Here is a 288,358-nt window from a genome sequence, read left to right on the forward strand (position 1 = left end):
CTGTCCCCCCTGTGTTTCCCCTGTGCCTTCTCAGTTCTCGTTGTTTAGTTACTTTTCCTCCTGTGCCTTCTCAGTTCCCATTGTTTAGTTCTGTGTTACATAACACCAGGTTATGACAAATCCATATTGAAAATTATTATGATGTTCAGTGACAATATCGTTCCTATACGGAAATAAACAGTGCCGTTTTTGTTAATCTTTAAAGTCATAGTTATTTTAATACCCTTCCTTTTTCAGTTTCTAATTAGGCCTAGTGTAGCGAAAAATAATCCATCCGGAACTTTCACCGTCAAGTTTAACATTTAGTTTTACCCAAGATGGCGGCGCCCTGTAGAGTTATAGAAACGTGGAAAGAGCATGTTCAGTGTTATTACTGGTAAGACCAACGACCCGTGGTTAAGTCTTGAGTTTTGTTGATTTCCGATAGCCACCTTTCAATTTTAGGTTTATTTTCTTCTTAGTTTCTTACTTTGATTATGTTTTAACCCGACATATATCATGCCATGTGCATCGCAGTGGTTTCTTATGACGTTATGTTATAGGAATACCAACCTCCCATCTTAAACAGCTCTAAAATCAGATATGCTATGATCAGGTTATTATAAATATAGTCTACTGAAAATAACATATATAAATGATTTAAGTCACTAAAATCGGCGAGAATTGGGACTGCATGATTATCTTTTAATCTTTCAGATTTTTTTTTCAATTCATAGCACATTCACGGACCCACATTCACATTGTTATCATGTTGTAATAACCTTAGTTTTGTTTCATTACAGATTGAATTGAATAGCATGTATATATAGTGGAAGTCAGTACAAAAAAAAACAAAAAATGGAGGATCAGGCTCATTCTGTGAAAAAGCATCGCCAGCCAAAATCGGGGCCAAGTGCTGACAAAAAGAAAGCAAAAAACAAACATGTTCAAGAACTTACAGCGCAACAGAGAAACCCCAAAGCTTTCTCTATCCAGCATGCTGTTAAAACAAGCAGACTAGTTCAGAGGTAGGTCGCATGGTCACAGGTCAATAAAAAATACATAAGATGTAATACATGAATATATATATGTTCTCATTGTCCATGGTCAAAATAAAAATAATTTGTTCCAAATACATATTATTTTTGCTTCATTTTCCTTGAAATATTAATCAAGTGGAAAATGACAGGTCCAATGTTTATGCCAACAGCTGCTTTAAGGAGATGATAAGTGTTGTATATTACCGTCAGTGTGAATACCTAGTGATATATACTGGGAAATGCACCAAACGGGATGAGAATCAAAGTTAAGGAAACATCTTAACACAATGATATGACTATAAATAGAGACTACAAAGTTTCTACAAGTGATTTAATAACTGAAACAGTAATAGTTAGAGCCTAGAGGTTGATGATACTCTTTGAAACATGACCATAACAGCAATTATGACATCTAGTTGTGTCTTTCTTTTAGTGGACTAATCTGATTTGACAATTTTCAAAAGAGTAATAGAAGATAATGAAGTTTTTCGTAATGTCTGTAGAACTGCTTACTCATTAATTTCATTGAAACTTTTCATAGTTTTGCTTTCTTACAGGCATGCCATTATTTAACAGATTCTCATATTTCATATTTTTTTTATTATTAAGTTTCATGTGAAAAAATATTTTAGTTTAAGCCAAATCAATAAATCCAAATGTGTTGACAGATCACAGGACATCAAAACCAAGAAAACACACATCCCATTGGTGGATAGGACACCGATAGAACCTCCGCCTATCGTTGTGGGGATTGTGGGCCCCCCTAAAGTGGGAAAGACAACTTTGCTGCAATGTCTAGTTAAAAACTATGCCAAACAGCGACTTAGCAATGTTGAAGGACCTGTCACTGTTGTTGCTGGTGAGTTGATAGGGGCTTTCTCTGATTATTGAATACATATTCTGTGTTTAACCTTCTAAACTCTATTATTTGATTTGCTTATGATTTAATTTTTCGCATGTTTATTTTTTGCGGAAAAAACTTGTGCAAATTATCAAAATTTAATGTTTGGATCTGTAGGATTACATGGTTAATTAAGATGTCTATTATTTGGGTTCACCATATAACATGGAAATACAATGTATCTGTATTGTTCAAAATACAATGTATCAATATTTTTCAAAATACAATGTATGATCAATATTCTTCAAAATACAATGTATCAATAATGTTCACTAACTGATGTCAGAAAGTTGTGCTACTGTGTCAATAGTATATAAACAGCATTATTGTGTCAAGCTTGACATTTCTGACAGTACATTTAGACAAATTAAATAATTTATTTTGAACATGTTTTTTTTTCTTCTTTTTTTTTTCAGGCAAAAACAGAAGACTGACACTCTTAGAGTGTAAGAATGATATCAACACTATGATAGATATAGCCAAGGTGGCTGATCTGGTGAGTGATAAAAGTAAAACTAAATACAGAGCCAAACCTATATATAGCTAGCTATAATAGACAGGGTATCTACTGTATGTCAAAGTGTGAGACTTAACAGAGCCAAACCTAGCTATCATAGACAGGGTATCTATACTGTATGTCAAAGTGTGAGACTTAACAGAGCCAAACCTATCTACCATAGACAGGGTATCTGTACTCTATGTCAAAGTGTGAGACTTAACAGAGCCAAACCTAGCTACCATAGACAGGGTATCTGTACTGTATGTCAAAGTGTGAGACTTAACAGAGCCAAACCTAGCTATCATAGACAGGGTATCTGTACTGTATGTCAAAGTGTGAGACTTAACAGAGTCAAACCTAGCTATCATAGACAGGGTATCTATACTGTATGTCAAAGTGTGAAACTTAACAGCCAAACCTAGCTATCATAGACAGGGTATCTGTACTGTATGTCAAAGTGTGAGACTTAACAGAGCCAAACCTAGCTATCATAGGGTATCGGTACTGTATGTCAAAGTGTGATACTTAACAGAGCCAAATCTATCTATCATAGACAGGGTATCTATACTTACTGTATGTCAAAGTGTGATATTTAACAGAGCCAAACCTATCTATCATAGACAGGGTATCTATACTGTATGTCAAAGTGTGAGACTTAACAGAGCCAAACCTAGCTATCATAGACAGGGTATCTATACAGTATGTCAAAGTGTGAGACTTAACAGAGCCAAACCTAGCTATCATAGACAGGGTATCTATACTGTATGTCAAAGTGTGAGACTTAACAGAGCCAAACCTAGCTATCACAGACAGGGTATCTGTGCTGTACTTTATCAAAGTGTGATACCTAATACCCATGCTAGTAGCTAACATGACATGGTTTGGGATTTACCTCTTTGGTAAATTTGGGACAATAACTTGAAAATGATGAATATTAAATCATTGAAATCATTATCCATTATACATTGATTATTATAAATAAGAGCATATTTGATGATTTATTGATGTAAACTGGTAATAACTGTATAGATATCAGAAACTTTGAGAGTCTGAAATTGTCTGGATTTCAAAATAAACTGAGGTTTATTTGATCACAAAGTGCCAGTTGCAGGATTTACTGAATATCTGCTGGTTCATTCCTGAAAGACTCCCCTGCTGTTTTTTGGCCAATATATCTAACCAGAGTCTAGACTAATTATACACTACAGAGTAACAGGTAGTCATACTAGAATGATATATCTAATCAGACTAATTATACACTACAGAGTAACAGGTAGTCATACTAGAATGATATATCTAATCAGACTAATTATACACTACAGAGTAACAGGTAGTCATACTAGAATGATATATCTAATCAGACTAATTATACACTACAGAGTAACAGGTAGTCTGAAGTCATACTAGAATGATATATATAATCAGACTAATTATACACTACAGGGTTAATTTTACAATTTTTAATCTTAAATTTAGGTTTTGTTGCTGGTTGATGCAAGTTTTGGGTTTGAAATGGAGACGTTTGAATTCCTCAACATCTGCCAAGTCCATGGATTCCCACGCATCATGGGCGTGCTCACTCACCTTGATGCTTTCAAAGACAATAAACGCATGAGGAAGACGAAAAAACGCCTCAAACACAGGTTTTGGACAGAAGTATATCAGGTAAGATCTTCAGTTTGGGAAAGATTTTTTTAAGACACAACTTTTGTTGAACAGAAAAACAGTTTACAATTGTGTACATGCAGAATGTTCCAATTCTATCTAAACTGAGACTTGTAAAGTATTATTCTGAATTTTTTTCATAGCTGTTGTTGAAGCAGTCAGGAACACTGAAAGTGATTCAAAGTCAATAAATGAAAAGTGTTTATAGGTATGATGACTTAACAATGCAAAGAGGCAAATATTTATAAATGTGTAGCTGAACTGGACTGGGATGAACTCCGACGACAAGTTAGCTCAATTGGTTGTGCATCTGTCTAGTGTTCGGAGGTCCCAGGTTTGAACCCCGGTCTGGAAGTGGATTTGTCCTCTCCTATTATATATGGTGCCCAACTAAATACCCACAGAGGTGATATAGGGCCTCTTGTCTGTCTTCAGGGGTCAAAGACTTTGTTGAAGGAGGGAGGAATGTAGCAGAACTGGACTTGGATGTAGCTCAATTGGTAGAGCATTCAGCTAGTGTTTGGATCCCAGTCTGGCTGTGGATCTTTCCTTTCCTATTACAAATGTTTTAAAATGTTGTCATGAAATACGACAACCATGCAAATAAATTGAGGATATTTACACTTTTCTTTTATTGTGCTACAAGAACTTTTACCGTTAGATTGTTTTATAAGTCAATATATGATGTTGAATGACAGGGAGCCAAGCTGTTCTATCTATCAGGAATGGTTAATGAAGAGTACCAGAAGACTGAAGTACACAATCTGTGTCGTTTTATATCTGTGATGAAGTTCCGGCCTCTCCAGTGGAGAATCACTCATCCATACATCCTCGTTGACAGGTACTAATTTACATATCTGCCATATCTGTCATTTTACCTGTATCTCTGTTTCACTGTGGTACAATTTTATTTATGTACATTTCTTATCTAATAATGATTAAGCTTGATGTGTCCATTTCTTATATTTCAACCGTATTCATACATGCCATACCTCCCGGCGTGAGACAAAATCTCCCTTATTTTGAAGTCATTTATTTCCTCCCGGGAGGAGAGCCCAGATTCCCGTATTTTGTAATTCCCTCCGGTATTTTGGCAGACGCCATTTTTTGTTTACAATTCAGTAGTGTTCCCACGAGATTTAATGAGATTTGGCTAAATTTAGCGATCACGTGATTCATCTGTTCACGTAATCACTTAATCAAAATGGCGCCTGTTGGACACGGCTTTCACACGAAGCTCTGGCTAGTGTAATGTATATGATATTCTCACAGATAATTACTGGATGTTTCATGATATTTTTTATGGAAAATAACTGATTGATTTGATTACAGAACGGAGGATATTACCGATCCAGAAACTGTTAGAAGGAATGGAAAATGTGACAGGAGCATATCTCTGTATGGTTATGTGAGGGGGACACACATGAAGAATCGTAGTAACGTCCACATTCCTGGTAAGTCTGGGTGACTGGGACATAATCTATGTCAACAGTTCACACACATGAAGAATCGTAGTAACGTTCACATTCCTGGTAAGTCTGGGTGACTGGGACATAATCTATGTCAACAGTTCACACACATGAAGAACCGTAGTAACGTCCACATTCCCGGTAAGTCTGGGTGACTGGGACATAATCTATGTCAACAGTTCACACACACGAAGGATCGTGGGTGACTGGGACCTAGTCTGTGTCAACAGTTAACACACGTGAAGAATCGTAGTATCGCCCACATTCCCGGTAAGTCTGGGTGACTGGGACATAATCTATGTCAACAGTTCACACACACTTTAAGGATCGTGGGTGACTGGGACATAATCTATGTCAACAGTTCACACACACTTTAAGGATCGTGGGTGACTGGGACATAATCTATGTCAACAGTTCACTCACACTTTAAGGATCGTGGGTGACTGGGACATAATCTATGTCAACAGTTCACACACACTTTAAGGATCGTGGGTGACTGGGACATAATCTATGTCAACAGTCCACACACATGAAGAACCGTAGTATCGTCCACATTCCTGGTAAGTCTGGGTGACTGGGACATAATCTATGTCAACAGTTCACACACAAGGAAGTATTGTACAAACCTATTCCAGGAGAGTATCAGAGATAGGGATACATAGGATGTTTTTTGTGTTTTTGGAATTAGTGGTGAAAGTCACGGCTGGTATTTTCAATGAAGGACAAATAATTTTACAGAATTCTTCTTATTTAACGGGGCTCAGATTTGATATTGAACTGATGTCAAATAGGACGGGACCATTTCATAAAATACAATAAACCACCGTTGTTTTGTATACATACTGTATTCTAACATTTTCCATACCAGGCTGTGGAGATTTCGCCATACATGACATGCAGACTTTATCAGATCCGTGTCCTACTCCAGACCAGGAAAAGAGGCGCTCCTTGAACCAGCGTGAGCGGATCATCTATGCCCCAATGTCTGGAGTAGGTGGAATTGTGTATGACAAGGATGCTGTCTATATAGACCTGGGAGGAAGTCATTCCCACAACAAACAGGACGAGGTGAGACATATATAAGGTCAAAGACTGAGTGGTCATTATGTTAGAAGGTATATAAAGTAGAAAGGTACAACAGATCATCTGTGGGACTATGTGGGTTTTCTCCAATTATTTCAGTTTCCTTCCCACAATCAAATCCTCAGCATACTTCAATCTGGTCCTACAACACTGATTAATACAATGTAATATACTTTATATACTGCATGATTGTCAAACAGCTAAGTTTATATTTAATCTTTTCATTCCACTTGACATCTGAATGGCCGGGATGACCTTATATGCCACATACTTCTGTTGTCTGTAAACTTTTGTTAATGCTTACTCCTCCTAAACCGCTGAATGAAATTCATGAGTAGGTAAAAGTAGATCTTAATGTACCATGGAAGCTTGTCACCAGTGACCACTGGTCAAATTGTAAATTTGCAGACATTAGTTGGTGAATTTCAAGTTTTCACCACTTCAAAGCATTTAAAAAGCAAAAAAAAAAAAAAACCTGGCATTTCAAAATTTATTAAATGCCATTTTCATTCTCATAGAATGAATGAAAATGGCATAATTCTGAATTCCAAACAATATGGGAAAGTACTGGATAAAATGAAATAATTTAAAACATTTTGTTGTACTACAGACTGAATCCCAGCCAGCTAATGACCTTGTCTCAACATTGATGTCAACTTTCAACCCTTTGGACGAGAAGATCAACACCAGTCAAATGACAGTCTTTTCCAACACAGCACCAATCTCAGAAGCTGACATGCATGAGTAAGTAGTCTCCCTTTACTATTGCAGTTATGTACCTATGTCATACCTGACTTTTACTGAATATTATTATCAAACCTTGTTAATCTGAGAGAAACTACCATTGTACCTGAGTACATTACTGCTTGGTAATAAGTTCACCATGTCCATTGCAATCAAGTAGAGATGTTAATAAAATACTATTTCATTGTTCTGCAAAAATCCCTCCCCCCACATTAGTCCAAGTTTGTTTTGGACTTGAACTTATTGCATATAGGTCCGATATAAAAAACAACTCTTTGTAAGTAAACATGCCATGATTTTGTTTACAAATATATGAAAAGAAATATTATATTTTCTTTGATACATTTTCCCTCCTTTTCCTGAACATTATTTTAAAATGATATTGAGAACAATTTTACAAGAAAAAAAATACCTTTATGTATAATATATGTGTCATTGTGATGGAGATGTTTTAATCACAGTGACGAGTTGTCTGCGGAGCAGGCTATACAGGAGGGAGAACGGGTGAGGAGGAAAGGCCATATTTACAGACAGACCAGATGTAAGTTACTCTTTGTAATGTTAAAGTGTGATATTCAAGGACTTGCTCCCATTGTCACGATTTCTGTGAGGGGTGTTGACTAATGATGGTAAAATTAACACCACAAGCTTTCTAGAGATGCAGGTTGGTGAAGACCGTGAGGAAGTTTATGGTCGACAGTATGATTTAATTTGTAACTATTTTATTTCCTTGTGCGATATGAAGTCTTGACATGTTCAATGCTAGTTGATATGGTTAGTGGTTCTGTTGTCACCACCCCTAGTTCTCATTTGATAATGTGACTTAACCTGGATTTGACCTAGATCTGTATTGCAGGAGACACTTACCCTTCCAGAACATTCAAGGGTCTACATTCAAATCTATATTTTTGTTTTATTGATTTGGAGTAAGAATGCTTTTCCTTCTATAAATCACTAAACTCTTACCTTTGTGTTGTGTTTGAGATATTGAACTATTAATCTAAGGCTGATATTCGACAAGAAAATCTTTCAGTTTCCCAAATTTGTAAAATAATTTCATTTCTTTCAGCAAGAAATATGTATTAAAGATTGAAGGATTTTTTTTTTCAACAGGATGAAGAATCTTCTGAAGGACCCAAGAAAAAACGAGCAAAGGTAACTTCCACTAATCTTTATGTCTGGGTCTTGTTGTCATTAAAACTGTCACTGTAATTAAATATCAGTGCAAATCGGTATATTTCAGTCTTCATATACTTCATTGGTCCAATTTATATATACTACTTGGAAATTCATTCAGTCCCCCACATTTTGACATAAAAAACATCAAAACGTAGGTTCCTCAGTTATGTGATAAAAAGTTTCATTATATTTTCATAAGACTTGTCGCAAAAAAAAAAAAAAAAAAAAAAGACTTGTTTTACAAAATCCCATATAAAATGAAAACTCATTTAAGATCCTATATATAACAATATAAAGAGAATAAGAATATCAGTTTCTCAGTTAATGTATTGTCTTATCACCTGTCACCTGAAACTAATTACAGGTAACATATTTATCCACAAATTAGCCCCTGCCACAGACAAGCCTCCATCTTCATTTTTATGCAATCCTCAGTTTTAAAATATTAAAATAAAAGGGGTTCAGATAATGCTTAACTTTTATACTAATGAATGGGGTGTATTTGAGGATAAATATAGTATTTTTATTCCCTTCTTAGAAATTCTAATGAAAATATTGTCTTTGCATCAATTTCAGATGGATCCAACAGAAAAACTTGTGTTTGATGACAGTGATGATGATGAGGAGGATGAATTTGATGATAGAAATGTACTGTTGAAATCAGGTTTTTCATTATCTGTGGAGAAAATTGGTCATACAGAAACAAGAAATTCTGATGAGGAGGGTGATGAAGATAGCGAGGAAAGTAGTGAAGATGACTCAGAGGCAGATGAAATTGATTTTTCATCTAAAACTGAAGTCAGTCAAAGTATGATAGATGATAAAAAAAAGTTAATGAATGATGATGATGATGATGATAATTCTGAAGATGAAATTGTTTTATTTGCCAACAAAAAGACATCATCAAATTCATTCAGTCAAGATGAAACTTTAGAGGAAGATGCTAATGATGACGATAGTTCCGATGATGATGAGAGTGACAATGACAGTGATGCTGACTCTGAGGAGAAAATGGACATCAGTACAATAGATTCTGTGGAATCAAAAAAGAAGAAAATTGTGAAAAGCAATTATAGAGATGTTGTCTCAAAAATTAAGAGCAAATCACATGAACCTGAAAATGTGTTAGAATCATCTGAAAGTAATGACGATGAAAGTGAAATTGAAAGTGATGAGGGTTTAGGTGATGAAGCAGAGGATAGAGAAAGTGAGGATGAGGATGGAAGTGATGAAGATTTGAAGGAAACAGAGGAGGGTGAAGAAGAAGAAGAGGAAAGAGACTCTGAAGAAGAAGGTAATTTGCATTGGTGATGCACATATCAAGTCTTGGTACATACTTAGGTATTTAAAGGTCATGGCAAAAAACTCACAAAAATAGGAAGGGTTGGTATGTACATGTATGACATGTTTGAAAATGTTATCATCATGTAAAAATAATGTTGATAAAAGAAAATCAGAAGTGTCACCAAATAAAAACAAGCTTACGTTTTAAATAGTCCTTCAATGAATTGCCAGAGTTCTTGAATGGAATTTGAAATACATGGAATACAAAATCAGCCTAAGATCCCATGTCCACAGGGACCAGGGATTTGTTTCCTGTTTATACATTGGTATATTTCCAATGTCTTCACGTGTAGATATGTGTGTATTTGTTCTGTTATTGAAGTGGTCCAATTTGTGACTTTACTAAATAAAACTATTACCATTTATTCTACCATGTTTGCTATGCAACGCCAGTTTTGATTGGTTTAAAACCATGTATTATTTTCCAATAACCCACGCTCGTGCCAATAATACACGCTTGTGAGTCACAGCTGTTACAATTTTATATACCTAATATTCACCCGTTTTAGAAAAGGTTACTATAGCCGAGTGGGCTAATGGCTTAGTCTCTCAATAAATTTTTATCACGACGCGAGTTCGAATCCTACGGACTCCCCCCCCCCCCCCCCCCCCCTTTTTCTTTTTTTTATCCTTTTTTTTTTAATTTTCAAAATCAATGCCATATGATAGATGCTCTTGATCGTAGTACTGTATTGCCTTTATATTTCATCAACAAATAATGCAATACTCAAGAAGAAAAGAAGAAATAAATTACAAGGTTTTCTCGGGGTTTCCTTGCTGTTTTTCTATTAGAAAGAGGTCGATCTCAGAACTAAACAGTACATGGTAGAATAGAAATAATCAACTTTGACTCGTGTATTGTTGCAGGATATACAACTCGGACTCGGATATTTTGCAATTTTAATTAATAACGAAGGCCGAAGTTATTAATTAATTGCAAAATATCCTCGTCCTCGTTGTATATCCTGCTACAATACACGAATCATCGTTAATTATTTCTTAAATAATGCTGTATAAGGTAATATGTTTATGTTAAAATTGTTTACAAAATGACATCATAATGTATTTAATACATGTATATATTTATGTTTTAGAAGGACACTTAAAATGGAAAAGTAACTTGGCAGAGTTAGCAGCCGAATCTTTTAGAAAGAGACAGAGTGAGAGGATCAATTACAGGAAACTAATATATGGACAAGGTATGCATACTAATCATTACAGGTGTATATATATTGAATTAATTCTCCCAGGAACCAACATCACTTTGTCATACATTAAATTTGTAAGGCCGCATGTACCTTTGCAATTTGCCTCTAATTGATATAACCTATATATATGGAAAAACACACTTGTAGGCTAAGTAAATGGGTTATATCTAATTCACTGTATCAGTGCATCAGTTCATATAACATCATAGTATGATGATATCTAGATCTACACCTACTTGGTTATAGTGGTAATTGATATGAAAAGTATGGGATCACCTACCTGTCCACTAGGGTTTTCCCTGTGTACTCCAGTTTCCTCCCACAGTATTCTTCCATCCGGATCATCAAGCATGATTATTATATGTTGTTATAAACTGTTTTGCAATTGTAAAATAAATAAAGTTAACATTTTACCTATACATGAATGATTTCGAAGAGTTGAATATTGTAGATGCAGGGAAAGAAGTAGATGAAGATGAGAACAATGGTGATGAAGATGATGAACTAGGAGGGCTGTTCAAGGTGCTAAAGAAAAAGCAGGAGAAGAAGACAGATGAACGATTGTCCATCAATAAAACAGACTGTTCACGTTTCTTTGTACAGAATGTACAGGACTGGGACCTGGAGGAGGTCAGTGTTTCTACATCTACTCACAAATACTGTAAAGGCTGTATATTCCAATGGTTCACATATCTGTGGGTTTTACCTAAAACTGGAAACAAAAAGGATGTATTTTTCATGGAAATCATGAAACAGATTATAGATGTCTATATTATAATATAAATTCTGTAATTTTGTTTGATCATTGAAAATAGCAAATAATGGAACCCTGTGAAAATAGCGACCTGTGCATAATGCACAATTGTCGTTAGATGACCTGTTACAGTAGACAAAATGATGTACAGTGTAGACTTGTTGTGACAAGAGAGCCAGGCTAAGATGTGATATTGCTGTGATAAGATAGATGTGGTAATAATCCATGCAGTGTATATCTGTAACCAGAGGAAGGTGTGGTAATAATCCACGCAGTGTATATCTGTAACCGGGGGAAGGTGTGGTAATAATCCACGCAGTGTATATCTGTAACTGGGGGAAGGTGTGGTAATAATCCACACAGTGTATATCTGTAACCGGGGGAAGGTGTGGTAATAATCCACGCAGTGTATATCTGTAACCGGGGGAAGATGTGGTAATAATCCACGCAGTGTATATCTGTAACCGGGGGAAGGTGAAGATAGATGTGGTAATAATCCACGCAGTGTATATCTGTAACCGGGGAAGGTGTGGTAATAATCCACGCAGTGTATATCTGTAACTGGGGGAAGGTGAAGATAGATGTGGTAATAATCCACGCAGTGTATATCTGTAACCGGGGGAAGGTGTGGTAATAATCCACGCAGTGTATATCTGTAACCGGGGGAAGGTGTGGTAATAATCCACGCAGTGTATATCTGTAACCGGGGGAAGGTGTGGTAATAATCCACGCAGTGTATATCTGTAACCGGGGGAAGGTGTGGTAATAATCCACACAGTGTATATCTGTAACCGGGGGAAGGTGTGGTAATAAGCCACGCAGTGTATATCTGTAACCGGGGGAAGGTGTGGTAATAATCCACGCAGTGTATATCTGTAACCGGGGGAAGGTGTGGTAATAATCCACGCAGTGTATATCTGTAACCGGGGGAAGGTGTGGTAATAATCCACACAGTGTATATCTGTAACCGGGGGAAGGTGTGGTAATAAGCCACGCAGTGTATATCTGTAACCGGGGGAAGGTGTGGTAATAATCCACGCAGTGTATATCTGTAACCGGGGGAAGGTGTGGTAATAATCCATGCAGTGTATATCTGTAACCGGGGGAAGGTGTGGTAATAATCCACGCAGTGTATATCTGTAACCGGGGGAAGGTGTGGTAATAATCCACACAGTGTATATCTGTAACCGGGGGAAGGTGTGGTAATAATCCACGCAGTGTATATCTGTAACCGGGGGAAGGTGTGGTAATAATCCACGCAGTGTATATCTGTAACCGGGGGAAGGTGAAGATAGATGTGGTAATAATCCACACAGTGTATATCTGTAACCGGGGGAAGGTGAAGATAGATGTGGTAATAATCCATGCAGTGTATATCTGTAACCGGGGAAAGGTGAAGGTTGATGTTGGCTCTGTTTTGTAGGTAAGGGAGCTTATCAAGGACTGCTTTGTGACAGGGAAGTGGGACAAGAGTGAGGATGCTGCAGCTAGACTGGAACAGGATGGTAAGTTGTTCTGTACCTATTATGTGGAAATGATTCTGTGATTTTGTGATTGTGTCATTTCTTATACAATGTATGTGTACAAGTAGTTTGACCTTGACATTTCTTATATGCGTACAAGTAGTTTGACCTTGACATTTCTTATATGTGTGCAAGTAGCTTGACCTTGACATTTCATATATGTATACAAGTAGCAGGACCTTGAAATTTCTTTTATGGTACAAGAAGTAGGACCTTGACATTTCTTGTATGTGTACAATTAGCTTGACCTTGACATTTCTTATATGTGTACAAGTAGTAATACCTTAGTACACACTCCATGGGTTTGCTGGATTTTAAGAAAAATGTGATTCTGAATGTTTGTCAGACCATGGGCGAAAAATCAAGTACAATGTATACCAAATGACTTTTCATCTGTGCTGTAAGAATGTACCAGTATCATTGTAACCCTCATACTCGGTGTTGTAGATGAGTTATATGGAGACTTTGAAGATCTGGAGACTGGAGAGGTACACAAAGAAGATGACATAGAGGCGAAAGATGACCAGGAAGATTCAGATGCTGAAGGTGAATTATTTTTGTATATAAACTATTTCTATCCTGCAATAAGTACAGGGGGACAATGTAAAATCTCTAGACTCAAAGTAGGGGAAGGCCAATTACAGGACAATGTTAGCATGTACTGGTATTATCTGTAAACTATGAAATTTGAGATTGACAAAAATGTTTACCATTATTTGCTATTTCTACAGAAAATGAAGGTGATGAAGAGAGGAAAAAGACAAAAGCAGAGATGTCAGCACATGAGAAACGGACAGCTAAGAAAAAAAAACTGAAGGAGGTGTTTGACAAGCAGTATGACATGAAAGACGACTCTGAGTTCTACGACTCTTGGAAACAAGAGAATGAGCTGCAGGCTGAGGTAAACAGGGGCAGGATTTGGATAAAACTAAATTATCATTATTTTTCAGCTCATGTATTAACATTCCAGATAATACAATTTGTAACCACTTACAAAACTTTCTCAAGATCATCTGCTGAAAATCATATATTAAATGAGACTCCTTTCAGATTTGATATAGATCTATTTCTCAAGTAAAAAAAATACAGAAAAAAATTTCCTTGTCTTTGTAGCTTAATCGTGCCGAGTTTGAAAACATGGATGACGATGTTCGTGTGGGTTACGAAGGATTCCGACCAGGGATGTATGTCCGTGTTGAAGTGAATGACATACCTTGTGAGTTTGTCACAAACTTTGATGCGAGTTATCCTGTAATCCTCGGTGGTCTGCTCAACGTGGAAAGTAATGTTGGCTATCTCCAGGTATAGATTTTTTTTCCCGATGTCGGTAGATTTAATGTGTATTATGTTTGAAAATATGTCATTGTTCTGACAAGACAATCATTACCAGCCAAGTAAATCTGGTAATTAGTTTTCTGACACCTGAGTAGTCTGAAATCCTAGAAGTAATACATGTATAGTATTATTTAGAAGTACATCATGCTCAACCATGAACAATTGCCTTCCTATTTACTGCATACTGTATTGATCTATTTATTCTCTCATACTTAGGGGTGATCTAATTATCTGTGTTTAAAAATGAAATTAGTTGTTTATGAAAACAAAATACCAGAATCAATCTTCTTTTCATCCTGTTATCATTTGAAAATGCATCTTTTTTCCCATTGGCATAGACACGTGTGAAGAAACACAGGTGGCATAAAAAGATTCTGAAGACAAAGAACCCGTTGATTGTTTCTCTCGGTTGGCGTAGATTCCAGACATTGCCTCTTTACGCAATACAAGACCACAATTACAGGAATCGACTGCTGAAATACACACCAGAACATCTTCACTGTCACTCAGTTTTCTGGGGTTGGTATATGTACTTGAGAGCATGATCATAGTCATCTGGTTATCAAAATATTGAAAAAATATTAAAAAGTATTAATCAGTAGAAAAAATTCTCAGTTTTCCAACTTAAAAATTATTTATCGAAACTGTCAACTTTAGTGCAGGCATTATGAAAGAACATGAGACGACATTACTCTGACTATTGAATATATTTCATTGCATTCTTTTAGTTATTTTATCCTATCCTTGGATAAAGCAGGCGATTCAACTGTTGTTTTATTCTAACAAAACCAATATGACATTTGACCTCTGTGACTTGGCCTTATTTCTCTGATACAACCATTTCACATCAGATAATTTGAAATTATTTTGAAAAAAAATATAAAATTCTTCACTTGTGATATGATTTGCTTCTTCGTTTTTCACAGGTCCCTTGACACCACAAGGTACAGGTTTCCTGGCTGTGGAAAGTGTGTCTGGTGTAAAGGTTGGTAAATTTGATTAGTTAATTCCGTCTTCATTTCATCAGATTTGATTGAAGAATCAGTTCAAAATAATGTTTTAAAGATACCAATCTATGTTAAACTCTCTCTGTACCTATTGTTGTTCTTATTGTTAAATCTTTAGCCATTAAACCAAACTCTTTTAATCAATAACTTTTAGTGCTCTAGGGACCAGAATGCTTGGTTTGATGTACTCCTATAACATAAGAGGCCGCTGGTCGGCTCTTTTTCTATCGGATATTATTTTGCCGACTTACATGGAGCCTGTCAAAAGTATCTCGCCGTGTAAAACCTCTAACATTGTTGGAGTTTGTTTGATGGTGAGATAAAAGTGTAGTTAAACATGTTGAAGTTTTTTTGGGTTTATGTAGCTATTTGTTTCCATTTGGGAGTACGTCAGTATATTCAACAGTTTTCGGTATCACTTAACATTCCATCATGAAACCATTTACATGTAATATATCAAGTGTGTTATATGTGCTTTCTGTTCAGCCTGGGTTTCGAATAGCTGCTACCGGAGTAGTCTTGGAGATGGACAAAAAACTAGACATTGTGAAGAAACTGAAGCTTACAGGCACACCACAGAAAATTTTCAAGAAAACTGCATTCATACAGGTATGTTCTTGGAAAGGCTTCAATCTGGACCTGTGCTTGGTTGTTGAGAGAAGGCTTTAAATTTAGAACGGTACTTGGATTTTGAGGGAAGGCTTTGATCTTTTTTATTTGCATCTGTTAACAACTTGTCAGTAAAACAGGAATTGTTAGAGAAAATAAATGCTATGCGCATTCATTCGGTTTGCAATGAAGTTTTTAGGTCATCTGACCCGAAGGGTCAGGATGACCTATAGCCATCATGTTTCGTCCGTCGTCGTGCGCCGTCCGCCGTGCGCCGTGCGCCATCCGCCGTTCGCCGTCCGCCGTGCGTAAACTTTTCACATTTCAATCTTCTTCTCAAGTTCCACCTGTGCTATTGAGCTGAAACTTGCCAGAAATGATCCTGAGATGGTCCTGACCAAGTGTTGTTATTTTTCGGGTCGGTCCGAAATCCAAGATGGCCGCCATAGCCGCCATTTTGAAAACACATTTTAAACTTCTTCTCACGTTCCACCAGTGCTATTGAGCTGAAACTTGCCTGAAATGATCCTGATATGATCCCAACCAAGTGTTGTTATTTTTCGGGTCGGTCCGAAATCCAAGATGGCCGCCGTGGCCGCCATCTTGAAAAAAACATTTTAAACTTCTTCTCAAGTTCCACCAGTGCTATTGAGCTGAAACTTGCCTGAAATGATCCTGATATGATCCTGACCAAGTGTTGTTATTTTTTAGGTCGGTCCGAAATCCAAGATGGCCGCCGTGGCCGCCATCTTGAAAAACACATTTTAAACTTCTTCTCAAGTTCCACCAGTGCTATTGAGCTGAAACTTGCCTGAAATGATCCTGAGATGATCCCCACCAAGTGTTGTTATTTTTCGGGCCGATTCGAAATCCAAGATGGCCGCCATAGCCGCCATCTTGAAAAACACATTTTAAACTTCTTCTCAAGTTCCACCAGTGCTGTTGGGCTGAAACTTGCCAGAAATGATCCTGAGATGATCCCAACCAAGTGTTGTTATTTTTCGGGTCGGTCCGAAATCCAAGATGGCCGCCATAGCCGCCATCTTGAAAAAACACATTTTAAACTTCTTCTCAAGTTCCACCAGTGCTGTTGGGCTGAAACTTGCCAGAAATTAGCCTGAGATGATCCCCACCAAGTGTTGTTATTTTTCGGGCCGATTCGAAATCCAACATGGCCGCCATCTTGAAAAACACATTTTAAACTTCTTCTCAAGTTCCACCTGTGCTGTTGGGCTGAAACTTGCCTGAAATGATCCTGATATTATCCCGACCAAGTGTTGTTATTTTTCGGGCCGATCCGAAATCCAAGATGGCCGCCATAGCCACCATCTTGAAAAACACATTTTAAACTTCTTCTCAAGTTCCACCAGTGCTGTTGAGCTGAAACTTGCCTGAAATGTTCCTGAGAGGATCCCGACGAAGTGTTGTTATTTTTCGGGCCGATCCGAAATCCAAGATGGCCGCAATAACCACCATCTTGAAAAACACATTTTAAACTTCTTCTCAAGTTCCACCAGTGCTGTTGGGCTGTAACTTGCCTGAAATGATCCTGATATGATCCCGACAAAGTGTTGTTATTTTTCGGGTCGGTCCGAAATCCAAGATGGCCGCTATGACCGCCATCTTGAAAAAAACATTTTAAACTTCTTCTCAAGTTCCACCAGTGCTATTGAGCTGAAACTTGCCTGAAATGATCCTGATATGATCCCCACCAAGTGTTGTTATTTTTCGGGCCCATCTGAAATCCAAGATGGCCGCCATAACCACCATCTTGAAAAACACATTTTAAACTTCTTCTCCAGTTCCATTGGTGCCATTGAGCTGGAAATGGTTGCTGATGTCAAGGAAGGCAAGCCAACATAGTGTTGCTATTTTTTCGACCTCGTAAAAACTTGACATGGCAGCAATGGCGGCCATTTTGTAACATGATTGTGCAATCATGGTTTTCCTGAACAACACCTATTTCAAACTTCTTCTAAAATTCCACCGGTGGGATTCAGCTCTAACTTACCAGAAATGATCCTGAGATGGTCCTTGCCAAGTGTTGTTATTTATTGGGTCTGTCAGAAATCCAAGATGGCCACCATGGCCAACAGTGCCACTATATACTTGCTACAGAGAATACATACTACAATAATATAAGAGTTTTAATTTAGAATCAGATGACCATTAAGGCCCCTGGGCCTCTTGTTTGTTCATACCAGCATGAAGGTAAAAAATATTCTTATCAAAGTTTAAATATCTATAGATCCAAATATTGTCTTGTTTACAGGGAATGTTTAAATACCTATAGATCCAAATATTGTCTTCATTACAGGGAATGTTTAACAGTGCTCTGGAAGTTACCAAATTTGAGGGTGCCAAAATAAGGACTGTCAGTGGTATAAGAGGCCAGGTGAAGAAAGCTGTCCGAACACCAGAGGGCGCCTTCAGAGCTACGTTTGAAGACAAGATACTGCTTAGTGGTATGTTTCTTATTAAAAAGGTTGATGTAAGGATAGTGTATAACAATTATAGTGTTTTGTGGCTGGTTATTTAGGTCTTGTTCTTACAAATATTTTTCAAATCTTTTACATTTTTCCTCTATGCAGACATTGTGTTCATGAGGACGTGGTACCCGGTGGATGTGCCACAGTTCTACAACCCCGTCACGTCACTGCTGCTTCCTCACGAACAGAAGGCAGCTTGGATTGGCATGAAAACTGTTGGCCAGCTACGATGGGAAAGGGGGATAAATCTTACGCAAAATAAGGACTCGTTGTACAAGGTACACCAGGTTTTTAGGTCATCTGACCCGAAGGGTCAGGATGACCTATAGTCATCATGCTTCGTCCGTCGTCGTGCGCCGTCCGCCGTCCGCCGTGCGCCGTCCGCCGTCCGCCGTGCGTAAACTTTTCACATTTCAAACTTCTTCTCAAGTTCCACCAGTGGGATTGAGCTGAAACTTACCTGAAATGATGCTGGGATGGTCCTGACCAAGTGTTGTTATTTTTCGGGTCAGTCTGAAATCCAAGATGGGCGCCACAGCCGCCATTTTGAAAACACATTTTAAACTTCTTCTCAAGTTCCACCAGTGCTGTTGGGCTGAAACTTGCCAGAAATGATCCTGAGATGATCCCGACTAAGTGTTGTTATTTTTCGGGTTGGTCCGAAATCCAAGATGGCCGCCATAGCCACCATCTTGAAAAACACATTTTAAACTTTTTCAAGTTCCACCAGTGCCGTTGAGCTGAAACTTGCCTGAAATGATCCTGAGATGATCCCGACCAAGTGTTGTTATTTTTCGGGTCGGTCCGAAATCCAAGATGGCCGCCATTGCCGCCATCTTGAAAAACACATTTTAAACTTCTTCTCAAGGTCCACCAGTGCTATTGAGCTGAGACTTTCCTGAAATGATCCTAATATGATCCCGACCAAGTGTTGTTACTTTTCGGGTCGGTCCGAAATCCAAGATGGCCGCCATAGCCGCCATCTTGAAAAACACATTTTAAACTTCTTCTCAAGTTCCACCAGTGCTATTGAGCTGAAACTTGCCTAAAATGATCCTGATATGATCCCTACCAAGTGTTGTTATTTTTCGGGTCGGTCCGAAATCCAAGATGGCTGCCATAGCCGCCATCTTGAAAAACACATTTTAAACTTCTTCTCAAGTTCCACCAGTGCTATTGAGCTGAAACTTGCCTGAAATGATCCTGATATGATCCCGACCAAGTGTTGTTACTTTTCGGGTCGGTCCGAAATCCAAGATGGCCGCCATAGCCGCCATCTTGAAAAACACATTTTAAACTTCTTCTCAAGTTCCACCAGTGCTGTTGAGCTGAAACTTGCCTGAAATGATCCTGAGATGATCCCGACCAAGTGTTGTTATTTTTCGGGTCGGTCCGAAATCCAAGATGGCCGCCATTGCCGCCATCTTGAAAAACACATTTTAAACTTCTTCTCAAGTTCCACCACTGCTATTGAGTTGAAACTTGCCTGAAATGATCCTGATATGATCCCGACCAAGTGTTGTTACTTGTCGGGTCGGTCCGAAATCCAAGATGGCCGCCATAGCCGCCATCTTGAAAAACACATTTTAAACTTCTTCTCAAGTTCCACCAGTGCTGTTGGGCTGAAACTTGCCAGAAATGATCCTGAGATGATCCCCACCAAGTGTTGTTATTTTTTTGGCTGATCCGAAATCCAAGATGGCCGCCATAGCGGCCATTTTGAAAACACATTTTAAACTTCTTCTCAAGTTTAACCAGTGCTATTGAGCTGAAACTTGCCTGAAATGTTCCTGAGATGATCCCTACCAAGTGTTGTTATTTTTCGGGTCGGTCCGAAATCCAAGATGGCTGCCATAGCCGCCATCTTGAAAAACACATTTTAAACTTCTTCTCAAGGTCCACCAGTGCTATTGAGCTGAGACTTTCCTGAAATGATCCTAATATGATCCCGACCAAGTGTTGTTACTTTTCGGGTCGGTCCGAAATCCAAGATGGCCGCCATAGCCGCCATCTTGAAAAACACATTTTAAACTTCTTCTCAAGTTCCACCAGTGCTATTGAGCTGAAACTTGCCTGAAATGATCCAGATATGATCCCTACCAAGTGTTGTTATTTTTCGGGTCGGTCCGAAATCCAAGATGGCTGCCATAGCCGCCATCTTGAAAAACACATTTTAAACTTCTTCTCAAGTTCCACCAGTGCTATTGAGCTGAAACTTGCCTGAAATGATCCTGATATGATCCCGACCAAGTGTTGTTACTTTTCGGGTCGGTCCGAAATCCAAGATGGCCGCCATAGCCGCCATCTTGAAAAACACATTTTAAACTTCTTCTCAAGTTCCACCAGTGCTGTTGAGCTGAAACTTGCCTGAAATGATCCTGAGATGATCCCGACCAAGTGTTGTTATTTTTCGGGTCGGTCCGAAATCCAAGATGGCCGCCATTGCCGCCATCTTGAAAAATACATTTTAAACTTCTTCTCAAGTTCCACCACTGCTATTGAGTTGAAACTTGCCTGAAATGATCCTGATATGATCCCGACCAAGTGTTGTTACTTGTCGGGTCGGTCCGAAATCCAAGATGGCCGCCATAGCCGCCATCTTGAAAAACACATTTTAAACTTCTTCTCAAGTTCCACCAGTGCTGTTGGGCTGAAACTTGCCAGAAATGATCCTGAGATGATCCCCACCAAGTGTTGTTATTTTTTGGGCTGATCCGAAATCCAAGATGGCCGCCATAGCGGCCATTTTGAAAACACATTTTAAACTTCTTCTCAAGTTTAACCAGTGCTATTGAGCTGAAACTTGCCTGAAATGTTCCCGAGATGAGTCCGACCAAGTGTTGTTATTTTTTAGATTGGTCTGACATCCGAGATGGCCGCCATGTCCGCCATCTTGAAAAACACATTTTAAACTTCTTCTCCAGTTCCATTGGTGCCATTGAGCTGGAAATGGGTGAGGATCTCAAGGACGGCGAGCCGACAAAGTGTTGTTATTTTTTTGGCCTCGTAAAAACTTTGACATGGCAGCAATGGCGGCCATTTTGTAACATGATTGCGCAATCATGGTTTTCCTAAACAACATCTATTTCTAACTTCTTCTCAAATTCCACTGGCGGGATTCAGCTCTTACTTACCAGAAATGATCCTGAGATGGTCCTTACCAAGTGTTGTTATTTATTGGGTCGGTCAGAAATCCAAGATGGCCACCATGGCCAACAGTGTCACTATATTCTTGCTACAGAGAATGCATACTACTATAATATAAGGGTTTTAATTTAGAGTCAGATGACCGTAAAGGCCCCTGGGCCTCTTGTTTATAGATACCAATACTTGTCATCTGATCCATCCCGTAGTGCAGTTGTACAAATCATACACCATATCTATCCGCAAATAAGCCTCTGCCAACAAGTTCTTAGTTTTTGCAGATCATCAATTTTAGAATAGTAACTAATTGAAAAATTATTAACAAATTCTAAACCTTGACAGGAGGGGCTTCTGTTGGGATAAAGACTGTATCAATACTTTATTAAACTTTGTTCAAGAACTGTTAGGACCACCTTTGTTCAAGAACATCTCTGTTAATTAAGGAGCCATCTCTATTAAGAGATCACATGTATACAGATTTAACTGTACAATAAATGTACTTTACACTCTTTATTACTTTGTTGTTTCAGCCTGTGGAGAGAAAGACATACCATCGGAAATCTCTCACAATTCCTCGGGACCTTCAAAAGAATCTACCTTTCAAGGACATACCAAAATTACTGAAGGCCAAAAAAGACCCTATCAAACGTGTTGTCGTTATCAGGGAGCCAAAAGAGGCCAAGGTCAATATTGTAGACATTACCATTAGTTTAAAATTGTATCAAATCTTATTTCAGTTTCTTCTCGGTATAAGTTGAGGCTATTCTTGATATAAGTATATGGGGAGGGTGGGATTAATTGCCGAGAGGAACTTTCTGTCAATATCATTATTCTGAAGTATTTTGTCCTTAGCACCATATGCAAATATTATTAATTTTGTCATTTGGTCCTTTATTCAAATATTTTTCGCTTTTATTTTTTGGTCCGAGGGTTTGCATTAAGTATTTTGCAATTTTATCCAATATTTAACCATATTTCTATCTATTTTAATGTGTCAGTGTGATTTCTCTGAGCTTGTATTGCTAGGTTACTGTTTAAATACTGAAGAGGTTTTGTACAACAACACTGTGATGTGTTGGTGTTATATCCGATTTTGTTTGTTCTATAGGTGGCTAAATTGATGAACATGATGAAAACCTTGCACGACCACAAAAAGAAGATGGAGCGGGCATCGATGCGAGAGCGAGTAACAAATCACAAGAAAAAGCAAGGAATGATAGACATGAAGAAACAGCAGAAACAGAAAGAAACTAAAAGAGAAATCTACAAAGCGCTCGGACAGATAGAAAAAAAGAAAAATAAATTCAAAGAATAATTTACAGTTTCCATGTTTGGACCAGACATGATCAACACATCCTTACCGATTGTACCTGGATCCCCAGTACGGTTTAGTAAGACATTAACGTACACTGATGTACAACATTACAGCATGATCAGCACATCCTTACTGATTGTACCAGGATCCTCAGTACGGTTTAGTAAGACATTAATTTACACTGATGTACAACATTACAGCATGATGAATTTCTTGTGGTAGCTCATTAAAATTGTAATTAAATGTATATATGTATTTGTAGCAGTTTTGTATTGCATTTTAATAGAGATAGGCAAATGGAATATTTGTGCATTTGAAAGCGATTTCTAATATGATCATGGCTTAGCAGCTATACAAATAATACGCTAAAATACATTGTACATTGAAATATCAGTAAATTATGGTAAAATAAGTCATGCGTAAAACTTCCATTATAATGTTCAGGTGCTTTACATTACATGCCCGCATAGATACATTTTATGACATCACTGATAATGACCTTAAGTCATGAAAAAAGGGAGACAATAATGTTTAATGTTTAATAAGGGAGATAATTATATTGAGTCAAATTAGAAAAAGAGTTGTTTTTTTATCCCTGGCAAAATGAGTTTGCGTGGGGATATTAAGTCAAAATTAACTCCACAAAACTATTTGTATATATTAAGTTAGTGCTCTAGTTGTGCATTTTCAAGTGAAACACAAATAGGATCTACATCAAGATGTGCATTTTCAAGTGAAACACACATAGGATCTACATCAGGATATAAACTCTTTCTGTAACATTGATATATACACTGTATATGGGTCATATTTGGGTTTTTATACCAACAGCTGGGTGCAGGGGATAATGCCACACTTTACAGCTCCTTGTATTCTTTGTTATGTATAAATGAGATCCCAGAGGGATCTTGGCATGCACCATTGAATGGTCCATATCGGTCAAATGAAAGATTGATCTTTTCTCTTCTTTTCCCTTCTTTCACCACAGCATTTGATAATTTTATATCTCACTATATATCAGGAGCAACCTGCAATTGTCAAAATCCAAATTCTACATTCAAATTTGAGAAAGACCCATAATGGCCATTTAGAGAAATTAAGAAATTGTTAAATGAAGTTTCAATTGTCAAAATTCAAGATGGCTGCCTGTTGACCATGTTGTTTTCCGATCGGTCCCAAAATGCAATATGGACAACTACGGACCAATGGGAACATACATATAAATCTGAGAAAGATCCCTTTAGTACTTTCTTAGAAATAGTGATGAGAATTGTTTACGGAGGGAGGGATGGACAGACGGACAATGGACCACAGACGCAGGGCGATTTGAATCAAAATAATACAACCGCCAACATATCTCAGAAATTAACAACTTCAAAGAAAAAGGTAGTTTAACTCAAAAAACTGTTTAGATTATTTATTAACATTGCAAAATCAAATTCAACCATCATGAAAAATTACATATAACTCTTTACAAATCGATAAAAAAGTATGATGGAAAACATTAATTAATGTGTTATTTTGTCCAATAAAGTACATTCTGTATGTACCAGTAGGACTATGGCTTCATTGAAAGTTCTCTGAGGTGTAAAAGACATTAACAATAGAAAGCTGTCTTCATTGTAGAAAATCTTCCATACAAAAATTATAATACATTGCTTGTAATTTCACTAAAAGTGATTTCTGCTTTGTTATTTTGTTTATAAAAAGTTATCTCTATTCAAAAGAAAACGCTTGTTACAGTTCCAATATACCTGGTATATATATTTTCTGTCACTGCATATCCGTCTTTCACAATGCAATATACAAGTTTGGTCACACAAAGACTGTTGAAAACTGCAAATTAAAGCACTGAATATGGTGATGATCACTTCTTGTAGGAATAGAAACCCTCTCCTGCTTTTACTCCAACTTTTCCTTCATCGACCAGCTTGTTCAGCATATCACTTGGTTGAAAAAGAGGATTTTCAGGGTATTTCTCACACCAACCTGTTAATTTGATACAATAAAAAATTATATTGCATTTTATGAGATATGTGAATCTGCATAATTCACTTTAAATCTCATATCTTAAACAAATGATAATTGATTGCATTTAAACGATGGAAAAGAACTGTTATTCTTTTTACTTCAGAAATTCAAACATAATTGCAAAAAAAAAAAAAAAAAAATCTACCATGTACCAGGTAAGTTCACGTAAATACAGTACAGAGATATCAAGTTTATATATTATGACTAAATCAAGTTTATATAGTACAGATATAAAAAGTTTATAAAGTAAAGAGAGATAAGTTTATATATTATGGCTAAATCAAGTTAATATAGTACAGATATATAAAGTACAGAGAGATGAGTTTATATATTACGACTAAATCAAGTTTATATAGACTAGTACAGAATATAGTACAGATATGAAAAGTTTATAGAGTAAAGAGAGATAAGTTTATATATTATGGCTAAATCAAGTTTATATAGTACAAAGATATAAAGTTATTTTCTATAGTTCAGAGAAATCAAGTTTACCGGTATATAGTACAGAGAAATCAAGTTTACCGGTATATAGTACAGAGAAATCAAGTTTACCGGTATATAGTACAGAGAAATCAAGTTTACCGGTATATAGTTCAGAGAAATCAAGTTTACTGGTATATAGTACAGAGAAATCAAGTTTGATGAAAAATTTGTGATTGTTAAGAATGTTTAGAATATGGACAGCTGTGTGGCTCCTGGGCCAGAGTGCAGATGAGTAAAGATTTTATCAAACTACTTACCATCCATAATAAACTTCATGGTATCCAACCCTACATAGTCACACAACTCAAATGGTCCCATGGGATATCCTGCACCCAATTTCATAGCAGTGTCTACATCTTTTGTGGTAGCATCGCCTAATGGTAGAGAAAGGATGACCAGTAGTTGCAGCAATTAGGTTTAAGGAATAGAGATAAAAATAACTTATGGAAGTAAATAAACTACACCAATTAACAGCTGGGCAGGGTGGAGTGAATTCTTTAAAAGCTTTACCACAAAATTGTTATCGTTCAAATTAAAAGGATTAGAATTTCAAACTGGATTTTGGACTATTTTGATTTCCCTAAAGTTTTCCCTTACGTTCATGAGTTTTTCACACAGTATACTGATGTATGTATGGTAGATGCAGTAATATTCATTATTTAATAGACATCCTTTTACTAAATTATTAAATGTTGTTATTACGTTGTATAGGTAATTCCTACTATCCTTCTTATAGGTATTTTTAATACTCATCCAGACACAATTAGAAATTTTCATATACATCTGTATTGATTGAAAACTTGTATTAGCACCTAATTAGTCATTGTGCTTTGAAGTCAATATTCTAAAGTTTGTCTTTGATGAAATGTTGTGTTCAGTATCAGGTCTTCCGTTAACACTTGGAAATAGACTCTTCATCTTAAGAGGAGAATTTTATTTGACTGGTAAAATTGTAAATAATCAACACCAATTTAAAGCCCTCATGAGTACACTGCTGAAGAACACATCTCACCTCTCTCTACGAGTCGAACTGCTTCCACCATATATGGTACCAGCAGTCTATTCACAATGAATCCTGGGGTGTCCTAGTTAAACAATTTAATATGTAAAAAAAAATCATAAAAGAGTGTTAAATGGCAAAATAAAAACACAGTGCCGTGACACATGAAACATACTCAAACATTCATGTTTATTAAGTTCTAAACATTCCATTTATCATAAAACCACCATATAAAGATTATACCTTGCAATTTACAGTTGCTTTCTGCATAGATTTTCCAAAGGCCAGTAGTTTATCAAATGTTTCATCACTGGTTTGGGGAATTCTGATAACCTGGAAAAGAAAATAATATTTAAGCTTACCCACTTATCTGAAGGAGGCTCCCAAGCAGAACTAACTTAATTATTGTCTAAAAGGTAAATGGGTCATCAATCTTTCTTTGATTTTGAAGACTCCCACTCCCTATATACATGTACATATAGCCTGGAATGAGTGGAAGCAAATGGGTTTAAACTCTCATTAATTTATGTTACTCTTTTATTTCAAATGTAAAATAAAGACAAACAACAGTAGATGCAAGTTGTTATAAATTAGATTATTTTATAGCCAAATACCTCAAGTAACTTCATTACAGGGACGGGATTGAAGAAATGGAGACCACCAAATCTGTCCATTCTCTGTGTGGACTCTGCTATATCCTTGATGGGCAAGGAGGATGTATTGCTGGTAAATATGGTGTGTCTGTATGTAACACAAAATCAGACAGCTGAAACACTATATCAGGAATGTTTTAAATGGTATAACAGTACAGAAACATTAAAACAAAAAAAACATTTTTTTTTGAGAAACCAAACAAGTTATATTTTCATTTAACCTGTTGTGTTCAGTTTTGCTTTCATTTTTTTCCATGTCCAGGTCAACTGAGAGTAATTGTGGGTATATCAGTAATGTATAGGTAGGTGCCTACAGGCGCAAAGATTTTTTGTAATAGGCAAAATATATTAAAAACTTGACTCAAATTAGGAGCATTTGTTGGCAATTTTATTGAGCTGCAATAGATATTAGTCATGGGCTTACAAGTAATACAATGTAGCAGGTAATTGTGGTGAAACTTGGAATAACCAGTACTGATTGAATTCTGTAACAATTATTTGTAATATAATGATATATTGTAGGTAACATTGAGTACTTACTGAGGGGCTGCCTTATCCAGAATTGTAAACAGTTGCTTCTTCACATCTAGATTTTCCACAATGGCCTCTATAACGAGATCTGCATTGCCCACAGCATTCGAGGCATCTGTCTGGATACTGACTCTGTCAATGGCTTCGGATATAAATGCTTCTCCACCCTTAACAAAAGGGAAATTAGAAAATTTCTCTATTTAATAAAATACCTTTATTAGATTTTCAAGATGCTTTTACAGAATAGAAAAATTTACATCATTCAGAAGCTTATTTTTTTTCTGTAGTATTTTTAATAAGATAACATTAGCGCTTAAATTCTTTAACTTAAATACACTATATATGGGCATGACCATGCATGTTTATCTTGAATTTTGCATCATTTGAAAACCTATTTCATTAAACAGTACAAATGAACTTAAAAATCTAAGTCAAAAACAATACAAAATAATTTGAATGAAAAACATGTAGCACAAACTTTGGCATCTTCAGCAAACTTTTTCTTGGCTACCCTCTGCAGGCTTTTGTGAATTGAAGCCTTAGACTTATTGAGAATATCCTCTGATTGGTCCACAATTACTACTTGATGCCCTGTAGTTGCTGCAACCTGTAAATCAAAATAAGATTTGTTTTTTTTATTTGCTTATTTGAAGTGCTCTTCAACAATAGACATCTATCCATCAAAATGTTGAATATCTGTGTGTTTTAAGGTCTAGTAACTCAGAATTTGTCACTAACAAGCAAATTCATGGAATTTATATCCCCACAGTCAGTTTGAGGCACTTTACACTAAAATACGCCATACATGTTTATGCACGTCATAGCAAAATTCAAGAGTTATTTCTGCAAAATCAAAGAATTTTTCAAATTGTATGTGTATTATACATGATATAGTAAAGTTTCATTAAATAAAAATGTGTATTTTGTAAGAAAATCGATAATTTTTGTCTATCGCGATTTCAGGTAGTTTAAAGTGCTTCAAACTGGCTACGCAAATAAGACCGATTTTCTTACAAAGTACACATTTTTTTTAAATGAAACTATCAGAACCTGTAAAAGAGGTATATCAACGAAAAAAAACATGTTATTTTGTGTATATATCGGTTACATTTTGCTATGGCGTGCGCAAACCCCTATGGCGTAACGTTATATTTCCCTATGGCGTATTTTAGGGTCACCCGGTCAGCGGCCTCTTATGTTATAGGAGTAGTAAAAAACATGTTGCGACACTGGTCAGGTGAGGAGCAATTCCAATTAAATTACGAAATATGTTTCACTTTCAGATAATTAATATGCTGAGATTCATGTTCAAGTTGCTCAATGTCTTTTATGAAGAAATAAATACATGAGATGATAGGTTGTCAAAACTTGTAGATTAACTAGACTGCTGATATCGGTTGTCCTGGTCAAAGGTCACTCTCAGGTTGGCTAATATTGTCGGCCAACCTTCCGCTTGCTCGAAAGAAAACATCAACTTTCCAGTTACCTGTGCAATACCAGCTCCCATCTGTCCACCTCCTATCACTGTCACACATTTTATAGCTTGCTCACGCACTACAGACGTGGAAAAATTACGAATACATGTCTTCACGAAGTGAGCCATTATTACGCCGGCCGGTCTGTGAACTACAACTCAGCAAGTGTCTACCGACTTGAAACTTAGACACATACTTCCGGATCCTGTCAAATCGAAAGTAGCTTTATCGTGGGTAGTAGGGGTCCGGATTCTGAATAAAATTTAAAATATTGATATACAGTAATGCACATGTTTATATCACACGCCCCTATTGCAATATGCAACAAAACATTTTAATATCTATTTACATGTCCCATTGAGGGCATTTTATCAGCTGTCTGATGCCGATCGATTGTCAAGTATTCACCTCACTTGAAACAAGGTTTGGTCACAGGCACCAAATGTAGTAGGAGTGGAAAAATGCACGGCCAGACCGGGGTTTGAACCCGGGACCTCCGAACACTAGCCGGATGCTCTACCGATTGAGCTACCTGGTCCGCCGATGATCGACCCGGTCCAGTTCCGCTACACATATATGAAAAGAGAACTATAATATATACTAGGGCCTACATCTTCATACAAATGTATCTCCAAAATGTCTTCGATGAACAGATATATACCAAAAAAAATGATTATTTATTGATAAATAACTCTATTTTCATTTCTTTCCTAAATTAGATCAATAATCTAAAGTTTACGCGTAAACAGTAGACCTAGCTAGATCTGCATGTACTTCGCAAAACGCTTTCGACTTTGTTTAGATTAAAAACATAATTCGGACGTCACATCACGTCAACGAAAGATGATATTGTACATGCATAGTGGAATCTGTCAGGGACAAATGTTTACCAATCAAATGTTGTAAAAATCAACCAATGCACCAAAACAGCCCTAGCTGTTCATGAAACTTTCTATACTGTTACAACGCTAATCTAAATGCCAAACTTCTCTACTGATATATAACGCTTATCTTAACGCGGATCTTCACCCTTCTCTACTGATATAACACTTATCTAAACGCTGGACTTCTCTACTGATATAACGCTTATTTAAACGCTGGACTTCTCTACTGATATAACGCTTATTTAAACGCTGGACTTCTCTACTGTTACAACGCGCTGATCTAAACGCTGGACTTCTCTACTGATATATAACGCAAATCTAAACGCTGAACTTTCTCTACTGATATAACGCTGATCTAAACGCTGAACTTCTCTACTGATATATAACGCTAATCTAAGTGCTGAACTTCTCTACTGATATAACGCTGATCTAAGTGCTGAATTTCTCTACTGATATAACGCTAATCTAAACGCTGAACTTCTCTACTGTTACAACGCTGATCTAAGTGCTGAACTTCTCTACTGATATAACGCTTTTTTAAACGCTGAACTTCTCTTCTGATATAACGCTAATCTAAACGCTGAACTTCTCTACTGATATAACGCTGATCTTAACGCTGAACTTCTCTACTGATAAATAACGCTGATCTAAACGCTGAACTTCTCTACTGATAAATATCGCTAATCTTAACGCTGAACTTCTCTACTGATAAATAACGCTAATCTAAACGCTGAACTTCTCTACTGATATAACGCTAATCTTTGACATGACCTTTCATGTTGCCTTGACAAAGCATTGGCAGTAATCAACGCCCTGTATGGCTACTAATTTATCCAATAATTCTTGAGGAAACGCGAGCAAATTGCAAATAAAGCTGCATTATTTTTCTTGGTTCAGTAGAATTGAACCTGTTGAGTGTTATCTCCATTTATTCCACGGTAATCTGATATTGAAGAGCTCAATGCCTCCATTGCAACTGCCTAACGAATCATGAGAATGATTGAATATCTGATCTTCACTTTGGTGACAATATCTTCCAAAAGACAATCGGCATACCCAATATGCAGACGAGCAAATTGTTTCCCTCTCAAGACCGACTTGTTTTTGTGTCCACGCAAGGCTGATTTCATTGGAGAGCTTATCACAGCAGTTAAAAGAGCCCTTGCAAAGTCTTTAAATTTCACCTGTAGACATATTGACTATATGTGTTGTTTTTAACTACCAAAATCTTTATTGATTATGTGGATCGGATACATACCATGCAGAGTTTGAAATAAATTCACTACATATTCTTCAATATCAACCCTTATCTTGATCTTTATTTACAACATAACCAGCAGGGACAGCTCACCTCCAAGCTGTATGATTAGCAAGACGATTTCAATTTCTTAAATGATAACGTTCCATTTCTAGATACATGTAGTAACATTCCTGTCTTCCCTGCATACAGTGTTTACATCTCCCAATTGATTAAATATTCAAGGACTTGTTTCCTCCATGACAGATGTCGACCGCTGATGGAATAAATTATCAACATTTGGCTTGACATCTTGATTTTATTGGTAAGTAATCTATTTCCTTGTGGATACGAAGTCAGGCGTGTTTGACACTCATTGATATAATTATGTGGTGGGTCTGTTATCACCACCCTTGTTCTCATTTTGAGGACGTGAATTAACTTAGAAGTAGAAGTCGCTAAACCTCCCGGAAAACTTCAATCTGATTAAAATCTAGATGGTCATTATCACTACGTTACATGGACATCTAACGACATCGCATAAGGAGTCACGTTCTGGTGACCTTTGTTATCTCAATATTTCACTTTCAGGTCAATTTTTCTATGTCATTGATCTCACCAATTTGTCACATCATGCATCTAAAGCTAACCATTTCGGTACAGCATGTATATATATTTATATGCTTCGTTGGACGAAATGACTTGAAACAGATTGACAGATTATGCAAGCCATGCACTCTTGCTATGCTATATCGCACATGCGAAATCCACTTCCAAGTTTATGTAACAAAGGGAGAATGGCCATATATATTTTAATTAGATTGTGAAAACCTGATCTTATTCTCTATGTACCATTTGTTCGTATTTTGCCGTCGTTTTGTCCATTTTGAGTTAGAACTAAGGATTCGTTTTGATTTCGGTATTATCTATTTTTGGCATTTGGTTGAGCGTTCGCCCGTATGGGGATGGTCATATAGTTCTTCCCCAAAACCGCCAGTGACATCAAAGTATTTAAACTGGTAGTTGATGCCCCTTGTTTGACACTCAGCACTGAAACGAGTACAAGGGAAATATTACTGGCCCATCTCGGTGTCCATATAATGGACAGAAAGAGATGGGCATATATCTTAGACATGACATTCCTGCTTTTCTCCAATAATTATAGTCCATTCCTGGCTTTGGCTTAGGCAACCAAGACTATACCACTGGGTGTGCTGGAGATTTCTCTGTCACACCCTCAAGGTAGGGGGAGATTGTTTTTCTCCAATCATTAGAGTCAGTTGTTCAAATATGGTTAGCTTAATGAAATCACCATAATAGTATCTAATGATGTTTTAAAATATAATTGGATGTTAAACATGATATGAGGTTATTACTGTATATGTGACAACTCTTAATGATCTTACCGCGACGGTCTTACTCCCAAGAGGGTGAATGTGAGAACTCTTAATGATCTTACCTCGATGGTCTTACTCCCAAGAGGGTGAATGTGACAACTCTTTATGATATTACCTCGATGGTCTTACTCCCAAGAGGGTGAATGTAACAACTCTTAATGATCTTACCCCGATGGTCTTACACCCAAGAGGGTGAATGTGACGTCTCTTAATGATCTTACCCCGATGGTCTTACTCCCAAGAGGGTGAATGTGACGTCTCTTAATGATCTTACCCCGATGGTCTTACTCCCAAGAGGGTGAATGTGACAACTCTTAATGATATTACCTCGATGGTCTTTCTCCCAAGAGAGTGAATATGACAACTCTTAATGATCTTACCTCGATGGTCTTACTCCCAAGAGGGTGAATGTAACAACTCTTAATGATCTTACCCCGATGGTCTTACACCCAAGAGGGTGAATGTGACAACTCTTAATGATATTACCTCGATGGTCTTACTCCCAAGAGGGTGAATGTGTTTTGTCTCTTATCCCGTTCCTCCTGTACTATTATATAAAACGTGTCCCTTATCACGGTGATTGAATTGCCGACGTCACACCATTGTGTTATTGCAAACACGTGCATTATCTATGGGGTGGCGGAGAATCTCCGTTCTAGAATATGGAGCTTTACCCGATACACATGCAAGAGAACATTGGTTGTACGACAAGCCAAGTTGTCATTTATTCACGGAGCAATGCTGATCCAGTATTTAACCAATTATATAAGATGCCTTGTTGCTAAAAGATATCTCCTTTATCAATTATCTATTATTGTAAAGAATATTAGATATATGTCTTATATAATTCGTTTATAAGTTATCTTATTGAAAGTTTATGAGATATCTTATATAATGAATAAGATATTTAATAAAAGATATACTGTAGGATATTTATATAATTATATAAGATATCTGATATAATTTTGGAAAATTCCTGGATCAATCTTGCTCCGTGAATAATACACAACTTGGCTTGCAATATATATCTTTACATGTTCCTATAACCAGGGTCCGATTCCTTGAACACTTATTATTTGGCGTTTAACAATGGCTTAAGGAACAAATTGTATTGAAGTGTAGATGCTGCGAAATTACCTGTTGTCTGTTGGACTGTAACCCTAGGTCTACCCTAAACTTGTATCCCACACCAGTCAGCTGTCTGCACGTTATGCAACACATGTTTATTTTATTTTTGTCGTTTAGCGGAGCGAAGCGATTTCATTATCTAACACAGCCGAGCGTGCCTAGTCTATAGGATGGTGACGACAATGTAGAATTGTGTCTCTAATCGATCATGGCGAAACCGTGCGGAACGAGACATTGAATTATCGATGATATGACTTACTTCATTCTATTTTTATCCTGTTGACCAGTAACATGTCTGGCATAAACATGTATATTGTTGGTGATTGTTGTTTCCCAACACTTGATAACATTTTGTATATCATACATATTGTAACTCTTGACTAGTACAGAAATACGGGTTATCAGATTACTATCATACCACCGTAAGCGTATTTTAATTAACATATTAATATGTAATAAATTATTTTCACTGCTATGATAATTTTTAAAGATTCGCCAGCTACTAAATGGAACTACGGTGCGCCGTATAGCCACGGTAACAAATATAGTACCAACAGCTTGTCTTTTTATTACGGTAGTCCTTCTGATAAGAAATAGTTACAATACTATTTGTTCAAATATACGTATTTGACATATTTATCAATTAAAGATAAATGCTTCTAACAGTAATGCAAACAATGACTGTACCAATGTAGCTAAGGTTATTTAAGGAAGGTCTCCCGTGCGTGCAACATGCATGCGTGTGGCGAGTGCGTAGGTGTGTTCTGGGAGACTGCGGTATGTTCGTGTTAAGTCTCCTTGTGGTAGTCCGGATTGTTTGCTGATTTATAGTGCTACCTCACTGAAGCATACTGCCGAAGACACCCATCAGGGCACCTAAACCGGTCACATTATACTGACAACGGTCAAACCAATCGTCCAACTACCAAAATGCTGAGCGCTAAGCAGAAGTAGCAACTATCATTTATACAGACTCTGGTATGTCCTAGCCAGAGGACAGAGCCCACAGCCTTACTCACAGGGGCGAACGCTCAACTAAAGGCCTACGGAGATACATTGTCAAGGGACACATAAGGAAGAAGGAAGTTGTTAAGAAAGAAAAGATAAGATAAGATCCCACAATTTACAAACATACAAAATGTCACTTGATAACTCCAATACTCTCGTTTAGTCATCAGCACCATTAGTATTTTTTTCTTTTCTAAACTAAATTACATTACGTCATGGCGAATTATGTATTACCCCAAAGTTTAACCCATTACACAGTGGCAGATCATTGTGTAGTGGCCACAGGAAGTTGGCCGTATTGTCCAGTGTACCATTATTAGGGGAAGGCGGTATGGCGAGTAGTTCACATATCATAGGGTAGATGTCGATTAATTTGAAGGGTGGCGCTGAAAATCCTTTCCGAAAATTTGGACCCATGGCGTAAAATATTGGCTGCATTGTCATGAGGCTATTGTCATATCCATGTTCTCCCGTCCTTGGTGTTTGTCTGGTCAACTGTGTGTCCTGTTGAATAAATCAATATGCAATCACGTCTTAAAACTAATATAGAAATTGGTGAATATTTAGATTTTCAAGAAAATGGGATATATCGTAAAAAATAATAGTAATAATATACAACATTTGTACAGCGCACTGTCTAATTGCAAAATTACTTTAATGCGCTTAACAATATATGATACGATAATATTTTAGGGTTACAAAATATATATATATATCATATCTATGCGAGAAACTAGTTACTTCGTACAGGGTGTATGTGTGGGAGTCTAACAGACATAAACAGGATAGTCCGTCTTTCTGTTACATGTAGCAGATGGTAAGTTGTAAGGACCTGCTACCGTAAGTCCTAGTATAACAGTTTGGAAAGCTTAACAAGGTTTCTGTCTCCGATCGCATTGACCGTGACAACTAGTATAGGATGGCAAGTTCCTATAAATACACAGGAACTGTCCCATTTATTGCCTTATGTGTGAACATCAAAATCTTGAAAAAATAATCTCAAAAACCGATATCTGAATAAAACACTGGTGTGCTGTGCTCCCTGGTGGCAAATTATTGCATCAGACACACCAAAGAGCAAAGCATTACCATAGCCTTACTGAGAAGTGAATGCACCAATGTCATACTTGTATATGTGGCGATGAACCGCCGGATACACCTAATGTAACAATAGTGATTACATGTTCCTCCATATTCAAAATGTTGTCAAAGTGTATATTAAGGCTTGGATTGTCTCAATAATTCAGTCATCAACCTTTAAAAAGTAAACGTCTTCTGTTTCTGCTTTTGCTTCAGATGATGATGATGATGATGATGATGATGATGAAACATTAATAATTAATCTTACGTGTGTGATCGTCCATCCTTCGTTGGCTACCACCAACACTGGCGTGACCCTTCGGTTGTTTTTATAATGCCACACTTCCGGTATGTCGTCCTTCCTGTAGGCTTTCAAGTTTGGATTTCTATTGATGGCGCTGACGACAGAATTCTCTTGCCCTTCTACAGTTACCACTTGCATAATGGCACCAATTTCTAATGTAGTTTTAATCAGGTTTCGATCCACTACATCATAAATATTAATAAGTTTGTTATCATAATCTGTTGCTGTCATCCCATGGTCACTGGCTACAATTAGATTTACAGAATTTGTAAGTCCATACTCGTCTAATTTAACGAGTAATTTACCGAGAAGCGAGTCCATTTCCTCCACCATTTTGGATAGCTCAGCTGATTCCGGACCAAAATCATGTCCTGTATTGTCCGGTTCGTGAAAATAAACACAGACGAAGTTGAATTTGTCTTTTGCAAGCATCTCTATTGCCATATCTACACGATGCTCGAATGGAACAGATTTGTTATATTTGTGAATTTTGTTTGCGCTCATTCCTTCCATTTCTATGTATCCCCCTGGCCAGTGTATTGTCCCAGACGTCAGGCCATATCTTCGGGCCGTTATCCAGATCGGTTCCCCTTGAGCCCACCATTTTGAGTCTGGAAACGACTGTATACAAAAGTCTTCATTGAATTCTGGGTCATGCATTTCGTTTGCTATTATGCCGTGGCTTTCTTCATATAAACCTATAAATAATAAGACATCATAAAACAAGTTGCTAAAGGAGGGACCATTAAATAGATACGCATCCATACGCTTTAAAGTGAATGAAAAGAGCAATGCATGCATCCATAATATATGTAAGAACATAAAAAGCCTGAACGTTCGTTACTTATGAAGAAAAGTAGCTAAGTTATCATACTCTATGATCTACTAATAAATTCATGTTGCATTAAGGTTTTATCAAGGTGTACATTAGACCTTTCTAGCCAAATATAAACATATGGACTGTTTTGTAAAGGTATGTGGAAGCCAAATATAAACATATAGACTGTTTTGTAAAGGTGGGTGAGAGTCATAGATAAACATATTGTGACTTGAATACACGTAACAGGACAGTTTTAGATAAACTTTCTGTGAGAGTCATGGATACATGTTCAATTATAGATGAATGCAATTCGATAAAATGTAATATAAATGTAATGTCAAAGCCCGACACCACAAACGCTGTCAGCGAAGGTGATGTGTCTGTATACACATATTTGTGTAGTGCACTGTTCTGGTGAAAACTAATAAAAACCGAAATGAATTTAACGATCTGAATACGATCGTAGCTATGAATAGTACTTTAAGTAAGCAGTACTCGACCATATCGTCGACAGCACACACACACACCAGTGAACCCATTCTACCCTATGCAATATATAATGTTTGAGCGTTCATGCCTGTATGAACTCTCTAATGTCTGCATTTCCGTCTCCGCGCAAGACTCCCAATATACCTGAAGTAACGTTTATTGTCTTTAAAATGCTGTAATGTATTCCACGACATACCAGATTAAGAGGACATTTGGTAGACATTTTCCCTACTTATTGTAATTACCTGTCGCCATGCTGTAGTGTGAAGGGAGAGTCTTTGTGGTAAACGTACTGTTGATGTATTCCGCCCTCACGCCATTCCGTTCCATTTTGTCAAAATTAGGTGTCTTCGCTTTATCTGGGTAGTCGTATCTGAATCCATCCATTGATACCAAAAGTACTTGCTCGGCGTATTTTCGGCAAAATCTGGGTATCACTTCATTGATAAAGACAACTATTAACATAAGTGTAATGACACATCGCCGTCGTGTCATGACAGTGTCTGCAAAAGCGATGTTGCGTGTGACAAAATCCGAGATCAAATGAAAACGTAGCGTCGGGTATGTGTATATATATCTTACCAAATATCACCCATGCCCGGAAGTATCCGAGTGCCTCGTTCTGAAACCCAGGTGACACCGAATTCGCCGCCATATTGGCTGCATCGCCTCGTAGCGTTTCGAAACACACTGGGATTTAAAGCCTATATTATGGCGAAATAGACCGACATTAAACGCAAGCCACACGTTTGATATCTGGTTTGGTATCATTTAACAAATCGGTGTAAAGTTTGAGTTATTTCATTGATGTTATGAGAGGTAAATTTGTCTTCAAATTAAGGTCGATATACAAAGATACAAAAACTCGTATCGTGCAGTGGGTCAAAATTACCAAAACGGTCCAGGATACTCCTTTTTTCTGGTGAAGTCAAATATAATCTGTTGAATGCTTTATTTTATGTGACATTTCATACATTGTTGTTCTTAATTTTAAATCGGTCAGACGTTTAGAAAATACTTTATTTTATATCAGAAATCAGGCACTTTCACGTGACGAGGAAGACGCAAATTAGCATGTTATTCAAGCTATGGGTCAAAATTTCCCAAACGGTCCAGGATATTCCTTTTTTCTAGTGAAGTGAAATTTAATCTGTTGAATGCTTTATTTTATTTGACATTTCATTCATTGTTGTTCTTAATTTCAAATTGGTCAGACGTTTAGAAAATATTTTATTTTATATCAGAAATCGCGCACTTTCACGGGATGAGGAAGACACAAATTAACACGCTACTAAGTGATGGGTCAAAATTACCAAAACGGTCCAGGATACTTCTTTTTGTTCTAGTGAAGTGAAATTTAATCTGTTGAATACTTTATTTTATTTGACATTTCATTCATTGTTGTTCTTAATTTCAAATTGGTCAGACGTTTACAAAATACTTTATTTTATATCAGAAAACGAGCACTTTCACGTGATGAGGAAGACACACATTAGCATGTTATTCAAGCTGTGGGTCAAAATTACCAAAACGGTCCAGGATACTTCTTTTTTTCTAGTGAAGTGAAATTTAATTTGGTGAATGCTGTATTTTATTTGACATTTAATACATTGTTGTTCTTAATTTCAAATCGGTCAGACGTTTACAAAATACTTTATTTTTTAACAGAAATCGGGCACTTTCACGTGATGAGGAAGACACAAATTAACATGCTACTAAGTGATGGACATTCTCTTAATTCTCAAAATGACCAAAACGGTCCTAAATAATGTTTTTTCTAGGGAATGAATTCGAAGTTGTATCTGTTAAATGATATATTTTCCTTGAGATTTCATACAAGGATGCTCTTAATTTCAAACTGATTATTACAAATACACCATTTTATATATTAAGAAATGGACACTTTTAACACAATACTTAGCACCCACAATACCACCCAGCCGTCGTCATCAACATCAATCGTGACAATGCAAACGATATTCACTAATATTAACTTGACGAACGATAGACTAGACAAATTTGAAAAAGTTATTAATGAAAAGCTTACTAAGCTTGATATCCTTGAGGATATAAACACCAAGTTCGAAACCCTTGACACCAGTATGTGTTTATTGAAGGATGAACTCGCAAATATTGTCTCTAAAGTAAAGCGACATAACGACATGAAATAGATGAAGATGATCGTGTTTCATACATTGAAACGTTAAATAGTGATCTCGAACGGGAGAACTACGAGCTCAGAGAGCAATTCCTGCAACTCCAAACCCATTCCATGAAATATAATTTGATATTTTCGGGAATCGCAGGTGAAGGCAATAGGAGAACACAGAGGAGGTTCTTAAAACCTTCATCGCTCAGCAGCTGGAGGTAGCAGACGCCAGAAACATAGCGTTCCAAAATGTACACCGTCTCCGTCCGCGTCGTGATGGAAAACCGCGCAGCATTATTGCCAAATTCGTAAACCACCACGACCTTGACCGTGTGTTAAAGGCTGCTCCCGAAAAACTCCGTAACAAACCGGAATATTCCATACAGATGCAGTATCCGACGGAAATTAGTGACCGTCGGTCAGCCCTTTATCCGGTTATGAAGGAGTTTAGGCGAAAAGGGGACAGGGCCAAAATAGTGTACGATACACTATATGTGAACGATAGACCATACCACCCACCAGAACTCCCTCGAAACCAGCGAGATTTCCGTCAACCTTCTGATAGTCGCCACCCCAATCAGCGTGCACCCAGAGGCAACCATTACGATCCCCCTGGATCTCACCGCGCACCCCTGGGTAACAACCGCGCATCCAGTGGACAGCCTCACGAGAATCGACGTACACACGGAATCACCGACGATCGCGCTACTCGTGCCTCCGCGCCCCAGTTTGAAAAAGACTTTCCATCTTATTAATTTATCATAAAATTGATTCATTGTGAATGGGAAAAATGCGTGTGCTTGTTGCGTCTTGTGCCACCCGGTATGTAACTGACCACCTCCAGCTAGATGTCACCATATTAACACCCCAAACCCCAACCCCCTCCGGGCATGGACGGTTTTACCTACAGCTTATACATGTTTAGTTTAGTTTATTTCCGAATGTAGCACAACATATAGGAATTACATAATACATAAACGTACATTACAATTCATTTGAACAAGATGGCGGAGAACACAACCGATATAATTATAATTCATACCATTACACACATGTATATAACACACTCTCTAAAGCAAGCAAAATAACGAAACTTGACAAATACTATCTAACGCAAAATTCAGTTATTGAGTAGAGATATTCTTTTGGACGAAGCATGCATTAGATATTTACTGAAATTTCTTAAAGTTTTAACATTTTTACTTGCATATAATTCAGTTAACTTGAATACAGAAGGGCGGCGATAAAAATACGGCTTGATGTACAAACTTCTCAACTCTGAATAAACTGGACATAATAATATAAAATGAGTTTCATCTTCAACTTCCCTTCTATTACATAATACACACAGTCTTTGGGCTCTGGGAATACCTTGGTATCTACCAGTTTCAACACTTAAATCGTGTGCTTGTATCCTATACTTAGTAAGTACATTTCTAAATTTCAAAGACTTCGTGAGATACAACTGCAATTCAAATCGATCTACAATATGCCGATACAAAATACATTTAGAAGAATTTTCGAAATTGTTTCTGAACTCTTGGATAAAAATATCATGCACCCGTTGTGTGTATAACAGCAAAAAATGTTTTTCATTAGGAACACACTTGGACAACCAGACGTCATAGAATCCGAAACTACTAAGCTCATGCTTTACATGATACATGAGATTCATTTTACATCTTGGCTTTGTTACGTTAAGCTCTACAAGTTCATTATAACATGATTTTAAAACACAATTATCCGTATTCAGAAGTTTAATCCAATATTTTAGAACAGAAATCTTGCGACTAATTTGTAAAGGGAAACGCCCAAGCTCAGAGTAGACCATGGAAGAATTGGCGGTCTTTTTTTTATACCAAGTACATTTTTTAAGAACAGTAAGTGTACTTTCTCTAACTGTGGTGCCGGACAAAATCCCCAAACTTCACATCCATAGTTCAGTAAACATGAGATATATGTATCAAATAATGACAATTTGGTTTCACAATTTAACATGAATCTTTTCATTTTCCTGTTTAACAAGAAGTAAGCTTTTCTGCCTTGCATAGCAAAGTTATTCAAAGCAACAGTAAATTTACCATTATAATTAAAAATCAGACCAAGGTAACAAAATTGATCTACCAACTCAATTGGCATACCATTGTATGTCCAACGTTCAATAGGATACATTATTTTACTTTTCCTGAACACAACAATTTTAGTTTTATCCAGGTTTACCTCTAAATCCCATCGTGAAGAATACGAATGCAAAAAGTCTAGCACGTTTTGAAGGTCTTGTATGTTTTCTGAAAACAGGACAGTATCGTCAGCGTACATTAAAATGAACAGGTTAATCAACTGCAACTGATAACTTTGACAATTAGAATTAATTAATTCAGATTCCATATCATTAATGAATAAAGAAAACAAAATCGGGGACAACGATTCCCCTTGTAATAATCCGACATGAAAGTCAAAAAATGCCGATAACTTACCATTTAGCTTAACACAAGATTTAACGTTATCGTATATCGATCTAAAAAAAACTAACAAACGACCTCTGACCCCTGCTTTCCATAATTTGAGCCACAACATTTTATGAGATATACTATCAAATGCCTTCCTGTAATCAACAAACACGCAATACAGTCTTTTATTATTTTGTAAAGTCTTGGTAATTAAGGTATTCAAAACAAAAATTGCGTCTCTGGTCCCACATTTAGGCCGAAACCCAAACTGTGCGTCAGAAATGACATTTTCACTTTCACTCCACACCAATAAACGTATCTGTATCTTCAATGCCGGTACAGGTAGGACTGTGATCTAAAGTTCTCTGGCTGCAGTTCAAAGGAACCTTGCAATTTACCTGTGATAAAATTCACAACTAATTACCTGGCTGTGATCGGGTGACATGTTGACAAACGGTGATGAGTACACAAGTAAATTCACACATGTTCCTAATAATTTGATAGTTGTATAATTGTCTATAGCCAATTTCAGGAGGTATCAAACGCTATTTTTATCAGCGGTATTATCAAGCAGGGACATACATATCTTATATGTCCCCTTTTCAAGTAATCATTAACCTTTAGACTGCCGAAAACTCTGATCCGCCGATTTGAAATACAGTTTCAATGCGTGACGTCTTTAGTATTGTGACGTCATAATGCGCTGTGTATATCCCGACACCTGCTCCACTCGTTATCGTCAGCCGTCGTAGGTGGTACACTTAAAACGTGTCAATGGAATCAAGTACGTACCGAATCGTGAGTTTAGCTGAAACCAACTATCCAAGAAATACTTTTAGGATTTGAATTAAGAATTAAGAAAGTAACGTCTGTTATTTTACATTTTAATTACTTTTTAAATCCGTATAACTTTCGATGTAGTTTATACGCGAGCTACATAATGGATGTAATTTCCATCGGTAATGCTACAAAGTTTTAATTTTAGTTCAACAACCATATGCGGATGAAAAATTGTATTGTTAATAAATACAGTGTATTAAATATTCTGAATACGTGCATAATTAGCGAGTTATATCAATTAAACGTCTGCAGTATACGTTCCCATTATAAATACTTGTATGTACATAATCTCCAAAAGTCAGAGGATGATTATATGGAAAGATAAAAGATTGGTCGATTCTTTCGTAAAGTTCCTGTAAAAGACGTTTTTATTTGAAAACAAAAACAAAAAAAACACAACGAATATATTCATATTGAATGCAAATCCAACTTTAGAAACATATTACACCACATTCACACTATTCCACTTTAATTTGAAATATACATATACTCCCAAAATTTGTTCCTCCCGGCATCCCTTAGAAATGTTTTGGCTTTATAAGGATCATCCATACCTTGAAACGTTTGACAATTTACGTACTCGATTGTGTAGTTCCAGAGAATGGGTGCATGCACAAGAAAAAAATACCAAAATAAGGCTTTATAGTGTATACGTACCGGTCAAGTATGTGTTAAGTTGGAGAAGTCTGTGTCCAAGATTCAAGGACGTGAAGAAACTATCACAAAATACGTGATAGCCTTTATGAAGAAGTGACGATCCTTGTAGGAGCTCTACAACTACGTTTGTTCCTTGGAGTTGTCCTGGTGGAACTGGGTCGAATTCACGTCCCCTGTAAACTTGCATCTGAAGCACGTAACCTGTAGAGGACTCACACAGTACCCAAAACTTGACCCCATACCTCGCGACCTTTGATGGGATGTACTGTCGAAGAACGCTGTGTCCCTTTGTTGGTACAAGAGACTCGTCCACGCATAACTCCCTGTTTGGAACCTTGAAGCGCATGAATTGTCGATTGACGAAGTGCAATAAAGGTCGAAATCTGACAGATGGATCATACCCAGGATGCTACAAGCAACACTTCATGATTAGTATTTATGTAAAATCATCGATCAAAGATAACGATATATCATACACGTGCTTCATACACGTATACAACACATATATCAGTTTTAACATACATGTATACCAGAAAATTGTAATTTACCATCCCGGATTTGGAAAGTGTGTGTTTATTTGGGATATGGTTTAGTATTTGCCGAACTCCGTTTATAATTTGATTAGATTATTCATGATATATAAGTATCATACATGTACATGTAGGACGGTGTTTCCCGGTACGTCTGCTGTGTTGAACAAACATGTAAGACGCCATATATCAAAATAAACGATGTATCACATTATATTATATTAACATTTGCTCCGCATTTCCCCATTGACAGAATGCTGAGAGGCAGTTGTCACCTTACACCTATAACACCCAGTGGGTCATGTGGCATTAAAAAGGGTGGGAAATTATTTGTTGGTTCAGTTTTTTTTCAAAGTTGACAAAAATGGTAAGACAATTTAAACATAAGTATTGAACAACGGTTTTAATGTTGTTATAGTCGATATGACAGCAATATGTATGGTGGGGCAAATGCAGCACGGGAACCCTAAGGGATGGGTGTCCATGGCATTTGTCCACCATACATCTTGCTATCATATCGACAATAACAACATTAAAACCGCTGTTCATTGCTTAAATAGAAACGAAGATATGGCGAGCTTCTATGTTGTCTTTGTGCACATTTACGTTTATTATTTGCAATATTTTCAGAATTTAATGTACAAAATATGACTAATTACATGTATAATGAACTCACATTTCTCTCGGCAACATGTCTGCAATCGTTGATGTGGAGAAACTTCAGAATATTCTGAAATCGGTTTCTACCCATTGTGTGTTTGAACCAGTTTGATCGTTGGCTGATCATTGTAGTATTCCAGTATTCCTCCATGGAAGGTTTCTTTATTATGCTCATGTTGAACATAATTGCTAGAAAGCTGTGGAAATCTGTCATTCCTATCCTTTTCCATTCCCTGGTTCTCGATCTTGGTCGAAGATTTTCATCATATAATTGACCCGCTCGCATATTATGAACCAATATTCCCAATTAAGTACAGAGAAGTTCCCGGTATGTATAAATTAATAAAACCCAAATCATACACTATTTATTTTTATTAAAAATAAAAATTTTTTTGTTAAAACCCTTAGGTTTTTAAAAATTTTTGATTTTTTGGTTCATTTTAAAAAAATTAAAACCAGGTTGGCCCGGGAATTCCGAAAAAACTCCCAAAAAAAAAAAATTTTTCCCGGAAAAAAAAAAAAACCCCGGAAAAAACCCGGGGGTCCAAAAAGGGAATTTAAAACAGGGTCCCTTCCCCCTTTTCCAAAATTAAAAATTCCACCCCCTCATTCCATTCCCCCCAAAACCCCCAATAATTACTTTCCCCAACCCTTTCCCAAATTTCCCTTTTTTCCTCCCCCCAAAAATTTCATCTTTTTTGGCCCCTTTTCAACAAACCCCCCTTTAAATAATAATTTAAGTTTGGGTTCATGTGTGTGTGTGTGTGTGTGTATGTGTGGCTGGTGTTATTATATACACACATGTACATGTAACTGTTATTACCAAATTTAACTGTCCATTCTGTCAAATGTATTTGTATGCCTCCTCATGTTACACATAATTTATGTGTCTGAGTGTTGAATAAAATCTTGAAAATCTTGAAATCTTGTTGCGTCCTGTGCCACCCGGTATGAACGTTAACTGACCACCTCCAGCTAGATGTCACCATATTACCCCCCCCCCCCCCTACATAGAAAAAAATATTACGAGAAAGATATTACGGTCGGTTAATTTATGTACATGTCTGTGATAAGACACACCAGAGACTTGTATATCACAGTGCAAGTCTCTGGACACACTAAAAAAATCCTCTAAACTTTGTCATAGTAAAAATATTATTTGTCCGGAAACTGTTTTAACGTCTCAAACTATGACAGTCAAAACTTTGATTTTTTGTTTTGTTACACCCGGCGATTTGAGGTAAAATTTATCTGAACAAAACAGTAGTAATTGATATTATTTACGGTCCGTCACTGTGTCACTGGACGATCTGAGCCTTGATTTAACACTAGGTTCAGTGTTAGGCGCAGGCGCACAGCCAAATCTCGCGACATAAATTTAAAGCTTCGGCTCCAGATAACAAAAGGGACATGCGTGATTATACGTCTCTGGTTAAATGGATAGCATGTGACCCCTGTCCAGTGTAAGAGAAAACTCTTTAGTCTACCCTGGATAGGGATATCAACAATTTTAACGGTGTGATAGTTACTTTTATCCCATAACCACGCTTGTTTCACAACTGATATGGCACGTGATAAAATTCGTAGCAGTGTGTTATTGTTTTTTGTTTACACACCGCAGTGTGAACCCGCAGTGTGTAACCACTTTCTAAGCCTCCGATTGGTCATTTGTGACCTCCAACGAATCTGATTGTCTAACCTCTGGCCTTTGACCACGGACTATTTTTACTACTCTCACTTATCTTCTCTTTTTTTTTTTGCCGTCTGTCTTCAAAGGATCAGCATGGACACGTTTTGTGGATTTTTTGGTGCTCAACATTAGCATATTAAACTGGATGAGAGGGGTCCCCGGGTGTCCTCATGGAAATATCGATTAATCTGGGGTTTGAGTCGTACGAAATATAATTTGATGATGGTAAAATAGACGACGGAGGCGAGATATTGCATCGGTTATAGTACAAGTAGCGAATTAAAACTGACCCCCCCCCCCCCCCCCCCCCCCCCCCCCCCCCTTGATTCTAGATATGCAGCGGTGAATGCAATTATCAAAACAATGAACAAATGTAATACAAAATGGTTATATCGCCGACTCTAAATCGTTCATTTGAATGAAACGGTCGCACCATCTAACGTAACTGTTTGGCAGCTTCCCTTTTAGTTGGGTGTCATTCGGTACGGAACAGAAAAAAATCAACGAAAAAACACAAGTTTTCTTATCATTCCACTTACATTTATTACGAATATATTTATCCCAAACACAAAAATTTAAAAATCATCTTCAAACATTTGTCTCATGTCAGTAAACTGACGAGATTTCGTGTAAACACACTGACAAACGTAAACTACATAGTCTAAGGCTTAACTGTTAGGCTTGCTCAACACTCAAGCTCGGTTTCCGAAATATTTGTTGAAATGCACGATGTCTTGAATGAATAAATCTCAGAATGAACATTTAACATCACAATAACCAGTAATAACATACCTACGAAATCCAGGAAAGGACCGATAATTGAATCTTACATGATTAGTCTAATATTCAGCGGTGACGTTCGACTTCGCGATATCGATGACGGTGTCGTCTTCGAATATTTCGAGCGGAGTTATTTAAACAAGTTACCTATTAATAAATTACACAGATACAAGGACTTTCAAACTTATATTTCGTTTTATAAAATAATATCATTTACAAATATAGTACAGAAGATATGAGTCGTGCATCTCGAGTTGGATAAAAATGATAAACAATCTCCACTCGTTGGGGAACCTCTATATCTCATCCTAGGGTTGAGACGTTTTCTTTGCACCTTCTCAACAATTGTATGACGTCACGGCAACAATACATTGACGTCATATCTAAAATCCAATAAAGTCACGTCAACATTGTTTTGCATTCAGGATTTGGCACAATTACATTATAATGTAATTAATTAAATTACGTTAAAGTTTTGCTCAATTAAATTACAATTACAGGGTTTTATAGTGTAATTAATAAAATTGCAAATTACTTTTGGCATTTCATCATTATATGTCACAAATCGTACATTTTGTACCGATTAAAATATTATCCAGATACCATTTTCTAATATTTTCATTTCGTTTAATCTTAAATACTTTTGTAGCTATAGGCCCCGAAATAGCACTGGTTTCATTTGTTACCCAAAAGATCAACTTACTTGTAATAGAAACGTAAAGTCATTGCACGGTAATATGTTTTATTTGAATCGGAAACTTCGATACATTATTGCAATGAATGACCCGTTTAATATAACATAGTTTACATACATGTACGCTGTTGCGTTTAGGAAAGGGCATCTGTAGAAACAGGTATATATGTTGGAGAATTAGACATCAATATGTCTGCTTTTAAATTACTCAGTCATATTTAAATATCTACCAAACATATATGATACCTGCAAAATTAACCACTTGATATTAATGTTAAAGTCAGAATGATTGGATTATGGGCTATGGATTATGGGCTAAATTGACAAAAAATAATCAGAATAAGTTGAGCAACAAACTCTTAACGATTATGTCATATTATAACTCGTCTTGGTTGAGACATGTGAAAAATATATTTGTAGAATGTAGATTATTAGATATATTTAACAGCCAAGAGTTTTCAAGTATAAATTGGCTGAAGAGTACAATATTTTATAAACTTAAAGCAATTTTTTTAGCAAACTGGAGAAATGAAATTTTTACTTCCACGAAAGGTATCAATTATAGAATTTACAAGACCGAACTTTGTTTAGAGAATTATTTATTAGAACTCCCTCCCAAATTAGCCAAAGCGTACTGTAAATTTAGAGTAGGTAATACAAAAATTCCAATTGAAAGTGGTATATGGACTAATATACCACGGGAACATAGAATATGTACTTTATGTAATTTAAGAGAAATAGGCGACCAATTCCATTATTTATTTAACTGTGATCAGCAATTTATAATCAATAGCAGACGGAAATATATGTCTAGATATTATTACGAAAGACCAAATACATTTAAATTTCATACATTATTCAATTACGTAACTAAAAATGAACTTATTTCATTGGCTAAATTTATTATTGATATAATTATAATTAATTCACAATCCTGATGTCCATCCTGTTTTACCATGTTTTATTATTATCCATTTGTCTGTATTATTATTCTCTACACTGTACTGTTTACGAGAATAAACAAATTGTCAAATTGATCGATAATTGAGACATCTGTGTTTGTTTTGACTGGACATGAATGCTCATCACAGCATGACCGGACCGCCGATCCTTTCAACTTTACCGCGGGCGACAACTCGCGTGGCCTGTCTACTTAGCGTGAGGGAGGAGGTTTACAGGTAATACCATATTTGGCAATAATTAAGAAATGTCCAGTCGCAATTAAATGATAAAGCTACTATGTTAACACTGTACTTGACAATACACGCATGATTTCTAAATTAGTTTGCCATACAGCACGAGTTCTGATATCGTACATCGCGATGTACATTGTCGGGGCCTAAAGTTGCAATCAGCTGTCTCGTGCGTCGTGTACTTTTCAAAGCAAAAAAACTGAATCAACGCTAAAATATGTGACATATATATATATTTTCTGTCATAAACATACTGCAAAGATCACACATACAACCCAGAGGACGCCTATCAGAACCCTATGGCGTCTTGCAAGGTGTCGGTCAAGGCCGAGTGATATCTGCGTGGCTATTTTTAGTAATGATTAACGACCTTGCCATATAACTTGACCTTGGTATGAACGGTTTACGTGTAGGTGATATTCATGTACCGGGACTCTTTTAGCTGATGATACTCTTGTTGCTGCTGCCTCTGCAAGTCACTTGCAGCGCGAACTAGACCTTGTTTATGAATATTCATTGAAATGGCGATTGACCTATAACAGCGACAAAAGTGGAGTTGATATTTTTGAAAAATCGAAGAAAAGGCATAAATTTGTACCTAAAACCCCCTTCTACCTAGGGCACAATCAGCTCCAATATAAAAATGGCGTTACCTATGCTGGACTTCTTCTGACTACAATGCTAACTAGTGACGAATGTGTGTGCAAACAGATGGGAAAGGTTAAAAAACTTTTTAACCTCGATGATCGGTTTAGGCATACACAATTACGGAATGTCCCCAGCTCTCAGTGTAATTATCTGGAAGAATATCCTACTATCGTTTCTGACATACGGGTGCGAACTGTGGAACAATATTTGTCGGTCAACAACATGGACAGATGTTGAAATACTACAACGGAAAGTGGTAAGGCGATGTCAAGGCTTCGAGTTCGACTCTCCCACATGTGTGACAATCAACTGCTTAGGAATATGGGAAATACAATCACATGTTGACAAATGTAAATTGCTGTTCTGGAATCGCTTAAGTAGGGGGAATCCCAATTTTATCTGGAAGAGGATCTTTAATCTTAAATTTATTGTTTTCCTGTTAACATGTTCTGTAATCTTCATGCACTTGGAGGAAATAAAGATATCTATCTATCCACACCGCGAAATACTGACAAAATGAGAGGTATGTTTACAGTATGTAACATTAGACTAATGAAAAATATAAGCTGATTTCTTGTGAAATTACAGAAATGTATTAAAAACAGTTAAGATGAATACAACAAACATTATTGGTATACCTTATAGGAGCTTAATACTTTTTACACACACATTGTATTTACAAATCATATTATATGTATTAAGCTGTGGAACTTTCCAGACTTATCTATGTTGCGTATTGCCAATTATTAAAGGATATTGGGTTTTTATGACAATTACACTATATATATGTCAGTGTAAAAATAGTTAGCCCTATTATATATTCTACCATGTTTGCTATGCAACGCCAGTTTTGATTGGTTTAAAACCATGTACTATTTTCCAATAATACATGCTCGTGTCAATAATACACGCTCGCGAGTCGTGGCTGTTACAATGTTATGTATCTAATAGTCAGCTATTTATAATACGGTTATTGCAGCCGAGTGGGCTAATCGAATCCTACGAAGGCCGCTTTTTTTTCATCCTTTTTTTTTTTAATTTTCAAAATCAATGCCATATGATAGATGTTCTTGATTGTAGTACTGTAGTGCCGGTAAAGAAATGTATGTTTTATCAACAAAATAATGTAATATAAATTAAATTACAATGTTTTCCCGGGGTTTCTTTGCCGTTTTTCTATTAGAAAGAGGTAGATCTCAGAACTAAACAGTACATGGTAGAATAGAAATAATCAACTTTGACTCGTGTATTGTTGCAGGATATACAACTCGGACTCGGATATTTTGCAATTTTAATTAATAACTCAGGCCTGCGGCCTTCGTATTTAATTTAATTGCAAAATATCCTCGACCTCGTTGTATATCCTGCAACAATACACGAATCATCGTTAATTATTTCTTAAATCTCTACAGTATAAAGGGAGATAACTACTCCAAATTTATAAAAGTCCCGAGGTACTTACACTAGTTATTTTCCACAACAATGAATTTTTAAGTATGTTTCATGTAGCTTCGATATAGACTTAAGCCTAATGTACACTTAATTTTTAGTAGTGGCATTAGTATATTGTATTGTAAAGAAGATGAGTACATTGTGTATTATTATAGTACACATAAGGGGCGATAACTTTTCCCAGATTTCCACCAGTCTATAGGACAAATAAACTATTCCTAGTGAGATAAAGAATTATAATCAATCTCTGTATAATTTATGAAGCTTGGTGTTATTTACCTGTGCATTTTATAAGTATGAATTTATATGCTATAGTGTAGAAGTTGCCAGTTATTATCAATTAATATTCTACTACATTCATATTTCCCAGATTTTCACAATTCATTATAAGGAAAAGTAAGAAACAAACAATTATGTCCATACATATGATCTGCTTACATTGTCATGTTATAATTGTAACATTGCTGTACACTTGTTTGAACTCTTGTTACACACTCTCAAGTGTGTCAGAGAGTAATAACAATCTTGAATCTTGACCAGTTTGGAAGCTGACTATGCGAAAATTTCAATGCGCGAAAATATCCACTTTTACATTTTAATGCTCTAATAAATTTTCAAATAAAAAAAATGTACAAAATAAGATTTGATGAAGCTTTATGAATATTTATATTCTTACTACATTATGTTGTACACTGAGTCATGTACAATACATGCAAAGTTTCATTCACTACTCAAATTATGCGTGAAGATAATATAATAACATGTGATTATGGATTGCACCATATATACAGATAGTCGAGCAATCTTTGTTTTTAATTCTGTGGTTACATTTTATGAACATAAGTATTTCAAATAGACCATAACGTATTGAGATATACTTGACAGCCTACCAGAAACCATGTCTACTTACTCTACCTATAGACATTCACTTGACATGAAGACAAGTTTGTTATTTTATGTCCGGGTTTGTGACCCTGTGTATGAGCTCAGCCAAGTGATCATTTTTTCAATTCGATTCAATTCAGACACAGCGTTATACTAGGGGTATGAATGCATGGTGAGTGATTAGTATAACTCTGACCTGTATGTACCCACAATATCATAGTGTCGTCATTTTATTCAGCGTAATCATGTCGCAAATTGATGACGTCATCAATTTCGGCTGTTGCTTGTCACGTTTTAATTAATCCAAATAATGACATATCTCAGAATATACACATGTACGCAATTCTTTTTTGAAATACAATATTGAAAATGATGAAAATAGAATCATGGGTCTTTTGTACCTCCCAATTCAGATTTTGGCATTTCTTTTGATAACTTCACAACAGTATGGCGCATTACAATTCATTTTTGCTCTGCTATATCTAGCTCGGTTTGTTTTGAAGGGTACATACAAGTCCATATATAGCGACGAGAAATTACCTAGAATGAAAAACAGTTTTAACACCTGAAAATTATTTTGACATAGAAGTCTTCTATTCCTACTATGACCATCTCGCACGAGAGCCAAACTGTTTGACAGATATCCAGAAACAGTCTTATTATGGCATTTGAAAAAAATATCTGGATTTTTGCAAATAAATAAATGTATAGAAATAATTTGAAATTAAAAAAAACAACATCTACCTAGAAACATGACACACATAGATTGTACATTCATAAACACACAGGATAATTAAAAGCACTCCATACTAGATATATAGTTTTAAAAAACTAATATGCAAGTTCTCTGTCATATGTTCTAAACGCGTGAAGCTCTTTTTACCGCATTCAGTGCCAATGGTTCAGATTCCGGTCTTGAACAGTCGTTTTCTCTTTCGTTTGTTTTACCGTACACCATGACAACCTTCTTGGTAAGAATGACACCAAGAATGTAAAGTAGTAACACCAATGTTCCAAGGATGAGAAACATATAACAAAACCACTGATTAGTGTAAGTCTCCATCAACTTTCCTAGGAGGATCGGGACTAAGGCACAGCCAGCACTCGTGCTCACCATATATATAGAGACAATTGTACTCGTCGCTTGAGTTATATACTCGTTAGTCCATGACAGCGTCAGTGAAAATATCATGGTTCTAAAATACCCAATAACTCCCGCCAACAACCATACTCCACTAGTAAATCTTACCAGGGAGCAGACCAGAAAAAATCCAACACCAGACAACGTGCCTACAACATGGATACCCAGATACACCAGCGTGTTCAAACTGGTGACGAAAAGTGACACCACAACAGCTGCTATGCTACATCCTCCAGAAATAGAACTGATCACGGCGCCTTCAGATGTAGTAAAACTTAACTGCTCTACACAATACACAGCTAAGTACGATATAAACCCCTCCCCTAACGCCATACCCAGAAACAGCAGGCTGCTGCAGATAACAACAAAACAAGAAATATATTTCGAGGGTAACGATTTCTTGGTATCTGTAGCTTCTACTTCATGGGATGTCTTTATGTTTCTTAAGTAATGCTTTAGAGAAAAAACAAAGAATGGCAAACAGATACAAATGTTCAGACATGCTGTCAAGGTGTAAGGTATATACAGATGTGAGCTCTGTGTTGATAAAGTGTCTGTAGTATTCCATTGTTGTGTTTCACTTTGTTCGTTCAAACTGTCGTTGAAAACGTGTACGGATGCGTCTGTATCCAATAGGAAAGGTGCAGCCACGAACGGTGACACAAAGGTCCCAGTTACAAACATCAGTTCCAGAAAGAAAAACATCTTCCTATCATTGGACCATAGAGACAGGATTTCGATGTTACCAACTGAAACATACAAAAATATCATAGATAGATGAGAAGATGAACAAATCATTTCTAATATCAGTTAAAGAATTTCCAATAACTTTTTATATGTACCATTCTATGATTCTGACGAGTCTAGTTTTGCATTGATATCCGAAGGCCTTTTCTAGCTATCAGGAATTTCAGTGGGTCTGACAATTCCATGATTTAAAACTCCTTGTGTTAAACCATTACAGAACTTAATGTAGGCTTCTTCAATAAGATATTTTTAATTCAGTAATGTTTAACTTTGAAAAGTTGAGGGGCGTTACTGGGGTCAGATGAGTTGCGTATGAGATCATTTACGATACTAAACCACTGCTGTGGGGAATTGGGTTATGGTTAGGGTAAGGGTTAAAGATGATAAATGTACGCTAAAAAGGAAACCAATAAGCATGAAATTTATTTCATAAAAAGTATTACCAGTGTCTATTATACCAGTAACGGTACCCTGTCCAAAATGAACGGCAACCATCAGCACAAACAGGTAACACCATGGGGTGACGCCGATCAGTATTCCAAGTGCAAGTGTATTTAATCCGTACAACATGTTCCGGTTCCATCTACCTGCGAGGTATTTTCCACCAAGGCATCCAAAGATATAACCTATGGAGTTAAAGGTAAACACAAGCGATCCCAGGTCCAACGACACATCACTGATAAACAGTATGTCGACCAAGGCAGGTCCGTATAGTCCCCTCATCCAGCCCTATAATGATATACGGTAATACGGTCAGAAGTAAGACTATTCCAAGAGCTTCCGCGTTGACTTATTATCCGTTTGGCAATAACGAAATTTACTTATGTTGATGAATGTTTTGCGACAATTTTTTTATCATTTTTTTTAAGGATACTAATATTTTATCCCCCAAGCATTATTAATATATATATATATATACTTATAGCTATGCGAATATATATAAGCATATCATTATATAGGGATTGCCAGGGTTGGGGAGTCCTGGGTTCAATCCCCTGAACAATGTTGTGTCCTCACGCATGGGGCGTAACTTTTGACAAAATATTCCTTTCACAAAAGTTCATTAAGTTTCAAAAAGATAAGTTCAGCAGGTACAGTCCAAAATGTTTAGGTGCAGAAAAAGAAGAAAATTTAAAGTATCAAATAGTATAATGTATACCGTAAATATATTTATTTATCCACGTCTCTACTTGTTCGGTACAGATCATGGGGAGAATAAAATATTTTAATACAGAAACAGAACGGAAACAGCAAAGGAACACCACATTATGCACATTATACATTCACACCAAGGACTCAAACTTAATAAACATAGTACACCAAATCACATCCATACCCACACAGACATGTATACATCATATCCATACCCACACAGACAGGTATACATCACATCCATACCCACACAGACAGGTATATATCACATCCATACCCACACACACAGGTATACATCATATCCATACCCACACAGACAGGTAAACATCACATCCATACCCACACAGACAGGTATACATCACATCCATACCCACACAGACAGGTATACATCATATCCATACCCACACAGACATGTATACATCATATCCATACCCACACAGACAGGTATACATCATATCCATACCCACACAGACAGGTATACATCATATCCATACCCACACAGACAGGTATACATCATATCCATACCCACACAGACAGGTAAACATCATATCCATACCCACACAGACATGTATACATCATATCCATACCAACACAGACAGGTATACATCATATCCATACCCACACAGACAGGTATACATCACATCAATACCCACACAGACAGGTAAACATCATATCCATACCCACACAGACAGGTATATATCACATCCATACCCACACAGACAGGTAAACATCATATCCATACCCACACAGACAGGTATATATCACATCCATACCCACACAGACAGGTATACATCACATCCATACCCACACAGACAGGTATACATCATATCCATACCCACACAGACAGGTATACATCATATCCATACCCACACAGACAGGTATATATCACATCCATACCCACACAGACAGGTATATATCACATCCATACCCACACAGACAGGTATACATCATATCCATACCCACACAGACAGGTATATATCACATCCATACCCACACACACAGGTATATATCACATCCATACCCACACAGACAGGTATACATCACATCCATACCCACACAGACAGGTATATATCACATCCATACCCACACACACAGGTATATATCACATCCATACCCACACAGACAGGTATACATCACATCCATACCCACACAGACAGGTATATATCACATCCATACCCACACAGACAGGTATATATCACATCCATACCCACACAGACAGGTATACATCACATCCATACCCACACAGACAGGTATACATCACATCCATACCCACACAGACAGGTATATATCACATCCATACCCACACAGACAGGTATACTATCACATCCATACCCACACAGACAGGTATATATCACATCCATACCCACACAGACAGGTATATATCACATCCATACCCACACAGACAGGTATATATCACATCCATACCCACACAGACAGGTATATATCACATCCATACCCACACACACAGGTATATATCACATCCATACCCACACAGACAGGTATACATCACATCCATACCCACACAGACAGGTATATATCACATCCATACCCACACAGACAGGTATACATCACATCCATACCCACACAGACAGGTATACATCACATCCATACCCACACAGACAGGTATATATCACATCCATACCCACACACACAGGTATATATCACATCCATACCCACACACACAGGTATACATCACATCCATACCCACACAGACAGGTATACATCATATCCATACCCACACAGACATGTATATATCACATCCATACCCACACAGACATGTATATATCACATCCATACCCACACAGACAGGTAAACATCACATCCATACCCACACACACAGGTATATATCACATCCATACCCACACAGACAGGTAAACATCATATCCATACCCACACAGACAGGTATACATCACATCCATACCCACACAGACAGGTATATATCACATCCATACCCACACAGACAGGTATATATCACATCCATACCCACACAGACAGGTATACATCATATCCATACCCACACAGACAGGTATACATCACATCCATACCCACACAGACATGTATATATCATATCCATACCCACACAGACAGGTATATATCACATCCATACCCACACAGACAGGTATACATCACATCCATACCCACACACACAGGTATATATCACATCCATACCCACACAGACAGGTATATATCACATCCATACCCACACAGACAGGTATACATCACATCCATACCCACACAGAAAGGTATATATCACATCCATACCCACACAGACAGGTAAACATCATATCCATACCCACACAGACAGGTAAACATCACATCCATACCCACACAGACAGGTATATATCACATCCATACCCACACAGACAGGTATACATCACATCCATACCCACACACACAGGTATATATCACATCTATACCCACACAGACAGGTATACATCACATCCATACCCACACAGACAGGTATACATCACATCCATACCCACACACACAGGTATATATCACATCCATACCCACACACACAGGTATATATCACATCCATACCCACACACACAGGTAAACATCTCATCCATACCCACACAGACAGGTATACATCACATCCATACCCACACAGACAGGTATATATCACATCCATACCCACACAGACAGGTATACATCACATCCATACCCACACAGACAGGTATATATCACATCCATACCCACACACACAGGTATATATCACATCCATACCCACACACACAGGTATATATCACATCCATACCCACACAGACAGGTATACATCACATCCATACCCACACAGACAGGTATATATCACATCCATACCCACACAGACAGGTATACATCACATCCATACCCACACAGACATGTATAAATCACATCCATACCCACACAGACATGTATACATCACATCCATACCCACACAGACAGGTATATATCACATCCATACCCACACACACAGGTATATATCACATCCATACCCACACAGACAAGTATACATCACATCCATACCCACACAGACAGGTATATATCACATCCATACCCACACACACAGGTATATATCACATCCATACCCACACAGACAGGTATACATCACATCCATACCCACACAGACAGGTATATATCACATCCATACCCACACAGACAGGTATACATCACATCCATACCCACACAGACATGTATAAATCACATCCATACCCACACAGACATGTATACATCACATCCATACCCACACAGACAGGTATATATCACATCCATACCCACACACACAGGTATATATCACATCCATACCCACACAGACAGGTATACATCACATCCATACCCACACAGACAGGTATATATCACATCCATACCCACACACACAGGTATATATCACATCCATACCCACACAGACAGGTATACATCACATCCATACCCACACAGACAGGTATATATCACATCCATACCCACACAGACAGGTATACATCACATCCATACCCACACAGACATGTATAAATCACATCCATACCCACACAGACATGTATACATCACATCCATACCCACACAGACAGGTATATATCACATCCATACCCACACACACAGGTATATATCACATCCATACCCACACAGACAGGTATACATCACATCCATACCCACACAGACAGGTATATATCACATCCATACCCACACACACAGGTATATATCACATCCATACCGACACACACAGGTATATATCACATCCATACCCACACAGACAGGTACATTTTTGTATACATCACATCCATACCACACAGACAGGTACATTTTTGTTTACATCACATCCATACCCACACAGACAGGTATACATCACATCCATACCCACACAGACAGGTATATATCACATCCATACCCACACAGACAGGTATACATCACATCCATACCCACACAGACAGGTATATATCACATCCATACCCACACACACAGGTATATATCACATCCATACCCACACACACAGGTATATATCACATCCATACCCACACAGACAGGTACATTTTTGTATACATCACATCCATACCACACAGACAGGTACATTTTTGTTTACATCACATCCATACCCACACAGACAGGTATACATCACATCCATACCCACACAGACAGGTATATATCACATGAAGTTTGACATACTAGCTTTACAACTCCAGAATCATGTATATGAGAACTTACGAAAGCCGGTTGGGACCATTTTCGTAGAAGAAAATATATTTTTTTCGCGTTATATCGCGAAACTTTCGCGTTATTCCGCGAAACTAACGCGTTATATCGCGAAACGTTCTAAGATCTCTGATGTATACGATGTTGCATTATTCATTCTCAATGAATTACAAAATTCTGGACAGAAACAAAACTTCGTTCTCTCCCACCATCTTTACAGTCAGTATCTGATACTCTGTAACCATTTCATCGTCTTATATAACCTGCTTCGCATAATAACGCAAAAAATTCGTGATATTATACAATTATCGACCTGTTTTCAGGTGAATATGAAGATTTATAAACTCGAGAAAATGATATTTCCCGAGGACGAAGGTCATCGTATTCACCTGAAAACAGGTCGATAACTGCTTTATTTTATGACAAAACTGCAACATTTTCATATTACAGTATGATTATCATTACCTGTCATAGGATTGAATAAATAATAGTGATCGACTGGAGAAAAGTTCAAAATGACAATTAATAAGTCAAAGTCAGCAATGAATTTAGACTTCATTATTTAGTATTGCTTAAAATTCAACAAAATGTAAATGTTAAAACATTTAAGAATTCAGTCTTTTAAACTCTGTCCGGGAGCACATACATACATGTACATGTAAGCATACGTTTTTTGACGACACGGATAGTTGGAAATTCCCTTGTTACTATATTTGGGTGCGTAATCGAGTTGTTGGATTGTTATGTCACCTTGGATTTGACGTCCCGGATTACAGGAAAGTCCCTTGTTACTATATTTGTATACATGTACGAACTCGAGTTATTGGGTGGTTATATCACTCTGTAGCGCGGATTCGGGGTTGGTAATAATATTTGAGCAAAGTGAGAATGTTTAGAATTGGCTAATCAGGAAAGGGGAAAAATCACAGTATATTGTTCAATAGACAGTATCTAAAAATATTTCAACAATAAACGCGATATTTCTAATTTGTGAACCTCTTTGAGGCGGCTATAGATTGCTGTGATATAGATCTTCAAATTATTAGTATAATTAGTACTATGATATAGAATAATCATAGAAAACAATATTTCAAGTTAAACCTTTATTACTCACACTTACCAGAAATAGTTTTACTTACGATAGAAAAGAATGCGGCGTATATGCAGATTGAATAGTAAACTTTCTTTCTGTGCGTTTTGTCCATGATTTGACAAGGATATCCATGACCATTGACTCCTGCCTCATTTTCACTCCTTTCCATTACTGTTCAATTTCTTGCGCTAGGAAGGTAGAATACATTTATTGTTTCTAAGTGTAATATACTTATATTATTGTATTACGAATTACGAACGTCGTTGATATTTAAATGTGTAATTTGATATTTTATTGTCAATTTGATTAATTCGTATCATTTATAGTTAAAAGTACATTATATAAATTGTCTGCTGCAGGGAACCAACACGTCGGTCCTTGACCCGAAATTAAGATGTTCACCTAGTTATCAATAATACCTTATCTTTGATCAGGGTCAGATCCTCTCATGACGCGTATTCGTATGGGTGTTCCTCCTTCGGGAAGTGCTTTGAATGAAAAAAAAATTGATGTGAAGATATATATATACATGTATATCTCACAAAATTCCTTTACTAGTAAAAGATTTTGCTACATGCTGACAAACTTATTTGTATAGCTATCAGACAAATATACCCATGCACACATAGATTCGTTATATATTTGGTTATCGTACACATGATATGAGTTATCAGATAATTCCAGGAAATGTTTACTGGTATTTTGCTATGCCCATGTCATGAATACATGCGTTAAAGATCAACTTATGCAGTTAATTAATTCATTTTTTCATTAGAAAACATTATTATGCATTGCTTATAAAAGCGTCTATCCTAAGATGCAACATAAGTCATGAATGTATGCATTCTCTTTGATTATATTCATGTCATTGTGTCGCTAAATATATAAACTTTTTCATTTTATATTTATAGAACGATCGGTACAGAAGTGTATTGCTGGTATGTATTCACCTGTTGATTAAACTTCCTGAATATTAAGTAAGTGTTGTCATACTTTTAAATGTAACAACCAGTTAAATGTAACAACCAGTTATAGTTCTGTCCTTTGTCATATTCAGAAGCTTTATTTGAATATTGGATCAGAGTTCTGAATAGATATTCTTTTTTTTACAGTGATAACGTCTGCAGTGTTATAATATATAAAAGGTATAACACTAGTTATATATAACACTGGTTTTTGACATATATATATATACATGTATGTTCTCGGAAAACGATTACATGTACAGTGTATATAGATAAATATGTATATATATATCTTCTCGGAAAATAATTATACATAACAAACTACTTAGTAACTAACTGTTGTCCATGTTTTCATTGTGTCAATTGATTTAACACGACAGAAAATATTAATAAGATACATTATACAATAATATTTAAAAAATAAAGTTACCAGTAAGCAAACAAACCTAATTACACGAACCTCCAAGAGTTATTAAAAGCACACTATGCCGAAAAAAAAAAATGCATTCCATTTCATTTTCCGGGATTGCGATTATAATTGATTATCTGTAATCATCTCCTTAGTGTTGATGAATTTTTAATAGTAGACTTACACACCTGGCAATTAACAATAGAGTGAGCGCTAGTCGGAAAACAGGTTATAATCTGTATATGTCGTCATCATAATCAAGTTGATAAATTCGGTGTTTCATACATTAATTTTATAATACATTGTATATTATCATCAAACTTTTGATATATTGACGTAATTCAACAGGTTCGAAAAATCCATTCTGAATCCCTTTATATAGTACATCAAATCATTGTCTAAACATGTGTATAATGTTCCCGATAACCTTAAACATTTTACAATATAAGTATTATGTTATTGTAGACGTGAAACATAAGATGAGTAATCAGGGTAAATACTTACAAGGTAGTGGATTTGTGTCCCGGACAAACCAAGTTCTGGAGTAGCTAACGTAGGCGAATACACACTCCTCAGAATATATTTATCATCGCGTCATCGTTTTACAGAACATATATATATTTATACCAGGAATAATCTCAAGATTATAAGTCATTCGGACTTTGCACAATACGGTGATATAACTGCCATATCGTCTATAGCGTCTATCCTAAGATGCAACATAAGTCATGAATGTGTGCATTCTCTTTGATTATATTCATGTCATTGTGTCGCTAAATATATAAACTTTTTCATTTTATATTTATAGAACGATCGGTACAGAAGTGTATTGCTGGTATGTATTCACCTGTTGATTAAACTTCCTGAATATTAAGTAAGTGTTGTCATACTTTTAAATGTAACAACCAGTTACAGTTCTCTCCTTTGTCATATTCAGAAGCTTTATTTGAATATTGGATCAGAGTTCTGAATAGATATTCTTTTTTTACAGTGATAACGTCTGCAGTGTTATAATATATAAAAGGTATAACATTGAAAACACTAGTTATATATAACACTGGTTTTTGACATATATATATATACATGTATGTTCTCGGAAAACGATTACATGTACAGTGTACAAATGTATTTAGATAAATATGTATATATATATATCTTCTCGGAAAATAATTATACATAACAAACTACTTAGTAACTAACTGTTGTCCATGTTTTCATTGTGTCAATTGATTTAAAACGACAGAAAATATTAATAAGATACGATATACAATAATATTTAAAAAATAAAGTTACCAGTAAGCAAACAAACCTAATTACACGAACCTCCAAGAGTTAATAAAAGCACACTATGCCGAAAAAAATAATGCATTCCATTTCATCTTCCGGGATTGCGATTATATTTGTTTATTTATAATCATCTCCTTAGTGTTGATGAATTTTTAATAGTAGACTAACACACCTAACAATGAACCCGTTATAATCTGTATATGTCGTCATCATAATCAAGTTGATAAATTCGGTTTTTCATACATTAATTTTATAATACATTGTATATTATCATCAAACTTTTGATATATTTACGTAATTCAACAGGTTCGAAAGATCCATTCTGAATCCCTTTATATAGTACATCAAATCATTGTCTAAACATGTGTATAATGTTCCCGATAACCTTAAACATTTTACAATATAAAAGTATTATGTTATTGTAGACGTGAAACATAAGATGAGTAATCATGGTAAATACTTACAAGGTAGTGGATTAGTGTCCCGGACAAGTTCTGGAGTAGATAACGTAGGCGTATACACACTCCTCAGGGTATATTTATCATCGCGTCATCGTTTTACAGAACATATATATATTTATACCAGGAATAATCTCAAGATTATAAGTGATATAACTGCCATATCGTCTATAGCGTCTATCTTAAGATGCAACATAAGTCATGAATGTGTGCATTCTCTTTGATTATATTCATGTCATTGTGTCGCTAAATATATAAACTTTTTCATTTTATATTTATAGAACGATCGGTACAGAAGTGTATTGCTGGTATGTATTCACCTGTTGATTAAACTTACTGAATATTAAGTAAGTGTTGTCATACTTTTAAATGTAACAACCAGAAACTTTAAGTTTGCAATTCCCTGAAGATTATTCATTTGTCAGTGACAATGTAAAATCTTCAAGAAAATACCCGGGCTGATTGATACGTTGTGAGCCTCATATTGAAGGATTTTAATTTTGCCGGGCATATTGTATTATTTTTCAACATAATCCCCTTCAGCATATATACACTTTTGCCTGCGGTGTTTAAAAAACTCAATGCCACTTCTATGGAACTCCTTTTCTTAGCTGTTCAGAAAGTCATCCACTGCATGTTAGGGTTAGGGTTAAGGTTAGGGTTAGGGTAAGGGTGCCTGAAATAGCTGTTCTCAGTTTTGGAAACAGATAAAAGTCAGATGGAGCAAGATCAGGTGAATGAGGCGGATGTTCAATAAATTTAAAGCCACAATCGTGAATGGCAGGCATGGCAATGACAGACTCTATCACCCTAACCCTAACCGATTTCGTCCATTTTGCTAAAGCCGCTTGTCTTGTTTACTTGCTACCTCTTCAATATAACCTTACTAAATGAGACCAGTCCTTGGATACACGGCCCTATATAGTCAGATAATAGTAGGACTTTAAAAGAACACCCTTGAGTACCTCCTTCAATAATGGGCTCACAACATATCACGCAACCCCCGTAACATATCTCGACGGAGTTTTCAGTGGATCAAGGGAGGAACCTATTTTCCAAAATATTTCAAAAATGCATGAAATATTTTTTCCTTGAAAGATGTACCATAACATTACATTCTATGAATTGTCCATTCAAAAATTACGTTATTCTGTGAACGTATTTCTCAATGTAACCACGCTTCTAATACGCATGATGTTGCAAAAATGTTGCCTTTTTTGGAATTTATACCATCAAAAACCGAATCGATAGTGTTAAAGCATTGCCATAAGAAGTTAACAGAAAAAACAATAAACAAGAGTTTAATGATATTTACTGAATTTTAAGACATTTAATGCAAAGTGTAAAGGAACATATACATTATATATGTATATGGAAGTATTTATATTACAAGCCACATTATGCACTTCATTTTGCGACAAGTAGATTAAGAATCTATCAACGAGTACAAAAATATGGTGTTCCGTTAGGGCCAAATTTCCAATATCCCTCCTTCGCTCCTTCGACCTAAACGCGAAAGAGCGAAGGAGCGAAAACACGATGGCGAAGGAGCGTATTTCGTGTTTTCGCTCCTTCGCGTTTTGGTCGAAGGAGCGAAGAAGCGATATTGGAAATTTGGCCCTAGCGGAACACCATACAAAAAGGATAGGACCATGTCATTTATTTTTTTATATCAGTACACGTACACATGATAAATGAAGTAATGATTTAAATTCAAGCATTACAAGCAGAGAATGTTTCATATGTTTTCCGCAATGTGCATCATCGATACTCCAGGGGTATTCAGGGGGAGAAGAGACCGTGATTATAGCGACTAGAGTACCGAGGACGCGCAATGTGATGCCATTCCTTAGCTTAAAACGCATCCTTTTACCCTTATAATATCAAAAGTACCATGTTGATATCGTTTTCGGACAAACCGTGCCTGCTAAATATACATTACTAAAGGACTATTCTGTAATTTAAATACGACGATCTCGCCATGATACACTAGACATGTATTGATAATATACAAAACAGTACATAGCATTATGGCATTGGAATCCTAAATATTCAATGTCTTTCTGATAGGTAGAAACATACCTGTCTACTTGATTCTGATTGGTCCTCATCTTATGTATACAAACAAATACAGCGCGTTATTGTCTTTGTCACATTGAGCTCTAGGTTTTCCATGCTACCATTTTATAGATATTTACATAATATGACATATTAAACATGTTTAAATTCGATGCAGAGCGGAAAACATTGATATTGACTGCATGAGCTACAGTAATATAAAGGACATAATAATTTTTTTATGTGAACGGCTGGTCTGACGACTTATTCATTTATTCAGCGTCCATTTAAATATGGCAACAGTAAATAGTTCTCTGCGGAAAATGTTTGACACTACACGTTTTGAAGGAAACGTCTGGTTTCACATCCAGTTTTAAAGTTCAAGTCGGTTTTTTTTTTATATCTCTTCAATGATTTTTGTTTTTCAAAGTATAGTAACTAAATACTTAAAAGTATTATACTAGATAATAGTCTAGTAGAATAATAGTAGAATAATAGATGTATTTATTTAAAAAAAATGAAAAACTGTTGACTGGGTATTTCCAAACAGATTACAGGTTATGAATTTCTTCCCCTTGGTATTGTCGCACAATGTCTGCAATTTTTGAAACGATTACATTTTACATTTTACCTTATGAATTAATACATTGCAAATACTTTTGGTGAAAAGTTAAACTGTTTGGAGTGTGTAGTGTTTAAAAGGTATGTTTTTCATTTGTAGTCTCTCTTATTGAATATTTTGTCACGTTGTAGACTATTTCAGGAACATTTGCTTGCATTCACTAATATTTTAATTTCCATTTCATATTGAAACTATAAAAGACTTTTGATTTCGGTGGAATCATGGCTTTATTTACCTGAGAAAATATCCAACCTGGGACCTCGTCCTCGGGCGATGTTTTTTCTCGAGTTAATAAAGCCATTTATTGACCGAAATCGAACAGCTATAATTGTATAAAATCAACTTTATTTGTGGACACTAAATCAATTGGTATATGAGTACGTTATACGGTATTCACATTGCAGCTGAACATAGTGGTAATTTGATGCATTGTTCTGTTTACCAAGATATAAAAAAACAACCTAAGTAATCATAACATTGAGCAGCAGTAGCAGACACACAAGTATTGCTTCATATCTAATGATCCTGCTGCTGCCGGTTCCATCACATATCTGTTCATCTTCTGGGAATGACCTGATGAAACTGGCAGTATTGTCCAGTGAACCGTTGTTAGGCGATGGCGGTATACCAAGAAGTTCACATATCATAGGGTAGATGTCGATTGATTTTAGTGGCGGGGCTGACATTCCTGACCGGATGTTGGGTCCAATGGCGTAGAATATTGGCTTCATTACCATCAGGCTATTATCGTATCCATGATTTCCTTTGTTGGGCTCCATTCTGCTCTCTGTCTTGTTCTAGGTTTAGAAGGAAGCAAAGTTTTAGTAACACTGAGATGTAATGTATTAACAGCTCGTGTATTTAGCTGTGTTATCAATAGGGAGCGATGTTTCGATTCTTTCTCAATAGATTCTTAAAGATAAATACTTGTTACTCCTGATTGTTCTATATATACATCTACAGATTATGCGTTAGAGAACCAATCATATTAAAGGGAATGTTATTTTGATGGAGAATAAAACACTGAAATTCTTATCATTCTAAATCCAATATAACATTAGAATTTTCTTTTTTGCTGGGTTTATCGCCCCGTGAGTCATTTCAATGTGGGACTTGGTTATCATGGCTCAGCACGCTATTACTATAATCTTACCGGACTGATTGTCCAGCCTTCATCAGCCAATACGAATACTGGCATAATCCTTCTGTTGTTCTTGTAGTGCCATTCTTCTGGTATGTCTTCCTTTCTATAGGCTGTAAAGTTGGGGTTCCTGTTAATACCCCTGACAACTGCGGCCACCTCCCCTGCCACTGGAACTACCTGCATGATCGGTCCTGAGTCCACTGTGAAGTTAATCTTGGCTCGATCTACTAAATCGTATATGTCTACAAGTTTGTTGTTGTAATCTGTAGTTGCCATGCCATGGTCGCTGGTTAGAATCAGATTAACTGAATCCAAAAGGCCACTGGCGTTTAATTTATCTAACAGTGTGCCAAGAAGTGAATCCATTTCCGCTATTTTATCACGGACCTCAACCGATTCTGGACCAAACAAGTGACCAGTTCGGTCCGGTTCGTGGAAGTAGGTTGTGACTAAGTTGTATTTGTCTTTCTTCAGCATGTCGATTACCATATCCACCCTTTTATCAAACGATATACTTTCATTGTAGGCGTACCACGTGTTCGGGCGGAGACCTTGGATTTCGGCTTCACTTCCGGGCCAGAACAGCGTCCCTGATTTGAGCCCGTGTTTCCGGGTCGTTATCCATAACGGTTCTCCTTGATCCCACCATTTTGTCTCGTGCGACCGCATACTAAATATTTCGTTGAATTTTGGGTCGTACATATGATTACCAACAATCCCGTGGCTTTCATCGTACAAACCTGTAGGAATATAAAAATGTACATGTCTTCAGAATGTCTGCCATTCGGGGGGAATTGCGTGTTTCCAGGTCGGAAGTTGAACAATAGGTTATGAGCAAGGAAGCAAGGAATTAGACATGTGGTACACTTGGTATTCCTTATTTTAGATTACGTTAGGGCTTGACTTACTTTGACTTGTTAAAATAAGATCAAATTGCGAAACAACAATAAACGTGGTTCATGTTAACATGCAGTTATAAGTTATAACTTATTCAGATTGACTTCCAAGATAGAGTACAGAATTTCGTTTGTTCGATGACCTCAGTTCATTGAGCAATTTATCATTTGTATGTTTGTGACATCAAATGATTTCAAGTCTCCGCTGTCACACTTAACCTGATGCTGGCGAAATTAACAATCGCTGATTATTTATCGCCACGAACATCGTTGTGTATGATTATGTATTCAAGTGTCGAAGTGCTTTATCTAACTCGGCAACTTGACAGCTAGTCATTTAGTGGTGGGCGATGCCTTTGTTTTTGCCTTTTTAGTTTTGTTTTCGTTTGGTTTATTTGTTTGTTTGTTTATTTATTTATTTCATTTAGGCATTACACCACTTAATCACTAATCTAGGTATCATTGTTTACCTGTAGCAATACTGTAATGTGACGGGAATGTCTTGGTAGTGAAAGTGTTGTTTACATAAGCCGCCCGCACACCTTTCCTCGCCATTCTATCAAAGTTGGGCGTTGACACTTTCTCCGGGTAGTCGTATCTGAAGCCGTCCATGGATACCAGAAGTACTTGGTTGGCATACTTTCTACAAGACCTCGGTACCACCTCCGTTACATATGATAACAACAGCAGTATAACTGCTATACGGCCCTTCATCATGTATAGCCTGTAACATCAATATAACACTATCAGGTGGTAGCTTGTAACATCAATATAACACTATCAGGTGATCAATATAACACTATCATGTATAGCCTGTAACATCAATATCACACTATCGTGTATAGCCTGTAACATCAATATAACACTATCATGTACAGCATATAACATCAATATAACACTATCATGTATAGCCTGTAACACCAATATAACACTACCATGTGATAGCCTGTAACATCAATATAACACTATCATGTGATAGCCTGTAACATCAATATAAAACTATCATGTGATAGCCTGTAACATCAATATAAAACTATCATGTATAGCCTGTAACATCAATATAAAACTATCATGTATAGCCTGTAACATCAATATAAAACTATCATGTATAGCCTGTAACATCAATATAACACTATCATGTATAGCCTGTAACATCAATATAACACTATCGTGTATTGCCTGTAACATCAATATAACACTATCATGTGATAGCCTGTAACATCAATATAACAATTTTCATGTGATAGCCTGTAACATCAATATAACACTATCATGTATAGCCTGTAACATCAATATAACACTATCGTGTATAGCCTGTAACATCAATATAACGCTATCATGTACAGCATATAACATCAATATAACACTATCATGTATAGCCTGTAACATCAATATAAAACTATCATGTATAGCCTGTAACACCAATATAACACTATAATGTATAGCCTGTAACATCAATATCACACTATCGTGTATAGCCTGTAACATCAATATAACACTATCATGTACAGCATATAACATCAATATAACACTATCATGTATAGCCTGCAACACCAATATAACACTACCATGTGATAGCCTGTAACATCAATATAACACTATCATGTGATAGCCTGTAACATCAATATAAAACTATCATGTGATAGCCTGTAACATAAATATAAAACTATCATGTATAGCCTGTAACATCAATATAAAACTATCATGTATAGCCTGTAACATCAATATAAAACTATCATGTATAGCCTGTAACATCAATATAACACTATCATGTATAGCCTGTAACATCAATATAACACTATCGTGTATAGCCTGTAACATCAATATAACACTATCATGTGATAGCCTGTAACATCAATATAACATTATCATGTGATAGCCTGTAACATCAATATAACACTATCATGTATAGCCTGTAACATCAATATAACTCTATCGTGTATAGCCTGTAACATCAATATAACGCTAACATGTATAACATCAATATAACACTATCATGTATAGCCTGTAATATCAATATAACACTATCATGTATAGCCTGTAACATCAATATAACACTATCATGTGATAGCCTGTAACATCAATATAACACTATCATGTGATAGCCTGTAACATCAATATAACACTAGCATGTGATAGCCTGTAACATCAATATAACACTATTCTGTATAGCCTGTAACATCAATATAACACTAGCAAGTGATAGCCTGTAACATCAATATAACACTATCATGTGATAGCCTTTAACATCAATATAACACTATCGTGTATAGCATGTAACATCAATATAACACTATCATGTATAGCCTGTAACATCAATATAACACTATCATGTATATCATGTAACATCAATATAACACTATCATGTGATAGCCTTTAACATCAATATAACACTATCATGTGATAGCCTTTAACCTCAATATAACACTATCATGTATAGCCTGTAACATCAATATAACACTATCATGTATAGCATGTAACATCAATATAACACTATCATGTGATAGCCTGTAACATCAATATAACACTATCATGTGATAGCCTGTAACATCAATATAACACTATCCTGTATAGCCTGTAATTTCAATATAACACTATCGTGTATAGCCTGTAACATCAATATAACACTATCATGTGATAGCCTTTAACACCAATATAACACTATCATGTATAGCCTGTAACATCAATATAACACTATCATGTATAGCCTTTAACATCAATATAACACTATCATGTATAGCCTGTAACATCAATATAACACTATCATGTATAGCCTGTAACATCAATATAACACTATCATGTATAGCATGTAACATCAATATAACACTATCATGTATAACATCAATATAACACTATCATGTATAGCCTGTAACATCAATATAACACTATCATGTATAGCCTGTAACATCAATATAACACTATCATGTGATAGCCTTTAACATCAATATAACACTATCATGTGATAGCCTGTAACATCAATATAACACTATCATGTGATAGCCTTTAACATCAATATAACACTATCATGTATAACATCAATATAACACTATCATGTATAGCCTGTAATATCAATATAACACTATCATGTATAGCCTGTAACATCAATATAACACTATCATGTGATAGCCTGTAACATCAATATAACACTATCATATATAGCCTTTAACATCAATATAACACTATCGTGTATAGCCTGTAACATCAATATAACACTATCGTGTATAGCCTGTAACATCAATATAACACTATCGTGTATAGCCTGTAACATCAATATAACACTATCATGTATAACATCAATATAACACTATCGTGTATAGCCTGTAACATCAATATAACACTATCATATATAACCTGTAACATCAATATAACACTATCATGTGATAGCCTGTAACATCAATATAACACTATCATGTGTTAGCCTGTAACATCAATATAACACTATCGTGTATAGCCTGTAACATCATTATAACACTATCATGTGATAGCCTGTAACATCAATATAACACTATCATATAAAGCCTGTAACATCAATATAACACTATCATGTGATAGCCTGTAACATCAATATAACACTATCATGTGATAGCCTGTAACATCAATATAACACTATCATGTGATAGCCTGTAACATCAATATAACACTATCATGTATAGCCTGTAACATCAATATAACACTATCATGTATAGCATGTAACATCAATATAACACTATCATGTGTTAGCCTGTAACATCAATATAACACTATCGTGTGATAGCCTTTAACCTCAATATAACACTATCATGTATAGCCTGTAACATCAATATAACACTATCATGTATAGCATGTAACATCAATATAACACTATCATGTGATAGCCTGTAACATCAATATAACACTATCATGTATAGCCTGTAACATCAATATACCACTATCATGTGATAGCCTTTAACATCAATATAACACTATCATGTATAGCATGTAACATCAATATAACACTATCATGTGATAGCCTTTAACATCAATATAACACTCATGTATAGCCTGTAACATCAATATAACACTATCATGTATAGCCTGTAACATCAATATAACACTATCATGTGATAGCCTTTAACATCAATATAACACTATCATGTGATAGCCTGTAACATCAATATAACACTATCATGTGATAGCCTTTAACATCAATATAACACTATCATGTATAGCCTGTAACATCAATATAACACTATCAGGTGATAGCCTGTAACATCAATATAACACTATCATGTGATAGCCTTTAACATCAATATAACACTCATGTATAGCCTGTAACATCAATATAACACTATCATGTATAGCCTTTAACATCAATATAACACTATCATGTATAGCCTGTAACATCAATATAACACTATCAGGTGATAGCCTGTAACATCAATATAACACTATCAGGTGATAGCCTGTAACATCAATATAACACTATCATGTGAAAGCCTGTAACATCAATATAACACTATAATGTATAGCCTGTAACATCAATAAAACACTATCATGTGATAGCCTTTAACATCAATATAACACTATCATGTATAGCATGTAACATCAATATAACACTATCAGGTGATAGCCTTTAACATCAATATAACACTATCGTGTATAGCATGTAACATCAATATAACACTATCATGTATAGCATGCAACATCAATATAACACTATCATGTGATAGCCTGTTACATCAATATAACACTATCATGTGATAGCCTTTAACATCAATATAACACTCATGTATAGCCTGTAACATCAATATAACACTATCATGTATAGCCTGTAACATCAATATAACACTATCCTGTATAGCCTGTAACACCAATATAACACTATCATGTATAGCCTGTAACATCAATATAACACTATCAGGTGATGTAGTTCTACCCAAATACTAACATGGGGAATATTTGTCATTTTAGTGTAAGTTTACGAAAGTACCGTCAATAACTTGCGACCTGCCACAAACGAAAAACCACATACAAATTCAGGCTTAAGGTCTACTAGAGAATGAGTTTATATAAGTTAACGCAATCCTGATTTTGTGATGAATAGTATTTTACATTCATTTCCAGTTCGTCTCTGATTTTATCGAACATTGTCGTGAAATTCTAAGACTGGTTTATTATTATTGTATGAAATTAAAAGAAGAGGGGATAAGGTTTATAAATCTATACCCATGTCTCATCCCTTTTCCACTAAAATAATATTTAAATCAAATCCAAATCAAATGAAATTCAAGCAAGGTCTAATTCTTGCGAACTATTTTATGTCAGCCTATTTAAATAGTCCCTTTGTTTTCATTTGATATGTTCTATCACTCTGCATCGAAACACAGAAATACATTCTGAAATGAAATATGTATACATGTAAAGTAAAGATTGCGTTGTCCGTAACATTAGTGAGACATGTGATGCCAGCACTATAAGGACTAACATTGTTGTAACAAGGGAAGGTAATACAACGACCAGACCGAGACTCGAACCTGGGACCTCCGATGCATTTAACCTCTCCTGTTAACACTTTTTCGTTATGTCGCCAATATCGAAGTTTAATGTTTGCAAAAAAAAAAAAAATGAGGGATTCAAAATATCTCATCCAAAATTAGACGTTTAACAGAACTCGGTAAAAAAATGTTAATTTACCCATACCAGTAGATTGATTTAGAGAAGCTTATATAGAACAGTAAACGTGAACGTTATAGTACTTCTCCTGTTATGTAGGTTGTCTACATAATACCTCTGATAGGAAAGCCATAAACATTAATGACATGTAATTTACGTAAAATGATGAAATATTTTCTAAAATATTCAATGAAATAGAAGAGATATAACGTTAGGATATTTGAATCATCAAAATAGATTTCCAAGAAAGTATGTCAATACATGTAGGTACATGTCGTAACTAATTTGGTTAACCGAAGCATTTAAAATGTTTGTATTGAACGTAAAAAATATATGTTGACGGTGCCCTCTGATTTTATAACGCAGAGTAAAAATAAATTGATCGTAACCTTACCTTATCGCTGGTGTCTGTGTACGAGTGACCCCGAATTACTCTGACTATCTGTTGTCTGTTGTGTTCAAAATGTAATCCTTGCTTTGAGATAAACTCGGCGAGATTCCACAAATGTTGAGTAGTCCTGTCGTTCTGGTCTCTTAACGCTGGGATTCTGTCAAATTACCCTAGTTTCTGACAAGCTACTATACAAATATGTAAACATATGAATTCAGTAGATATCAGCCACGCACAATGTTTGTTTTGCAATCATGCAGTTTTATACCTTCATAAAAATTGATTTTCGAGATTATTTTTTCAAATGGAAAATCCCATTATTCATATGGAAAACCCTATCCTGGACCTAACTGGCTCAGGGTATCTCCAATGACTATATAACATGGTAGAGTCTTGTTATTTCATAAACATTGAATAGCTTAGACATAAAAGAAAAGGATAAGACATCTAAACTGAAAATTTGCTAAAAATAGGAATTTTTTGTCACAATCTGAATTTATAACATCCTGGAGACCATTTACACATTCACATCAGAAATAACATTGTTATACATAACACGTTTTGCCTCTTGCCGTTGTTGTCAGAAGACAGGTATTTTGCATCATAGTACATATGTATTGGTAAAACCGGGGACATTAAACACGGAAACATATTTTTCTTGTATATTTACCTGTATTTATCATCTGACAGTGATAAGCAGAGCATTCTGATTTGAGATGTATACTACACCCTGTTATCATCAAGTGAGGACATAATTAGGAGACTTAGTAATTTTTGTTCTAAAGGGGTCTACACAACCTATTTTAATAAGATTGATGAAAGATTGGCGTAAAATACCGATTATATAATTGATTTCGTGAATCAACGTTATATTTCCAGAGAATATATACTTATTAGAATACTTAGAATGAATAAATTCTTAAAGAATTGTCAATTTTAAATAATATCCTTACCCAACAGGTGTGGCTATATCTACAAGCGGCTTCCCTTCTAACAACATCGCCTCTAAAGGAAGTTGGGTGTCAAGGTCAAATTTATAATCAAATATAAATACCAACGTTTTTGATAAAGTCATGCTTGCAAATGCAACATTTAAATATCCCGAACTCAGTTCTTCGCGTTCAACTGTGAAAACACAATGCTACGGTATTTCAGACGCATTGGTATTAGATAATAGATAGTGCACGTGTCGAATAATGATTATATACAATGTACTACATATGATAACATGCGACGGATTAGTGAATTATTTCATGTACACGCTTTAAATTTCGTTTCGTTTTAAACATCAGATTAAAATCCAGAATATATTTGATTATGGAGTCGTGTGTATTCATACATTATATGATTTCAAAATAGGATCGTTGTCAAAAGGCAATAAATCGCTTTAACAACTGTCGTTTTAAACGTATATGTTACCACAAGTGTTTGGGGTAAGCAATTATATATCGTAAATATGTGTTATATGAGCCTCGTATTATTATATAAGATAGCAATACGAGGCTCAATTGGTACACATATCCAATATTTAATATCTTACCCCAAGCACCTGTGATGTTACCAGTAAAATAAACTATATTTATCACATGATTGGTATGTAACACTATCACTCATCGGTCTTCATGAGATCACATGACATCAATTATTTCCTTGGAAACGCCTCATGACATCACCGAGGAGTCAATATAATGTTTCGTCAGGTTCGTGGAATCCTAAATTGACTCATTTGACTTATTTTTAGCAGAGGTTTTAAAATATAACATTCCAAAACATGGCAAAACATTATTTTGACCTCCCGGTGATGTGATGAGGTATTTAAGGGGCATATAAACAGCAGATCCAGCCAAAACAGTTGATATTTTCTATAAATCCTTACTAGGGTGCAATTTAATAGAAGTAACTTGATCAAATTTTGATATGTATCATGTCAAAATGTGGGCCTTGCTGTTGGCATTTAATTTGTTCAGTTATTTGTAAATTTCAACAAAACATGAGAAAAATGCATGTTTCAGGGGGACATAATTAACTCATTTGTATCGCATTTATTGCGCAAAACAGTCATGTCGTTTGGCTCACAAGAGTCTAAAGCACAAAATAGGAGTATTGGTTTGACTAGATTTGGCTTTATGATATGTATTAACACAGATTTTATTTTGACCTTGAAATGCAGATGGCAGTTGTGAATAATATCGCACAATTATGGCATATAAGAAGGTATTTCAAACGTGAAAAATGCTCTTATTAGATACTATAAAGAACTCTAGACATGGCAGGAAGACTGTTTTTAGGAAAAAGTGTTCATCCGTTCAGTTTGAGGTAAAAGATATATATTTTCGAAAAAGGTCCAAAACTCACCAGTTATTTTGTCTTAAAAAGGTCATTCTTACTATAATAAGATTTCTTAAAAGTATGATATAGGAGCATTTGTAATGTCTGAAATGCCCATATAAGATATTTATTCGTGTTTGAAATTCAACATTATTCTGCTATATAGATGACCCTTAAAAGGAACTTTCTTATTTTTTTTGTTTTTGTTTTTAGATTAACATAAATCATATAATAAAGTAAATGCAGACTTTAGTTTCGGGCAATCCATAGTTTTACGGACCTGCCCTGAACTATATCCCCCTCGGCGAATATTGTCCTGGGCAGGTGCCTAAAACCATGGATTGCCCTCAACCAAAGTCTGTATTTGGACAATAATTCAAAATTTAAACAAGATAACCGGGAAGGTTGACTTTATCGTACATTTTGAAATAGTGTTTACATTTTCAACATAATTTAACAAGAGCAGGCTCGGAGATAATAAATCATAAGCCACATCGTTTCGTTAAGTCTAAAGTAAACTTTCTAACATTACCGCGTATTGTCTGCTAATATAAATAAATATAAATCATATTGTAAATCTACAACAATTTGTCAGTCTGGTTTTTTTTAAGAGAGGCGTAAATGTTACCGTCTGATTGAACCTCACGATATAATTGGAAATACTGCATTTACTAGATTTTGCAAACCGATCTTGTACGTCTTTGCCAAAAACAAATCTAAGTCATCAACATATCGATATCCAAGATTATGAAAAGGTATTCACATAAAAGTCGCATTTTAATGTATCAATGCATATCTTACCACTAAAATCAATGTAAGTTATGTATAAGATACTTCATTGATGACAGAGCGACCGTTCATTGTCATTATTGGCAAAAGAAATGTATTCAAACGCTCTCTTTCAATATACACGTACATATACTAATTAACATTATCAGTGAAATCAATTACTATAAGCCAATATTCATTTTTGGGGGTTTCCTCATATTTTAGATTTGATGATATAGGCTATATGAAAGAGAAATGTGTTAATTTCACAATATGCTGAATTGTTTTGTCAGCATTTAGTTCTCTGTGTGCTAACTGATCGGGATACTCTGGCATTTACAGCATTGCATCGAAGTTGTTGGCAAAGTGATCGTGCCGAACTGTCTACACTCTCAAACTCAACAATGAACGCCATGACACGGCCATGAAAGTTCAGGGAACATGTGTATAATGCTGTGTAATGACGAAAACGGAACCGCCAGGATATGACACCAGAATTGTTTATATCAAAGTCCTTGGGCACAAATGGATTCACATATAAATAGCAAAATTACAGTGTGTAGTTCATATTACGGAAATGGCATTATTTTAGGTCGTAGACCTACATTACTTAAGTGTATGAACTTATACTAATACATGTGGCATCTGGCCTATAGGGAACCAAGTGGGAAGGGCCAAACTTACGGACAGTGACCCCAAGGTGGTACGTGGAGTAGATTATATGGTGCCTACAAAAACTACGTATTTGATCAATGTATTGATGTAAGGAAAATGCAGAAGTACGAGGGCTTATTGATATGTTGTGAGCCTCATATTGAAGGATTTGAATTTTGCCCAACATATTGTATTATTTTTCAACATAATTCCCTTCAGTATCTATATACTTTTGCGAGAGGTGTTTAAGGGTCTCAATGCCACTTTTATAGAACCATAGAACCCCTTTTCTTGGCTGTTCAGAAAGTTATCCACTGCATGTATGACGTCATCGGACTGAAAGTGGGTGCCCGAAATAGCTGTTTCCAGATATTTTTGAAGATAGATGAAAGTCTGATGGAGCGAGATCAGGTGAATAAGGCGGATGATCCATCAATTTTAAAGCCACAATCGTGAATGGCAGCCATGGCAATGGCAAACTAATAACACACCTTTAGTGAGTTTTTCGCGGCACTTATGTTTAATATTTTCCCGTAACTGCCTCAGAAGTGAAGCGTAGTATTTGTCGTTGTTTGTCCCTTTTGGAGATAATCTATCAGCCGAATACCATCTGCATCCCAGAAAACCGAGGTCATAACCTTCTCAGCTGATGAAACAGTCTTTGCCTTCTTTGGCGGGGAAGAGCCATTGTACTTCCATTGTTTCGATTGTTGTTTGGCCTCTGGGGTAAAATGATGGACCCATGTTTCATCCATAGTGACAAATCTCTTTGTTGGCAGGATCTTCCTCAAAAAGGTTAGATTAGCACGTGACTATGTGCGCCTGGTGTGTTTCTGATCAACTGTCAGAAGTCTTGGTATCCATCGGGCCGAAAGCTTTCTCATCGTACTCTTTCCTGTGAAATGCCAACTCTACTGACTATATCTTTCTGTGACTCGTCTGTCAGTCGTAACAATATCATCAACTTTATTGACCATTTCTGGGGTTGCAACATTGACAGGCCTTCCAGGACGCGTACGGGGGTCATTCTCAAGGCTCTGTCGGCCGCGCTTAAATTCTGCCACCCACCTTTTCACTGTAGCAAATGAAGGGGCATCTTTCCCTAGTGTTGCAAGCATAACATTATGGATATCCTCAGGTGTTTTTATCCAAATATTGGATCACTGCTCTTTCATTGATTTGTCCATTTTGCAAAAGCCGCTTGCCTTGTTTACACTAACCAAACGAGACCAGTCTTTAGGTACACGGCCCTATATAGTCGGAGAATAGTAGGATTTAAAATTTGGTTTGGTTTAGTTTATTTTGTTTAACGTCCTATTAACATCCTTGAGCATCTCCTTCAATACGAGGCTCACAACATATCAATCATCCCTCGTATGTAGTCAAAAGCATACGCTACCTTTAAATATTACATGTTTTACAAGAACGTTATCTCCTTTTGAATTAGCGTTCGTATCAGATGATTCCAAATTAATATACTGTTTTCAATTCATGTAGTGTACTTTCTGGGGTTGGAATGTACGTCATCAGGTAATTCACACACACTTTAGACGGAGAAAATATCGTCGGTTCGGAGGAAAGTCAGACGTAATTTATATTAACACTATCATGATTTAAACCGCTATAGGCCCAAAGTATCCATTGTTTCTGAAATGTTTTTTGACCAGACAGTCCAGTTTTCTCCTGCTTTGGTTTTTTTTTCCAACACTTTGGACAAGTCCGATTTACACGGTAGTTCACACGCATACTTGTGTCCCGTGAGTCGTTCCTATTTTCAGTCTGTTTCGAACACATTTGTTTACCCTGATTAGAATGCAGATGAAGTATCCATTCATGTTATATGAAATGCCTGTCAGGAAATACAAAACAATGTACATAAAACATAAAAACATAGTGTTTATATGCATATACATTGTACTTATTTAAATGCATACATACATTATATCAGAATGCAACATCAATCATTCAATAAAAAGCTTGCATGTAGATTCATCTTTTATTCAGTCTTTCCTCTCATAAAGAAACAATATAACAGAAGAATAAAGTATTAATGCATGAAACAAATGAAACAAAGCAGAGTGTTGTAAGCAATTACTAGTAAACAAAGAGCCATAACTCTTATCATGACTCAATTTCAGAATACAGCAACACATTATCCCAGGAAGTACTCCCATATGAAATAGGCAAATGAAGATGTCATAGTTTGAAGTACAGGGACTTAGAACAAGCTCCCAACCCACAGTCCATATACATATAACGGATGTATATATGGACCATGGATGAGAATTTGTGCCAAGTACCTATGCTTAAAGAGATAAGCTACAGTAACACAGTGGCATACATTAATCTAAGGGAAATAACTCAATTCAGTACTGATGTGATTATATACAACACTCTGCCAAATTGAACTCTCGTGTTACTCGCATGTGAAATGGTAGTTTTAAGCGAAGGATTACGTGTATTATGTAAATGAGATATACCCTGGACAATGTTACGCAACGACAGCACATGGAATGAGGGGGTGAGTACCTCCTCCAATAGTACCAGAGGGGGACCAACAATCAAATCATCTCCACACATACTGTGAGTCTACACAAGCAAATGTTACATAAACATTTTTTATTATTAATCACTTGTTGGCTTGATCAGTTCTATAAATACATATTAAGCATATTTTATGGCATGAAATTTCTGAAGCAGATTGTCAACTTTCATTCTTTTCAACTATTTATCCCACATTAGAATACACATACAGTGTATTAAAAAGATTGAAAGCCATACTTCTTATTCCTTAAAGTTCATAAGCTAACAAACATACAAATTGAGCGACATTATAAGTGGAAACTGAGATCAGAGGTCCTGTAAATGTACACGTCAGTTCAACTATATCTTTAGTTCCCAAAGTAATTTTTATAAATCAAATTAGCATAATTTATGATATGTGTATTTACAAATTTTCAATAGGTTTGAAATATTCACTACTGCAAGAAGCACTTTAATATTATTGTCCATAAAATGACTATATTTACAGCAATATATCAACAAACCAGGCAAAACAAATCCTCCAGGACAATTAACATATCTATAATGTTTTGCTAACTTAAAACCTGTGAATGAAGAGTTATCTCCCTTAAAATTTGGTTCAACATATTGTTGCATAACTTTCAAGTATGATATTAACAAATAAAGACTAGATCACCATTTATAAAGATATGTGTTAAATTCCGTGAAGGAAATACCTGTATGGTAGCTTGCATACAACAAACCTCATGTTACCTAATAATCTATGTTTACCTTAAAACTCAGGATTTCTAAGAGCCTCCAAGTCGAAAGCAATTTCCTTCCTTATGCTATATGACAAGACCAAAGCTTTCCGAGCAGAGGATATTAATGGATTTAATGTATGTATATGTATCACAATTGATTACAAATGTTCCAATAGGAGGTGGACAGAAGTAACCCAGTTATTCAGCAATCTACGATAATGAGCAAGTCCCATCGCTTGTTTATAATAACTGTATCCACCATGAAACTATTGTTTAATGTTCCTGGTGTCATTCACAAATCAACATTAAAGATGTTATCATGTATGCACTGATAGAACTGATCATGACCAGGTAAATCCTTCATACACTTGTACATGTACCATCATTTAAATGCTAGCTGTTAGAAATTAAAATAATTTAATAAAAGTTTCATACAGATAGTTTAATTTAATACCTGTCATGTGATCCTAAGAAAAGAGAGAGTCCCTGATAACAAGTAATTAGATATAAAACATCAATAAGTTATCCCTTAAATGGTATTAAATATAGGTTGTTTAAAGCCTTAGACAGGTATTCTGGCTTATAGGCAGTTCAGGTTTCACTTTACGAAATACTTTAACAAAAAAAAACATTGACTTATAATAAAATTTTCAAATATATATGTATTATAGAAAAACACCCAAAATTGACAGAATCTGGAACTACATAACAGACATGCAAATGTTTCAAAACTGATTTTAGTAAAAACATGTATTCACGTTTCATTTCATTAACATTTTGATATGTAAAAATATATCATCCATTGTATATCAGCATGAAAAAAACCACTTAATTTATCACTGAGGTCAACTACTTTTCAGACTTGGGAAACCGAAAACATTAGCTCTTTCTAATACATATATGCAGTATTGACCACAAGAGGTCCAGTTATGTTTGATATCACACACTGAAGCGAGTTTGATCATCAACTATTATAAACTACACTCAGGCTGTTCCATCTAATGACATTCCAGACTTGGATAAACAAACACCAATCAATGTTGTGCTTCCAAGTTACGACCAATGTGCATATGATGTCTAGTTGCTGTGGTCGGACCAAATCAAATCAGTGCTTGAACCATAGTCAACAAGACGTACATTGTAAAACTTCTTGTTTCTCTACACATGCTCATTAATTATGTATTACCAGAGTGATTTTGCTCCTATTATAGTCACAACAGTTTCTGATCAAGCTTACTCTGAAAGTAGTAATGTAAGCTTGCACATAACAAACATATTGACCTTATCACCAACTGTTCAATGAGGTGTCCAGCTGTCATCAGAGTCATGATCCTCAGAGGCATATTTATCTAATAGCTGGGCAACAGACATAGGAATTCTCACCTCGTAGCTACTGTCCGTGTCAATGTCGAGCTCTGACAGGTAAGAATCATCATCATCTGAAACACCGTTGTCATCTCTGCTAATTCTTGGCTCCCAAGTGTCATCACTTTCTGACCGTGAGCCACCAGTATTTCTGGTCACTGGCTGGTTTGTATGGTTGGTGTTACCATTTGTATCTGTGTCAGAACCTGGGGTCATCTCAACGTAATCTAAATCGCTGGCACTGTCTGCAACACTGTCCTGTGGTTCCCACGTGTCATCAGTGTCTGAATTATATCCACGTAGATCAAAAGTTGTATTCAGGCTAGGATCCATACCTTGGGTTTCCATTGCTGTCTTTTCTGATACTGGAGCTTCATTGTTTGCATGTCCTGGAGAAAACCCAGTTACTACACACATTGCTTGGCTTGATATGTTGTTGAGAACTGACAGCTGTGTGACTGGATTATTCTCAGTAATGTGTGAGGAAGAATTACACATTTCTAGACTAGAAACAGATATGGTGGTAGTATTTGTGGTCATGCAAGTTGTCTCTCCTCCAGTATGAGAGGAAGTGATGACAGAAGCCCTCATGTTCTCTAAAGATAGTCCAGAAACTTGCTCCTGATCCTGACAAGTAACAGGAACAATCTCAGCAGAAGAGTTTTGTGTTGATACCGTCTCTGGCACATCAGAAATACTTGATGAAACACTGGATTTATTACCGTAAAAAGCCTTGTCTGAGTTTATAAATCGTTTTCTTGGTGATCGTTCTTGACTAGATATGCTTGAACTACTGCTGTCATGTTTACGCTTCCTCGACCAAATGGCTGAAAATGAACTAGGCGACATTTCAGCAGTTCTGTTTTCCATGTCTCTTTCAACTTTAACATACCTCTTTTCCTTAGCATTGTTTACTGTGTTTTCCATGTGTGGTGATGTAGTGTCTGTGTTATTGACACTAGGTGACATCCCACCACGGGCAGAGGAAGCATTCTCATTACATTTGACTGGTTCTGAATTGTAGTAAATGTTATTTCCTTGGACGGGACGAGAGCCCTTTTCCACGCTGACCAAAATTACATCATTCTGGTCACTGGGTATCTCATTCCTAGTTTGGTCCGAGCCACAGTTAGACAGATCCATTAGAGTGGCTACATGACTACTGACCGAAGTCGTCTGGTCAGTTTTGATGTTTGGATCACTGCCAGCTGACCTAGTTCTGGTAGTGTGTCTGTCCCATTTAGAATTTTCTACATGAGACGAATGGTCAATGCTAGAATTGGGCTCTTGTTCAGATTCTACAATACAAGTTGATTGGTCCATGTTAACTGTAGTATTATGATCTGTTTGGCATAATGAAGGATAAGACTGATTTAGGCTAGAATTGTGAGAACTTCTAGTTCTATCTGCACAGGAACTATATGTGTTCCTCCAAGAATCTACAGTATTTCTGGTCAGGTTCACTGATGTGTGCTGGTCACTGGAGTAATCAGACTGATGACGGGTGTCAGGCACTCTTGCTGGACTTTCATATTCTGAGCTACTTGTTGAACTGTAAGAAATGTCGCTCTCATCTTCAGAATAAATTTCGGACACACTTTGATTAGTATCTCGTGAAGAACTGATGCCCCTATGCATTTGACTTCCATGGTCATCGTGAATGGTTGACCGACTGCTGGACCGACTTCTGACAGATCTGTTTGGGGAATTAATTGGTGTAGATGAAAAAGAATATGTATATAGATCACTGTTTCTGTCCCTCTCTTCATATCCACCATTCTCACCGTGTTCTATACCAAAGTCTCTATCTACATCATCATCAGATGAAGATGAGGATGAAGAAGACGATGATGACAAAACACTGATATCAGAGTCCCATATGTGACTACGAGACCGTGTGCTACTGACACGTGTTGTTAAGGCAGCCTCATTACTATGACTGTCTTGTCTGGATTCTGGTGTAGCTTGTCTCCCTGCAGCTGTGTTATTTCCCAAAACTTGGTTTCCATTCACATCATTGGTATTAGGTCTGCTTGGCAATTGACTTGTTGAAGTGCCTTGAGTAGAAACATTTTCATTTGTAGTATTATTGTTGTCTGTTCTGTTACTATTTACAGGCTGGACCAAGTCAATCACCTCTACATTTCTATTAGGGTTTCCTGAGCGCCATCTTACATTACGCTGGTCTCGTGTTCGGTCCATGTACATCTGGAGGGCACTGGTGGCAGGTGGAATATTGCGCTCAGTGTTGTGATTGTCATCGAACCTATCATTGCTATAATCATCCAGTATGAAATTGGACAAATCTGATTCATCACCACTACTGGTGAACGAGTAAGGAGAGTAGGTTGGTGATGAAAAAGGAGAACGATGTCTTCGTCCCTGTAGTTCTCTTGACAGATCTTCCAAGTTTTTTTTCATTGTCTTTGTCAATTCTGTCAATTCTTTGACGCTCTTTTTCAAAGTTTCCACAAGTGCTGTACTTTCTGAAATTATGAAGAAAGGAGAACAAATTATTACAAATTGGATGTTTAAACTTTATAAACAGTGTGATGGATAGTATGATTAATCACTATGTGAACAGCTCGGCTTCCTGAGAAACAAAAATCTGTGACCTGGGGTAGCGATTGAACTCCACAGCCCTGACCTTCACCTGTCATTGTCCAATGCTCAACCAATTGAACTATTATTGTAACAACTGATAAATATGGTTTTTTTCAAAGATGAAAATGTAAATAATGGTAGTTTGTAATTAATTACTTAACTTACAGAGAAAATTAAATATAACATATAATACAGCTTTAAGAAAATAATACATGTGTCTTGTACCTGATAACACAATCAACTTTACGAAAGAAAATGCTTTTCTTGTTACCATAATTTAAAATGAACTAAAAGTACTTGCCAGTTGCAAATTTCTGGAGTTCTGCAAAGCAGTCATGAGTGTCAAAGACAGAAATTGGTATCATGAGACCACATTGTTTGTTACATTTCTTTTCTCGAAATTTACACAACTCTTCTTCATGTTCACTCAAATCTTTCCGAAGGAGTTCAATGCCACACTTACTGAACCGGCATTTTAATTTCTCATAGTCACATACTTTCAAATGGCTATCATATTGTTCAAGAATGAGAATTTCCTTGCAACCATTTATGCTGAAATCACAGGACATCTGAAGACGATTGATCATGTTTTGTACCAGAGGAAGGACTGGCTTGAGTCGTCGAGTTCTCAGGCTGCGACGACAGGTGGGACAGTTGTGATGGTTTGCAAGCCATGTTTCGATACAGATCTTGCAGAAGACATGTCTGCATGGACTCTCCATAGGAGAATCCAATACACACTGGCAGATACAACAGATCAGATCAGGATCCGGAGCCGGATTAAACTTCTCCACATCAAATCGAGACATCCTACTTTCAGTTTTTCCTGGAAAGAAAAGAATGTTTTGTTAAATATTTATTGTTCCTGAAACAAATTTGCAGGTTCCTGAATTAACACACTCAACAGTCAAGTCTCCCTATCACCAAAACAAAGGACAAGACAAACGGTTTTGTTTGATCATACAATTTTCAAAACTTCTTATAAATATGTGCATACTGTTTCAGCAAACAATACTGCATTGGGTAGGAAAGGGTGTAATAAAACTATCAAACTGCCGTCCCATGGATATACTTCAGTCTTTCGGGGTGGGTGTGAGACAAGATTAAGGAATGGTTAAATTTTATCTTTTGATAAAGCACTAGATGTTTAGACTTTCCATCCTATTGAGATCTGTTATATCTTTCTCTGAAGTAAAAGACTTCAAAGGTTTCAGCCAATTTGACCCTGTAGGGCATACCCCTTAAGGTCAAAGGGGTCAGGGAACCAACTATATTTTTTTTTATCAAAATAGGTTCTAAGGATACTAAGAAGAAGTAATACAATACAACAATTGTTTTAAAATACCATTTTAAATAAAAAAATAAGCACAGTGACAGACATAGGCAGGCATATTACTAAATAACATGATCTGGAGGTGACCTAAAATTATCTCATTTGGTTCAGCCAGTACCCATATATATATAATATCTATAAGATAATACACCCCAGGTAAAAATCTGGAGGTGACCTAAAAATATCTCATTGGATCAGCCTGTACCCATATACCTATAAGATAATACACCCCAGGTAAAAATCTGGAGGTGACCTAAAAATATCTCATTGAATCAGCCTGTACCAATATACCTATAAGATAATACACCCCAGGTAAACTGTAGGTACAACTGTATATCTTAACACCTTGGTTTGTAAACAAGACCCACACTGACATACTATATACACAACCTATATCTCTTCAATACAATTATTAGATTGTCAATAACATTACACAACCAGCATGTAATATCAAATAAGGTCTAAACAGGTCAACAATCTATTGTACATTATACCTGTACATATAGTTACTGGTCACAACGACTGTCCAGCTCTGTTTGCACTCTATAATGACAATATTCAGATCTTAGTTTTAATTCTGAACAAAAACTGGAACTTTTCAGCTAGAACAAAAACTAAACAAAAACTGGAACTTTTCTGCTTGAAAGTAACAGATTTATCATCATGACAAGAGGGAAGTAAGTGTACATGACGTGAATGAATTCAAAGGCTGGAAAATTTAAAGATATGGTGATGTTAACATTCTGATACGGGGAATGGAAAACTTGAATTCATTGATTATAGTAACATAATTATGGTCATTACATTTACAATTGTATTTTATTTAATATTTGTTTATGACCATATAAAACTGAATAAGAAAGAGCAATAAATAACTAAATGTATAGCAATATTATAAAAACAAATATCTTCAGGACTATAACAAATTTAACTTTTCATCAAAAATGGCAACATCCAAAAGTGACCAGGATTGGTCAGTCTCAAAATCAGACTATCAGGAACAATCCTCATCACAACAACAATTGTCAGAAGCTAAAGAGGAGAAAGTAGAGAAAAGGAACAATATACTCTCTGAAACCAAGGTGTTAGGGGAGTGGGAGTCTCCCTGTATCATTAGGCATGATATAGTAAGTAATTCTGTTGTTAATTTGGATAGACTTTTCCCTTTGTAGGAATTATATAGTCAGGGTATTTTACTATTTTTGTGTATATTTATCCCCCTCTGAGGGGCAGGGGTGGATACAAGATACAGACATCTACAAAATACATTAATGGGCAATACTACAAACATGTCGCCTACACACACCTTTTTAAGTCTTTCACCCCGAAAACCTAATAACTCACAACCCAGGTTCTGGTGTCCCCTTGTGAAGTATTCACCTCACTTGAAACAAGGTTTGGTCACAGCACCAAATGTAAGAGTAGACAAGAGGCCCAGAGGGTCTGTATCGCTCAGCTGGTTTATTTGATCAAACATCAAAATAATGTTTAGGGTATGTTCCATTTGCTAATAGCTTTATTTGTTGATGTATGATTATGTTGTCAGCCCCATTATTTGTATAAATTTGAATCCCAGCCTCCTTGATATATTACCACAGAAAAATCAATGTCATACTTTGCTTAGTTCCAGAGAAGAAGTCGTTTATATCAATTTAGTCAAATTGACCCCTTCTGGGCCCGCCCCTCAGACCCCCAGGGGGTCAGCCCCACCTTTTGTACAATTTTGAATCCCTACCCCATAAGGATGCTACCAGTCAAATATGAGCGATATCCATTGCTATGTTTCAGAAAAGAAGTTGTTTATATCAATTTAGCCAAATTGACACCTTTTGGGCCCACCCCTCAGGCCCAAGGGGGCAGGGCTTTTTTCACTACTTTGGGAATGGCACCTATGGCTTCGGGATTGGGAAAAAATGCCTGGCAACAGGTAAATTGGGAAAAATGTATATAATTGTAAAAATAACAAGTAGACACAAATATGGATCTATGCTATATTTATTTAGACTCTAGAGCATTATCTCCCTTTATCAGGCCAGAATAACCAATAAAACATAGACGGGACGGCACCATCCAGATTTTTAAAGACATTATTTTTTTAAAGATCATTCAATTGGGAATTTTAACTGGTCGGATTGGGAAAAATATCCAGATTTGCTGTGGGGAATGGGGCCGAAATTCGGCCCCAAATCGGCCCCCAAAAAAGAACTGGAGGGTCAGCCCCACCATTTGTACAATTTTGAATCCCTACCCCATAGGGATGCTACCAGTCAAATATGAGCGATATCCATTGCTTTTTTTTTCAAAGAAGAAGTCGTTTATATCAATTTAGCCAAATTGACCCCTTTTGGCCCGCCCCTCATGCCCCCATGGTGTCAGCCCCACCATTTGTACAATTTTGAATACCTACTCTTTAAGGATGGTACCAGTCAAATATGAGCGATATCCATTGCTTAGTTTCAGAGAAGAAGTTGTTTATATCAATTTTGCCAAATTGACCCCTTCTGGCCCCACCCCTCATGCCCCCATGGGGTCAGCCCCACCATTTGTACAATTTTGAATCCCTACCCTTTAAGGATGCAACCAGTCAAATATGAGCAATATTCATTGTTAAGTTTCAGAGAAGAAGTCGTTTACATCAATTTAGCCAAATTGAACCCTTTTGGTCCCGCCCCTCACCCCCACAGGGGTCAGCCCCACCATTTGTACAATTTCTAATCCCCACCTCATAAGGATGCTTCTGACCAAATTTGGACAAATTCTGTTGAGCGGTTATGAAGAAGAAGTTGATTGTTGACGGACGGATGACAGATGGACACCACAGTATGGCATAAGCTCACCTTGGTCCTTTGGACCATGTGAGCTAAAAATTCACAGCCAGACCAGGGTTCGAACCCAGGACCTCAGAACAATAGCTGGATACTCTATAATTGAGCTACCAGCTGGTCGCCACTGATCGACCCGGTCCATTTCTGCTACACAAATTAAAGGAAACTTCTAAAAATATTCATTCTTTCCACACACAGTAACACAATGGAATCTCCTTCCAACATCAACATCAGCGCAATTTACAACCCTAGAGGACTTCAAGGCACACATACCATACATTGAACCACCTTTACCTTCCTTGAAGTCTTCGTCACACACTAAAATACACTACAGTTTTTAACCTTTTGGTTGAATTACATCAGCATTGTGTGTTTATTTTGATATCATATTTCATCTGCTCATCACTATTACATTTTAAAAGCAATAAAATGCTGAACCTCATCAACTGTGTCGCCATTCATTGATCTGTAACCAGATATAAAAGCCGAGACAGAACCACTGAGTTGACTAACTAAAATCACTATACGAGGACATATAGCTCGGGTTTCCTCTGGTCCTGACACCATGTCTGGTGTAGGGTCAGAAGAAACTCGGGCTGAGGATGGTGCCGTCTGTGACGGCAGAACTTTTACATCTGTACATTGGTCTATCAATACTGTCATGGTGGGTTTTTTTTAGTTAATAAAACACATAGGCTAGATAATGTTTACGACATTAAACAAAATATTGTCATGAAGAATTACCTCATCTGGGTATTTCACATTTCGTTACAAGAAACCTGTTCCTTCTCCGTTCTTCACACTCCACAAAATCAGACTATGGCGCTGTACGTTAGGACAGTCAACATGTCCGATTGAAGAGTTCTATTTGTATTTCGAAGTTATCTCCCTTTTAAAACATTTATTTCCGGCACGTGTTAAGAGAAGAAAACAGTGGAGAAAATATGAGCACATCCTAAAGTTTATCGCTGCGATGGCAAATCTAAAATCAAAGTAAGCTGCGTCGAAAACAAACATTCTTATTATCTAGAACATCTTGTCTTTTAAAATGCACATCAAATATGTACATCGTTAGTTCTAGTTGTTATGTACCAGTAATCCATAGGCATATATAGCTAGCAGGAGATCTAGAGCAGGATATCGATGTCCACAACCTGCTGGCCGTGAACGCATTACGCTGTTAAGTCCAATAAAAAAATTTGTTTTCTAGCCGTTGCATGTAAGGCTAGAACTTTACGATTGTTCAACCGTTAAAAAAAACCTTAGAATAATTGTCTTACAACTGTTTAATAGGATATATATCAGCTGGTCATGACCAGTACCTATGATAATAAAATTAATATATTTTTGATTTCAAAATATTTTACTCAATCAAACATTTGAATTAATTTACATACAATAATTCATAATAGAGATAAAATCTAGATATAAAAAATGGATTGGACAACAGGCTAAGCCTATATTATAAATATAATATATTGGATTATAAAATTAATTGTCGTATTTGATGTTGTGTTTGAAAGATAAACGTATCTTTAAATGAAAATGTTTGTATTTGACAAATTATGAATGTATATATTTATGTTTTAGCTTTGATGTACTTCGCAAATATGAAGCATTTTACACCGGAGGGAAAATACAGGTACAGTAACTATATGTATGAATGAGAGAACAAATACATGTATAATTAACTGGAAGTTATTGCATTGTGTGTTTTAAAAGTTGTAGAATTTAAAAAAAACCCAGCATTAATGCTGAAAGAATCATGAATTATGCTTATTTTCTAGTGTCAACACCAATTGGTGTTGGTATTAGAAAACAGGCATATATACATTTTCTAAATTGTATTGATTGGTTAATGCTAACATCCATTTCTCTAGTACCTGTTTACTATGTAATCTTTACTTCATGTAATTGATTACCTATATAATTATCAAACATGATATACATGTAACCTGTCAGCCTGTGCAGGAGTAGGGAAAGAATATGCCTGCTGTAACTCACTTCATGTCATAAGACTAAAAGTTGAGGGGCATTATAGAGTCCCAAATAAATCTTCTGCCCCCTTTGCAACACTTGGGATCTTAAATATTTTATTTCTTTCCTCACTGCTCTGTATTTTGTGCTTTGTTTTCCACCCATCTTCATATGACCCTGGCTCTTTGGAGGATGTTAAACCCTTAAAGACAAACAAACATATATTGTGTATGTCCCTCTTTCACAGCAACCAGTACAAATTAAACAATACAATAAAATGTAAATCACATTTCATTTCAATGCAGTAATCTATCAGCAATGACATATGATACATACATACATGCATGTGTATTTCCCATAGCAACCATCACAAACAACACATTAAGATATATTTTCATTCCAATGCAGTAATATTTCTAACAAAACATGTATCAGTTTTGTCAATGAACTCTTGTGTATGTGTTCATATCCGTATTGATTTATGAAAACTTTTTAAACTAGGAGAAGGTCATTAACTTAAGATCAAGTAGAGTTTCAGTTAGATCGTTTCCTTTCCTTTGCAGATATCCAGTGACGGAGAGTTTATGTTCTGCGGGTGTGGAAATAAAGTACAAGTGATAGAAATTTCTTCAGGACAGACAAAATTTTCAATTGGAGAGGTGAGATCTATTTCGGCAATATATATATAAACCCATGTCTGGAAATAAGTGTTACCCCTATATTGCAGTGCATTGAAAATACTATCAAATGTTATTGTTATTTCTCTGTTCTGCAGTATAGATATAAAGTTGATGTGTTGGCTCCATGAACTTGATTCAGGATAAATACACATAATATTTACCCAGCACTAAGACCCATTCTTAATAATAAGCCTGTCCATCTATTGCTGTTCAGTACATTATCAACAGATGTGATTTCATAATACTGTACACTAAGCCAACACCCTGTGTTTAATTCAGAGGCTACATGTTGGCTCTCTGGGATTATATTGCACTATCATAAAACAATTTGAACAGGATTCCAAATGAGGTTATTTTGTAAAAAAAAAAGAAGATCTAAATAGAATCACTAAAAAGTGAGTACGACGTACTTAAAATAACCTTCTAACCACCAACTAACAAATATCAGGATTTTTATAAATGATCATACTGGTATTGCTAAAAATCATTTCAGAAAGAGGAGGAAGATATTGTTGGATTCTGTGTGACACCAGATGACAAGGTATGTGCTGAAGTTCTATAGCTTCCTAATATTATAACAAAAGCCATTTATGATACACACCAAAGCTTAAGTCTATGAAATATGTTAACAGAGATTCTGCCTTTACAAATTAAGGGTATTTATTACATTGTTTATCTAAACTTCTATAATTATGCTGTACAACACAAAGTTAGAAGAATCAGTGTATATGTATGTCAGATTCTGATGTGTGAAACAATTGTCAAAGTAGATTTTAAATACTAAAATAAAGTAGCTGTATATATAGTGTGTTCTGGAAAATATTTTGCATAGATGAACTACAATCAGTATACTATAGTCATGTCATTGTAAATAAAGACAATTTAAATAAGGTGTACTGTAGTACTCATTTACAATGGTAAATATCTTGCAGAATTTGGTGCTTGCTACCCAGAATCTTCTATTTAGACAATGGAATTGGAAGGAAGGCATTCTTGTGAGGACATGGAAGGTATGTAGAATTTATATAATTTCAGTTAGTTCCTTTACTGGTGAAACTGGGGAAACTAAATTTCCTCTCTGTCTGTCTTGTATGTATATATACAAATGTTGTAACACAAAGTTTGTCAGTGCTCTGGCAGCTTCATTCTTTGAGGGATTTTGATGATACTTCACAAAATGATAAAATATCTTGGACAAGTTTGAGATTCTGGGTTTTTAGGTCAAGGTCACTGCTATTATTTTTAGCAGGGACCTGTAGAGGACATGTATAACTAGTAACACTCAGTATGCTTGTTTTGGTAAAATTCCCTTTTCAGAAGAAATACATCTGACATTGTTTTCAACCAATTACACATCAATATGAAAAATAATGTTCTAACTTCTATTATCAAAGAAAGGAAGAAGAATAAAAATGATAAAATAGATAAAAGAATATCTGAAACTTTGGAACAAGCTTATTTTATAGGTTATTTTGTTTGCAGGCTATCCACACATCTCCTGTGTCAGTAATGGCATTTGACAAATCCTCCACTTTGCTGGCATCAGGAAGTGCTGATTCTACTATCAAAATGTGGGATATAGAAAAACAGTACTGTACACACAACCTCAAGGGTCATCATGGGGTTGTCAGGTATGTTGCATGATTCCATCAGCCACCAAGGGGTAATCAGTTCTGTTGTGTAAACCCAGGGTAATAAATGTTTTTTACATGGTCTCTGGCCACCAAAAGGATATAATGTGGTTAGGTATCTTATGTAGTAAAAGGAACACCAAGGGATATTAAAGTAATATTGAATAAAGCTATGTATATGTGTAATCTTAGGAGCTACCAAAGAATAGTATACAATGTCAGGCAATTTATGATATTTAGAAATACCAAGAATCCACATTACCATCTTCTAGTATTGTGAGGAAAATTCAGATTGATCTCATCAGATATGGACAAATTATTGGTTATTTTTTAAGCACTCATTAAGTATCTTGAAATATTAAAGTAAGATATAAAACTGTACATGCTGATTGGTTTGATGTTGGGAATGTTATCTATATCAGATAATTAATGAATGATAGAACTTGATGAGGACCAACCCATAACCTCCTATTCAGGACTATGAAATTACTTTTGTTCATAATTTTACTTATATAGGTTTAATACCAGACAAATACAATACAATACTAGATATGCTATAAATTTGACTTTCAGTGTTGTGGAGTTTCATCCTGATGCTGACAAACTGCAGCTTTTCTCGGCAGCAGATGACTACACTGTGCGGGTTTGGGACCTGAGGAGCAGTCAGTGTATTGCTGCTGTGGAAGCCCATGTCAGTGTAGTTACATGTCTGTGTTTTTCTCAGGATGGATCGACCTTGTACAGGTAAGTAATGTTACCTGTCTGTATATCAGGATAGTCTATCTTGTACAGGTAAGTAATGTTACCTGTCTCAGACTGTCTGTATATGTATATCTCAGGATAGTCTACCTTGTACAGGTAAGTTATGTTACCTGTTTGTATATCTCAGGGTGGATCTACCTTGTAAAGGTAAGTAATGCTACCTGTCTCAGACTGTCTGTATATCTCAGGATAGTCTACCTTGTACAGTCAGCTGTTTGTGCATCTCTTATTTTATAGGAGTTTAATTTTGAAAATGTAATGACAAAAAAATAAAAAGTGTATGTTATCAGTTATATCTGATAAAGTTATTGGAATATTCGGAGATAAATTGTACAACAAAGGATCACAAGTTAATAGCACATCTAAATGTTAACTTTATTTATTTTACCTCAATACTGAAAAAGTTATAATAACTTGTGTTAATTAAGATAAAAAGCATATTTAAATGTGAATTTAGTGATAGAGTAAATGAGTATTGAGTATCTTCATTGATATTATACAGCTGATTCATCCTTCTAGGACTTGTCAGTGATGCTTGGGATAAAAAGTATGGAATTCTAGAAGGGCAGTCAGGAAATCTTGGCCTAAAATTGTCAAATATAGAATAATAGGGGTTATTATTTGATAACTTTTTAAGAAATGCATACAGTGTTACAGTGTAGTGTTACTTATGTATTCATATTTAAAGATAGCAATATGTTATATACTTTCTTGGGGGCTCTCATTCGGTTACTTTATTGTAACCTCTTCGATTTGGCTTTTAAATTCGGGGAATTTCTTGCCCCCAATTCATTATATCATATTTTGTGTATTTATTTCTTATGTAGATGATATGCTTGGGATCGCCCAAGCTCGGGGGTCGCCCCATCTGAAACAGTCTTAGCAGAACTGCCTGCTTTTTAGCTACCAACTGCTTACTCTGTGGCTTGAGGTCGCTCAAGCTAGGTTTCTCTCCTCTCTATTAGTCATAGCTAGCTAAGCTATGATCGCTCTAGCTTGGGGGTTGCATGCCCCTATAGTATAATTAGTATCTTAATTGTTTAGGTGTATCTTTTGAGTAGCGAGTAAAAATTTATTATGTAATATTGTTAGTTGATGTTATTTAGTTGTAAGAATGAGCAGCCCCTAAGAATGCCAAAACCTTTAGATAATATTTAATATGAGCCTGAACAAGTTTTTGGTTCCATTCAATAAATTTTTGACTTTCATACTGTTTTGGTGTGTTGTGTATAAAATGATATTTTGTTTACTAAATAGTTGTTTGTACACAACATTTAAAAACCCCGTCACAGTCTTCATGTTAGTAAATATCTATTTCTAACCTCGCGCCTTTGATCACGTGATGTTCTTGACCAATGGAAATACGTCAGGGGATAGCGCCACCTGCATTCATTTTCAAGCAGCGTGATTATTTGTAGCAGCAGTGTTCTATTCATCATCCACCATCCGCCCCACCTCCACCTTTGATAATTTGCAGTTTTCTTTACTGTGGTTTGTGTATAATTGTTTATATTATATTATAATTACCTTTTAATATTTATATACTGTTGTTTTGTTTTGATTGCCTGTACTTTTCATGTGTATATGTTGTTTTTATTATATGTGTTTACTTATAATATTTATATTTATTACATGTCTTTTTTACTTGTTTCGGGCTCATTTGTTTAGGGGTAAGTAAGGCCTCATGGTGAGACAACACCTGGCAAGCTGGTCTGAGCATTGGATAAACCTACCTCCCTGATTCAGGTTGGGGCAGCCGGCTCGCAGCACCTTTTTGTACATCTGTGTTGGTTAATTATAAGCTTTATTTTGTTACAATGCAAGCTGTCACATTTTTATTTTTATTTTGGGCTGCTCTTCTTAGTAAGGAATAGTTAGAGGATATCACTCACAGTAATGAATTTATCACGCCGTGATATTAGCGCTTTTAAATTCGGGGAATTTCTTGCCCCCAATTCATTATATCATATTTTGTGTATTTATTTCTTATCTTATGTAGATGATATGCTTGGGATCGCCCAAGCTCGGGGGTCGCCCCATCTGAAACAGTCTTATGTGGAGTTTCATCCTGATGCTGACAAACTGCAGCTTTTCTCGGCAGCAGATGACTACACTGTGCGGGTTTGGGACCTGAGGAGCAGTCAATGTATTGCTGCTGTGGAAGCCCATGTCAGTGTAGTTACATGTCTGTGTTTTTCTCAGGATGGATCGACCTTGTACAGGTAAGTAATGTTACCTGTCTGTATATCAGGATAGTCTATCTTGTACAGGTAAGTAATGTTACCTGTCTCGGACTGTCTGTATATATATATCTCAGGATAGTCTACCTTGTACAGGTAAGTTATGTTACCTGTTTGTATATCTCAGGATGGATCGACCTTGTACAGATAAGTAATGTTACCTGTCTGTATATCAGGATAGTCTATCTTGTACAGGTAAGTAATGTTACCTGTCTCGGACTGTCTGTATATATATATCTCAGGATAGTCTACCTTGTACAGGTAAGTTATGTTACCTGTTTGTATATCTCAGGGTGGATCTACCTTGTACAGGTAAGTAATGTTACCTGTCTCAGACTGTCTGTATATCTCAGGATAGTCTACCTTGTACAGTCAGCTGTTTGTGCATCTCTTATTTTATAGGAGTTTAATTTTGAAAATGTAATGACAAAAAAATAAAAAGTGACTGTTATCAGTTATATCTGATAAAGTTATTGGAATAATCAGAGATAAATTGTACAACAAAGGATCACAAGTTAATAGCACATCTAAATGTTAACTTTATTTATTTTACCTCAATACTGAAAAAGTTATAATAACTTGTGTTAATTAAGATCAAAAGCATATTTAAATGTGAATTTAGTGATAGAGTAAATGAGTATTGAGTATCTTCATTGATATCATACAGCTGATTCATCCTTCTAGGACTTGTCAGTGATGCTTGGGATAAAAAGTATGGAATTCTAGAAGGGCAGTCAGGAAATCTTGGCCTAAAATTGTCAAATATAGAATAATAGGGGATATTATTTGATAACTTTTTAAGAAATGCATACAATGTTACAGTGTAGTGTTACTTGTGTATTCATATTTAAAGATAGCAATATGTTATATATAGAGGATTGCCTTTTCAGTGCTGGAAGAGACAGTACTGTGGCAGTATGGGATGTTGATAAGTTGAAGGTTATCAAGACATTCCCTGTATTAGAGGTAAGCTTCATATTGCTTCTGACTTATTGATTTTGCAGATGGAAGGTAATTAACTATCTGACAGGAAAACATTTGTTTTTCTTTACATTTCAAATAACAAGGATTCACTTACTGATGAAGTTTATGTATTTTTTACCATCTACAATATTCAATTAGGAAATTTATCAGTAAAAATGATTTTAGAAACATGATGGATTTGTTCCATTCTTGTTATATTTAAAAGATAATTCTATATTTCTTAGATTTTGTCGTTTATTTCATATTGTTCTGCACATTTTTTGTGTTGCTTTCAGAGTCTGGAGTCAATTGTACTACTGCCTGCTGGCAAGAGTTACCCAGAACTTAACATTGAGGATGATACCCCTCACATCATCACTGCTGGCAGTAAAGGTACAAGTTGTGTAGGCCGGGATCATCTCAAAATTATCATCACCATTTCTCAAACAATCCATTAAATATCATTGATAGATCATAAATTGATAGAACATATCTGCAAAATCATCCAATAAAAGTGGGAAGTATGTGCTCTGTTCAAAAAACGTAATCTATAACTTCCAGTTGTGCTGTGCCCAAACATCTGTATCTCGTTTCATCTGTATTTCATTTATAAGTCCAAAAACTTTTCATGAGATTTGATGAGATTTGGAAAGAGATCATGTGATTGGTCGTCTAAATGACGGTTATGAATACTTATGTAACGGTATACAGAATATAACACTTGCTGCTAGAACATCAACCCGAAATATAGACATCAATTGATGTTAAGTCGTTTGTGAACTCTGGTATATTTTTGGTATGTAACAAAACAAATGCAGGATATATTATATATTTTTTGGAAAGGATCAGAAGACTGTCAGATTGAGCCAGTTGGTCAAATAGCAAAATCAATTTCACAGAAATGTACCTCCAAACTCACAAAATCACAATGGGCAGTAGGAGTTGGTATATCAAGATTATACTGTATTTTATATGTAACAATTCATAGGTTCTATTTCAGACATACAAGTCAGATGCTGATTGGCTTAGTGTTGTTCCAGGAAAACATTAAATGGGAGGGGGGAAAGCACTTTGAAATTAGGGGACCCACCCACATAATTTTTGTGAATGGTACCCTGGTATAAAAGCAATTTTTTTATATAAAAAGGGTACAAACACAAATACACCCAACAATAGAATCAATTTATTTCAAACTCCACCAACCCATAGATGTGATTTTAATTTGAACCCTTCCCACCACATGTAATCTATGCCTCCCTCGTCCCATATATGTTTTCCCGGAACAGCCCTTAGAAAGTTTGTGTTCACAAAATGATAAAACTTAAGTCTGAAGTATTTGTTCTCGCTTCAAATTTTAACCATTGATCTTTATATTTGACATTTGATAAACATATAATGTGAAAATAATGCAAAGTAGAACACTATAATTGATATTTTACCAATTTGTCTGCAGGTGTTCTCAAGGTATGGAGTGTGGAGAAGACCAAGTTGAAGATTATAAAGAACTTAAACACATCACAGGAACAGACAATTATTCAGGCATCATACTGCCAGGCGAGGAAGCAGGTGGCTGTAGTGACCTTTGACCACAATATCTCTCTACTGGAAATTGACACACTACAGCTGCACAAACAGGTATGTTGTAGTCAGGAGGTCATAATGATATGTAAATACAATTTCAGTATTTACCCGGTATACAGGTATATGTCAAGAAAATTTATGTTGACCTTGATACATGAATGTTTGGTTAAAAATAATATTAAATTTAATTGATTGTAAATTATAAAACTATTTTGAATTGAAAACCTTTAATATTGATTTCATTTCCTAATCCATCATCTGCATTTAATTGTCGGGAGATTTGCTTAATGAGGCCTCAATAATTGTAGTTAATTATATCTTTTCTCTTTCCAGTTCTGTGGCTACACAGATGAAGTACTAGACCTGCAGTTGATGGGGGAGGGTGACAGCCACCTAGTGATGGCCACAAACAGCCAGCACCTCAAGGTGTTTGAATTGGAGTCCTGGAACTGTCAGATCCTCCAAGGTCACTCAGATATTGTACTCAGTGTGTGCGTCCACCACAAAGACCACCTCATTGCTTCATCTTCAAAGGTCAGCTCTCCAAACGAGTATAAATCTTATTTTGATACTTTTCTTTCATATCCTGTCATGTCCTTGCATCTGTATAGTGTTAAAGTTTTATTTTAATGTGAATTACAAGGGCCATTTCATGAAATATATGGGGAAGAGAGGCATGTGACCTCCTTTACACAATAGAAAACCATGCACACATGTATACTGTTGATAGGGAACATGTACATGTATTTAAACACAGTGGTAGTACCTAATAATACTACCTATGCTAAGCATTTCAAAGAAGGATATAAGGTAAATCATAGTCATTATATGCTATAAGATGTTGCAAAACATCACGTAAAGTAAATTTTAGACAATCTGTTTTTAGTTTGTCATATTAACTTCCACACCTTCAAGTAATTGATGCAAAGTTTTCAAGTAGGTCCATGTAATACTTCAATCAAATTCTGTAATGGAGATTTCGAATAACACATCATCTGTCTACATCGTCTTTCTATAAACCTTAGCTGGTGATGTATTAGTCAAATGTACGGATTCTATCGTAATCTTTCTGTTACAGGACAACAGCATACGACTGTGGAAGATGGATGCCGACACAGGGAGGGTGAAGTGTGTGGCTGTAGGTCAAGGTCACACACATGCTGTCAACACAATGGCATTCTCATGGTAAACTATTGCATTACATGGCAGTTTTCTCATGGTAAAATAATTACAATACCCGACAGTTTTTTTTGTGATAAGCAATTATATTAGTAGAAAAGATAGTAAAAAACTTACTGAGTTTGTTCAAGGATTAGGGACTGTTTAACATTAGGATATTTGATTTCAAGCCTAAGTCTTAATGACTTGTCTAAAGGGTGGACCAAACTGAATCAGCCTCACAGGCCAACTTTAAGGATCAAACATGAAGACTACCGGTACATATCTTATTTGCTGTTTTAGGTTAAATGCTAGAACGATTGTGAGTGGTGGACAGGACAGTACATTGAAAGTGTGGGACATTCCGGACAAACTGGACATTCAAACTGTTGTCAGTCTGCATTCCAAGATCACAGAGAAAGCTCACGACAAGGATATCAATTCTATTGCCATGGCGCCCAATGACAAATTCATAGCATCTGGTTCTCAGGACAAAACTGTCAAGGTACAGCAGATGGTGTTATGATCTGTTTTTTCAATAAACTTGTTGATAATATTCATACCTGAGAAAAACAACAGAAAAGTAAGGTGTGTAGAATTCTTACTTGAGAAAGAAAGTGTTCGTGAAGTAGCATGATTCAAACCATTTAGGTGACACTGAACTATTCCATCAGAATGAAAGTAGAGCTCAAATGCATAGTATCAAGAGTTTTAAGTTATATATTAAACAATTAACAAAAAAAGAAATCTGTTCCTTTTTCATGCAGACTGATCATTATAACAATTCCTGAATAATTATATGTGCCCCGACCTTTTTTTGTAGAAACTAAAACAAATAGCGATAGTCAGCCATTTTGTTTCAGTGATAGGAATTTTTGCACCCATAAATATGCTTATCCTGAAAATTTCTAGTGTTAGTCTCGATCCTGACCTGTGCCTGCCAGTCATCATCTTTCAGTTTCAAACCTTTTTAAAGGCTATATGAAAGGACTCTAAATCAATATCATTTAATTCCAGATTTGGAACACAAGTGATCTGTCTCTGCTTGGTGTGATGAGGGGACACAAACGAGGGATTTGGTGTCTACAGTTTTCACCTGTTGATCAGGTAAGGAAACATTCATGTGTTTCTAATCAAAGGGAATAGCAATGTATAGATCAGGTATTAAGGGACATTGTACTGTGTATAGAATAAAATTGATTTTACACATAATTTTGTAATCAGAGTCAAAGATTACAACTCTTTCTTGATTTTTTTTTATTTTAGAGATGTAATAAAAACGTAAAATTTTGTTATTTTTTTACAGTGTTTAGCAACATCATCAGCTGATGGTACTATCAAGATTTGGTCGTTGTCTGACTTCTTGTGTGTGAAGGTAAGCATGTCTAAATGTTTTATAAAACACATTCATACAGGGATAGGTCATTAGATATTTTCTAAGTGATAGTAAATATTCAATGGAAGGCATATGAAAAAGTTGTGTGAAAGACAGAGGCAGTTGAACACCACATTAAACAGTAGAACACCACATTTAACAGTAGAACACCAAATTTAACAGTAGAACACCACATTTAACAGTAGAACACCACATTTAACAGTAGAACACCACATATAACAGTAGAACACCACATTTAACAGTAGAACACCACATATAACAGTAGAACACCACATATAACAGTAGAACACCACATTTAACAGTAGAACACCACATTTAACAGTAGAACACCACATATAACAGTAGAACACCACATATAACAGTAGAACACCACATTTAACAGTAGAACACCACATTTAACAGTAGAACACCACATTTAACAGTAGAACACCACATTTAACAGTAGAACACCACATATAACAGTAGAACACCACATTTAACAGTAGAACACCACATTTAACAGTAGAACACCACATTTAACAGTAGAAAATCACATTTAATTTTCTGAACTCCTGCTGTATTCCCACACAAGCCTGTTGTAATGAAATTCTGACAACATCCTGAATAACAGAGCTGTTTGCTGTTTCTAATACATATATCATTAAAACTACAGAAATCACTCAGAGGTGTAGTATGTAAAGCTGACACCTATCATTAAAACTACAGAAATTACTCACAAGTGAAGTATGTGAAGCTGAGGATATATACATAATCTTATGGTAACAAAGCAAATTGAAAAGTCTTTATAATTCACATTAAATTCAAATTTCACAATAGTCAAATTTTAATTGAATATGTATACATGTATATACATTTTATATATGTTGTTAATGAAATGTTTTGTGGCTTTGCAGACATTTGAAGGACATGACAGCTCGGTTTTGAGAGTGATATTTCTGAATAGAGGGATGCAACTGATGTCTTGGTAAGAGTTGAACCAATTGAATTTAATAATTGATCAGATGTCATGTTGCCTTTGATAGAAAAGAAGTCAAAATGTATAACCAATTAATCAAAAATATTTCACTGAAAATTTTTTTTTCTAGGGTAATCACTATATGATATGGAAGTTAATAAAACTGATCTTTGATATCTTTAAGGTAATTTTCAATCACAGCAACCAGTGATTAGGTTCTTGGTTTACTTGCGTACTTTGGTGTTTTGCTTCTCTTTGTGAGGCTTCATCAGGACCTATTATTGTTGAAATCCTGAAATTTAATGTACAAAAACTTGTGATTTATTAATCCTAAATGACAATATTCTTGGAAAGATAGATTTTCTTTTCAAACAGATATAAAGTTTTGCTGTACTTATCTGTTAACAGTGGGTCAGATGGCCTCCTGAAACTCTGGACAATAAAAAACAATGAGTGTGTGAAGACCTTTGATGAACATGATAATAAGATTTGGGCACTATGTAGTAACAAACAGGAAAACCAAATTATCACCGGAGGAGCAGATTCTACTGTCATCGTTTGGAAGGTAGGTTAGGAGGGGCAGATTCTACTGTCATCCTTTGGAAGGTAGGTCAGGAGGGGTAGACTCTACTGTCATTGTATGGAAGGTAGGTCAGGAGGGGTAGACTCTACTGTCATTGTATGGAAGGTAGGTTAAGAGGGGCAGATTCTACTGTCATCGTATGGAAGGTAGGTCAGGAGGGGCAGACTCTACTGTCATTGTATGGAAGGTAGATCAGGAGGGGTAGACTCTACTGTCATTGTATGGAAGGTAGGTCAAGAGGGGCAGACTCTACTGTCATTGTATGGAAGGTAGGTCAGGAGGGGCAGACTCTACTGTCATTGTATGGAAGGTAGGTTAGGAGGGGCAGATTCTACTGTCATTGTATGGAACGTAGATCAGGAGGGGTAGACTCTACTGTCATTGTATGGAAGGTAGGTTAGGAGGGGCAGATTCTACTGTCATCGTATGGAAGGTAGGTCAGGAGGGGCAGACTCTACTGTCATTGTATGGAAGGTAGGTCAGGAGGGGCAGACTCTACTGTCATTGTATGGAACGTAGATCAGGAGGGGTAGACTCTACTGTCATTGTATGGAAGGTAGGTCAGGAGGGGCAGACTCTACTGTCATTGTATGGAAGGTAGATCAGGAGGGGGTCAGACTCTACTGTCATTGTATGGAAGGTAGGTCAGGAGGGGCAGACTCTACTGTCATTGTATGGAAGGTAGATCAGGAGGGGTAGACTCTACTGTCATTGTATGGAAGGTAGGTCAAGAGGGGCAGACTCTACTGTCATTGTATGGAAGGTAGGTCAGGAGGGGCAGACTCTACTGTCATTGTATGGAAGGTAGGTTAGGAGGGGCAGATTCTACTGTCATTGTATGGAACGTAGATCAGGAGGGGTAGACTCTACTGTCATTGTATGGAAGGTAGGTTAGGAGGGGCAGATTCTACTGTCATCGTATGGAAGGTAGGTCAGGAGGGGCAGACTCTACTGTCATTGTATGGAAGGTAGGTCAGGAGGGGCAGACTCTACTGTCATTGTATGGAACGTAGATCAGGAGGGGTAGACTCTACTGTCATTGTATGGAAGGTAGGTCAGGAGGGGCAGACTCTACTGTCATTGTATGGAAGGTAGATCAGGAGGGGGTCAGACTCTACTGTCATTGTATGGAAGGTAGGTCAGGAGGGGCAGACTCTACTGTCATTGTATGGAAGGTAGATCAGGAGGGGTAGACTCTACTGTCATCGTATAGAAGGTAGGTCAGGAGGGGCAGACTCTACTGTCATTGTATGGAAGGTAGATCAGGAGGGGGTCAGACTCTACTGTCATTGTATGGAAGGTAGGTCAGGAGGGGTAGACTCTACTGTCATTGTATGGAAGGTAGGTCAGGAGGGGTAGACTCTACTGTCATTGTATGGAAGGTAGGTCAGGAGGGGTAGACTCTACTGTCATTGTATGGAAGGTAGGTTAGGAGGGGCAGATTCTACTGTCATCGTATGGAAGGTAGGTCAGGAGGGGCAGACTCTACTGTCATTGTATGGAAGGTAGGTCAGGAGGGGCAGACTCTACTGTCATTGTATGGAAGGTTGATCAGGAGGGGTAGACTCTACTGTCATCGTATAGAAGGTAGGTCAGGAGGGGTAGACTCTACTGTCATTGTATGGAAGGTAGGTCAGGAGGGGCAGACTCTACTGTCATTGTATGGAAGGTAGGTCAGGAGGGGCAGACTCTACTGTCATTGTATGGAACGTAGGTCAGGAGGGGCAGACTCTACTGTCATTGTATGGAAGGTAGATCAGGAGGGGTAGACTCTACTGTCATTGTATGGAAGGTAGGTCAAGAGGGGCAGACTCTACTGTCATTGTATGGAAGGTAGATCAGGAGGGGTAGACTCTACTGTCATTGTATGGAAGGTAGATCAGGAGGGGTAGACTCTACTGTCATCGTATAGAAGGTAGGTCAGGAGGGGTAGACTCTACTGTCATTGTATGGAAGGTAGGTCAGGAGGGGCAGACTCTACTGTCATTGTATGGAAGGTAGGTCAGGAGGGGCAGACTCTACTGTCATTGTATGGAACGTAGGTCAGGAGGGGCAGACTCTACTGTCATTGTATGGAAGGTAGATCAGGAGGGGTAGACTCCACTGTCATTGTATGGAAGGTAGGTCAGGAGGGACAGAGTACTGTCATTGTATGGAAGGTAGGTCAGGAAGGGCAGACTACTGTCATTGTATGGAAGGTAGATCAGGAGGGGTAGACTCCACTGTCATTGTATGGAAGGTAGGTCAGGAGGGACAGAGTACTGTCATTGTATGGAAGGTAGGTCAGGAAGGGCAGACTACTGTCATTGTATGGAAGGTAGGTCAGGAAGGGCAGACTCTACTGTCATTGTATGGAAGGTAGGTCAGGAGGGGCAGACTCTACTGTCATTGTATGGAAGGTAGGTCAGGAGGGGTAGACTCTACTGTCATTGTATGGAACGTAGGTCAGGAAGGGCAGACTACTGTCATTGTATGGAACGTAGGTCAGGAAGGGCACACTCTACTGTCATTGTATGGAAGGTAGGTCAGGAAGGGCAGACTCTACTGTCATTGTATGGAAGGTAGGTCAGGAAGGGCAGACTACTGTCATTGTATGGAACGTAGGTCAGGAAGGGCAGACTACTGTCATTGTATGGAAGGTAGGTCAGGAAGGGCAGACTCTACTGTCATTGTATGGAAGGTAGGTCAGGAGGGGTAGACTCTACTGTCATTGTATGGAAGGTAGGTCAGGAGGGGCAGACTCTACTGTCATTGTATGGAAGGTAGGTCAGGAGGGGCAGACTCTACTGTCATTGTATGGAAGGTAGGTCAGGAGGGGTAGACTCTACTGTCATGGTATGGAAGGTAGGTCAGGAGGGGCAGACTACTGTCATTGTATGGAAGGTAGGTCAGGAAGGGCAGACTCTACTGTCATCGTATGGAAGGTAGGTCAGGAAGGGCAGACTCTACTGTCATTGTATGGAAGGTAGATCAGGAGGGGGTCAGACTCTACTGTCATTGTATAGAAGGTAGGTCAGGAGGGGCTGACTCTACTGTCATTGTATGGAAGGTAGGTCAGGAGGGGCAGACTCTACTGTCATTGTATGGAAGGTAGGTCAGGAGGGGCAGACTCTACTGTCATTGTATGGAAGGTACGTCAGGAGGGGCAGACTCCACTGTCATTGTATGGAAGGTAGGTCAGGAGGGGCAGACTCTACTGTCATTGTATGGAAGGTAGGTCAGGAGGGGCAGACTCTACTGTCATTGTTGGGAAATGAAGATCAACAGATTTCAACACAAGATGTTATTGTATTGTGAGGACTTAGATAGGCTATGCCCAATGTGCAATCCTATTATTAAATTAAATAAATCTTTGAATAAAATGTTGAAGTTAAACAAATTTTTAAATAATGGCAGTAGAGGGCAATCTATCAGCAGAATGTATACATAATGTTAATTAAAAATCACAAGGAATATATTATCAAAACTGAGTTCTACAAGTAAAGAATTATGTCAGAAAATTGTATGTAGCGGTAAGCAAACAAAAGGCAGAGTTAATCAGTAGGAAAATTGTAGATAATAAGATATAAGCAGATTGATAAATGTGTAAATCTGATATGCATGTGTACAGACGATATAAGTGGTAAACCTGTATAAATAACTGGTTGTTTCTGTAAAATCTAAAACAATATGTGATTCTGTGTATAAAGATGACCTCAAGTAATTTTGCTGGTTTATAGTTGATTGGTGGTATGCATTTCTTCGCAGGATGTCACACAGGAGGAGAAAGATGGAGAGCGTGAAAAGCAGGAAGAGTTCATATTACAGTAGGTATCGCTGTACAGATATGGTATAGCTGTACAGAAGGTTTTCAGAGAGTTTGATGGTATCACTATACAGAAGGTTTTCAGAGAGTTTATTAGGAACATGTTACAGTAGGTATCACTGTACAGAAGGTTTTGAGAGAGTTTAATGAGAACATGTCACCGACCTGATCAAGTGACCACTCATTGTCTAGGTAACACCTACCACTAGGCTAAAGGGAAATTCCCACCATCCTGATACAGTGACCTCTCATTGTCTAGGTAACACCTACCACTAGGCTAAAGGGAAATTCCCACCATCCTGATACAGTGACCTCTCATTGTCTAGGTAACACCTACCACTAGGCTAAAGGGAAATTCCCACCATCCTGGTATAGTGACCTCTCATTGTCTAGGTAACACTTACCACTAGACTAAAGGGAAATTCCCACCATCCTGATACAGTGACCTCTCATTGTCTAGGTAACACCTACCACTAGGCTAAAGAGAAATTCCCACCATACTGGTATAGTGACCTCTCATTGTCTAGGTAACACCTACCACTAGGCTAAAGGGAAATTCCCACCATCCTGATACAATTACCTCTCATTGTCTAGGTAACACCTACCACTAGGCTAAAGGGATGTTCCCACCATCCTGGTATAGTGACCTCATTGTCTAGGTAACACCTACCACTAGGCTAAAGGGAAACTCCCACCATCCTGGTATAGTGACCTCTCATTGTCTAGGTAACACCTACCACTGCTAAAGGGAAAATCCCACCAGCCAGAGATGGTAAGGTGACGTCTACGTTTTAACCTACGTACAAAAGAAAAAATCTATGAAAAGAATGCGATGAATGATGTACAGTTGAAATTTTGTGAAATTAAATTATTTCTGGAGCTCTATTTATATCTATAGATAAAGTACTTTTAAGTCTATGGCAGTTGTATTTCTGATTATTTTAGCTTAATGTATTGAATACCATGTTTATATACAATGTATATGGTTTTTGTCAGTCCCAAAAACTGCAGCATATCATATGAAGACTGAATGAATATTAAAATGAAAATGTTTGGGCAACGAAAATGTTGACAAAATAAACACAAAAAGGGTGTATCCATGAGACATTTATTGATAGATTACTGTTAATTCAAGAATCAAGCCTTAAGTCAGTCTTATGAAATGTTTGAGCTGTTGTAACAGCTCCATAAATACTGTTATCTTTATTTTGTTGTAAATAATATTCTAATGTTCAATGTAATTAATATCTTTCCAGAGAACAAACTCTATCAAACCTGATCCAACAGAAAAAGTTCCTTAAAGCCATTATGCTTGCCATCAAACTGGAGCAGCCATTCCGAGTCCTCAAAATAATGAAAGGTGTGTACAACGAGAATCTTTAGCATTATAATTTTCTCATTTCTGTACTGTCTATCAAGAGGAAGATCCTAATATGTACATACCATGCTACATCTTGTTGTCATTGTGTTGTAGAAATTCTGATGGAAAACAAGGGAGAAGAAGATCTAAAGATAACTCTGGAAAAACTGCGAATGGATCAGATTGGTACAGTGTCCCTACTTATACTGTTTTAATCATGTCTATTTTGACCCGTTTAATTTTTCTGTACATAACTGAAACTAAACCGATTAGCATGGAAATGCATTGATTCTCCCTTAGTACTTGTAGAAAACATTTTACAGAATTCCATATAGTGTTACCCATGTCCGTCCCTTACTCTGAGAAAGACGATTCACACATGACCCTTTTCAAAATTATCTCCATAGATAGAAAGCTAAAGCTCCTTATCACAGAGGTTTAATATGACTACCTTGTTTTATGTATAGATACAGTTCTGAGGTTTGCTGCCCAGTGGAACACCAACAGTCGGCACTGCCATGAGGCCCAGCTGGTCGTGTCCTCTGTGCTTGAGATCTACCCACAGGAGGAGCTGGCTGAGTTCCCTAACATCAGATCAACACTGGAGGGCCTTCTTCCATACACAGGTAATTAGTCCTCCACCAGAAACTGCAGGGTCGGGGGACTGTAATTAGCGTTTCGTCGGTCTGTCCTTCCAAACCTTATCATATCTTATCCTACACTTAAGTGCTTCATACTTGGGGCACCTAAATGAGGTGGTGTGTTGCATACCAAATGTAGGTCACTCTGACCTTAATTGCGACCTTTGACCTACATAAAAAGAAAAATGTTTCTGGGCTCTATTTGCTTCACTTCTTAACACTGGCGCTTCATTCACCTAAATGAGGTGATGTGTTGAGTATCAAAAGTAGGTCACTCTGACCTACATTGTGACCTTTGAGTTACATCAAAGACTTCAGATCTACTGTGACGGAGCCAATGCACATATCGAAAACAACTGCCGAGGGTAGATTCTTTCTTCTACGTATGTTTGTAATACTTAAGATAATCATTTTCCATACAGTATGATCCTGATTCATCTGTATGCACAGGTGTAGTATTTTCTTTTAAATACAGTTAACCAGATTCAGGTATAAAATATTTCTAATTCAGGAAGCAGTATCAATATTTGTTTGAATTGGTAAAATACCAAATTTAAATGAACTATATTATCAGTTCATATAAACATGATTGATTTGATGCCCTAGAATGGGCGATATCATTGATCAAATTAGTTCATTGCCTCTTTGAATTTTTTGTTTTCACATCTGAATTCTGATATAGAATTAGTGATACTAAAATTCATACCACCAAGTGCAATCAAATAATCAATAGGTGTCATCAGATCCAATTCCCTGGTAAAAATACACCACTTATCAGTAAATATCTGTAATTTTTCTGTGCATTCTTGAGATTTAACTTTCACATTCAGAGGGGGATTGCAATTGGCTGAATTGTCTTGTTCTAAAATCTGTTGGTATTTGATATCATGTTTATAATTTATCCATCAAATCTCACCCACTCAACAACAATACACATACCCATGACAGAAATATGATTCTGGAGTATTTTTATATTTTCAGAGCGTCACTTCCAGAGGATGAATCGTCTGTTGCAGCAGTCCCGGTTTGTGGAGTATACTTGGCAGTGTATGAGGACTGTTTCTGATGATGCACAACCAAGGTCAGTGGTCCTGTAACTAGATCATATCAATCAGAACTCCTCCTTGCTTCACATATAGTCTCAGATGTGATAGGTGTAGGAATATGTCAGGAAATTTTGCATTTGTTCGCCAGAAAGTCATTTACTCCTGAATGGCACAGAGTCAAACCACTGTTGGTGTAGTTCATGAATTGTAAGAATGAATTTAAAAAACATTTCAAACATCACGATATATGTATAAGAGAAATTATTCCCTGTCAGTATTACCACTGACTGCAGAAAACGTAGTGTGGTTTTGAAAAGAATTCCCTAGTTACAAAATGGAAGCTTCCTCGTCACGTCTGAGGTGAGATTACATAGAGAGTGTAATATACAAGAGCAGATTCTTAAAGACAGGATATCTTTACTTTCCTACTACTAAAAGGTCATGTAGATATGGTATATTTACTGTCTTACAACTAGAGGTCATGTAGACATGGTATCTTTACTGTCTTACAACTAGAGGTCATGTAGACATAGTATATTTACTATCTTACAACTAGAGGTCATGTAGACATAGTATATTTACTATCTTACAGCTAGAGGTCATGTAGACATAGTATCTTTACTATCCTACAACTAGAGGTCATGTAGACATAGTATATTTACTATCTTACAACTAGAGGTCATGTAGACATAGTATATTTACTATCTTACAACTACAGGTCATGTAGACATAGTATCTTTACTATCCTACAACTAGAGGTCATATAGACATGGTATATTTACTATCTTACAACTAGAGGTCATGTAGACATTGTATATTTACTATCTTACAACTAGAGGTCATGTAGACATGGCATATTTACTATCTTACAACTAGAGGTCATGAAGACATGGTATATTTACTATCTTACAACTAGAGGTCATGTAGACATGGTATCTTTACTATCCTACAACTAGAGGTCATGTAGACATTGTATATTTACTATCTTACAACTAGAGGTCATGTAGACATTGTATATTTACTATCTTACAACTAAAGGTCATGTAGACATTGTATATTTACTATCCTACAACAAGAGGTCATGTAGACATGGTATATTTACTATCCTACAACTAGAGGTCATGTAGACATAGTATATTTACTATCTTACAACTAGAGGTCATGTAGACATGGTATCTTTACTATCTTACAACTAAAGGTCATGTAGACATAGTATATTTACTGTCTTACAACTAGAGGTCATGTAGACATGGTATCTTTACTGTCTTACAACTAGAGGTCATGTAGACATGGTATATTTACTATCTTACAACTAAAGGTCATGTAGACATAGTATCTTTACTATCTTACAACTAAAGGTCATGTAGACATATAATATTTACTGTCTTACAACTAGAGGTCGTGTAGACATGGTATCTTTACTATCTTACAGCTAGAGGTCATGTAGACATTGTATCTTTACTATCTTACATCTAGAGGTCATGTAGACATTGTATATTTACTATCTTACATCTAGAGGTCATGTAGACATTGTATATTTACTGTCTTACAACTAGAGGTCATTTAGACATGGTATATTTACTATCTTACAACTAGAGGTCATGTAGACATTGTATATTTACTATCTTACAACTAAAGGTCATGTAGACATTGTATATTTACTGTCTTATAACTAGAGGTCATGTAGACTTGTATCTTTACTGTCTTACAACTAGAGGTCATGTAGATATGGTATCTTTACTATCTTACAACTAGAGGTCATGTAGACATAGTATATTTACTATCTTACAACTAGAGGTCATGTAGACATTGTATCTTTACTATCTTACAACTAGAGGTCATGTAGACATAGTATCTTTACTATCTTACAACTAAAGGTCATGTAGACATATAATATTTACTGTCTTACAACTAGAGGTCATGTAGACAAGGTATCTTTACTATCTTACAGCTAGAGGTCATGTAGACATTGAATATTTACTATCTTACAACTAAAGGTCATGTAGACATTGTATATTTACTGTCTTATAACTAGAGGTCATGTAGACTTGTATCTTTACTGTCTTACAACTAGAGGTCATTTAGACATGGTATATTTACTATCTTACAACTAGAGGTCATGTAGACATTGTATATTTACTATCTTACAACTAAAGGTCATGTAGACATTGTATATTTACTGTCTTATAACTAGAGGTCATGTAGACTTGTATCTTTACTGTCTTACAACTAGAGGTCATGTAGATATGGTATCTTTACTATCTTACAACTAGAGGTCATGTAGACATAGTATATTTACTATCTTACAACTAGAGGTCATGTAGACATTGTATCTTTACTATCTTACAACTAGAGGTCATGTAGACATTGTATATTTACTATCTTACAACTAAAGGTCATGTAGACATTGTATATTTACTGTCTTACAGCTAGAGGTCATGTAGACATTGTATCTTTACTATCCTACAACTAGAGGTCATGTAGACATGGTATATTTACTGTCTTACAACTAGAGGTCATGTAGACAAGATATCCGAGATACATCTGTATATTGAAAGCCGAAGTTTGTTGACATGTGTCTTTGAACTTGTGATTCAGTTAGACAGGATATCTACATGTTCAGGTAGACAGGTATCTTATCACTATTCTTTCAGGTAAACAGGTGAAGTTTAATTGACAGGATAATCTCATACCATAATAAGGCATTGCTAAATGATGCTTATCCCTCCAGTCAGCTGCGACATCTTTCCAACTCGAAAAGAAATCCAAAACAAGCAATACTTATAGATGAGTTTGAGATTGATTTGTCCTCTTGAACTGAATTATTGTTTGGAAACTTTTCTATTGATAGTAACATTGACATTGACCTTATAAAGGCTTTGATCTTTTGACCTGAAAAGACAACCCAAGCATGCACTTTAGATGAGGAAGCAGTGTGTGAAGTTTGATAGGTCTTATTTCTGTCCAGAAATTGAGATGCAGACAGACAGCTGCATTACAATATCCCCTTACTAATTTCTGATTTGGTGGGAATTATTTTAGGCAGGGTAGCTCATAAAATCAGGTTCAAAATAATTATATAGTAAGTCAAGATTAGAATAGGCATCTCATAATATATAACAATAGTACCTTAGAAAGTGCTTTGTGTATACTTCTGCTGTCGGCATCGGTGAAGAGTAGCTCTTATCTAAATACTTGGGTGTTTATCTAGATATGTAACTCTCCTCCCTCCCCCTCTCTCTCAAATTAAATATGTAAATATGCCATCTTGTTGTAATGATTATGTATGCATGTAGTTATATCGGGAAAGGGCTTTATATAAGTTGTATAACTTGTGCCAAATCCCTTCGTAAAGTTTAGTTACAAATAAAAATATGTTTAAATCAAAAAAATAATATATGTTCATGAAAGCAGGTTGTTATGTAACTATATTTTCACTTTCAGCCAATCAAAAACCATGGAATTTGAAAAGTATGGAGCATTTAAAGAGTGTGGAGTCATTGAAGTAGAACCAAAGAATGAATCCATTATGGACAACAGTGATTCTGGTGTGGACAATGATGATAGTTTTGAAAATGATATTTCATTAGATAGTGATGAGGAGGAGGAGGAGGAAAGAGAGGATAATTCTAATGATGATGAAAATGACAATGACAGTTCTGACAGTAGTGGTGAGAACAATGAGAATGTAAAACTTGTGAAACAAAAACCTAAAACTACAAAGGAACCTGTGAAAAGTGGCAAGGTAGGTTTGATATCCTAATCAGTGTTAAGTATTGGTACAAAGTGTATCGAGTTTATGGTACTATAACGTCAACACACCGTCACTAAACTCTCATTGTGTGATATAAATTATTATCATGTTCATGTTCAATCCAAACTGAGTTTTCCGAGATCTTGTTTAGACAAATATTCAATCCAACAGGATTAACAGGAGTTTATATAATAAATGAATTGACTACGTAGCTGTATAAATAGTGAAACTGCAAAATATCAGTTCATAATTCTTTATATTTCAATTTATTTTCAGAAGAAAATGAAACATCCAGCGGAAGTAGGTGTAAAAATTGAACACCAACTGAAGAGAAAGACAGCAAAAGTGACAGACAAATTTGAAATGACTCATAATGAAAAGAAAAGCAACCAGAAGGGAAAAAGAAAAATATCAGGTGCTTTTAAAAAAGTAAAAAGTAAAAAACAGAGGTAACAAACCAACATAAATAATTACAATGTGTTTAATTAATTTCAATACTGTTATTGTTGATATGCAGCAAAATGTATTATTAAAATTTACAGAAGAATATATCTATTGTTGTCATGATTTTTATTAGCTCACCTGGTCCGAAGGACCAAGGTGAGCTTATGCCATACCGTTGCGTCCGTCGCTGTCGTCCGTCCGTCCGTCCATCCGTCCATCCGTCTGTCGTCCGTCCGTCCGTCAACAATTGCCTTCTTCTTCATAACCACACATCAGAATTTGACCAAATTTGGTCAGAAGCATCCCTATGGGTAGGGGACTCAGAATTGTTCAAATGATGGGGCTGACCCCCTGGGGGCCTCTGGGGCGGGGCCAAAAGGGGTCATTTTTGCTCTATTGATATAAACGACTTCTTCTCTGAAACCAAGTAATGGCTATCACTCATATTTGCCTGGTAGCATCACTATGGGGTGGGGATTCAAAATTGTACAAATGATGGGGCTGACCCCCCAGGGGCCTGAGGCGGGGCCAAATGTGGTCAATCTGGCTAAATTTTTTTGAAATTTTTTCTCTGAATATTTGCCTGGTAGCATCACTATGGGGTGGGGATTCAAAATTGTACAAATGATGGGGTTGACCCCCCAGGAGCCTGAGGGGCGGGGCCAAATGTGGTCAATTGGGCTATATTGATATTAGCGATTTCTTCTCTGAAACCAAGCAATGGATATTGCTCATATTTGCCTGGTAGCATCACTATTGAGTGGGCATTCAAAATTGTACAAATGGTGAGGCTGACCCCCCGGGGGCCTGAGGGGCGGGGCCAAGGTAGCACACCACAGTAAGTCAGCCTGGCCATGGGCAATTTTTTTGTTAAGCAAATAACTCCTGTATTATGATATGCATAAAAAATGAAAAAATAAATGTACACTATAATTGGTATATTCAGTATGAAGTAGTACATACAGGCTTCACATTTATTAAAACAAAAATCAATAAATTGGTTCCGGATTTTAAATATCCGGATTTTCCGAACGTGTGTTTACACAGGAAATTTAGTTTTGCCTACAGCGCAAAATGGAAGCCCACAGAAAAGGTAAGATAGCGGAAAAACTTAATTTACAACATATGTCCAAACAAGATTAATTCTGTCTTTGGGATAGAGATATCTAATTTTAAATAGGTTTCAGAAAAAAAATTGTGTAGAGAATTGTGCCATTTTGGGTCAAATATCATAATATTTAGCAATTTTTGAGAATTTGTTAAGCTGTTACCATGGTATTCACAGCTCTAAAAATCACAGAAAATATCAGTTTACTTATCCTTCAGAGCTCTATTAAAATTGCAAATGTTGTACAGATTTCAAATATATATACTTTATTAGAGGTTATATGTAAGGTTAACTGGCAATGTTTACATATCTAAAACATGTGCCATATTTTTCAGAATTTGGCATTTTTACTGTACACTGCTACCTTATAAGGGCTGAAAAATGTTATTTTTTGGAAATTGTGCTTAATTATACTTGATTAAGCTTCATTTTAATTCATTATTGCTCACAAATGCATAAAAACAATCTAAAACTTGTTTATTATCTGGCTTGTCATATTAGAGGAATCAAGGGAGGTAACTCGCATATCTACCCATTTTAAGGGTGGGTTAATTAAGCATAATGTTAATGAGTCAGTGTAAATTGAAAAGATATTCTATGTTTTATAACAAACCCAATATAACTTATTGGGTATCTAACAAACCATATAGACTGAATTCTGGTTTGTTTTACCTGATTTATTACCCCGTATCCATGGAAACTGTTACAGTAAGTGTTATTTTTTGAAATATTTGGTGAAACCATTATTTTCAGTTTATTTATACAATGGTAAGCATGTAATTTCAATTGATTGAGTGTACGGTTGACACAATATTGTCAATTATTGTCATTTCCTTCGGTAAAGCAGAAAAAATAGCATTTTCCGCATAAAATGGGATCAGCGGACACTTTCATATGATCATTGGTACATATCTGAATAACCGGGGTGGAAACAGATGATTGTGATGTCATAGGCATGACATTTTGAAATCTTGGATGTCATGTCATGATTTATCAGTTAGAATATTGCATGCGTTGCTAAGCTGAGGTTTGGAAAGGAATTTGGTTATTTATTATGACACCATTGAGTATTTATGACGTCATAGATACCATCCGATGACGTCATAGTTACTGATGACGTCATGACAACTATGACGTCATATTACAAGGCTAAATTTGATAGTTGTATAGTACTTTTTGCTTGATTACATGCACAGAGACTCAAAGTACCACATTCAACTCAAAACACAACTTTATTCAAGAGATATACAGAATTATGGGAGTTTTCATCTTTAAAATTACCTCCCCTTATTACTGGATTGGGAGAAAAAGTTGTCAAAATACACCTCTCAGGGAAATCAGCAATACTCGGTGACTATTAAAGATACACAGTAACCGGATATGTCATTTTGTTCGTCGGAACATGCTGTAGACATTCATAGGGTTTTTAGTAAAATTAGAATTTGAAAAAGTGATGTATAAGGTAGCACACCACAGTAAGTCAGCCTGGCCATGGGCAATTTTTTTGTTAAGCAAATAACTCCTGTATTATGATATGCATAAAAAATGAAAAAATAAATGTACACTATAATTGGTATATTCAGTATGAAGTAGTACATACAGGCTTCACATTTATTAAAACAAAAATCAATAAATTGGTTCCGGATTTTAAATATCCGGATTTTCCGAACGTGTGTTTACACAGGAAATTTAGTTTTGCCTACAGCGCAAAATGGAAGCCCACAGAAAAGGTAAGATAGCGGAAAAACTTAATTTACAACATATGTCCAAACAAGATTAATTCTGTCTTTGGGATAGAGATATCTAATTTTAAATAGGTTTCAGAAAAAAAATTGTGTAGAGAATTGTGCCATTTTGGGTCAAATATCATAATATTTAGCAATTTTTGAGAATTTGTTAAGCTGTTACCATGGTATTCACAGCTCTAAAAATCACAGAAAATATCAGTTTACTTATCCTTCAGAGCTCTATTAAAATTGCAAATGTTGTACAGATTTCAAATATATATACTTTATTAGAGGTTATATGTAAGGTTAACTGGCAATGTTTACATATCTAAAACATGTGCCATATTTTTCAGAATTTGGCATTTTTACTGTACACTGCTACCCAAGAGGGGTTAATTTGGCTGAATTGATATGAACAACTTATTCTTTGAAACTAAGCAAGAGATATCGCTCATATTTGCCTGGTAGCATCCTTTTGGGTAGGGATTCAAAATTTTATAAAGGAAGGAACTGAACCTCACTCCCCCCGGGGTGCAGAAGGCGGGGTCAAAAGGGGTCAATTGGTTTAAACAACTTCTTTTCTGAAACTAAGCAATGGATATCACTCACATTTGTGTGGTAGCATCCCAATGGGGTTGTGCCAAAAGTTAATTTTATTTCATGGATTAATGCATTTTTTGACATCAAATCCTTACGTACCCATATAAAATGCCTATGATATATTGACATAGCAATACCAGTGACAAATATACTTAATCATCATTCTTGTTTCATATCTCATGAAATCCAGGTGAGTCTCTTGTTTCATTCCTTTTGATAGTTAAGTTATTTTCCTGTCAAATGAAGATAAATTTATTGTATTTATTAAGTATTTGTTTTTCTTGTTAGCTCACCTGGTCCGAAGGACCAAGGTGAGCTTATGCCATACCGTGGTGTCCGTCGTCCGTCCGTCCGTCAACAATTGACTTATTTGACTTCTTCTTCATAACCGCTGATCGGAATTTCACCAAATTTGGTCAGAAGCATCCTTATGGGTAGGGGACTCAAAATTGTACAAATGATGGGGCTGACCCCATGGGGGCCTCTGGGGCGGGGCCAAAAGGGGTCTATTTAGCTATTTTGATATAAACGACTTCTTCTCTGAAACCGAGCAATGGATATCGCTCATATTTGCTTGGTAGCATCACTATGGGGTGGGGATTCAAAATTGTACAAATGATGGGGCTGACCCCCTTGGGGGCCTCTGGGGCGGGGCCAAATGAGGTCAATCGGGCTATATTGATATAAATGACTTCTTCTCTGAAACCAAGCATTGCATATCGCTGATATTTGCCTGGTAGCATCACTATGTGGTTGGAATTCAAAATTGTACAAATGATGGGGCTGACCCCCCAGGGGCCTGAGGGGCGGGGCCAAATGTGGTCAATTGGGCTCTATTGATATAAACGACTTCTTCTCTGAAACCGAGCAAGGGATATCGCTAATATTTGCCTGGTAGCATCACTATTGAGTGGGGACTCAAAATTGTACAAATGGTGGGGCTGACCCCCCGGGGCGCTGAGGGGCGGGGCCAAACAGGGTCAATTTGGCTAAATTGATATAAACAACTTCTCCTCTGAAACTAAGCAATGGATATCTCACGTATTTGCCTTGTAGCACCTACTTGGGGTAGGAATTCAAAATTGTACAAATGGTGGGGCTTACCCCCTGGGTGTCTTAGGGGCGGGGCCAAAAAGGGCCAGTTTGTCTAGATTGATATAAACGACTTCTCCTCTGAAACTAAGCAATGGATATCTCACATATTTGACTGGTAATATCCCCTTGGTGTAGGGATTCAAATTTGTACAAATGATAGGGCTGACCCCCCTGAGGGCTGAGGGGCGGGCCAGAAGGGGTTAATTTGCCTAAATTGATATAAACAACTTCTTCTCTAAGCAATGGATATATATATATCGCTCATATTCGCCTGGTAGCATCCCCTTGGGGTAGAGATTCAAAATTGTACAATTGGTGGGGCTGACCCCCGGGGAGCTGAGGGGCGGGGCCAAAAGGGATCAATTTGGCTAAATTGATATTTTTAGAATTACAATAAAAACAATGTTCATGTAACCATATAAAATGCCTATGATATATTGACATAGCAATACCAGTGGCAAATATCTCATGAAACCAGGTGAGCGATACAGGCCCTCTGGGCCTCTTGTTCTTTTTATTTTATCTAGGCAATAAGCAAAATATAAGCATTCTGTCAATATAAATAAATACATGACAAAATCTTTTCATGGTTCCAACTCCTTAGCGATGAGGGCATAACAAATAAAAGTACAAAAGTGCAATGTTTGAATAATAATTTATTGAGAGATGCAGATAAAATTCCCTACAAAAAGGGTGCAATCACTCTGGGTACAATATAAGCCTCAATATGTGGATGTGAAATGATTTAATTAATTAAATCACGAAAAGTGAGAATGACTATCACAGCTAGGTCTGACGTACGTCATTGGGTTTTACAGCTTTTTATCAGACAAAATTTAGACATTATAAAACAGATTATAGCAACAATAACATCTGATTAAATACCAAGTTCATTGTCCTTTGAATAAGAAATTATGCTTCAAGCTATTCCAGTAAAATACATATTCCAACGGAGGACTCCAAATTTTTAGAAATTCTATACATGGTAGGTGCTGGAAATGCTTAAATTAAATCAATTATTCCAGTGGGTCCCATTTCATAAACCAGACGTCAACCTGTTTGGTAGATAACCAAGACGAAAAAAAAGTTACTGTTTTTGTATTAGTTTTGAGGTAACTACACAGGTCCTAATAATATAGCTTATAGAATGTATTACTTAAGCTCTCAAGCATAAAACATTAAATACATAAAAGTATTGATAATTTTGATAGAATATTTGTTGCAGAGACTTTAAATTTAAAAATAAACAGAAAAATATACTATTTATCGTGCTTATACAGTGTAAAAGACTTTTAAAATTAAAAAAATGTTCTTCCATACATATTTGACATACTTGTATTGTTCATAAATACAATCAACATCATCAAGAAAGCTATTCTTTGGAAACAATTCACGTTAATGTACAAAACATCTCGTAGTACACGGTACTACCAAAACAAACAAGTGCAAACCTTGGAATAAATATACTCACATATATAACATCATTGGATAACTTAAATTTCAACATATCTGAACAAAAACTCATTAGTAAAATCAGTTTAATATTAAACATAGGGAGCATCCTGTACAAATGGCTGAAGAGCGACAATCAAATAGCATTACATTTATGCATACAGACAATTGTGATTTCATCAATGACTGGCAGAATCTTGGAAACTGGAATATTTGCATATTGATTTAATTACTGTACATGTATTAATTTATGCACCTTCAAATGTTAGTGCGCAATTGAATTTAGACTAATAAGCACAAGGATGAATCGGTGCATCCACAGGGCTTGCCTTAGAACAACTCGGTACGAGATTCCAATCATAATTTAGCAAAATGTTCTTAAGTGCAAAAAGTGCCTTTATATACCAAAAGGTAAGATAATCACTAAACTTTGTACATTTAGAGTAACTGTAGACCATGTAATCAGGAAATAATCAAGCAATCTATCTGTTTGTTGCACTAAGAGGAAGATTACCAGCATGTCATTAGTTGTAATACCAATACATACAGTTTTACTGTCTAACCATCTCTTCAAAAATCAACATAAACATATCTTATATGTTTTTTCTTCTGATAATGAAGTGACTACCAAAACACCTTTACGCTGGTACCAAAACAACAAGCCATTGAAGTAATGCTATGTTCAATTGTCACTCCATTCAGTTTTTGAGGGTCAAATTCCACTGGTCAGAGAGTTGTATTGGTCATCTTTTGATCACTGTTTGGTGGTACGTCAATTTTGATCATAAAGCACTGAGTTCCTGAGCTTTCTCACAAAGTCTCCTCACTCGAGCTGACAGTTTCTGGTGCTGTGAGCAATTCAGACCAACTACGCTTGCTAAGTCACACAACTGTAACGGAAAAAAAACCATAAGTCAACTGTTCATGTTTGCTCAGAAATTCTTACTTCCTTTACAGTTAATTAACAATTACTAGTAATGGTTAATGTGAAATAATGCAAAAATAAATACCACACAATATTAAATTATACCTGCTAAGTGAATCAAATGTATACATGTAATAGAAGTTTAGGTATACAAGGTCGTATAACTTGTAATAAAATGAATGAACATTGAAAATGTTTATGCTTGTCCTTAAATCTAACATAAAATGGAAACTGGATATAATATACAAGTTGATACATCTTTGGACAATCTTGCATGTTTACATACAGAATTTGAATACTCACCTCTGTGTTTTTGTTCATCATTTGCAGCAAACATTGCATTAAATTATAAACTGAAAAAATAATTGGACAGCATTAAAATGAAGAGAAACCATTAACATCAATTTGTCATTGATCATTATACATTATAAATTAGAGAAATTACGTCGCATCCTTGAAAATCCTTAACAGTCGACATGAAATCATGTTAAAATTAAATCTAAACAAATACATTTCTAAAATTTAAATAAAGTTTGTCTTTTTCAAAATTTCAAAACATTACATTTTATCGTTATGTAAAACCAAAATAGCTTGTTAATTTCATTCTGTACTTTTTACTGAGTATAGACATTTTGTCAGTTCTAATGTGGCATGATTAAATTGTATATCTTTACCTGTACTTTATTTCAATGGCTAGATTCTATATTTACCTGTTTCCTCACTTAATTCCTTTTGTAAACATTCCAAAACTGCACTGCCAATTTCCACCTGAGTATCTTCCACCAGCTAGAATGATTGAAATGGTTCGCAATTTTCATGTACAGTTTATTTTGATTGAGAAATGTGCTAGGTTTTTATGTATGCAATATCGCTAACATGTACAGTGCAACTTCCGATAACCGAACCTTCTAAAAACCGAATGACTCTGAATACCGAACGAATTGTCATTGTACGGAATTGGTCCTTCTTTATTATAGTATTAAAAAACTTCCAAATATCGATCCCTCTGAATTCAGAACACCGACCGATTTTGTGTCCAGTTCCTGTTAAAATATACCAAAAATTACTTCTGAAAACCGGCTTTACCTGAGCGATTATTACACGAGGTCAGGCCAGTCAACCGTGAAACAATACCTGTGACGGGTATTGTGTGAAGCCTAATTGTCTCGGGACCTACGTATACATGTAGGTGATTTGTACAGGTATCAAATATATACACGAAGGGGGCATTATGATGGTATTATATAATCAACACGACAATTATGAAACAATGCCGCAACTTCATTGAAGCGCGTCGGTTTGTTTATCTTCTCAATGCAAGTAGAGCTAGAAGCCAGATCGCGAGTTTCGCATCTAATTTAAATGAGGCCCAAAAGGGGGGTGTTTTTGCATGGTTGTAAATGAAGCCCGTGATGTTTTTTTGGACAATACTGATGTTGGAAATACGACCAATATCAACTGATCAATTGTAATTAATATTGAAACAAAAGCTCTTCACACTCTTTCATATCATTCGATGTGTAAAATATTTCGTATTGGCCACATCCACATGACGAAGCTTCACCGGGTGTAACAAAATGTCGGTCGATCGTAAAGTGCAGTTGTACATGTAAAAATACTGTTTAAAACTAGAGTTAAAGTTATTTGTCTTTCTTATATAATCTGCAATATATGCATTGATTAACGTTCATAATATTCATATTATTCAGACAAACCAAATTGTCTACGTACGTACGTGCCAGTTTGTAATCGGGTACTTTCTAACAACGTCCCAACCAATTATATCCGGAATTGGACCGGTCATTTTTCGATAAAACTTCTCCAAACCGAACAAATATTCATGCCCCATGCATGTTCGGTTTATAGAGGTTCCACTGTATTGTCTTATTTTCAACAATACTAAATGCAGGTGTAGTGCAGTAAGACATCTCACAGCAAATAAATATTGGTATTTACCTTACATGGTGTCAGCAACATTTGCTTTCACTTCAGGTTACCAAAGTGCTACAGTGCTACAGTGATGACCGAGGTTCATTTTAGATAAACAACAGGTTAAGAAAAGCTAAGTACTGACCTGAAATCTACTGAGATTAAGTGCTAGGGCTGAGGCAGTTGTATGCATTGCTGTTTTGTCTTTGAGTAAACATGTAACACAGATATGAGTGGTCCATTTTAACATGTTACGTTCCGCATCAGGGTTAGAGACTAGGAATGTATGGCCTTTTCTTGTGCTGCTACAATTGGTAAGCTGGAACAAAATAATAGAAAAGTAAAGATTATTCTATCTACAATGGATGGATTTTCTCCTTTCTCAAAACATAATTATAACACCATATATGCCCATCACAAAATTGGTAAGAATTTCTTCAAAGTTTGTAATTCATTAATAAACAGAAAGCATGCAGGTTCCACAAAAGCCTCTGATAAGTAAGGTACATTGTAACAAATATGTAATACATTTTGTATGTAACATTTTCAGGTAAAAGTGAAACACAAATAAATGTTGTTTTTTTTAGTGTAATACAACATCTTTTTTGGGGGAAAAAATCAGCATATTTTATTTTGACACTTTACAAAATTTGTCTTGGACAATACAATGGATGTGAAATATTGCCTAAAATATTCATGGATAAAAGAATACTTCGGGAAGATACCACAATGTCTCAGCTTGAGCAGGTCTAGTATTTAGTATATCTCACCAATTTGACAAAGGCTTCTTGTACAGGCTCTGAGAGTTGTTCGAAATGTTGCATTATTTTCAATATGAGTTGTGTAGGTTCACGCTCGAGGAGGCTGATGAAATCATCCCGAAGCACTAGAGCCTGCAGAAGGGTACAAACACCTGCCCGTGACACTTCAGGGATTTTGCCATTTCCTATAATGGTATGTAATGTCTGAACATGTTCCTTGCCCAAAGACCAAGAGGGATTTTGACCCTCAGCAAGATAGTCATAAATATCACTTAGAAGTCCAAGATCATTCATCTGCAATTCCTCATAGGTATGCTCCTTTAAATCTTTTCGGTCTGGTGGTGACTGAAACAGTTTTTTGTTATAATGAGAACTATTTACGGGAGAAATTTCCAGCAAGTTTATGGCTAGTTCTTGATATATGTAAGATTTATGGATTTGCATTAAGGTCAGGACCTTGATGGCTATACAAAAAGCAACATTTTCAAAAAAAAATACAAAACTTAAAAAGGAAAGCATCAACCCATAAATACAAAAGAATCTTGTTTATCAATTAATTCAACTATGTTGGTTTTTTAAAGACTGAACTGAGTCGGCATGTTGATCTTTCTTTACTGTGTGTAAGCACAAGGTAGGAAAATAACACAAAACTTGTAACATGTAACTTTTGTTAGTACCTCTGTGAAAATTACTGCATCTTCCACTGCATCCTCTTCATCATCGGGTTCCTTCCAGTCGGCAGCCATCACATTTTCCCAGGCAGCTGGGCCTTTTTTACTGCCAGCAGGTTCTGAAGAGTCCTCACTAGCACTTTCTGCCCCTCCCGCACTCGCCCCAGAGCTGGAGGACTCAACTTCCTGTGACGGAAATATGGAATGACCACCGCTTGGTTGGACAGACATCGCATCAACCCAGGGCTTTATCATCTGTCCAAATGGCCTGTAAAATATCCAACATGGTTACAAAGTGGTTTTTTAAAAGAATATATTAATAAATTTACATTAAAATTGTTCTTGTTTTTATGAAGCAACTTATTAAATGTTCATTATCAGAATGTAAATGAAGACAACAAACTAAATTAGAGCCTCTATTTATTTATTAAATGTTCATTATCAGTATGTAAATGAAGACAACCAACTAAATTAGAGCCTCTATTATATGTTATCACAAATCTCAATAAAAGTACAAAAATGTTGAAGTCCTGTTATTCTAATAATCAAAGACTTTTTTTTCCATATAAGTAATTCTGAATAAATGAAAAGCTATTATGCATACTGGGACAATTCAACAGTTGACACGACACATGGTGTCTCCTGATTCCAGGAGTCGGAACCACAACTACATTTACCTCCACACGTGACACCCCAGTTCAAATACAATCAAAAACAAAACTTCACAACCATTGGTCAAAAATGAAATCTTAGTTTGTACGTGAAATAATACTGGTTACATTAAGTCTGTGAGAATAGCATTCATATAATAATCAGAACATGACTATGGACAACTTGTATTTTAAAATTGTCAAAATCAAAATGATTGTTTAATCTCAAATTAATTTAAATCACATACGTGCTGAGAACCTCTGCAGGAAGCCCTATGATATGTGAGGGTATGTCCTTTCCTGTCAGAAACTGAGCCACCTCTGAGCTGAATGTGTTACAGTTGTGTTCAAGGAGATGGTAGCAAGATGGTCTGTCAAAGAATTTCTTGTAGTTAAAAGGATTTCTTATACATAATTTCTTCAGGAGATGCACAAGCTAATTAAATTTTTCATTAAGTGAATTCCATGAATGGGGCTTAAATGATACAATAAAGATGTGTAACAAAGTATCACTAGACAAAATTATTTTTTGAGATAAGCAGATACACGAATAATTTCAGCCAAGGATTGGACAAAAAATAATTATACAATATATATATATATATTCATGCATGATATAAAAGAGCATCTCAATGAATCATTTCTAATGCATAGATAGGTTGTCTGTTTACCTAAAGGAGGACTGGGCCTGCTCTGTGAGGTAGCCAAGGAACATATCATATGGAATCTGTGTCATTCCCAGCTCCTCTACCGTGTCTGGTTGTCCAAGTATTGTCCCACACTGGCAAAAAAAAGAAAAACGTGTATGAAATCAACAAATTATCAACATTTTAGATTTCATAACAGTCTGATGAAATGCTGTTTCAACAAATGTTTGAAAAATATCCTTGTGATGTGTTAAACAAAATCATCTATTTGTTTACAGTATGTTCAAAAAATTCTAAGGGGCAATTTGTATCAGAATTATTGTGTTACTTGTATCATGATGGAAACCATAGTCACTAGCTTTTGTGATATACTTCTATGTAAAACAGAATGGAAACTTCAAATGGATCATACCACATTCTTTTAACCAAAGACTTTCTAATTCTAGACAGACAATCTTAGCAAATGAGCTATTTAGCCACTTGTAGTTCCCCAGCCAAGTCCGGGAGTCCTAGGGGCCGCGGTGGCCGAGTGGTTAAGGTGTCCCGACACTTTATCACTAGCCCTCCACCTCTGGGTTGCGAGTTCGAAACCTACGTGGGGCAGTTGCCAGGTACTGACCGTAGGCCGGTGGTTTTTCTCCAGGTACTCTGGCTTTCCTCCACCTCCAAACCTGGCACATCCTTAAATGACCCTGGCTGTTAATAGGACGTTAAACAAAAACAAACAAACAAACCGGGAGTCCTATTACACACCTTCCTCTGGCAATGTTACTGTAGCAGGCCGGGTTTTAATTGTAAATACTGTACATAGTTGTATGGTCGCCTTCTAGCTTCTGGCTAGGGGGAATTTCCCTTTAGCTCAGTCGGTAGAGCGACGGACCAGTAAGCCGAGGGTCGCGGGTTCAATCCCGGCTGGCTGCACACTACGACTCCTTGAACTTTTACATTACTAATACCGCTCTATTTATTTACAGCTTAGACTCTAATTTCTCTTTGCTAATGACAGATATAGGCATATACTTACTGGTGGACATGCTTCTATCCCTCCTGTTCCTCCATAGTAAAACTCCTGGCCATATACAACTATTCCTGTGTGCCATATTCCATCAATTTGTTTGCCTGTTGAAATATGTATACAAAAACAAAATCTTAATTATGACTGAGTAAATGATAATATATATAATACAAGTCAAAATGAGCAGTCACCATAGGAATCACATAATACATCCAGATTCAAGCCTCAAATTAAAGCAATCTATACACATTACAACATTAGAGTGTACTCCAACAATGTTAAAGGTTTTACACGGCCAGATACTTTTGATGCTTTTGATTACCCTATTGTATTTTTTTTTTCATTTTTGATACAAACATTACTGTCTTCCCATTTTTATTTACAAGTACGTATGCATGTTGTTATTGATTTTCAACTAAAAGGTTCTGTTCCCAATATCGTAAGTTTATTAAAATAAGGATTGCAGTTGCAGTGATTTTGAGAGATGCTGGAACAAAATGATTCATATTTTGAGTATCACCTAGGTATAGATTTAGATGAATTAGTACTCCTGAACATCTGACCATGGACTTATTAATAAATATACATATACGTAACCTTATCTTGAAAAGTTATTGACGAGGAACTTCAACAATAACAAAGTCTCAAACATTTAATTAACATCCGAATCACATTTGGTCAACACGATTCTGATATTAAGGAAACCCATATAATTCTGCGACAAATACATAACAATGCTAAGAAAACTTAAACCAATAAGTATCAACCATAGATTCAAACCACTGTAGAATATCTTTACCGAGGAATGCCGCTGAGAGACCCCTCGCCATTCCCTTGCTGAGGTCGTAAACATGAAGCTTGACGGGCCATTCTCCTTCTTCTGTCATCCTGTCTGATGCAAAGTCATAAACCCTTCGTTATCTTTTGCGTGGGGCTATAAAAATGATGGACGAATTTTCTAGATGAAGCTTGAAATGATTATGATGCCATAATGATAATGCTCTGTCAAAGTGAATCAACAAAACTTCAAGTTTGATCGGGTTTCCTCTCGTCGTACTATCTTTGTCACGGTAAATCCAGGAAAGTTCCGAAAACAATTACCGTAAATTGGCCCAATGTCGTATATGCATGGGAGCGGTAAACAAGAGGCCCAATGGGCCCATATCGGTCGAACAATTTCAGTACATGCACATTCGCAATAAGTTTCATTTATGGTACGGGTTGTTCTTAGTGTACATTGTATCTTTACATATCAATATTTATATGTAAAAGCAGAGACATATATCTGTCTGTGGTAAAAGTTTGTCTAAATAGGCAATACTTAATTTGAAATTTAAAAACCTCAATGCATGCACCCCTCCAGATATGGTACCATACACTGTTCAAATATTTTTCTCATACATGTGTAGTATTTGATGGGTCGTTGTCAGTTTCCACTAGGGACTCATTTGGGAGGTATAATAGTCGGATGTCCGTCGGCCATCTTGGATTTTTAAAATAATATTTCTTTTAATCGCTATATATGTAACAGGAGAGGAGAAAATGTAGCGGCCTGACCGGGGTTCGAACCCGGGACCTCCGAACACTAGCCGGATGCTCTACCATTTGAGCTACCTGGTCACCGATGATCGACCCAGTCCAGTCCCGCTACACACCTCCCTCCTTTTTTCCAAGTCTTCGCCCTCGAAGACACACGAGACCCTAATACCACCACCGTGGGTATTTTAGTTGGGCGCCAATTTTGTAACAGGAGAGGAGAAAATGTAGCGGCCAGACCGGGGTTCGAACCCGGGACCTCCGAACACTAGCCGGATGCTCTACCATTTGAGCTACCTGGTCACCGATGATCGACCCAGTCCAGTCCCGCTACACACCTCCCTCCTTTTTTCCAAGTCTTCGCCCTCGAAGACACACGAGACCCTAATACCACCACCGTGGGTATTTTAGTTGGGCGCCAATTTTGTAACAGGAGAGGAGAAAATGTAGCGGCCAGACCGGGGTTCGAACCCGGGACCTCCGAACACTAGCCGGATGCTCTACCATTTGAGCTACCTGGTCACCGATGATCGACCCAGTCCAGTCCCGCTACAAATATATATTTCTCAAAAACACCCACTTCATGTATCTATGCAAAATCACGTCCCTCAGTACCTGAATTATTTTGCACGTTTAACTATGAGAATAGCAATTACATTGTATGCTGAATAGCTGGAATGACGTCGTCAAAGTGAAGAGGAATGCCCAAAAATGAGTTCGCTGGATGGGCGGGTGTGGTTGCAACCCTATGCCCTACAGAAAGTTAAAAGGAATACGTCAAGTGAGTCAAATTCTTACAGAACAAGAGTCAAGAAGTCCACCTGACCAGGAAAGAAAATCAGACATGGGGTATATCCAAGATTCTCTTTTCCGACCAGGTACATGTATATGGTTTATGTTAACTATATGGTTAAACAGGTATCTATATACACAATGTTAACAGAAAACACCCAAATCATTTCGGGGCACAGACTATAAAGAAAGGACCAGAATCTTTAACAGCAAAACAATTAATTCATCTGGCATGGCCAAATTATAATCTTGCTCCCGTTTTACTTCTCGACCGAATGGTCCGTCAGTCTGTCCAGAATTCTCTGTGGTGGATTTCTCTGAATGTTAAGAAGACCGTTGGAGGTAGACATGCAGTGAAGAAAGAAATTTTGGGTTTGAAACCATTTCTGTGCGACAGTGATATTTTTACACATCATTATGATTGAATTCTTACTTGAACTTCATATTTGCCGAGTTTCTGGTTCACGATCTATATTTTGTAAACTACACCGCTAAACCTGTGGATCTAGATACGTCTTAATTATACCCCCGCAACGAAGTTAGGGGGGTATACTGGAATCAGGTTGTCCGTCCGTCCGTCCGTCCGTCTGTCTGTAGACATATTTTGTCCGGACAACTCCTCCTAAAAGGATGGGCCGATTCCAATGAAACTTCACAAAAATATTAATGATCATGTGTAGATGTGCATGCCACTTTCTTTTTCTCAAAATTATGGTTGCTATGGCAACTGGTCACTATAAACAGGTTTTCTGATAAGAACCATAACTAAGTTTGTCCGGAAAACTCCTCCTAAACCGAAGGGCCGATTTCAATGAAACTTCACACAAATATAGAGGACCATGTGTAGATGTGCATGCCACTTTCTTTTTCTCAAAATTATGGTTGCTATGGCAACTAGTCACTATATTACTGGGTTATCTTAGTTAGCCTTTATTTTTCAGTTCCAACCGTTCCAATTCACCATTGACTCGTGCAGATTGCGAGGGTATTAGTCAGCCATCCTGGCGACAGTTCTAGTTTTGATTAGATTGAGAGACATATGGAATAGTCGCATCAATCACAAAGGATCAGGAATATCTTAACTAATCCTTATTATAACCAGTGGCTCTAATTCCAGACAACTGCAGATTCGGATCTGGTCATTAAGATGGATACAGCTCGTCAATTTGTTGTGAATTCTGTATTATAATCTTCTGAATCTGTTTTAGGATTATTGCTTTTCAACTACCTGTTTAATATGCATGTAATTTATATTATTGTATTTGTTGTGCATGCATTGTTTAATATATGTCAAAAAGATATTTCCTTAGTTCTGAATGATCCTTAATCATATGATACATGCATTATATCCAAGGTACTAATCACTTATAAACTAAACATCAAACAGAGAATGACAAAAACTTCTTGCTTAGGTGTCTCTAGACCAAAACGTGAGGAAATATTTAAGAAAGTATAAGGAAACGAAGCAGTTATTACAAAATGAATAAATTGATAAATAATTAAAAAAATAAATAGAAAATGATCCTTTTTTATAACGGATACGGACGCGTTGTATAATGTAATGTCTCTTCTTATATGTTGATGGTATTTTTATTAAGTTATACGTGTGCATCTTACATACATATAGCATATATATATGTAGGTATACATCTGTACATGTATCGGTACATGCCTGTCCGGGCAAGAGCCCAGCCCAGGACTTAGTGTCCAGTAATGGCTCCCTGGAAACCGATTCTATAATATAGTAACATCTAATCTTTTATAGTCCTAAGTCCTAGGTATGAGTATATATGATTGATTGATACATGATAATACGGAAGACGGCTGTCATATAGCCTGAGACAATACTAGATAACCATGTACAACATGTACCATTAACATCAGATCAACTAATAAAATCTGATATATATTTTCAACTAAATTTTAAAATAATTCATTATATTTCAGTTGTTACAAGTCAGTTTCATTAGGTTTCTATATCTCTCCAATATCTGTACTCTATGCAACTTAAAAAGTATAGCAATATTTGCAATGCTGCATTATGTACATGTACATGTGTTATGAGAGAAAATGCTGTTTTAAGATCCTGAAAGAACTCTCCTGTGTCATCTGGTGCACAAGCTAATATATACGAGGCCTCATTTAATGTGGAAATAGTTCAACTGGTTAGTGTTCGTTCATGTGCTCTTGGTTGGAATCTCAGTCTGGTTGTTGCATTTTCCATTTCCTGTTACAATATGTTTATGGGACATAATCAGTCAAGATCGCGATGAGGGCTGAGATAACTCTGGTGCAGCGCAGGCATCAACTATTGAGACATAGGAGGAATCAGGAGACAAACCACAACGCTAGGAGCCTCTCTGTGTCCGAGTCATCCTTGGACATTGTTGCTGAATTGGCCGAGGTATCTGGTCTCTGGGAAAATTAACCCAGCAAACCTAGAGAGAATTTCATGACCAAAGGATGGAACAATATTGAACAATTTGATGATGCGAATACCATTCAAACGATGATTTTAGAGTCAATGTCATACATTTTCTACAACATGGGAAAAGGACAATTTGGAGTTCTGGACAAGACCGGATGAGGAGCATACAAGAAAACATATTTCGGCAATGTCGTGAAGAGTTGAAACAATTGAATAGACAATTTAGAAGAACGAGAAGTTAGGACTATCGGTGCTGACAGATGATATAAGATCAGAGCTATCAAAGCCACGGAGGGTTGAGAGACTTAGGAAGACAAAGGCAAGGTGGGAAAAGAACACGAGAAAGGTTGTTAAAGACACTTTCAAATCCACAAAGAAGCTACGAAAGTTCAAAGAGGAAGTGGAGAGGAATCTGTGGAAAAGAAAACACATTCTGATCTACGTCATGAAGAACCGCTGAAGTGGATAGAACCAACTAACATCGAGGAGTTCAAGAAAGCAAGATCAGAGTCGAATGGTATTCTTTATAAAGTGTCTGAGGTTTATGCGAAACCTGCGTCAGCTATTAAAAGTGATTTGGAAGAAAGAGGCTATGCCCGATAGTAGGAGACAGGTCGGAGGCCGTTTCCTACTGAAGGAAAAGGATGCAAATGCCATCAATTAGTTGAAGACAATATCACAGGTGAAGCGTCTGTCAACGTAAATGGTAGAAAACAACTACATAAGTACTTCAGAAAACAGAAATTCCAAGATTCTCACATTTCGATGTCCTCAATCTGATAAGAGAAACGAAAATAGGCCAAATAACTATCAGTGGCGTGGTTAAACCTTGCCAATGCAAATGTAGCAGTCAGACAGACTTAAAAGAGGCAGATATGCAGCTGTACCACATCCATGAGAAGATTAAGCAAATCGTCAATGGTTACTTCTGAGACATACACTTTCGGAACTGTGGATGATGTGACGAGAGAATTATGATAAGTGCGACCCTAGGCAGCAGAAAGGGAAACAAGAGAAACATGAATGCACTCCGGCATTTACCAACCACCGCTGAGAGGGTTCATGGATGATTTCAACAATAACACCCTATATACAATCAAGATCGGTGTTTAAAGCAGTGGAAGAGGGTGCGTCATCGGCTAGCATAAAGTTCCAACAACAGGAGTAGAGAAGCCTGTAGAAATGTCGTATAGGTCAAGCAAAGTTTAGGGTGCAGGATTAGGAGACAACATCGGTTAAACATAATAAAGTGGTTCGACGAATACCTCTTCGACATCTTGATAAAAAATACTCGTCCTAAGCCAAATCATGGATGAAACAAATGAATGAAAGCAGTCCACCAGGGACGTACAAGGCCTGGATTTACAACATGGGATCCTGCCGATACTGATGTGGCCGTTGCTGATGTACGAGGTTCCTCCGACAAGTGTCAAAGATTAGAGATCAGTGAGCAGTTAATTAAGATGACTCGATATCCCACCAGGTTTTAATACAATTTAACTTTACGGTAAAATCATCCCAACTCCAACTACAAATTAGAATTTGAGGAGTTCATGGTAGCGATGCTGGCTTACCATGCATTTAGAGGGATTCAACAGCCACTAAAGTCAGTGAGGCAGGCATTCACACAAGAACAGGACGGACTTATTCGGCAACAACATGAATGGAGTAAGCTGAAAGCATGAAGCAACTACGGGATGTAGTTTAATCATCTGTTCTAGAAGGCAAGGGTTAGGCACGGCACGCTTTCAGCAGTGGAAGAAAGCAACCACAACAAGGATACAAGTGATGTTCGAGAGTGAAATATGGCAGGTAGAAGACTATCTGAGAGTAAAGACTGTGGAACTGGGCAGAAGGGAATATAGTTTAAGTAGGAACTACCGGAATAGAAGATGTCTTGGTCAAAATTATGGAGAAAGGACCAATACTGAATTGTATTTCTGCTGAGAGCAGTTAACGACACACTGCTGTCTCCTTCGAACCTTCACAAATGGAGACTAACAGAGGCCCCAGTTGCCAGCTGTGTAGAAAACGAGGGGAAATATCTGGCATACTGCCAGGATGTCAGGTAGCATTATACAGTGTAAATGCATCACGAGAAAGTCCTGTCTGAATTGGCAGAAGTGGTAGAGAAGAAAGAAGGAAGAAAAGTCCAAAGGAAAAAGCAGGAAAGGAGAAGCAGTTTGTGAAACAAGGCTAGACAGCAGAGGGAAGCAGATCAACCAGATCATTGTTGATGGTAAGAAACGGGGAATGGGAGCTGCAAGTTGACTTTTATGGGAGGCTTGCATTCACATGCATTGTGGGCACATCGCTTCGTCGAGACATGACCCTTATTAAACCAACACTGTCCAAAACTCTCATTGTGCACCTTATGACTGATGGCAGGGACAAAAGATAGAGATGGAGTGGATGGTTTTCTTCCAATCTCAATCAACTGCAGAGTTTCCCCAGCTCATTCAGTGAGCAAGCTTTTGCAACATCTAGGAATGTTGGGGAGGGCTAAATCAAAGGCATTACATAAACTGCTGGATATGGCCTTGTACAAGGACAAATGCTTGAAGCCACAAACCATCATTAGTGGTTTGACCACCACTACTGATCCACCAACTGGAGGATGTTATGGTTCAGGGTTGAAACCTCTTAAGGTAGTTGGTAACCACCTGATGTCGAAGGTGCAAATGAGTATAGAAGGGCAGAAGTAACCAGGCATGTTCAGAGGATGCCAGGAGACCAAGCAGTTAATAATAAGTATTCGTACAGCCAACACAAACTTTAGAAATATAAGACAAACAACAGAAAAACTAATATAGAATTTATTTAAAAGAACTCATCACAGTAACCTAAGCTTTGAGATTAGATAAAACAAGAGGCCCAGAGGGCCTGTATCGCTCACCTGGATATTTCACCAAATATGACAAAAAGTTCTATTTGAATGATATAATAACCACTTTCCCAGTTAAGGATCTAAAATTGATTTAATCGGTATATAAACAAGAGGCCCATGGGCCTTAACGGTCACCTGATTTTTGAAATATTTCAGTAAATTTGAATGAAAGAATGAATTTCAAAACAAATAAAACAAATGATAGTCAAAAATGTGATTTCCCTATAACTATAGTAAAGTTTATCCCCTCCCATGGGGCAAACGCAAGACCCCAGGGCTAGGAAATTCACAATTATGGTAAAGCACCTTAAGACCCTTCGATCTGTGAAGAGTATTTAATTCTACCTTATTTGGGCTATAAGAAGATTTTTAAAATTTCTGTTAATTTGACCCTTTTTGGCCCCGCCCATCAGCCCCTGGGGGTCAGTCAGGGCCAACATGTACATACCATCAAACTGTCATCCCAAGCTGATAATGTTAACGAAGTTAGAATGAATTCCAATAAAAATTCAACAAATAAAAGTCAAAAATGTGATTTCCCTATATAAACTATAGTAAAGTTTACCCCCTCCCCAGGGGCAAACGTGAGGCCCCAGGGTCATGAAATTCACAATTTTGGTAAAGCACCTTAAGATCCTGATCTTCCATTTATGAAGAGTATTTGATTCTACCATATCTAAGAGTAGAGAAGAAGATTTTTGAAATTTTTGTAAATTTTACCCTTTTTGGCCCCGCCCACCAGCCCCTGGGGGTCAACTAGGGCCAACATGTACATACCATCAAAGTGTCATCCCATGCTGATAATTTGATACAAGCTAGAATGAATTCCAATACAAATCCAACAAATAATAGTCAACAAGAGGCCCAAAGGGCCTTAACGATCACCTGAGATTTGAAATATTTCAGTTTATTTAATTGACCCTTTTTGGCCCCACCCATCAGTCCTAATGGTGTCAGTCGTGGCCAACATGTGCATACTAAGCTGTCATCCTTTGCTGATAATTTTAAGAAAGTTAAAATGAATTCCAATAGAAATAAAACAAATGATTATCAAAAATATGAATTCCCTATATAAACTATTGCAAAGTTTACCCTCTTCCAAGGGGCAAATGTGAAACCCCAGTGTAATGAAATTCACAATTTATGTAAAACACCATAAAACCATTCCTTCTAATACAAATCCAATAAATAATAGCCAAAAATGTGATTTCCCTATATAAACTAGTAAAGTTTACCCCCTCCCCAGGGGCAAAACGCGAGACCCCAGTGTCATTAAATTCACAATTTTGGTAAACCACCATAAGAACCTTCCATCTATGGAGAGTTTTGGTTCTACCAAACATGAGAGTAGAGAAGAAGATTTTTGAAGGTTCAGTCAATTTGACCCTTTTTAGCCCCGGCCATCAGCCCCTGGGGGTCAGTCAGGGCCAACATATGTGAACTATCAAACTGTTATCCAACGCTTATAATGTCAACCAGGTTTGAATAAATTCCAATACAAATCCAATAAATAATAGCCAAAAAAGTGATTTCCCTATATAAACTATAGTAATGTTTACCCCCTCCCCATGGGCAAAACGCGAAATCCCAGTGTCACTAAATTCACAATTTTGGTAAAGCACCATAAGACCCTTCCACCTATGGAGAGTTTTTGATTCTACCAAATATGGGAGTAGAGAAGAAGATTTTTTTTCAGTCAATTTGACCCTTTTTGGCCCCGCCCACCAGCCCCTGGGGTTCAACCAGGGACAAAATGTACATAACATCAAACTGTAATCCCATGCTGATAATTTGAACCAAGTTAGAATGAATTCCAATACAAATCCAACAAATACAAGAGGCCCAAAGGGCCTTAACGGACACCTGAGATTTGAAATATTTCGGCCAACTAAATTGACCCTTTTTGGCCCCACCCATCAGTCCTAATGGGGTCAGTCTATGAAGAGTATTTGATTCTAACATATAGTAGATAAGAAGATTTTTGAAATTTCAGTCAATTTGACCCTTTTTGGCCCCGCCCACCAGCCCCTGGGGGTCAACTAGGGCCAACATGTACATAACATCAAACTGTAATCCAATGATGATAATTTGAACCAAGTTAGAATGAATTCCAATACAAATCCAACAAATAATAGTCAAAAATGTGATTTCCCTATATAAACTATAGTAAAGTTTACCCCCTCCCCAGGGGCAAACGCGAGACCCCAGGGTCATGAAATTCACAATTTTGGTAAAGCACCATAAGACCCCTTCATCTATGCAGAGTATTTGATTCTAACATATCTGAGAGTATAGAGAAAGATTTTTGAAATTTCAGTCAATTTGACCCTTTTTGGCCCCGCCCACCAGCCCCTGGGGGTCAACCAGGGCCAACATGTACATAACATCAAACTGTAATCCCATGCTGATAATTTGATACAAGTTAGAATGAATTCCAATAGAAATCCAACAAATAATAGTCAAAATTGTGATTTCCCTATATAAACTATAGTAAAGTTTACCCCCTCCCCAGGGGCAAACGCGAGACCCCAGGGTCATGAAATTCACAATTTTGATAAAGCACCTTAAGACCCTTCCATCTATGAAGAGTATTTGATTCTACCATATCTGAGAGTAGAGAAGAAGATTTTTGAAGTTTTAGTCAATTTGACCCTTTTTGGCCCCACCCCTCAGGCCCCTGGGGGCTGGGGACCATATAATTCACAATTTTGGTTGACCTTCAGCCATAGAAACTTTCTGCCAAATTTCATTGAATTTTGTTAAGTGGTTTTGGAGAAGAAGTCGAAAATGTAAAAAGTTTACGGACGCACGACGGACGACGCACGACGGACGCCGACGGACAAAAGGCGATTAGAATAGGTCACTTGAGACTTCGTCTCAGGTGACCTAAAAATGTGATTTCCCTATATAAACTATAGTAAAGTTTACTCCCTCCCCAGGGGCAAACATGAGACTCCAGGGTCATGAAATTCACAATTTTGGTAAAGCACCTTAAGACCCTTCCATCTATGAAGAGTATTTGATTCTACCATATCTGAGAGTAGAGAAGAAGATTTTTGAAATTTTTGTCAATTTGACCCTTTTTGGCCCCGCCCACCAGCCCCTGGGGGTCAACTAGGGCCAACATGTACATACCATCAAACTGTCATCCCATGCTGATAATTTGATACAAGTTAGAATGAATTCCAATACAAATCCAACAAATAATAGTCAAAAATGTGATTTCCCTATATAAACTATAGTAAAGTTTACCCCCTCCCCAGGGGCAAACATGAGACCCCAGGGTCATGAAATTCACAATTTTGTTAAAGCACCTTAAGACCCTTTCATCTATGAAGAGTGTTTGATTCCACCTTATCTGAGAGTAGAGAAGAAGATTTTTGAAGTTTTAGTCAATTTGACCCTTTTTGGCCCCGCCCCTCAGGCCCCTGGGGGGTGGGGACCATATAATTCACAATTTTGGTTCACCCTCAGCCATGGAAGCTTCCTGTAAAATTTCATTGAATTTAGTTCAGCAGTTTTTAAGAAGAAGTTGAAAATGTAAATTGTTTACGACGCACGACGCACGACGCCGGACAAAAGGCGATTGCAATAGGTCAACTGAGACTTCGTCTCAGGTGACCTAAAAAGCATTACATTGGTTTTAAAGCTTTAAATCCCAAACCCCATAGTGATGCTACCAGGCAAATATGAGCGATATCCACAGCTCTGTTTCAGAGAAGTCGTTTATATATCAATTTTGCCAAATTGACCTCTTTTTGCCCTACCCCTCAGGCCCCCGGAAGGTCAGCCCCATCATTTGTGTATTTTTTAGTCCACACCCCATAAGAATGCTTCTGATCAAATTTGGTCAAATTCTGATCAGTGATTATGAGGAGAAGTAAATTATTGACGGATGGACGACAGACGAGGGATGCCACAGTATGGCATAAGCTCACCTTGGTCCGACAAATGTGAGCAAAAAAATACTAAAATGTACATATCTTCACCAGCAAAAGGTCACAATAAATGATCATTTACATCAAATGCATGAAACTGTCCAAGGATACAAATCTGAATTTTTGTAAACCACTTGTGTAACTGAAATCATTTTTATAGATGCAGTAATTAGCACATTAACAGGAATCTAAAATTTAGTGTCATTGCTGCCATTCATAATGACAATAGTGCTAAGGTATGAATAGATCATGTCCCATGGTATTGTTAAACCTATTACATCACCTAATTTGAATACAAAAGTGGCATTATATCGAGGAACTGTATAGTAAGCAGTGTGTTGATATTTGTCCTTAGGAGCACAAGCTCAATTGCAAGCTGCAGAAAGCATAATGTCAACAGTACTGTTATTTTCACAGCAAATTGTCCATGTATATGAAGTAGTCTCCTAAATGGTACACTAGTTTATGTGTTGATTAATGAGGTGGAGGAGATTTTAACTTTAGATCTACTGAAGAATCTTTGGTGTGCTTAACAAACATATCAACTTTCAACCTTCCTGTTTATCATTTTGTGCCTGATGTGTAAAACATTTGATGTTTTGACAAAACTTTGACCTAATATATTTGTTACTCAAACAGGAAAACTGGTTCCTTGCTGGTCCAAATAACAGCCATGAGTATAACACAAGATACTGAACACACAGACCACAGTTTACAACTCCTCACAATTCTAAGTAATGGCAGTAGAACACTCTGCTGTTTCCTTGCTACTACATGCACTGGCTGTTTCCTTTTCTGTATCCTCTGAGGCAAAATTGTCACTATCACCAGTCTTGTTCTCATGACCTTCAAAATGACTTTGAGCATTCTGATGACCTTCATTAGAAGTTGACCCAGCCGTCAGCCTGTGTTCCAGGAGATCCAGCTCCTTTCTCTTGGTATCACACTGCTCCTTTATCTCAATTTTACTTTTCAGGAAAATACCATGTCCTGTAACAAAATAGATATAGATATAGGTAAATACTATGATCTGTGCTATATAAGGTAAATACAGGTAGTAACAACTTCCTGTAGAATAAGTTGCATAAGAAATCATATTTATATCATATTTTTGGGGACAGTTTATTTGGTTTCATTGCCCTGTCAACAGGCCAACAGACTAGGTCATATCAAGGCAGGATCTCCTGGTAGTTACTGGTGGCTACCTCATTAAATAACAAACGGGAGACCTCTCACATATTCAGAGCATTTGGTGTAAAGAGTCTTGTCCAAGGACACATCTAAAGCTCGACAGGAGAACTCTGCTTCCTGAGAATGAAAACTGACCCAGGTTTGGATCACAAAGGTTCATTGTTGGGTTTTTTTAACAGAATGAGCTACTTTCAGGTACTTGGTCCCTTCAGGTGCAAGAAATTTGATAATGCTAAATCTGCTCCTTCCATATACAGCAATAGATTCATTACCTACCTGAACTTTTATACAGATTCCAGTTTACTTACCAACACAGTCCAATGTCTCCACCTTAGTCTTATTTTTGCAACATTTCTTACAAAGTCCAAATGCACATTTCTTACCCTGAAGAAAACAAATTGTTACAAAAATAAAGAATTGAACATTATAAGTTAAATTATATATTAATTTATAGTATATTACATTCAATCCTATCCAATTGTGTATGTGAAATAGGAAATTAACTCTATCCCATATTAGTCGGATCCGCTCACATTGTCACTGATAAGCTGCACACCGATTTAGAGTCAACACTGCACATTACGGCACAAAGATGATACTCATTTTTGATACATTTGTGTATTGTTTTATATAAAGTGTGATTAACCTTGAACTAATATTTTGTGACTGTACAGAAATCTTACCCTGGGATTTAGACAGCTGTCACATTTTTCATAGTGTGATTTCTTTGATCCATCAAAACATTTGTGTGGATTCTTTATTCTTTTCTTGATTTTGTTTTTTGACATCCCAACCATGTCTGAGGGAATATTCTGAAGGTCCAGAGGACGCTTTGTGGCCTCTCTCTTCTTCTGATTCTCCTCTGCCTCCTCTGGACTTAATGTAGAAACAAAACAAGTCAAGTTCAGTAAGTCTACACAGTTTTATAGTACTGACACTGTATTTAAAAAAAAATATTTTTTTTTACAAAGACAGAATTAATTTTGCATGCATATGCATAGTAAATTCAACTTGTTAAACTTTTGTGCACAAGGTGTTCTGGCAACAAAACCTATACAGTAATGTCTGTCATACCTTATAACTATAGCAGGATAAAATTTTGAAAAATACTAAACATAGTAAAAAAAGGTAAAGATAATTCTTATTAAAATGTTCAATATGTACCAAGAGAACACACCAATATTTAAAAATAAATAAGTGCATTTTTCTCTAATAGTAATAATTCCTAAGAGTTTGAAATTTTAAGATATATTTTCTGAAATCTATGTACTGGTTTTATTTTCATATAATGTTTCAATGAAAAAAGCCATGTGCTTGCCAGTTCAGTTGCATCCTGTCAGATTTGCATACTGTTGTTTATGTAAATAAAACAATTATAACAGACATAACTATTGCTTTGATCTTAATGATGATTTAATTACCACCTGACCCTGCCCATTGTTACAGATAACAGGACATTTAGTTACTGGTGTAGTGGCTTCCCAAGTTAGCATTTCTGCCATGGGAATTGAGTAATTTAAGCTCTGTTTTTTTAAACACAAATAATAATGCATGATATTTGTTTTATGAGTCTGTTACAGGGAATTTTCAACGACTTATGGACAAAAATAAATATTTGCTGTCTGCTATATATACATGATATTCATTTAGTGATTCCTGGCACTGTCCGTTCTGGACAGGTGTCTGTTATATAAGGGTGTCCACTATCACAGATTTGACTGTAGTCACCACTTTAAGGTTCTGTTTAACACATAACTCATACCTTTAAGAAAGAAAGTAAAAACTATCAAATAGATTTCAGTATCAGACTGGAAAATGTCCTACTCAGCGTGTATTTCTCTACTGAGATACTCCTGTGACCTCATATTATATTATCAAATGTAACGTCACCAATAAATTATGACATCTAAATATTGTTATTACACACTTGTTTCACAATATTTATGACATCGTGGTATGAATTGGTAGAACAGGCTAGTTAAGTGACAATAATATTTCAGCTGATATTAACTGAAGCTTCTATGGACATCATTCTTCATTTTAAGTCAAGACAGATTTACTTCCCCTTGCAACAGAGCCCTATGGGCCTCTATCACTCACCTGGTCTTCACTTCTATGCCGACCCCTCTTCTGTTAATCAAAGGAGCTTGTTTCTGTGCTCGAAAGTCTTTAGCCCATGACCTTGAATATGGGTCAACCATGGCAAATTTCTTTAATTTATGCATTTTAATTAATCAGAAGAATTGGTTTGAACATATAAAATAAACTGACTCCTGTGACCTTGAACAGGAGTTGAGGTCATTTTCGTTTTGCAAACTTTGTTTGGCTCCATCCCCAGAACCTACCAGCCAAATATCATGACTGTTAAACCTGTTGGTTTTTGAGAAGAAATTGTTTAAAGTAAAAAGTTGATGCAAGACAAAGGAGAGCAGACAACAGACACTGCACCACAGTAAAAGCATTTTGGGCTAGGTGAGCCAAGTATAACAAAATACTTAGGGCATGTTACCTTGGTCTTACATATGGCTGGCATATCCAGTAAGGGTGAGGAAGTTTGGACTCAAACATTTCTGGACAAGTCTGGAACTTCTCCATGTCCTTCTGAAAATCAAATCAAAGGTCAATGAAAAGTTAAGGACATAACTTGACCTCTATGCACAGTATTTTGTTTTTGTCACTTTTTTCTGCCATAAAAGTTACTCTAGTTTTTACAGTAGGATGAGTAAAAATTTTATTTATATAATAAGTAAAAGTTGGTAGAAACAATGTCAATTTAATGGTGAAAGGTTTAAAATGCACTGTCTGCATTTAGTTACAAACAAGATATTAGCACTTTCAGTCTTCTAACCTTGATAGTGCCAACACATCAATACTAAGATAAACTGATTTCTTTCCACGAAAGAATTCCTGAACACTTGGGAATCTGGTGAACCTCCAACAGTGAAAGCCAATGACTTCAAATATCTATCTGTATATACTTCACTGACATGTTCTAATGAATTATTCTTTTAAAGTCTCCCTTGACTGACATCAAACCCGTTTAAAATGGAAATTTTTTGCTGGACAAATTGTGGCAGTATACCAAAGTTTTGTAGAAGGTGCTTGATATTCCACTCAATCAATTATCATTTTACAAACTGCTAATATATCTTCCTTTCTGTTTACAATTCCTTTACTTAATATCTCCTTCAACATATAATCTGCCACACCTCTTTATAATGCCAAAATTTTGCTTTACAAATGGGGGCATAATAATGAGGTTTTACTTTGTATGAAGCATCAAACAAAGAAACTATTTTGGTGTGTCAGCTGGAAGTCTATATATTACATAGTATGAGGAGATTTACTTCTCACTTCTATTATAATGTTATATCAATGTGACCAGGACAATCCAGTAAAATATCTTAATAATGGGAGGACTCATGGAAGTGATTTAATTCAAGTAGTACTACTGTATACCTGGTAATTTTCGCCCCCGTTTAATTTTCGCCATTTTCGCCCTTTGATGATAGGGCGAATTTAAGATGATGGCGAAAATTTCAAGCTCAATTGCAGGATTTACAAGTTATCGTACATAGGCTACTTGTAGTCGGATCCAAAACATACCCTCGTACTTTCCAAGTGTGTTATATCCTATACAGTTACAGGCAACACGTGTTATATATTTACACTAAGTTTATAAAATAGGTATTTGTTTTATTCCAATCTGTGCATGTGAAATAAAATCTAGATCTAAATATTGGCCTTGTAAATTTACGATATCACGTGGAGTTAAATCGAAAATATCGGCGAAGACAGCGTACTAGGTTTAGTATATTCGATTTTAAACAAAAGCTTTAAATACTAAGTAACTTTTAAAATCCAAACATGTTTTAAAATCATACACACAAATAGGTCTCTGCCATTGTGAAGGCTGATTTTATGACTTCACCGTCGCTTGTGGCTTCAATCGATGACAAATGAACAAAAGAAAACACTGGTCAGTAGACTTCTAATTAGTCACGGCATGGTGAACTTACCACTCATCGCGTTTGCTTAAAATCGACCATGCATACCTAATACTATTTGAATCAATATAGGCTAAAGTAAATCTGAACACAGGTAAGCGTTGTATATTTCACACCTGATTACATTTCACACCTCAGCGGGATATGCTAAGAAAAGATAATGGTTGAATTCGATAAATCCCGAGTGTTCCGAGTGCAATTGTATTGAGAATTCCGAACGGAATTTTCCGATTGTGAACGAGGAAAATACATTTCTTAAAAGTAGTTTAGGGCGAAATTAAAACGGGGCGAATATCTTTTGTGCTGCTCAAGGGCGAAAATAACCCCGGGCGAAAAATACCAGGTATACAGTATATAATATGCTGCATTTTCTCATCACCCACCATACATAGAATTATAGATACATCTCTTACTGGAATAGGCCCCAGTGAAATATTGTCAATCTTACCAAGCATCTCTCTTTCATCCCGAGGACGGCGAGTTTGAGGCTATCCAGTGACTTCCCGGTACCTACCATCATTCTGATGTCGGAGTGTATGACCAGACTGAAATATAATCATACAATCATACAGTAAGTTCTATTCATTAGGTTCAATGTCTCTCTACTTGTACATATGAATGTTTCCATCTATATATATTTGAAATCCACCACAGTTGCAGAAGAGAAGGCACTCTAAAAGCATCACCACTTCGCCACAGGAGGGTCAACAAATTATACTAACAATTCAGAAACTCTACCCAAAAAGATGTTTCATTCAAACCAAGTTTGGTCAAAATCTCTTAATTAGGAATTTGGAAAAGATGCAGTGCAGGTCAGATGACTTAGTGCTTCTATAGTAGAAAAATGATTGGGAATTACCCATGATGGAAGAGCTTGAACAAGTGTCCTCTAACATAGGACAAGGGACAGGGATACTTGTCAACCAATTCTAGGTACTCCTCTGCCATCTTCCAGATTGGAGGGTCTATACCATGGAACAGGGCTGGGTTGTGTAGGTTACCCTCTGAAACAAGACAAACGGTATTTACTGTTTACCAGGGCTGGTCTTATAACATAAACTTCTTATTTTTTCATGTAACTTAAATCAAAACAGCATAAAGCTCTACATCTAGTTAGAATGAGTACATACAAACCTGCTGTCATAACCCCATCCACTCCTGTCTCCTCCAGGCATCTTGTTACATCTGACAGGTACTGGATGTTACCGTTACTAATCACAGGAACCTTCACATTATCCCTGGAAATGTACAAATCTCCATTTTATACTGGTAGTGTTAACAACCTTTATGAAACATACCCTGTAATTATGATAAATCATTAATTTTAAACCATTTATTTTCTTTATACATAATGTATTGCATTTAGTATTTCAGATTTTATATTACATTGTCAATGTATGTGATGGTTCATGTAAAAAGCAGTGATAAAATTGTGACTCTACCTATTGATGGAGTATTCATTCAGTGTTCATTTTTGTTTTTAAAAACAAGTTTATTTAACTTTTTGATTTTCATGTTTGAAGTGTGGAATTTAAAATACACAAGTCCTTGTATAAGATAATATACAACAAATCTGATTGTAAAAACCAGTATCTGTGTCTTTCTAACAATTGTCACATGGTGTGAAATTATCATGTTAATTCCAATAAACCCCATTCCCTTTTTTGCCTCTTATTCAAGTGATTAAAGGACTTAAAGAGCATGATCTGAAGCAGTGTTGTACCTGATAGCTTTGATGTATTTCCAGTTAGCCAGTCCTGTCTTTGCACCTTTCTGTTCCTTTGTTCTACCATGGACGGTTAGTATCTAGGAAACATACATACATTTATATATTGAGTAACTGAGTGATATGATGACACTTTTTGTGATTAATGGATACCAGGTAACTATATGAAACTTGAAAACTATTTGCATATGTTAATTCTAAACATTTTCTACCTGGCATCCAGCCTTTTCCAACATCTGAGCATATTTCACAGTCTTATCTATGCTCTCAAAGACTCTCACTTTACAGGTGATGGGCACTTTTAGTCTCTCATGACACAGCTTAACTGAAATGATAGAAGAGAAAAATTACATCAGAAATTTGAGAAAAAAAAAATTTAAAGAATGTTTGATTTCATTTAATTACTGAGTAGAAAGTAATCATTTCACAATTTCAAATTACATAACACTTGTTAATTCCACATCAGATAATTTTCATGATTGTGTGAATCACAATCAGGCTGACATTATAAGCATACTTGAACTTGGTTCACTTTGGTTTATTATGAGGTGTACTGAAAGCTAATGAAAAAAAAGAAATACAACATAAAATTCTCAAACAAACCCATTTTCTCCAGGAGTTCCCATTCATCCTGCAGAAATGCACCATAGTGTCCACGTTTAGCAATGACTTGTGGACATCCTAGGTTAAGATCAATGGCATCACAGTGATTCTCTGCCAACAGGGCAGCCTTCAGGAAGGTCTCTGGGTCATTTGCACAAAACTAGTGAAGAGACATTTTGGTAAATTAAAGATTATATGGGTCCATATGCTTTCAATAATATTTACAGTGGCACAACTCTTTTAATGTTACATGATAGTTATTGTATAGTAGCTTCAAACCTAGATCAGTTTATACTACTGGTTAATCTATGTTAATGGAGTTATTTGGGCAGAAGAAATTTTGATGACAATGTCATGCTGCAACTTTTGGGACTGGTATCAACTTGTTTGTTTGGTAGGCATGAGAGTTAATCACTCTGTCAGTCTTTTACAAGCTATTACACTTGAAAGCAACAATTAATAATCAATATCCTACCTTAAACCTGTCTGTCTATCTACATGGATTCAGTTTTTTCAGTTGTAACTGAATCAACTCAACTGACATAAGTCCTGACTACTGTACCTGAACAATGAGTGGTCTGTCCTCTGGACATGATTGCAAGGCCTCAGTCCTGTAGTGCTGGTCTCTATTAAACACGGAGGCATGCAGCATTGGTGTGTAGCAGAGTTGCGCACCATAGCGACGACTCAGCATCCTCCAGGCCAACTCACTCTGGTCAACCATTGGGGCCACAACATACTTTGCCGAATTCAATGTTGTTCTCCAAAACTCATAACCTGCAATTTTGTCTCCCATCATCTGAAAATGAAATTGATGCATGGATAGGGTACTTCAAAACAAACAAATTTAAATAGAAAAAGCATGTACCTCGGTACTATGCATCAAAGTGGTTGTTCCTACCAGTCTTTCTCCAGCCCCGATAGTTTAGTTACCTACGGAACCCTGGAGTGGTTAACGGAGGTAAACAATTTGCCACTAATACCAAAAATTGTACAGAGGAGCCCACTTATTTGCATATCGGTTATTTGAATATCCCGCTTATTTGCATAAAATTCTCAGGTCCCGATTTTTTTCTTCTTTATCTTTGTATTTAAATCCCGTGTATTTGCATCAACTAAAATACCGACTCCCGCTTATATGCATATAATATGCATATAAAAATTCCAAAAAATCGAAAAATTTTAATTGATTTTAGGGTATTTTTGTGATTTTCCCGTAATAAAAGTTTTATGAAAAGTGTTTTTAACTTGCATATTGATTCGACATGATGTACAACGTTATCTAATCATTGGTTCCCACTTCGTCAAAACAGGTTATGTTCGATGCATCGATATCGACATTTAGTTATTATCCAGACCATATCAGTAGCATTGTGAAGAAGAATTACTGAATAAAATATTGATATGTCTGATCTTTTGATGAGATTTGTTTATTTATTATAGCATCGATCCAAACCTGTGTTCTGTGCACTTGAACACTCGCTGAGGCAGGTTACGATCGCCATGATTGTTTACTAGGCGCGTTGCATTGTGGGGGCATATGTGTAAGGAACGACAACTCTTTGTGTGTGTGCGCCATTTTCCAAAACAAACCCAAACGACAATGCACATCTCACGGTCATTTACGACATTCTATTGCTTAAGCAGTTCATCATCTATGATCAAACAACTAATATACTCATAGCAGGAACAAAACACATCTCAAGACGATAATGAATGATTATTGAAACAATCACATTGTACATCGTAGTGCCAACCCACGCGTGTATGACCGATTTCGGACCCACAGACTCGGAGTGACAAGTAGTAAACGATGAAGTACAAATGTATATGCAAATATTTGTACATTTACAAAGAATAACAACCCATTTATTTCGTATTTACTCTTATATTTTAAATAATGTTTTTTTAAAGATGTTTTTAATGCAAATAACGTAAACAATCATATAGCGCCCGTTTTGAGTACCTACCGGACGATCTACATAGTGTATAAGAGGGGCCAAAACCCAACTCCGCCTATACGAATACTCCGGTTATTTGCATATTTTGTTATGGAAAAAGGGCTATGCAAATAAGCGGGTTGCTCTGTACATATTAATGTCTAGAATTCCACGTTTTCACATAGTAGTGCGCTCTATCCCAACACCAGACATATGGTGTCAGGGTCAGAGGAAACTTGGGCTAATTAATTAATGTCCAGTTTAAGTAAATTTTATTTCAAAGTTGGCACATGTTTTTAAAAGGCAGTTAAAGTCGTGTGAGATTTTTAACTATACAATAACATAATATAATGTGACATACTTCACTTCTAAACATTTGATACTTTCACTATTTGTTGTTTTGAAATTTGACAACTAAGAAAGAAAAATGTAGTTTTAAAACTGGTGTAAGATGGACTTATACTACAGTTACATTGTCTCAAGACAAGACCTAACACGAGGCAAACAGTTTTGGAAAACCATATCACTTGATAATTGATTTGAGAAGATGATGGCAGGCTGTCGGTGTTCAGTTGCATCCTCTCAGTTTTCCAAACTTGAACTCAATTCACCTAAACAGCGAAGTTAATATATTTTTCATGTAAACAATACCTCTCTAAGTCCGTTTCTAAATCGAAGCAGTCGTTATATGACATCCAAATATACGTATATTCACCATAAAGCCTTTGATTTCTTATATATATAGTCTATTGGTGCAGAGACTCAACATGATTAAAAAGTTCAACACATGGCGAAACGTAAACAGGAAAGGGTGGTCTAAGGGCAGATCACTCTAATTTCCACTTAAAAATGGACTAATCTATTTCAAGAAACGGGGGGTTTATGGTTAATAATATTTCAATATATTTCTGATGGTTAACATTAATTACTTACAAAATCAAAGTGCAAAAAAAAATGTTGTTTTAAATGAAATCTCCCTTACATGTTCTGAATTAATTACTGCCAAAGTAATTCAAAATAGTCTTTCCTCCATTCTCCCCCACAAAATAATGTGGAATCATGTGATCGATAGGCGGAAGTCAGCTGATTATACTTCAGTGAAAAGTTAAGTTGGAGAAGTTGAGGAAACATCACGACTTATTGGTGAGTGTTGTCATCACTAGCTATCATGTTGACATCATTAGATTGTAACCGACATGTATTGTGAATGTTAGACAATGTTGTGTAATAGGGCATTTAGTATGTCCTGGGAGGGATACTTTTTGATCGGTGATTAATTATTAATGATCATCATGAACTTCGATCGGTTTTCGGACTGTCGGAAGTTCAACTAACCGGCAAAAGTTGTTCGACATGATCAGACCATACTTATTTGTCTGACTGTTTTTACTGCTAACTCTTTTATCTTTAATCTGACTACCGTCTTGTGTTATGCTAAATTTCAATTCCATGGCATCAAAATGAAACTGATTTTCAGTTTGTTTACGTAAATCAGACTAAAGATGTGGCAAGCCATTAGGGGTTTTACCTAACCTGTTATTTGATTCAGAAAAGAAGAAAGAAGGGAAAAGTAGAGATAACCCTACATAGAGAACCAATAAGGATGGTGGGCGCAAAGATCCCCAGGAATAAATTTCTTGTTAATTCAGATATCTAAATTTATTTAAGAATTGGATAGGCCTATATATATTCATGTATTTAGAAACACACCTCTTATTTAAAGGTATCTTTAATTTATTAAATACAGATATGTGTATTTAAAAGAGATATATCTTTATCTATATATATATACTAATATATCTCTTTATATAAAAGAGATATCTCTATTTATGATAGAGATATCTTTATTTAATATATCAATGCATATTATGTCTTCATTTAAGATACTGTATTTGACCTAATAGGGGCGCCTGCCGTAATAAGGGCGCCCCTACCTTTTTTCAAGGAAATAAATCTTTGACTGAGTGTCAAAATGGTGTTCAAAAGTAATAATTCTTGTGAATTGTTTTGCTACTTTATGTTTTCTTCAGCAAATTAAGTAACTGGAACACAAGTTTTAACCACATTTTGTCTATTCCTACAGATGACATGTCAGTGCAAAGAGCACCCGAAACTAATCACGCATACAAATAATAACTTACCATCTTTATTTGAAGACAAAGTAAAAGACTTCATTCTTGTTGATAAATAACTTTTGTTCAGAACAGAAAGCGAGTAAAATACATTGTAAATCAATTATTAGGTCAAAAAAACGATGTCTGGGATGATCTGGGAAATCACCTGTGTCTATAAATAGAACACAAAAGAGTTCCATTTGAACATACGTAAATGGTGAAACACACGTTCTCTGGTCTTAAGATCAGCTGGCATGGTTTACAACTTTACAGGTATATTCAAGTGATATTTAAGCTTAATATACGATAATGAATAGATATCTTCATCTGGAATATATTTATGACGGAGTATTTTACCGTTTCCACAGCCTTGGGTATTCTAGCTGTTATAAGGTATAGTCTGTTTCATAAAACTTCAGAATAACTAATCTTAATAAGGGTGCCCCCACTGTCAATTACCCACACCCTGCGCCCTTATTAGGTCAAATACGGTACAAATATTGAAATAAAATGCAGATAACTATAAGTTAGAGATATCTCACTAATTAAAATTGAGATATTTCTAATTTAACACTGATATCTGTATTTTGTCAATAAAAAGAGATGCATACATCAATTCAAATATAGAATTCTGAATATAATGGGTAAAAACCTTAACATGGCAAACCAATTTGGATTTTTACCAACAACTTAGTTCAGATATCTGTATGTTGATAGAATTATATCTATATAAACAAATTTCAATAAAGACATCTTTGATTTTTTTTTTTTTTTCCAGATATCTGCATTGAATAGAATTTAAATATAGATATCTGAATTAAATGGGTAAAAACCCAAATGGCTTGCTATAGTAAGAGGCACACTTTATGAAATAAATAATTAGCAGTTATTAGAGTTTTGTATATCACAAAGTGTATTGGGTTGATATGGGATGCTTCTGTGACTACACTGTCAACTTCATCAGACAAAGTGTATTGGGTTTATATGGGATATGCTTCTGTGACTACACTGTCAACTTCATCAGACAAAGTGTATTGGGTTGATATGGGATGCTTCTGTGACTACACTGTCAACTTCATCAGACAAAGTGTATTGGGTTTATATGGGATATGTTTCGGTGACTACACTGTCAACTTCATCAGACGAAGGACCAGTGAAGCATATTTACACTAATTGTGAAATATGAAGTGTATTCAATAACATCTTCAACTACCAGGTATGCTATAGAGTTGATTCGGCTACACTTTAGTTAAAAGCTGATCATACAAAAGGAAAAGAGTCTATTGATGTGTCTTGTCTCACTAACTACATATAAGTTGCAGGTTTTGAAATCTGTTATTATATATGTAAAATAAATGTATTCAGCATTAAAATGTTGCACATTGAAAATCATATACCGGGGCATATAATAAAAACACAGCAAATGGCCTTCTACCTGAGCAAGTGCAACATGTTATCTGTAAATAAAAGTAAAACTCCCCATTGTCCAGAACTACTTTCTACACAGACACATGTTCGAGAATGTGGACCAGACTGGTTTGGGTGTAATGATTCAATTTCTTCATGGGACTCCCATGTTTATAACATAACATGTTTCAAAGCCAATTCTACTCAAATTTTTCGGGCGGAACGTTAAAATTTGCTCAAACATCAGCCAAATTGCAGGCATGCTGTTTATGTATTGCAAATCACGTAATCACATCCACACCAATATTGACATTGTACTGCCCAGGGCTGCTTGGTATGTTTTTAATAAGTACAGAATACAACCAATAGTGTGTTGGAAAATTGCTGTACCATTTGAAATGATGCCCCATTGTGGAAAGACATGGAATTACCCGCTTGACTGTGCATGCCTCATGACATTGCCTGGATGCCAACAAAAAAGTACAAGTATCAAATACAGATGGACTGATACCACCAATTAGACACTCCAGGCATAGTCATGAACTTCCAAGTTTCACATGTTAAAAGCCAGACCAGGAAAGCTTTATTCTTCACTCGAACCATATCTGAGAGTAACTAGCTTCCTACAAATATTGTCATAAGCCCCACAACTGATCTTAAAATAAGCTCTTTACCTTCACGTTACCAGCTCTGTCTTCTCAGTCCTTAATACCTTGCTTTATAAGATTTCAAAGATGCAAAAGTAAATAGTCTATTTAACTAGAATCCTTGAATAAACCTACTTTTTTTTCTTATCTTCAGGAGTTCCATATTGATTATCAAATTATTAAAACTTTCTTTGAATGCAATCTCTGAAATGCTAAAAGGCACACTTTTAAAGGTGAATCATTCTTTATTTGATATAACTGATTTCCATATTCTGTTTTTTTTTTTGTTTTTTTTTTATATACATTTGAAGGTATGATAATCTATAGTTAGGTCACTAACTGTAACTGATTAAAGTATTTTCTGCATTACATAACCATATTCAAGTTTATATCAAAAGAATTAATCCTTTGTGTCTTTCTCCGATAAAGTTATACTGTTAATCATTTTGTAGAAAGATTGAGATATACTTTTTGACAAAATTGTATGTGGTTTGGTCATATATAGTGTCATAAGTTTTTGACAAATTTTGTTAAAAAATATGTATCTATCTTTTATATGATTAGGGCCTAGATAAAAAACTACTGTTATTGAAGTCCATTGATAAAACAATTTCAACTTGTCCAAAAAATAATGTAATGGACTTTTGGTAACATGCAATACTTCAGGCAGACTAAAGATCATTGATGTATACATACATGGCTCTGTGTATACCCGGTAGTGAAGATGAATGACACATCTTGCCTGTGGCTATACTGATATAATACCTTGATAATTGTTGATATGTTTACTTTCTTGGCTTTCATAGCAATTCTACTTCTTCCTGATCATGGTAATTATATAAGGACATTATAGTTAGACTAGGATCTGTCAAAAGAACCGATTCAACATTGATCAAATCTCATACAAAGGTAATTCTTTCCTTTATTCATATCAAATAGACAGATGAATGTATTTTGTTCCCCAAGCTGTATAAAGATCCGTTGCTGTGACTTTAGTACATATTTATAAGCTAACATTGTAATTTTTATGTTGCACATTTTATGATATATTCCAGATTGTATATGTTTATGTGATTTATATATGAATTATAATTATGTGACTTGCACACATACATGTATATATAATTATACAGGATGTACATTTATGTGACTGTACCAGATATTCATATGACCAAAAGAGGTACGAAAATCAAAATAAATTTTTTTGATGTTTTACATACTAGGGCTCTGTCTTGGCTTTCCATTGGAGTTCCAGATCCCTGGTAATAAATTAAGCAACCCATATAAATTGTACACAGTTCTGTGAAAAGTGCAGACAAATGTTATTTTATTATATCCTTCAATAACTCATTCCCCTTTTTGAGTCAAAATGTGTGTTGGCCTTATGATTACTACAGGATAAATACATTGTAGAGTTGTATCGCTGAATCCTGTACAATTATCAATTACTGTAAAATACACTAAATCTATATTCATTTTAAAAATAGGATATACAAGTGTATATGTAACTGGTAATATGTAAATTTGTGATCAGTTGATAATAATTTACATAAGATATCTTGCCAGCATGTAATATATATCTGTACACCATTATACAGGTGAGTGTTATCAGTTGTTTACCTGTAGATTTCTAGTCCCCACAGGTATTGCGATACCAGGTACATGTGTTCACTAACCTACGTAGGTATGGTGACATCAGTTGTACTAAATACCAGTGTTGTTTAGCACTAGTAGCGGATCTAGTTGAGGAAAAGGTGGGGTTTGTGGCTACAGGTGGGGTACAGGTACAGACCAGGATACAGGTATAGAAAATATTCATTCCATTTATAATTACAACCTGAAGCATTTTATTTGGATAAAAGATCAAACAAAAACATTCAATAATATGAAATGATATTTTAATTACTTTGTATAAATTGTACATGGTTAAATTTGTTTGATGTAATTTAATTCTACTTTAAATTTTCTTCAACAAACTTTAAGTTGAGATATGAGTATTTTTACCTCTGTAAATATTACAGCTACAGCTGTAGTACACATAAAGACCAGGACAACGGTATACAAAATATTAATTTCTAACTCAATACAGTAAAAAAAACCTTATTTATTTCATGATTTGAATAATAAGTGCAAGCTTTCAAAATTTTCAATACATTATGTACATCCATTTGCATATACATGTATAATGAAAATTTAATGTTTGCACATGGATGATGTACATGTGTAACCAACTAACCATGTGATTTATGTCCAAATTAAGTGTCTGAATACCAGGGTACATATTTTTCTTTCAGTTGTGTACATTTGATGAAGTTATCATTATGTTTCTTATGAAAAAAAATGTGATTTTGTTTTGCTAGTAGCAAATAAAAAAAGAAAATAATAGAATTAAGTTCAATGTGTATACATACAAAATATATTATGGAATTGTTACTATACTTTAATGGATTCCTGGTAATTAAGTTTCAGGCTCGAAACTTAATTGTAACACATTTTTTGTTAAATTGATTCTTTTGTCAATATGGATCAGTGTGTTTGTTTTGTCAAAATATGCTGAAAATTGAGACAATCCTTCCCTTCTCCCCATTCCCAGATTTAAAAAAACGAAACTTAACTAGAAATTGTTATAGACAATTTGACAGGCTTTTCACCTACCTAGCACAAAAGACCTAAAGGTGTAATATTTCCAAACATTAAACTTTTTTTTCATTTTTTTATAGGCATTCTTCCAAATTCTAGTTTTCTTTTAAGCATGCATTACTTGTCAACAAAGGAGTTGGACGAGGTGAGATAACTCGTATATGTCGTATGTTGATGTGTAACCATCATTGTGATATCATATTATGAAATAGCTGTTGTGGCTTACATGTTACGAGTCCAATAAATAAGAATATTTTGTCGGCTCTCCTTTCTTAATATTTCTACCAATTTTAAGCCCAGTTGCACCAGTGGAACTGGAGAAGAAGTTTAAAATGGGTCATCTTAGATTTTGAACCAACCAAAATAATAACACTTGGTCAGGACCATTAGGATCATTTCAAGCGGCAAGTCTGGGCTGAATCTCACCTGCGGAACTTGTGAAAAAGTTTGAAATGTGAATTGTCGGCATTTCCTAAAGATCAAAGGAATGATTCAAAATGGTGTACTAAGTTAACTGCAATCACTACCAAAAAACTGAAGACATCAAAATCATTGGAATGACATACTGCATCATTCTATAAAAGAATTTAAAAAAAAAATGAAAATAAAAAAAATTCTATTTATAGATCTAGATGAATTTTGACTCAGAAGAAATATTTCGTAGTAACATATACAATGTAGTTAGAAAAAGTAAGCCCCAAATATGTTCTATAATATATATGGCATGAAAGCTATTAAATCATGTTATATATACCTGTTCTTATGTTTTAAGCTATGAAGTCAAGGTCTAGGTGGCCATTTTGGATATTGTATCTTCCTCAAAAGTCAAAATAGCAAAACTTAGTCAGGACCATCTCGGGGTCATTTAAAAAAAAATTGTGCTGAATCCCACTGGTGGAACTTAGGAGAAAATGAAAATGTGAATGGTCGGCATACTCAAAATATCAAAGGAAATATTCAAATTGGCATACTACGTTATCACTTGAGGAAGGTTTAACATTTTTATCATGCCATACGCATCACTTAGCACTTACACCATCACTGTGATCATTCTGTGCCATCTCCAAAGTATATAATCTACTGTGTATAGTAATATATGGCACCAGATGGCTGTTTCCCTTTGAAAACCTTATACTGTAAAATCAATAGATTGTCTGTTTATACAACATCATCACAACATTTTCTGGACAATTATCAGTGTATTTTACAACACATTCATGTACAGCGATATGATCACTGCATGTATATGTATAAGTTTGTCATATATTTCCCTGACTTGTACTGATATAAGTTGGATTAAAATCTGAGATGTGAGCTGGTCCCCATCCTGGGTAGTTTGTATTTCACAGGAAAAATGCCTCTGGTATGTTGTTAGTGAGGATGTAGGCACCAATTTACTACATGTGTGAGTGTGAGGAGTATGTTGTATATATATTATAATGTATGTACCCTTATAAATGATAAGTTATAAATGGGGAATATGGACATGGTCATATATATAGGGGCTGTAGATCCAAACACTCATTGTATAGGTTGTACTGTGTTACCTAACAGTAGCAGCTGAGTCTATATCAATATTTTCTCAGATTGGGCTGATCAAATAAAATGTCTATTTTCTCCTTTAACCACTTGCAAATGTACCTGAATTATGAGAATTTGATTTTGTTTACATTAGAATGTCTGGGTTTGCATAAGCAATCAGGTGCAACTACTTGCAAATGTACCTGAATAATGAGGATTTGATTATGTTTACATTAGCTTACTGACAGCATTAATGAAAGTCTAGGATTGCATAAGCCATCAGGTTTTTCCCTATATCCATTTGAAGCATAGAATTTGAAAACTGCTTAATACCATATAATATTTTCAAGAATGATATTTAAAGTATTTAATGTACTAAAGGATCCCATTTTATGTGGAAAAAGTCATTTTAATACGCTGTATGCATGCATGGAGGATTCCACATTGCCATGGATGTGTGCCTTAGTGGGACTATAACTCTGCAATTATGTGGAAGGCACAGTGAAATGGTGAATTCTAATACAGAATATGTTTTGTATAATTACAGACCAGACAGTGATACAGGAAACATTTAGGAGTGTGTTAACACTAACCGTCCAAGATGGGGGCACTTTTCCGCAGTGAAGAGATGAACCTCTGCCAGATCTTTCTACAGTCGGAGGCATCGTACGCTTGTGTGTCAGAACTTGGAGAGTTGGGCCTTGTTCAGTTCAAGGATGTAAGTCCATACAAAACACACACTTCTTAAATCAAACATGTAGGAATAGTTTGTAAAGGGCTCAAATCACACCAAATAGACTTCAGTTTATACTTGTGCTTTATCATAAGATGTTTTTAAGTGAGTTATTAATGTATTCTTATAGTTTGCAAAAATGAATAATATTTCAGTCATGTTGTGGTATATCAAAGTTTTACATTTATAATTGTTCTTGTTGTTTTATAGCTTAATCCTGATGTGAATGCTTTCCAAAGGAAATTTGTCAATGAAATTATGCGATGTGACGAAATGGAAAGAAAGTTGCGTAAGTATCAAAAATGCTTGAAAGATGTGCAATTCTTAGCAAAATACATGCATGATATTCAAAAGTGGTGGAATTTTCAACCAGTATTAAAGAAAGGATGAACAATTCTTTGCAATATATCCCCCAACTTATAAAAATCCAAGACCATTGATTGAAGCTGTCTAACATTGTCCTCTTCTATGGAGAAAGACAGCTAGACTCTTTCTTAAAAATGGATAGTTGAAAAGAAGTATACAAAATGAAGAAAAAGTGGATATTCAAACAATCAAAAATATTTTTCACCCCAGTATCAGCAACAACTGTCCTGTCAAAACGTGCCTTAGATTATAAACTGTATATGTCTGTCATTTAAATTTAGTATTTTTTACACAAAACATTGTTTATAAATGAAATTTTATCATGGTTAGGATACATTGAGAAGGAACTGAAGAAAGATGAAATGAAAATTCCGGACACGAATGAAAACCCAAAGGCTCCTGCACCAAAAGAAATGATAGACCTAGAGGCAACATTTGAGAAAATTGAGTCGGAGCTTCGGGAGGTCAACACTAATGCTGAAGCTCTGAGGAGAAACTTCCTGGAGTTATCAGAGCTGAGGGAGGTCCTGAAGAAGACACAAGTCTTTTTTGAAGAAGTATAATGTTTATTTTACACATTTGACCCCTATGTCCTTGAAAATGAGTCAGGTCATTCTAATAAACAAATTCTATAACCCTTTGTTCCAGCAGACTATTGGCCTATTATCATCACCTTGTTTTCAGCTACAAATGATCCATGTGGAAATTTTTGAAGAATTGAGTTTTGATTCTGGTTGAAACATGAAAGGCTACCTCAAACATTAACCTAATTAATGTGATATTTCTTAGCCGATTTTTTTAGTAATGAGGAATGAAGAATTAAATCAAAAGCATGTCAATTAATTTCACAAAACCCATCATTATTTTCCCCAGCATGGTGGACACCACAGTATGATTGACGATGCCCAGATGGCCCTGGTCCATGATGAATCTGGGGTGCCCTCCACCACTGTCCAACTTGGGTATGGTTTAAAATCAGTCCATTTCACTTAGTGATCTGTTATTAAACTTTTTCAAGACAACTTGAACAAATCCTATTTAGCTATCAACAGATTTCATTTGAAATACACAGGAATGTTACAGACTCATAATGTGTACATATGCATGCAGGTTTTTCCCCCACAAATTTAGGTTGCTTTGGTAACGCGTTCACTAAAACAGGTTTTTGTTGGGAAATATTCACTAGAGGGGCGGGGGGTATGAGTTGGCCCTCTTGACGAGAGTTCTAGTTTCATCTGTGACCTGGCTACATAGTAAATAGAAAATAATAAAGTAGACTTACTTGGAACTATTTTCAGTATATTGAAGATTTTTTTAATGTAGAAAAGGATCTAATAAGTCATGAAAGATTCGTTATGTTCAGTTTAATTTTTAGCATATTTAAACGAGTATTGAAAGAAAAAAAATCCAGACAAACAGAATGAGACATAGACATTACCTGTTAATTAATACAAAAAGGTTCATTGGTAATGTTTAAAAACATTTCAGACCTTTCTTCATTTTCTAACACTGTCTTGCATTATTTCTGAAACTTCCTACCATTTCTTTACTAGCCCTCCAATTCTGTCAACATTTGCTAACCTATTCTGGTAGCTTTACACTGACACCATTATTCTTACCCCTCTTGCCATTTCTGGCCAAGTTTCCTCCTCACTTTCTCCCGAGATATTATCACAGTTGTATATAAATCTTCTATCCAGATTTGTAGCGGGCGTGGTTCCCAGGGAGAAAATCCCCGTGTTTGAGAGGATGATGTGGTTTGCCTGTCGTGGTAACGTGTTCTTGCGTTACGAAGACATTAACCAGGTTATGAAGGATCCAGTGACTGTAAGTTGTAATAAAAACCTCCAAACAGTTGTTTAGACATAGTAAACATCCGACCAGTTGTATAGACATAGTAAACGTCCAAACAGTTGTATAGACATAGAAAAACCAATAAATAGTTGTATAGACACAGTAAACCTCCGACCAGTTGTATAGACATAGTAAACCTCCAAACAGTTGTATAGACATAGTAAACCTTCAAACAGTTGTATAGACATAGTAAACCTCCAAACAGTTGTATAGACATAGTAAACCTCCAAACAGTTGTATAGACACAGTAAACCTCCAAACAGTTGTATAGACATAGTAAACCTCCAAACAGTTGTATAGACATAGTAAACCTCCAAACAGTTGTATAGACACAGTAAACCTCCAAACAGTTGTATAGACACAGTAAACCTCCGACCAGTTGTATAGACATAGTAAACCTCCGACCAGTTGTATAGACACAGTAAACCTCCAAACAGTTGTATAGACATAGTAAACCTCCAAACAGTTGTATAGACATGTAAAGACACAGTAAACTTCCAAACAGTTGTATAGACACAGTAAACGTCCAAACAGTTGTATAGACATAGTAAACGTCCAAACAGTTGTATAGACACAGTAAACGTCCAAACAGTTGTATAGACATAGTAAACCTCCAAACAGTTGTATAGACACAGTAAACGTCCAAACAGTTGTATAGACATAGTAAACCTCCAAACAGTTGTATAGACATAGTAAACCTCCAAACAGTTGTATAGACACAGTAAACCTCCAAACAGTTGTATAGACACAGTAAACCTCCAAACAGTTGTATAGACATGTATAGACATAGTAAACCTCCAAACAGTTGTATAGACACAGTAAACCTCCAAACAGTTGTTTAGACACAGTAAACCTCCGACCAGTTGTATAGACAAAGTAAACCTCCAAACAGTTGTATAGACACAGTAAACCTCCAAACTGTTGTATAGACATAGTAAACCTCCAAACAGTTGTATAGACATAGTAAACCTCCAAACAGTTGTATAGACACAGTAAACCTCCAAACAGTTGTATAGACATAGTAAACCTCCAAACAGTTGTATAGACATAGTAAACGTCCAAACAGTTGTATAGACATAGTAAACCTCCGACCAGTTGTATAGACATAGTAAACCTCCAAACAGTTGTATAGACATAGTAAACCTCCAAACAGTTGTATAGACATAGTAAACCTCCAAACAGTTGTATAGACATGTATAGACATAGTAAACCTCCAAACAGTTGTATAGACACAGTAAACATCCAAACAGTTGTATAGACACAGTACAGTAATTTTCTGTCCTATGTGTTTGTCTAGGGAGATGAAATCCACAAATCTGTCTTCATAGTGTTCTATCAAGGTGAACAGCTCAAGGCCAGAGTAAGGAAAATCTGTGAGGGGTAAGTGGAATATCACAACTACTGACCATGTGCTTTTTCGAGAGGAAAATGTTTTCATAATTAATTGTATAAGTATCAGTAAGGGCTTTAAATTACCATATGAGTAGACAACGTTGGAATTTTGATGATATGGTTGAATTTCTAACAATGTATAATATGCTGATTGCAGGTTTAAAGCAGTTTTATACCCATGTCCAGAAAATGCACAGGAGAGATTTGAGATGTCTAATGGTGTGGCTACTAGACTGGAGGACCTGAAAACTGTATGACTCACTCAGATAAATCATTTTATTTTCACATTTAATACTGATAACTCTGTCTTTAGTATCTGACAGATGTTTTTGATTAATTAATTAAAGTTATCTATTTGTATGTTTATTTCATAGCAAGAGAGAGAAGTCAGGCTTTAAAATTAAAATAAAAGTAATAATTTTTTTTTATCATGATATTAAGTGTAACTATAGTAATGGAGTGGAATTACCAGGAATTATTGTAAACCCTATTTGGATGGAAAAAGCCATGTCATGAATTTTATACCATGATGATGATCAGAGGTGCTCATCTTATTGACCTTGACCCTTGAACAGGTGTTATACCAGACAGAGGAACACAGGAGACGTGTGCTTGCAAGTGCACAGAAGGAAATTCGACTGTGGGTGATTAAGGTCAAGAAAATCAAGGCCATCTATCATACATTGAACCTGTGCAACTTTGATTTGTCTCACAACAGTCTTATTGCCGAGTGTTGGTGTCCAGTTGTAGCACTAGAGGATGTACAGAGGGCACTTAGACATGGAACGGTCAGTAAATGTATTTAATTTACCACAGTCAAATTTTTAGTGCAAACACAGAAAATAAGTACGTTAACAGTAATTCAAACTTGTTTTGTAGAAATACTGTTAATTTCGAATACAGTTGGTAGATTTCAAGACTGTACACTGTATTTGTGTTTACAGGATGTCTTCATTAAAATATTTACAGTATTTGTGTTGATGGATGTCGTCATTATAATCTTGACGGTTTTTGTGCTGACAGGATGTCTTCATTAAGATATTTACAGTATTTGTGTTGACAGTGTGTCGTTATTACAGTATTTGTGTTGACAGGATGTCCTCATTAAGATATTTACAGTATTTGTGTTGACAGGGTGTCTCCATTAAGATATTTACAGTACAGTGGAACTTCGTTAACTCGAAGTCGACGGGACCACGAAAAAACTTCGAGTTATCCGAGTGTTCGAATTAAGCGAGTTATCGTTTTTGGTGAAAAGTTTGGTCAATATTTGTCAACATTATATAATCATTATAACTTCGCTCTGTCGCTCATCAGTTTAGTGTGAAGACTGGTCAATACATGTAAATATATATGTAATGTTTCGCTATGTCACTTGTAATTTGGTGTAGTTTTGCCGATATACAGTCACGATAAAGTTTCTTTCACTTAGTCACTTCAATAACGATCTGATGTGCAAGTCATGTTTGCAAAAGGTAAACGATAAAACGGAATTCGACAAAATAACAAGTTATTAATGTCAAAACAAATAACCATTTAAGTTTAACACAGATTGCATACAAAACGTAACAGAACCATTACCTTTTATTGGACATATATAAAATACTGTTTGATCGGCCTACTTACTTTTTATTGATAACCACGCCATTTCCATGTGTATTAGCACCAGAAGTTGGGCTGCGCGTGTGCGTATAAAATGTTACTGTAACTGAGTTGGCGTTTTATCCGATTTAATAGACAGCACTGACCGTTACAGTTGTACTCTGAACACCTCGGCAGTAATTACGCTATTGTTTCAGCAGTTTAAAGATTTAATAGGCGCCGGTGACTGTGTCATTTCTACACCTGTAAAAACATCAGCCGGGTAGATCTACCGGTGTGTCAGAGATTAGTTCCGCTTGAGCGAACGGGTAGATGAGTTGTTGACTATCGTGTGTACTGATATCGGCGACTGCCTTGGGAAATTACCTGATGTAAGTAAAGAAGTACTTTTTATCACCAAGACTTGTTGTTATAAGATTCAACCGACAATTTCTTTTATGAATTTATGAAACACTTATAATAGCATGTAGGTTAGTAGTGCCGATATGTTCAGTATTACAAACGGAATTTAGCTCTTAAAAAATGTCGGCGTTTGCCACCGATCGACGAAAATTATACTTCGAGTTATTCGAACATTTCAAGTAGGATTTTTAGGTCATCTGACCCGAAGGGTCAGGATGACCTATAGTCATCATGCTTCGTCCGTCGTCGTGCGCCGTGCGCCGTGCGTCGTGCGCCGTGCGCCGTGCGTAAACTTTTCACATTTCAATCTTCTTCTCAAGTTCCACCAGTGGGATTAAGCTGAAACTTGCCTGAAATGATCCTGAGATGGTCCTGACCAAGTGTTGTTATTTTTCGGGTCAGTCCGAAATCCAAGATGGCCGCCATAACCGCCATTTTGAAAACACATTTTAAACTTCTTCTCAAGTTCCACCAGTGCTGTTGAGCTGAAACTTGCCAGAAATGATCCTGAGATGATCCCGACCAAGTGTTGTTATTTTTCGGGTCGGTCCGAAATCCAAGATGGCCGCCATAGCCGCCATCTTGAAAAACACATTTTAAACTTCTTCTCAAGTTCAACCAGTGCTATTGAGATGAAACTTGCCTGAAATGATCCTGATATGATCCCGACCAAGTGTTGTTATTTTTCGGGTCGGTCCGAAATCCAAGATGGCCGCCATAGCCGCCATCTTGAAAAACACATTTTAAACTTCTTGTCAAGTTTCCACCAGTGCTTTTGAGCTGAAACTTGCCTGAAATGATCCTGAGATGATCCCGACCAAGTGTTGTTATTTTTCGGGTCGGTCCGAAATCCAAGATGGCCGCCATAGCCGCCATCTTGAAAAACACATTTTAAACTTCTTCTCAAGTTCCACAAGTGCTATTGAGCTGAAACTTGCCTGAAATGATCCTGATATGATCCCGACCAAGTGTTGTTATTTTTCGGGTCGGTCCGAAATCCAAGATGGCCGCCATAGCTGCCATTTTGAAAACACATTTTATACTTCTTCTCAGGTTCCACCTGTGATATTGAGCTGAAACTTGCCTGAAATGATCCTGATATGATCGTGACCGAGTGTTAATATTTTTCGGGTCGGTCCGAAATCCAAGATGGCCGCCATAGGCGCCATCTTGAAAAACACATTTTAAACTTCTTCTCAAGTTCCAGCAGTGCTATTGAGCTGAAACTTGCCCGGAAATGATCCTGATATGATCCCGACCAAGTGTTGTTATTTTTCGGGTCGGTCCGAAATCCAAGATGGCCCCCATAGCCGCCATTTTGAAAACACATTTTAAACTTCTTCTCCGGTTCCACCAGTGCTATTGAGCTGAAAATTGCCTGAAATGATCCTGATATGATCCCGACCAAGTGATGTTATTTTTCGGGTCGGTCCGAAATCCAAGATGGCCACCATAACCACCATCTTCAAAAACACATTTTAAACTTCTTCTCAAGTTCTACCAGTGCTGTTGGGCTGAAACTTGCCTGAAATGTTCCTGAGATGATCCCGACCAAGTGTTGTTATTTTTTAGATTGGTCTGAAATGCAAGATGGCCGCCATATCCGCCATCTTAAAAAACACATTTTAAACTTCTTCTCCAGTTCCACTGGTGCCATTGAGCTCGAAATTGGTGAGGATGTTAAGGAAGGAGTGCCAACAAAGTTTTGTTATTTTTTCGGCCTTGTAAAAACTTTGGCTTGGCAGCAATGGCGGCCATTTTGTAACATGATTGCGCAATCATGGTTTTCCTGAACAACACCTATTTCAAACTTCTTCTCAAATTCCACCGGTGGGATTCAGCTCTAACTTACCAGAAATGATCCTTAGATGGTCCAGACCAAGTGTTATTATTTATTGGGTCGGTCAGATATCCAAGATGGCCACCATGGCCAACAGTGCCACTATATACTTGCTACAGAGAATGCATACTACAATAATATAAGGGTTTTAATTTAGAGTCAGATGACCGTTAAGGCCCCTGGGCCTCTTGTTATTGTTGGGACCAAATTTTTACTTCGTATTATCCGAGTTTTTCGAGTTATCCGAATTCGAATTTTCCGAGTTTTTTTTACTAAGATAAAGAGAGAATTTGGCCGGGACCGGCGAGGTACTTCGAGTTAAGCGGGGTATTCGAGTTATCCGAGTTCGAGTTAACGAAGTTCCACTGTATTTGTATTGACAGTGTGTCGTCATTAAAATATTTACAGTATTTGTGTTGACAGTGTGTCGTCATTAAAATATTTACAGTATTTGTGTTGACAGTGTGTCGTCATTAAAAATATTTACAGTATTTGTGTAAACAGTATGTCTTCATTAAAATATTTACATTATTTGTGTTGACAAGATGTTGTCATTATGAAAATATTTACATTATTTGTATTGACAGTGTGTCGTCATTAAAATATTTACATTATTTGTATTGACAGTGTGTCATCATTAAAATATTTACAGTATTTGTGTTGATAAGATGTTGTCGTTAAAATTTTAACTGTATTTGTGTTGCTGGGTGTCGTAATTTAAATCTTAACTGTTTTTGTGTCAACGGGTGTCATCATTAAAATCTTAACTGTATTTGTGTCGACGGGTGTCATCATTAAAATCTTAACTGTATTTGTGTTTCCAGGAACTCAGCGGAAGCACAGTACCAAGTATTCTACATAGGATGAATACAAAAGAAACCCCACCCACTTTCTTCCGCAATAACAAGTTCACTGCTGTGTTTCAAAGTATCATACATGCATATGGTGTAGCCGACTATCAGGAGGTCAACCCTGGTAAGATGACTTGCAGACTCTCTTAAGAATAAGATGTAGAAAATTCTCTTGTAGAAAAATCTTGTGAACTTCAGTCAGAAATGTAATACAGTGATCCATATTTATCAGATAAAGAGTTCATGCTTGGAAATAAGTACACCCATATCTATTACAGTTTAGTAAAAATGCTTATCAATGCCGTTTTATCGTAAGAAACAAACTCCTACTTGAGTGAAAAACGTTTGCAGGATAAATGTGTTACAATTAAATTAAAAAAAAGTGAATTAATGTTAAAAACTTTGTCTAAATAGTGTTTACTGAAATATGTCCCTGTATGATGCCTGTCGTAATAACAAAAATACAAGGTGATAAGACATAACTATATGTTTGTTCCAGCACCGTACACCATCATATCTTTCCCCTTCCTGTTTGCTGTGATGTTTGGAGATGTTGGTCACGGATTCATTATGTTTTTGTTTGGACTGTGGATGGTTGCATACGAAAAAAAGTTACTCGCCCAAAAATCTGACAATGAGGTAAACATTTAGATTCACTGGATGTTCTTTTTATGATTTAAAATAAGAAAAAATAGAAAATACAGTGGAAAATCTTCAAACTTGGATTCCAGCCATGCATGGTAACGTACATGATGTATTATGAACAATATACAGAGGTAACAAATTTAATGTGTTTCATGATAGAGGTCATGCTTGGTTATGCTGATGTAGGAAATTATTCACTTAAATATAAGAAGTGAGAAATCTGTGTGAATTCATTAGAACTATGCTACCCAGTTAATACCATGTTACCTTCCTGTTTCAGGTGTGGAATATTTTCTTTGGTGGTCGATACATCATCCTGATGATGGGACTGTTCTCAGTGTACACTGGACTCATCTACAACGAAGTGTTTGCCAAGTCAATCAATATATTTGGATCATCATGGAAGCCAAATTATGAGTGAGAAACAGCATTTCTGAACTATTTCAAGGGAGACATAATAATTATAAGTGATTAGAATGTTGAGCCGCTGTGACCTTCATTTCAAGGTGTAACGTCAATTGAGTACAAAATTTTCAAGACAATTTTGTCCAAGGCATGAATTTACAACATCTAATTCAAAAGATGTCTTGATTAACTTGAAATACACAAGTTCTGAACAGTCTATAATAAGTCAACTGTGACCTTCATTTTGATACATAATTGTTCCATTTCAGTGATTCAGCCCTAGAAGCCAATACTGACCTGACACTAAACCCTGCAACGATGTTTGATAATGTCACGGGACCGTATCCCCTAGGTTTAGACCCTGTAAGTACTTGTTTGATAACGTCACGGGACCGTACCCCCTAGGTTTAGACCCTGTAAGTACTTGTTTGATAACGTCACGGGACCGTACCCCCTAGGTTTAGACCCTGTAAGTACTTGTTTGATAACATAACCAGACCGTACCCCCTAGGTTTAGACCCTGTAAGTACTTGTTTGATAACATAACCAAACCGTACCCCCTAGGTTTAGACCCTGTAAGTACTTGTTTGATAACATAACCAGACCGTACCCCCTAGGTTTAGACCCTGTAAGTACTTGTTTGATAACGTCACGAGACCGTACCCCCTAGGTTTAGACCCTGTAAGTACTTGTTTGATAACGTCACGGGACCGTACCCCCTAGGTTTAGACCCTGTAAGTACTTGTTTGATAACATAACCAGACCGTACCCCCTAGGTTTAGACCCTGTAAGTACTTGTTTGATAACGTCACGAGACCGTACCCACTAGGTTTAGACCCTGTAAGTACTTGTTTGATAATTTCAAGGGACCGTACCCCCTAGGTTTAGACCCTGTAAGTACTTGTTTGATAACGTCACGAGACCGTACCCCCTAGGTTTAGACCCTGTAAGTACTTGTTTGATAACGTCACGGGACTGTACCCCCTAGGTTTAGACCCTGTAAGTACTTGTTTGATAACGTCACGGGACTGTACCCCCTAGGTTTAGACCTTGTAAGTACTTGTTTGATAATGTCACGGGACCGTACCCCCTAGGTTTAGACCTTGTAAGTACTTGTTTGATAACGTCACAAGACCGTACCCCCTAGGTTTAGACCCTGTAAGTACTTGTTTGATAACATAACCAAACCGTATCCCCTAGGTTTAGACCCTGTAAGTACTTGTTTGATAACGTCACCAGACCGTACCCCCTAGGTTTAGACCCCGTAAGTACTTGTTTGATAACGTCACAGGACCGTATCCCCTAGGTTAAGACCCTGTAAGTACTTGTTTGATGTCAGCAGACCGTATCCTCTAGGTTTAGACCTTGTAAGTACTTGTTTGATAAAGTCACGGGACCGTACCCCCTAGGTTTAGACCCCATAAGTACTTGTTTGATAACATCACCAAACCGTATCCCCTAAGTTTAGACCCTGTAAGTACTTGTTTGATAATGTCACGGGACCGTATCCCCTAGGTTTAGACCCTGAAAGTACTTGTTTGATAACGTCACGAGACCGTACCCCCTAGGTTTAGACCCCATAAGTACTTGTTTGATAACATAACCAGACCGTACCCCGTAGGTTTAGACCCTGTAAGTACTTGTTTGATAACATAACCAGACCGTACCCCCTAGGTTTAGACCCTGAAAGTACTTGTTTGATAACATCCCCAGACCGTACCCCCTAGGTTAGCAATAACTTAAAGCCGCTATACATTGTATATAAATTATAATTTGCTCTTTTTATTGGGTCAACTGGATTTTAAATTTTTTTTAAAAAGTTTTAACTGATAATACATGTCCAGATTAAAGTTAAAGATTGGAAGTCTTCCTCCTAAATAGAGAGGACTGGCAAGAACAATCAAGTCTTATCCACAGGGGCTTGACACATTCCTGTGTCCCAGAATGAAAATAGTAACCCTAAGTCCAACTCTTAGATCACTTGAATCAGATTTCATTGATGGTCAGAATAGAAATTAAAAACCCCAACATATCTTGATTTTTGAACGACAATGTTCCAGCCCTTGTCAATAAGAAGTGATAAAGGGGTTGGACCCTAGGATTAATGTTTCATTCTTGGTCCTAGGAATGTGTTAAGGCCCAATGGGCCTGTCTATTGTTATAATGTAATACTCAGTTCTTAAAGTTGTTTAGCTGTGTAAACTGGTTATAGTGATAATGTCATTTACCCATATAGGAAAATTATTTATTGTTCTTTATGAACCCTGACAGCTTTGCTTCATATCAGGCAGATGTTTTCTGATGATTACCACTTCTGATCGTTTCAGATATGGTTGTCCAGTCTTAACAAGATCACATTCACCAACTCATTCAAGATGAAGATGTCGATTACCATTGGTATCAGCCAGATGTTGTTGGGTGTCATGCTAAGTGTCATCAACCATATGTAAGTAAAAGTTCAAAGGTCAAATATCACATAAGTAGGACAGCACCAAGGTGAGAAGTCAGAATATAAGATTAAGGGTCACATTTGTTACATTGTTTGTATCGAAGATCAGGTGACAATGGATTGTTAGTATCAAAAATGAGATGACAATGTAAGGTCAAAGGTCACATTGTAAGTCATATTCCATCAAAGGTCAGGGGTGAAAATTTAATTCTAGTGATTTCAAATCTGAGATCAAACAAACTAATGCTCACATCTGAAGATGTAATGTGTCAAAAACGAAGTCTTACTCGATCACCAAGAAGAGTTCTAGGCACTGACAGAGCACCATAAAATCAGAAAGAGCACCATAAAATCAGAAGAGCACCATAAAATCAGAAAAATTACCTTTTGGATGTTCGGTTGAATTTTTTTGTACTTTCATTTCAGTTACTACCGTAACTGGCTCAACATCTTCTGCCAGTTTCTCCCAGAGTTACTTTTCCTTTTGTGTCTGTTTGGTTATCTGGTTGGTCTCATCTTCTACAAATGGGTTGCCTACAATGACCGCTGTACACAGTGTGCTCCATCACTTCTCATACGTAAGTCAACAGGATTTATAAACAAATTTTGTTTTCATATTAGCTGTTTGTTTCATTTAATTCATGTAGGGGACGGACATTAGGCAATTAAATGCCGTCATCAGCCATAATATAAAATGTAATTCTGAGGGAGAAAGGAGATATTGGTAAATATCAAAGGAGACTTATATCATGGATTGAATCAAAATTAGAAATGAGGACTTTATATACAATGTATGTTGATTGTCAAAATAGATGGCAATTAAAACAAGGAGCATTCTATTAAAGTCTCACTGTTTGAAATTTATGAAGTTACTACGGTAGTTTGGTAAATGATGTAACATTTTGTAGACATTTTCAATGCCTACACATATATATTGGTATATACTGCTATTGTATCAAAAATCTAATTAGAATTTTTTCATACTAGACTTCATCAACATGTTCCTGGTTAAATACCAGCACGCAAATGATGGTTTTGAGACACAATCTTATCAGTGTGAAACAGCTGATCCAGACGTGACAGGATGTACCTCCCAGACAGTATTCTACCCAAACCAGGTAAGTCGGATCAGGACAGATCAGGAATGGACATTAAGATGTGGTTCTGGTCAAGGATTCTGGTGTGTTTGGGATGAGGTTATTGTCACAATTTATTGCACAATATCTCTTTGTAATATACATATATGTACTTGGTTAATTTATGTGGCTACAATACTTCAGTCAGTAGAGCAAGCTTAGGTGAATTTCTAAAGTGTGTTTCTCAGACAGGTTGGGGTTAAGACTCCTGTTCTGTTGTGGGTGTGTCATGGGCAAAACACTTTGCCCCAATTGCTCCACAGGAGATCAGGGAGGGGCAGATAAACCTGTAAAACAGCATTGTTCATATACCACAGAGATCAAGGGGAGATAAACCTGTAAAACAGCATTGTTCATATACCACAGAGATCAAGGGCAGATAAACCTGTAAAACAGCATTGTTCATATACCACAGAGATCAAGGGCAGATAAACCTGTAAAACAGCATTGTTCATATACCACAGAGATCAAGGGGAGATAAACCTGCTAAACAACATTGTTCATATACCACAGAGATCAAGGGGAGATAAACCTGCTAAACAACATTGTTCATATACCACAGAGATCAAGGGGAGATAAACCTGTAAAACAGCATTGTTCATATACCACAGAGATCAAGGGGAGATAAACCTGCTAAACAACATTGTTCATATACCACAGAGATCAAGGGCAGATAAACCTGTAAAACAGCATTGTTCATATGCCACAGAGATCAAGGGGAGATAAACCTGTAAATCAACATTTTTCATATACCACAGAGATCAAGGGGAGATAAACCTGCTAAGCAACATTGTTCATATACCACAGAGATCAAGAAAATGTCCGCTAAAATAATTTATGAAATACTTCTATGTCATGGATTGATTATTTTTCGCTTTATCTACAAGAAAAAGTTGTTTCACTATTCATGTGAGATATCAAACAATGGCAGTCTGTTAAGAAAACAATACTCCAGAGGGATGTCAGGAATCTCGACAGCTTACTTTGAAATGTATCACTAAAAGTTAACCAAATTGTAATATAATATTTTTAATATTACTTTGTGACTATGATATTAGTTGGGTTTCATTTTATTGATTTATCCGATATTTGTTTCCAGATGATCGCTCAGCTTGCCTTGGTAGTTGTGGCCCTTTTGTGTGTACCTACCATGCTGTTCATCAAACCGTTTGTTCTCCGATCCAGACACAACAAAATGTTGAAGGTATTGAATTTAACATTTTATCAACAATAGCAGATCTTAAATCCCACCCCACTATCACATAAAAAAATAAAATAAAAACTTAACTCTCCCTACTCAACATCATGGTGGAGGTAATTTTGTAATTTTTGGTGGTTCAAAGTTTTGTTTCAGCCTTGAATATTCAAAGTTTCAAAGATGATGCCAAATTGATTGAGAAATTTAGGGGATTAGTTATGTATGTTATATATAAGAACATCATGTTTCTTATCAAAATATCTGTAACATCCAGTGCTTTTGTAAATGGTATTGATATTTGTATTCTTTACCTATTGTTTAGAACATGGAAGGCGTAAGTATATATGACGTGTAACCATGGAAACCAAAGTCAGACCCAGCACTTGTACAATCACAGACACTGCTAGTAATGCCAGGAAGCTATTTGTACAAATGGCATTAGGGTTAAAAAAAATCCCAAATATGGGATACAGAATCCATGTTTACTTACTGGAGTGGAATACCCAGTATCTTATGTTGTTTATATTTTAAAGTGTTATTGTTATATATTTTATTGAATTAAACAAGTGTTTATTTGTTTTTGTTAATGCTACTAACAGAAATTAACTATAGTAATCAACTATAAGATCCCCTTATTGTTTTCAGAATTAATAAAGAACATGAAGTAATTTTTGATTAAGTAAGATGTTTAAACTTGAAGGGACATTCACTTTTGTTTGTGATGCTTCATACATATACATAGATAGAAAAAGCTATTGTTATTACTATATACAAGTATGATGGTGGTGGTTTTATATGAAAAAGTAGTTGATCTTCTTATATTTATTATATATAGTAATTATTTTTAGTATTTGAAATGTTGCAGTATATCTTGTTTTTGACTGTGTGTTTTATCTATATATTTCATCCCCTTCAAAACACTAATGTGAATAGAATACAGCATTGTTGATTTATTTATTGCCAGAGCATTTAGAAACTTGGGGACCTCAATAACCTAGTTGGTAGAGCCTCCGGCTATCTCAACCTGAGACGAAGGTCTAAGGTGTGTGGTTTGATTCCTACCTCAGATTAAGGTCTGGGGCGTGTGTTCTATACCAACCTCAGGTGAAGGTCTGAGGTGTGTGGTTCCATCCCTACCTCAGGTGAAGGTCTGAGGTGTGTGGTTCGATCCCAACCTCAGTCAAAGGTATGGGGCGTGTGTTGGATCCCTACCTCAGGTGAAGGTCTGAGATGTGTGGTTCCATCCCTACCTCAGGTGAAGGTCTGAGATGTGTGGTTCCATCCCTACCTCAGATGAAGGTCTGAGATGTGTGGTTCCATCCCTACCTCAGATGAAGGTCTGAGATGTGTGGTTCATTCCCTACCTGGGTGGTCCGCATTTCTAAGAAGCTGAGATCACAGATGGTTTGTGTCCTTACTCCTTTAATAGAACACTTTACCCAAAGTGCTTTGTATAACATTCACTTGGTCTAGTACATATGTTGTGCTGTGAGGTACCCACCAGCTACTACAATAACTGTAGGAGACTCAGCAACAAAATGACTCAGCTGGCTGAGACAAAAAATCAGCAAGCAATGCTCTCCTACAGTCTATTGTGTATACCAAATTTTCTAGTGTAGGATTACACAAAAGAATGTCAATTTAAAAAAAAAATCAAAATTTGAAATGGCATTCTCTTTTTGTATACATTGTATTGCTTAAAGGTTAAGCTAAGCCGTAAAGAAACCTACCTTTTTCCAACAGCCTTTTACTGGTGGTGGTGTATTAGACAAAAAGCTAGTCCATGACTGCACTGGTAGAATTTAGTTTTTTGAAATACATAATTTGTTTCATACACGATGGACCATTTCTTTTAGCCCTATAGCCAGTTTGTAGGACATGCATTGCCATACAAGGTTCTGTGTTTGTTTCTGACAAGACCCTACAGGTATCAAGTGGAAAACCATGGTTTATCTATTGCGTTATAACATTGTGGTAAATAAATGTTAACAATTGTCACAGTTGACATCATACCAGTACTATCCCAGTCCAATGTCTTATAGGGAAATCAGTTAGAGAGGTTTTGCTTACTTTCTGATGAAGGCTAAATGCTTATGAAATACTTTTTGATTAATGCCATATTACATTGATATATGTGTAATATCGGGAGTTGATAAATATCATATTACATGACGTGTGTAAGAACCCAAATGCCATATTACATTGATATATGTGTAATATTGGGAGTTGATAAATATCATATTACATGACGTGTGTAAGAACCCAAATGCCATATTACATTGACGTGTGTAAGAGAAAGATCACTGTGTTGTCGTGACATAATTAAGCCTTTGACAGTGTTATGTCTTGTTTGGTTCAGTCTGATGAAAATTATGTTATAGACTTTTGTACAGAAATGTCTCTTGGTGGCTAAATTAGTTACGGAAGTTATAGTACCATCAGTGCATTTAAGTTCATATGTAACAAGTGACTGAAGAAATCTGTGTTGGTTAAAAATGAAACAGATAGGGTAGGAATTGTTTTATAAGTGAATTCAATATGTCATTCTGGCTTCCTCACACACAGTGTATATATAGTTGGAACTCGGATACTTTTCTAACAATCAATTGATTTTGCTTTAAACATGGAAACAGTAATATTATACATACCGGTATGCTTTATACATTTCTTAATTAATTAGGATCTTCTCTTCTCTATTAATAGTTAGGGCCAAACTAGCTAAGATACGCATATAATCTATCTGGATAGAGAGAAAGTTATAGACCAAATAATTATACAGCACTGTGTGTATCTCTGTATTAGCCAGAGGTTATAGTATCAAACCAGGTTTACCAGGCCTCTGGTACATGACAGCTCTATTTTCTGTTTTCAGAGGAGAGAAGGTCTTGCAGCTATTTCTCAGAGTGCCCTTATACATAATGAAGAACTGAATGAGCAGGTAAGAAACTGAACTAACAGTACTTTTATGCTTTCCATCACATCCTGTTTTAATTTCTTGTCAACTTTAGAAATATAAATCTTTGTTTAAACATTAGACTTAATTACATCAGTTAAGAAACTGACCTAATTGTGTAAGTACACCTTTAATGATAATATTTTTATTAGATATATTTATCTCCCCTTGTAGTGTCTCAAATTTAGTTGACCGCTGTTGTGTAATATCTATATCCTCTTGCTATGATGACAAGTACACAAGTATACCACTGTTAAATGTAACAGTATTACCTGGGATGTGCTGCTTAGGCATGGACGCTGTGAGCATGGCTCTTCTGAATCTATTTTCCTGGAATATGTATATATTGTGATTGATAGTTTTCTTAAATCATGGTAATAATCACATGTTATAGTATATAAAGTATAAATCAAATCTTATAATTGTGTATACATATTTGCTTCTAATGCCAAGTCATGGTAAACATCAATGTAATCTGCCTTCCATATAATAGGATCAAATGATGACTTCATGTTACCATGGTTACATACTTAGGATGTAAAATGAAATATCTCAAAAGTTGTATTTCTTCTGAAATCAGTATGGTGTGAAATGATCCTAAATATTCAGCATTCAGGGATCACGCATGACAAAATTGAATACAGTTTTCAACAGGGAAGTGATATGTATGGTTTCCATGGTGCTGTTGGTATCTGATAATACCAGCAGGGACTTTGATTTTAAATTTTAGAAGGTTAGACACAAGATAATTATCAAAACATTTCAGATTATTCGTTTTTCAGGAGCTTAGATTCTCATTTATCTTTGTCTTTTTATATGCCTGTCAAATTTGACTTAAAGTTTTGTTTGTACAGCAATCTTCTATATATTTTCTGACTGATCTCTTTCAGACTTAGTATATATTATGATTATGATATGAAGTTGTGTCTCCTGGAAAGAATTCTGATTCCACTTTTTTTGCAAAAAATATTCCCCTTTGTTTGTTTTAGTTATCATATATTTGTCTGGAGATCTCCAACATTTTTCAACCAATTTCTTTGAAACTTGGTATGCTTTTATAATCCTGATATGTTGTCGTGTTTGCTTGATAAGAATTTTTATTCGCCAATTTTTGCAAAAGTTATTGCCCTTTGTTAATTTCATGATTGATTTTTGTCTGGAGATTTCCTCCTATATTTTTTGACATTTCTTTGAAGCTTAGAATGCATTATAGTCATGGTATAACGTTTTATGTTTCTCCAGAGAAATTCTGATTCAACTATTTTTATTTTTCAAAAAAGTTATTGCTGTCTATTTCTGATGTTTCAAACTTGAGTACTTATTTTCCTCAAACTGTCAGAAAATTGACTTTGTAGTGAAAAGTGAGCTTTATAGCATGCCAGATAACCACTCTTAAGATGATACAAATTTATTTCGATACAAGATAGTACATGAATATAACAATATATGGCATCCCACGGGCGTATATTGTTCTGCCTGACAGTACTTTTTTTTTCTTTAATAAAATTTGACTGCCTACATTAGATTTTTAGGTCATCTGACCCGAAGGGTCAGGATGACCTATAGCCATCATGCTTCGTCCGTCGTCGTCCGCCGTCCGCCGTGCGCCGTGCGCCGTCCGCCGTCCGCCGTCTGCCGTCCGTAAACTTTTCACATTTTAAACTTCTTCTCAAGTTCCACCAGTGGGATAGAGCTGAAACTTGCCAGAAATCATCCTAAGATGGTTCTGACCAAGTGTTGTTATTTTTCGTGTCCATCTGAAATCCAAGATGGCCACCATAGCCGCCATCTTGAAAACACATTTTAAACTTCTTCTCAAGCTCCACCAGTGCTATTGAGCTGAAACTTGCCTGAAATGATCCTGGGATGACCCCGACCAAGTGTTGTTATTTCTTGAGCCAATTTGAAATCCAAGATGGCCGCCATAGCCGCCATCTTGAAAAAGACATTTTTAAACTTCTTCTCAAGTTCCACCAGTGCTATTGAGCTGAATCTTGCCTGAAATGATCCTGGGATGACCCCGACCAAATGTTGTTATTTCTTGAGCCGATTCGAAATCCAAGATGGCCGCCATAGCCGCCATCTTGAAAACACATTTTAAACTTCTTCTCAAGTTCCACCAGTGCTGTTGAGCTGAAACTTGCCTAAAATGATCCTGAGATGATCCCTACCAAGTGTTGTTATTTTTTGGGCCGATCCGAAATCCAAGATGGCCGCCATAGCCGCCATCTTGAAAAAGACATTTTAAACTTCTTCTCAAGTTCCACCAGTGCTGTTGAGCTGAAACTTGCCTAAAATGATCCTGAGATGATCCCTACCAAGTGTTGTTATTTTTTGGGCCGATCTGAAATCCAAGATGGCCGCCATAGCCGCCATCTTGAAAAATACATTTTGAACTTCTTCTCAAGTTCCACCAGTGCTGTTGAGCTGAAACTTGCCTGAAATGATCCTGAGATGATCCCTACCAAGTGTTGTTATTTTTTGTGCCGATCCGAAATCCAAGATGGCCGCTATCGCCGCCATCTTGAAAAACACATTTTGAACTCCTTCTCAAGTTCCACCAGTGCTGTTGAGCCGAAACCTGCCTGAAATGATCATGAGATGATCCCTACCAAGTGGTGTTATTTTTTGGGCCTATCCGAAATCCAAGATGGCCGCCATAGCCGCCATCTTGAAAAACACTTTTTGAACTTCTTCTCAAGTTCCACCAGTGCTGTTGAGCTGAAACTTGCCTGAAAAGATCCTTGGATGACCTCGACCAAGTGTTGTTATTTCTTGAGCCGATTCGAAATCCAAGATGGCCGCCATAGCCGCCATCTTGAAAAACTCTTTTTGAACTTCTTCTCAAGTTCCACCAGTGCTGTTGAGCTGAAACTTGCCTGAAATGATCCTTGGATGACCTCGACCAAGTGTTGTTATTTCTTGAGCCGATTCGAAATCCAAGATGGCCACCATCTTGAAAAAGGCATTTCAAACTTCTTCTCAAGTTCCACCAATGCTATTGAGCTGAAACTTGCTTGAAATGATCCTGAGATGATCCCTACCAAGTGTTGTTGTTTTTCAGGTTGGTCCAAAATCCAAGATGGCCGCCATAGACGCCATCTTGAAAAAGACATTTTAAACTTTTTCTCAAGTTCCACCTGTGGGATTGATCTGAAACTTGCCAGAAATGATCCTGAGATAATCCCTACTAAGTGTTGTTGTTTTTCGGGTTAATCTAAAATTCAAGATGGCCGCCATAAATTCCATATGGAAAACACATTTCAAAACTTCTTCTCAAGTTCCATCAGGGTGATTTAGCTGAAACTTGGCTCAAGAGATAACCCCAACAAAGTATAGTTATTTTTCAGGTTGGTCAGAAATTCAAGATGGCCAACAGAGCCGCCATATTTAAAAACATATTCTAAACTTCCCCTCAAGTTCCACCAGTGGAATTGAGCTGAAACTTGCCTAAAAGAATCCTTAGATGATCCTCACCAAGTGTTGTTATTTTTCGGGCCGATCTGAAATTCAAAATGACTAACAAAGGTGCCATTTTGAAAACTTTTATACTTTTTCTCAATTTCAACCTGTGGGATTGAGCAGAAACTTCTCTGAAATAATCCAGACGAAGTGTTGTTATTTTTTATATCAGTTCAAAATTCAAGATAGCACTACAGGTGATACAATTGCTAGAATCAGGTATTAAATCTGGGTCACCAGTTCGATAAGCTAAGGCTTGGTGCATTTTTGTTGACACACATGTAGACCAACCCATTTCTTTTACATTTATATTTCATAGAAAATTGTTGATGCATGTATTTGAACTTATTCATTTCTAAATTGAATAATTATTTATTGTGTATCTGACTTAAAAATAGCAAAAAATACATTAGAAAAATAAAAAAATATATGTCACGCCGGCAGCATCAGTCGAAGTCAAACCGGAAGTTTGTACCGGAAGTTCTCGATGAAATGCATCCTGGGATACGACGAGGTAATATGGCGGATGTGTTTTGTCAAGCTGTCAAATTTAATTAAGTCTTTGGGGATTTTGCATGATTTTGTCATGATATTAGCCTGGTTTTCTCATGACATAAGCTATCTCTCACATTTTGAGTAAAATCTGTTAAGCCTGACCACACTGTGTCCACATCGTAAACACGTGTTCAGCTCGTGTTACACCAATGAATCAACCACACCATACCAAATGCATCAGATTATTGTTTACTTTAGCCCAGTAACCTATGTATCATTATTTAACAGTTTTGAGAGACAGAGAGTGGGGGTTAAAAGTCAATGTTGATTTGATATTACTATAGCCCAAATGGAATCTATATATGACGTATTCATACAGATGTTTCTGTTCGAGAAACGACTTCGCGTGTTAAATCCAATATTTGCGTTAGCGTGCATGACATCGTTATTTAGTTTCTCTCCACATGTTTCTCATTAAATTACAATAATAATGACAGCTCCACAAGTATTATATTGCAGTATGATCTGTACGTTTTATCTTTTTGATTGTCTCGAATCTCGCAACTATTTAGGCCTCTAGGCCTAGTACATAAGTAATTCTACAAAGCTATGGTGAAATCTTGTCTCTGCATGGAAAATATTGATTGATCCAAAGTTAAAAGATGATGTGGAGATAAATTTCAAAAATGAAGCCTTGAATATTTCTGATAGTCATACTTTTTTTGCAATTTCATCAAATGTGTTTCATTTAATCAGGACAAGTATTATTATATCAATGTATATGTCAACAAGATAATTTAAATTCAGATTCTCCATTTAGTACTTCCACATATTTAATTGTCCTACTGGAAATTTTGGAGATAAACAAATTGATCCAATTATAATTTGTTGTTATTTTTTAAATGCCCCTGCCATTTTATTTCTTTATGACCCCAGACTGATATAAAAAGGAGATGTTAACCATGCTCATCCCATTATATCCAGTCTTGCGCTTCATGTTGAATTTGCCTTTGTCCAGTTGGCATTCATCAGCCCATAACTTCCAAATGAAAGCAGTTCAATGCTTATATTTACATTTGACAACGAATTTGAAAGACTATAACCAGGAATTTTACTCTGATAATAAATAAACTAATTATTATCGTCAAAGACGCAACAGCCTTTTCAACAGCCATCTTTCGTTATCGCTGGCGTTACAATTATGACGTCACTATAATGACGTCATAATAAAGATTGGGAAGTTATGGACTCGTAACTTCCAAGTGAGCTTGGTGAAGTTATATAGTGGGGCTGCAGTGTAAATGTAAATATTTGATCATGGTGACTGAATCCTGTACATGTCCAACTTCAAAAACAGATACTAACTTATTTCATGAGGTTGCCAGCAGGACAACCAGTTAATATAAATATACCGTATTTGGCCTAATAAGGGCGCCCCTACCTTTTTTCAAGGAAATAAATCTTTGACTGAGTGTCAAAATGGTGTTCAAAAGTAATAATTCATGTGAAATGTTTTGCTACTTTATGTGTTCAATTTTCTTCAGTAAATTAAGTAACTGGAAGACAGTTTTCGCAACATTTTGTCTATTCCTACAGATGACATGTCTGTGCAAAGAGCACCCGAAACTAAACACACATGACATACAAATAATAACTTGCCATCTTTATTTGAAGATAAAGTAAATGACTTCATTCTTGTTGATAAATAGCTTTTGTTCAGAACAGAAAGCTAGTAAAAGAAAGTATAAATAAATTATTAGGTCAAAGAAAACAATGTCTGATCATGCCATGATCTGGGAAATCACTGGTTCCTGTGTCGATAAAAGAACACAATAGAGTTCCATTTGAACATAAATGGTGGAACACACATTCTCTGGTCTAAAGATCAGCTGGCATGGTTTACAAGTTTACAGGAATATTCAAGCTTAATATATGATAATGAATAGATATCTTCATCTGGAATATTTTTATGACTGCATATTTTACCGTTTCCACAGCCTTGGCTATTCTGTAATAAGGTATAGTCTGTTACATAAAACTTCAGAATAACTAATCTTAATAAGGGTGCCCCCACTGATAATTAACTGCACCCTTATTAGGTCAAATACGGTATAAATTTTCTTGGTTTGTAGTAGATTCATAGAATTTTATTTCTTCAGTTACCAAGATCCTGCTAGAGAGCTACATAAAGTGATAAAAAATTGTTGATTATGTAAGTCCTGAGTCTGCCCTTGCAAATGAGCAATTAAGGAGATAAAAAATGTGTTGCCATTTTTATATGTTTGGTTCGACCAGGATGAATATTGGGCCATGAATGAACAGTAACGTTAACTCACTTAACTGTCATCAAAATTTGCAAAGTAAAGGATGACAATATTTTGGTTGTCTAGTCAAGGTCAAGTTCCCTGTTTACTACTTTCAGAAAATCATTTTTTACGCAGGCTGGTATTAAACATTTACATGTTGATTCTGTTCAAATTGGTAGTTGGCATGCATGATAACATGACATTGCTCATATATACAGAATTGCAATTTATGATGACCACCAAATTTAGGTTTTTATAAGCCTGTCAAGTTGTCTATGACAGGTCATATTATGGTATACCCTGTGCTGTCCATACATCTAGTACAGTACAAATAAAAGTAATTATCATGGTTCATATATTACAAGTTTTTGTCTTCTGTTTCACAAAACGATGTTGTATTTTATTGCCCTCTTACCTTTATTCATTCAACAAATTTTTATGACTTTTTCTGCAAGTATTCATTCCCATTATAGCTCAACAAGTTTGTGTTTTTGAATTTAATGATTGGCCACCATTTCCAGGCCATTAATTTAAAAAAAAAAATGGTTTTGCTGTTTTCACATTAACACAATGTCTTTGAAGTCTCTCAAACATTTCATAGTCGTGTAAATTTCAGAAAGTTTGATTATGAATTGTACTTCTTAGATTTTGAAAACAATGTTGTGAGTGTACATCCTACTATTACCATATATTGAAGATGAGTTTTAACCATGTCGGGAGGATTTAATTACCTCCCCTTTTTATTGAAATCGCCCCGTGTCCATCGTCCATCCGTCCGTAATCAATCCTTGTTGTCGCTATTGCTCAAAAAGTATTGAGATCTTTTTCAAATTGCACATGAAGGTTCTCCTTCACGTTCCCTATTTGTACATATTTGCATTTTGGGACTGATTAGAAAACAGGATGGCCGACAGGCTGCTATTTTGGATTTTAACACTTGAAATTTGTTATCGCTATTTCTCTGAAAGTACTGAACAGATCTTTCTCAAATTTCACATGCCGGCTCCATTTGGTCCCTACTTGTGCATACCCTGTTATTGCATTTTGGGACCAATCTGAAAACAAGATGGCCGACAGGCCACCATCTGGGATTTTGGCAATTGAAATTTATTTCTATTTCTCAAAGTACTGAAGGAATCTTTCTCAAATTTCACATGTAGGTTGCCCTTGGTCCCTACTTATGCTTATTGTATTTGTGGAACAATCGAAACAACAATATGGCCGACAGGCACCATCTTGGATTTCGACACTCTAAGTTTGTTATCGATACAATTTCTGTTACACCTTACAATTCTACATAATTCCCTGATATGAAAGTAGATTAACTTGATTTGTCTTAATAATTCCTATAGCACAATAGGATAATTGAGCAGTGCTTGCATGGGAGTCCTTTTCAAAGTCAAAGGTCACTGTTACAAAAATAAAAAAAAATTCCATGAGATAGCTCCAATTTCTTAGGTCTGATCAAACCTAAACTTCATGGATCCTTCTTACTAAAAGTGCTTACATTGGATTGCTTTTCAGGTCCAAAGGTCAAAGTCAATGTTACTAAAAATTGAAAATTATTTTTTGTGCAATAACTTGTTTGCAGGCGACGTATCAACTTCTGTTGAATTCTGTTATTGCTATCCAATTGAATTGAAACCTTGTGAGTTTACTGATATTATCATACTGAACCTATAATGAGTTTAAAGTCTGATAAAGCCAGAAAGACAAGACATATAATTACATGTAATAATAGTTAGGAAACGTAATATAGGCAGTATGATTTATGTGAAATATGTATCCAAGTTTGATCTTCAGGTCTACTGATCTTACAGGAGAGATTATAGTTGTCCTGGAAACTAAATGTTTCCTTTTCTGTCATCCATCTAATGAATGCCAAGAACCTACGTTGATCAAACTTTACAGAATGTTTAAGAACCATATATGATAATATTTGGGGAAAAGTATAGATTTAGCTGAAACTTGGCTGAAATGATCAAGAGATAGCCCCAACAAAGTATAGTTATTTTTCAGGTTGGTCAAAAATTCAAGATGGCCACCAGAGCCGCCATATTTAAAAACATATTCTTAACTTCCCCTCAAGTTCCACCAGTGGAATTGAGCTGAAACTTGCCTAAAAGATCCTTAGATGATCCTCACCAAGTGTTGTTATTTTTCGGGCCGATCTGAAATTCAAAATGGCTAACAAAGGTGCCATTTTGAAAACTTTTATACTTTTTCTCAATTTCAACCTGTGGGATTGAGCAGAAACTTCTCTGAAATAATCCTGTTCTATCATCCATCTAATGAATGCCAAGAACCTACTTTGATCAAACTTTACTGAATGTTTAAGAACCATATATGATAATATTTGGGGAAAAGTATAGATTATAGGAAAATTGGGCCACAATTGCTATTTTAAGGAAATCCTTGTTAGAACAATACAGCATACATGTTTTAAGTGGCTGGTCGTTATATTGGCTATGTATTGTTTATACTTGTTTGTTTCAGGTTCCATTCTATACCATGCCTAGAGGGAAGTATTGGCGAAGAGGTCTTGCTGCCAAGAAGGGGACTAGCCACCCCTCCAACAAAGGCTTGACGAGTGACGTTGACATGGGTACGCCCCCTGTAAAAAAGGCACTTGTTGACGACATGGGTACGCCCCCTGTAGAAAAGGCTCTTGTTGACGATGGTTTGAGTGTTCCATTTCAAAAATGCTTTACGAGTGACGTTGACATGGGTACGCCCCCTGTAAAAAAGGCACTTGACGACATGGGTACGCCCCCTGTAGAAAAGGCTCTTGTTGACATGAAGGGTACGCCCCCGAAAAAGGCTCTGAAAACTTGCTTGAAATCCATGAACTCTGAATTGAACTCTGAACTGAACTCTGAATTGAACTCTGAATTGAACTCTGAACTGAACAATGCATTGAACTCAGAATCAAACGCACATTTCAGCACTAATTTGAACTCTGAATTAAAATCAGCAGTGAACACTGAGCTGGGAACAGAAACAAACATCATCCAACCGCCAAATGCAAACCAAAATCTTGCAAAGAAAACTGTTAAAAAGCCAATAAATGATGTCAGAAAGAGCTTGAGCAAAATTCTGAATAACAACAGGAAAAGAAAACCCCTTTACAATATCATGCTGATTACTGCCAAGTATAATCGCATTAGAAGAAATAAAGCTGAATATGCAAGAAAAAAGCAAAAAACAAGTTCAAGGCATAAAATGAAGATGTTTAAAAAACCACTCTACAACATTATGCTGATAACCGCAAAATCAAATAAAAAAAGGAATAGCGAGGACATTTCAACAGAAGAAAAAGAAAATGAAATGGGGTCAAATATCAGTACCAGAACAAAAAGGAAGGCCTCAAATACAAGCAGAAAATGCATACAGGGGCAGAAATTGCCATCAAATGTCAGAAGAGTAAGCAAAAATTTAGTGGTGGTTACGGAAAAGAATGCTGAAAGTCCAATGAAATGTCAAAAAGTAATTTCACACAAAAGGAAATGCAGAAGTAAAGGAAAAGCAAAGGGTATTATAAGTAAAGGAAAAAAAGAAGAATTTGAGGTTAACATGAAGACACAAGGAAATGATGGACAGGTTGTTGCAACTATTCAAACATCTCAGATTGATAATAGTTGTTCAAACACAAGAAGGAGAAAACAAGGTTCTAAAACTTGTGATAAAAACATGAAGCTTGAAAATGCAAATGCATGTGCAAAAATGTGTATAAGCGATGAAATGAAAAAAAAAGTGGAACAACGGATTGCAGAACTTTCACACCTAAAATGTGTACAAGAATTACATTCTGAAAGAAATGTTGAAATGTCAGAATTTAATGAGAGTAGACCTGTCATAAATCATATGGACATCATTTTCACAAAACAAACAGGACCTGAAATCTATCCTTTTCAACAACTATCATTCTGCGCGAAATGTAAACTGATGAACAAGTTGGGTATTAAAGCAGACATCACATCAACATTGACATGTGATTCAAAAAGCTTGAGGAAACCTCTAAACACCAAAACTATTTTGGGTGATGGAAATTGTTTCTTTCGAGCCCTGTCATTTGCATTGTCAGATGTAGAAACTCACCATGGATTACTACGAAATGCAGTTGTAAGCCATATAATGAAACATGAAGATAAATTCAAAAGCCATTTACGCCCAGGATTTAGATCTGTACCCGAATATTTGTCACAGAAACGCATGCTACATGATGGTACATGGGCTACTGAAGTTGAGATTCTTGCTGCTGCAGATTTACTTGGCACAAACATTTATGTTTATGAAACTGCTGTATCATCATGGCAACTCTTCTCAGCAAAACAAGTAGATAAGACTTCAGAGATAGAACAAGAAGGTATTTATTTGTCGCATCTCCATCAAACGCATTATGATGTGGTTCTGTCTGTAGAAGCCGAGTCTGATGATGAAATCTTCAAAGACAACATACCTGACAGTGAAATGATGAACACTTCCACATCTGGAATAGAAAAAATTGAATTACAAACATCTCCCAATACTTTAATTACACAAAATGTTGCCCAAACAGAAGTTTTGAGCTATTGGGAACACTTTAACAAAGATTTGCTAATTCACAGAAAAGTTGTGCAAGGCCATTTTCACCAGGGTCATTCTAGATTTTCTGAAAATGCTGGAAAACAGTGTGTACTTAACAGTTTATCTGCCCTTCTACATAGTAGTGAGAAAAACATGAATCTATGGACAGCTGTTGATTTGGATTATGCACTCATGAAAGGAGATGAAATGTATGGTTATCTTAGACAAAGTTCTACAATGAATTATGATTACCTGTCTATACCAGATATCCCAAGGCTTTTAGAATACAACGGACAAATGTTCAAAATAGAGTTTCAAGAATCACTGTCTGGTACTTTTGGAAATGTCCAAGATTTAGATCAGTACCAGTTCGTTACCATGTTTGAAGCATTACATCTGGCATTAGATCAACAAGAAATCCACGGTGCATTCATTACCTTTAAAGGTAACACATTTGTTTGTGTTAAGCAAGTTATAGGATATTTTATATTTGATTCCCATTCTAGGAATAGAGCAGGTTTACAAGTGCCAGATGGCAGCAGTTTCCTGAAATATTTCCATAATATTCAAGAGTTGCATGATCACTGCATAAACTTGGCAAGGTCAATGAACTATTCACCACAGGACATGTTTGAAGTAACTGCTGTTTGTGTTAAACACCATCAACTTGAAATAGATACAATTTCCCAAAATGATGTAATTAACTTACAAAACTTGGAAAACGAAAAGAAGGAAAGTAATGTTACGTCAATGGTACATGAAGATGAACACATATTTAAAAGTCCAGAAAAGCAAGAGCAGACACTGCTAGAAAAATATTTCCAGTACCAAATGCGTATGAGCAACAAAATATCTGAACAAAACACAAAGTCATTGAATCCAAAATCACAGAGGAAGCAGTACATGAGAAACTACATGAAAAGACACCGTGCAGAAAGTGGAGAATTTAAAATCATTGATAGAATGTACACTTTAAAAAGTAAAAGAAAAGCAAGAGAAAACAAAGAACATTATCAGCAAGAGTATGAAGCACAGAAAGCTGCCCGTCAACAACCAGAAAAGAAAATAAGAACTAAACAAAGTACTTTAAAAAGCAAAAGAAGAGCGAGAGAAAACAAAGAATTTTGTGAACAAGAGTATAAAGCACAGAAAGTTGCTCGACAGCAACCAGAAATGAAAACGAGAACTAAACAAAGTAGTTTAAAAAGCAAAAGAAGAGCAAGAGAAAACAAAGCATTTTGTGAACAAGAGTATAAAACTCAGAAAGTTGCTCGGCAACAACCAGAAATGAAAACAAGAACTAAACAGAGCACTTTAAAAAGCAAAAGAAGAGCAAGACAAATCAAAGCATTTTGCGAACAAGAGTATAAAACTCAGAAAGTTGCTCGGCAACAACCAGAAATGAAAATAAGAACTAAACAAAGCACTTCAAAAAGCATGAGTAAAGCAAGAGAAAACAAAGCATTTTGTGAACAAGAGTATAAAACTCAGAAAGTTGCTCGGCAACAACCAGAAATGAAAACAAGAACTAAACAAAGCACTTCAAAAAGCATGAGTAAAGCAAGAGAAAACAAAGCATTTTGTGAACAAGAGTATAAAACTCAGAAAGTTGCTCGGCAACAACCAGAAATGAAAACAAGAACTAAACAAAGCACTTTAAAAAGCAAAAGAAGAGCAAGAGAAAACAAAGAATTTTGTGAACAAGAGTATAAAGCTCAGAAAGTTGTTCGACAACAGCCAGAAATGAAAATAAGAACTAAACAAAGTAGTTTAAAAAGCAAAAGAAGAGCAAGAGAAAACAAAGAATTTGCTGAACATGAGACTAAAGCTAAGCAAATAAAAAGAAAAGATCTTCTACAGTTGGACAGTGAAAGATTGCACAAACAAGAAAGTCGGAAAAGATGTCGAATTAGTGAAAGAAACATGGACAGACATGCAAAAGGTATAAAACGACAAAAACTTGACTTTTGTGAGCATGAAGAAGACCTGTCATTGAAAAGAAACTCTGGAGATTCTATTGGACAATGCATTGAAAAATTTCATGCAAAAGCAGCTGAAGGTCCAGTCTTTGTGTGTACCTGTTGTCATCAAACATGGTTTCCAAGGAGTGTTGTAAAGCTTTCTAATACTAACATCAGCACTGAGAGCAAAGCTTATTGTACAGGTTTCAAGTCACAACATAATGAGGAGTGGTTGTGCCGAACTTGTTTAGCATCACTTAAGGAAGAAAAAATTCCAAGACTCTCTCAAAAAAATGGAATGATATGGCCAACAAAACCAGATGTTTTGGAGTTGCATCCTCTTGAAGAAAGGCTGATTTCTCAGCGAATACCTTTTATGCAAATTAGAGAATTGCCAAGAGGAGGCCAGCTATCAGCTAAAGGAAATGTGGTCAATGTACCTGTTGATATTCAACCAACAGTAAATGCATTACCGAGACAGATCGATGAACATGTAACTGTTGCTGTAAAATTAAAAAAACGTCTATCTCATAAATCTGCATGTTTCACTGAAAATGTAAGACCAAATGCTGTTATGAATGCTCTACAATGGCTAATGGAAAACAGTGAAATGTATAAGAATGCAGGAATCAGTATCAATACTTCATGGAAAGAAGATGTTCAGAGTGACCAAAGTGAGATAATTTCTGAATACACAGGCAAAACGCAATCTAAAGATGAAAGAGAGGTTGAATCTGATAACGACAAATTTTGTGAAGCTACACCGGATGAATGTATTCAAGGAAATACAGATACACTAGTTGATGAAGCTGACACTGATACCAACAAAGTTTATGTATTTGCACCTGGTGAAAATCAAAGACCTCTCAGTTTGTATGAAGATAAAGATGCAGAATATCTTTGCTTTCCCTCAATATTTTGTGGTCAGAAAAGGAAAGAAAACAGTGAACGGCAAATTCCTGTTCATTACAGTGACATTGCAAAATGGGAATTAAGAAGTGTTGATCGAAGGGCTGCTCATTCTGTTCCTAACATATTTTTCAAATTGAAAAAAATCCAAGCAAAACAAGTTGGTGACAAAGTCAATCTTGCACTTCGCCGATGTAAATCAGAAGGAAAGAAATTGACTGCAGGTCAAGCTAGAGATTCATCAACCACTAGTTCGATTGTAAGGTTAAATGAAGGTTATTACATATTCAGAACATTACGTAATTCGCCGGCATATCTGTCCTCTAAAAAGAAAGATGTCTTTGCAATGATAAGACAGCTCGGCTTGCCAACATGGTTCATGTCTTTGTCCTCGGCAGATACAAGATGGCCAGATCTTCTCAGAACCTTAGCTCAGTTAGATGGGAAAACTCTGTCGAATGATGATCTTAAAACAGCTGACTGGAGTTTTAAAACTAATTTAGTTCAAAAAGACCCTGTCACTTGTGCAAGATTTTTTGATAACAGAGTTCAACTTTTTGTCAACTCTTTCTTAAAAAGTTATCACAACCCGATTGGTGATGTCACGGACACATTCCGAAGAGTAGAATTCCAGAGTAGAGGTTCACCACACATACATATGCTTCTATGGACAAACAATGCTCCAAAATATCCAGATGATGATGAACAAGATATCATTGCTTATGTTGACAAGTATGTCACATGCTCCTTAGAAACAGATAATCCTGAACTTGCAGAACTAGTTCAACTACAGGTACATAAACATTCTAAAACATGCAAAAAAGGTAGCAAACCAGTGTGTAGATTTGGATTCCCACTCCCTCCTTTACCAAGAACTATGCTTTTAGAACCACTGGAAACTGATGTCGCAGAATACAAAAAAAAATACACAGAACTACAAAAAAAGATGAATGAATACAAAGATGGCTGCGATCTTAGTTTCCATGCATTTTTACAAAGCGTTGTTGAAATGAATGAAACAGAATACATCAAATGTATCAGATCATCACTGAAGGGTCCTAAAATATTTCTCAGGAGAACCCCAGCTGAAATGAGGGTAAACTACTACAACCCAGCAGTACTAAAAGCATGGCATGCAAACCTAGACATTCAGTTTGTTTTAGATCCATACGCATGTGCGACATACATAGTATCTTACATCAGTAAGTCTCAGAGAGGTATCAGTGCTTTGCTTGATAAAGCCTCACAAGAAGCAGCTGAAGGAAATATGGACCTTAGACGTCAGGTCAGACATATTGGCAACAAATTCTTGAACTTTGTAGAAGTCAGTGCTCAAGAAGCCAGCTATTTAATACTCCAAATGCCATTAACACAAGCTTCTAGAGATGTAATTTTTATAAACACTTCCCCACCAGATGATAGAGTATTTCTCTTGAAATGTCAAGAAGATCTGGAAAGTCTACCTGAGAATTCCACTGATATCAAAGCTGATAATATGATCACCAGGTATGCAAAAAGACCAAAGCAACTTGAGAATTGGTGTTTAGCAGATGTAGTATCTGAACTGGAAGTAACATTTCCAAAAGACCAAAAATCAGAGAAAAATGATGACCAAAATGAGGATTATGTACATGAAAATGAAAACTTTTCGAATGAAGATATTTTGGTACATTTAAAGAATGGAATAAAGATTCGAAGAAGAAAGAACAAACGAGTTATACGATATGTAGGTTACAGTAAAAAAACCAACTCTGAGCAGTACTATAGGGAAAGAATTCTTCTATTCCTTCCATGGCGAAATGAAAATACTGACATCATTAGTAGATATACAACATTTGAGCAACATTATAGAAGCAATGCAAACATAATTCAAGCTGTACAAAAGAAATATGAGCATTTTGTTGAGGAACTAGAACAAGCTAGGCTTCAGGCTGAATGTGAACTTGATGATTTTGATGAAGTGGCTCCAAATACTGAACATACTGAAGCAGAGGATTCAGAACTTGGCCCACAACCTGCTGAACAGTTTGTACACTTTGATCCAGACACACAACCACATAAAAATTATGATATTGGACCAGATATTGGATTGCCAGCAAAAAATTCTGATGTACAAACAAGTCCTGTTAGAATCCCTGATGATCAATATCACAAACTTCTACAGTCTTTAAATTGCAAACAAAGAGAATTTCACAACCATGTTAGTCACTGGATCCAAAATAAGGATGAACCTCTGTATGCTTTTTTAACTGGAGGTGCAGGAACAGGCAAATCAGTAGTCATTGATACCCTTTATCAGACTTTGCATAGAACTCTTTGTTCAGAAGGAAGGAGAAAATCCTGACGACATCAGAATTTTACTTTGTGCCTATACTGGAAAGGCAGCTTATAATATTAATGGAATGACAATAGCATCAGCTTTTCACAAAAAGATGTACCAGTCACAGCAAAACATGTATGCTGATGAGCTAAACACATACAGGACAAAGTACAGAAATTTATCTGTAGTCATCATAGATGAAATATCAATGGTTGGAAATAAGCTCCTAGCATTTATCCATGAAAGACTTCAGCAAGCTGACTGGTACAAAACAAGATTTTGGTGGTGTCAGCATAATTGCAGTTGGCGATTTATATCAGCTTTCCCCAGTTGGAGATTCTTGGATTTTCAAAGATCTTTCATGTCCAGGTCAAGGTCTTGCCACAAATCTTTGGAAGGAACATTTTAGCATGTTTGAGCTTACTGAAATCATGCGTCAAAAGGATGATATTGAGTTTTCAAAACTCCTTAACAGACTCCGACACAATGAGTTATCCGATGAGGACAAACAAACTATTTTGAGCCGTCAAATGCAAGCAGGCTCTATTCAATATCCAGTCAAAGCACCACATCTTTTCATTGAAAATAGATTTGTGGATGATTTCAACAATAATTTCATGCAAAACCTTACCACAAACAAAGTAAATGTCAAAGCTGACACAGATGTTCTGTCCCAAACAAAACTCTCACTTGATGTCAAGAAGTCTCTGATTGATAAACTTCCAGACAAGCAAGCTAATACTGGACAACTGAAGACCATTCTAACTATTGCAGTCGATATGATTTATGATATTTCTGTGAACATTGATGTTGCTGATGGCTTGACAAATGGCAGTACATGTACAGTTAAATACATTGAATACAAACAGTCCACCACTAGACCTGCCATTGTTTGGGTATTATTTTGCAATAAAAAAATTGGAGCAATGAGAAGAAACCAATACCAACATTTGTTGAACATAAACATAGATAAATCCTGGACGCCTATCTTTGAAACAAAGCGTACATTTATGTATAACAGAAAAACATTTGAAAGGATACAATTTCCTCTTACACCATCTGCTGCAAAAACTGTTCACAAAGCACAAGGTGCTACACTGGACCAAGTTGTAGTCAGTTTGTCACAAACGAAGAAACGTAAAATACCACATATCCACTATGTAGCTTTATCTCGGGTTAGATCACTACAAAATCTTCACATCATTGACTTCAATGAAGACAGTCTTACAAAAGACAAAGAGGTTGATGCAGAGATGCAAAGGTTGGCAGAAAACGGATTACAGCTTTGTTTCAATCCACTATATCATACATATATGCAATGTCAGTTTCTTTTCAACAATGCGAGATCTTTAAATAAACATATATACGACATCAGATCAGATCCAAATGTTTTTGCAGCTGATGTGGTGGGCATAGCAGAGTCTCGACTCCATATCAATGACAGAAATGAAACATTTGAATTAGAAGGATTCAGAATATTTAGAAATGATGTGCAACACTCACAATCCAGACCACACCATGGACTTGTTATGTATGTGAAATCTCATTTAGATGTTATCACATATAAAATGTTTTCCACAAATGACATAGAATTTTCATATATTTCATTCTGTCTCTGTCAAATACTTGTGCAATGTGCAGTTGTGTATAGGAAACCAGGCTGTCCTCTTTCACACTTTTATTCTGTAATGAAGGAGCGCTTACTTCCACTTACAGATATAAATAAAAAGATTGTTATTATGGGAGATTTTAATGTAGATTTGAAGAAAACTGGACATGATACATTTGTCAGGTTTATGGAATCAACATTTCATTGTGCACAAATTATCACTCAGACAACAACTAAAATGAAATCACAATTGGACTTAATATTTACTAATTTCACTGAGAAAAAAGCTGGTGTTTTGGATGCCTATTGGTCTGATCATGATATGGTATACTGTGCTGTGAATACTCGAAACCCGCCGTGAACAAGTGGTGACTGTATTCACATGCGTCTCAATATTTGAGATTGCATGTAATACATCACCTTGGTGGTTTAGCTGTATCTGGGTTTCCACCAATTTCATACCACATACATGTGGCTCCTATGTAGTTACTCACTACATAGGACTCGCTTGCATGTGGAAATATTCAGCTCATCAGTAAATTAATTTTTTGCCACTGGTGCAGCAGCTGTCCGGTGTCAACTTCCTCTTTTGCACTTTTAGCTTACTTGAGGAAACAATGTCACGGTTTCTTCAAGTGGTTGACCTTAATTTTAATTGTCAAATGTATTTCTTTCTTCAAACAATTCCTTCTCAATAACCAAAATGTTCAGAGTTCTGTAAATTTCAAAGAGGCAAGTAAACTTATTTTGAGTAACCAAAACAATTGCAACAGACTGAACAGTTATTATATTAAACTTAACATACTGTTTAAAATCTGAACAGAATCATAATTTAAAATTCTTTCATGGACCAAACTAATTCTATGTGAAACTTGTATGTGACTGTCACTGCACGGTGAGCAATGCAGGCCTGTTGGGCCTCTTTTTTACCATTTTCACCAATTTCAATGTGGTTTACTTGAAATGCATTGGAGTTATATGCAAAAGGTATCTTTAGATATATCCACATTACAGCTTTAAACCAATATGAATTCTAAATGTTATTAAGTGTCAAGACTTCAAAGAAAATATTGTGAAATTTTACGAGTTATTTCAGATTTTAATGTTTACCTTGTTTTACTTAAGTCAAGATTCTGTATTTTACAAATTTTATTTTATTTCCTTTTATTATTTTCATTATCAGATAACTGCAATTTACACGCATTTTTGCAACTGCACGAATATGTAAACATCAATGTGTTACAATTTACCTTGTACAAATATATTCATACATTATATACTGCTCATGATTAAAAAAGAAGATATAACTATGAACATTGTGAGAAACTGGACTGTAGGTGTTATTGAAACCAACACATGTACAGAAGATTGTGCTCCTTACTTGAATCTGAAAATTACACCATTCATCTTTTGGTCTCATGAAATCTACAAACTATATTGTGTAACCAAGTGCACACATATAAAAGTCAAAATGTCTGAAGTGTAATGGAATGTTGACAGTTAAATGTCAAAATGTCTGAAGTGTAATGAAATGTTGACATATAAATGTCAAAATGTCTGAAGTTTAATGAAATGTTGACATATAAATATCAAAATGTCTGAAGTTTAATGGAATGTTGACATATAAATGTCAAAATGTCTGAAGTGTAATGAAATGTTGACATAAATGTCAAAATGTCTGAAGTTTAATGAAATGTTGACATATAAATATCAAAATGTCTGAAGTGTAATGAAATGTTGACATAAATGTCAAAATGTCTGAAGTGTAATGGAATGTTGACATATAAATATCAAAATGTCTGAAGTTTAATGAAATGTTGACATATAAATATCAAAATGTCTGAAGTTTAATGAAATGTAGACATATAAATGTCAAAATGTCTGAAGTGTCATAAAATGTAGACATATAAATGTCAAAATGTCTGAAGTGTCATAAAATGTAGACATATAAATGTCAAAATGTCTGAAGTGTAATGAAATGTTAACATATAAATGTCAAAATGTCTGAAGTGTAATGAAATGTTGACATAAATGTCAAAATGTCTGAAGTTTAATGAAATGTTGACATATAAATATCAAAATGTCTGAAGTGTAATGAAATGTTGACATAAATATCAAAATGTCTGAAGTTTAATGGAATGTTGACATATAAATATCAAAATGTCTGAAGTTTAATGGAATGTTGACATATAAATATCAAAATGTCTGAAATCTAATGAAATGTTGACATATAAATATCAAAATGTCTGAAGTTTAATGAAATGTTGACATATAAATATCAAAATGTCTGAAGTTTAATGAAATGTAGACATATAAATGTCAAAATGTCTGAAGTGTCATAAAATGTAGACATATAAATGTCAAAATGTCTGAAGTGTCATAAAATGTAGACATATAAATGTCAAAATGTCTTAAGACAAGTCTGGTGTTAGAGACCCAGTATCTTCTTACAATTTATATAGTAATATACATTTTAAACTTAAATCTCATACAAGAAATATAGTCATATTATGCTTATTTGTACAGAAGGTTTTCAAATTCTACATTCAAGCTAACATAATACCAATATTTACATCATATTTTTCCAATTTACTTTTCCAATGCACACAAGATATCAAGGGTCCTAAAAGGTTTATTGGTACTGTCAGTAAATTTATGGAAGAATTCTACCTATAATACCAGGAAATCTTCATTGTCTGTATGTCACAGATGTTATAGCTGCTTAGATTTCAGAAGCAGCCGCAGGAAAATGATACCTGCATATTGAAGTACTAACTTTTAACTACAATACTAATTGAACAAGCTATCCATATCCAGTTCAGTTCATAACTAATATGTGGTAAGTATGGTGTAGAGGGGATGTCACTGCCGCAGCTATAAACGCTCGTAAACTCACCCTCTACTGATGAATTGAATGAATTATTGAACATGAAAAGTGGATATGAAGTGGATAGAAATTCTTATTAATAAGTTAGTACAAACTATATTTATTGTTATTGGTAAAAAAAATTCCATATGAAAAATTGTTCTACATGTTTTTCCAAGTGCATCTGATAAAACAAAACCTTTTTTACGACTCTCAATATTCAGTGTGCTTGTACATCTTCCTATAACAAAACTTATCATGGAAATAACAAGGAGAGTTTGCAAGTTAGTGTATGTTACACATATGTAGAAAAACATGTGACTTCTTCTTAAATATGTATGCTTAGTTAAAATTGAGTTTTCAAGAATGTATTTCCTGCATTATGAACATTATTCAGATCTGCATCAGTGTCAATGTATACCAGTAAACACTTCAACAATTTCAATAACCTGATAATTTCATACTTATTAAGTAATAAGATGTTGTTTAGAACTTTTGTTTTGCTATAAACCTTTAGAAAAGAATTGTACAATTGTATATAATAACATTGCAAACACAAATTTACAGAATATTTGCAATATTTATAATTACATTGCCAATTAACATGTGTAAGAAGTGTTTATCTCCATTGCAGTTTTAACAATTCTTTTAGATAAAATGTCATTGACGTGTAAGTCATATCATTTGTAATGGTAAACTATGTATGCTTATTCAAAGTATGAAAAGTAAAAACTGACCACTTATAGCATTACAGAATTTACAGCAAGCAAATAAGATGTTGCTATGTTTATTTATCAATATTTTTTCTTCCAACAAAATATTATTCATATAATTATAGGCAACTTTCTGATTTATTTAAAACTTCACCTTTTCACTGAAACTACAAGGATTTGTTTATCAACCCTTAAGTAAAATTTACCTGGCTACCATTGTATACCAGCCCCTATGATATATCCATTACCAGACATTTTGTTGGTAAGGGATATCTGTATCTTATATGTAAACATATATACCAGCCCCTATGATATCCGTTACCATAAGTTTTGATTTTTGCTGGTAAGGAATATCTATGAATTTGCAAATTGTATTTTATGTACATATATACCCACCCCTAAGATATCCATTACCAAAGCTTTCGTTTTTTCGCTGGTAAGAGATACCTATGGATTTGTGTTTTGTATCTTACCTAAACATACAAACCAGCCCCTCAGAATTCCTTACCTTAACTTTCAATTTTCACTGGTAAGGGATATCTGGATTTATATTTTGTATCTGATGTAAACATGTATACCATGCAGCCCCAATGAATACCATAACTTTCGATTTTCGTTGGTATTAAAGAGGTATCTATGGACTTGTATTTTGTATCTAATATATACATATATGTCAAACCAACCCTTATGATATCAATTAGCAAAACTTTTGATTTCCGTTGCTCAGAGATATCTTTGGATTTGTATCTAACCTAAACATTTGTCAAACCAGCCCTATAATATTGCTTCAAAAATTCCAGACGTTAATATTTCCGCTGGTCAGAAATATCTCTTGATTTGCATTGTTAATTTTTATGCATTAAGAACTAGAAGGAAATCCTTGTTTGTTTCTGTATAATTTTATTATTTCTTTTTTTTTTTTTTGTGGTCCTGCTAACTTTAATGGAGTATTGATTTGTATACATTATAAAATGCTTATTATGTACTTGGACAAATTGATCTTCATAGCACAATTACTTCAACCATTAACCATTTCAGTGTTGTTTACATATAATGAAGATTTATAAAATGCTTTGTTTTTGAAAATTAATAATATTTGTTGCTTGCCAACTCAAATATCTCTCAATACTAAGTTATCCTTATGTCTTCTAGCTAACAGACATGTTTGTATGAAACTGTAACCATAAAAAATGCTTGTGAGCATATTTCCCATGTGTACCTTTGCTGATGTCTGTTTAATTTGACAATAAATACTTTTATGTATATGTTCATCCTTTGTTATATTTTATATTAGAAGAACTACGCTGTCCATAGGAAATTGAGCTGCAGTGGTGCAATGTTTTTTGCTTGTCGTCCAGCATTAACTTAATTACAATAAAGTCCAGAAACCTCATATTAATAGTCCCTAGCAAGCTAATATGAAGGACTACATAGTTTCATGGAATTTATTATTGTAACCTCTGTTCAAAATTGCCAAAAAAATTATCATATTGTGCCTGTATGCTATTTATGCTGTAACTGATTAATGACAAAATAATATTTGATAAAGGCTGCCAGACAATCCTGCAATAAAGTTCTTTGATAGCCCTCACCATATCTATGTCATATTGGCAACTCAAATTCCAATAGTTGGATTGAGCTGAATCTTGCTTGAAATGATCTTGAGATGGCCCTGACCAAGTGATGTTATTTTTCAGGTTGGTCAGAAATCCAAGATGGCTGCCATGGCAGCCATCTTGAAAAACAATTTTAACTTCTCCAGTTCCACTGGTGCCATTGAGATGGAAATTGGTGATTGTACAATCATGGTTTTCCTGAACAACACCTAATTCAAACTTCTTCTCAAATTCCACCAGTAGGATTCAGCTCTAGTTTACCAGAAATGATCCTGAGATGGTCCTGAGCAAGTGTTGTTATTTATCAGGTCAGTCATAAATCCAAAATGGTAGCCATCTTGAAAACCAGATTTTAAGCTTCTTCTCCAGTTCCACTGGTGGCATTGAGCTGAGAATTGGTGAGGATGTTAAGGAGAGCTAACAAAGTGTTGTTATTTTTCAGCCTCATGCAAACGTTGATAAGGCAGCCATGGTAGCCATTTTGTAACATGATTATGCAATCATGGTTTTCCTGAACAACACCCTTTTCAAATTTCTTCTAAAATTCCACCTGTGGGATTCAGCTCTAACTTACCAGAAAGAATCCTAATATAATCTTCATCAAGTGTTGTTATTTTTTGGGTTGATACAAATTCCAAGGTGGCCACCATGGCCAACAGTGTCACTATACTAGTCGCTACAGAGAATGAATACTACAATAGTATGCGGGTCTTTAATTTAGAGTCAGATGACCGTTAAGGCCCCTGGGCCTCTTGTTTGGAGAAGATTTAGTTGTGGATTTTGTACCTGGTTGTATGCATCCATCACTGGCTCACCCCTTACAAACAGCAATGGACTCACTTAGGTCAAGGTTATATAAAGTATTCATCCATTATCTGTATATTTATGTTATCGGGTGTATAGATCTGGACCATACTTCTAAATTGATATGTTAAAAATCATTTTCATTCTCACTTTTATTTTTAAAGACAATTTTGTAAAAAGCTCACATTGGTCAATGCAATATGACCTTGATCAAGTTGAATGGCCTTGACCTTATGGAGTGTTATATAGTAGTGGGGTTAGATGATTTTAGCTTTGTCTTTGACTCTGACTGTTCTGATACCCTGCAGTCTGGTACTGGAAACGGTACCGCAGACAAAGAGCAAGCTATCTCCGATATTGAGCTTGGGGTAAGTTCTTGACCTTTGACCCATTGGTATTATATATCCTGCATGGGTCCAGTGCTTGCTAGTTTTGCTTTCCATTTCCACCTGCATTGTCGGATGACAAGGCCATTTCAAAATGGATGGTTTATGGTTCACAATACAGTCAAGTTTACAGATATCGCAATGGTGGTTGGTATAGTTTTTACTTTTAACTGTATTGTCTGATGAGAGTTTATGTGACATTGGCATTGATTTTTTATCATGTATTAAAAAAAAAAAGTTTGGAAAATTTTTACGGCAGAAAACTTTCAGAATTTTTACTCTAATAAAAGAATAATAATAAAAAACAAAAGATTTTAATTCTTCAGCAGACAATACATATAGTTTATTTATTATTTTATTTTATAAATATTTACTGGCAGATACGCTTTTAATTTGTAGAGAGTAAACTCTGTGTTGATAATACATTGTAGTCTATTATAACAGCTAGTCCTAAATCAAAACTCTTTCTTTTTGGAGGCGAGTATTCTAATTTCAATCTTGTTTCATTTTTGCTGTAAAGAATGGAATTTAAGATTATTACAGAGGTATTATGTTATGAAGTTTCATGTCACAGTGAGGCTATGAAAAGTACAATTAAGGTGGAGGTTCAAATGTCTGAACTTACCTTTGTTTATGGGCTAGCTTTCAAAGGATTGTCTTAATGAATATGCAGTTCAATCTTGGATTTTATTCTCCATTGTCAATGTATGAGAGGCTTCATGTAAAAAGCAGTTATAAAATTTTGACTACCTATTCATAGGGTATTCATGCAGTGTTAAATATTTAATGAATTGTAGATAGAATTTGTTCTTGCTGGTATTTGTTGAAAAATCAAGGAGTGTTTATTAGATCACCATGGGAACAGTGATACCAATCAATTGACAGTGTCTGTAGTACCCAGAATACAGATACCCTTCCCCTACCATACACGGAATAGAAATTGCAAACTAAAACCTGCATGATATTCATTAATCTAAGAGAACCAGAAAGAATTCCATATACATGTTTATAAATATATACAGTACATTAGATATTTATCCCAATTAACATTTTATCTAAAAATCACCTTGTTGTAATGCCAGCATGTTTCACAAAGCCAGTAATATAACTGGTAAGCTGTTTCAGATCTACTGGAAATTAAATAATTAAAGGGAGATAACTTTGGAAATCTTTATACTGAAAAGAAATCCAGGTTTTTTTTGTAATGAACGAAATTTTTTTTTTTATTAATAATTATTTTGCATCTTTTACAGAATTAAACTTTAAGACTTTTAAAACTACCTGTGTATTAATTTAAAACAGTAAGATATGGTTATTTCGACTGAGTTTTAATTTACCAACTAATTAATTTTTTGTAGAATGTTTTTTTTTTCTGTCTGTATATTTGATTATACAGGTTTCTAACAAGGTTTGGTGCATGTTGTTTTATTTTCAGATTAGAAGCCGCCTTATAGAGGACAATTTGAACGAAGCCCCGATTGTATGTTTATTATCAATACACAGAAATTTTTACTCCCTAGCCAGTGTCTGTCCTGCAATGTAAAATTATACAAAATTATAAATCTGATCTTCATTTAAAAGAACCAGAGTTGCATGCCCATCTCAAAGTGAATTTCAATTAACATTAAATTCACAGTATGTCAGCTCATCCATGTCAACACTGGTTGGGGATAAATGCCATATTTGACCTAATCTTAATAGTGTTGTTATACTAGATATTTATTAATTTCTCCCCTTGTAGTGTCTCAAATTTAGTTGACCGCTGTTGTGTAATATCTATATCCTCTTGCTATGATGACAAGTACACAAGTATACCACTGTTAAATGTAACAGTATTACCTGGGATGTGCTGCTTAGGCATGGACGCTGTGAGCATGGCTCTACTGAATCTATTTTCCTGGTACATGTATATATATTGTGATTGATAGTTTTCTTAAATCGTGATAATAATCACATGTTATAGTATATAAAGTATAAATCACATCTTATAATTGTGTATATATATTTGCTTCTAATGCCAAGTCATGGTAAACATCAATGTAATTTGCCTTCCATATAATAGGATCAAATGATGACTTACATGTTACCATGGTTACATACTTAGGATGTAAAATGAAATATCTCAAAAGTTGTATTTCTTCTGAAATCAGTAGGGTGTGAAATGATCCTAAATATTCAGCATTCAGGGATCACACACGACAAAATTGAATACAGTTTTCAACAGGGTAGTGATATGTATGGTTTCCATGGTGCTGTTGGTACCTGATAATACCAGCAGGGACTTTGATTTGAAATTTTAGAAGGTTAGACACAAGATAATTATCAAAACATTTCCGATTATTCTTTTTTCAGGAGCTTAGATTCTCATTTATCTTTGTCTTTTTATATGCCTGTCAAATTTGACTTAAAGTTTTGTTTGTACGACAATCTTCTATATATTTTCTGACTGATCTCTTTCAGACTTAGTATATATTATGATCATGATATGAAGTTGTGTCTCCTGGAAAGAATTCTGATTCCACTGTTTTTGCAAAAATGATTCCCCTTTGTTTATTTTAGTTATCATTTTTTTTGTCTGGAGATCTCCAACATTTTTCAACCAATTTCTTTGAAACTTGGTATGCTTTATAATCCTGATATGTTGTTGTGTTTGCTTGATAAGAATTTTTATTCACCAATTTTTGCAAAAGTTATTGCTCTTTGTTAATTTCATGATTGATTTTTGTCTGGAGATTTCCTCCTATATTTTTTGACAAATTTCTTTGAAGCTTAGAATGCATTATAGTCATTATATAACGTTTCATGTTTCACCAAAGAAATTCTGATTCAACTATTTCTATTTTTCAAAAAAGTTATTGCTGTCTATTTCTGATGTTTCAAACTTGAGTACTTATTTTCCTCAAACTGTCAGAAAATTAAATATTGACTTTGTAGTGAAAAGTGAGCTTTATAGCATGCCAGATAACCACTCTTAATTAAGATGATACAAATTTATTTCGATACAAGATAGTATATAACAATATATGGCATCCCATGGGCGTATATTGTTCTGCCTGACAGTACTTTTTTTTTCTTTAATAAAATTTGACTGCCTACATTAGATTTTTTGGAGAAGATTTAGTTGTGGATTTTGTACCTGGTTGTATGCATCCATCACTGGCTCACCCCTTACAAACAGCAATGGACTCACTTAGGTCAAGGTTATATAAAGTATCTATCCATTATTTGTATATTTATGTTATCGGGTGTATAGATCTGGACCATACTTCTAAATTGATATGTTAAAAATCATTTTCATTCTCACTTTTATTTTTAAAGACAATTTTGTAAAAAGCTCACATTGGTCAATGCAATATGACCTTGATCAAGTTGAATGGCCTTGACCTTATGGAGTGTTATATAGTAGTGGGGTTAGATGATTTTAGCTTTGTCTTTGACTCTGACTGTTCTGATACCCTGCAGTCTGGTACTGGAAACGGTACCGCAGACAAAGAGCAAGCTATCTCCGATATTGAGCTTGGGGTAAGTTCTTGACCTTTGACCCATTGGTATTATATATCCTGCATGGGTCCAGTGCTTGCTACTTTTGCTTTCCATTTCCACCTGCATTGTCGGATGACAAGGCCATTTTAAAATGGATGGTTTATGGTTCACAATACAGTCAAGTTTACATATATCGCAATGGTGGTTGGTATAGTTTTTACTTTTAACTGTATTGTCTGATGAGAGTTTATGTGACATTGGCATTGATTTTTTATCATGTATTAAAAAAAAAAGTTTGGAAAATGTTTACGGCAGAAAACTTTCAGAATTTTTACTCTAATAAAAGAATAATAATAAAAAACAAAAGATTTTAATTCTTCAGCAGACAATACATATAGTTTATTTATTATTTTATTTTATAAATATTTACTGGCAGATGCACTTTTAATTTGTAGAGAGTAAACTCTGTGTAGATAATACATTGTAGTCTATTATAACAGCTAGTCCTAAATCAAAACTCTTTCTTTTTGGAGGCGAGTATTCTGATTTCAATTTTCTTTCATTTTTCTGTAAAGAATGGAATTTAAGATTATTACAGAGGTATTATGTTATGAAGTTTCATGTCACAGTGAGGCTATGAAAAGTACAATTAAGGTGGAGGTTTAAATGTCTGAACTTACCTTTGTTTATGGGCTAGCTGTCAAAGGATTGTCTTAATGAATATGCAGTTCAATCTTGGATTTTATTCTCCATTGTCAATGTGTGAGAGGCTTCATGTAAAAAGCAGTTGTAAAATTTTGACTACCTATTCATAGGGTATTCATGCAGTGTTAAATATTTAATGAATTGTAGATAGAATTTGTTCTTGCTGGTATTTGTTGAAAAATCAAGGAGTGTTTATTAGATCACCATGGGAACAGTGTTATTAATCAATTGACAGTATCTGTGTAGTACCCAGAATAAAGATACCCTTCCCCTACCATACACGGAATAGAAATTGCAAACTAAAACCTGCATGATATTCATTAATCTAAGAGAACCAGAAAGAATTCCATATACATGTATATAAATATATACAGTACATTAGATATTTATCCCAATTAACATTTTATCTAAAAATCACATTGTTGTAATGCCAGCATGTTTCACAAAGCCAGTAATATAACTGGTAAGCTGTTTCAGATCTACTGGAAATGAAATAATTAAAGGGAGATAACTTTGGAAATCTTTATACTGAAAAGAAATCCAGGTCTTTTTTGTAATGAATGAATTTTTTTTTTATTAATAATTATTTTGCATCTTTTACAGAATTAAACTTTAAGACTTTTAAAACTACCTGTGTATTAATTTAAAACAGTAAGATATGGTTATTTCGATTGAGTTTTATTTTACCAACTAATCAATTTTTTGTAGAATGTTTTTTTTTTCTGTCTGTATATTTGATTATACAGGTTTCTAACAAGGTTTGGTGCATGTTGTTTTATTTTCAGATTAGAAGCCGCCTTATAGAGGACAATATGAATGAAGCCCCGATTGTATGTTTATTATTAATACACAGAAATTTTTACTCCCTAGCCAGTGTCTGTCCTGCATTGTAAAATTATACAAAATTATAAATCTGATCTTCATTTAAAAGAACCAGATCGAGTTGCATGCCCATCTCAAAAGTGAATTTCAATTAACATTAACTTCACAGTATGTCAGCTCATCCAGGTCAACACTGGTTGGGGATAAATACCATATTTGACCTAATAAATGTGACTACCCAATTACCAGACCCCTATCTTTTATCTAAAAAAAAGGATATGTTCATTTAAATTCCTTGAAAAGGTTACTACTTTTCTTCACAGATTTGTCAACACTGTCTGAAGTCTTTTTATCAAAGGCTGTCTTCCAAAGATAAAAAAAAAAATATCTTAAAAAATAAAATAAAACCTTAATTCACCTGAACACTTTTCCCTGTACATTTATTAGGTTGAATGTGGTATGTTACTATGTTGATGTATTTCAGTCAATGTGCTCAGCTTGGTGGCTACAGGTACATCAGCTCATGACATCCTCTCGAGTCTTCAATAATAAATAATTTTGTATTTATAAATAACTAATACAAACTCAAATATTAATGTGAGATTGATCAAAATTGTGTTTAAATGATATACATTTTTGATTGTATATCACTTAAAATTCAAACTATTAAACCAACTTTATGTTCATACATTTTTATGCTCACCATACCACTGTGACATATAATGACAAAGATTATGGATGATATGTTCGGAGGTAACTAGAGGCTGAGAGTCAGGGATCCCCTAGCTGAACACATTACTTCATGATTTAACTTCTGTCATTTACTTTACTAAACATTGGGCTTGTGCTGACCAAACCCTTGAGAACTGATAACAGCTGTTACTGACCAAAGACTTGAGAACTGACCACAGCTTTTACTGACCAAAGGGTTGAGGAATGGTCACTGCTTGAACTGACTTAATGATAAAGAGAATTAATATCTTGAAATTTGTATGACTATTAAAACTGTACTGTAAAACATGAAATTATCACATCTGTTTTGCCTTTTACTGCTGTGTGTACTTTCTGAAAACATGGTGCTAGTAATCACTGATAATAGTGCACTGCTGCTAATATTGTACTGTTTCAAATGCAATGGACTAACTTTATGTCAAAGTAAAAATAAGAATTATAATAGTCTGAAAAGAAAATTTAGGATTGAAAATAAATTCCCCAGAACGTGGGAGTGTTGACAGGTATAGAAGTGATATGTTTCTTGTTTTACAGACTACATTTTGTTTATTTACTTCAGCTACTGTCACAGTTTACTATTTCACAATCTTGTAATAACACAGTTACTGTCAATACATGTATAGTGGAAACACATTAGACTGAATACTAGTGTGATGGGGAAAAGGCTCTGGTAAATCTCCCTTTATATAGTTTGATAGAATTTTGCACGAGTCTTTTCCATAGACAGGGATATCGTTACCTCAAACACAAGGTTTGCCGAGTGCTGGCCAGCCAAACTTTTACAATCAGGTTGAAGATATCCCTTTCCATGGAACAGACCCCTGTTTTATTATTTTTCTCACATACTTACCAAGTAAGCTGATGTAAACCCTATTCATTGTGCCATCAACAATGTCCCACTAAGTGTGTTATCCCATTCCTATCAACCACAGGGTCACCCTATAAATTATGCAAGAATTAATTTTCATCCATCAAAAGTGTACAAGGTATACGTAAAGTCCAGACTAGCAAAGGTTCACGACAGCTAAGTGTTGTCACAAAATTTTCTGATTTGACTGTTTATCAGGTTACTGATATTGTATTGTAATTATCAATGTGCAGCATGTAAATTCACTTCAATTTCCCTGTATCCATAGGAATTGTGTGATCAAATCAGTCTTTACTTACCTGTAATGTTATACAAGTTATTAGCAGGGTATATTTTGTTGTCGTTTCAGTATATTTAGATAGTTTTGTGGTACAAACTTGCCAGTATTTACAAATAGTAGTCTTAGATTATTTCAACTGAATTTTGTTGTATTTTAGAGGTTCCTACATTTAATACAAACATTTCATGTTATACAGTTGATGATCTAGATTGTTTTTGTGTCTGTACACATGTCCAGTATAACTTGTTTTTACATGTATTTACAAAATAAAGTAGAAAGGAAAGATATTGAATATAGGTAAGGAAATATCAGGAAAGACATTGAAGAATAAGGATTCACTTTTTTTCTGTCAGTATGTTCTTTGTGTTCTACTAAGATAGCTTTCAATATTTTTTTAATTGAGTTTAACATTAGAAATGTGTTTAAAACTTGTCTTATCTGTGTAAATGGAGACACAATGTATATGATATGAGTGGTTCAGGACAATTGTTGACCCAATGGGTAGATCACTAGCTATCTACACCATGTAAAACTGTCATCTCACCATTTGTAATTGTGTAATTTGGAGTGATATCTGCTACAGAATACAATGATAGTGTCCTCAGATGGCCTGAGACAGACAAACCATTAATTATTATTGTAGTGGACTATAATAGTCCCATCCAAAGCCTCTAAAGAGACTGAGCAGGTGATTTCTTGGTGATGGGCCTGTGTTGTACATATAACCAGCTGATTTTATGTCATTAGTTTAGCATCTAGAACTGAAGTGTATTCAGCTTTAAAAATATTAGATCAGAAAGCTCTTAAGACATTTTGCGCTGTATTATATATAATGGATCTTACATGAGTGGCTATGTTATATGGAATTTATCAAATGAATTCAATGATTTGATATGTCACATTCCTTTATGCCAGTGGCATATAAAACAAGTTTAATAAATTTCATATAACATAGACACAAGTGTAAGATTCTGTTTATCACATAACTTGTATATATGAGAATTTACCTTTCAAACTTTCAAAGTTATTTCTGTAAAAGATCAAAGGTGATTTTCGACTCGGATATAACGTTTTGATATGCACAGACAATCATGCACAGTGACAGTTCATTATGATGTCATAAAGTATTTGTGAGGTCACAATAGTGTTATTACACATGTCTTATGATATTTATCAATTTTATGACATGGCTGTATGGCGAAGTAGAGCAGGCCAGTTATATGTGATAAACATATATATAGTACATCATAGTACCTAGAATAGGGTATTGTAGAGTTAGTGGGCCTAATGCCAAAAGTCTTATGTTTGAAGATGGGTTCCAGCATTTACAAGCTAAGTAACAAAACATTAAAAGATATGTTGCTTTTAAAGATGTGCAAAAGGTGATTAACAAGTTTCTAAGGTCAAGGTCAATAGCACTTTATAAATGTATAACTGGATAATTTGTTGTAATGTTAAGGGTATATTGCACAGAGATTGGCACCGTGTCCCAACCATGTCAAGTCCATGTGGTACCACGAACCAACCATGTCAAGTCCATGTGGTACCACGTCCCAACCATGTCAAGTCCATGTGGTACCACGTCCCAACCATGTCAAGTCCATGTGGTACCACGAACCAACCATGTCAAGTCCATGTGGTACCACGTCCCAACCATGTCAAGTCCATGTGGTACCACGTCCCAACCATGTCAAGTCCATGTGGTACCACGAACCAACCATGTCAAGTCCATGTGGTACCACGTCCCAACCATGTCAAGTCCATGTGGTACCACGTCCCAACCATGTCAAGTCCATGTGGTACCACGTCCCAACCATGTCAAGTCCATGTGGTACCACGAACCAACCATGTCAAGTCCATGTGGTACCACGTCCCAACCATGTCAAGTCCATGTGGTACCACGTCCCAACCATGTCAAGTCCATGTGGTACCACGTCCCAACCATGTCAAGTCCATGTGGTACCGCATCCCAACCATGTCAAGTCCATGTGGTACCGCGTCCAAACCATGTCAAGTCCATGTGGTACCACGTCCCAACCATGTCAAGTCCACGTCCCAACCATGTCAAGTCCATGTGGTACCGCGTCCAAACCATGTCAAGTCCATGTGGTACCACGTCCCAACCATGTCAAGTCCACGTCCCAACCATGTCAAGTCCATGTGGTACCGCGTCCAAACCATGTCAAGTCCATGTGGTACCACGTCCCAACCATGTCAAGTCCACGTCCCAACCATGTCAAGTCCATGTGTTACCATGTCCCAACCATGTCAAGTCCATGTGGTTCCACGTCCCAACCATGTCAAGTCCATGTGGTACCATGTCAAGTCCATGTGGTTCCACGTCCCAACCATGTCAAGTCCATGTGGTACCATGTCAAGTCCATGTGGTTCCACGTCCCAACCATATCAAGTCCATGTGGTACCACGTCCCAACCATGTCAGGTCCATGTGGTACCACATCCCAACCATGTCAAGTCCATGTGGTACCACAGGAAAAGGATTTAACATCATTGCATTTTACAAGCAAAAAGATTGTTTATCAAATTGAAAATAAATGATAATTGTATACAAAATATTTTACAGCGGATGAGACAGGTTGTTTATCTTAACCAGTATTGTGTTATCTTTTTAAGAAAAATATTTTTTATTTCATATATAGGAGCCCATCTTCATGCATACAAACTCTCATATGTCAAATTTGAAAATTGGTTGTTTTCTGTTTGGCAAAAGTGATATATTCCTACTAAAGATAGTTAGATTAATCGTTGATAAAGTATCTCATCTGGAAATACCTGTTTTTTTTCACACTTCTTTATGAGAAAAAGATAAAATTCTCATATTAGCAGAAAAAATGTCTTTCACACAATGAAAAATATATTCTTTCATGAATAATTTGAAATAGTTCCAATGAAGTATGTAGGCACCATCACATTTTGTTAAATGCAATGCCAATGGGATTATAGAAATTTTAATGTTATAATGCCATCAAAACCTGTTCAAGTCCCTTTTAATGAGTATTATTGTCCTCAGACTGTCCGTTCATCAGAGGTGAAACTGAGCATCAACGGGGAAGGTGGGGAACATAACCATGCAGAGAGCGAGGACCAGGTAACCATGGAAACAATTTTTTTGTCATAGAAATAAATGTCATAAGCTACAGGAGGTGCCCCAAAAACATGCATTGTTAAGATAAAAATGTGAACCCCAAAATAAGTGTGTCCGGTATTAGTACCTGTTAAGATAGGTAAAATAGAACTGTTAGGTGTATTTGTTACTAGGTAAAATAAATTGTTACAGTGCATTTGATACAGGTGTCAGCATAACTCTTCCTTACACAGTCACCAACTTACAATAATTCCTTTACAAGCTTGTAAACACGCTGAACACTTCTGTCATTATATTGTCACACTGAATTTTCTGTGAGTCAGTTACATGTGTTTTTGTATCAATCGCTATACTAGATATTGCCTTCAGACCAGTAAATTAACACTGATTTCTATATGCTATTCTAACCAATGTAGTCTGCGATAATTTAACATATACATTCTTTATTCAGACAATATATTCAGCGACATAGTGATTTTGTCTGAACTCAGGGAAGTGTAGCTTGCTGTGTGGATTACTTCAGTAACCCACATATATGTCTGATCTCACTAACAACACAAGTAGAACTTACATCACTTGCCTCTTTGTGAAACTTTTAAAGTTGTTGCTACACTCGCCTCACATATTTGTGGTTTTTAGTCACTTTTATAACAGTTTATTCTTATTCAAATTTTCTAAAATATTTCACACTGTTTGACTGAGTAGTTGCATCAATATGTTGCCTGTAAATGTATTTATTTGAGCTTATCTACCTGGTTTTATTTTCCTTAAATAGAGGCTAAAACAAAGTCTTGAATCACATCAATTTGTTCAATATTTTACATGAAAATGTTGTATGAGCTCAAGATAAAATTGGAAAGATACTGAATTAATAAAAATAAAGAGATTATTCTACGGCTTGTTAAACATTTATTGCAGTTTAATTGAAATTCAAATTTAAAGTAAAATGTCGTCATGACCATCTATTATCTTAATTTCATGCTTCCTTTCAGGGTCCTGATGATGTGAAAGTAGATGATGTAAGTTTACATACTGTATCTGACAACAAGCCCATGCCTGGTAATAAAAGTATATTCATTGGTGTATGAATGCAGACACATGATGTTTCATTGTCCTGTAATAGTACACACAACTGTCCTAATTATTTCTCACCTTTATCTAAATGTCTGAAGTACCAATATTTAAATGAGAGCAACAGTATTAATGGCTAACTTTGTTTCTTGGCTACTTAATGTTATTTCTCAAATTATCAAAAGTTAATTAAACCATCATTTAATTTAAAAGATGAACGTAATTGATTAAGATAAGTTTGTCTAATGTGAGTGATAAAATGTTTGGTATGGAAGTGAATGTTTTCTTCTCTTTCTCCCTTAGTTTGACTTCAGTGAGATATTTATTGGCCAAGCTATCCATACCATAGAGTACTGCCTGGGCTGTATTTCTCACACAGCGTCCTACCTCCGACTGTGGGCCCTCAGTCTCGCTCACTCACGTAAGTTATCAACACCATGATATGCTTTCTAGCCTGAATCATAATTTTAAGGGCCTGGCATGACAGGTGCCCAGTAGTGAATATGGTGTCTGTTAAATTCTCTCATCTGTCTGTCAGCACTATTGTTTCTGAAGATTATCTCGGAATCTGTAAGGCCAAACATTTTGAAATTTCACATTCTGTTACATGCACTGAGGTATGAGGATGTTCATTAAGGATGTAAACAAATTTTAATGTCAAGGTCAAGAATAAAATACTGTCAATAAGGATAGAAGTAAGAACTGTGAATGAAATAAGTTCCTAATGTCAAGGTCAAGGTCACTGCTGTTAAGAATAATGTTACTAAAAATGGAACTTTGATGATACTGTCAGACTAAAACTACAGCACTTTTGTTCCCGGAAATTATCTCAGAATCCAGAAGGACAAATCTTTTCAAACTTCACATTGTGTTATATTGATGTGATGATGTTCAGTAGAGGTTTAGAAGGTTTTCAAGGTTTGCTGTTACTGAAAATCAAATCAGGAATATACTGTTAAAAATATATACAGAAGACCAAATACATTGTGAGATGTTCTTTAAGTTTGGGTGATTTTCATTCAAGATTTAAGAGTCAAAGGTCACGCTTGACGCCTTGTATAATAAAAACCTTTGTGTACAAGATACCTCACAAACCCCTCAATCAATTTAGATCACCAAAGTTTCATAATATAATATTTTGACCATATCAATATCTGTGTAACAGGTTAAGCTCAGGTTTAGAGGCGGATATATTGCAGGGCACTGTCCGACATGTCAGTTAGCTAGTGAAATATAATAATGAATTTATAGATATATATATACATCTCACACGGTGTCTATCTTCCACTGGGATCTTTAGTTCGTACATCTCACACGGTGTCTATCTTCCACTGGGATCTGTAGTTCGTACATCTCACACGGTGTCTATCTTCCACTGGGATCTGTAGTTCGTACATCTCACACGGTGTCTATCTTCCACTGGGATCTGTAGTTCGTACATCTCACACGGTGTCTATCTTCCACTGGGATCTTTAGTTCGTACATCTCACACGGTGTCTATCTTCCACTGGGATCTGTAGTTCGTACATCTCACACGGTGTCTATCTTCCACTGGGATCTGTAGTTTGTACATCTCACACGGTGTCTGTCTTCCACTGGGATCTTAGTTTGTACATCTCACACGGTGTCTATCTTCCACTGGGATCTGTAGTTTGTACATCTCACAAGGTGTTTATCTTCCACTGGGATCTTAGTTTGTACATCTCACACGGTGTCTATCTTCCACTGGGAGCTGTAGTTCGTACATCTCACACGGTGTCCATCTTCCACTGGGATCTGTAGTTCGTACATCTCACAAGGTGTCTATCTTCCACTGGGATCTGTAGTTTGTACATCTCACACAGTGTCTATCTTCCACTGGGATCTGTAGTTCGTACATCTCACACGGTGTCCATCTTCCACTGGGATCTGTAGTTCGTACATCTCACACAGTGTCCATCTTCCACTGGGATCTGTAGTTCGTACATCTCACAAGGTGTCTATCTTCCACTGGGATCTGTAGTTTGTACATCTCACACGGTGTCTGTCTTCCACTGGGATCTGTAGTTCGTACATCTCACACGGTGTCTATCTTCCACTGGGATCTGTAGTTCGTACATCTCACACAGTGTCTATCTTCCACTGGGATCTGTAGTTCGTACATCTCACACGGTGTCTATCTTCCACTGGGATCTGTAGTTCGTACATCTCACAAGGTGTCTGTCTTCCACTGGGATCTGTAGTTCGTACATCTCACACGGTGTCCATCTTCCACTGGGATCTGTAGTTCGTACATCTCACACAGTGTCCATCTTCCACTGGGATCTGTAGTTCGTACATCTCACAAGGTGTCTATCTTCCACTGGGATCTGTAGTTTGTACATCTCACACGGTGTCTATCTTCCACTGGGATCTGTAGTTCGTTCATCTCACACAGTGTCTATCTTCCACTGGGATCTGTAGTTCGTACATCTCACACGGTGTCCATCTTCCACTGGGATCTGTAGTTCGTACATCTCACAAGGTGTCTGTCTTCCACTGGGATCTGTAGTTCGTACATCTCACACGGTGTCTATCTTCCACTGGGATCTGTTGTTCGTACATCTCACACGGTGTCTATCTTCCACTGGGATCTGTTGTTCATACATCTCACACAGTGTCTATCTTCCACTGGGATCTGTAGTTCGTACATCTCACAAGGTGTCTATCTTCCACTGGGATCTGTAGTTCGTACATCTCACACGGTGTCTATCTTCCACTGGGATCTGTAGTTCGTACATCTCACAAGGTGTCTGTCTTCCACTGGGATCTGTAGTTCGTACATCTCACACGGTGTCTATCTTCCACTGGGATCTGTTGTTCGTACATCTCACACAGTGTCTATCTTCCACTGGGATCTGTAGTTGGTACATCTCACACGGTGTCTATCTTCCCCTGGGATCTGTAGTTCGTACATCTCACACGGTGTCTATCTTCCACTGGGATCTGTAGTTTCGCCCACTCATGATTTTTCCACAGTAGTAAAAGAGATTTGTTTAATCAATACTGTATTATGTAAGGTATATAATTATTGTATTTCTTGTTTTATTATGCACATTTTCATTTACGATTTTTATTGCAGAGTTGTCCGAAGTCCTGTGGGGAATGTTGTTCCGGGTCAGTCTGACGATGGATATACCATACGCAGGCTCCGTTATTATATTTGCAGTATTTGCAGTGTTTGCTGCTCTGACTGTTGGAGTTCTCCTGTTGATGGAGGGACTGTCTGCTTTCCTCCACACCCTTCGTCTTCACTGGTAGGAGTCCATTATTTAAATAGCTTAACTTGAGTTTTTTTCTATTTGTGTGTCATTACATCAGTCAATATTAATTGGTTCTGAGCTGGAGTTGATTTTGTCTCTTTTGTCCAATCTACATCTGACATGACAGCTTCATGAAGAAAGTATGACACTCAAAAGAAAAAGTCCACACTTCAATTTCCTTTGTCTATAGGCACAAAACAGATGCTGAAAAAATGGTTAAACACAGGAGTGAGAGTATATCAAATAGATGACATTTTATGGGTATACTATGGGTACATAGACTTCAGAAATGTTCTTCCGTCAAGTTTGGAATTGTGTAAATTGAGGTTTATGTAATGGTGCAATTGATAGTTGGGGCCATTCCAGTTAGATATACATTCATCCTATGGTAGGAAATCAGGAAAAAGATATTCTCTACATGGCGAGTGCTGGAGAAAATGTGGCCTTTATTATGTAGTATACAGGTAGTATTGTTTCAATTAAATATTTTCTAGGGTGGTCCCTGTAAGACAAACCTGGGACATGTTCATGTATGCGGACAAAACAGTTTGTCATGTTTTAATTTACATTTCAGACATAACTCTTGACAGACCTGCAGATATTAATACAGGTCTTGAAAGTCTTTGTCCAGACTCATTCAAAGGCAATATACAATCACTAGCTCCATCTTTATTTATTAAACAAACAACTCTTGTCCAACTGGTTCAATCATTTGTACAGCAATAAACAAAAACTGCCATGGAGTCTTCCCGCTGGGTATCTAGTTTCCTGGAATAGCTCTTACCAAAAAAGAAATTACTCTTAAACATTTCATAGTGTGTTCTATTTGACTGGAATTGTATAGATCGCAATATAATTTATTCATACTTGAACATCACCTTCTCAGTTCAGGTTACAAATGTATGTGTCTGTCACAGTTAGTTTGCAAGTACAAAGCTAGTTTTATGTGGAAGTACAGAAAGTAATGTAATGTATCTTGTATTTTTTCAGGGTCGAGTTCCAGAGCAAGTTCTACCATGGAAACGGTTATAATTTTGATGCATTCAGCTTCAAAAATCTTCAAAATGCTGAACTAGATGATTGATGAATGGAAACCAACTCTTTGTGTTTATGGAGCTAACAACCATTGTATGCACAAGGAGACGATAGCTTCTTGCCAGATAAAGACACACACATATATATATATATATATATATATATATAAAATACTTATATAAGCTATAATGTAGATCATTGATTCCCAGCTACATGTGATTCAGATAATAATTATCAATGATTGACAACGAAAATGTAATCTGGTACAGTTTTATTGAAAATTACAGATGTTGTATTTATTGTTTAGGTATATCTTATACGGAGAGAGTTAAAATAATTCTGACAATTCAAGATCCGAGTGGACAGAGTCCACTTTGTGTGTGTTAATATCATCATTACTGTTTCCTTTTTACGGATTGAAAGAGTTTTACCATCATTAGAAATCAGGACGGAACTAGCAATGTAATTATTCAGTATTCTGGTGAATCTTGACATTAAGATTCAAGGTCTGTACACATCTACAGGTCAGCAAGGATTTATGTCCGAAATGCTACATACTGGTTTGTTAATATAAAAGAACAGGTGCCCTGATTAAAACCACAGGTTCATCACAACCTCTTTTAGTATTATTTGCCAAAATTGTTTGCAGTCTTTCATTATGTTTTTAAGAAATATGTTTTGTTAAAATATCAAGCATTCATTTGAAAGTGTTGGTCATTTTGAGTGAATAACTAGGATTTTGTAATCATGAAAAAAAAAATGCATTGGAATAAGAATTTTAGAAATTAGAAGTTTAATAATACATTCCATTTATTAAAGTATAGATTGTTTGTTATCCAATTAGTTTTAATAGGTTTAGTAGGCCTGGTTGTAGATGTTGAACTCATAGAAATGTTTATTTTCATGTCAGCATGATTATGAGTTTACAATTACTTTTGTTGTCATTTACTGACAGATCTAATATTGAATTTCAATACATTTTTGAATTATTGGTATACTACAATTTCTTTCAGTGCCAGCTATCTCAATTATTACTCCTAAGAACTGGGTAAAAATGAAAAGAATATTTTTGTAGATTTTTGTGTTCACCAGATTTAAGTTTTGATTACTTATCATTTCTCACCACCAGTTTATTATGACAAAGACATGGCATTATCCCCACCAAACATTCACCCTTGTTAATTGAATGAAATTTGTGGTGTAAAGAGCACCGTCTACATATAAAGTATTGACATCCTTACAATTAAGAATGTCCGATTCCACTTACCTTTTGTGTCATTGTTCCAGAACAAATTGAATTTCAGTATCTTTGTTCAAAATCATGTTTGGTATGAACTTATGGGTTTCAGGGAAGTGACATATCACTTTGTACATCCCATTTATATCAAGAATTCGCATAATTTCACTTGCTTTTGTACTATTTATAGAATCAGGGTAATTCTACATACACATATTTCATTCTATAATCTTATATTATGCAAACTTGCAAACGGTAGTTAAATAGTGAAGAGAAACTTCAGATCAACAAAAAATTATCATTAGATCATATCATTGTCTACTTTTTTGAGGAAAACAGTTCATGGTTTTATCATTAAAATTTATGGAAATTACAAAAAACGTATCTGATAAGCAGGGTACTGTATAAAATTAATGATTTTATGGTCATAACTCTTTCAGGTTTGTAAAAAAGGGAAGGAAACAGTAGGAATTCCGGGCCTAGACCCATTGCCAAATTAATTTATAACCACCTCCATTTGAAATAAACGGTAATAAACTGTCATCCCATGGTCAAAGCATACATTATCTTCTATCACAGGGAACGAAAATTGGGCTTAAAGATGAGAAATTGCTCAAAAAATTATCGCCTTGATAGTAGTCCTTCCAATATTACCATTTTAAAAAATTGCAACCATTAGTTAAAATTGGTACATTGTGTGTAACTTTGAGCATCAAACTTGGGTGATGAAACGACTTATGTATTCAGAAGTAGATGTTGTTTGTATGGTTAGATATTGATAAAGCAAGTCCAACTTTGTGCCTTTTTTTTGTGCCATCTTCCCTATATTATATAACTTAAACTTTAATAACCACTTTCTAAACATTTGTAATTTTTTGTCTTCCCCCAAAAAACTGTTATACTGGTTATTAATTTATATATTAAAATTGAAATTTCAATTTGTAAAATTTATTTTCTAATATGATAATTAAATATATAGTTATGCATTGCAATTATTGTTTTGTTTTTTCTTTGAACTTCACTTGATTTTACTATCATTGTGTGAAATCCATAAACCTTCTCACTTTATACAAAATGGAGTCCTTTCACACATTGATCTGGGAGACCAAAATCCTTTTATCTGAACAAAAGAGAGATTTTGAAAGAGCCACCTCTAATAGGTGCATACATAACTGGTCAAACCAAATGTAAGGCCGTAATCACATTTGAAAAGAACTCTTCGGATAGTTGTGATTTCAGCATTGTTTTGGCAATTTTTGTGAGGTTCGTCGGTTTGAGACTAAAAAATGTAATTCACCTTTAACCGTCAAACTTTGAATTTTTAGGTCATCTGACTGGTCAAAACACCTATTTTATCACGATCTGTCTGTCGTCATGCGCTATGTGCATAAAATTTTCCACATTTTGGACATATCCTTCAAAATCCCTAAACCAATATTTTGCAGGAAGCTTACGAAGACATAATATGAAACAAAATTGTGAATTATTCTGGTCAGATAACACCTTTTACCCCTCAAACATTTTCCATGAAATGTTTGCATGAAGCTTCCATGAAATAAGATGAACCAAAATTGTGAAATACAGTCCCCCTGAGCCTGAGAATAGCTTTATGAAAACCAATTCTGGACTTGGTCCCTTTAAAACACCAAACAAACAACTATGAAAATAATACTTCATTTATTAATAAACAGATTTATTTTTTAAGACTCGACCAAGATACTGTAAGAATGTATAGATCCAAGTTAGTACAACATGAGCGTTTCATCCTAATTTAGGACATATTGTTGACACGACGGTAATAGACTCTCCAGCAGAGTGCTATACAAAAGTTCACCCAAGCTGAAATCTCTGAAAAACAACATTTTGCAGACTACTTTGGATAAATATATGTGACCCAATAGCAGAAGTGCAATACAACAGGTAATGGGCCCCGATACTAGCATTTCTGATTCATAGACTTGATCAAGAATTTTGTTTACCGCCAATTATCTGGGTTTTTTTTTAGGAATTCTAACAAACATCATTCAAAGTAACAGATGTTGTAGCTGCTCAGGATGAAGTACTAGAGTATTCATCCTATAATAAACCCAGGGGGAAATACATCAACTTTTTACAGGACAATGAAATAGCATTTTTATTGAACATAGGAGAGCTTATCACAGGCAAAGCAATGCCAGATAAATTACCTTTAATATCAACACCTACTGGAATGTCAACAGAAAAATGCTGTCCATTTCAGCCACATTTATCTGTGATTCCTGCACATGTTCAAATCGGGGCATTTCCTGAAGAGTGTAGCGGAAATTCTGTGAAAAATGACAAGTCAACAATTCGGAATTACTAAATTCAGAATACCTTAAATTTTTCAGTTTATGCATAATTTATGTTGAAAATTTCATGTTAATTAATTATTGAAAAATGTCTTCATTAGATTATGAAGGTTTAAAATCAACAGTGCTTTTCTTAATGAAGAATCTGAAAACTTGAAATTTTAGTATTTTGGTTGTAGTGTCTACTGAACCACAAGTCATTATACCAAAGGTTGGCAGTTATACACAATGTAGTAAAGTTGCCAACCATTAGAAAATAAATTACGGTTGATGCTAGTGAGTTTGAGAGCATTTTGAACTTGTGGTTCTACTGCATCAAGTAGTGTAGACTGGGCAAAATTAGAAGGAAAACACAGATACTGAACCTCAGTAGAATGGCTCATGACATTTGTTACATTACACAAGACCTGATGGCTATATTTGTAGACCATCACTTTTGGAAGTCCTGGACCACATATATATGCAATCCTGTGCCAACCTAACACAAAAATCTCAAACACTTTCAGATGTATTTGTCAGAAAAGTAAAATGGAAATCACAAGTATAACATTTATTTGATAATGCATCACGAAACATTGTTCTGAACAAGTGTAAGCTGAATTAGATAACCAAGAAAACAAAAATGTAGTCTCGGCAATCTACACACCATAGTATATGTCCAGATTTAGTCATTTCCACGAACCCTACGACACCTGCACAGTATTAAAACTGGTTCATACACAAGTGCTGTAATTGTTCATAAACTCATGAATGTATTACCAAGTTTTGAATCTATACATGTAGTGGTGTTCAAAGATTTCCACCTGGTTTATAAAGTTTTGAATCGGTACATGTACCTGGTCTACTGACATAACAAATCCTGTGTTTTGCCTAAAGAAAACACAGACACCAGCTTCACCAATAGATGTCACATCTCCAAACACATGCAACAAAATCTAGTCTGTGATATCTCACTCCCAATTAAATGCGTAAATGGAACAGTGAACAATTTTCACTCATACATGTTCATGTATATCAAAACTTTTTTTTTTATCAGAACTTTTCTCATCCAAATAATTTTTATAAAAGTCATACATGTATGTATGTGATATGAACAATGTGGGATTTGGTTGACATTTTATTTTACAAAACAAAGCAAAAATGCTGTCTTAGCTTGTTAAAAGTTTGTTGTATTGACATTTTCATGTAGCCACATATACAATGTATATAGTTCCCTGATAAATAAGTTATTGTATAACAAATGTATCACTACACATATACATACAAAATGTACTCTTTTGACTGGCCTGGGCTACATTTCCATTTGTGTTTTTCATGGTTGAATGGGATCATTTGATTGGAATAACAAGAACTGAACTCATCAAATTTTCCTTTATATATTATTTATAAAAATTAATCTTCACAAAATTTTCATACTGTAAAACTATTTCAGCTTTTATCTCGAATTGTGAAATTTTAGTCCTTAAGATAGATATCAGATTGTCACATCTAGCTGGACACTATGATCACATTGGCAGCACATAATGTATTGAGCTATTCATCAAATGACATTAGTAGTACTGATATTATACTGAAACATACTCTACCACGAACAGCAGAGAAAAATATATTTATCATCATCATTCCTCTTTATATACATAAGTTTCTATTCTAAATCACTTGAATCAACATGCAATCTACCTTGTCATGATAACTGCTTAAATATTTTTAATAGTAATAAAAATACAACCTATTCCTGAATTTTTAGCTTTTTCCTTCCATTCCGGTTTCTAACATTGAAAAAGCATGTATGTTTTTAATCCCAGATAACATAAAGCTCTCTTTTCGTTACATTTTGTTCTCTAAAATATAATACACAGCATTTTCTTTCATAACTAGTGTAAATGTCACTATGATAGTTTATCTATCGACTTGAAGATAAATATGATAATTTTATATTCTATGGCACCAAAATGGGTTTACATGACCATTACCTAGACTGAATATTGTATTAAATTTGATTTATTAAAATCTTTTGTATGGTATGAGAAAACATCCCGAATAACCAAATATAGGAACATTGTCCCTCCAGTTTGAGGTGATAACGGCATAATAAATAATGGAGGCGACATTATAGCACAATATCACTGGTAAAGTTGTAAAGCATTATACAAGTACAAGTGATAGCTTTATCAGACTCGCATCATATTTTGCAAACTTAAAGACAAAAAATATTCCAGTGAAAACCGGATATTTCTCAATATCAAAGCACTTAGTCCACATACTGACACATCTGCAGTCACCATTCGTTCATTAAAAAATATTGAATCTTTTAGGTAATATAAAATCACAGAGTAAAGCCAGCATGTACTTTTGTACGAATTATAATCTCACTTTTTCGTACATCCCAATCAATCTACACACAATAAGCATATTGAGAGTAAATGGTGGTTTCAGTATACTTGCATAAAATAAAGACATACAGCCCACATAGCATACTGTCAATCACCGTTCCTCATTCAACTAGAAATCAAGGTAAATAGCACTTATATGTTGGAAGAGCCGCATCGCTCCACCACAGAAACTTGTCCGTTGTTTACTTGTCCAGAGTGCACATAAGCACTATTGGGTCTAAATTTAGGCCCCATATTGAAACAGGTCACGCTCCTAGTTCACACAAATAAATTCTCCTCGGGTACAGCCTGTAGTTTATCAAATGTCTATCTGATCATGACTTTCACACTTTGTATATAGTTTCCATCAGATATATTGATATATAGTTGATGGTTTGAAAATCATATCACCTGGGATTCTGTAAAATTTGGGATTGGTTGCAATGGTGGGGTTGGAATTTTGAATTCTGAGGAAAATTTCGTATCACATAATTATCAACAATTTTTCAACAAGAAAACATATCACAAAACTGTGGAAAAGGTTGAACAGCACAGGATGAATGTCTCTTGTACTCCAGGAGTGCTGGCAGTAGTATGGTTTTAGATTCTGTTAATATGCTGACACTGAGTGCTGGCTAGGAATTTCGCATTCATTGTTCGCGTACTATAACTGGATCCTCGTATCACAGTTGCTGGAAGTCTCTCAAGGTGTATAGTATGCAGGCATCATCAACATACTAGACACACACTCCGTCACCAGAGGTCAGTTCCTCGCCGATGAAGCTGTTCCTGGTGCAATGGACATTTCCCCTCCCTGACCCCCATCTCTTGGCGGTCCCTGTTGATACAGAAAGCAATTTAATGGACAAGCTATTTTCAACATTGTGTCTGTAGAATACCAAAAATGTCACAGTAAATATAATTCAATTTGCAAGGGAATGTTGGTGAAACATATATGGCCCATCTAAATGAAATGTTTTATCCAAACAGAACTTTCATGAAAAAGTATCAGTATCCTTTGCCTATCCATGAGTGAATTATGAACTTCAAATTTTCTAAACCAAGTATGTATGTAACAGAGGTTAGTGTTTGCCCTCCAGAATAGTTTTCCATTCTCCCTGTTGAATTCATTGTCCGACGATATTGTATTGTTTTGGAATTGATAAGATGATACATCTTTCAGAGAAGTATCAACAAGCCTGGAAAAATTTGTAGATTTCGTATTTTGTATCTGTTAGCAGATGATTACATAAAAGGTCAGAAAGTTAACCTAGAAATGTTTAAGTCTCCAATACCACGTCACTAAGAGAAGGTGTCTAAACTCATGTACTTACCTTGACATGAATCTGGTTTTTCAATATTGCAGATCTCAATATAAGAGCCTATCAAAACAAAATGAAAACATTAAACAATTGTTTTCAAAAGATAGCTTAACAGATATTGATTTTCTTGATACATAACCAGAATGTTTAAGTACCGTAAATATTCGCGTATATTGCGCACTTTTTTTTCAAAAATTGACAAGTGAAAAAGACCACTGCGCACTATACGCAAGTACAAGCCTTTTCCAGTCATAATGAATGTGATTTGACTGAGATTTGTGATAGTTTCCTTTCACAGCAGGATTGATTTAATACTTATATATCTATATAACATATATAAAGCATTTAGAAAGTAATAGTTAACAAATAATCAAAGAAATGAATAGTTATTTTGATGTTTAATTCCTTGAAATTGTGTATTTATCAGCAATTACGTGGATTTATCTTAGTCGATCGTGAGCCACACGTTCCGTATACACATACGATCTCACTTGAGCATGTTCCCATATTCAGGTCTAAAACGATGTATAACATCTCAATTAACATCAAACAAAACTTGAAATGATATAGCAGTACTTAGTTATTTCATACTTCTAAATTAATCATCTTATAAATCCAGAGTGCTGCCAGAAACTGATAACGTTCAACTTGTTTATTTACGGAAGCTGTAACAGCATGCATGCGCAATTAGCTGACCAACTGGCCATATAAAATACGATCTGACTGTGAAAACTACTGGGGTACTCTTATTTATCGTCTGCACTGTAGATTTATCCATTACACATGTTAATTCATTGACATAAAAGTTGTGACCAGCACGACGACAGCAGACTTGTTTCCGTACTGTATACAAAATGGCGGCCTGTGTTACATTACAGTCAGCTTACTAGTCAATCTTGTTATAATTGAGCTTAATTAGCTTTGTATGTTCGTGGACAGACAACACAAGAGATCATACCTGCGTGAAAATCACAAGGTAATTGGGGGTAGGATTAATTATTTTGTTTGTACAACAGCGTAGATGGGACCGCTTCAATTTGCAAGCTGACTAGGCCTGTCGCGGTATAATGTAAACAACCTGTCAATCCAATGTGTCAAATCTGACCGGTAATTCCAATTAAATGTGGTAAATAAGCTTTCATAAGTTACAAATTCCTATCATCTTATGCTTTAGAATTCATCTACCGCTCAGTTGAATATTGAAAAAAAAAATTGTTCATTTTTTTTTTTTTTTGAAAATGAACCTCAAAAACGTACCTGCGCACTATACGCGAGTGCGCACTATACCCGAATATTTACGGTACTAGTTGAAAATTCAAACTCCACATCTTCAGTAACATTTACTGAATACTGTAAATGGCAGCAGAAAAATTTATCTTAACACATTCAAATATCAGTTTGAAAACTGTATATACCCTTGTTCGCCTTTGGTATTCCTTTCCCATGGAGAGTGACTTCTCAAATGTTGTACTTCTTTGATCTGTATCTTTTGCATATAAAATCTGCATTGTAGAAAGACATAGTATATTCATTATTTCATAGATTTTGAAATATCTTGATAGTAAGTATGTTTTTTTCTTGACTTTCAGATGCACTCATTTGTTGAGATAGAGGTTTACACCTGTATCCGAGTTCAAAAAGCTGCATACAGAGTTTATTTACTTTGTTGTAAAAGGATGTGTGGTTAATCAGATTACTTCACTTATTTTGTGAGAAATAATGAGAGCATTCCAAATATTTTTCATTCAAGAAACAATGATAGCATTCCATATACATCTGTTTTTGTGAGAATATTGTGAGAACACTAGATTTACTTTGTTGTGAGAGTCTATTCTGGCATTGATCTGTCCCTCAAGAATAAGCTGCATGAGTTCATCTTCCAGACCGGTGACTGACGTGTTGAAGGCCTCGGCCATCTTTCTCATGTCTGCTGATAGATATGGGCTGAAGTACTGAAGAAACACAAACATTGAAAAATGTGATTAAATCTACAATGATAAGCATCCTTTATTTGTTATATGTATATATTTGAAATAATTAAAATGTTTTATTGTAATTCAGAACTCCATTAAAAAGCCTTTTATTGTAGTACTAAGTAGATGATTGTATAATCAACTTCATAAGAACTTTCTGGGAACCATGAATATCACAAATTATACTTTTGTTAACCATGGCCATTGTTAAACCTAGTTCATACAACATATGTTTAAAGTAAATTGGATCTGAAAAAATGCAGATTACAGGACTGTCACCAATGACTTACCTGACATAGGGCTCTGTTGCGAATTTGTGAGTACAATACATTAACATGGGGAGCTAAGTACATATCCAGTAAAAGGTTGTCCTGCAAATACAAGATCAGTCCATATGAGTGTGTGACGCAGTCCAATAAAATGTTCAGGTGTATCATTTAGCTACATATACATGTACTGCATGTAGTGAAAAAAAGTATGTATAACAAACCTGGGGGGATCTAATAAGGTTAAATTTCATTGTTGTCTAAGATGTTTTTTTTAATAAAATTCTTTGCCAAAAGACATTTATCCCATCCTTATTTTGTTGGTATATTAAGTTTATTTGTAATCATCTTCTGTTTTGTTTTGATATCATGGTCACTTAACTGCTCTGAATGTTACTTTATATAAACATAGATCTTCTAGATTCCAGGAATCAAACTAGCATGTGTTACTTTTACTGAACACTTCAGAATTAATGGTCCATTATACGAAAGTGAAAACATGAAACGATCAGTTCAAAGAGTTATAACTAACAGACTTATTAGATATTGATTAATACTAAGAGTAACAGCTATTTATAACCCCCTATAAAATTTTCTTTTATTACTCACCTTGATTTCTCCTAGAAGCTTTAAACATGATGCATATTTTGACTCATAAAATTTGTGAAGAATGTCTCGTAACTGTGGTTCCAATTCCAAGAACAATTTAAAAGAACTGAAATGTAAAAATAAACTTTTTTTAGAGATGGGACTAAAACCTAATTCTACTAAAGTCTTCCTTATTTTATAGCACCATGTAGCATGCTGTTACTACAAATGAAATGAGTTGATTACATGAAAGGTTATTTATAACATGTCATTGAACACTTTCTTGATAAACTAGGATTGCCGTGTACATATCTACTGTAATAGGCGGTACATTGTATTCAATCTTTTTTCTGTCTATATAGACACCAAGTAAGCCCCCTCCCCTAGTGTAAAGTTTAGTACAGTGTACATATCTACTGTAATAGACGATACATTGTATTCAATCTTTTTTCTGTCTATATAGACACCAAGTAAGCCCCATCCCCTAGTGTAAAGTTTAGTACAGTGTACATATCTACTGTAATAGGCGATACATTGTATTCAATCTTTTTTCTGTCTATATAGACACCCAAGTAAGCCCCGTCCCCTAGTGTAAAGTTTAGTACAGTGTACATATCTACTGTAATAGGCGATACATTGTATTCAATCTTTTTTCTGTCTATATAGACACCCAAGTAAGCCCCCTCCCCTAGTGTAAAGTTTAGTACAGTGTACATATCTACTGTAATAGACGATACATTGTATTCAATCTTTTTTCTGTCTATATAGACACCCAAGTAAGCCCCGTCCCCTAGTGTAAAGTTTAGTACAGTGTACATATCTACTGTAATAGGCGATACATTGTATTCAATCTTTTTTCTGTCTATATAGACACCAAGTAAGCCCCGTCCCCTAGTGTAAAGTTTAGTACAGTGTACATATCTACTGTAATAGGTGATACATTGTATTCAATCTTTTTTCTGTCTATATAGACACCAAGTAAGCCCCGTCCCCTAGTGTAAAGTTTAGTACAGTGTACATATCTACTGTAATAGGCGATACATTGTATTCAATCTTTTTTCTGTCTATATAGACACCAAGTAAGCCCCCTCCCCTAGTGAAAAGTTTAGTACAGTGTACATATCTACTGTAATAGACGATACATTGTATTCAATCTTTTTTCTGTCTATATAGACACCAAGTAAGCCCCGTCCCCTAGTGTAAAGTTTAGTACAGTGTACATATCTACTGTAATAGACGATACATTGTATTCAATCTTTTTTCTGTCTATATAGACACCCAAGTAAGCCCCGTCCCCTAGTGTAAAGTTTAGTACAGTGTACATATCTACTGTAATAGACGATACATTGTATTCAATCTTTTTTCTGTCTATATAGACACCCAAGTAAGCCCCGTCCCCTAGTGTAAAGTTTAGTACAGTGTACATATCTACTGTAATAGGCGATACATTGTATTCAATCTTTTTTCTGTCTATATAGACACCAAGTAAGCCCCCTCCCCTAGTGAAAAGTTTAGTACAGTGTACATATCTACTGTAATAGACGATACATTGTATTCAATCTTTTTTCTGTCTATATAGACACCAAGTAAGCCCCGTCCCCTAGTGTAAAGTTTAGTACAGTGTACATATCTACTGTAATAGACGATACATTGTATTCAATCTTTTTTCTGTCTATATAGACACCCAAGTAAGCCCCGTCCCCTAGTGTAAAGTTTAGTACAGTGTACATATCTACTGTAATAGACGATACATTGTATTCAATCTTTTTTCTGTCTATATAGACACCCAAGTAAGCCCCGTCCCCTAGTGTAAAGTTTAGTACAGTGTACATATCTACTGTAATAGACGATACATTGTATTCAATCTTTTTTCTGTCTATATAGACACCAAGTAAGCCCCCTCCCCTAGTGTAAAGTTTAGTACAGTGTACATATCTACTGTAATAGGCGATTGATTGTATTCAATCTTTTTTCTGTCTATATAGACACCCAAGTAAGCCCCGTCCCCTAGTGTAAAGTTTAGTACAGTGTACATATCTACTGTAATAGGCGATACATTGTATTCAATCTTTTTTCTGTCTATATAGACACCAAGTAAGCCCCCTCCCCTAGTGTAAAGTTTAGTACAGTGTACATATCTACTGTAATAGGCGATTGATTGTATTCAATCTTTTTTCTGTCTATATAGACACCCAAGTAAGCCCCCTCCCCTAGTGTAAAGTTTAGTACAGTGTACATATCTACTGTAATAGGCGATACATTGTATTCAATCTTTTTTCTGTCTATATAGACCCCCAAGTAAGCCCCCTCCCCTAGTGTAAAGTTTAGTACAGTGTACATATCTACTGTAATAGACGATACATTGTATTCAATCTTTTTTCTGTCTATATAGACACCAAGTAAGCCCCGTCCCCTAGTGTAAAGTTTAGTATTCAAGTTTGGAGTTATAGAGACCCCCAAGTAAGCCCCCTCCCCTAGTGTAAAGTTTAGTACAGTGTACATATCTACTGTAATAGGCAGTACATTGTATTCAATCTTTTTTCTGTCTATATAGACACCAAGTAAGCCCCCTCCCCTAGTGTAAAGTTTAGTACAGTGTACATATCTACTGTAATAGACGATACATTGTATTCAATCTTTTTTCTGTCTATATAGACACCCAAGTAAGCCCCGTCCCCTAGTGTAAAGTTTAGTACAGTGTACATATCTACTGTAATAGACGATACATTGTATTCAATCTTTTTTCTGTCTATATAGACACCAAGTAAGCCCCCTCCCCTAGTGTAAAGTTTAGTACAGTGTACAAATCTACTGTAATAGGCGATACATTGTATTCAATCTTTTTTTCTGTCTATATAGACACCAAGTTAGCCCCCTCCCCTAGTGTAAAGTTTAGTACAGTGTACATATCTACTGTAATAGGTGATACATTGTATTCAATCTTTTTTCTGTCTATATAGACACCAAGTAAGCCCCCTCCCCTAGTGTAAAGTTTAGTATTCAAGTTTGGAGAGGGCTTAATTGTGAATCACATTTAGCTCAGTTTTAAAAATTGTGATTCTGCAAAATCAAAGAAGGGGGCTCAACTATGGGCAGGGGCTTACTTATCAACACATAAAATAACATGTTAAAATTAACACACAATTAACATCAATCAAAGTTGTCGACTGTCACAAACACTTTTCAATGTCTTCCAGTTACAACAAAATTTTTAATAACACAAATTAATACTTGAAATACAGGGGCTATAATAAAGTTGAACTGTACCTGCTAGATATAACATTTTTCTGTAACTCCTGTCTGTCAAATGAAGCCAAAGCACAAAATACGCCATAGGTGGCTACATTACTAGCAGACAGCAACTGAAAAAGATATTTTTTTTTAAAGCTGGTATTATGGAATAATCACCTTACAGATAAATAACCTAGTTTTCAAGAAGGTGCCAAAGCTTCCAAACTTTTGTTAATATAAATCCCAGACCTGAATGGAAACTCTTCAGAAAAGGTACCAAGTAGCTTATTAAGTAAAACCACATGAATTATCATAAATTATGCACTTCTTATGACAAGGAAAGAAAAAGTGCCTGGTTTACAAATATTTTTTTGCAAGCATATTATACTTTCAAATGTATTGTTAGCTTAATTTTGTCCTGGTTACAAACAAACCTGTTTAATGTACCATTACGGAATACAATATCATGCTATACCTCAGGAAAGTCACAGAAGTCAAAATTCGCTTGCAGGAAGTATTTAGCAGCAGATTTGTATTTCTTTGTGGCAAGATCTGCTAGGCCTGCTGCACATTTCAATTTGGTTAAAACTGCCTGTCCCCCATCCTTTCCATGCTGGAAGTAAAATTTCAAAAGAATTAAGGGGAAAGCACTGTATTGAACCATTTACAAGTCAATAATTTAACACTTAACAAAACATTTTACTGTCACAAACAATTGATCATACTTTTTCAATGTCATTTTGGAGTTGAGAATGTATTTCATATAAAGGGTTTTTTCTGGGGCTGTTAATGCCCCCCATACCCAATTGAAATTATTTTATATTTAAACCAATTTCCGAAAATTTGCAGTTTACTTGAGAAAAAAATCTTCACCAATTTTCTTCCCAAACTGAGACAAAAAGGCGCCATCCTGAACCAGTGATAAAAAGCTCAGATCTACTTACCTCTGTCATTTCAGGTGTGCTCTCTGCTTTATTTACGTAACTCTGTACATGGGACCAGTTTTGTAGATACACACTAACCTGTACAATAAGATATTTCTATGACAGGAATGTCGCAGTATTTCCAATAAATCTATACTGTAAAAAAACTTCTTATCAAATATACAGCTATAATGTTTTACATCTTTCCAATAATGAAATATTACTGAAAATCTGTTGTGACTCATCTTGAAATGAAACAAGTGGTGCATTCATTTAAATCTCAATGTTAATGCGTTGTTACTGCCTATTTCTAAAACACTATTTTGATATATATCTTAAACCTCAAAAATATTGTGGGGGTTTTCCCTCCTCAAGAAATTCAGATTTATTTTAGTTTTGAGTTTAAATCTTACCTTGATAACATTTAGACACATATTGACTACATGTTTAGAGATTGTGCAGTAATCCCTAGCCCTGGAATAACACTTGAGTGCATTACTTAAATCTCCACAGTCCAAATGGTGATCACCAAGATCGTCATGTCCTCGTCTGTGAAAGTTAAAAATATCACTTGTACTATCTGCCACAGCAATTCTTTTTTCTATTCATATGAACTTTTTTATTTGGATAGATAGATCAAATCTGAATCAATTTGGATGTTAAGTTACACAAAATACAATGAATATGAAATATCACTGGCCGAGTACAATTTTTACAGTTAACATCTTTTAACATCTACTCACCTTATGCTTTCTTTGATTGAATTACTTTTATAGTTTTTCAGATCTGTATCTAGCTTCTCCAACTTGAGGGCAGCTTTCTTTGCCGTTGTTTCTATCCATTGCGTATCTAGGGCTGGCATGTTGTGAACTACGCCAGCAACAGCATCTGGTAAACTTGAAGAACTGTCATCAGAATAAAAGAAAGTACATAATACTGATATGTTGATTATTCACTAATAATTGACGGAGGTAACTCCCAGGAAATTGTGCACAACAAATTAAGGTACTAATTATGTGCACTAAGTTTCACATAAATTCTGCGAGAAGCAACGGTAGCTATTCAGACAAACTTCCAGATATCATGAAATGCGTGTAACTCCCAGTTAAACTCGAATCAGTTTGATAATGATTGGTTGACACAGAAATCTGCATTACTTGACAAATTTGGTTGCCAGGGAAAAGACAAATCTTTCTTGACCGAGGTAGGTAAAGACAGCTGACACGTGCTATGATATCCTTAAATATAATGAATCGTTTCTGTGACATCATTGTATTGTTTCTTTGATGTCACAAAATTGTTGTTAATGGAGAATATCCCATTCTCAACAACAGGATTTTTGTTGTTGTTGTTGAGAAATTGCATATATGTTTAATCTGACTGGAATTATGTTTATTGATGATCATGTGAGAAAAAAAATGTGAGAGAAATAATCAAATATGGGCAAGCCTTATGCTGAACAGTGAAACACAGGTTGAGATAGCCTTGTAGTCCATGGAACAGACCAATGTAAGATTCTATTATTCCCAGTAATACTCTACAATCAGCACCGTTTTACCACCATCTAACTTTATTATGCAGGCATAATGAGTAATGATATTGAAATCATGTTTATCTGTGATGATAACACTACTTACGAAGCCACAGCTTCCTGAAGTTTTCTGTGGATTTCTTGATACAAGTTTGTATTGTATGTCGTCATTACATAGGAGAGAGCCATTCGAAGTGCTTCCACACGCAGACTTGGACAGTGCTCTGCGATAAACAGCTGTCTCTTTAAACGGGCCAGGCCTGTGTACTGACTTGCATACTGCTCCAAATCCTGTAATTAATGATTTTTTTTAAAGCAACATATATTTTAAGAGAAAAAATTAATATTACATTTAATTTTATGAAACACTGAAACATGGATAAAAACACAGAATTTACAGTACAACGTTTTGAATTCTCTATCTGTCACTGAGATGTACATGTAATTTTCAGATGTCATCAAATCTGTGTGTTATATATATACTCACTAGTGATGTATTTTCTACTTGGTACTGATTATCCTCCACATTGTCATTTTCTTCTGGTTGAGCATCCACCTGCATGGGCTCAACAGCACCCTGGTGACAAATCAAATAGTAACATATGTTTTATAAAAAAATATTAATTACTCAATAATAAAGATACTCAATAGTTTAGAAACGAATATGATCAAGTCAGCTGTCAGTAAAAAAAGCTTGCACTGAGCCAGATATTTCTTTCACAGGATTGTTTTGTGATTATTACGCTTCAATTCATTAAATTGACATTAATGTTGATTTTTTCTACACTGCAGACAAAGTACATGTACATTAATTTGGTCACTAACAAACTGGTCTACATAATATAAATTTGATGTGAATATGGAATCAGATGCTAGGTAGATAAAATTACCTGGATTATAAAGTTAGCTGCCACTTCAAGCTAGCTATTCCATGTACATGTATATATGCATTGTTTACATCAAAAGAATTACAGCAGTTTTACTTTATTTCAAATTAATCAAATGTTTCTCTTATTAAGATGCAGTTTACTGTTGATTCATGACCAATAGATATCAATTCAGAACTGATATTTTGTGGATATCTCTATAATCATCTGGTTTTCATACTAACAAATATATAAGGCATACCACACCATTACTACTTTTATAATACACTGCTGACAAAAACACAATCTCTTGTGTGTATTTATTATTACTATAAACTTAACGGTACAAACTACATGATATTTTTAACACCTTTAGTAAACAGCTGTGTACATAAACCTGTGTTAATTTAGTCCCTAAATGTGTTTGGTTTCATTTATATAGTATTTATAATGTACACAAATAAAACAATTTTAGCTGGTACAAGAATTGTACCTAATTATATGTTTCGTGTCAGGGCTCTTTGAGAGTTTTTTGGGGTTGTTAAAGGGCCCCATATTCCTAATTGAAATTACTTCATATCTATGCCAAATTCGCAAAATTTGCAGTTTCCTCCCGAAAACATCTTTCCCAATTCATCAATTTTCTTCTCCAAATAAGACAAAAAGGCCCCATCCCAAACCAGTGAGAAAATGCTGTGTGTGTACATAATCCACTTGGGCATATCATCGGGATTAAGGCAAAATGTGGTATTTATTCTACTTGTTGTTCTTAAAACCTAAATCAGATTAAATAAAGCTCAACCCCCAGCCAAAAAAATGTATGGCAAACTGCAGAGGAAGTTTAGACTTTAAAATGTGTGTTGGGATGGCCATGTATAGAATGTATTTGGAAAGAAATTCTGCTGAAATAAGAGCTTAATGCAAACTTCAACACAGTAAAATTAATTAACATAGTCTAATTAATGGTTGTATAGAATATAAGTGCATGTTCTTTGAGAGAAATTAAGCTTAATCTAAAGGAACAACTTAAACAATGTATAATATATCTAAACATTGTACAATCAATGTAACCCTCATCTAAAGAACAACTTCAACATTGTACAATATATTTAAAAATTGAACAATCAATTTAACCCTCATCTTATTATAAGCAAACAACTTAATCATTGTACAATATATTTAAACATTGTACAATGTAATTAACAAGGTCCAATTAATGGTAACATGCATATGGAATTTCAGAATATGAAATGTGTGTTTGGATGGCCATAATATATTCCAGGGTTGGTTATGACAGCACTTGTAATTAAAGAAAAAACATAACCTAAATGGTAAACATTGGTTTGGTAAGAAACATAGTGCAATTAAACATCAAGTATAAGCTAAAATCTTAATAAAAACCATGTGCTGAAATGTTCTTGCTTATTCGTAATTATAAAACAGGTTTGATAATTATAGTTCTTGTAATTATTTGAACAGATTAGAGTTCAACACAAATATTGGCACTGTTACTGCCGGAAAAGTAATGCCTATGAAGCCTATGTATGCCTTGCTTCTCAACTCTGTCTCACACAAGACAACACATGTCAGGAGTCAGGACAGGAGTAGCTATAAAGTGACATCTTCAAAAATGATAGAAGATTCAATGATATGTTCCAAATTATCATCAGTTGCAAATATATGTCTTTGTTTACTAAAACTTTCACACAAAAGGAATCTTTCTCCTGACCAAACTTTGATGATTAATTAGGAATTTTAGCAAGATTTTCTCAGGGAAAGGATCCCTTATCTAGCCTCAAGTTCTACTGTAGGAAAATCCCTGGCTATTGCCACTGATCATGACAAATTGATAATCTTGAAAAAATTGAAATGCACATATATAATATTTCAATAAGCCAGAAGTGTTTTTTTTATGGTGGAAGTGTAAATAAATATTCCTTGGTTCAATATCTTGTACACCAACTTTGTGCATGCATGCACAAACTATTGTCAGGTAATTTTTCCCGTATACCATTTAATACATTCTAAATCTGATTAAGAATTCTAAAAGTCAAATTATTATTTCCCTTCAATCTGAATGGTCAAAACATATGAAAAATAGACAAAGAATCAAATATGATTTTTGGGGACAAAAACATACTCTCAAGGGTCTACTGGATGGCCGATCAATCAAACATTCAGGGCGAATTTGTTCTCCTAAAACCAGTTTTAGTTTCGAACCGGTTCTGTAAACTTTCCATTTGTTGAGTAAACCAGTTTCAAACCACATTTAAACTGAAACCGGTTCATTCATTTGTTTCTGATAAACCTAAACTAGTTTATTAAACCATTCAAACCACCACCGGTTGTGGTTTGGAAGGTTTCGTTTCTGAAAACAAGATGGCGAATGTTGTCAACACACATACAGAATGTGCTCTTGAAGTGCGCTACGTGCTCCAAACTTGCCAGTTATGGCTTGTAGAGTCATTTGACTGGACAAATAAAATATAAATTATAAATATTAATAATTGTTTTCCCATTGGTATGACAGTGTTCCCTTGTGTTTGAAAGAAAGTCTGCTAGAATTGCATGCGTTTCCCTGTCATTGCATTGAATTGTGGAAGTATGTCTTCAACATAATTTGGGATTCGGGGGATTTTTGTGCGTTCAGGAGGTATTAACGTTTCAAATACTGCTCTGAAGCTTTTTCTCCCAAAGACACCATATTGAAAACTAGAATTTCGCATTTGTTTCTCAAGAGCAAACCAGTTTTAGTTTACAAACCGTTTTGAAAACCAGGTTTAAACCATAAACCCAAACCAGTTTATTTGCAACAAATTTGCCCTCAGAATGCCCCATCCATACCAAACCATATGAGGGAGGAATTGTAAATGTCTGCAATTCATACGAATGTAAAGACAAAGTGATTACCACTAAACATATCCTTTTTTAGTGTGTGTTTAGGATGTGTGTCATTAGCCATAACAGCAATATATACCAGTTTCTTGCCGATTTTAAATTTGTAAGTAATTAGTTGTAATCGTAACCTCTTTAACAAGACATGAGCTTTTTCATTTGACTCGTGTCTACAAGCTATAAATGCCTAAATGTCCATAATCATCAACATTCTGGTGGCGTGATTTATCCTAATGGAGACGACCGAATAACTACGATATTGATAATAGTTTTGGGTACTTGATCAATGAAAGACAACGATAAGACAAAATGAGAAGAAACCAAACGAGAGTTAAAAAATCTACAGCAATTAATCTACAGTAAATTGCAATGTCAGTACAACTTTCAATCAGGTAACAAGCGTGTGATGTAAACGATCACCAATGACATGACAGTTCATATGGCAAGACCACATCTCCGCCATGTTTGTTACTCATGTGCATGAAGCGGTGTGTTTGACACTTCAACAAGCATCACTGGTTAGTGCAAACTTATTGACCGTCAGGCATCAAAGTAAATTAAGTTGTTCGTTACTTGTAATGGCGTTTAAATGGATGATATACCTGAAATAATCCCTGGTGAATTGCAAGCGGCATCTTTCCGGAAGCTTCTCTCACATCTTCCGGACATGGAAATGCGCAAAAGCGACGATCCCGGTCACACAAACGTTTCTAAAACCCCACACATTTTAAGCGCGAAAATGTAAACGCGTATAAATCAAATCCTTAGGGTCTAAGGCAAATCTTCACCAAAATATCATCCGTTTTTATTGATATTAGTTTACAATGGGTAATTACAAAAACGCGTGAAAGTTGATTTTACCTCGAATATTACGCGAAAAATCTAAATTTCGGGGTTATATCAGAGACATATATAGAGAGATAAGTAACATCGCTATTTCCCCGTACAAGTGGTGGCTCCCTTTATTCGTGACCACTCAAGCATATCCCTTATCGAGAGCGCCCTGTCCCCTATCAAACACACGCGAGCACAGGTAAAATCGGGCTTTGCGCATGTGTGTATCGATGTACTGGAACTTATTCGACATGTTCTGGTTAATCCGCCATTACGTCAGACCAAAACATCGTCATTTTAAACACACACAAAAAGCACGTCGTTTTATTTTGGCCACTACAAAAGTTACCACATTAACCAAAAACTATTATACCTATGGGATGTAGTCTTATTGATCATGCACATTGTTGTCATTTATCCGTATTTTCGAAAATCCATTGGGTCCTATTCGACAAGCCGCCATTACGTCAGACCAAAACATCGTCAATTTTAAACACACACAAAAAGCACATCGTTTTATCTAGGTCACTACAAAAGTTAACACATTAACCAAAAACTATCATACCTATGGAATGTGGTCTTGTTTATCATGCACATTGTTGTCATTTATCCGTATTCTCGAAAACCCCATAGGGACTTTTCGAAAATTGGAGATTCCCGCCGATCTTTCCTGCGGTGTGCTTGACTTTCATACTCAAAATACAAACACTTGGACAGCAAATTGTGATATATTTCATATTGATGACACTTCTGCACTTTGGTATTAATAAAATATTAAAGCACATAATTGGATCTTGGTGATGATTTCAAATAGAAATTATCGATAATTATGTGTCTGATTTTCAAGTTTTCTCCAATATGGCGTCTAGTGAAGACTGAACCGAGCGACCGCAAAGGACTGTGGGAAGGTCAGGGGCCACCACGTTGATATAAGGGCAAATAGAGAGCTGCGAATCTCTCTATATATGTCTCTGGTTATATGACCTGGGCCGGGGCCTGTTTGTTTATGCGGACAAACCAGTTCGTCAGTTTTTAAATGTAACATTTGTCAAGGCTCGTCAAAAACCAATATAAAATCAGCAGGTCCGTCTGTATTTCATAAACGAACAACATCGGTCCAACTGGTCCGTCCGTTTGGACAGAGGCCCTAGTTCTATACGAAAACAACGAACAGGAATACAAGATATCGGTGTTGAAAGAAAGGGGAAATATCTAAGATCCCAACTGTTGCCATGGGGACAATCTATGTCGGCCTCTTCAATGTCCCCTAAAAAGAAGCAGAAGACAAAATTCGTCGCCTCTTACGACATGCAGTGAGAGTGAAAGTGTGATTTTCAAATGAGACCGTTGTTGATTGTATCCCCACCCCTGTTGGGGTTTCAAATGATACTCCGCCCGTATTCACGTGAATCTAATTCGAACTGACCCTATACGCGCGAACCTGGTTAGAATGGGGGAAAAAATCTACCCACAGACATAGCAGCTAGCAAGCGTGACTCTCTTCTTTCAAAACCAGACTGGTAGACTCTATAAAATAATACTTTGGTCAGCCTCAATAATTAACAAACGACTAGATCATATACATATGAAAACGCGTAATAATTTGACCGAATAAGCACTAATATAGTACGATCTGAATTACATACAGAGTGTATAGAACACGATAATACTATAATATATAATATATCAGGTGACATTTAGGTACAAAATCATAGGTTTCATAGCTAGATCTAGTACACAGTGAGCAGATCAAATGACCCCCCCCCCCCCCCCCCCCCTTTTTTTCGGAGGAGGAAAATTTTTTTATAGCCTTAAAATACCTTGGAGCTTAATATATATAAACGGTCACGCACGCGTAACACACTGCGATCTCCGATTTCTGATCCGTTAGCGAAAAAAATGTTTTAAAAGTCTTCTTTTTTTTTTTAGTCCATATAATAAATATGGTGTATTAACGAAAAGTCAATAACTTTCTCTACACGAGCAAGTTACAAACTTTCGATATTATTCTCGCACATGAAAGTCACGTCAGATATAACTTTAAATGCATCGATGAATTTGTGCAACTTACTCTCTAGAAAACGATCCCGAATGATTGCAAATTTTCAATATTCATTTTTCGCCGGGGGGCTTCGCGCCCCTGGAACCCCCTACCACGGCGCTGCCCTGGACCCGCTGGGGGCCTTTGCGGCCCCAGACCTCTCGCCAAAAAGAATCGGCTCGCGCCTACGGCGCTCGCATTATCACTAAATTACCGCCCGCTCCCCCCCCCCCCCCTTTCGAAAATCCTGGATCCGCGCCCGTGACTCCAAATCACTAATACATATTGTTAATGGTAAGCATTGCCATCAAGGCGCATGACATGCAAAGTAAATTTCACGCACCATGGTATGATGAAAAAAGCAGTTACAGGAGACTTAGAAATTAATCTATTATGTTAATCATAAAATCAGGAAAAGTTTTTTTTTTAATTTCTAAGATGCAAATTATAGCTAGTTCTCCAGTAGATCTCGTAGCATTTAGCTATACTGCAGGCGAACAGGTGTCTTTTGTTTTTAATACATTCGATATGACAAAAATAAGTTCGCTTTGGCAGAAAGTCGTTTTCTAATTTTGACGGGAAAAACCTTTAATCCAGGACACAGCACGCATTCCTCCTTCGTGGACAAGGGGAGGTAACTCCTCATACTCAAAAATCTGGAATACTGTGACGTTTTATACAAAATATAGCGTCATCAAATTGTGAGCACGCACAAGGTAGCGGTTTCATCGCATCTGTGGACCAATTTACTGCATTCTACGGTATTATTTGCACATGTTTTGATTAAGTTGGTTGTTTTCTTGATTATATGCATATATCGTTTTAGTATTCTTTCTTTGCACATGATTTATAAGCAATGTAAATAATTATCAATGTTTGATTGTAAACAGATCCAGTCGCCGATAAACTGCTATTTTGTAGGGCGCCGTAAGGGTGTTTTTTTTGTCGCCATTGCAATATATGCTAATAAATTATTGAGCTGGCGTTGTTGATGTTATATAAATTCGTTTCGTTTACAAACATGGGTATCATCATTTACATTTATGGCATAAGTTTTTTTTTCTCGGTTTTTATATAGATTTGAAAAATAACGCTACAGCCCCTAAACATGGCGTGTGCCCCTAACCTATTTTCGTCCTTCCAATGTTTGAATCTGTGCATAATGAATATCAAGCATTCATACGAGATGTGAACAGCCTTGTAAAATTTGTAACTCAATTAATAAAACTGTATTGAAATTGCAGTTATCAGTATCTATTTTTGGAAAATAATGGAGACAAACTGGTAAAATCTGCAGTGCTGCAAACATCACTAAACACCGGTCTTATTTATATGGCTGTAGTTTAGAAACTACCGCATATTTCAAGTCACCACTTTAATGCTTATTGATCATTCTTAATAAAAGCAATTTATTTTTCAAATATCACTTCAGTCAATGCATAACTCATCTAAAATTTCCTTTGTTGTACCAGTAGTTATACCAATACATTAAATTCAATAAAAGAGAGAAATAGAAATACATATACATACACTTACTTGTTCAGCAAAGCAGACCTTATATAGAATAGACAGATTTATTAGTGTTTAGATACCATATCCCCATGCCATTGAGGGTCCAGATCTAAATATTTCATTATTTTTTTTACCTGTGCTGCTAGCTTTTACCCATGCAGACAAAAGTAAATCATGGATAGATAGAACTTTTTTCGGAATTACCAAATATGTTGGCCCTGATTCTGAATCATCACCGTTACTTAAGGGAAGAAAGTATGACTCTACTGTTTAGTTTCTGTAACTGACCTTGTCACATACATGTACAGTCCATATATATTGCTGACATATATACACTAGCATCACTTCAATGATCCAATAAGCATATTACATAACATAGAAATAGTACAGTTTTGCAAGATTACAAGATCATTGAAAGTAAAAAAAAAATGCCTGTCCTGTAATTTGATCCGTTAAATTCCTTCCCTGCAGAATTCCAGTAGGACTAGAAGACTGGCTTCAGTCTTTGTCCAGTCAATTTGTGGACATGGTTATAGCGTTAAATTATTAGCCTAAAACATGTGTAATAGGAATTCGAAGGAGTAATGAAAAATACCCTGCCCACGCTGAGGCTCAAACTAGTGACCTTTCGCTCTCAAGGCAAACATCCTACCACTAGGCTAAAGGGAAATTCCTGTTACTCTGAGCTGGTAAGCCTAAGGTGACCTTATACTCTTATACTTTTACACAAGCCATTCATGATCATATATATGAAGTAGACCATTATTATGCCTCCTGTATGTTGTTCAGTGCTCCAGATATAGCCACCAACTTCTACAAAACCATTGTGCACCCTACCTCAAAATGACATCGGCTGTTGACAAGGTGATAAAGCCACCAAAACAAGCAAAATAAATATCCTTAATATTTCCTGATCTTTGCTTCAAGCTGGTAATACTTCCATGGTGGACACATCTGAGATATATATTTTATTTTAATTACAGCTTATAAACCTTCCACAATGCCAGCCATTAAGCTGAAGAAGGCAACTCAAGAGTATCTGGCAGAAAAGGAGAGAGAGAAAGAGGCTAAGGCTGCAGCAAGCCTAGCTGCTGCAGCACCACCACCACCAGTTGAACCACCTGCAGCACCCAAAGCTGTTAAACCCAAGGCCAAATTCCTTGAAGCAGAGGTCCTGTTTGAGAAGCGCAAACGTACCATACCACCAGCAGAACTTAGGGCAGGAACATGGTAGGTTCAAAGTCAACTTTGTTTTTCTAGAATTTATGGCCGAGATTTTAAACTTTTCATATGTTTTGATGTTAAATCAAGAAATAAACAAAATGAATTAAAACATAGATATTACAGATTTAAGATACCAATTCACTCTTATTGCTTGATATAGATAACCAATCTTGAAGTGTGCAGGTTGACCCAGTTCAAATGCAATCTGGTTAATTATCCTTCTGTGTACTTCCAGGCTAGATGACAACCTTGAGGTGAAGGAGGGCATTAATGTTTCTCTAGTAGCCCTGTATGATTACTACACAGAGACATGTGTACTTGAGGAGGGCAAGGTGGTGGATGTCCCAGTGTTTAATCGGGTAAGTGTAGTTATACAGGCCAATGTGGTGGACATTTCAGTGTTTAACTTGATATGTACACTAGTGTTATTCAGACCAAGATGGTGACATTCCAGTGTTAACTGGGTATAGGTAGAGTTGTACTGGCCAAGATGGTGACGTTCCAGTGTTTAACTGGGTAAGTGTAGTTATACAGGCCAAGATGGTGACATCTCTGTGTTTAACTGGGTATGTAGTGTTATACAGACGAATATAGTGATGTCCTAGGTTTGAACTGGGTATGTAGTGTGATATAGGCCAATGTGGTGGACATTTTAGTGCTTAACATGGTAGTAACAGAGCTTTTCTGAAGTCTTTTTGGGCCGTTAATGGGCCCCATTCCCATTTGAAATTATTTCATATTTTAAGCAAATTCCCAAAATTCACAGCTTACTCCTGAAAATATCTTTCCGAATTCACCAATTTTATTCCCAAAAAGAGACAAAAAGGCCCCATCCTAAACCAGTGAGAAAAAGCCCTGAGTTAGTATTTTACAGGCCAATGTGGTGGACATTCCAGTAGGTTGTGTCATACAGGCCAAGAGGAGGGATCTGATTATTTCACCACTTCAGAGTCACTTGCTTATCTGAACACTTAAGCTTGTAAAATATGAGTATTGAGTACAATATATCCAGTATAAACTTAGTTTACAAAGGAAGTTTCAGTATGCTTCAATAGTACATATTTACATGGTATCAATAAGATTTTAGATTGTAAGAGGCCCGTTTCAGTATCCTGATTAAAAGAATGGTTTCATTTTCACTTTCTGATATGGAAAAAGTGATACTTTCAAGTACATTTTCAATATTTACTTTGGATTGCTAAACTACAGGTAGATTTTGAAGAAAAAAATTCTAGCTGACTTTTAGTAATAGACTATTGTTGATAATATCAAATAAATCCACTTGCCCTTAGAAAAACTACATGACCTTTTAAGTTTTTTTTTGTAAAATGTGGAACTTGGATGTTGATGTGCTCATTCAACTGAATTCTTATATCAATTTTCAGTTGGTGAAAGACAAATTTGGAAAAGATTATGGCGTGAAGGAGGATTCTGCACTAAAAGGACTTGTAAAAGAGCGGAAACATTCTGATAAAAAACCCAAGGTGCAAGCTGAATCTCTGAACCTGAAGATGAAGGACATTTTGGAGGAAATTATCAATGAAGCAAAGAACCCTGTATCCTTTGAACACTTTTGCAGAGAAAGAATTATTTCTGAAACCAAAAGAATGAAGTCCTTGGCTTCTACTTTTCTGTTTTTATGTGGGTTTCAGTTTAATTTGTTTTGAAATACTCTTCTAAATTCGAATTTAATGTTGGAAGTGCCAAAATACATACACATTGTATATGATTGGAACTCACCAATACCACTCTCACAAACATTTAGATATCTAAATATTTCTATGTATTGATTGACCTACCTTAATTAACAAGTGTTGATAGTGTGGATTAATGCCTGCTGACATGAATTTTATTACTTCATTTGAAACTTTCCCTTAACCTATCAAAGAATAAAGGCTTAAGGTTTCAAACATTAAAGAAGAACATCAGCGTGAAATATCCAGCCCTCCAGCTTGATATGAAACCACAGAAGTTGTTATCTGCTCTCAACAGGGGCCTCATGTATGGACACCTTGAACTAGTAAGTTCTGCCATTCAAACTCCATTAACTTGGCAGGGCTTTTTCTCATGGCTATCTGGGGCCATTAATGGGCCCCATTCCAAATTGGAATTTTACTCCTGAAAAAATCTTTCCCAATTCACCAATATTCTTCCATAATTAGACACAAAGGATCCTTCCCAAACCAGTGAGAAAAGCCCTGTAACGACTGACTCATCAGTGATAAAAAAGAAAAGATGTAATTTGTACATTATTTTCGGGAAGTGGAAGAGAAATCTATCCATAAAAATAAATATAAATGACATTTTGTGACTAATAATCATATTAATATTTTGATATGGTGAAATTCGTGAAAGTTTTATGAAGGTTTCCAAGTCTTTTTGTTATGGTTTTGATATATTTATGAGTTAAAATTTTCATTTAAAGTCTTCATTTTTTTCCTTAGGTGAGAGGTACAGGTAAGTGTGGGTTTTACAGACTTCCAGGCGAAAGTACTGCAGAAGAAGATCTGCAGAAAGAAACAAAAGAAAAGGAAAAGAAGCAAAAGAAGAAGGACAAAAGTGACAAAGAAAATGATGGCACAGCAGTAAGTTCATGTATTTGTCACCTATTAAGGGTTGGGGGTGGGGCAGGATATAATAAATATTCACCAGTACGCAGAGTACTTTACAGTATCTAATCTATTAGTTAAAAAAAAAGGAAGTGATGAAGGAATTATTTTGTGAAGTAATGAATTCTGAAATACAATTGGCAGAGATGAAAATGTTTAGCTGATTGGCCGATTTCAGCCTATGACTCTCAGAAAATAGCTAATTCCATATATAGTTTCTGCAAAAATGTAAATTTTAAATATCAAAAATAGCTGCAGGTGTTTCACTGCTCTCTATTCAAACCTTTTGATTTTGGCTAACAAAGAAGACATCTATCATTCTAGGCTGAAGGTGAAGCAGCAGAAGAAGAGGAAGTGCCTGAAAAGGAGCACAAGTCAAAGAAAAGCAAGAAAAGGAAGAGGAAATCTGAAGAGTCTGAGGCAAAGGAGGATGGAGAGGCAAAAGAAGAAGAGAGTGGAGAAGCACCTAAGAAAAAGGCAAAGAAATCAAAGAAAAGTAACAAAAGGAAACGTCCTGCAAGTAAGTTGTCACAAAATATATTAAAATATAGGATTGACATCAGTATCGGTTGTGGGTCATATTCGGTGACTTCATTTCAGTTCTCTTGAGTCTTTTGCTCAGAAGTAGTATATGTTGTTGATGAGGCACTTAAGATTTTCAGGGTAGTTTTGTAGCTCACCTGGTCCAAAGTACTGGTGAGCTTATGACATGGCGTAGAATTCATCATCCCTCTTCCGTTCTCCTTTAACTTTACACTACTAGTCATGAATCGCTGATCAGATTTCAACCGAAATTGACATGAAGCATCCTTTGGTGAAGAAGAACCAGATTTTTATTTATGATAGTGGGCCGACCCCCTAGCAAATATAGCAATTACTTTAAAATCCTTCTTCTGTAGGAATGAAAGGATTTGGTCCATACATTGTATTTTGTCTGAAGCATCCTTGGGTGATGGAGAACCAATATTGTATGAACGGTGGATGTTGGTCCCGAAGACGTTGGGCCAAATATGGGAAATAAAGCAAATTCTTCAAATTCTGTTTAAATGTAGAGTGTTTTCCCTTGTTCATTGCCACATCCAGGTGAGCAATACAGGCCCTCAGGTCCTTTTGTTTTCAAAAGCCAGTATTGTCATTCAGAATGTAATTTTAGGTTTGTGCATATCTGTATTTAGTGGTTTGTTTTCTTTTAATATGTTTACAAAATATTCTTAAAATTATTACTTTAGTCTTCCTTCTTATGTTTTTTTCTCATTCACTTCTTACTCAGAAAAACGTGGAGGAGGAGGTGCATCTATGCACAGTGATCCCCAGTCTGTGTCCGATACATTCTCCTTGGCTATTACCTACATGAGTGACCCCAAGGACGCCTCTGTCTCCAAGATCAAGAAATACATAGCAGATCACTACCCAGATACCAACATTGAAGCAAAGTTTGTAACATCTTGTTTGCATTGTTATGGAGGCTTGAGATGCACATTTCATTTTCTTCTCAAAATCTTCACTGTTATCCAGTAAATGTGTTAACAAAAACACTCATGTGCAACAGTCAGGATTAGATTGTGGTGTGTCCAATATCACAAAGTTATGTGAAATCTACAGCTTATTAGTATAAAGTAATTCCATGAATGTATATAATGTACTGTCATTAAACAGGAAGAGAATGCCTAAGTAAAGCTAGTTAAAAGGACATTTATTGCATAATAAAATAAATTTTGATATTCTTTAATAATGGATTGCGGTATCAAATGCAATGTCAAAGGTCAAATCATAATTCATTTTAGAAAATCTTGTGAATGTAGATATACGGTAATATTTCGTAAACAATCATGCTATTGGTACAATACAACACCTTTGTGACACTCAGGCACATGTTCCCTTGTCTTACAGATTAAAGAAAGCACTGGAGAAGGGAGTGGAAAAGGGAATGTGGGAACAGGTGTCTGGAACTGGTAGTACAGGGAAGTTCAGGCTGTTGGCCGAGGACTTCAATCCTAGTGAAGGTAATATTTATGAAAATACTAATTGGTTATCTCTGCATAAATAAAAAAGCTTTCCTTATAAAGGTTCTTTATGAATTAAATGAAACGTTTGAAACTCTATAAAAAATGAAAAGAAATGAAGTCTGTTGATAATGGTTAACCCTAATTATCATTCATAAACCCATGGCATGATGTCCAGGAGTAAGTCCACCCATGTCTTATGCATTTGGTTGAAAGTGTTAAAAGTTTTCATCATCCTGCCATAAGCCCACTTCTGCAATGAATCAAAATTTATGTTTGATGCATTACAGGATAAATACATTATTTTAATAAATAATTTGAACAAATGCATTCGATTTCTAAAGATCAAAATTAAATAAGACCATAAGAATGTGACATCATTCATTACAGCCAAATCTATGGAAGACATGGTCTGTCAGGCAATTGTAGCATGTCATGAGCCAAAGCAAGCATCAGCTGGCCTCATAAAAAAATACATTGTGGAGTACCATCCTGAATTTGGCATTGACAACAAACCACATCTGTACAAAGGAGCGCTGAAGAAGGCATGTTCAAACAACAAGATCAGGTGAGTTTGTTCAGTTAGTTGCTGGTTTACCATCTACATGGTGTCTATTTCTGGGTTTCATCGTCTGTGTTCTGTCAGCGTTATAAGTTTTGTTAAACCCTTCTTCAGATACAATAAAGAATTTATCCAGCCATTCTTTTACATTGTAAATAGAATAGATTTTGATGAAATTTGGTCAGGTACATTATTGGACAAAGGAGAACTAATATTGTATAAACCGAGGGTGTGGATCCCTTTGGGTTGGAGGGAGGGGGGGGGGAGGGGGGGGGGGGGGGGGGTCAAATATGAATAATGACAAGATTTGGTTCATATTTGGTTTGAATCATAGTTGGGAGTGGCAGCAAAACAAGATGGAAAAATAATTGTAATATAACTGAAATGAAAGTATTTTGCCATGATTAATGAAATATATACATCTCAGTGATGCAGGCCCTCTGGGCCTACTGTAACAGAATCATCAATTTTAAAATAGTAAGCCAAAACTAGTTAAATTATTAACTGTGGTTACTACAGATTTAATTCAGCAATAAGCCCATGTCTGTTATTAAGTCATCCATGTTTATTGCAGTTCAGTAGAAAAGATACTGGTACATGCTATTTCCTCGTTCCAGCATTAAGCCCACCTGTATTTTGAGTGAAGTGTATGTGTGCCCCCCCCTCCCCCCCCCCCCCCCCCCCTACCTGGTATTACAGGGTATTTTAAATCTGACACATGCACTTCTTATACCATTAATGTTATTTAATGTCTCAAGTTCTCATAATGGTAGTATTATTATATTGTGACATAATACTGATAAAATTTGAATTGGTCTTGAACTTTGTAAATTCAAAGTGATGAAAATGTATCATTTCAGACAACTGTCTGGAATCGGAGCATCAGGATCATTTCAACTGGTAGAATCATTTTGCCCCTCACCAGCCATATTAGCTGGAGATGCTGAGGCAGAAGCAGAGGAGGCAGCAGCACAAGGGGAAGATGATACTGAGGAGGCTTACCCGGAAATGTACATCGTCCGTAAAACCAAGTCTGGACGCGGTGGCATCCCAGTTACTGTTCTTACGAAGCAGAGAAAGCGCTGACATCTTCATTGATCAGGATGAGATTCCCATTAACTCATTGTTGTCATTCTTTCCAGATTTCAAAGTCATCATTAAACCTTGCAAGAGACATGTGACGATTACTTCATTAACACTGACCAGCAATGAAAGCATTATTATATCTCTTATAGATTTTTTCAAAGTATTGTTATAATTATATATTACATGTATATATTGAATGTAGTATCAGGTCTGAATTTTGACTGTTTTTGTGCACCATGATTTTGGAAAACACCCAAGTATTTTAGTATTTATATAATACCAGTAGTGTAATAAAGAAAAAAGCCTGTTTTCATATCGTTTAGGAGATTTTTACACTTTACTTTATCATGAGGCAGGTCAATCCGTTACTTGATTATGCCTGGTTTTCTAAATTTTCTTATTCATAGCCTTCTTGCTATCTTTAGGATATTTTAATTTAGCGATAAATTTTACAGTATAATCATTTTAAACTGAATTGATTATAACAACTTCTTATATCTCTTAAGTAGCCATTAGTCTTTTATGAGAAATTATTTTAATAGGTCAGGATGTGTAATGTTTAAACATTATATTAAAGATCCAATATTGATATTTAGCTTGACACCAGTTATGAGTAACCGTGAGCTAATGCTGTTGTACCGACATCCCAATCAAATTTAAAAATTTTTTTTTTTCAAAAGCCTCAATTTCATAGGTATACAACCCACACTGTTACAATTCAGTATACACATTCATAAGAGGTTTAAAAGTCATTTTATGGTAAAATATTATGGAAATATTTTGTATTTTGTTTTTAGATTTTACCATGTTTTGGACTCTTTTTTTTTTTACATCATAACCGTATTTAAAGAATTCTAATCCAGAATTTGAAGTCTACATAGAGATCTACTGTTTTTGTATAAGATACATTAATTTGGCATTGAGACTTTATATCACAATAAGTTTCTAAAATTTAAGTGCATTTGTATAAGCACTTTGCATTGGCTGTCACTGGTGAGCTTCATAAGCATTGATTGCACTTGTTATCGTTGTATATTGACAATGTCAGTTAAAATTTTTGAAAGATTCATTTTTAATACAGAAGATTAGCACAAGCTGTATGACAGAAGGATTTTAATTCTCTGTCAAATTATTGTTTTAATATGATATTCAAAACTGTATTAAATAAATTAATAGCCATCTTTTAACAATTTTGTTTCTGTGTTTAAATCGTTGTCACTTGATTTTAGTAACATGTGATTCTGTTACATGTTTTAGTATGGTGTTATTTGTATTTTGTATATGTTGTGGGGTGTTATTTCCACTTTGTGGTGCTAAATAAATGCTGACAAATATTTCATTTATCACGGTTGGAAAAATTTTATGTTTGTTCAATATGTCAATATATATTTCAAATGTCAAGGAAACAGGTTTTTGCATACTACATGTTTTCACTATACTGACACATTTTGGTAAGTATTCACGAATTTGAGACTCTTGTTGAAAATTCTAACAGTTAATTAGCCCCTTCCGTTTTATGCACACAAAACATATTCTGTTTACTGTGAAATAATTCAAAAATATTGATGTTGACAATAAAGACATGAAATCAATATTAAATGAAAGTAATAAAATCATGCAAAAAAGACACTGAAGGTGGCTTAGGGTTCCAGCAGAACCCAGGTAAAGGCTCGGGTGGCAGTGGCACAGGAACTATTTCTGCATGTTTTGAATAAATGGATCAAAAACTTAATATACTTGAAAATTGACCCTGATGCAGGAAGGTTAGAGTGTGATAAGTTTACAAGTTTTGTCGCTGTTGTGAAAATGTGTACAGAAGTATTTAGACATGATAAAGCCAAAAATATGTGTATCTGAAATTGCATTTGTACGAGACCATCATTGTGTAATAAGAATTCATTGGTGTTTTGAACACTATCAGATGATACCACATTATAGAACTTGTATGACTGAGGACACTACAGTGTCAAAACATGAAAGTAAAATCATTTAGTGTTGTCTTGTTATCAATCTCGCTACAGATGAAACCTTCCAAAATCTATGAGGGCATTTCTCACTGTCTATGTTTTTTTTTTGTTTTTTTTTACCACTATTGTTGCAAAGTTCCATTATTATCGGTTGGAAGATGAAACATAAGAAGGCAGAATTTCATTTTAATTCTTGAATTTTAAGAGATTTATCATAATACTACTGGTAAAAACCAATATGCTTATCTCATTGAAGCAGACGTTTGGAAATATTACTACTTTAGGTGATTTCCATGTATGTATTTTTTTGATGCAGGCCATTATTTTGTTGCTTTATTTGTTTTGTTTTTGTCCATAAGACAACTTTATAGTTTTAACCATTATTATGCCATTGCTAGAATGTCGGGTAATGCTCACATTTTTAATGCATTTTTAACATCCCAGTTATAATTGTATCAAAAAGCACTCTCTTACTTATCAACATAAACCATGTACAAAGGAAGTCATGTGAAAGTTGCACTGTAATTGATCATTGTTGCCTAATAGTTATTCATTTTTGTTCTATCACAGAAATCAGTCCACTTCATGCTTATTGTTTCAATATTTTGTATTGATGGAAATCATACACTATTTCATCCTACACAGGGGCCAGGCACAGTGATATAGTGTTTGGAGGAATTGTTTAAATATATATCAACATTGATCATTACATCAAAGTGTCTGGCCTCTGTGATCCTAAGACTGTATAGAGGGAGCTATACTATAAAAACGGAAAGGCAGCAGCAGAGATATATAAGAATTGTGTTCATTATACGTCATACTTATTCACAAATTTTATCATCACTAGATGTTGTGTTTTGTGGTGAAAATTTCCATCATTTGCTTGAATTTCGACTTTTTGTTTTTGGATAAAAAGAAATGGAATAATACTGTGGTAATATGTAATTTGAATGTTTATGAAACAAGGGATATTTTTCACATGGCTTTGGGGTTACCTTGGTTGTTTTGTCAATAAACATTGAACAGTCATCCTTTTCTAACATCGATGTTAAAAGTCTTTATTTACTGTTTTTTAATATTTCAATGAAATTTTTCCTATGATAGCTGTGTCTCAAAATACAAAACCCTTGTGAACTGAAAAAATTCCTATTTTGATTTAATTCACCCATGTTGATATTTTTTGGAAAAAAGTGTTGATTAAAAGGGTGACCAAAAAGAGTCTGCAACCTTTCGTCATTTATAAAGGGTATTTGCGATTCCACAATTTTGTATACATTAAGTATGTTTGATACATGTATATAGCATTACATATTTTTGCATTTGACAAAAGTGAAGTGGGATTAGGCCCCTAGCTATTCTGATGGACTCGTGACTGGTAGCCAGTCACATTGAATAGGGAATGAGTGTACAGATCATGCATGCTGATGATTTATAATTCTGTGTGAGCTTTATTGATCGTGTTTTTGTTGGTGTATTACCTACATTTGATGTTAGTGGATTGATTAGCGATATTTACATTCGTACACAGCCGCTCTAGCCGTATAGACCCGGTTGTCTAGTATAAACATGTCATAGTTAACAGCAATAAAATAACGTGACATTCACTTTCTACTTGTCTTTCATTATTTACACACTGATTCTGGCAAGCTCTCCAGACAAGATTTCTAGGTGTAACACGGCAGGCAGACTAGGTGATTCTAGATAACCCCCCCCCCCCCCCCCCCTACTCCCTCAACTTTGTTGTGGGGAATGTAATAATATTTCTTAATCATTCAGTAGCTCTTGTTTCTTTGTGACACAAACACTAGAGGCCAGTCATTTGAGTCCAGAATGCAATTTGATAGCATCATTGCATTTTTGAAACTAAAAAAATAATCCTTTTCATTGGTCAATTACGGTACTTGCCCTAAGGAAATATAAATGAGCTGATGCCATTGTGTGATATCAGCCTGGCATAAATTTAACCAAAGTGTCTAAAATCATGATATTTGAGTGGTAGGTTTCTTGGATGAAACTCCATCATGATCATGATAAGAAATGACCTTGACTCCAAACTCAAGGTTATATAGGTTTACAATTTGTTAAAACACTTGAATGATTTTAACTAAAAGGTGATCAACACCTATTATGACATTAAAGCATTTGTAACAGGTGAGTTATACAGGCCCATTGGAAATCTTGTTTCACAATGGTTTGGTTCATTACAATGAAATTGAAATTGGTCTCGTGAGTGACAGCTTCAGAAGCTAGTGTAAGGGGAGGTTACTTCTGGGAGAATAATGTAAACAAAACATTGTCATCACATTGCTTTTGTTCATGCATAGAAAACAAACAAATTACACTTAAAGCAAATTGTTCTTTTAATGCCAATATACAATCAAATTCTGAAAGTTCACTGTGAAAGAACGTATCATGACATCTGTTGTAATTAAACAAATACACAATAGTCAAAGTACAGTTCAGTATGAAAAGATATAGTTACTATTTTTAAACAAATGTAATATAAATGAATAACAGAAAATAATTTTCACTTACAGCATTTTTACTAATACATGTATACAAATGTAATCACAAAATTTGTAGATCTAATCTATTAGCTGGAACAGCAGTATACTCTTAGCTGCAAGAGCTTTTAAATGAATGAACCACTTCAGTATCACTCTGAAAGGGGACTTATTAAATATGGGTATTATTAAAAAAAAAAAAAAACACCTGTCAAGTAAAATCTCAAAGGTGAATAGAAATTTTCAATCAAGAAGGTAATTCAACAGAAATGTGAATTTGATATAAGGGAAATTTTAAAGTGAATTCAACAAGAGGATGATTTTAACAAGGTTGAATTCACAGGAAGTTGAATTTCACAAGAAGATCAAACAGGATAAATAATTTGAACTAGGTTGTGTTCATCTAGTAACTCCAAAGGAAGGTAAAATCAATATCAAGTATCACCGGACAAATACATACATTATTAAGAACGTATTTTCTTGCACTGTTCTGTATACGGTAATAGTCCCATATACAGCAAATCCTTGGAACCACGACATAAACTTTGACACTGGCTGGCTGGCATTAGGGTCCTTAGTCACACCAGGGTTAAAATGTAGTAAAACTAGATGGTACAGTACTGATATACTATCGGGCATGTTTTATCCATTGTAAAAAGATGTCAACAAAAATTCAATTTGCATCGAAATGGTACAAAGAACAGTTTAATTACAGTACAAACAGTTAGGTAAACAGCTGTCACATTGCATTCTTATTAATGAATATAAAATGACAACCTTTCAATAGTTAATATGTACATGTATAGTCATACTAATTGCTATTTCAAAATGTAACAATTAAAATCTGCAAATATCCCCATCTTTCATTTTTGCAATAATCAATTTTCAAATTACAGTAAACTATTGAAGATTCACAAATAAGCCATCCACAAACTAATACTGAAGTTTTACACCAGGGGAGGGAGCTTATTTGACGATAGATACGGTAATTATCTATTTATTAAATCATAATGTATGAATGTATCAACTCCAGACTAAGGTAGTTAATGAGAGGCTGCAATGTTAGATATTACAGCATGATCAACAGTATCATTACATGTACTACATACAGTTTACAGTACAAAAGGACAGGAGCTCTATTTAAACAATAACTCGTTCTCAAATTCTTCCTTCCATTTGGAAATAAAGATATTTATTGACAGGCCATCAACATACACTTCATAATATGATACAGATTACAACACTAAATATAAACAAGATAATGTAATACATGTAATACCCTAGAGTCTTAAAATCTGTACTTCAGTACCCTGTGAATCAGCCAATTTAATTAGATAATATACTGTACAATATAAGAGTTCAATTAGATAATATACAACATCAGCTATAGTATAGAGGTCACTTCAATATGATAACCTGGATCAAACATTAGAAGTACACACACCTGCAGAAATTTAACACAGGGTACACCTGTAGACATCTTACCCAGGGTACACCTGCAGAAATTTAACACAGGGTACACCTGTAGACAACTTACCTAGGGTACACCTGTAGACATCTTACCCAGAGTTCACCTAGACATCTTACCCAGGGTACACCTGTAGACATTACCCAGTGTACAACTGTAGATATATTACCCAGGGTACACCTGTAAACATCTTACCCAGGGTATAACTGTAGACATCTCGCCCAGGGTACAACTGTAGACATCTTACCTAGGGTACACCTGTAGACATCTAACCCAGGGTACAACTGTAGACATATTACCCAGGGTACACCTGTAGACATCATACCCAGGGTACACCTGTAGACATCTTACCCAGGGTACACCTGTAGACATCTTACCCAGAGTGCAACTGTATACATTTTGCCTAGGGTACAACTGTAGACATCTTACCCAGAGTAAACCTGTAGACATCTTACCCAGAGTAAACCTGTAGACATCTTACCCAGGGTACAACTGTAGACATATTACCCAGGGTACACCTGTAGACATCTTACCCAGGGTACAACTGTAGACATCTTACCCAGGGTACACCTGTAGACATCTTACCCAGAGTAAACCTGTAGACATCTTACCCAGGGTACACTTTCAGTCATTTTACTCTGGGTTCACCTGAAATATTTTGTCCAGGATACACGTGCACATGGTTTTCTGATCTAGATTATAAATAAATTCATATTTACTTTCCCCAAGAGGATGGAACTGTTTAAAAATATCTGAAAACCATGCACATCATGTAATAATTTAAGTTAAGTGTATAAAATACAATGTATTTGATGGAAATTCACAATGAATAATAGAACACAAATAACCATGAGTCTCAGGAAATCTTAACAGAATTAAAACCCCTAAACACAGTTTCCCACTCAGAACCAGATATCATAATCATACTGCTATTTTGGTATATCACCAACTTTTATCCTCCCAATACCACACTTTTTTTCTGCAAAATGAAAATACATACACAATGTCCATTTAAAAACTCATTTATGTGCTATTTAAGGCAACATTCATTGCAAATAATCATTTAAACAATGTCATATTCACTACTAATATGAAAAGCATTTTAAAGGCAAGCAAATTTGATGTAACCAGTATTTTCTTTTACATCCACCCACAGGAAACTGCCATATTCAACTCTAGACTCTAAGAGAGAACATCAAATCATTTAGGTACACTCAATTGGTACTTTTATTCACCATATTCAATCATGGAAAAATAGGATGTTACCTCAATCCTCAATTACTTTTTCTATATGAATATTTAATATTCACACAACAATTAATTTGCAATAAATATAAAAAACATCCAATATAAAATGGTTCAATGTGTATAATACTGCTATTATTTTCAAAGGGTTATTTTTTTGCTATTTCTGCTATTTTAGGATAGGTAAATTGTTAAAAAATACATACTGAAAGAAAAAAATTAAACTGAAAATTTCACAATCTTTAAACTTTTGGTAACACAGCCCAAATCTCAACTATCTGTAAAAATAGCAGACATATATATCAAAATTGAGAAACAAAAATAAAAATTCTGTCATGAACGGTACAATATCTCCTCTACATCTGATGTGAAATCGGAGGTCAATTTACTCAGCAGTGCTAGCATTTGTTCCCTGATCACAGAAAGTGAGATTTTATGTGGGTCTCCTACTTATATTAATGTTTTGGCACATCATGTGTTATTGTTGATGTTGATATTTATGACTACAAGTCATTGTTACGAATGAAACGGTTCCCTTCCGAATGCCTTCCATAATATACATACTTACTCCTTCCATATGAACCTACAAAACATAAAAGACAATAAGCTAGATCATGGATATTTGAACAAGCATAGTGAGTATTGCTAAAAATAGAAACAGTGACCTTAACCCCAAGAGATTATAATAAGTTTAGGGTGCTTTGTGTGTGAGAGTATAATAAGTTTAGGGTGCTTTGTGTGTGAGAGTATAATAAGTTTTAAGTGCTCTGTGTGTGTGAGAGTATAATAAGTTTAGGGTGCTTTGTGTGTGTGAGAGTGTAATAAGTTTAGGGTGCTTTGTGTGTGAGAGAGTATAATAAGTTTTAAGTGCTTTGTGTGTGAGAGAGTATAATACGTTTAGGGTGCTTTGTGTGTGTGAGAGTATAATAAGTTTAGGGTGCTTTGTGTGTGAGAGAGTATAATAAGTTTTAAGTGCTATGTGTGTATGATAGTATAATAAGTTTAGGGTGCTTTGTGCGTGAGAGTATAATAAGATTAGGGTGCTTTGTGTGTGAGAGTATAATAAGTTTAGGGTGCTTTGTGTGTGATAGAGTATAATAAGTTTTAAGTGCTCTGTGTGTGTTAGAGTATAATAAGTTTTAAGTGCTCTGTGTGTGTGAGAGTATAATAAGTTTTAAGTGCTCTGTGTGTGTTAGAGTATAATAAGTTTAGGGTGCTTTGTGTGTGAGAGAGTATAATAAGTTTAGGGTGCTTTGTGTGTGAGAGAGTATAATAAGTTTAGGGTGCTTTGTGTGTGAGAGTATAATAAGTTTAGGGTGCTTTGTGTGTGTGAGAGTATAATAAGTTTTAAGTGCTCTGTGTGTGAGAGTATAATAAGTTTAGGGTGCTTTGTGTGTGAGAGTATAATAAGTTTAAGGTGCTTTGTGTGTGAGAGAGTATAATAAGTTTAGGGTGCTTTGTGTGTGAAAGTATAATAAGTTTAGGGTGCTTTGTGTGTGTGAGAGTATAATCAGTTTTAAGTGCTCTGTGTGTGTGAGAGAGTATAATCAGTTTTAAGTGCTCTGTGGGTGTGAAAGTATAATAAGTTTAGGGTGCTTTGTGTGTGAGAGTATAATAAGTTTAGGGTGCTTTGTGTGTGAGAGTATAATAAGTTTAGGGTGCTTTGTGTGTGAGAGAGTATAATAAGTTTTAAGTGCTCTGTGTGTGTTAGAGTATAATAAGTTTTAAGTGCTCTGTGTGTGCGAGAGTATAATAAGTTTTAAGTGCTTTGTGTGTGAGAGTGTAATAAGTTTAGGGTGCTTTGTGTGTGAGAGAGTATAATAAGTTTAGGGTGCTTTGTGTGTGAGAATATAATAAGTTTAGGGTGCTTTGTGTGTGAGAGAGTATAATAAGTTTAGGGTGCTTTGTGTGTGAGAGTATAATAAGTTTAGGGTGCTTTGTGTGTGTGAGAGTATAATAAGTTTTAAGTGTTCTGTGTGTGTGAAAGTATAATAAGTTTAGGGTGCTTTGTGTGTGAGAGTATAATAAGTTTAGGGTGCTTTGTGTGTGAGAGTATAATAAGATTAGGGTGCTTTGTGTGTGAGAGAGTATAATAAGTTTTAAGTGCTTTGTGTGTGAGAGTATAATAAGTTTAGGGTGCTTTGTGTGTGAGAGTATGATAAGTTTAGGGTGCTTTGTGCGTGAGAGTATAATAAGTTTAGGGTGCTTTGTGTGTGAGAGTATAATAAGATTAGGGTGCTTTGTGTGTGAGAGAGTATAATAAGTTTTAAGTGCTTTGTGTGTGAGAGTATAATAAGTTTAGGGTGCTTTGTGTGTGAGAGTATGATAAGTTTAGGGTGCTTTGTGTGTGAGAGTATAATAAGTTTAGGGTGCTTTGTGTGTAAGAGTATAATAAGTTTAAAGTGCGTTGTGTGTGTGAGTATATTAAGTTAGTAACTAATGATGAGTGTCTTTGAGACTCTGTCAAAGTTCCCCAGAAGCACAAACCTTTGTGATCGTCCACTTTTCTCTGAGATTCGGGAAGGGGTGTGTACCCACCAGAATCCTCGTCCTCTTTACCACCTTCAATTAATGTCTCAGAAGTGCCCTTAATAATCTCCATAAATGGGCCAACACGCTTAGCTTCAGCCAACTCTTCAGCTTTCACAGGCGATGAGTCCAAAAATTTCAAATTGTTTAAATGAAACAAGACGTAATATCTGTAAACAAATTTTGAAAATTTTAAAAGGAAAATTAAATGAACAGCTATCAGTTCACAGTGAAAAAATTGTTTCATGTAAGTTATGCCTGTATCATATGAACTAAACATATGAGTTCATTCACTGGTTCAAGATGGTTCATGTAAAAACACAATGTATCGCCTGACCCTCATTTTTATCCTTAAGAAGCCCAGGGAGTCAACACATAATTTTAACATTAAGTAGGAGGTGGGCTTATAATGTATCACAATGACATTCAATTCTATATTAATCTTGAGAGTATACATCTCATCGTTATGATACATACGCAATTTCATAGAAAACAATTCAAGTCAGCTTGGGTAGTGCAATCCTTTGGCATATGACATTATGACATGCATCTATATCTTATATTTATATATAATTCAATAAAGTTAAATGCATTGTAATAATGGATCAAACTATTAGTTATTAGACATATCATGTGCTAGCAATTTAACTGAACTGGAATCACAGACGATCATAAAAATATCATCAATTCTATTTAAAAATACAAGTTAATTTCTTTATTTTGAAATAAATTGTATTAGTTATTATAGGTTGATGAATACACAAATATTCATTCTTCTCTTAATACCATTCTGACTAAATTTGTTATGAACCTACTATTCCAGGCTTGTAAAGTATGACAACATAATGATCAACTTTACTTCAATTCAGCTAGAAAAGTTCACGAAGCAAATCCACTGAGGGAAGAAATCTTTCCTACCTGTATCTCCTGTAATCTTCCTCGTCCTTCTCATGGTCAGATAACTGGTTCGGGCACGCAACGTTACCTAACATACTGAGATACCTCAGAGCAGGAAGGTTGGAGGCAAGATTCTGCAGTATGTTGCTTAAATTACTAATCTGAAGAATGTCTTAAGGAAACAAGTTCTCCAAAAGGATAGTTAAGATAACTTTATCCCCATGACCCTCATATCTTAAATGATATTTGATTTGATTTGTCCATCACTTTCATGTTGATATGATTTTACCAAACAGGACACTAAATATTTTCAAAAAGTAGGGGGAGACTTAAATATTTGCATCAAATGCATCTCCACTCTCATATAAAAAAAGGACTCTTCTGTTTTTGAGGTTGATAATCACCCCATTACCAATAATTATGAAATTATTTTATATCAAATTCAGATTCCCAAAATTTGCTATTTATTCTCCATTCAGCAATGTTTTGACAAAAAAGCCACACAATGTTTTTTTTTTTTTTTTACATTAGATTACCTACCATAAATACTTGTACATATACTTGTACATACACATGTATGAACATTTTCTTAAAATGTAATACTGATTATATTATATATTTTCTTTTTCTTTTAAAAGGATACTTTATTTTTGTTCATTGTAAGAGTATGTAAACTATTCAGCTTAGGAAATTGTAAATGTTCATCAAAACAATTATTGTCAAGTATTAACTCTTCCAGATTGACAAAATGTTCTATCCCATCCAGAGATCTAAAGAAAAAAAAAGAAAAAAAGGATAACTTCCCACAAAATATAAACATCTATGATTGTTTTCTGCAGAAGCAATAAATTCATTTCCTTCATCAAGAAAAGAAAAGTGTGGTGTTCATTATATTATCATTATGATATATGATAAATACATACTCTCAACTCACACTTAAATACAGACTTACCTGTCATAAAATTATGGGTACTATAATATTTTGACTTAATGAGCTCAAAGATTTCTGTTAAGTGCATTGCTTATACAGGTTTATTTGCTTGATATCATAGGCTCATCTATAGCTCTGCTTCTGATAGGTAAAGTTCCTTATTAGAACTACATATATACATGTATACTATTTTGATTTATCATTAACAATCATGATTATTTACAAGATATTAATCATAGAATGTTTATCTTACTGCAGTTGGTTGAAGCTCAGATCTAGTCTGCGTGTGATACTAGCGTAGTCATCAATTAGCTTTTGAGGAATTTCCTCCACATCATGTCCTATATATGCCAGCTGAAACACCCAATTTTGAAATATGTGAAGTGATGCTTATTTGTCCATTATGTTGAAGGGCTTGAGACCTCAGGTTAAAACAAAGTCATAATTCATTAAAGCCATACTTGACAAGCCTCACCTCCCCTATCTACATTTATTTGGAAGGATATTCTTGATATTTTTTTAAAGTCACATTTGTCAAAAAAATAAAGAAAAAATAAAGGCAATTTGTCTTAGTATGAAGTATTTTCTATAAACTACACATGCATGTATGTTTAATTGTGTCATGTAACTTGCCTATATAAGGAAGTAAAATGTCATTGCTTACATCATCAGCTGATCATGACAGAAACATAACCGATATACATGTACAAAAATGTATATCCATTGAAACTATTTTGGTTATCACCCATTCGATTTGTGATTCTTTTATATATCAGGGACATAGACTGTTTATAAAAAAATGTTCAAATTCTTCAGTGTATGCTAGGTTATCACACACCCAACATATCCCGTGACAAAGCCTCTGTATCTATATTGAAAACAATATTAGCTTTTGTATCGACTCAGACAAACAGAAAGTTGACTAGTCTAGATATGGTATAAGTAGGTGACAAAGTCAATTCAAAACGTAAATTCTGAGTTTTTATTAAAATGTCCATGATGAAAAAGAGTTTCCTAACATTTACCTGGCCCTCTACGAAGGTTAATTCATCTTCCTCTGTGCCATTTCCCTCTGCTTCTTCTGACCCACTAGGTTGTTTATCATCCGCTTCGTCCGCCATGTTGTGAATCACGTGATGAAATGTCTAGAAGTATCACGTGGTTGATAAAACGTCCTACAGGAAATTAGTAGCCTGATACAGTCTAGGCATGGTGACTGGGCTTTTAAATAAATAAATAAATTATATAAACACTTCGAAACATACAAATAGGACTTATTAAGTATGAATTAAATTTTTGATCAATATTTCCTAAAAGGTTAAAATATAGATGGTCTACATGATGTATACACGTCTCTGATTCAGTCTAGATTCTACTATGATATATTTAAACCATTCTATTATGCATATTATTTACTTCATCAGGAAAGGGCGTCAATAGTATATTTGTAACTTAATCCTTTTGCTCTTTGGTCATAAAAAATGTTTTAAAATATTATGAGGCAAATATATATATACTAAAACGTCTTTGGGAAATCAGAGACATATATACACATATGTATATATGTCTCTGGGGAAATGTAGATAAATATTAGAATTTTATTTATATCACCTTGCAATATAACCTCACAATATGACTTATGATTGATCTTTAATAAAAATGATTTGCGAATATTAGTTCATTTTACAAATGATTATATTTAATTGGGATTAAACGGATATCGCGTGTAGGTACATCTTCCGCTTTAAATCGTTTTAAGGACAGGGACACCTTAAGAAAACATTGATGTAAGGGTCACAACTTTGTTTCTAGATCCCTTTTCATTGCTTGTCATATTTAACGAATTAACTTTATAAGATAAAACACAGTTAATATCAAACACTTAGGTCATGTATGATTCTATTGTCCAAAACCTGAAATGTGCATGTTCAGTATGGGGCGCCGTTTTACTATTTATTCCCATTTGGTGATATCACCTATTCCAATTGGTGATATCACCTATTCAAATAAGTGATATCACCTATTCGAATAAGTGATATCACCTATTCGTTTCATTAAGTGATATCACCCATTCGAATAGGTGATATCACTCATTCGAATAGGTGATATCACTTATTGAAACGAATAGATGATATCACTTATAAAATTTCATAAGTGATATCACCTATTCGAATAAGTGATATCACTTTAGAATCAATACAAACGACTGCTCCCAAATAAGTATAATGGTACAGTAGATGTTGGAATTTTCTAAATTTTATAAGTGATATCACCTATTCGAATGGGTGATATCACTTAATGAAACGAATAAGTGATATCACTCATTCGAATAGGTGATATCACCAATTGGAATAGGTGATATCACTTATAAAATTTCATAAGTGATATCACCTATTCGTATAGGCGATATCACTCATACGAATAGGTGATATCACTTAAGAATTTTATAAGTGATATCACCTTTTCGAATGGGTGATATCACTTATTCGAATAGGTGATATCACTTAAGAATATTTTTAAGTGATATCACCTATTCCAATTGGTGATATCACCTATTCGAATGAGTGATATCACCTATTCGAATAAGTGATATCACCTATTCAAATAGGTGATATCACCAAATGGGAATAAATAGTAAAACGGCGCCCCATAGTTCAGGGGTCATGAAATGTTCCTGTTTATTGGTCATGAAATGTATGTTTTTAGGGGTCATGAACTGTTCATGTTTACTGGTGATGAACTGTTCATATTTACTGGTGATGAAATGTACATGTTTACTGGTGATGAACTGTACATGTTTACTGGTGATGAACTGTACATGTTTACTGGTGATGAGATGTTCATATTTACTGGTGATGAACTGTTCATATTTACTGGTGATGAAATGTTCATATTTATTGGTGATGAAATGTTCATATTTACTGGTCACGAAATGTACGTGATTACTGGTCACGAAATGTACATGTTTACTGGTCACGAAATGAACATGTTTACTAGTAATGGAGAAGGTATTTGTTTACTGGTCACGAAATTTGTTAATGAGAATAAAATATGCAACCAACGAAAGGGAAATCGACCAACCACTATCTAGGTGTTCTTGTTCAATTTGAACTTTACAATTCTTTTGCCTCGTATTTGTAAGTGAAAACTCTTCCCGGAAAGAATTCAATACAAGTTACCCGGTACTTATTAAAAATTAGTGTACAGAGACAGTTTTAAGGTGAAAGCGGTGTATCATTTCAGAAAAACAAACTGAAATAAAAATAACCAAGAAAAGTGGTCGGGTAAAACCCTGACAATCACTATTCGGAGATACGTATTACGGTACTGATCTTGTGGATGTGAATATTGTTCTTCGATTGAGCATTACAGGTAGTATATATACGGTTTGTTTTATCTGTCTACAACACTTTTACCCAACTTGAATGCATTTCTGTTCACATTCTCCAGTGAAAAAAAATGTCCTTATTTCAACCATTATCATGAGAGGTGGGGAGCCTGAACTATTAATGAAATATGCGGCGTCACCGACATGTCCGGATTCAGATTCTCCGGATCGACACATAGTTTGATGACATCACAATCATTGTGACGTCATAATCAATCACACGTGATTTACCCATCGCAACCACGCATATTAGCAGCGCGCTGATGATTTATCTATAATTTTCACATCTAAGATGTCGTTACTGTCCCTCCCCTCGCACGGGAAGGACAGATTTACCAAAAGAGGTCGAGTACCGAACATCGGACTGCAGCATTCATTAGATAGTGCCGGTCCTGACAGGGGTATCAGACAACCAGGAGGTCTGAGTCAGTTGTCTACAAATGCAGACGGGAGTCTGACGCGCAGAAAAGCTTTGGCACCGCTCAGCAGCGCAGAAAACGTCAAAGTCCCGATCGGAGACCCATTTAAGAAGACCAGTAAGATTCCAGGAATACCTGGAGGTAGTCTCTCTAAAACAAAGAGACATGACAGCGATGCACCAAAGAGTGCCTTTGATTTTGAACCCCCAACAAAGGATCCATTCACAAAAGCCACAAAGGACCCCTTCACAAAAGCCGCAAAGATCCCTGGAATATTGGGAAGTGAACTCAGTCAGACCAAGAGGCATGATCATGATGAACTGAAAAAGTTTCATGGACACTGGATTACCAACAAAGGATCCATTCACAAGAGGCGTAAAGGACCCCTTCACAAAAGCCGCAAAGATCCCTGGAATATTGGGAAGTGAACTCAGTCAGACCAAGAGGCATGATCATGATGAACTGAAAAGTGTCATGGACACTGGATTACCAACAAAGGATCCATTCGCAAAAGGCGTAAAGGACCCATTCACAAAAGCCGCAAAGATCCCTGGAATATTGGGAAGTGAACTCAGTCAGACCAAGAGGCATGATCATGATGAACTGAAAAGTGTCATGGACACTGGATTACCAACAAAGGATCCATTCACAAAAGGCGTAAAGGACCCCTTCACAAAAGCCGCAAAGATCCCTGGAATATTGGGGAGTGAACTGAGTCAGACCAAGAGGCATGATCATGTTGAACCAAAAGGTGGCATGGACACTGGATTACCAACAAAGGATCCATTCACAAAAGCCGCAAAGATCCCTGGAATATTGGGAAGCGAACTCGGCAAAACAAATAGGCATGATCAGGATGGACAACCCAGTAGTTTTGATCAAGGGCAGCGACATTCACTGGATGCGGATCAACCCTCTCTCCAGCCTGCTGGAAGCCTTAGTAAATTGTCAATGGAATCCGACGGTTCTCTTACGCGCCGGAAATCTTTGGCACCTATTGGAAGTGGAAGTGACAACGATGTTACACCTGGAGAGTTGCTCCAGAAAGCCTCCAAAATTCAAAGTACAGTTGGAAGCAAAACAGGACACTCGAAAAAACAGAGACAAGAGATGGACACCCGCAAAAACATCGATACACGTGTTAGCGGAAACTCTGGCGGTATGTTAAGAGATGAAGACTCCAATGGCTACTCATACCAAAGTACAGACGAGGAGGAGTTTTACAAACAGCACATACTGGCACAAGAACGGCTCCGGACACACGGTGACCAACAGCCACAAGGGCAGTCCCGTGAAACAAGGCGATGAACAGGCACGAGAGGCAAGGGAGTTAAAGGAGGGTCAGGATGTAGATCAGAACACTGCCGGAAATATCAGCAAGAAAACAAAGAAGAAAGGCAAGAAGGACAAAGGAAAAAAGAAAGAAACATCAACTGTATGGCCTAACATGTCAAGAGGACACAAGTTTGAGGATTTGCCATACTTTCGTCAAATCAGAATGAGGTACCCGGAATATCCTCACAGCGGACTGCCTGACTGGGCCAAGTACTACCCAACCCCACCGGGGTATGAGAAGATGCCTATACCCGAAATGTACCAAGGTGGACGCACACCATACGAAATGCCTGCCGGATACGAAGAAATGTACGGGTCCGAAGGATTCCCATACGGAGGTTACGAAGGAATGCACGGGGCAGGTGGATTGCCACACGGAGGTTATGAAGGAGTGCAATATGGTGGTCATGCCGGTGGCATGAAATACCAGTAAGGTTGTTATAAGAAGGATATCGGGGACCAGGGGTGAGTTATTTGTAATTATCATCAAAATGGCGAAATTATATCCGTTTATGTAAAATGCGTACGCTATTATGAAATTTAAATGAGGCTAACACAGACGTTCGTATTATATAAAGACAAATGACATCCACAAGAACCAACTTTTCATCATAGTAAGTTACAGTTTTACGAATCTCTTATATATGTTTTTTAGAATTAGAATTAGTTGATGAAATAAGCGACCTGATTTTATATGTTTCTTCAGGATTTTTGAAGATTTGTTTTAAAGAATGCATGCATATTTTGTTTATCTCTGTTAATAGTATAAGAGGACATCAGAGAAAACACCAAAAATCAGAAAGACTGCAGTCCCCGGAAATAGTCATGACCCACAGGAAAATGATATACCGGAATCAGATGCTTTCCATTCGTGTCATCCGTGCCTCTCGGCAAGAGCGGGTTTTCCGTGCTTGTCTCAAAGTTCTGAAGATGTCTGATTGGCCATCACGGTATCAGCTGAATATCACGCAAAGTAACGTCTCAAGAAAACTTCAAAACGTAGAAACAACTGAAAAATGAAATATGCTTAAATAATTTGCAAAAATAATTTTAATTGGAAAGGGGGTGGAAAAAAACAACAAAAAAACAGGTGTAATTAAGCGTATTAATAAGCTCTGTCAATATTGTAGATATGAATATAAAATTTATCAGAAAATTGTATTACTTTACCAATATGTAAAATGTAGTATATGTATAACTAAGTAGAAGTGGCTGGAAATGTTAAAAATAAGAACATTTGTATTTACATTGGAAAATAATTACAGTAAAGCCATTTTTGATAATCATGGTCGATAATAGGTAGTTGTATGACTTAGAAAATTGTTGATGAATTATGCTAATCTCGGGAGGTGATAGTAGGGCTTAGGTTTTTTTTAATTGGCTAACGATTGAGCTCTTTGTCTATATATCATGCTTATCTCTGTAAATAATGGTGGGGCATATTAGCCCTATGATGGCAGATTATCTTAGAGGAAAATTGTTGAAAAGAGCTTTTGTTGAAGCATCATGCTTATCGTAGAAGATAATTTTAGAGATGTGCTCTTTATAGATGGATCATGCTTATCTTCTGATCTTTGTAGGTAATCATGGAATTAAAATGTGGATCAGACATATTTTGCTAGATACTTGTATAAACGAACTCTGTTTACGTGATTCTATATATTAATCTTTTTTATGTAATTGTAGAGAAGTTCTTTGTTCAAAGACAATGTTTTATCAAATGGACCATACTTATTTCTGTAAATAATTATAGAGATGAGCTCTTTGTATGCAGATCATGCTTATTTTAGTTGGTAGTTATAGAGATGAGCTCTTTATATGTGGATAATACCTATTTTAGTAGGTAGTTATAGAGATGAGCTCTTTGTATGTGGATAATACCTATTTTAGTAGGTAGTTATAGAGATGAGCTCTCTGTATGTGGATCATACTTATTTTAGTAGGTAGTTATAGAGATGAGCTCTTTGTATGTGGATAATACCTATTTTAGTAGGTAGCTATAGAGCTGAGCTCTTTGTATGTGGATCGTGCTCATTTTATCAGGCGTTTATAAAGATGAACTCTATGTGGATCATACCTATTTTAGTAGGTTATTATAAGAGATGAGCTCTTTGTATGTGGATAATGTATATTTTAGTTGGTAGTTATAGAGGTGAGCTCTTTGTATGTCGATCGTGCTCATTTTATTAGGCGTTTATAAAGATGAGCTCTATGTGGATCATGCCTATTTTAGTAGGTTATTATAAGAGATGAGCTCTTTGTATGTGGATCATACTTATTTTAGTAGGTTATTATAAGAGATGAGCTCTTTGTATGTGGATAATGTATATTTTAGTTGGTAGTTATAGAGATGGCCTTTTTGTATGTGGATCATACTTATTTTAGTTGGTAGTTATAGAGATGGCCTCTTTGTATGTGGATCATACTTATTTTAGTAGGTTATTATAAGAGATGAGCTCTTTGTATGTGGATAATGTATATTTTAGTTGGTAGTTATAGAGATGAGCTCTTTGTATGTGGATCGTGCTCTTTTTATTAGACGTTTATAAAGATGAGCTCTATGTGGATCATACATATTTTAGTAGGTTATTATAAGAGATGAGCTCTTTGTATGTGGATAATGTATATTTTAGTTGGTAGTTATAGAAGTGAGCTCTTTGTATGTGGATAATACCTATTTTAGTAGGTAGTTATAGAGCTGAGCTCTTTGTATGTGGATCGTGCTTATTTTAGTAGGTTATTATAGAGCTGAGCTTTTTTTGTATGTGGATCGTGCTCATTTTATCAGGCGTTTATAAAGATGAGCTCTATGTGGATCATACCTATTTTAGTAGGTTATTATAAGAGATGAGCTCTTTGTATGTGGATAATGTATATTTTAGTTGGTAGTTATAGAGATGGCCTCTTTGTATGTGGATCATACTTATTTTAGCAGGTTATTACAGAGATGAGCTCTTTGTATGTGGATCGTGCTCATTTTATTAGGCGTTTATAAAGATGAGCTCTATGTGGATCATGCCTATTTTAGTAGGTTATTATAAGAGATGAGCTCTTTGTATGTGGATAATGCATATTTTAGTTGGTAGTTATAGAAGTGAGCTCTTTGTATGTGGATAATACCTATTTTAGTAGGTAGTTATAGAGCTGAGCTCTTTGTATGTGGATCGTGCTTATTTTAGTAGGTTATTATAAGAGATGAGCTCTTTGTATGTGGAAAATGTATATTTAATAGATTATTATATAGATGAGCTCTTTGTATATGGATCATGATTATGTTCGTACATAATTATATAGATGAGCTCTTTGCATGTGGATCATGCTCATTTTATTAGGTGATTATAAAGATGAGCTCTATGTTGATCATGCATATTTAAGTAGGTACTTATAGAGGGAGCCTTTGTACATGGATCATGCTAATTTTAGTAGGGGATTATAGAGATGAATTTGTTGTATGTGGATCATGCTTATTTAAGTAGGTAATTGTAAAAACGAGCTCTTTGTGTGTGGATCATGCTAATTTTAGCAGCTAGTTATAGAGATGAGCTCTTTGTATAAGGATCATGCTCATTTTAGTAGGTGATTAAGTAGATGAGCTCTTTATATGTGGAAAATAGTTATTTTGGTAGGTAATTACAGATATGAGCTCTATACAAATGAAACATACTTATATTGGTAGGTAATTGTAGAAGATGAGGTCTTTGTATGTGGATCATGCTTACATTTATAGATAATTAGTGGCAAGCTCTTTAATGATTCATCATGCTTTTTTTGATAGATAATTATAGAAATACACTCTTTTTATGTGAATCAAACTTATTTTGGCAGGCAATTAGAGATGAGCTCTTTGCTTGTCGATTATGCTTATCCTACTAGGTAATTGCATTGTGATTATGGATTATGTTGCTTTTTTAAGTAATTATAAGGACGAGCTGTTTAAGGTGTATCATTGTTATAATGGTAAGTAATTGCCTAGATGAGCTCTTTGTTGATTTTGGTAGATAATTGTTTTTGTGGCGAATGAATAGAAATAATGTTTACCTCATTATTGTTAAAATTTGAGCCCTTGAAAGATTTGATGTTTACATCAGTGTTGGGAGAAATTTTAGGTCTGTTTACTTGTCTTGTGGTAGAAATTGAAAACTTATCTTGCTAGTGTTTGCAAACTGAAGAGACAAGCTCTTGAATGGTAAAAGATGTTTACCTTCTGTTGAAAGGTATCTGAAGAGATGATTTCTCGAAGCGTTAAGAAACCTTACTTCGCTTTTGGTACAGAATTTGAAGAGATGAACTCTTGATTGGTAAAGGGTGTTTGTTGTTGTTGTGGATGGATGACTGTTTGATTGGTAAAGATTGATACCTTGGTGTTGGAAGAAATCAAAGGGTTGAGCAGTTGAATGTTGTTATCTCGCTAGAAAATTGAAGATGTGAACTCTTGAAATGGTAACCTTGAATTGGTAACCTTTTCTTCAAGGTTACAATTTCAAGGTAACCTTGAAATGGTGAGCATTTGGATAGAAAAGGATGTTTACCTTGCTGTTGAAGAGAATTGGAAGAGATATGCTCTTGCAATGTAAGTGTGTTTACCTAGCTGTTGTTGGAAAATTAAAGATATAAACTCTTGTATGTTAAAGGTTCCATTGATGTTCTAAAAATTTTGATAGTTTGATCTGATCAGTAAAGTGTGTTTACCTTCCTGTTGGTAGAAAATGAGAAAAGATCAGCTCTATTATATGGTAATGTAGGATTAACTAATTGTAAGTAGAAATTAAGAGATCAGCTCTTTAATGGTATTGAATGCTTCCTGGTTGTTAATGGAACATGGCAGAGATGACTGTTGTACGGTAAAGTGTGTTTACCTAGCTGTAGGTAGAAATTGAGGGAGATTGGCACCCGCATAGTAAAGTGTGTTTACCTAGCTGTAGGTAGAAATTGAGGGAGATTGGCACCCGCATGGTAAAGTGTGTTTACCTAGCTGGTGGTAGAAATTGAGGGAGATTGGCACCCGCAGGGTAAAGTGTGTTTACCTAGCTGAGGATAGAAATTGAGGGAGATTGGCACCCGCATGGTAAACAGTAGAAATTGAGGGAGATTGGCACCCGCATGGTAAAGTGTGTTTACCTAGCTGAGGATAGAAATTGAGGGAGATTGGCACCCGCATGGTAAACAGTAGAAATTGAGGGAGATTGGCACCCGCATGGTAAAGTGTGTTTACCTAGCTGAGGATAGAAAATGAGGGAGATTGGCACCCGCATGGTACCCAGGGTAAACAGTAGAAATTGAGGGAGATTGGCACCCGCATGGTAATGTGTGTTTACCTAGCTGTAGGTAGAAATTGAGGGAGATTGGCACCCGCATGGTAAAATGTGTTTACCTAGCTGAGGATAGAAATTGAGGGAGATTGGCACCCGCATGGTAAAGTGTGTTTACTTAGCTGATGGTAGAAATTGAGGGAGATTGGCACCCGTATGGTAAAGTGTGTTTACCTAGCTGTAGGTAGAAATTGAGGGAGATTGGCACCCGCATGGTAAACAGTAGAAATTGAGGGAGATTGGCACCCGCATGGTAAAGTGTGTTTACCTAGCTGATGGTAGAAATTGAGGGAGATTGGCACCCGCATGGTAAAGTGTGTTTACCTAGCTGAGGATAGAAATTGAGGGAGATTGGCACCCGCATGGTAAACAGTAGAAACTGAGGGAGATTGGCACCCGCATGGTAAAGTGTGTTTACCTAGCTGAGGATAGAAATTGAGGGAGATTGGCACCCGCATGGTAAAGTGTGTTTACTTAGCTGATGGTAGAAATTGAGGGAGATTGGCACCCGCATGGTAAAGTGTGTTTACCTAGCTGTAGGTAGAAATTGAGGGAGATTGGCACCCGCATGGTAAAGTGTGTTTACCTAGCTGAGGATAGAAATTGAGGGAGATTGGCACCCGCATGGTAAACAGTAGAAACTGAGGGAGATTGGCACCCGCATGGTAAAGTGTGTTTACCTAGCTGAGGATAGAAATTGAGGGAGATTGGCACCCGCATGGTAAACAGTAGAAATTGAGGGAGATTGGCACCCCCAGGGTAAAGTGTGTTTACCTAGCTGAGGAAAGAAATTGAGGGAGATTGGCACCCGCATGGTAAACAGTAGAAATTGAGGGAGATTGGCACCCGCATGGTAAACAGTAGAAATTGAGGGAGATTGGCACCAGCATGGTAAAGTGTGTTTACCTAGCTGAGGATAGAAATTGAGGGAGATTGGCACCCGCATGATACCCAGGGTAAACAGTAGAAATTGAGGGAGATTGGCACCCGCATGGTAATGTGTGTTTACCTAGCTGTAGGTAGAAATTGAGGGAGATTGGCACCCACATGGTAAAATGTGTTTACCTAGCTGAGGATAGAAATTGAGGGAGATTGGCACCCGCATGGTAAAGTGTGTTTACTTAGCTGATGGTAGAAATTGAGGGAGATTGGCACCCGCATGGTAAAGTGTGTTTACCTAGCTGATGGTAGAAATTGAGGGAGATTGGCACCTGCATGGTGAACAGTAGAAATTGAGGGAGATTGGCACCCGCATGGTAAAGTGTGTTTACCTAGCTGATGGTAGAAATTGAGGGAGATTGGCACCCGCATGGTAAAGTGTGTTTACCTAGCTGTAGGTAGAAATTGAGGGAGATTGGCACCGCATGGTAAAGTGTGTTTACCTAGCTGTTGGTAGAAATTGAGGGAGATTGGCACCCGCATGGTAAAGTGTGTTTACCTAGCTGTTTGTAGAAATTGAGGGAGATTGGCACCCGCATGGTAAACAGTAATATTGGGGGAGATTGGCACCCGCATGGTAAAGTGTGTTTACCTAGCTGATAGTAGTAATTGAGGGAGATTGGCACCCGCATGGTAAAGTGTGTTTACCTAGCTGTTGGTTGAAATTGAGGGAGATTGGCACCGCATGGTAAACAGTAGAAATTGAGGGAGATTGGCACCCGCATGGTAAAGTGTGTTTACCTAGCTGATAGTAGAAATTGAGGGAGATTGGCACCCGCATGGTAAAGTGTGTTTACCTAGCTGAGGATAGAAATTGAGGGAGATTGGCACCCGCATGGTAAAGTGTTTACCTAGCTGAGGATAAAAAGGTTCAAAGTTGAGCTCTTGAACAGTAAAGAATGTCTACTTTGATATAGGTAGAAAACTTCAGGGATATGTGCTTGATTTATTTTGGTTTACCTGAATGTTGGAAAAAAGTGTGATAGTTGATGTTTCGAATGATAAAGTAAGCTTCTGTTTGAAGGTTTTTTATAGAGTGACCTTTTGAATGGTAACCTTCCTGTTGGTAGATAATGGAAGAGATCGTCACTTAGATTGTAACCAGAGTGTCCAGATTGAAGAGATGAGCTCTAGATCGGTACTACAATTTTTACCATTAGAGAGCTTATCTCAATGTATTCATATTCAAAACTCTTCCGACAGCAAGGAACATATAATTTATTAACCTTGAGCTATCTGTTCAACCTGTTACCAATTAACACAACAGTCAAGATAATCGGTCTACAAACAGGTCGCCTCTCCCATTACCAGTCAACTGACACTTCCAATAATAAGTTTTTTCCTTCATTATCCACCATTAGCAAGGTAAGCAACACCATCATTGGCATTAAGATATCAAAGCATCCCCTTCTCACCCCATCAAATTTATTCCAAAAGAAAAAAATGCACAACAAATAGTCCATCATTAGAACATATGACAGGGAGCCGAAGAATCTTTACCATCCGAAAGCTGATCTCCTCTTTTCAACAAACGTTTCTTCCCGTTTCTTTCAAAACCATTCTACCATCCAAGATACGATCTTTTAATTTCTACCTCAAGCTGCTATGTAAATAGAATTCACCTTTTATTCCAACGTCCAGATAAACAGAATTTAACATTCAAGAGATTATCTCTGTAATTTTCTACCATCAATGAGGTAAACACTCTGCATTCTTTAACATTCAAAAACTAATAATGTTCCACTAACATCTAAGTAAGTGTTCAGTACTATCCAAGAGCCGATATGTTCAATTTTTCCTAACAGTTAGATCAACTTTTACCATGCAAGAGCTCTCCGTGTCAAATTTTTCCAACAGTAACGAAATCTTTAACATACAAGAGTTCACATCTTGCCATTTAAGAGATCACTTCTCCATTTTTGTTCCACCAACGTGTAAACGTCCTTTTTGATTTTGTGGAAATATTTTATAGACAAGCTCTTTGATGTTGGATTTTATTTAGTTTAAACGTCCTTTTTGATTTTGTGGAAATATTTTATAGATTAGCTCTTTGATGTTGGATTCTATTTATAGTTTGTTGGTATAGGAAATTATAGAGAAGTTGGACACTATCCTTATGGTATAGTTTGTGGAGAGAGGCAACTGCATGTTGGAGAAGTAAAAAAATGTTTGTAGTGGTGAGGTCTTTCACTGTTGCAGGAAATTCTTTTCATAAGGAAGAATGACAGTCACTCTTCCTTATGAAAAGAACCGTGGTAAAGAAGAGGGGTAAAATTAGAAAAAGAATATGTGATGTGAGCTTTGTAGTTTTAGAGGAATAAATTTAAGAACAAGGTTTATATAGATATACTTTCCAGCCACGTCTAACAATGAAGTGAAAAAGGATATAAATTCTGTACATTTTAAAAACTATTGTGCTACCAATGTATACTCATTATGTACAAAAGAAATTAGAGGTTAGAAATAAATAATGTGTGAAGCGTAATTAACCTCATTGTTTTTTTATTGGAGCCCCTTTGACCAATCTTTCATCAGCACAAAAATAGACCAAGTCACTGTGTTTTGAATTATTTTTCATGTGCGTCATTAAGTGATTTATGTATTTCATGGGTTTCCATAATATCCCATAATATATATGTTGCAAAGTATTTTACACAGGTCAGATATGAGGTACCAATAGAAGTTCTTGTGACAAGGAACACACATGTCTAATATGAAAGTCTTAACTTGTATGGTTAACATATATGATACTGTGACCAGCAAGTCCACAAATGTAGTGGCAATGGAAAGGTCTTGTCACAAGGAACATACGTTAAATACTTAAGCTATATCCTCATTAGTATCAATACCACACTCATTTATAAAAAAATAAACCTAGCTGTCTACAGCTGACACCGACCTCTGGAATATATAAATAGCTCCCGACCTTCATGAACCTGTCTGACCCATGGGTTTCCCAGGTACTCACTGTCTTCACACAGTAAGGCCTCCTGCTCTCTTCAATCTTGGTCAACAACATTGATTAATATACATGTAAGTTAATGACAGGTTTCTTAATTGTTAAAAATTGGATTCAATATGGCGGCCATCAGGTTTTATCTATGATAATTTTAGATGCACACTAAAGTGAATGTTGAGGTAAATGAAGATCGCAATAAAGAAACAAACAAAACAAAAACAAAAAACACACAAAATTAAACAATTCCACTGCAGGACTTTTATTACAAATCAATTTGATATACAAGTAAAAAATATATTCAAACAAACCTATAAACAGCCTTTTTACCCATACAGTAGAATTTCATGTTTTATGTTGAAAAATTAATCACAATTCTGAAATTATCTCTTTGTCTTTTTACTAATCATAGAGATTCCAATTTTAATTTCACAACGAAGTATATAAAGAACATAGATAAACCTGGAAAATCGTTATCAGCTGTGTATAACAATAAAAAAATACTAATACAATACATAAGATATCAATCGTTTAATATATTTACTTAATGTTATATAAACAAGACTTTTTAAATTACTGCCTATATCTTAATACATCATAGAAAATGGTTAAGTTGGAATGTTATTTGTTGAGATAATGACAATATGTTCAGTGTCAATAAACACTATCTTGACTTCTATGATTGACTGATGGTGTTGATATGTGTAAATCATTTGTACATACAATGGAGGTTATCCAATGTTCACATACAGATTACATTATAGTATTTTGTTATAAAAAAACAAAAAATTGTCTCCCTTGATCTACCTCGAAACCACATAAATGTTAAACTTTGATCGACTATTCACGCCAATTAAAATCTTTAAATTGTGTGATTCATATCACTGTACAATAAAAAATTAAAATGGAAGACTCAATTTTAATCTCTTAAAAATATGACATCACCAGAATATATATTCTAGCTAGAATAATTAGAATAGCTAATAAACTTATAAAATGTTGATATTTCTCAAGTAAACGCGCATGCACCATTAAAAATATGGCATAATATCTAAAATGAAATCACAGTTCTATCAAAAACACTCCTCAAATATTTGTAGAAGAGGATTTTTTTTTGCTTCGTTTTTTGTTTTTCATTCCTTTTTAATTAGCCGGTGGGGTTGTAAACGAGACGCCCTTTTCAATGTTTTCCACTTCTATAGCTCTACAGGTCGTCCAGCAGAATCAAATCGCTCTGTAACACAAAATCAGAGAAACACCAAAGTTTAAAATTACTTCATAATCAAAGTACATGTACTTGAATGTACATATAGTTTATAAATAATAATTAGTTAAGTATATATTTTATAGTTTAGTATAATTTCTTTTCAAATTTCATGTCATCTATCTTTCCCGAGTACAGTCTTCCACTGTAAGCTAGCAGCTTAACTACATTTGTATTACACTACCAAATATGGAACAAATTGCTGAACTTTAAAAGTATTCAATTTAAACCGTGTGAACTAAGGTTATTGGTAATTTTTTTTATTATTTGAATACAAGACAATGGAGAAGTTCCATAGGCCGGCACTGTGTAGCTACCAAGACAGACTCACCACAATGAGGATTGCCCTGGATCTTTGTGTTGGCAATGTGGTTGCCATCAAGGTCAGAGCACCAGCAGTACATCCCAGTAGGGTCACACTGGGTCTTCTCATAGAATCCTTCAGAGGTGCATGCTGGTCTGTAGCCTTTAAACAGAAAATACAGTTTTCTCAGAGGTGATTGATTCATAGGATTGAGCTGTTTACACCAAGGCTTGCAGCATTTACACAGAACCAGATATAAAGACAAATCAAGTCAAAATACAAGGCATAGGGCAATGATTTTGTTGAAGGAAGAAGAACTGGAACATCATATATATAAAGACATCATCTTGTCTTCGCTACTTATATTTCAGAGAGTAAAGATATACTTTTAACTCATACAATAATCAATCTTGCTTATCCTCAGTAAAACTGGACTGATGTAGAATTCATTTGATAGAATAGTATCTCGGTAACTTTTATGCAGTTAATCATAGTAATCTTACCTTGACTGTCTGCTCTTTGCTTGACCCTCTCTAAATGCTTGAAGCAGGGAGCCTCTGTAAGGAAAATTTACCATGTAACATTTTGGTGATCTCTCATTTGTAAAATTTGACTCCTCAAATTTGTAACAATTTGTGTACAGAGTGGTTATTATCATTTAAGAGCTGATGGTGGGCTAAAACACAGATCTAGACAGTTCATCAAATCTAGTGTACTACAATCACCAGGTCTTTGAACAAGAATCTTCGATCACTTGACAAATATGTTAAATAAATAGAAGATGAAGACAAAAATGACTTTAATGGAAGGTTATATTGATCTGTCCCTGTACATACCGGTGTCTGTAAAACAGCAGCACCATTCCTTCTTAGACAACAGTTTGTCCTTGTCTGTGTCACATGACTCCAGTAGGGGTGTAATACACTTCTCCTGGCGAATGTCCTCTATGATAGCCAACTCAGTAACATTAAGGAATCTGTTTTCATCAATGTCCAGGTTACGTCGTTCCCACATCACAGACGCTGAACACTTGCACTGTCCGACTGTAATAATATGCCAATCAGAGTTCACACTAAATTCACGATGCCTTTATCAGAGTAAAATATAGCATATATTTCATTCAGAGACAAACTACAGCTCATGCATGTCACCACAATGAGAGCTAAAATAAAGCTTGATAGACTTCAGTCAGAGTCATCTGAAGCTTGCCACCTCATTCAGAGTCTCATGACTTCCAAGTCAGGTATTATACAGTAATGGAAAACTGGTTTATAAACATACTTTCCTATTTATTGATATACCCCGCTACCTGAATAATGTGGTTTGTATTCAACTTTCTGTTAAAATTACAAATTTTTTGTTTAGTCTATCAACTTTTAATCAAAGTTTGAGGTCTGAACCCTAAACATAACAGAACAAATCATCAAATTAATAAACATGTTTTCAAGATTGACTTACATGTTCTAAAATCTCCATAGTGCTTGGGTTTTCTCAGTTGTGAATGGAATTTCATGTGTTTTTTGCCCCTGTGTTCTTTCTTCTGTGTGTGCAGCATCACAAACCAACCATTCAATCGTTGTCGGATACCCTCAACCTTTTTGGAACATTCTGATAAAACAGTAAATTTGATATTTAAAATGTTGACAATGTACCGTATTTGACCTAATAAGGGCGCAGGGCGCGTGTAATTGACAGTGCCCTTATTAAGATTAGTTATTCTGAAGTTTTATGAACAGACTATACCTTATAGCAGAATTCCCAAGGCTGTGGAAACGGTCAAATATTCAGTTATAAAAATATTCCAGATGAAGATATATATTCATTATCATATATTAAGCTTAAACATCACTTGAATATTCCTGTAAACTTGTAAACCATGCCAGCTGATCTATAGACCTGAGAACGTGTGTTCCACCATTTATGTTCAAATGGAACTCTTTTGTGTTCTATTTATAGACACAGGTAATTTCCCAGATCATATCAGACATCGTTTTCTTTGACCTAATAATTGATTTACGTCTTTTACTAGCTTTTTCTGAACAACAGTTACTTAACAACATGAATTGAGTCTTTTACTTTATCTTCAAATAAAGATGGTAAGTTATTATTTCTATGTGTGTTTATTTTCGGGTGCACTTAGCAATGACATCTGTAGGAATAGAAAAAAATCGAAATTTTGTGTTCCAGGGACTTGAATTTGTTGAAGAAAATTGAACACATAAAGTAGCAAAACTTTTCACATGAATTATTACTTTTTAACACCATTTTGACACTCGGTCAAAGATTTATTTCCTTGAAAAAAGGCAGGGGCATTAGGTCAAATGCGGTAAATTATATGTCAAATTATTATTTTGACCAATAAATGACTTGTTAAGGATCTATGAAATAATTCAATTAAAAACACATTTAGATTTTGTCAGGATGTTTTATATCGTATTTATCATGCAATGAAAGCCAAGTAAGACTCAACTCTCACCCCCTCTTAAAGAGGTCAAGCGCAGCCTTTGACTTTTAACCTTGACTGATTATTTACCAGGCATACCATTACTGTCCGATAAATACAGTATTCAGTTATGAAAGAACTTATTACACACCTGGATATTTTCGGCTGATTTCTGACTGGCTCCCTTCACCCAAATGCATCAATTCCTGTAAAAGGTAATTTATATTATAGACACTTCCATTGTCATCAAAATTCCATTTAACCAGGTAGTTCAAATAGGGTAGAGCCATAGGTAATATATTAGTCTATAATCGGTATTGGACTTATAAACGTGTTAAGCACCTATGAAAGAGCTATAGAAAACTGCTAATACTTAATTGCATGCTATACATTTATGTTTTATTATATACAGGCTTTATATATATCACTAAGATTTCCATCTTAATGGAAATAAAGCTAAATACAAAACTTAACAATTTCAATTCATGTCTAATGTTATAGGAAAAATAATCAATTTTCTAAATTGCAGAAAACTGAACCAAATGCAATTCCAATAACATCAGTATTATTTCACTGTTAATCATTAGTAAAAAGTAAACTTTGCAATATTTCTCCACACAGCATGAATTCCAAGCCAAGCTCCAGTATATATATATATATATACAGAACTGTATCATAGATCTAGTATCTAGTTGTATATCAATCTAATTAAAATCTAGATGGTCATTCTCACTACGTTACATGAACATCTAACAACATCCCATAAGGGGTCACGTCAGGGTGACCTTTTGGATTAGCCAATCAAATGACTACTTCCAGAATCTTGGAAGTAAATTTTATATGTCCGAATTAGCATGACTAGAGTGCATAAGCTTGTATAATCTGTCAATTTAGTTCAAGTCATTTCGTCCCATAAAGCATAACGCTATATACTGTGCCGAAATGGTTTGCTTCAGATGCATGCTGTGACGAAATGTTTTGCTTCGATGACATCGACAAAATGCCAATTCACCCTGAAAGTGAAATACACACATCTCAGAGGTCAACCTGACGTGACCCTTATGGGATGTTGTTAGTGTTCAAGTAACGTAGTGAGAATGACCATCTAGATTTTAATTAGATTGGTTGTATATATATAGACTGTGACTTCTCCACCAGATTTGTGGATGGATGGAGAGACAGATGGAAGTAGAGGCAAGGACAACACTTACATATACCTCCTATCACTTTGTCGTCCCAGACGTTAAAAATAAACACCTGTATACCTGTAGTTTATTTATTTGTAACATTTGTAAAACTCACATCAACAGCATCCATGTTCTCAATCAGTCTGTGCTGTGAAATGAAGTCACTTTTGTTTTTCTGCAGAACAGGAAAAAAAATCAATAAGGTCATAATTATTGAAAGGCACATATTTACTGCATGATACCATTATGTTTAGGCCAACTAAGCACAGACATAAAAAATCCAAGTACTTGGCCAATTGTTATTAGAGTAACAATTCTACATCCATACATAAGAAGCTTTTTGAGAATCCGTGTTGAGGAATCTCAAATTTTGTTTGGTGGGAGGGGGGGTCTCCTTGCAGTAGCTGTTGGCTACCTCACTCATGAACAACATAAAAGAGACCTGTTGCATGCCATCCAGGGTAAAAATTTTAAAAGCCTGGCCCAAGGACACAACACAAGAGCACAGACTGGTCCATTCCCCAGCTTCCTGAGAAACACAAACCGTCATGGGTAGGGAGCGTTGAACTACGAACCTTAGATCTTCACCTGAGGTTACGTCGGCCAACACTCTAACCAAATGGACTATCATGACACTATAGGATTTTGATAAACACTGTTTTGATAAGACCTCTTTAATTTTACTTATTTAGATAAAGAAATAGAAAAAGAGTTATACCTTGGCTTTCTTCATGGCCATAATGTGCTTGTGTCTGATGTTCTGAGGACGCTCATCCAGCTCATTAACCCTGCTCTCCAGAGGGTTGAACTTTTGGTAATGGCCAGATCGCTCCTTCATCAGACGATTGTGGTGTTTCTTGGCCTTTTTTAGGTGTTTATTGAACTTGGATAAGCGATGACTGCAATAAATAAAACGACAGTATTGTTTGAAACAGATATTGTCAGAAAATTTTCAATGATAGAAAATTGTCCCCACATGAATTGAATGACACATTATATGATAAACAGATTAGATATTTACCCTTAAATACTTAACATAAAATATACAGTTATTTGACTTTGTACAAGTTAAAGTATGTGACTCCTGATCATCCAAAACTTAAACACAATTATAATATGACCCTATATCCTCTAGTCTGACCAAACAAGATGTTTTAAGGTTTACATACAAACCTACAATCACTTTATTTTACCTATAGCTACATTATACATGTAACTGATTTTATGATTTCTTCCATCAATATTTTGAGGGGATTTTAAATGGTCTATGAAAATTAGGAAGAAAGTCTAGAGTACCACTTGTACATTTTAATATATTTGCTGTATTCATATTTCAACTGCTTTCTACTTGATAGACATTGAAGCTGTATTTTCCGGTTAAATGTAGGTTTAAAATCTCTGCTTTGTGACAATTTCATATAGAGATTGGATTTTTTTTTTCATTTTCAGTAATGCTTAAAATATTGAACATGATGACTTTTAGTAGTCAATAACCATATATATACAACCATTATACCCAGAGGTAGCATTTGAATGTGCTCGCATACCTTGCCTTGAATACATGTACAGTATTTACAAAAATCTTAGGGACACATTCCTATGTCATAAGCATTCATAACAGCCCTGAGGCTATTGTTTTGTACAGTAATGGCCTTTGGTGCTGAATTAATTATGTAATATTTATTTCTGGGATATGTTAGTGAGAAAATCTTGATCTGACAGTGAAACATCAGTAAGGGAGAGCTATTGGGATAAGTTTTTAATTGTGATATTGATCCTGAAATCCCTCAAAACTGTCCATATACCAATACTCTCAGTAGTGAATACCTAGCCAGGATTTCCCCTGGAATGGAATTGTTTTGCCACAGCACGTTTCCATAAAAGTGTGGACTTGTATGATTGATTACATGTGCTTGCATGAAAATTAAATAATTAAAATGACAGATTACCATATCTCCATTTCGGTAATATGCAATGACAAATTACCATATACAACTTTGTACACACGAATTAGCTGAATCGGGCAGTTATAGTTAACGATGTTCAAAATCATTTATCATGCTAGAGGAGTATTACCTGTGCTGCCCAGTAAAATGTTAGTAAGATTCTGTTTCTTTAAGTATTATGTAATTCCAGAGAAAATATAGTGATAACAACTTCAATCAGTTTCAAAACTGTTCATGCATAAAGGGAGCATGAAAGGGGAGTACAGATGACATCAGACAACCTGTCAGTGTGTTGTTCTCAGGAAATAGCAATAACAACTAAGTATGGATGATGGATAAGTAACCATCTGATAAAAACATCACCTAGGTGCTGTTGATTATTACATACAAATACACAAGTTGTACATGTGTGTCAGGCTTGAAAATCCACATTTTCAAGTCTGTCGTTTATATATAATAAACGACCAATTTCTATCCTAACAAGTCTCTGCTTTGTCTTGATGGTTGTATGCATTTGGTCGTGAAAAAGCTCATCCTCAAGAGGGTCATGTATGAAATCTGTTATGCACAGGAATTTTTGATATAATTATACAGAAATAAAGAGTATGTAAATTCTGTTTTGGTTTGTGGCATTAAGTATTCCATGATTATATAATTAAGGCCACTAGTATCAGATGGCCATTACAAATCATAATGAGAATGGCTCCATTGAAACAATAGATCAGTTCTACATATCATATTTATCCTCAAATAAGCCTGGGCCATTTTCTAGTGTAAAACTTAATTAATACATGTATTAAATTTTGAAAAGGGCTTATTTGTGGACCATTTTCAGCTTGCTACAAATCTATTTTATGATTAATGATTTTGCAATGACGGGATTGGGGGTTTGGTTGGGATTATTTCTGGGCATGGGCTCATTTGCAGATTAGTATATGGTTTATAACTAGCCTCAGAAAAAAAACCATTTGATTTCCATGTGACAGAGTTTTGTTGGGTTTATTATATTTCTGAAATCATGAATATTAATGCAGATAATTAATGACTATTATCAAGTAAAGGGATGGTAAATTATATGGCATGTAACATTATGTGTCCAGTATTTCATCTATAGAAAATCTCTATGTACAGTCAACTGGCAATCCACCAAAGTAATTCTCTGGCAATATAAGAACATATCTGGTAAAATGCCCACTCGAATCTTTTGTAGTTCACTAAATGTGGTAACAAATGTTATCTCATTGTCCTGCAATAAGTCAATATCCCCTAACCCTAAATTTTGGTGTGTTGGCCCCTGGGTTTATTGTAGGATGAACACAGCATTCACCATAGTTTTCTTACAGTATATATATATGAATAAGCTTGAAAGTGTGGCATGAATTGAAAAGCTGTCATATAGACTATATTGATGTGTTGATCGGAAGTTTTTTTTTAAACTATTCGTGTTTACTCGGACCAGGTTTGAGATGAGCTGATATAACAGAGCAATGTGTGATGCAGTTTTTACTGTGCTGTATTATATGTCTGGGTCATGTATACATAAATGTTTATGTGGGTAATGTCAAGCACTATATACAACCATCCTGTGTGAATATGTACCTGGTACACACGAGGAGAGATTCATATAACTTTCAATAGATTTTCTGATAAAAAATATCGTAAATTGAAGTTTAAAAACATGCATGAATAACCAATTCAAATTTTCTAAAATTTCAATTGCTGTATTTAAAAAATAAGTAAAGTTACAATGTACATACTACAGACAGTTAAATTTGTATGCCCTGTAGGTACATATTTATTATGTATTTATTTGTACTGGCTAGCTATATAGTCAACACTACACAAGTTAGTACTCTGTGTAAACTTGCCTAAGGCAAAACCAGACACTGGTAGAGACATGGGTCAATATTCGGAAACCTAGCTCACCTACACAAACACAGGTACAACCAGAAGAAGGGCATCCAGGAAATTTGAATAAACTGTATGGCTATATGGACCGCTGAACACACCTATGGTGTGTGATAGATGTTCACCGAAATGTTAATGTGATATTTGTCAATTTGGTCCTGTTTGCACACAGGTTAGATTGCTGACGAAAACTACCTGGTACTACATTCACATTGTATACTGATTTGAATTCACCCGTTTAAAATCAAACTATTTCTAAAAGATTTATTTTTATTTCTTCTGGTTTTCACGTAATAAGTTTGATGAATCCTCTCATGACTTCAAGTATTGAGTTTTAAAGTACAATTTGAAAATTCAGGCCCAATGTCTGGTCTATATAATAAGCCAACCCAATTGTCTATGTGGTGTTCTCTGAAAATCTTACTGTTATTTCATTGTCCTGTAACTGCAATAAGTCCCTTTTTGTTTGCTGTGTTTATCATCCAATGAACAGCCATGGTCATTTTGAGGGAGGGTTACCTTGTAGTAGTTGGTGACTACCCAACTGAACAACATACGGAAGTCCCATCACATGCCATCCAGAGCAATTAGGGTAAAGTGTCTTGCCCAAGGACACAACAACAACACAGACCTGCCTGTTTCTTAGCTTCCTAAGAAACACAAACTGACACTGGTAGGCAGTGTCAATTGTGCCCCTCGAATCTCCACCTGAGATTACGTGGTCAGCATCTTATAACCGACTGAGCTATTATTGTGGTCCCCTCTTTGAGTACAAATTTATGTATTAGCACATTGGGACTAGCTATTACAGAATATACACATTTCTTGTGTACTCCTCACTCAATAATATTGCGAGCTTTCTCTGCAATAAAAATATTACCATGACTTATAGGACAGTAACGATGTCTTGCTAATGTTGAAAATAGAATAGATTACTTTAATCTCCAAATTTTACTTATTGAATATGGTTGAACTTCAACGCTCACAAATCTCCCTTATTTTAGGCAAAACTCCCTTAAAATAATCATCAATCTCCCTTATTGGTCTCGTGAAAGCATGGCATGTATGTTGAGGAGTAGCTGGTTAATGCTTCTAGTTAAAATATAGTTTTATAAACATGTACGAGGAAAAAAAGCCACTTACCCACCAATCATTAAAGGTATGTGTAAAACATCACTCAAAACGTGACTGTTAAAAAGTTAGAGAAATTTATAACAGATGGTGTTAAATGTGTGTGGGAAACTATTTGGTCATATTAAAAGGACAATGATAAATCACGTGTGTCAACTGTCTAGGCAGTCGACCAGCAAAACAATCCTTTATTTCTGTGACATTTCATGAAAATGCCAAGATAAGAAACACTCATCTACAGAGATTATGTAATGCTTTCGTTAAATTAAAAAGGTCAGCTACAAAAGCAAGGCACTGCAATTTTTCGTCGGAGGCATTTATAAAAGGCTGGCATCGGCCATCTCCTTACATTTACAAACATTGCACACCTAAATTATCATCAAGGTTTTACGGAAAACATTTGAAATATATAGTGAAAGGATATTTATTCTTGAGAATGCATTGTAAAATTACATTTGCTCCCAATTTTTTCCTCAAAGGCATGCATGGTCTGTGTGTTTCAAACATTAAGGTGTGTATTTTCCCCTCCAACAAGAACCTGTCTTTATTTGTATCCTGTAACTTTTACATGTGTTACATCACGTCACATCTAGACACATGTACCCCAAATAACCACAATTTGGAACTGGCCATCGGACAGATTAAGTGAATTGAAATTTCATGAAACTATGCATATGAATTTTCAGAAATTGTTACACTGCAGTTGGAAATTAAATGGGCAGATGAAGATATTTGTTAAAATCATGAAATCTTTTTATGAACATAATTGATATCTCAAACATTGATAAAAGAAGATCTGATTAAGAATCAGAAAAATAATTATGATAATATGAGATGGTATTGTATATACCTGGATTTCATTACTAAAATGAAGTATAGTGGTAAGAAACGCCCACAACCTACGGTACATGTGGTGACATGTGATAGCTATCACTGTTAGTGCAAGTAATACAAGATAAATACAATTGTAGACAAGCACATTAACAAACTTTGTGTCCAGACGTTTGTCAGCCAGGTTTCTTTTTTTTAATTCCAGTAAGTTATATAATTAAGGCATCCTGATAACAGTTTTTTACTAGCCACTGACTGATACTATCAAAATAGTTCATAGGGGTTCAGAGGCCTGAACTTTACATTGTATGCATTCAATATCTTTAATATGACTACTGTAATGTATATTTTCATCAGATTGGAAAGAAAAATGTTAAAAAACACATTCTTCATTACTCAGTCTGCTTAAAAATAGCAGCTTCTACTGCAATGTATATTTTCATCAGAATGGAAAGGAAAATGTTAAAAAACAAATTCTTCCTTTCTCAGAAAGTCTGGTTAAAATAGCAGCTTATAATATGACCTGGTGCATTTATTAGGTCAAATACAGTATATAATTACCAAACCTGCAAATCTCCCCAACCTTTTCATGAAATACACCAGTGGGCATGTTTCTGTAGAAAATTATATCATGATTTTTCTGGATAATGATATTTCAGACCTGAAGTCATGAGTTTTTTTGGAACTCTTCTACACTTTGAGAACCTATTACACCACTTATGAATTGTAACTGAACTCATGAAAAAACGAGTAATCATGTTCTGGTCTTGCCTGAAAAATTCTGACTAACATCAATGATATTTTTATAGGAGACAGACAGGTAGGCTAGAGACATTTTATTGCTTCCAAATATCTTTATATGTCCACTATATATCACCACCCACATACATGATCCGAGTGGAGGAAATGATCACCATGTAGGTATATTGTAACTGGACGTTCAAAGTGTTGTCCACCTTTAAAAGTGGTTATACAGATGCAATATTAGAATGAATGAATTCAATTCTAAAGATACGAAAGGAAATATATGTTAGTTTGACTTCCAAAATGACTGAATGCTGAACTTAGGCCAGATCCATCCAAAACATTTACAGAGATTCAACTTACAACCAAAGCCAGGTTGGAATTGTCAAAGCATCAAACTAATACTGAAGATGTTCGAAGCATTTCAACCTGTAAATTACTGTATATCGGATGTACAAGATTAGTATGGTGACCACACACCTATCAGGACAACTGACCAGGAGTGTCGACAACATGACCAGTCACCCATCAGTCTTATTCATCATAAATCATTGCGACATAAAATATGTACCGAGTCACGGAAATATTATAGCACTATACAAAGTTTAATAAATATAGGTACAAGATAGTTCATGCATGGAGGTGTATAGACTAGCACTTCTGAATTTGATAAATACAGGGACGGCATGATAATATAGAGCAATTCTAAACCAACACTCATAAATAATCATCCCCTTATATAACTCACAACCAAGGCACCACAACTCACAAGTTTGTCCTGATATAAGCCTCAAGCTGTCTTGGACAACTTACTCAAAGTTTTCTCATACTTGAACAAAATCAAGAAATTTGATTGAAGAAATCTGTTCAAAAATTAAGTGGCTTAAGACATGACTCACTAATGAAAGATTTTTTATGAAAAGATATAACAGTGATCTTGTCCTTGACCTTGGGAACTTGAGTACCAATTGTAGGGAAACAATTTTTGACCTTGACCTTTGGACCTGAAAAGCAATCCAAAGCAAGCACTTTTGATTCGGAAGATCTGCATGAAGTTTGAGTTTGATCAGCCCAAAGGATGCCGCTGCCATATTTATACATATATTTCGCCTGATTTTTGCAACCAAAACAAAAATGAAGTCGCAAAAGAGCTGACAAAAACTTCCACACATACACATGCACTTACAACTGCAACACTACACAGGCAAAATGTTCTGAGGTAATTAAATTTGACCTGAAAAAAGACTGCAGACCTGAAAATTTTCTGAATTCTTTCTGAAGTTTACATGGAAGAATTTTTTTTCATGTCAAATTCATGTCAATTTCTGGTCAATTTCTTGATATGAACGGACTATTCTGCTCTTTTGAGTTCAAATTGACCTGAAATTTTTCACATCATCGTGAATTTGACCTGAAGATATTTTGCCTGTGTATTAATCCTCCCGACTTCATCATGAAGGGATAATAAGCTCTGTGTATAGTACTTGCTAACTATGTGAAGTATATCAGAAACTTAAGACTAAATAGGAGTGATTCTTGAAAACAAGCCTACTCCTATAGCTAAACCCCTACCCTCTTTTTGTCACTGTAGAGAGAGCAGGCTTATCTACATGAGGATCATTATGGTATGTTAGGCCTAAAAAAAAAAGTTGTGTGTTTCTAGTTTCATCTCCTCAAAAAGTTAGGGTCGGTAGGTAGGTAAAAGTTTGTTTTTTATTAAATATTTTTAAGCAGATTTTATGCTTTGAATTACATTATACTTTTAATACTGGAGAAGAAGATGTTTAAGTTGTAGGGCTATTTAATATGTGTTAACTGTAGACTTTTACCATCTGAACACTTGCAATTATACACACAGATTTAATGTTCCACTGAGGAGAGTAGCTTGCCAGAGTACAAAATATGTTGATGTCAATGATATTGCTATTTTATATTAAAACAGAAAATGGTTGTTTTCCAATAAACAGTTTTGAACCACTATTGTCTTTATAGTCGTTTTGAATATTCTGCTAAAAAACAACAACTAAAAACGGTTATTTCAATGGTTTCCTGTTCATCACACGTAAATTCAATACATCTTACTCCGAATCGATCCTATAGCTATAACATCAGATATTGTGAGACCTGCGCTCAGTTCAAACTTATCTGACTTTTCTAAGGACGTTTTTCCTTTTGCTATGCATCTCACTGCCTTCCCCGCTCCCTCATGGTAGTGGCGGAAGACGTCCTCAATAAGCATGTCGTTAGGAATGACTGCCATCAATGCTTTTTCTGAAGAATTACAGCATTTATTTATTGTTATTGCGATCACCGTTGATGCCTTACAGTTAGCGGTCGCCATGTTGCATCATATGGGAAACCCCAAATTCTGGGTCTTTCTAACGCTTGGGCGATCTCGTTGTTTAGGCAAACGTTTTGACGACAATGCTCGGTGACTCGAATAAAATCTTAAACGTTCATCGGGTCACGGAAAACCGAGAAAATTTCTGAAGAATGTCTAAAAACTTTTGGGTCGGCGTTGATTTATTGGGGTCGGTCGGGAAACCGGAAACACACAACTTTTTTTTTTAGGCCTTATACACCAACTAAATTTTCAAATAAGTTTTAGAATTGATATAGCCATAATGGGAGAAGGGCAAAGTTGTTATGTGAAGTAAGATATGCACCAAGTATATCTATAAGATCTGTATGACATAGCTACTTGGAATAAATATTTGTATACATAATATGTTACAGTATTATAGATTCATCACGTAACTGGTCTATACCATTACTTGTAAATATTTTTTCCTATCTATATATACATTATATATATACAAAAACATTATTAGCTGTTTTAATCTAAGTTGTTAATAAACTTGATACTGATCATGAAGTGTTTTCATACAATATAAAGTATCATGGGCGAGGAGACATACACCCCCCCTCCAAGAACATACACATACTGGTACACACTAACAGTTGCCGCCTTAAAAATCTACACATATTAAGTTCCTTACCTTTCCTTGAGAAATTTCTTGGGGACACACTTGGTGTTGTTGGTGGCTGTATGTTTGACACACACCTTGTGACCGCGACATTCAACACTACATTCCGTCACTGTGTGGAAAAAGAACAGTATACTAAACCTTCCCGCTTAATTTACACTCAGATCGATAATAACTTTTACATCATTTTCTGTAACTGAGATCAGAATGACACAAATACTGGTAAACAACACTAGTGTAAAGTAAGTACATCCCTCATGACCCCCCTTCCCTAGTGTAAAAGTTTATTACTGTATTTATTCTCATGAGCCCCCTTCCCTAGTGTAAAAGTTAAGTACTGTATTTATTCTCATGAGCCCCCTTCCCTAGTGTAAAAGTTAAGTACTGTATTTATTCTCATGATCCCCCTTCCCTAGTGTAAAAGTTTAGTACTGTATTAATTCTTGTGACCCCCCTTTAATTCCCTAGTGTAAAAGTTTAGTACTGTATTAATTCTCATGAGCCCCCTTAAAGCTTCCCTAGTGTAAAAGTTTAGTACTGTATTTATTATCATGAGCCCCCTTCCCTGGCGTAAAAGTTTAGTATAAAATTTTTGGAGGGCTTATTTGTGGATCAATTGATAAAGGGAGCTTATTTGTGGGCAGGGACTTATCATGATAAATTCTGTAATGAAATGTAATATTAATATATTTATGTCACTACATAACAATATGTGTTAATTAGCTTCACTGCTTTAACATAAAAACTTACACGATTCATTTATTTCTTAAAACTTCTTTGGGGAAGCTTTATATTAAAATTGTCCTTACTTTTTACACGTGTAAATTTCATGTGCTTCTTCTGTAACACATCCTCCTGGTCGATCATCATGGCACTATATTTTCCCTGTAAAGTTAAAAATAATAACTTTTATACTTCACAAAACAAAGCTGCTTTGTAGTTGTTTCCAAACTTATTATATTACATGATATATTTATTATAATTTTCTTTTGTAGTCGTGATATAAGAATATGTAACACACCCCCAACCTTAGTTTCATGTATTAGTACATCATATGACAAAATGTTGACTTCCTATTGGCTAAACATACACTGTCCGTACTATGAGGTGATAGCTATTATAGTGCCTTGCACGCTTGCGCAAACTGGTTGAATTGTTTTGAAAAATGGCGAACTGGAGATCAAAGCCACACATCAGAAGCCCAAAGTTGATCAGACGTACTCGTTGGGCAAAGAAGATTGGTTAAAATCACAACATCTACAGTACACGCGTGTCTGTTTGACAAAAATAGAAAGTTAAATGTGAAAAGCCAACATGAATTGGCAGGGAATCTTCTCAGCATCTGATAAACAACCCCATGCTTTTCTGTTTATCATTCGAAGATGCGCACATTCTATTTTTAGATGTTTATAACATACTTTACTACTGATGAATTGTTGATGTAACTGAGCAAATCTATAAGGGATTATGAAGTTTAGTTATAAACAAAAACTTAGAAAGACTTTATTAAGTTAAAGCTATATACTGTAAGTACAAAATTACATGTCCTTGTTATTACCAAATACCACAATGTTATTCAAAAGATTAAATATACGTTTCATAAATTTGAACCAGAAACTAGAACTAGAAAAATGTTTGTTTGTTGGTTGGGTTTAATTTATTGCCCGGTGAACAGCCAGGGTCATTTTGAGGTGGGGTCTCCTTGTAGTAGTTGGTGATTACCTCACTAACAACAAATGGAAGATCCATCGCATGCCATCTAAAGCAATTAGGGTAATTAGGTCAGAATCGCAACAGCACAGACCCGTCAATTCTTCAAAGCTTCTCGAGAAATACAAACCGACATGGGTAGGGAGCGTCAAACTGCGCACCTCAGATCTCCATCCTGAGGTTACCTGGCTGGTGCGCATGCTCTAACCGACTGAGTTATCGCATGCCCCCATTGTTATAAATGTATACATGTGATGGTCATATTTTCCAAACTTTTTTTTGCTGCCCTTCAGCTTAGTCACCATTTAACGAATACTATATCGCTTTTGGTATACTTTCAGCAAAAGATGTTAATTTCACTTTAAATCTCTTTGATCTGAATAAGACTTTGACGGAAAGTCAGTCATATTTTTCTCACAAATTTGAACTCTGCATACATGTATATATACCATGTAGGCAGCTATATATAACTGACAATATATCATAACTACATTTGTATAAAGTTTTTAGTTTCAGTGGAAGAATTATACTGTTTCTGGCATATATCTTAAAGCCACATACTCCCAAACAACCTAAAATTCTAGTTGAACACATGTATTAATGGCAATCCAAGATGCTCATTCACGCTCTCCTAACATTAAAATGACCACTGGCCTGGACGCTTGACCGGGGGAGAATTGAGACATCAGTGTATAAAAAAAACTCGCCACATTTATATTTA

The 288,358-nt window shown here is 35.7% G+C and overlaps 16 protein-coding genes across 37 annotated transcripts in view; 5 read left to right on the forward strand and 11 right to left on the reverse strand.

Annotated features, from left to right (window-relative positions):
- The first annotated feature begins 255 nt into the window (after window positions 1-255).
- Window positions 256-23,544, forward strand: LOC117340336 (ribosome biogenesis protein BMS1 homolog). Its single transcript, XM_033902128.1, has 25 exons — window positions 256-376; window positions 783-1,007; window positions 1,688-1,878; window positions 2,337-2,416; window positions 3,896-4,084; window positions 4,783-4,925; window positions 5,417-5,538; window positions 6,422-6,621; window positions 7,247-7,380; window positions 7,842-7,935; window positions 8,494-8,535; window positions 9,136-9,853; window positions 10,998-11,102; window positions 11,563-11,741; window positions 13,289-13,370; window positions 13,836-13,934; window positions 14,120-14,289; window positions 14,502-14,690; window positions 15,062-15,242; window positions 15,650-15,708; window positions 16,217-16,339; window positions 18,657-18,804; window positions 18,931-19,106; window positions 22,503-22,655; window positions 23,081-23,544. The coding sequence occupies exons 2-25, from the start codon at window positions 838-840 to the stop codon at window positions 23,285-23,287; spliced, it is 3,954 nt and encodes a 1,317-aa protein (XP_033758019.1). The 5' UTR covers window positions 256-376; window positions 783-837; the 3' UTR covers window positions 23,288-23,544.
- A 1,145-nt stretch (window positions 23,545-24,689) lies between these two features.
- On the reverse strand, window positions 24,690-29,733 carry LOC117331315 (hydroxyacyl-coenzyme A dehydrogenase, mitochondrial-like). Its single transcript, XM_033889987.1, has 8 exons — window positions 29,472-29,733; window positions 28,464-28,592; window positions 27,995-28,152; window positions 27,416-27,542; window positions 27,045-27,134; window positions 26,814-26,886; window positions 26,059-26,175; window positions 24,690-25,276 (listed from the first exon to the last, which is right to left on the reverse strand). Exons 1-8 carry the CDS (start codon window positions 29,586-29,588, stop codon window positions 25,155-25,157), a joined length of 933 nt encoding a protein of 310 aa, XP_033745878.1. The 5' UTR covers window positions 29,589-29,733; the 3' UTR covers window positions 24,690-25,154.
- Window positions 29,734-35,022: 5,289 nt separating this feature from the next.
- LOC117331305 (ectonucleotide pyrophosphatase/phosphodiesterase family member 5-like) lies at window positions 35,023-38,351 on the reverse strand. The gene is made up of 3 exons (XM_033889976.1): window positions 38,053-38,351; window positions 36,463-37,196; window positions 35,023-35,618 (listed from the first exon to the last, which is right to left on the reverse strand). The coding sequence occupies exons 1-3, from the start codon at window positions 38,300-38,302 to the stop codon at window positions 35,328-35,330; spliced, it is 1,275 nt and encodes a 424-aa protein (XP_033745867.1). The 5' UTR covers window positions 38,303-38,351; the 3' UTR covers window positions 35,023-35,327.
- A 5,319-nt stretch (window positions 38,352-43,670) lies between these two features.
- On the reverse strand, window positions 43,671-45,332 carry LOC117326847 (piggyBac transposable element-derived protein 4-like). The gene is made up of 2 exons (XM_033883664.1): window positions 45,110-45,332; window positions 43,671-44,312 (listed from the first exon to the last, which is right to left on the reverse strand). The coding sequence occupies exons 1-2, from the start codon at window positions 45,305-45,307 to the stop codon at window positions 43,887-43,889; spliced, it is 624 nt and encodes a 207-aa protein (XP_033739555.1). The 5' UTR covers window positions 45,308-45,332; the 3' UTR covers window positions 43,671-43,886.
- A 6,123-nt stretch (window positions 45,333-51,455) lies between these two features.
- LOC117331323 (sodium-dependent glucose transporter 1A-like) lies at window positions 51,456-62,996 on the reverse strand. Of its 2 annotated transcripts, XM_033889997.1 has the most exons (5): window positions 62,611-62,996; window positions 61,152-61,220; window positions 60,779-60,920; window positions 54,767-55,052; window positions 51,456-54,325 (listed from the first exon to the last, which is right to left on the reverse strand). In XM_033889997.1, the coding sequence occupies exons 3-5, from the start codon at window positions 60,899-60,901 to the stop codon at window positions 53,295-53,297; spliced, it is 1,440 nt and encodes a 479-aa protein (XP_033745888.1). In that variant the 5' UTR covers window positions 60,902-60,920; window positions 61,152-61,220; window positions 62,611-62,996; the 3' UTR covers window positions 51,456-53,294. The 2 variants fall into 2 exon arrangements, with proteins under 2 accessions (XP_033745888.1, XP_033745894.1); XM_033890003.1 differs by lacking the exon at window positions 62,611-62,996 and having other exon boundaries at window positions 61,152-61,371.
- Window positions 62,997-65,151: 2,155 nt separating this feature from the next.
- Window positions 65,152-76,057, reverse strand: LOC117331329 (ectonucleotide pyrophosphatase/phosphodiesterase family member 5-like). Its single transcript, XM_033890005.1, has 5 exons — window positions 75,547-76,057; window positions 74,597-74,781; window positions 69,042-69,295; window positions 67,685-68,415; window positions 65,152-67,328 (listed from the first exon to the last, which is right to left on the reverse strand). The coding sequence occupies exons 3-5, from the start codon at window positions 69,286-69,288 to the stop codon at window positions 66,993-66,995; spliced, it is 1,314 nt and encodes a 437-aa protein (XP_033745896.1). The 5' UTR covers window positions 69,289-69,295; window positions 74,597-74,781; window positions 75,547-76,057; the 3' UTR covers window positions 65,152-66,992.
- A 4,268-nt stretch (window positions 76,058-80,325) lies between these two features.
- LOC117331336 (uncharacterized protein DDB_G0287625-like) lies at window positions 80,326-90,607 on the reverse strand. Its single transcript, XM_033890017.1, has 3 exons — window positions 90,481-90,607; window positions 85,880-86,404; window positions 80,326-85,460 (listed from the first exon to the last, which is right to left on the reverse strand). The coding sequence occupies exons 2-3, from the start codon at window positions 86,385-86,387 to the stop codon at window positions 82,906-82,908; spliced, it is 3,063 nt and encodes a 1,020-aa protein (XP_033745908.1). The 5' UTR covers window positions 86,388-86,404; window positions 90,481-90,607; the 3' UTR covers window positions 80,326-82,905.
- A 36-nt stretch (window positions 90,608-90,643) lies between these two features.
- LOC117331343 (transducin beta-like protein 3) lies at window positions 90,644-114,817 on the forward strand. The gene is made up of 24 exons (XM_033890030.1): window positions 90,644-90,729; window positions 91,327-91,378; window positions 92,277-92,372; window positions 92,887-92,934; window positions 93,326-93,403; window positions 93,876-94,024; window positions 94,598-94,768; window positions 97,917-97,992; window positions 98,286-98,382; window positions 99,443-99,624; window positions 99,904-100,104; window positions 100,649-100,755; window positions 101,032-101,233; window positions 101,746-101,835; window positions 102,035-102,103; window positions 103,018-103,088; window positions 103,488-103,644; window positions 107,410-107,468; window positions 108,724-108,827; window positions 108,942-109,013; window positions 109,295-109,453; window positions 110,450-110,549; window positions 113,959-114,259; window positions 114,545-114,817. Exons 1-24 carry the CDS (start codon window positions 90,710-90,712, stop codon window positions 114,719-114,721), a joined length of 2,838 nt encoding a protein of 945 aa, XP_033745921.1. The 5' UTR covers window positions 90,644-90,709; the 3' UTR covers window positions 114,722-114,817.
- A 5,063-nt stretch (window positions 114,818-119,880) lies between these two features.
- Window positions 119,881-128,345, reverse strand: LOC117331352. The gene is made up of 10 exons (XM_033890041.1): window positions 128,092-128,345; window positions 127,302-127,396; window positions 126,302-126,411; window positions 125,879-126,001; window positions 124,987-125,248; window positions 124,319-124,654; window positions 123,694-123,867; window positions 122,330-122,405; window positions 121,923-121,972; window positions 119,881-121,584 (listed from the first exon to the last, which is right to left on the reverse strand). The coding sequence occupies exons 1-10, from the start codon at window positions 128,177-128,179 to the stop codon at window positions 121,477-121,479; spliced, it is 1,422 nt and encodes a 473-aa protein (XP_033745932.1). The 5' UTR covers window positions 128,180-128,345; the 3' UTR covers window positions 119,881-121,476.
- A 10,216-nt stretch (window positions 128,346-138,561) lies between these two features.
- Window positions 138,562-149,164, reverse strand: LOC117331470 (tRNA-dihydrouridine(16/17) synthase [NAD(P)(+)]-like). Of its 2 annotated transcripts, none has more exons than XM_033890200.1 (12): window positions 149,056-149,164; window positions 146,963-147,199; window positions 146,401-146,560; window positions 146,010-146,122; window positions 145,795-145,877; window positions 145,206-145,309; window positions 144,931-145,075; window positions 144,520-144,616; window positions 142,574-142,665; window positions 140,748-140,940; window positions 140,373-140,448; window positions 138,562-139,863 (listed from the first exon to the last, which is right to left on the reverse strand). In XM_033890200.1, the coding sequence occupies exons 1-12, from the start codon at window positions 149,056-149,058 to the stop codon at window positions 139,604-139,606; spliced, it is 1,563 nt and encodes a 520-aa protein (XP_033746091.1). In that variant the 5' UTR covers window positions 149,059-149,164; the 3' UTR covers window positions 138,562-139,603. The 2 variants fall into 2 exon arrangements, with proteins under 2 accessions (XP_033746091.1, XP_033746099.1); XM_033890208.1 differs by having other exon boundaries at window positions 148,992-149,154.
- A 217-nt stretch (window positions 149,165-149,381) lies between these two features.
- Window positions 149,382-216,116, forward strand: LOC117331362 (V-type proton ATPase 116 kDa subunit a-like). 20 transcript variants are annotated; one of them, XM_033890053.1, is made up of 26 exons: window positions 149,382-149,483; window positions 157,217-157,387; window positions 157,613-157,691; window positions 158,099-158,325; window positions 158,642-158,730; window positions 159,469-159,595; window positions 160,920-161,002; window positions 161,172-161,265; window positions 161,590-161,802; window positions 165,683-165,833; window positions 166,209-166,348; window positions 166,635-166,771; window positions 167,029-167,122; window positions 169,087-169,205; window positions 169,635-169,786; window positions 170,196-170,326; window positions 171,444-171,548; window positions 171,865-171,876; window positions 174,415-174,480; window positions 198,431-198,490; window positions 199,944-199,988; window positions 208,429-208,506; window positions 209,496-209,522; window positions 209,878-209,995; window positions 212,675-212,849; window positions 213,846-216,116. In XM_033890053.1, exons 2-26 carry the CDS (start codon window positions 157,271-157,273, stop codon window positions 213,937-213,939), a joined length of 2,733 nt encoding a protein of 910 aa, XP_033745944.1. In that variant the 5' UTR covers window positions 149,382-149,483; window positions 157,217-157,270; the 3' UTR covers window positions 213,940-216,116. The 20 variants fall into 20 exon arrangements, with proteins under 20 accessions (XP_033745944.1, XP_033745953.1, XP_033746002.1 ...); XM_033890062.1 differs by lacking the exon at window positions 199,944-199,988 and adding an exon at window positions 203,482-203,526; XM_033890067.1 differs by lacking the exon at window positions 149,382-149,483 and adding an exon at window positions 154,199-154,310.
- Window positions 205,345-208,435, forward strand: LOC117331494 (sperm head and tail associated protein-like). Its single transcript, XM_033890232.1, has 2 exons — window positions 205,345-207,616; window positions 207,841-208,435. The coding sequence occupies exons 1-2, from the start codon at window positions 206,905-206,907 to the stop codon at window positions 207,954-207,956; spliced, it is 828 nt and encodes a 275-aa protein (XP_033746123.1). The 5' UTR covers window positions 205,345-206,904; the 3' UTR covers window positions 207,957-208,435.
- A 671-nt stretch (window positions 216,117-216,787) lies between the features above and the next one.
- Window positions 216,788-234,096, reverse strand: LOC117331484 (COP9 signalosome complex subunit 1-like). Its single transcript, XM_033890221.1, has 14 exons — window positions 234,027-234,096; window positions 230,151-230,240; window positions 229,770-229,954; window positions 228,876-229,037; window positions 228,546-228,681; window positions 228,154-228,231; window positions 227,685-227,822; window positions 227,246-227,340; window positions 224,000-224,105; window positions 223,415-223,495; window positions 222,966-223,103; window positions 222,567-222,653; window positions 221,164-221,211; window positions 216,788-220,667 (listed from the first exon to the last, which is right to left on the reverse strand). Exons 1-14 carry the CDS (start codon window positions 234,057-234,059, stop codon window positions 220,593-220,595), a joined length of 1,452 nt encoding a protein of 483 aa, XP_033746112.1. The 5' UTR covers window positions 234,060-234,096; the 3' UTR covers window positions 216,788-220,592.
- Window positions 234,097-236,977: 2,881 nt separating this feature from the next.
- LOC117331504 (heterochromatin protein 1-binding protein 3-like) lies at window positions 236,978-248,867 on the forward strand. The gene is made up of 11 exons (XM_033890245.1): window positions 236,978-237,060; window positions 238,795-239,041; window positions 239,271-239,394; window positions 240,421-240,591; window positions 240,924-241,055; window positions 241,480-241,620; window positions 241,969-242,164; window positions 242,915-243,077; window positions 243,535-243,647; window positions 244,038-244,215; window positions 245,070-248,867. The coding sequence occupies exons 2-11, from the start codon at window positions 238,812-238,814 to the stop codon at window positions 245,293-245,295; spliced, it is 1,674 nt and encodes a 557-aa protein (XP_033746136.1). The 5' UTR covers window positions 236,978-237,060; window positions 238,795-238,811; the 3' UTR covers window positions 245,296-248,867.
- A 736-nt stretch (window positions 248,868-249,603) lies between these two features.
- LOC117331511 (leucine-rich melanocyte differentiation-associated protein-like) lies at window positions 249,604-258,025 on the reverse strand. The gene is made up of 6 exons (XM_033890255.1): window positions 257,862-258,025; window positions 257,090-257,190; window positions 256,549-256,675; window positions 255,927-256,066; window positions 254,967-255,178; window positions 249,604-253,062 (listed from the first exon to the last, which is right to left on the reverse strand). Exons 1-6 carry the CDS (start codon window positions 257,955-257,957, stop codon window positions 252,983-252,985), a joined length of 756 nt encoding a protein of 251 aa, XP_033746146.1. The 5' UTR covers window positions 257,958-258,025; the 3' UTR covers window positions 249,604-252,982.
- Window positions 258,026-271,415: 13,390 nt separating this feature from the next.
- The window catches only part of LOC117331520 (proteoglycan Cow-like), an 18,788-nt gene continuing 1,845 nt past the window's right edge, over window positions 271,416-288,358 (reverse strand). The window contains exons 2-11 of the mRNA XM_033890266.1: window positions 286,737-286,812; window positions 285,940-286,039; window positions 277,099-277,279; window positions 276,496-276,555; window positions 275,345-275,399; window positions 274,209-274,358; window positions 273,587-273,793; window positions 273,254-273,307; window positions 272,778-272,912; window positions 271,416-272,416 (exon numbers count right to left, since the gene is read on the reverse strand). Of these exons, the coding sequence (XP_033746157.1) occupies window positions 272,379-272,416; window positions 272,778-272,912; window positions 273,254-273,307; window positions 273,587-273,793; window positions 274,209-274,358; window positions 275,345-275,399; window positions 276,496-276,555; window positions 277,099-277,279; window positions 285,940-286,039; window positions 286,737-286,812 (1,056 nt within the window). The 3' untranslated portion in view covers window positions 271,416-272,378. The remainder of the gene's footprint in view (window positions 272,417-272,777; window positions 272,913-273,253; window positions 273,308-273,586; window positions 273,794-274,208; window positions 274,359-275,344; window positions 275,400-276,495; window positions 276,556-277,098; window positions 277,280-285,939; window positions 286,040-286,736; window positions 286,813-288,358) is intronic.

This window comes from Pecten maximus, chromosome 1 (genome assembly GCF_902652985.1).
Source record: "Pecten maximus chromosome 1, xPecMax1.1, whole genome shotgun sequence".
NCBI lineage: Eukaryota > Metazoa > Mollusca > Bivalvia > Pectinida > Pectinidae > Pecten > Pecten maximus.

Excerpts from the sequence above, each read along its gene's own strand:
- LOC117340336 (XM_033902128.1), top strand. The coding sequence starts at position 838 with ATGGAGGATCAGGCTCATTCTGTGAAAAAGCATCGCCAGCCAAAATCG. Across the intron at positions 4,926-5,416 it reads CCATACATCCTCGTTGACAG|AACGGAGGATATTACCGATC; the intron begins GTACTAATTTAC and ends ATTTGATTACAG. Across the intron at positions 14,290-14,501 it reads AGAATGAGCTGCAGGCTGAG|CTTAATCGTGCCGAGTTTGA; the intron begins GTAAACAGGGGC and ends TTGTCTTTGTAG.
- LOC117331315 (XM_033889987.1), bottom strand. The coding sequence starts at position 29,588 with ATGGCTCACTTCGTGAAGACATGTATTCGTAATTTTTCCACGTCTGTA. Across the intron at positions 27,543-27,994 it reads CTGGATAAGGCAGCCCCTCA|ACACACCATATTTACCAGCA; the intron begins GTAAGTACTCAA and ends TGTTACATACAG. Across the intron at positions 26,176-26,813 it reads AGTTCGACTCGTAGAGAGAG|GCGATGCTACCACAAAAGAT; the intron begins GTGAGATGTGTT and ends CTCTACCATTAG.
- LOC117331305 (XM_033889976.1), bottom strand. The coding sequence starts at position 38,302 with ATGACACGACGGCGATGTGTCATTACACTTATGTTAATAGTTGTCTTT. Across the intron at positions 37,197-38,052 it reads ACACTACAGCATGGCGACAG|GTTTATATGAAGAAAGCCAC; the intron begins GTAATTACAATA and ends TATTATTTATAG. Across the intron at positions 35,619-36,462 it reads AAGGATGGACGATCACACAC|GACACACAGTTGACCAGACA; the intron begins GTAAGATTAATT and ends TTTATTCAACAG.
- LOC117326847 (XM_033883664.1), bottom strand. The coding sequence starts at position 45,307 with ATGACAGATTTCCACAGCTTTCTAGCAATTATGTTCAACATGAGCATA. Across the intron at positions 44,313-45,109 it reads GACATGTTGCCGAGAGAAAT|CATCCTGGGTATGATCCATC; the intron begins GTGAGTTCATTA and ends TGTTGCTTGTAG.
- LOC117331323 (XM_033889997.1), bottom strand. The coding sequence starts at position 60,901 with ATGGAAAGGAGTGAAAATGAGGCAGGAGTCAATGGTCATGGATATCCT. Across the intron at positions 55,053-60,778 it reads ACGCCGCATTCTTTTCTATC|GGCTGGATGAGGGGACTATA; the intron begins GTAAGTAAAACT and ends ATATCATTATAG. Across the intron at positions 54,326-54,766 it reads TACTGGTATAATAGACACTG|TTGGTAACATCGAAATCCTG; the intron begins GTAATACTTTTT and ends TGTATGTTTCAG.
- LOC117331329 (XM_033890005.1), bottom strand. The coding sequence starts at position 69,288 with ATGATGAAGGGCCGTATAGCAGTTATACTGCTGTTGTTATCATATGTA. Across the intron at positions 68,416-69,041 it reads ACATTACAGTATTGCTACAG|GTTTGTACGATGAAAGCCAC; the intron begins GTAAACAATGAT and ends ATATTCCTACAG. Across the intron at positions 67,329-67,684 it reads AAGGCTGGACAATCAGTCCG|AACAAGACAGAGAGCAGAAT; the intron begins GTAAGATTATAG and ends TTCTAAACCTAG.
- LOC117331336 (XM_033890017.1), bottom strand. The coding sequence starts at position 86,387 with ATGTCTCGATTTGATGTGGAGAAGTTTAATCCGGCTCCGGATCCTGAT. Across the intron at positions 85,461-85,879 it reads ACTCCAGAAATTTGCAACTG|AAAGTACAGCACTTGTGGAA; the intron begins GCAAGTACTTTT and ends TCATAATTTCAG.
- LOC117331343 (XM_033890030.1), top strand. The coding sequence starts at position 90,710 with ATGGCAAATCTAAAATCAAA. Across the intron at positions 93,404-93,875 it reads TTCTTGTGAGGACATGGAAG|GCTATCCACACATCTCCTGT; the intron begins GTATGTAGAATT and ends TTTTGTTTGCAG. Across the intron at positions 101,234-101,745 it reads CTCAGGACAAAACTGTCAAG|ATTTGGAACACAAGTGATCT; the intron begins GTACAGCAGATG and ends ATTTAATTCCAG.
- LOC117331352 (XM_033890041.1), bottom strand. The coding sequence starts at position 128,179 with ATGACAGAAGAAGGAGAATGGCCCGTCAAGCTTCATGTTTACGACCTC. Across the intron at positions 126,002-126,301 it reads CAGGCCCAGTCCTCCTTTAG|ACCATCTTGCTACCATCTCC; the intron begins GTAAACAGACAA and ends ATTCTTTGACAG. Across the intron at positions 121,973-122,329 it reads GGAATTAAGTGAGGAAACAG|TTTATAATTTAATGCAATGT; the intron begins GTAAATATAGAA and ends TTATTTTTTCAG.
- LOC117331470 (XM_033890200.1), bottom strand. Across the intron at positions 145,878-146,009 it reads TGGAAAAGGCTGGATGCCAG|ATACTAACCGTCCATGGTAG; the intron begins GTAGAAAATGTT and ends TATGTTTCCTAG. Across the intron at positions 140,941-142,573 it reads CAGCCATATGTAAGACCAAG|TCCAGAGGAGGCAGAGGAGA; the intron begins GTAACATGCCCT and ends TTCTACATTAAG.
- LOC117331362 (XM_033890053.1), top strand. The coding sequence starts at position 157,271 with ATGGGGGCACTTTTCCGCAGTGAAGAGATGAACCTCTGCCAGATCTTT. Across the intron at positions 169,787-170,195 it reads TGCTCCATCACTTCTCATAC|ACTTCATCAACATGTTCCTG; the intron begins GTAAGTCAACAG and ends TTTTCATACTAG. Across the intron at positions 199,989-208,428 it reads ATTTGAACGAAGCCCCGATT|ACTGTCCGTTCATCAGAGGT; the intron begins GTATGTTTATTA and ends TATTGTCCTCAG.
- LOC117331494 (XM_033890232.1), top strand. The coding sequence starts at position 206,905 with ATGTGGTACCACGAACCAACCATGTCAAGTCCATGTGGTACCACGTCC. Across the intron at positions 207,617-207,840 it reads CCACGTCCCAACCATGTCAA|GTCCATGTGGTACCACATCC; the intron begins GTCCACGTCCCA and ends CAACCATGTCAG.
- LOC117331484 (XM_033890221.1), bottom strand. The coding sequence starts at position 234,059 with ATGCCGCTTGCAATTCACCAGGGATTATTTCAG. Across the intron at positions 223,496-223,999 it reads AGCTTCTAGGAGAAATCAAG|GACAACCTTTTACTGGATAT; the intron begins GTGAGTAATAAA and ends TTGTATTTGCAG. Across the intron at positions 223,104-223,414 it reads GCAACAGAGCCCTATGTCAG|TACTTCAGCCCATATCTATC; the intron begins GTAAGTCATTGG and ends GTGTTTCTTCAG.
- LOC117331504 (XM_033890245.1), top strand. The coding sequence starts at position 238,812 with ATGCCAGCCATTAAGCTGAAGAAGGCAACTCAAGAGTATCTGGCAGAA. Across the intron at positions 239,042-239,270 it reads GAACTTAGGGCAGGAACATG|GCTAGATGACAACCTTGAGG; the intron begins GTAGGTTCAAAG and ends GTGTACTTCCAG. Across the intron at positions 239,395-240,420 it reads ATGTCCCAGTGTTTAATCGG|TTGGTGAAAGACAAATTTGG; the intron begins GTAAGTGTAGTT and ends ATCAATTTTCAG.
- LOC117331511 (XM_033890255.1), bottom strand. The coding sequence starts at position 257,957 with ATGGCGGACGAAGCGGATGATAAACAACCTAGTGGGTCAGAAGAAGCA. Across the intron at positions 257,191-257,861 it reads TAACCTTCGTAGAGGGCCAG|CTGGCATATATAGGACATGA; the intron begins GTAAATGTTAGG and ends TGGGTGTTTCAG. Across the intron at positions 253,063-254,966 it reads AAAAGTGGACGATCACAAAG|GTTCATATGGAAGGAGTAAG; the intron begins GTTTGTGCTTCT and ends TATGTTTTGTAG.